Source organism: Scatophagus argus, chromosome 8, assembly GCF_020382885.2.
Source record: "Scatophagus argus isolate fScaArg1 chromosome 8, fScaArg1.pri, whole genome shotgun sequence".
Taxonomy (NCBI): domain Eukaryota; kingdom Metazoa; phylum Chordata; class Actinopteri; family Scatophagidae; genus Scatophagus; species Scatophagus argus.
The window spans coordinates 2021846-2305904 of record NC_058500.1 but is presented as its reverse complement, the minus strand read 5'-3'; the positions used below and the strand labels follow the sequence as shown (position 1 = coordinate 2305904).

Here is a 284059-nt window from a genome sequence, read left to right as displayed (position 1 = left end):
GAGCTCAGGATTTGTCAGGAGGACAGCTGCTTTACTCCACACAGTCTCACTGTATGAACCTGGACTGTGTGTATTTTTTGACTGTTTCTGATGTGTAAAAAAACACAGAACCTTGATGGACATTTGATCCTGACTGATCCTGTTGGTCTGCAGAGATTCTCAGTAAAGTTATGTTGCTGTGCCTCATTCAAAAAGGCACAGTGTCTCCAATGGGGAAACTCATCTACATTCTGTCTGCTATTAATTTCAGTGTGTGTTTGTGTGTGTGTGGGGGGGGGGGGGCTTCATAGGTGCACTTTGGTGAAAACTGCTAGACTAGACTAACACTCATTTTGCTTGAAACACCTGTTTTAATTCAAACACAAAGAGCAATGTAAAAACTTCAATTTGTGGTCACCTTGAGAACGGTTGTCTGGTAACCATGGAGACAAGACCGTGGGAAGTCACTGCATCCTGAAGCAGCTCAGAGTTGTTATCTATCACAGCCATCACTGGCGTGAATTACCCCTCATACTCATACCACACACACACACACGGGTGCTATTAGACCTGTAATTATCACCCACACACACAGTCACACACAACAGCAGTGGATGACACACACATTGAATAAAAACACACAACAAGCCGCACAATTTTCACAAATCAAAACTTCATTCTGACATTTAATCTTGTGGAAACATTCCATGTAATTTACTCTGTGTGGTCAGAAGCCTTATCTCATTGAGCCGACGTCAAACTCATGTTGAGACAATCATACCGCGTCGTGTTTGTGATTTATCGATTTGATTAATTAAACAGGGCGACACAAGCAGCACTCATGTCTGACTGGTGGCCAGGCCGTCATCCAGCCGGCCGTCATCCAGTCGGCTGCAGCCAGGCCGGCTGCTGAAGTGTGAAGTGTACACTGATCCCAGCTCCCATTCTGTGCACTGAAAGAACTCTGGTATAAATACTCCAGATGAACTTGGTGGTCTCTGATCTTTTCCTCTAATGCCACTTTATGGTCAACATCTTCCCCTCTGAGACCTTAGGGAAAAAACAAACAGGGTTTTAATACACAGAACAGTGGTTTTATGTAGGTTAAAACTGGTTGGTTTAAACTAATGAAAAAATTGATTCATTAAAAGTGACTTCACAGCATGTTCTGGATGATGCTATAAATGTGCCAGAGTCAGGAGAAAAGGGCATTTTTTCCCTTTCCTCTCAATACCCGGCGTGTCTTAACGTAACCAGAAATCAGTGTTTACATTTTGTTATTAGATGGCCGTGTTTATCAGTGAGCGCGTCCAGAATTCATTTCCTTTCTTTTTAAGAGTAAACGCAACAGGAGCGAGGGGAGATGGAGTGCCGTGGGACATGAAATTCTTCTTTTGTTGCCAGTGAATGCAGGCAGGCTGGCGCTACTTTATCTTCCTCAGGCGGTAGGAGGTGGACTTGTGCTCACACAAGGTCTCACACACACACACACACACACACACACACACACACACACACACACAGGGGACAGTGCATGCCTGCTTGAATGCACAAACACTGATAACCTGACATGCATCAACAAGCTGCCAAGAAGATTGAGCACACAATATGCAGACACACACACACAGTTAACATGCACGGACACACAAACACACTCACTGTTGTATTACCATAAATATGAGGACCCTCTCTGGCTACCTTTATTACAGCGGCCTTGACCATTTTTGGACGTTGTTCCCGTATCAGTTTTTACAAGAACAAACAAATCGTGACTAAATGCAGTAAGCTGCTGTACTGCAGAGCCTCTTCCATCTCCAAACATCACCTACAGGCAGGCAGGCAGGCTCGCAGTCCCAGGCACTCGTTCTGTAAGAGAACATGCCTGTAAATCCAAATGAAAGAAGGTAATTTCCTCACTGACTAATCTCTGCCCTGCCAGTGTGTGTAGCAATCAGATCAGTTTGCTTCAGCTGTCCAGACCCCCCAACTCTGGAACTACTATGAAGTCCACTTGGAGGACACATGCAGAGACGTGTCCTGTAGCTTGCTGTTGTGCAGTGGCAGCACAGACTTGGAGGTACACTCCCTCACTGAAGTCTGTCCACTACAACTCCTCACTGTGCAGACTTCTCGCTCTGTGACATCATCCTAGTGACATCATCCTCCTTCTTTTCTCCAACAGTCAGCCATTGTAGGGCTTTTGTCATGCACACAAATAAACATTGTTTCTGGGCATTTCATTATTAGATTATTTTATTAGGTTTATGTACATAGAAGAGGTTTATGAACCATCTAAATAAAGTTGACGTGATTAATCTACAAGTTGCTTCATGTTAAACTCAGTCTGTTTTCACATCTCACCTGGGAAATCTTGTGCAACACCCATCAGGTTATCAACAAAAACAACCCTTATCTGGTCTAAAAAAAACCCAGATAATCAGATCATCCCACTAATCCCATGTGCTAACCATAAAAAATACTCTTCGCCACAACATGACCTCCATCGTTTTTTGCATTTCCTCACCGTCCTGTCCTTGTGTGGACACATAATCCTTCAAGACATTAGAACAGCATATACTCAGCACCACCGCAGTGACTTGGCTGAAAATGGCTCTCTGTCTGCGGATATCAAAAAGCTCTTGTTATTCCACACCTAATCCTATAAAGTCAAGGACGAACAGAACCATATATTTGACATATGAGGCGTGTTTCACCGCGTACTGTGCCTGCATGCAGTGGCACCATGTTAGTATGCTTATTGTATATTCATGGACTGTATGAGCGTGCAAAGCCATTTAATGAAGGTCTATGGGAAAAGGACCAAAGAGGTCAAAACTCTGTCCTCTCACAGTGAACTCTGCTGCAGGGCTGCCAGTACCAAGAAATTAGTTCGATTCACAGGGAGCTCAGACGGATTAATGTGATCTGGCTGATTGATAGGTAGGTAGCAGAAAATAGTGATGAGGTGAGACATGATGAGTTCAGTAAGAGAGAGAAGCAGATTAGGAAGGAGATAAAATCTTCAAATGAGACTGGTAGTCTAAAGTCCTGTTTGTTGGTGGATGTTCATGAGTCCTCAGTGTATAGAAATGTCCTGATGGTTTTGCTATTTTTAGGACCTTACCAGTAAAGGGGGAGGATGTAAAGCTTGTCCTGTGGGTGGTGTAACTAAAAAGGTCTACTGGGTCATTAATATCAAATATCAAAGCCGCTCAGTAAATGTTACAGCAATCTGTACATTTTAAGAAATCTCTATTTTGACTTGAGTGAAAACTCTGAGTGTGCAAAGTGAAAGGGTTCATCCTGTGGGGAACATGAATGTGGGAGTGGACAGTTTTTTCCCTCACATGGTGGCACCAGAGGAAAAGTCAAGCCGTCACCCGAAGCATCATAGGAATCATCACATCAAATTTCATGGAGTTCCAGACATGAGTCTTCCCAAACTGGATGCACGCTCGACTCCACGCTGCAGTCCGTCACTGTTAGCTTACACGCTGAAGGTTTTTTGGTTTGCAGTCCACTTGAGGAGTCAACTACATGCACTTCTGCTGTTGCTTCAGGATGCGACTTTGCCTCTCAAAACGCCACACAGAGCTGCTCTTATGTTAATTTTTCATATGTTTGACTGTGCTCTTATCTTCAAATCAAAACTAGAAGTGCTTACTGAGAAAAACAAGCCTTTTTGTCTTTTACTTAAACTTGTAAAAAAGAAAATGAATGGAAATGTGAAAAGTGAAAAGTGTCTGTATTTTTGGGAATGAACAAAAGGTGAGGATGGAGAGGATTTAGAAAGAAAAAGCCCTAAGCGAAATAAGAGGAAAGATGAGGCTGTGCTGAAAAAGGAGGAAGAAAGTAACAACTGAGATGGTAAAACAAGTGAAGAAGCTCCAAAATCATGCAGGAAGACCAAAATCTGCTGCGTTCAGAAATCTTAAAACCTGCTTTTCTCTGTTCTGATTTTCTTTGCTTTTCATCTTTTTGCTCTCTGATGAAGGCAGCCAATCTGCACCTGTGAGGTGGACTCAGAAGACCGCATGAGTCTACTTAAGACACAAAACACACGGCTGATTGCTGCGCTTGATGACAAAGTTACAGGGACACACACACACACACACACACATTAATCAGTCAAACCAAAAGAGCGTCCACACTGAATAGATGGTGCATAATGAGAGAGGGATGCATATTCACACGCACGCCTCGAAACTTGTATGAAAGTAATCAGAGCTACCATGGCAACACTTACAGTAAATCAAGTGCAAATGCAACTTTTGAGTGGGACTTTCTAATCTTGAGTAAATCAAATCAAATATTGGTTGATAAAACGCGTCATCAGAGATCATTTTGGCGTCATGAACATTAAGTGAAGTGCAGAAGTGGAGCTTGCAAAATGTAAGAGTTTTCACACTAAAGTCCTTGATTTTTTAAAAAGAAGACCAAAAGAATTTATTACATAAACGTGAGATTTGAGACTTGTGTGTTTTCAGATTTTCTATTTCAACAGCTGGCATAACATCATAAGAGGGCCTTCAATAAGAAACCTTTTTTTTGTTTTATTTCATATTATTAGTGGCAGATTTCTCACCACCTCAAACACCAGTCAACACAGAACCAAACAGTTTAGGGGCGAAAGCATGAAGCATGAGGTCGAAGCTGGAGCCTCTGAAGCCATGCACGTACCGTCTGCAGCCATAAGCCGTTTCATTTCCACTGGCGTTCGGTTCCTTTAGCGAACACATGCGGCTGCTCCTCAGACCAAGTGAGGTGATCCTCTCTTTCCTCCATTCAGAACTTCCATGTCAACCAGAGGAGAGTTTGTAATTGGCTCGACCAGCTGATGTTGCTACGAGGTGCTGATTGGTCGTTGAAACAGGTGACGAAGTGCCGTTTCATCATCATCAGCATCAGCGGCTTAAATCGAGCCTCTGCAACTTTTCACTGCAGCATCATACGGCAGTTTTGTGTCTGCATTAGTGTTTCGTTTGAGCTGGGCTTTAGTCACCCCCGACTGAATTTAAATTGAGTTTCAGCCGCTGTGGTCGTGTTTGAAGTGCAGTGTGCTGGGGTCACGACACCTAATTAACTGCCTGAATGATTTGGCTGTCAGACGATCGCCCGGATTTCTGGCACGTCAGAACCTTCGGTGGGCTGTCTGAGGTTTGAGCGCTTTCACAGTCAGACTCTCAACATGGCCTCTGTGAAACGATCTTTCCCTCTCTGAAAGCTTCTCATGGTTTGGTCTGCAGTTTGCTCGTAAGAGAAGCTAATTAACAAACGTCAGAGAAGGCAAACTCACAAAGCAGTTATTTTGTAGTCACTTCACAGAACTGATTATAAAGTATAAATCAATATGCATTTTGAGAAAGGGTTGAACAGAAAAACAGCATTCATCATTCCCCAGTCTGAAGTCGTTTTTGGTGTGTGTTATATGCTGCATGATGAATGGTTGCGCCGCCTCCTTACAGCACAAACAGCTGTGAAAGATGAGCCTCATTGTTCTTCACTTTCTTGGTGGCCAACGAATGTTTTGCCCCTGCTCATGGCAATGGTGTCTCCTGCACTTATTAGAATGTTAAATTATTCAGAAATAAGTCTCCGGACAAATTGCTACACATTAGAAGATAAAGGCATGCACATTCTTTGCTTGAGTCTGCGAGTCTCATTTACTGGGACTTCAAATAACAGCATCCCGGCAGCTGCAGGCTCAAAGCGTGAGAAAGTCTTACATAATTTTTGCATAATGTGATTTTTCCTTTTCCTTTTACATTTTAAAATAGCCAGAAGGTGAAAAGTTGACTGTGAGAAGTTTTTGTTGCGTTTTAGCATATATACTGATCTCAAAGCAGAGACCTCGCTGGCTTCTCAACCGCACATTTTTCATTAAAGCTGCGCTGTTGAGATGTCTGAGGTCAACAAGAAAGTCCTTATGTGATTCTGCAGCTCAGATTTATGATCCAGGAGCTCAGATCTTTCCCGCACAGGCACACAGCTCCGGTGTCTTAGTCAAAGACATACTGTGATAGCTGAAGAGGCTGCTCAAGGAGTCCACTTGTGTTACTGTGATGAACAACCCTGACTCCAACACAGTTTGGGACGAATAAAATAAAATCAAAATCGTTTTCGGGCCTGTGTTCATTTAACCAGAGTTCAAAGTGGAAAGTTCAAACTTATACGTACGATGTCCACTCACACTGAATTTGGTGCCTGCAACACGTCCCACAAAAGTTGCTTTTAACAACTCGGTAAGTTGTGAAAGTGAAATTCTTTCCCAGTCTTCCCTGATATTCGAGTTCACTGCTCAGCAGTCCAGGGTCTGCACTTCACAATGTGTCACACGTTTTCAATGGAAGACAAGTCCGGACTGCAGAGAGACGAGTCTGGTCTACAGCAAAGCCACACTGTTGTAACACGAGCAGAATGCGGTTTCATTGTCTTGCTGGAATAAGCTGGGACGTCCCTGAAAACATGCATGTTGCTCCCAGAAACTGGCTGTCAGCGTTCCTGGTGCCTTCACAGAAGTGATGAACTGAACTAAAATGGAAATGGTAAATGACTGTACTTTACGCAGAGCTTCACCCACTCACACACCGACGTCAGAGGCTGCTGTCCTTCAGAAAGTCACGACCAAACAACTCGCACACGTTCACACGCCGACGGTGCAGCATCAGGAGCAGCATGGGGTTCGGCGTCTTGCTCGAGGACACTTTAACGTTCAGGCCGGAGGAGCCACAGTCAAACTAGTGACAATTCGAGAGGAACAACATTTCTCATTGCAAAATTGTAAGGTATTTCTTAAAAAGGTTGCGCAGTTAAACACCCTGTTTAATTTGATATCTAATATGACCTTGTGAGATGTAGCTTGTCTGTGCCACATCCAGCTTCCAGAAATATCACCACAAGGCTCTCAGATGTTGTGCAGACGAGCGCCAGACGACCAAATCAAACAATCAATTCAAATCTCTGCTTGTCCTTGCTGCAGTCTTTACTCACAATTGTGAAACTGCTGCGCTTTAAAGTTTCCCTGCTCACAAAAAGTTATTCTTCAGGCACTGAACTTGCCCTCCTAACCACAAGATAAAATGCTGAATTCGTGCATTGCCTTAACATCAGGATGACATTCAACAGGGCAACATTCAAAACCTTTGAGAAATCAGAACATGCTGCTTTTGTGCATCCTTTTTTAATTCAACATTTTGTATCTAAATGTATTCATGTCCACACCTGCCTCTGGCTCTGTTTGTAGAATCCGTCTCCGTCCTTAATCTGCGTTCATTAGCTCCTCCTCGCCCACACACCAACAGGAATGCCATCAAGGTATTCATTCAAAGGCCAGTAATTAACAATTAACAGCTCAAACCGTCTTTCCCAACTTAATGAGTTCATTACAGCAGCATCCTGCCAACCCGCTGCCTACACTTCAGATGAACACTTGCTCCTTTCTGGAGGTTTGATGAAAACTTCCAACAAAATAACCTCATCTTTTTTGTGGCAGATAAGAGTAAAAACAGGCTTCACAAGACTCCATTTTCACAGCACAAGTTCGCAAAAAGTTAAGAAATGCTAAAACATCAGGTAGAAGCTGTCATAAATTCAAAGAGGAATGAATTTTGCTCTCTTCTCCTCAACTATTATTGGATCCATAAATGTTAATGTTTTTATCTTCAGGGTGTAATATAGAGTCTAATTAAGTTCTAAAATCTGCTATGTGTTATACTGACTGCAGGGCGCAAAGGTTTCACAAATCCTTGAAATAATGTTCTGGAGTATAGCGACACATCAAGTTTTTAACATGAAGATGAGACTTTAGGGTTCTTTAAAGCCACCGTTAAAGCAGCTGCTGCACCATATGCACGACTTGATAGCAAGTGACTCATTAAAGCTCCTGGGCAAAACCAGATACCAGCAACAAAAAAGGGAAAAAGAAAGAAAGAAACTGCAGTTTCATGGTTTTCACTCGAGAGCAGCTCATAATGACACTTTCCTACTGCCACAAAAACACCTGAACGCACCATCAAGGAGCACTCCTCCCTCTCATAAAGCGAAAGGTTTCTAATGCAAAATGTCTGCACAACACGTGTGCCTATCCGTGACTCAGCCCATGTGAAACGGTCTCCCACACGATGAATCTGTGAAGCGTTTCACAGGTGATTAATTCACATGCTTCCTTTGAGTTCTGGCATTAAGCACAGAGGAAGAAGACACGGTGTCCCTGCTGAGGGATTACCTCTCTACACCACAACACAGGACAAAAGAGCAGCGATCCAACAACCTGTCTGCCCGACAGCCTTCCCCTTCCTCTTCCCACAGGTTCCTCCTGACTATTTTTCATGGCTCTGAGCGGCTCACAGCAGCTCCATGGAGCCCATTTTTGATGTTGTTTATGGTTATCATTGTTTCTGTAACAGCCGTTCACTGTGATTGCGGTCAGCAGTTATCGCTGTACTTGTGCAGTGGATGTCCAAAACGTGTGTGTGCATGTTTAAATGTAGCAGCAGTTTACAGCCTTCTATTGGTCAGTTCAGGTGATACTGCGCTGCTCCTGGTCAGTTTCAGCTTTACGGGCAGTTTAACTGAGTCAGGTGGGTGTCGTCTGCAAGGTCGACATACTGAAGAAATGAACGAAATGTTTTCTTTTAATATCTTTAGGATTTCTCACACAGGTTTTATTTGTGTGTTTCAGTGTGCAAATTCCCCTCCAGGGAGACAACAAACTAACAACCTCAGAGTAAGACATTCACACAGTCCAGTTGACTGACGTCAGAAACTGAAGGGGAGAGATGCGCTGAGCTGCCATTTCCTTTGAGACAACACAAGAAGCAAAACCTCTGATAGGACTTTTAATTTGGAATTGAGTCATTCATCTAATGTCTCTCCCCATCCATAACTCACAGGTCTTTCTGCTAATTGACCCATAATTGATTTTCATCTGATGGATGAGCAGCTGCTGTGAACCAAAGGTCTGACATTAAACCAAAATCATTCAGGGCCCCACGTGCTGGTGGCAGGTTGATTGTTGGGCTCCGAATGGGAATCGCTGGGGAAACATCCATCTGCTCAGATTTGCTGTTCCGCTCATTGAAATTCCTTTGTAAAGAAAAAGAGCAATAAGAGGAATAATTCATTTTTACTGTAATTCCATCCATGAGTAACACATTAACAGCATGTGTGACTGTGAGTTTCATACTCTTTCTGTGATAAAACTTCCTAAAGCAAAATTCTTATCAGATGGGAAATCTGGGACAAAATCTCATCAAATCCAAGGTGTAATTGGTGTCACTTTAGGGGTCCTTGATGTGAAGAAATCTGGGGGGCCACTGCACTAAACCACCATGAGTGACCACCATGGAGTGACTTTGTTTTACTTGTATTCTGTGGTTAAAGTAACTTTGGGATTAACTATCAGCTCAGAAACAGACTGGGCAAACAATGAAAACAAAAAGCAGTAATCACTGACAGACACACTGCACAAAAACTGAAGCTTTTCAAAAGTAAAACTTCCCCCTCTTTGTGTGACTAAAGTGAGGCTCAACACAACGAATGTCCAATCCTCAGTTCTTCAAAGTCGGGGCAGGATATTGGCAGGAAACTAGACCCCCCTGCTCACTTCCATCTGGTCCTTTCCCCCTTTCCTCTGTTCTTTCTGAGATTAGGATCCAGAGGCATGTGTTCCACCTGAGCCCCTCTGTGCTGACACCAGTGGTTAACATGCAGCAGGGCTTTGTACTGCGATCAATATCCTGTTGATGAATGAGCTCCCTTTGGGAACAAAAAGCCAGCCTCTGCTTTTAATAAGCTGTCACAGCTCAATATGCTACCGCTCGATAACAGTTGGAATAATACATGTGACTGTTGCTCTAATAAATCTGTGAGTGGGGCGACGGAGCGTCTCCTCTCAGAAAGCTGTTGGAGAGAAACGAGTTACGGGAAAAAAGACGATTTCAGGTCTGCATTCACAAGTAATTACCAGGTTTCTCTGTTGTCGGGCTGTTTTACTCAAACAGTCATTAGCTGCAATGTTTCATAATGATAAGCTGCTGAATCAGAAATGTGCTCCCAGTCCTCTCAGTCATCTTGAAAAGAGCAGCTGTCACCTTTTGTTGTCACTTGGCTGGTAAAGTCTTTCCTCTCACCAAACTTTTCCTGGACTTCCTGTCTGCAGTCCAGACGTTTGGTAGTCACCCTAAATCACCACAACATGATCTCATGGGACGACAGGATAACAGTTCAATAAGAAGTAAAAAGTAAAAAAGTAAAACTTAACCAGGACAGACAGAGACAAATGGAGAAGGAAACTGGACAGTCCACCCTGTGAGACAGGTTGATTAGGGTCTGATCGGGTTGTCCTTCCATTGAGCTCTCTTCCTCTTGACACACTGATGATGACTGACACTGAAAACACAAACATAGCAGCTAAATGAAAGAAATTAACAATCCTCACATGAAGTGTCATCTGTTGTTTTTGTTAAATTAACATGGCGCACGTCTTCTCTCTGTGCATGGAGCCAGCATCATTGCTTCTGATTTATCAGTCATTTTATCGAACTTCACCTGTCACAGGGAGATCTGGAGCTTATCAGACCTTCTCTGCGGGTTCCCACGGTGAACACTGACCTTGGAAAGTAAGTTTGCTTCATACTGAGTTTCTGTTGTCTGGTAGTTCCAGTTTTTCTTTTTTCTTTTTTAACCAGAAAAATCAGATGAAGTCCGGCATATTTGACTCTCTGCAGTCCTCCTGCCTGGTGAAAACAACTCCCTTGTGCTCACACCATATTGAATTTTTCACGTGCCTCGATTACAGCGTACGGGTATGATTTAGAAATACCGTAAAGTTTAATCGTTCTGAGCCCTGTGCCATGTGTACTGAGGATAGTAAAAATCTCTCTGTTTTTATTCCTTAATTTCAGTCACTTTAGTAGAAGTAACCCCAAAATGAACAGTACAGCATGATGAGAAGATGACTGCTTCTCAGGAACAACAAGCAGCACAGTTATGTTTTATATTGGACTTTATTTTGACTTCAGACTTGCTAAAAAAACTGCCAACATCCCTCAAACGACTGAATCCAGTCGAACTCAACAGTCCAATCTCTCCTGCATTATTACATCAGTCTGACAGACACACGTTTCTGCGGTCCGTTTTGTCATGAAGTGTTATTGTATTTTTTGGTCACCTGCATTTCCCAGAAATGTTTTGACAATTCCCAGAGAAAAGAAGTCAAACCTGTCCTGTGCCCGCGTTGTGAATTGTGCTTTGTCACAGCTGAAAGGTTAAAGACTTAATCTTTCACTTGGGCAACTTTTAGGAAATCAAACTGCTTGATGTCAAACGTCGACTGACGCCATCTTCCTTCTGTCGGGGAACCTCGACTGAAATGAGCTTCTTGTCAGACGGCAAAATTGAATTCACACGAATCACTTAACATGAGACGTGTGAACTTGAGGATAATCTGCAGTGTTTGGTCAACAGACTCAATCCACAGCCTCCAGCCACAGTCAAGTTAATGAGTAAGCACAGCTCTTCTTCCTCCGCTTTTCCTTGTTTACATTGTATGCTAAATAAAATGTCTTCCCCGAGCATGTTTACTCTGTGTGTGTGTGTGTGTGTAGGCATTTGTCTGTCTTCAGGTTCAATACTTGTGTTCTTGCTGCATTATTGCTGATGTGTTTGTGAAAGAATTTATGTTTGCCCAGAAGGCTTTTGTGCTTACCTCATCATCATCATGCATCATGTCAACAAAAATTAGGCTGCAGACCCCTGCAGACTGACTCACCACATCTCCTGTGTTGTAAACAAAGACCCAAGCACTCAATTATTCCCCGCCCAGCCTTGAGCGGTGCACGATCAATGCTTGTGATTAACATGTGAGAGCCAATAAGACACTCCAAGGTTGTGTGACAAGCGGGAAACGTAAACGCCAGCGGTTAGGTGAGACATGTATGTTTAGCCACAGTGCTTTCAGAAAGGACACTGAACAGGCTAAATTAGTGAACTCAGGACCCTTCCAGGGAAAAGGCCGAGTTAGTCCCGAGAGTGATCATCAGGTCATTTTGCAAGCCCGGGAGCAAGCCAGAAAGCCTGTAATTCATAGTTCACCCTTGTAACAGAATGAGACCATTCTCCAAGCCCTGACGGCAGTGAACTGGCCAGACTACAGGAGGTGCTGAGCTTGTTTAATAGATGCAAGAGGCATCATTTGGGTTTATTTTTGCTGGCCAACTGTTGTTTTGAGTCTCAGACTTGTATTTTTATTTGCTTTCTGAGATCTTGAAGATCTTGAGTTTTTTTGTTGAACTGCTGGGTTTGAAGAAAAGGGTCACATAAATGAATAAATTTGCAGACAGAGCTCTGTATACTAAATACAATTTCTTGCCAAGCATGGAGGGAAGGTCGGACGATCACCAAAACATTTACAATACATCTGTCACACCGCGGTGAGGTATTGTCTTGTTTTACGTCTTGTCATTTCCTGTTTTATTTTGAAAAGTAACTCTCCTCTTGTTTCAGGTCACTTGCCCTTCCTCATGTGTCTCCAGTCTGATTGTCTCCTCGATTACCCGATTGTATCCACCTGTTCCCCATTACCTCCATGTGTTCAAATAGCCTGCGTTTCCCTGGTCTTGAGCCAGTGTGTTTTGTCTTCGTGTGATCACTCCAGTCTTTGTTCAGCCACAGACACAGACACAGACACAGACACAGACACAGATACAGATACAGACACAGACACAGACACAGACACAGACACAGCTATAGCCACAGATACAGACACAGACACAGACACAGACACAGACACAGCTATAGCCACAGATACAGACACAGACACAGATACAGACACAGACACAGCCATACCCACACCCACAGCCACAGACACAGACACAGGCTGGTCTTTGCCTCGATTTCTGTCCCTGTTTTTTCCTCTTACAGAGTGATTTTTGTTGTAATGTTCGTAGTGTAGGTTTGCCTTAGTTTAGGATTTCTACTCTTGTGTTTCTTTTTCCTCCATAGGGGTGATTTTTGGTTCCTTTTAGACCATATATTTTCACAGTTAGGTTATCTTCCTCTAGAGTGATTTTTAGTTCTTTTTTATTTTCCCTAGTCTAGTTTCTGCCTCCTTTTGGAGTGATTTTTAGTTCTTTAGAGTAGTAGCTCTTTTCTTTAATAATTTCCATAGCCTTTTGCTTATATCTCCTTAATTAGATAATTAGTGTTTCATAGCGTAGTATCTCTTAATAAAGGAGACACTCTTTAGGAGTGATTTTACAGCCTTTGTGTTTATTTTACTCTGCCTTGGGGAAGTCCAGGTTGTTATTAATAAAGTCTGTGTTTATTCATACCTGCTCTACGTCCGAGTCCTGCCTGAGTCTGAACCTGACAACATCATCCAAGATCAATGGGTATTTGTGCCAAACTTCAATTATAAAAAATCCAATTACTTTCCAGATATTAGCTTCAAGCCAAAAGTGTGAATCTGCTGGTGGTGTTAGAGGTAAAGTGAGTGCACTTCCAAAATCAATTTGCAAAGTAATACCATGTGTCAAAAGTGTTTTAACAGAATTAAAGATGACAAGACATCAAAAATGTCTCATTCCCTCCTAAATGTCAGCCCCATTTAAACCCTGTGGGTGAGAAACATTAAAAGCTACCACTCACAGAATCACTTTCATGCAACTCAGTTTATACCAGACATGAATTCAGTCATGACGCTGCAGGAGGTCTGACAGTATTTTTTCACTCGCTCAAGATTTTTTGAAGTGCATTTAGATCCCAATTTACTCTACCGTCAGTGCCAGTTTACTTTTCCATAAAATTTCATACCTCAGTAATTTTGCTTACCAGAAAACATAACATGAATCACTGCCCACAGTCAATTTTAAGTCTTGAACAAAACTGTGCACCACATGATAACACAGCTTGGTCTGAACAAAACAACAAATCAGTCCGTCCCTTCTTTCACCGAGCTCTCTGGCCATGAGGTTCACTTCATGTAAACATATAGAAGCATTCATTCATTGTAGTCATCGATCATTCTTCCATTGGTGGGTCTTCCTATTTAATCAACACTGAAGTCAATTTCTATCATGCAATGAACCTGGTGAACACGACTGAACAAGGTCATCCACTCGATATTCGCTTTGTAGCTGTGCATATGAGACAACATATGTTGGTGAGATAGCGAGTGTGCCAGGCACCTTCTCAACAACAAGGGGAGCAAGAGAAGCACAACAGAGAAGACAAGGTTACTGGGTACCATTCGTTTTCATTTTTTTGCTTCAGGTTTTCTATGGTTTTTATGAAAAACACTGAAATATTTCCTGGTGATTATGATACCAAGATAAACAAACTGGTCATTGAGTACCCTGAATCGAAAGGAGGTCTGGGGAATCTGATGGACAGCAAATAATTTGCTTTGGTACAAATTCAACTTTAAATTTATAGACTGATGTCTGTCAAGAGTGAGGGGGGGACAAGGTGGTGCCTGGTGCCTCTGTCTAACAGTGAGAAAGCTAAAGAAGAGTTTTCGGTGCATATGGTAGTTATGGGAGATCAGCAGAATCAGCGTCGAATATTTGATGCCGATTCTGAGAGATGTTAAGGAGGAGTAGAATTAATCAGCATGATTCTGTTTTATGAATTTGGTTAGCACTGTTTTGGTCAGTCTGTTCGTATATCTTGAACTTAGCCTCCAAGAGCAATTTCTCAGAGTTGATCTTACTCAGTTTTATAAAAGCATATGCTACCTTGTGACTCCTGATTCTGCTCATGTAAGTTATGGAGCAAACAGGAGCAGCAATGGAACAGGGAGTTCAGTCTGCAGGTCCATCCAGGATCATGAAACTGTCGAACTGTCAAAGAGTTGAGGGCAATGCTGATCAAAAACGAATAAAGACTCTGCTGCCAATTTCTCACCTTAAATGATTTCAGAACATATTTTATTGTACTGTTTGTATTGTAGTTTGAGAAAGTTTGTGACCAGGCATTCATTTTCCCCTCTTGAAAACTGATCAAGCACCACCCCTCATGTTTCACTCAGTGCTACATCACACATCTTCTTGCTTTGGCTCCTTGCAGGTCTGTCCAACAGTTCTTGTTGCTTGTGGAGGAACAGAATACACAACTGAAACTAACTGATGGTGACAGAACAATTTTGCTGCCTAATTTGGATCGCACATTTCATAAACATTCTAATTCCTTTTTGCTTTGGCCTGCCAATAACTTCTAATCAAATGCTGGATTAGAAGTGACACAGAACGTCATTCAAAGTTGAGCTGACTCTGTTAGTAGCTGTTGGCCTCAATGCTACAAACCAGGGTTGACCCTCAGCCCCTAACTGGCCCAAGTCCACTCCCCAAAGAGCTATTATATAGAGCCAAAAATGGGCCAGAGCTGGCTGACATTTAGTATTTAATGGTTTGTGTTGCTGGACTGCAGCCAAATGTGCTGACTGAAGTGGCGGCTTTGGTCCCACTGATTCATCTCTGATCCATCTGACCAAAGTTTTCTGTCAAAATACAGAACAGGAAATACCTTCCTGTTTTTTCCTTGGCTCAAAGGGTGACAGCTAAAAAGCACATCTGTCATTTGCTAAACAATTCAGTGCCTTCAGAATGTTCTGTCCACCAAAACAGACGCAGATCCGTCCAAGTTGGTCCTCGAAGCAGAAATATTTCTCATTAAAAATCTATTAGGGCTAAAGATGGACTGTTTATCATCATCATCTTTCAGTGTGGCTGCATCCTCACCCAGCTGCACAGCGCTTGACACATTCAAATTTGAACATTAGAGGATGAAAACCAAAATGGAGGTAAATTGCAACAGATAGAGAGGCTTGATAGCACAGGTGGCTTCATTTCATATCCAGTCATTGTCGCTTTTGGATCATGGGTGGAGGTGAATTCCACCTGCTGCATGAAACCTACAGTTCAACGCTGAGTGAAGCCATAATTACAGCTGTCATCTGTGATCCTGTCTCAGTGAAAGACAACGACGCTCTGAGTGTGTAATTGCTCGAAATGATCCACTGACAAGCTGACAGGCTTTCCTATTTAGTGAATGGAATGTTGAGATGGATGAGCTCAGGCCTGAAAGCTGTGTGTCTAGCAAACAATAAATGAGGAAATTTACAGATTGTGAAAAATATCCAACATTATATAGAATGTGGGCCTACTAGTGTGGACAAGTGATCACACAAATATATCTTTGGTAAGTAAGAGCCAGATTTGGCCCCTGATTAGTTCGTACTCCAGTAATTCTTTCAGATGAGCAACACTCTCCCTGTATATACAACAGCAGAAACATTTAAGAAAACTTCTGAATTCATTTTTTTTTTTTTTTTTAGATAGAAACCAAACTGTTTTGGTAGTATTGGGCAAATTCAAACTTTCAAGTCAAAGGATGACCAGGTTTTATCTTCTGGGGAACATGGATGTCTGTATTAAACCTCCTGTCAGGCCAGTATAACTTATATTTCACTAGGTGACCAGCTGGTGATGATATATGAAAAAGTGAAAGGATCACCAAAGTCATGGGGATTCATCCTTTTCAGGCCATGAATATTTCTACCAAATTTCACACCAATTTCTCCAATGCTGAGACCAAGAAAGAGGAAGGTAGTTGTACTTATGATTAGCAAGTCATTACCAAAAAAAGATTACAGTTTTGCTAAATTGCCTTTGCCTCTAATGAATGGGCTCAATGCCTCAGTTTCCATCAGTGCATGTAAAAATAAACAGCAGCTTACAGATATATTAGAGCTTATGTCACAGCTGTAGGAAGTGGCTGTGCACATAATTTGAATTCTAATGTGGCATCAATATCCACAGATTCATCATAAAAAAAATCAATAGCATCAGACATTCACAAACAACCACTCTGAAAAACAACTCCACAGAAAAATACAGATATTAAAATATGTAAGATGATTAGTCAGTAGGTTCCTAAGCTTTACGGAGGTTAGTTCCCTGCATCCCTGGCTGAGAGTGGAGGTTAGTTCCCTGCATCCCTGGCTGAGAGTGGAGGTTAGTTCCCTGCATCCCTGGCTGAGAGTGGAGGTTAGTTCCCCGCATCCCTGGCTGAGGGTGGAGGTTAGTTCCCTGCATCCCTGGCTGAGAGTCGAGGTTAGTTCCCTGCATCCCTGGCTGAGAGTCTTTGCAGTTGAATGCCGTCAGCTAATTACAGCTTGTCAGCCTGTGGGAGTTCATCTGAACCTCCACTTTGAGTTCCAGCTAAAGTTTTTGTCTTGGCGTATCTTCACTTCATTGAATGTTGTGTACTTTTTTTGTTCCTGTCTGTTAATGATCAAAGTGACGCTTTGAAGAGATTCTTTCTTGTCTACAGTCTGTTTGCTCTTCACTTCTGTTGCAGTGACAAGGCAGGTCCCTACAATGTGATTGCATAAACAGATTTTTGCTCCTACAACTACAGGAATACATGTCCACATGGACACAAGGGAGCATGCAAACTGTTGCCTACAGCACATTGCAAACACAAATTGTGACAACAAGCCTCCAAACAGAATCACCTTTCTGTACTACAAATACCACCTTGCTGCCATCAGATCTAACTGCCAGCCGGTCAGAACTGTCATGCACGCCACAAATATCACTCTGTCCTTACTAAATTGGGCAGATGACCCAACAGAATTGCTCTAAATGCCACAATTGCTGTTGTGCCCCAGGCAAACAAACCTCTGTCGAGACTGAATCGGCTTGCATTCCAGAAATAATGCTCTGCCTGTGGCAACCGGACAGAATCGATCACCTGATACGCTACAAATATTGTCCTGCCTTTAGCAAAGTGACCTGCTGAGTGTTCAAAACTGCCCTGCATGCCAGAAAGACCATACAGTATCTATCAAGTTGACAAGGAGGAATCACAGTGAATGCAACAAATATCGCTGTGCTTCTTGCAAACTGCCGTCTGAGCAGGTAGAAATGCCCTTCATCCCAAGAAGTTTCAACCAGCCTGCGTTAAAATTCCATGCACGTCAGAAACACTGCCGAGCTGTTTATAGGCTCTACCCGTAAAAGAACCCGCACTACCTGAGAACAACTATACACATAACAAGATTAAAGATTAAAGATTAAAGTGACATATTTTGTCATTGGAGGGAACTCACTCCAACGAAATTTGTTCTCTGCATTTAACCCACCCAAGTGACGTGCACACACACAGCAAACCCGGGGCAGTGGGCGACCGCGTGCAGCGCCCGGGGAGCAGTGGGGGTTAGGTACCTTGCTCAAGGGTACCTCAGCCATGGACACCGGGACGGGGAATCGAACCAGCGATCCACCGGTTACGGGTCCGACACCCTAACCGCTGATCCACGCTGCCCCAATACTCTGTCATAGCTGTTATTTGTAAAAAAAATGCTAAGGCAAATTATCTGTAGAACTAATTTGGGTTTAGGAATCAAGGATTCTCACTTTTGCGGCATTTCTTCCATTTTTGAGTGAGGCATAATTGAGTAATGCAACTTCTTTTTCTAATTTTCATTCCTTCAGACTGAATAAGCATCTTTTTTCATGGCGTAAAAAGTTAGAAGAAACAGAGTAGAGAAGGGAAGGGAGGTGACATGCACTTTAAGTCACAAACCCGACCCAAACTCCTCCCGGATGAAACTCGACATCAAAGGACCCTGAGGCTGCAATTCAAACACATCACATCGCAGACTTCAAATAGCAGATCGAGGGAGGAGATGTTTGAGGCCTGGTGTTGATGGAGATCAGAGGTTCTTCATTATTTTCTCCCTGAAAGAACTTCTCCTTGGGTATCTGTGACACTCATAATAAAAGGTAGAGATAAAGAGGGAAAATGCATATGTAACTGAATGAAAACTCTGAAAAATCAGCAGCAGGCAGTTCGGGTCATATCATGTGTGTCCTAACCAGTTCTCTGTTCAATAATTACAAAAGCAATTTCAACAACGTTCAATGAATTTCCAAACAGTGTAAAACAAATTGTGGGTAAGATGAATGGGAAGCTTCTCCCCAGAGCTAAAATAGCCTTTAAGTCCAGAGATCTTTGCAGAAGACAGATGATCTTATCTGATTGATTTTAGCACACAGTCTTAACCTCAGCAGTGTGGTAATTTAGTATCTGCATTTATGACACGATCTGTCAGCGATAACACCGGAGGCAAGTTTTATGACCCATCCAACTTCTGGGCTGAGTAACACTGGCTTACAAACTGGTGCCACAGCACAAGGGGACAAGCTGATGCATTCAGTGAATTAGTCCCCAGATGTCCTCAAGTCCTGCAAATGATAGCTAATGTCAAATTGGCAGATCTTTCTTAAAAGTCTAAAGAATTCCTGCAGCACTGAGCAGTGGCTCTTCAAAGAGGCATATCTATCAGAAGTTCAGTTAGATCACACTTTCACGAGAACTTTTAATGACTAGAAGAGAATCCTGTCAAACAAGGACTGTGAATAATATATCACACATGTGCAACACAAATGCTGCTCTGAGGAGATGAAGGGTTTCAGATAGTTATCTGGAGCTCTACACATGGCCAATGAGTACTGCTGGCATGTGTTGTTAATACATTTCTGTGTATTAACAGCCTTTTCTGCTCAAAATTGATAGTTGAAACTTCAGAGCTTAGAGCTGTCAAACAGGATTGCTAACCATGATAAACAGCAGGGCTGTGACTATGTACTGACACTTATCCTCAAACCCAGCACGTAGTAGAGCTGCTAACCCTGCTCCAGCACAGGTACCCATCCTATGACTCTCTCAAAGGCAGAACTGGACAGTCTGAGTCTGATTAACTACCAACTCTACATCACAGTCATGCTGGAATAGAAAAAGGCCTTCAACAAACTGTTGCCACAAAGTTGGAAGCATAGCATTGTCCAAAATGTCTTGGTGTGCTGAAGCATTAAGATTTCTCTTCACTGGAGGTCAGGGGCCGAGCCCAAACCCTGAGATACAGGCCCATGAAGAGGGGTGTCCCAGTCCTTTGGTCTACATAGTGTGTGCTGGGGGAGAGAGGGTTCTAGCAAAATCAGAAAGCGTGCCAACAGTGGGTGGTAACTAATTTCTGTCATATTTAATATTTATGTGTATCTACTGGATTTAAATAATTACCTCCATATTAATCTATCTGGACTTAAGAATTTCTGTATATCTGTATTTCTGTATGTACACTAAAAAAAACAAATGTACATATTTAAATATAAAGGGTTGTTCTTTAGTTGCATTAAGAGCTTGGCCTTTGTTTGCTGTTTCATCACAAATGTTGTTTTCTGTTTCACAATAGAGGCTGTCAGAAGACCAGCACAAAAAGCATCAGCTCAGCTGTCTGGAACAACAGGTGAATACACCTGAAGTCTTCTGCTGCGTTGAAACAAAAGTGCATGCAGAACTGTGTGCAGTACATTGGGTCTAAACTGAGGTAAATATTGACGTAGACCAAGGACACATAACAAGGTGGAAGGAAGCATATACATACGATTGAAAAAGTGGCGCATTATTGTTATTTTGATTTTTATGTCACTGTGCTGTATGCTGAAGAGTTGGAGGCCCTGCAGTCGATGATCAAATACTCCACAAACCCTCAGCATCAGGATTGGCCGAGGTAGAGAGAGGATGGACAGAGATGGCAACCCCACCCACCACCACCTCCCACGAGTTCACCATACAAACTGCTGTGATCATAAGAAATGAGTACTTATTTTAAAAGTCTGAAAAACGAATTTGTTCATAAATATCCAACAGCTCTGGAGCATCTGCAAGTTACAGTCCATCCAACAGTAGCATCTCTGCTTTCAGCTCCAGTCTCGAGCTTTATTTATTACACATAACGACTTTTCATCTCTCAGCCACCTCGCTTACCTGTAAAACTTTCCAAAAACAGTACTGCCATGCAATACTTGTATCCTTCAAGGCCTAAAGGTGTATTTTTGTATTTTTCCAATTGTTTCGTATTTATGCTTTGCCTTCAGAAATAATGGCAAAATAAATCTCTTCATGTTCATGATAGTCAAACAAAGTCTCTTTGGCTTTGCACACTGGAGAATTATTTACCACAGCTTCATAGTTTCCATTTTACTGAGCAACTTTAAGTTTCCACTGAGGCTTGAAAGAGCAAGCGATAAATCAGTTCAGAGGACTGAGAGAGCTTGATAAGCCTTTTCTAACTCCAGGCAAACTCCCATATCGTTAGTCGCATCGAAAAAATTACTTTGAGAAAAGATTGCTGAGGCAGCTGTTATTTGGCAAACACTAAAAGCTCATCTGAAGCTCTTGGAGTCAATCATTATGTGTAGTGGATGCTCAGCTCCTGCTTTCAAGTTGCTGAATATTTTTGTCTGTTCACACTTGGGAAGCCAAAGGAGTTCAAGTTTTGCAGAGAAAATGAAAAACCGCAGTGTGCAGTAAAGATGCTCCCATGAGAGACATGGCTGAAATTTCTGCAAGATAGACTGGACAATTAAGGAGTAACAAAGCTGTTATTAAATGTTTCATGACACCAGTTAATGAAAAGAGGAGGAGGAGGATGGAGGAAAGAGTCCAGATCATAACAGGCCGGGAGCCAGTTCAGCCCTCCCGATGTTTTCTGTTACCTTTCTTTTTCACTGTTATTTCCAGTCTACATCTTAGGCAAACAAGGTTCATACTGAGCTCCTCCAACTCAAAGCCGTTTGGTCTCAGGGAGCCCAAAACCCAGTTTTGGGACATTTTGTAGCGAAATTATGTAAATGCAAATATCAAGATACTGCAGTTGTATGAAAATTCTTACAAGTATGAAGTGTGACAAGAAGCAGCCTGAAACAAAGGACAAAGTGGCTAAACAAGATTCTTGCGCTTGCTGCCTGTCTTTTTCATAGTGTAACAAATACCATCACATATTTTCGATTCCCCGTCCCGGTGTCCATGGCTGAGGTACCCTTGAGCAAGGTACCTAACCCCCACTGCTCCCCGGGCGCTGCATGCGGTCGCCCACTGCCCCGGGTTTGCTGTGTGTGTGTGCACGTCACTTGGGTGGGTTAAATGCAGAGCACGAATTTCGTTGGAGTGAGTTCCCTCCAGTGACAAAATATGTCACTTTCATCTTTCATCTTTATTTTGAGCATGTGAAACAATTAGATACGTTTTCATTCAAAATGTTCAAGCTCCCAATACTCAGGCACTTGTTTCCAGCCAATGGTCACTATTTAATTTTACCTGACATGCACGCATATTTCGGACCTTCAATATGACGTGATTAACACTGTGAAACCGTCTCAGTTCAGTTAGGCTTTGACAACTAAACTACTTTGTTAGGTTGAGGACAGAGGAGGTCGGTTTGGGTTAAAATACACTATATAGACAAAAGTACTGGAACACCTGCCTATCGCACCAACAGGGACTTTAATGACGTCTCATTGTAAACACACAGACAGCTTTGCAGCTCTAACAGCTTCCACTCTTCTGTGAAGGCTTTCCACAACATGTTGGAGTGTTTCTGTGGGAATTTGTGCCCATTCATGCAGTAGAGCATTTGTGAGGTCACACACTGATGTTGGACCAAAAGGCCTGGCTCACAATCTCCGTTCCAGTTCATCCCAAAGGTGTTGGATGGGGGTTGAGGTCAGGACTCTGTGTGGGCCAGTCAAGTTCTTCCACACCAAACTCATCCAACCATGTCTTTATGGAGCTTTGCTTTGTGCACTGGGGCACAGTCATGCTGGAATAGAAAAGGGCCTTCAACAAACTGTTGCCACAAAGTTGGAAGCATAGCATTGTCCAAAATGTCTTGGTATGCTGAAGCATTAAGATTTCCCTTCACTGGATGTCAGGGGCCGAGCCCAAACCCTGAGAAACAGCCTCATACCACACCTGGATTCAATAATAAAGAGGCGTTTCCCAATACTTTTGTCTATATAGCGTAAAAACATTTGTTACATGATGTAAGTTAAAATAACAGTGCAAAGTTTTTATTTTTTAAGAATTTCCCACTCATTTGGTTTGACTTTGGTTTGAACCTCACTGTCTCCTGAATATGACCTGCAATGAGAGTCAGCAGAAAGAGGAACGGAAACCAACAAACAAAGTGATAGAAATGACAAATGGGAGAGTAAAAAAGAAAAAAGCAAATGTAAGTGCTGGAAATTGTGCCCGCTGATGCGAAACTATCATTTGAAAAATTTGACAGTTTGAGTAATGGCTGGAATACGTTGCATTTATTTTCCCCGTCTTTGAAAAGTAAAATGATACAGTGCACTTAGCTCTACAGGGTGCAGGCAGCAGTGTGTTCAATTTTACCCACAGAGAAAAGAAAAGTGGCAGTGCTATCAATGGGAGGGAGCTTCCTAATGGACTTGCTGCTGAACAGAAAATAACAGGAGATGAGAAAAGCTGTGGAGGGGTCGTCAGGACGCACACATAGACGCACAACCATCCATACTCACATTTAAACCTGGGCAATTTGTAGTCGCCAAGTCATCACCAAGTTGTATCTAACCTAAAATTACCCTCACCTGCACGTCAGGATCATGGAGACTGAGCTCTGGAAAAGCCCAGTCGGAGGACAGGTTCAAATACACGGGAAGAAGAAACCATTTTAAACAAGTTTACAATATAATCTGCTGGCTCTATGTACTTTTCTCATTGTATGAAGATAAATTCAATAAAAGGTTCTTCCAGGACACGAGTACAAACTTGTTCCTCCTATAGAAGAAGGCCTTGATTCTGATTCTTACTGTGCTGCTATCTGATTGGCATAAAAGCAAAGTGACATCACCAGTCTCCAAGTAAGACACTGGACTCAGTGAAAGCGCTCAGAGCCGGAAACTGTAAAAGCAGGACATCCAAGAGTGCATCAAATAATGATAATTTAATCTTATACAATTCACCCTGCCTGCTCTTAAATTTCATGAACTCTGCAGAGTTCATTCATATTTCATAAGTGTTTCGTGATCAGAATATGAAAACCTGACCCTGCAGGAAACATTAAGCATGTCAGGTCCTGACAGTACAGTGTGCATGATGATGCTGTAATTGGAAACACTGAGTTAATGTGTGTTCTCTTCAGTCTGACAACAGATGCCTCTGTGGATTAAGTGGATGTTACGACGACTGCTCTTGAACGCCACATCAAAAGATGCTGTGATTAAGGCGACCCGCTATTGAAACAGATTATGCAAATAAGCCATTACACCGCAATTCTCCTGACATATTCACTGTACGGCGGTCTTCTTTAATTATCCTTTGCCAGACAAAGGCACAGCCTGACAAATGCAAAGGAAGATAAAGAGCTGGAAAACAGGAAGGGGATATAGTAATTGAGAAGACAAATAAAAGAGGAAGAAAAACAAGAGAAACAAAGTGGAGAGTCCTCAAGCTGCTGCTGCTCAGTTATAATAACACTCATTATGTGCGAAGTGTGTATACATTAAGACAGTGACTACAGAACATAATGTGAAATCAAGGCCATGTTTCCCCTCAGACTGCACTTCCAAGCATCAGGCTAAAGATGATATACTTAATATGTCAGGCTCTTTGCTTTTAGAGACTTTTTGTTTAAAGTATACATTCAGCTTTTCTCCAAACTTTTTCATCCACTCATATGAAATGCTGTGTGTCCTGCTCCAAGAACATTGCTGAAGTATATTTTTTACGTTTTAGACGGACACCGGACATCGACTCTCTCGGATGAGGTGCATCATCCAGGTGCTCATGTTGTGATGTGAAGGCAGCGCGACTTGTGTGACGTGTTTTCCGTTTGGTGCCGTGTGTCGCTGGTTGCATGTTAGAAACTCACACGGTCCCAGTTTCTCGACTTTCTGGAGCCATATGGGGGGCGGCCAGCAAAAGCCTCTTGAGTAGCGTCTGGTTTATTTTGGGCGTTAGACTGTTCTTCAGTGGCTCTTGCTTCACACGTTTGTCCCTAATGTTTGACATGATTCTTGTGTAAAAGAGAGCGACATCCAGCCTGTTGTGGCGACTGGTCTGTGGTCCACTTTACAGTGTACAGCGTCCGCAATTTGTTTGGTCTCAGCTGGTCCTTCTGTTCCTCAGAATTATGACGTTCACATTCACTCTCCTCTTGTTTGTTTTAGAAGAAGAATCAGCTTTATTGACAGTATATATATTCTTACATACACACACTGAATTCGTCTTCTGCATTTATCCCATCCTTAGTTGAACACACACATGCAACACCCGACAAATTACATGCAGTGAAACACACACAGGAGCAGTGGGCAGCATCAAGCGCCCTGGGAGCATATTGGGGGGGTTAAGTGCCTTGCTCAAGGGCACATCAGCTGGCTAATGGAGGGGGGGCATTTGTCGCATTAATCACTCCACCACACCCAAATTTTTCCTGCCCGTCCGGTGGGGGAATCGAACAGATGACCCTCTGATCACAAGCTGCTTCTCCAACCTCTACCCTCTTACCTATCACACGAGGGTCGCGTGAAAGAAAGAGGAAGAGGAAAGACGTAAGAACAATGATACAGTGCTCGCTGCCTTCGAGCTGTCGGCGTCTGAGTCGTGTGCAATGGTTCATGCAAATACTGACCGCGATTTACAGTGAAATAATACTTTTCTACTGCTTTTCTGTCGTCGCACGGCAGATGACAGATGTGATGATAGTTGCCTGTCTACAATCTGAAAGCCTTATGTTTGCTGGCTTCATCTCACACACACACACGTTCAGCTCTCACCAGTTGCTCTAACACATAAATGTCAGACCTCAAGTGAAATTAATTTCTTGTGCTCTGTCCCCCCTGCAGAATACACACACACACACACACGCTCACACATACACACACACCCCCCGTGACTGTCTCCAATTACTGAGCAGGAGCACCTGAGCAGGTCTTTTTGAAAAGGTCATCTGTCATGTTGTGTGTGTGTGTGTGTGTGTGTATCCACTGTGGCCTCAATTTCAACAATCTACTATCACATTTTCTTTTAATTTTCCTCAAAGTCAAGCAAATACTTCAGATAGAGAATGAGAAACACTTTATTGATCCCTGGAGGAAATTGGGTATCGACGATTGTTATTCGGCTGCTCGGTTTGTCCACATGTGTACAAACACACACGCACACACACTTGCTTTAACGCTCAGTCACATCCGGTCTGTCAGTTTGTGCCCCGCTGGTCAGCACACGCAGCCTGAAACACGGTGGGCTGAGGTGATACTCCGTCCAAACCTTTTGAGTTTGTCCTCTCCTCTACGTTCTCAAAACTGAAGCAAATGATTTGTTTTCATTGTCAGTTTCATTTGTTTTTCAGTCAATAAAATGTCATCTCACATCCCAAGGTGGCATTTTAAGAATTATTATAATATTGAAATTCTAATTTTATGTATAGAGAGAAAAAAATATATTAACAGATATTTTGCTGATTATTGTCAGACTTTTATTCATGTTTGAACAAGATCTAGATTGCTGGTGCAGCAGCAGCAGTAATGCGGTTGTTATATCGGTCCGTCGTGGTAAAGAGGGAGCTGAGGGTCTCAATTTTCCAGTCAATCTACGTTCCTACCCTCACCTATGACCCAAAGTTCATGACCTAAAGAACGAGATCGCGGATACAAGCGGCTGAAATGAGCTTTCTTCGCAGGGTGGCGGGGCGCTCCCTTTGGGATAGGGTGAGGAGCTCTGTCACCCGGGAGGAGCTCGGAGTAGAGCCGCTGCTCCTCCACATAGAAAGGAGCCAGTTGAGGTGGCTCAGGCATCTGTTTGGGATGCCTCCTGGACACCTTCCTGGGGAGGTGTTCCGGGCATGCCCCACCGGGAGGAGGCCCCGAGGAAGACCCAGGACACACTGGAGGGACTATGTCACTCGGCTGGCCTGGGAACACTTTGGGGTCCACCTGGAAGAGATGGAGGAAGTGTCTGGGGAGAGGGAAGTCTGGGCATCCCTGCTCAAGCTGCTGCCCCCGCAACCCGGATGAAGCGGAAGAAGATGGATGGATGGATGGATGTATTATTCATGTTTGGTAATTCGTCTCATTCTGGGATTTTACTGCTGCCAGTACAGTCACAGCATCAAGGCTTCGAAGGCTCGTTAAAAGGTTCAGGAGACAAAAACCTGCTGTGCTTTCTGTTGTTTGTTCAAGACTGTTTAAGTGATTGGATGGGTGTCACTTTGGCACAAACGGTGTTGACCGTTGGAAATTGCAGCCACCTTTCGTTCTGGTAGTCGATGAAGTAAAACTAGCAAAGAATCCTCCTGCCTGCTTTGTTGCTTTGTATATTCACCCACTCTGCATGATTTGGCATATTGCAGACTAGCAGTATGACTTGCATCATCCTGCCGACTTTTGACTTACTTGACTTCAGGATTCAGACACATCATTACAAGTTTCTGGTCTCACGGGGAGTCACAGAGTCCTCGTGATGAGAGTCTCAAACAACCAAACTGCAACCAGCCGCGTTTGTCCAGGAATTGCGCTGTTGTGGAGTCATGGATCTTTTTTAAAATCATTGCAGTGGCTCAGTGAGCCAAAAGGGAAGAGAAAAATAGAGAAAATGAAGAGAAAATTAGCAACAATGAGTGATGTGTGAGATGTTATACTTTTGAAATCCCCTCAGCCAACTACGCCGGCCTCTGAATCGCACAGATATTTCCTGACATTCAAGGTGAGCAGCTTTGTCTGTCCACCCAAAACAAGCTGAACTGATCTCACGGACATGAAGAAAAAGCAAATCACAACTCACAAATCACACCAGCAGAGTCAAAGACCAAAGAGACACAGACAGACTGACAGGCCACTCAGAGGTGAGATTCAAACTGCATCCTTTTATATGTTTTATAGTTCTGCAAGAGAAAAGACTTGAAGTGTATGGATGAGCCATGGGGCCAGGTCATGACACGCTCTTTGTAGATGAACTGACACTGTGTTTGAAATACACCCGCTGTAGAGAAGGTGTAACTCTGAAGGTGGGTCAAGGCAGGCGAGCGCACAAAGGTCTGAGAACAGGAACCAATCCACAGCTCCAAACTCTGAAGTTTAATCCGAAAGCAAGCCTGAAGACTAACAAGGGAAACGTAGCGGGCGGAGACGGGTAGACGAGCCTGGACAAAGGAACACACATTAGATCCACGAAACATCCACGAGTTGTAAGATGAAGGAGACAGTAATAATCTGGTGAGGGTGGAATGAGGGGGCCGGTCTTTAGTAGTAACGGGGCTGATGAGACCACTAGCTGCCGATGAGAGTCAGGTGTGCAGGTAACACGGATGAATCCTTTTCTAGCATAACTCATGTCCAACCCTGAGTGCTTGTGTCTTTCTTTGTTCCTCTCTTGCAGGTTTGTGGAATTGGTGGATGGACCATCCATTTGGGTCATTTTTCTGGTTGATTTGTAATTGCTTTGCAAAATGCTGAAATGCATTTTTGGTTAAACTATTCCTTTTAAATGGCATTTTTACTTGACAAAAATCAAAGAGGATAATCATTATTATCATTTCTTAAAACTGTTTTTCACTAGAAATATTGAGGGCCAAATTGAATCTTATGGTGGCCCAACTCTGGCCCACAGACCACAACGTGAGCAGCCCTTCTTTAGGGTTGACTGTGTTCACGAAGAGCTTGAGAATTCATAAATTATAAAAATTTCTTCGTGACATATGCCAGCTCTGGACAAATGTCAGTTTATGTTCTGCAATCAGCTGCAGATCACGGAGGACATCCTTGCTGGGTTTTTGTTCCGTTGAGTACATTTGGGCCCCACAGTGACATTAAATAAAAAAACGGTGCACTCACACTCGAAAGAGCGAGAGTTTTTACAGAAAGGTCAATACTACTTTGGCAGAGGAAATGGGAGAGAAGAGGACAGCAGCAAATCAAATACTGGATGTGCTGCAGCGGAAAAGGTTAAGAGCCTACCAACAAAAATGGGACGTATTTCATTGTCCTGTATTTTAGTGACATTGTCAGGTAGTCTGTGGATGCTTGTGGGGTTACAGAAATGTGCCTTTTATTTTTGAGAGTTTTGTTTCACGCTGTATTCGTGCAATACTGTCATCATTGGGTTTTGTTAAAATAGCTTACAGTAAAAGAGTCTGGATTCAGTGCCAAAGCAGGACGTCATGTGGATCAGATAAGATGTGCAGACAAGCAGCGTGTTTTATCATCCCATCAGTTCTCACCTGTTCAAACTACAGACTGAATGTTCTGTGGACGCTCAGAGTCCAAGCAAGAACGCTGTTCAAGTGTACTGTGTATTGAGATCTGCACTTTGCAGTGTGGAAACTTACATTATGATTATAAACTCTGGAGCTTTTCCTGCTTTTCCTACCTGTGTGGAAGGCTGTGAAGGAAGGAAGAGGGTTATGTGATTTATCGTTTATACAAAAACAATGTCCTCCCTCATGCTTAATTTAAGTGGGGTCTGGCTTATCTATAGCTGGGTTCATGTTGACAAGGTCTGCAAAAGCAGATGCTGCGTAGGCTTGACCCTGCACCTTCACATGAATGGCTGTTTAATGATCTGTCTTGTTCTCTGTAATTTAGTGTCCTCCGCTATTAGTGGCTGTTATCTTGTCATGCTAAAGCTTTGTGTAGCTCATACGCTGAATGTGTAGCCTTGTGTTTCACTTGAGTCCACAGAAGACAGACAGAAGACATCTGCTTATGCTGAACGTTCGATGCCCCGGGGCTTGAATAACTGATTGTTTTACCAGCTGCACCTCATGAAAGTCATTTGCAGGTTTTTTCCTCTCAGGTTCATAACTTGGAATCCATTTAATGTCCACAAATGAGACTCGGATAATTACAGGCAGCAGGACTTGCTCGTTCAAAACATGCTGGCGGCGTCGTATTGATTTGAGAGGTTACAGTGTCGGGTTCAAACTGCAGGTCCTGTACTTCGTGTCAGCTCATAAGTTCTATATTAGCACTACAAAGAAAATTTGATTTTTTGCTTTTAATTTTTTTAATAGTCTAGACGAGTATACTGAGTTACTGAGGCTGCAAATGCACGCCATGATTAGCTCCAAAAGACGTCACCCTTCATATGTTTTCTAATGTCCCCTGCAGCACCATTTTTAATCAGCTGTACCATCATATGGACAATGAAATCTGGATTATGAGCTTTCTCTCCATGGCAACAGTTATTCATTTTCAGTAAAGACGACACAAAACAAAGATGCAGTCAGTCTGTTTGAGGCGTGTGTGACATTCAGGAGGAAAGGATGAAGAAGGAAAAAAAGGTGAGTGTGGGCAGGTCCCACCACACTTTCCTCCAACCTGAGGACTCCAGCTGAGCAGGTGAGTGACAGACAGACACAGCGAGAAGTGGGAACTAATGATACAGCCAGGGACAGTCTGTGGCAAAGAGTGAGCGACCGAGAGTCTAAAATCAGCTCAGTGACAGTGAATAACAGTGACATTATTAATACCGAGAGAGATGGACTGAGTGTGAATTACTGGGGAGAGATCTGACATGGTGGTGAGAGGCAGAGGGATCAAAAGAGATGAGCTGGGACACAGAGAGAGGAGAAACCGGAGCGAGTTCCAGAAATATGCAGGAAGTAAAAGTTGTACTTCTCTCATCTTAGTCATCCGTTTCTGTTTGCTCTGCTGCTTATCTGCATTGAGTGAAATTTCACAAAGTTAAAATGGCTTTTTTAATTAAGAATTTTTTTGTCTTTCTGGAGCTGTTTGCACCAACAGCCTCAACTGATATAAATATTTTTTCCAGCTCCACCATTTCCATCGTGAACAGCACAGTGGGAGAACAGTATTCTGCAAGGGCAGACTCACAAATCAACCATTCACACATTCACACCTGGAAGCTGCTCAGACAACCACCATCTGTTCTGATGGCTCCACTGGAGCTCGGGGGCACCTCACCCCCATCCAGATTTATCCAGGATTGAAGGGGCGACCCTCAGTCACAAGCTCTTCTCTGACCTTCAGGCTAACGCTGTATTCTTTGGCTGAACCTGAATGGCCGGACTTCACAGCTCCTGCAGTCTTCTGGACTTCAAACACACATTTCTGCAGACTTAATGAGAGTCCCCTTGGGGTGCAGAGTAAATCATACTTCACTGAGATGTTTACCCACAATACATTGCATGTGGGTGAAGATGTGACTGTCGTTCTTTCAGCTGTCTATTAAAAACCCAAAAAGAACTCACTAAGGATGTATGGATGACAGTGACTTCATTAAAACGTTACTTAAAACTCGTTTATCTAGCCTTGCAGCTTTGCGCCCCCTCACTTCCCCTCCTTTCTCCATCACCTGACTGCCCCTCAACCACACACTACTTCCCTTCTCTCCTCTGGTGGTGTCACACTATTCCACTGATGAGCAGGTGACAACAGGTACAAGATATGCAGCGACTCGTCGGCAAAGGCAGAGAAGGTTGGGGATCCTTCTAGTTTTGTGTAAGTCTGAGGCTCTCAAGGGTAATGAATGAAGCACAAGTACCTCACAGCTGGACTGAAGTACAGCACTTGAGTCTATGAACTTTGACACTTTGTACCTCTGTTTTTTTTAAAACCGATCTTGACAAGCTGGTGATGAACCGGGGCAGCAGCAGAAAATACATTTTAAAAATGAAAGAAATTTTAAAATCCAAGTGTAATCCACCATTCAAACTGCTTGACATTTAATTACATTTGATTTTCAACAACAGGAGTGTGTTTGGGAGGGGCTCGTTCTGGAGGTAATTGAATGGGAACATGAGCCTGTAAAGCATAATGTGTTCCATGATGCTGCCGTCAAGCAATAATTAAACTGTTTGTGCAGTGAGTGAAGGGAAAACAGTTAACATCTGTCAAATGGAGGTTGTACATGAGCACGTGGAGGGAAATGAGGTTCTTCAACCTGCAGCGGGCCAAATTCTACAAGGAAATGAATGAATTACGGTAAGCATATCAGCATAATTGAATTTGCGTTATTTCCCCGGAGTCCCTCGCTTGCTTCTGCTGCTCCCAAAATAACACACATGAATACCACACACAATACGTACATTTCACTCTGCTGTCAACGCCTCTGCTCTCTCTGTCTCAGTTTGAAACCCCTCCAATGAAGTCCACATGTTACTGATGTGACTTGTCCTAAAATGTTAATCTCTATTCAGGTTCCTTAGATCAGCAACACCACATTCAATCACAGCTTAACACTAACATTTCACATCACTTTGAATGGGTCATTATGATGATTATTACCTATTTTCAACCATTAATATGCATTTGAAGTGTTTCTGTGACCGCGAATTGCACATCTGTAATTTTAGTCACATGAAGTCCACACTTTGGTGGCTAATGATTGTCTTTTTCCAAGATAAAACCGCACATTTTAGATTAGTCTTTTACTGTGCCCAAAGCGCACCTGTGCAGTAATCATGTTGTTTACTCAGCATGTTGATGTACCACACCTGTTGGGCGGATGGATTCATTAACACGGTGTTTAACATATAAACGAGAGGTACGCAGTGACGAAGAACTAAACTGCCTCTTCATGTTTCATCCACCCGCTCATCCATCCAACAGATCTGCGATGAGCATTAACTCTTGTTGGGGTGGTTTTTCTCTTTCTCCCTCTAAAGTCCAAAGTCCCATGATGCAGTGCAATCACGACCAACATGTTCATACCAAATCCAACCCATACTGGACTAACACTGCCATCTCCTGGCACAGATGTAGATAACACCTCACAAGCTCACTGACACTGACTAAACAACTCCACTGAGTTTCTCCTGAAGCTCGACTAACGTCTCTGTAAGCCCTGGTCCACCTGCACAGGTGTTCTCACTTATTTTCTTGAGTAGACTTTCTCTCTTATGAGTATGAGTAAAAATTATGACAATACCCTTTTATACGTAGGATAGTAGAAGCATGAATCAGCATAAAATGGACCTTAAAATTATACCACAGTACTAAGCAGTGACAGTGTGACAGTCAAACACAGGACCCTGAATTCAGTCATCGTTCATTTTATAATTCACACCTATTTCTTCCTACTGTGACATGTTAAAATGTCTCCTGTGACAAAAGGTCCATCCTGTGCTCCTCTTCCTCAGCATCCATGTTTGTTCAAAACGTCCTGCTCTCTCAGCCTCCTGAGATGGCAGCAATGATGTTTTATTAGCCAGGCTCCATTTAATAAAAAAGAGGAGGACAAATGTAAGTTCTGTCAAATTACTGATACAACAAAAGGATCATGTTCATGGATGGAAACGAGCTTCTAGTGGTGTCCCTGTGGCTGCAGTGTCCCTGGTTATGTGGACGCTGGGCACAAATGGGAACCTTTGTTGCATCTTTCTCTTTCTCCTTCTGTCATCTCTGAGCTTTAATAAAGACACAAACCTGCTGGTGAAAAATAAAACGGTCCCTAAACCTGTGATAACTTATAACTTCTTTTTTTAAACAAACATGGATCAGCTTTTAAGTCAATCAGACAAACTCATTAGCAATCAGATTTTTATTTACACACCCAACAACGGTAACATTTTCATTCATTTGGAGGCATGTTTGTGTCCACCTCTTTTAGCTCTGCTTTTGGTCTCCACCAACTCCTCTTTCTTTAAAAGCAGTTTGTCTGGCTGCTGTACGGTAGGCTTTTGACATTTTCTCAGGAAGAAAGTCACAGGAAACTGTTTCTTTTGGCTGAAAACTGAGAACATACTTGTTTATTAAGGGTGATGTCTTTTTCACATCTCTACAATTGTTTTGGGGGTTAGCAAAGATGTAAATCTGTCAACATTCTCCTCTTGGCTGCCCAGTAGAGGCCCAGCAGGATCAGTCCAGCCCCGGCGCCTGCCAGGCTCAGACTGATCAGCACCTGCAAACACATACTGCTGATGAGGAGGATTTTTATTTTGGCGTCGCCCATGAAAATAACATTCAGTGAATTTAATTCCATTTCATGATTATTGCTTTTAATCTGTCTGGTGCACAGCAAAGATTCATTAAAAGTAAAAAATCACTGATAAACCGTACTGTGTAAAGAACAGCCATCCTGTGGTCCTGCTGGTCTGACACGGTCTGGTTTCCAGTGTAGTCCCACTGGGCCAAAGAGCTTTCATAGTCCAGATTGAGAACGCCAACAGACAAGACCCGAATCCCCCAGTAAACCCTCTTCACCCTGCGAAAGGTGGCATCCTGCACGTCACAGCGATAAGTACCTGAAGATGACATGATTAATGCAATGTGTTTTTTTCCATTCATCGGGTGACCAGCAGGAGGCGTGTTTGTCTGTTCATCAGCACAAATCCACGGCTCAACTTTCAGTGACAACTTTAAAGGTACATTTTATGGTTTGTTTTTTGGTTTTTGATATTGCCAAGTTCGTGTATATGTGGGCGAATCACTGGAATTTCATGGTTAAGTTCATGTATTCTGTACTGTTTGATTGACATAGTAAATGTATTTGGTTACTAATTTTAAATAAGATGGTAATGCTGTAAATGTATCATATTTGTGGTCAAAAGCATATTTTTTTTGCGTATTTTACTTTACGTTCAGTGTAAGAACCAATGAGATTTGAGCTAAAGGTCAAAGGTTATCGGGAAGTGGAGGGGAAAGAGAGAGAAGACGAGGTGAGTTGCATGAGTTTGCGTTAGCTTAAGATACTTGATTTATAATTTAGAAACACAGGACTGTAAATTACATTAAGAGTAGTTTGTTTAAAGGAGGAGTTGATGTAAAGTACACAGACAAAGTAAACAGACACTTAAAGGTAAACTTTACTGTGCATAAACAAGAAATATAAATGCCATTACAGCAAAGGGGTGCAACATTCAGTTACCAAATTCACGTACTGGAGCAATCCTGTGTGCAAGCTCCCCAGCGAGTGGAGTTTATTTTGAAGGTCGACAGATTTTACAACCATGTTTGGAGGAACAAAACCAGGTATTTTAATGCAAAACCTGATCTTTTCCTCACCCTAACCAAGTGTTTTCAAGCAATGGACCTAACTAGACCTAAAGCGGAGCCTTTTCATGACATAAGACTGATGACTGAAAGGCAAAGAAACACAACATTAACTGTGTTTACCTGCGTCCTCCTCCCTGACGGGGTCCAGAACCACTCGGTCCATCAGAGGAGCTTCCCACTGAGCAAACAGGGAGTCATCAGAGCTGATGACTCCTCGAGCGTAACGCCATGACACCCTGAGACACAAAAGAAAGCATCACAGTGAACAGTTTCAGGTTGTTCTGCCCGGGGAGGGAATGAACTGTTTGAGACGGAACATCCAACCCTGACAGAATCAGTGTCACTGATTGTTTCATTTACAGGTTTTAAATGGGACAAAGCGACCTTTCAAAAGCTGCAAAAACAGATTTATCATCGGTCCAGCATCATTCTCATAGGATTGTGGGTAACTTTGGGCAAGGATACGTCTTTAGACAATCTCTGAACAAAGGATTTCATCTTTAGAATTTGACTTTCTTGACTCTGAGATGTGCCACTTAGTTCAGTGTTTGTTCAATCACAGCCAGCAACACTGATGGATGTGCTTTACTAGTCGTAACTATAGAAACACCCAGCAGTGATGTCACAGGTTGACAGGGCACACCTGTACATGCAGGTGTGCTCATGCAGTTTTCCAGCAGCCTTTCAGTTGTTGTGGTTCTTGTGTTGTACTAAATCTTTCATTAATATTTTTTGTGAAAAAATGCTTATTTTTAGGGAAATTTACCTTGTGTCATAATTCATAACCTAACTCTGGTTCTGGGAACAGAGCCGAGCCGAGCCGAGCCGACCTGGAGCTGGCCCGGATCACTCCTGAACCTCCTCACCTCCAGGAGAATCTCCCCATCGCCTCCATGACTTCTCCCAGGCAGTCGATCTCCACCTTCTGCCCTGAAGTCACAGTCAAGGTCCTGAGTCCACACTGCCATGACTCCAGACATTTCACCTTCCGGACACGACACTCCCCCGACACCTACGATCGGTGCATTTCCACATACAGATGAGGAAGATTATTCGGTTGTGTCCTGTCCTACATTTTCCAGTCATTTAGTGTCTAAGACGTCTCTGCAATACCTCTGCTCCATCTTTACTTCTCACACCTTCTTCCAGCGCTGTCTCACTGTCTTTCAGTAAACACAGGGTCTGAGTTTTCATGCCCAGCCCACAGGTGGCGCTGCAAGGTGAGCTGTCAACAACGACCTCCACCGGCACTTTAGCTGCCTCCTCCAGGTCAGCTGAGGTCAGAGGATGGAAGAGGAGGAAGAGGAGGAGCAGGTGGATCCTGGCAGTCATATGTTGCATTTCGATGTTTGATGGTAAATCTGCAGGAAATAAAAAGTTTTCTCAAAGTTTCATAGTAAAACATTGTTGACAAAAATTTAGTTTTGCAATTAAATTGTGGCCGTTATTCTAGTTTTCAGAACATGAGCCTGCACAACATACAGCACCTTATCTGATACTTCACAGCCTGAGTGTGTAAAGGCCCAGTTGAAGCTGTTGAATATATTTTGAATTGAATGCTGCGTCATGGAAACTGGAGTTCTTGGCTGCAGGATCCTTCATCCTGTGTGTCAGAATTATGAACAATAACACACGTTTCTCTCCACTGTGTCAAAAATCACAACAGATGGGAAAAAATGCTGTGCTGTATGTTCTCATCGTTAACACTGCGAAGATAGCTGAGAAGCTTTGATTATCTTTGTGATTTTACTCAAGATCTGATGAAGATAACAGAGATGAAATGATGTGACAACGCAGAATTTCAAAAAGATCCAAAAAATGCTGAAAATTAATTAGAAAGAAAATGTGGAATAAACGTTTCTATTTGGAGCTCCCTTCACGGTCTTAAATCAATAGAACCTAAAAGTATCAAGTCGGTTTACTTACACTTACATTAAACATGTAAGTCAGTTTCTGGACTTAAAATCATAACTGAAGGCACTAACAGTTGGGAAACTGGAGAAACTGGTCGGGTTGTGATGGACACATTAGACTCCTTGTGGATCCGAGCTGTGATTCTCCAGAGTCCGCGTCGTCAAACAGCACAGAGCAGTTGGCTTAATTCACGTTTATGATGAGTGAAAACGAACCTGTCGCACCTTTGTGATGATGTTGCAGTTCCCAACTTGACCACCAGGTGTCAGACAAACACCACAGAAGAAGCACAAAGCGTAAGTCAGTAGTTGCTTTCACTTTGGTTCAGTCGCCCTGTGAATTTAGAAACAAATGAACCAGATTTTCTTTTTGAGTGTCAAATATTCTGCGGTCAGCTAACTGGCTAAAATAAATGTACGAATAATATAAACTGAAAATCGACATTTTTTTACAGTGGCTGTTTTTAATAAAGATAAACACTGATTTTAAAGATAAAAAACACTGTGGTATTTATTCTTTTTTGAATGCACATCCCTATCTTATCCGTACATGCTTTGCACCATCTATATCCTGTTTGCTGCTGTAACACTGTAAATTCCCAGTTATGGGACTAATAAAGGATTATCTTATCTTTGTGTTAATGTATTAACAATTAGATGGGTTTTTCACGAAGAGCTAAACCCTGAGAGGTTCTGCCACTGATGCTGGGAGCAGGACCGAGACACAAAGTCACAAAGGTGACTCTGCACCAGTGGGGGACTGGGACATGTCCAGGAGCCAGAAACGGTGGCTTAGTTGGTAGAAAAGTCACCACATCTCTTTCTGTGTGTGTCTCAGGGGAATGAGGTGCAGGAGGTGGCAAAAGAGGTGTGATGGAGGAAAGGTGGAGGTGAAGAGGGAAAAAAAGAAGAAAAGTTGCACAGCTCCTAAGCATATGGAATCATAGGAGGGACGAGAGGAAAAGGCTAATGAAAAATAAAGAGATAAATACAAAAATGATATTTACATAAACATACAGAAATAAATTCACAACTAAATGGGAAAATAAATGAATTGTTTTTCTTTCATATTTTGACGGTCACTCGCCTACTCTGTAACTGATTTCTCTCTTTATTTCCATATTTATTGTCTTGTCTATTGTTCTTTTACAGAAATATTCTTTATTTTATGCCACTCCTGTGGCTGTACAGGCCACAGAAAACACATTCAGTTAGGAGCACCGTGAACATCGCACGTAATGGACCATAGCGGCTGCTTCTGTGACTTCCCGTTGGGCACAGTTTGATGTGATCTGTAATGTATTACATACTGCAAACAAAGTGAGAGCAACAGATTCATCGACTGTTTCAACTTCCTGTTGCATGAGGGTGTGACCAGAGGCGCTGAACTATTCATGGTGTCAGGCAACTTCCTTCTCGAAAGCAAAACTCCACGACAGCGTTGAGTTGCACAAGGAGAGAAACAGTCAGCAGGTGCATGACGTTTCCTGACTTGATGTTTGAACCTTGAGCCTCTGGCGCATGCTGTGCGCCACGGGAGCGCAATGACGGAGCACCTGCTGAAAATCCTGGTTGTTGGTGACGGAAATGTTGGGAAATCCTCCTTCGTGCGTCGCTATGTCAACGGGCAGTTCAGCAAGACGTACAAGATGACAGTGGGAGGTACGTCTGCTTTAGTTTGTCGGCGTTCTGTGGCTTCAGTGTTACGTTGTGACAGCACTGTGCCTGAGGTCTGGTTGGCTTAAGGCGCAAAAGCACTTGGTTTGGGTTAGGAGAAGATCACACCTTGTCACAACTAAACATCTCCTGACATCAAAATGTTCTCTTTTCATACCGTAATCACATCTACAAAACGTTCCAGCACTCACTGAAATGACCTGGTGTGTTGGTCTGCTCGGCAGCCATTTTGACCAGGTGTGAGGAGGCCAAGGTGGCAGGCACCTTTTGTGGGGGGCAGCCGTGGCCTTGTGACAGGAGCGTCGCCAGTTAGAACTCTGGCAGGAAAAATTTGGGTACTGTGGTGTGGTTGATCAATGCCCCGCCCCCCCACCCCCATTGGTTGGCTGATGTGTCCTTGAGCAAGGCACTTAAACCTCCCAATATGCACCTGAAATGGCAGCCCAGTGCTCCTGTGTGTTTCCCTGCATGTTGCATGTGTGTGTTCAGTCAGTGAAATGCAGAACGCTGAGAAGAATTTCGGTGTATGTAAAATGTACTGACAATAAAGGTTTGAAGTTTAAGTTTCACTTCCTGATGGGAAACTGGATCATATAAATGGCCTCTAAAAGCGATGACACAGAAATGTACGAAGCTCTTTTCATTTGATAATAATGTTTTCAGCGTGATGTGTTGAGTATTTTTGTCTAGATTTTTGTGCCCAGCTCTGTTTCAGGTCTCGCTTACGTAAAGGATCAGTTCACCCAAAACTTTAAATTCAGTCATTATCTGGTCACCTTCATGTCAGTGGAAAGTCAGGTGAAAGTCAGGTTTCTTCACCTACAAAATATTTCTGTTTCCCTTAATCAACTGAACAATCTGGAAATTTGGTTAAAAACAACCAAATAAAACATAAAATGGTTTAAATGATTTTTAAAACCACATTGCACAATGCAGCCATCTTGCACAAGAACTTTGCACTGCTCTTTTCATTTGCACTACTCTGCCATTTGCACAATACCACTGAAACCATTTGCACAATACCGCTGTAAATAATGTTGTCATCCCTGACATTGTTTATATATTTTTTATTTTGGTAGTTCTTATATTTCTTATACTTATATTTATATAGTGCTGTTTTATATTTATAGTAGTTACTATTGGTTATTGGGCTTATACCGGGACCAGGGAAACTAATTTCGTTCCACCTCATGTGTCCACATGTGTGAAATGATAATAAAGCTCCTTGAATCCTTCAATCCTCACAATGACTTGATACGATGTTATTTACACCCTTTTTAAGCTGATTAATCTTGACTGAAGCCACAAGCTGAAAGTGTTCAGTGTTTCACTGAAAGTGAAAGTGCACAAATGTAAATGTCCTGCTAAACGAGAGCCACAAAATCTGCTTGCTTGTGAAGCTTCGAAGACTTGAGTGGATGAATTTTCACTAGATTTGGATGAGCTGTTCCTTCAACTTGACTTCTTCTCCATCTCTGGTATATATTTTGTTTATTTTCCCAGTGGACTTTTCTGTGAAGGTGCTGCAGTGGTCGGATACAGAAAAAGTCAGGCTGCAGCTTTGGGACATCGCAGGTACAAAACGTTTTTCAGCCGATGTATTGATGAACACTGCTGTGGCAGCTGTGAACGTTGTGTCCTTTCTGCAGGCCAGGAGCGTTTCATTTCCATGACAAGGATCTATTATAAAGGCGCTGTGGGCTGCGTCGTGATGTTTGACGTCACCAGCTCGTCCAGCTTCCTCAGCTGTCGCCACTGGAAACGGGACCTGGACAAGAAGGCCCTGCTGCCTAATGGAGACCCGATCCCCTGCATCCTGCTGGCCAACAAGGTGATTCAGTGCATTTGCTGCGTCTGATGAATGTTTTATCATGAAACCTTTCTGGCTCACTATTAATAAATCAACAATGTGCCAGTCTTCCTCTCTGTATTTTGAGACATTTCAAATGAATAATAACTAAATGCTCCAACAAATATTTTTGTCCCTCTGTATTTCTATGAATATCTTTAAATTCATAAATCGTAACCTGCACAAAAGGATGGAATCAGTTCGGCCAAAGCTGACCATTTTATTGGAGTCCTTTTTGGACATACAGAAATATCACTTTAATGAAAATATCTCAATCAGCTGTAGCTCTTTAATTTGCTCATTAATAAAAATATGACAGCAGTGTATCGTTATTGTGATCTCTGAGGTTTAAGAGCTTTGTGTTGACACAGATCAAGCTATTCCTTATCAGACATATCACAGATGGATGACCCCAAATGGAACGGGTTTCACTGTAAATAAACCAGTACAAACCTCTCACCTTACAACAGCAACACCACGTCTTCCTGTCGCTCTCTCTCTCTGTCTGTCTGTCGCTCTGCAGTGTGACCTGCCTCAGCGGGTCGTATCAGCGGACAGCATCGACAGGTTCAGTCACGCCAATGGCTTCGCTACATGGATGGAGACCTCGGTCAAAGAAAACAAGAGCATTGACGAGGCGATGAGGTGACTCGAGAGGAGATGTTCAGATAGGAAAGTGCTAATGCAACAGGAAGCAAAGAAACTTTAATGAAACTGTGTGCTTGATAATGTGTTGGGAGGCCAGAACTCATCCTGTAGGTCACCACCCAAAGGTCCTGATCCAAAGGTCTTCAGATGTAAAATCACAACCAAAAACAAGGATGCACAGCTGATGGTTTCCTCAAAGCTTAATGCTGGCGTGTGGGCTGCTCGTTGACGAAGGCGTGAACTCGAGCCTCGATCGGCCTGAGAATCAGCTCCATCTCATAGCACTTGGGTCACTAAGTGTGACTCCAACTGCTAGGCATGCCAGATTTAGACTGCTGATGGGTTTAGCAGTTTTGGCTACAGGGTTAACGTTATGTATGTACATAGTCCAGTTATTTAGAGTGGTGACTGAGTTCAAATGTTGGCCTGTCTGATTTCTTGTGTAATGAGTGTATGTAACGGTTATTGCACCGTTATGAAGGATGTAACTCATCTCTGCGTTGTGTATTTTTTTAGTGAAAGACGACTCAGTGAATTTGGTTCAACTCGCCATTTATTGACCATGTCCTGGGAACACAGGAGCAAAAATGTCTCACAGGCAGGACTGTAACAAACTCCGCGACGAACATACACACATGGACAGCATGGAGCAAACTGGCAACAGTAATCAATAAAATATATATAAATAATGATAATGTGTACCTGGGAACACAGGAGCAAAAATGTCTCACAGGCAGGACTGTAACAAACTCCACGACGAACATACACTGAAATATACACACTAAGATTAGCCATTATTGTAGCATTTAAGCTAGCGACTTTCCTGTAATTGAGTGCACTTTAAATAAATATATGAAAGTGAAATGTAATGTTTACAGAATAGTTACTGTCGCATTTGAGAAAATGCCAAGCCATACAATTACTATATAAATTTACAGTGTAGAATAATAAAAGTTCGTCCTTTTATTAGCAGAGCTTACTACGACATGACACCACATGGACAGCATGGAGCAAACTGGCAGCAGTAGTGGGGTGTCCCTTGCCAAGTTTGCAGGGGCTCAACAGGTGCACCAATCCATACTGTCCGTGGGGAACCAACAACTGCCACCCACAGCCACAACAATATTCCAATGGCAAGTGGAACAACAATAACGCCAAAGGAAGTTATTACCCTGTTACATGTAGATGGCCAGCAAAGAGAAATTCTCCATACTGATTATCTGCCTATGCATTTGAGGTGGTATATACACATGTATCTTGGCTCACGAGGCTCACCATAGGTTTCTTCAAAACTTTGGCTAAAGTCTTGACAGATCGCACACATGTAAACTGAGGGACAACAACGGGAGTAAAACTTACCATACAGAGTGACGCAGACGATGCTGAAGGTCGGCAAAAGCGTCAAAGTAGGCTGAGAGGCCAGCGAGGAAACAAGAGGACAAGCGATGATGGACGCAGGCTGCTGTCCCCACTGTCCATTTCACTAAGTAAACCTATTTTTTGTTTTCAGGGTGTTGGTGCAGACGATTTTACCGCTTCAGTCCAGTCTGGACCCCCTTCAACCCCAACTGCTCAGACCACACGATGGCGTCTTGAGGTCTGATCAGGACTCAGAGCTCAGAGGACAAAGCTGCTGTTGAAGCACTGCCTTCATCAAGCAGGGGACAAGCAAATGCTGCCAGGACCTGCTCATCAGTGGTTTGAGTTGCCACTGAGTAAGGTATTAGAACCTCAAGTGTTCAGCGAGGCTGTCTGCTGATAGACGAGGACAGAAGATGCACCAGGACGCTGCTGGTGGAGGCGTCCTACATGGTGGGCAATTTCTTTATGTATATAGTGTAATTACGCCAAACCATAAGAATGTCAAAGGTTTATTTTCACTGAAATTATGTAAAGCATCAACTTTTACATTATGGAAAATACAGACCTTCCATTCGTTCATTTGCTGTGTCTGGTATACTTTCAACTATTTGCATAATTATAAAAACATTTTACAAACTTACAGATTTTCATATTCTGTCAGTATGAGTAAATGTCATTTTGGTCAGTATTTTCCCAGAAGAAGAGACTGAGATTTGCCACAGTAGTTTGATGAGGTACAGAAGATGAAGTGGATGGTTAGCTGGTCTCTGTGAAGTGTAGACCTCACAGAGACCAGTCAGTGCAGCTTCAACGAGCTGGCAGACTGCTGTCATTTGGGAGTCAGAGAGGGGAATGAAAAGAAACATATGGAGCAGGGGAAGGTGCGTGTGCGGTTATTAAATGGTGGAAGGCGTTTTGTGAGAACGTGTGAGAACGAGGCGTGTAGTGTGCTCACAACAGCCGCCAAACCACGTCCTGAGTCAGTCAGACACATGGTGTGTGTGTGTGAGATGAAGGCACATGGATGTGCATGTGCCTCTGAGACATCAATTTCAATTCAGTTTCAATTCAGTTTATTTATATTGCGCCAATTCACAACAAAAGTTGTCTCATGACACTTTCCAATTAGAGCAGGTCTAGACCATCCACCCATTCATTTTCTGTACCGCGTATCCGTCAGGGTCCCGGGGGGGGGCAGTCCTTTGTGGAGGTGAAAATTATACTGATCTCAAAAAGCAATGTAAAACATCATCTTCATTTGCTGCAATAAATTCCCTCTTGAAAGTTTTCTTTTACTGGTATCGTCAGTGCAGCCAACACATTATATGGACAAAAGTATTGGGAGACCTGACTATTACACCAATGGGCACTTTACTATATAACAGCTTCCACTCTTCTGTGAAGGCTTTCCACAACATGTTGGAGTGTTTCTGTGGGAATTTGTGCCCATTCATGCAGTAGAGCATTTGTGAGGTCACACACTGATGTTGGACCAAAAGGCCTGGCTCACAATCTCCGTTCCAGTTCATCCCAAAGGTGTTGGATGGGGTTGAGGTCAGGGCTCTGTGTGGGCCAGTCAAGTTCTTCCACACCAAACTCATCCAATAGTTGCTCATCTTGTGTACTGCTACTGTGTACTCATAGCAACAAATTTGTTCTTCAGTGGTCAGTATTCTGCTGTGGTATTCATCAAGTTCAAGTGAACGCCTACGTACATGTGTGTTTGAGAAGATTCTGTTTCACTACTCCAGTGTGTGTGTGTGTGTGTGTGTGTGTGTGCGTGTGTGTGTGTGTGAGGGTTTTTCTGTCTCTGTAGGCGGAGTTTTCTATTCTTATCAGTGAGTTGGAGGAAGGCAGGATCTCTTGGCTCCTCCACACACTCCACAGTCCTGGAGAGCCCTCAGCGAAGTGACCGGATGTTAGACAGATGGACTTTTTGTCACCCTGGCCATTTGTCAGGATTTGTCAGGAACTGATATAATTTGCAGCTCACAGTGTATCACTGGGCTACAAGGACACTTCAGCAGGACTCCTTAGCTGTAATGGAGAGATAATTTTGTGAGCTTTTACAACCCAGAAGCTTCTGTCACATTTCATGTTGCCAGACGTGTTGATGAGTTCTTGCTTGGCCTGCATGTTTCATACCAAAATATGAGCTCTGTTGGTTTGGTTGCTCGTTCCCACTCATTTATACTGATAAATGGTGTGGTTTTCATTGTTTTCACCCAGCTGATCACTGTGTCCTCAGCACCATCGCTCGGGGGGGGCAGTCTTTGGAAATCAGTGTTTAACTCAAACACTCAAATCTGACAGTTAAACCAAAGAAACCACAGAGGGTGGGATTAAATGTTCGCTACTTCACTACATCAAATATCTATTTAGAGCTTCATTTCTTTACGCACTCAGCATGACGGATAATGACAATGCAGTCTGGCTCAGTGCTTACCAACTGTGACGTTTGGAGGCAACAGCGTGGGAGGCCTCCCACCAGCTCGTGTGGGCTCGCTGACTGAGTGCCCTCTCATATCAAAGCTGTTGCTCTGAATGAGAAAGCCAGAGACAGAAGGAACTGTTCCTCCCGGGCACAACCTGCTAACACCTCTTTAGGACAGTCAGTCATGTGGTGCTTCGTTTTTTGTTTGATATTTATTATGTTTTGATGGATTCTACTGACACAAACCTGATCCCATACTGGCTGACATCTGGCATGAAAGTGACAAGTACAGATTTCAGACACAAAACAATTATTTAGTGTCTGATCTGTCAGTGGCTGGTAGGTTTTCACATTTTAAAAAGTTAATTTCTCACCTTGTTCCATGTGCAGACGTGACGTACAACAATTCAGATAAGGAATCTGCTGATTCTGCAGAAGTAACGTCAAATCTGCACGAGGCCTTGAGAGGAGACGTCACGAGCAGACTGAATGATGAACAGTCTTACGTCGCTAGCACGCAATGACAGCCAGTGTAGGAAGGCTTACTTTGGAGATTGTTTGTGCCGGAGTTCAACCAACCTTGACCATCTGCTGATAGTCAGAGGCAGTCAGACAGAGAGCAAGAGGAGACTGAAGGAAGAAAAAGGGCCCTGAGAAACTCAAACACTGTCCAGTCAAACAGCCAGCCGGCTAAGGTAGGCAGGACGGCCACAACGCACGCTAAATGTTAGTTATGAAACACACACACACACACACAATGCAAGCAATAGCCTACCTAGCATCTAGTAGGTCACCATAAAAATATCCAGGCTGGATATCCACCTGGTAGTGACCATAACTTACCCAACTTGCAACTTAGTTACAGTATATAGACAAAAGTATTGGGGCACATTTCTTTATTATTGAACCCAGGAAGAATTCATGAACTGGAACGGAGATTGTGAGCCAGGCCTTTTGGTCCAACATCAGTGTGTGACCTCACAAACACAACAGCTGTCTGTGTGTTTACAATGAGACGTCATTAAAGTCCCTGTTGGTGCGATGATCAGGTGTCCCAATACTCCTGTTTACAGAGATTTACCTTCTCCTCCTGTTCTTCTGTATATTTTTATAGTTTATTTACAGTTTTATGTACAATAAACATATAATATTGTTATAGATTCCTACAATAAAAAAACAAAACAACAAGGGCCTCTCTGAACACAGATTACACACATGTTGAAGGGCCCTGCTCTCTCTATGGCCCCCAGCCCACAGGCCCCACTGCCTGCACTGTTCACATTTACAGCTCATACAAACATAACCAGGTTAAAATAACCTGAGAATACTCTTTCTCTGACTAAATGACTGATTTAGAGCCTGATCCTCCAGAAAGAAGCAGAATTTTTACTTAAGGAGTATTGTATTGTAATAACCAATTGTCACTTTTTACTAATTATTAGTAATTAATTATAATTATCACTGCACGTTAAAGATGTGACGTACGACAATTCAGAGGAGGAATCTGCTGATTCTGCAGAAGTAACACAAATCTGCATGAGGCCTTGAGAGGAGACGTCAGCACAGCGGCAGCACCTGCAGTGAGTCGCTATGTGAGTTGTGGTGTTTCACTACTGACCCTCGTGGATGAAATCAGGCAAACAGACAGCTGCATCATCATCATCATCAATATGGCTGATTGTGATAGGGACGAAGCAGACGTGTTATCTGGAGCATCTGCAGGTGGACGCTCATGAAGGTCACATGACTCAAAGCTTATCTTCCTGATGAAAGTGAAACAGTGCAGAGGTGAAGGTGTGCTGTTGAGAGTTCTTCCAAACCAGCTTTTGATTTTGATCTCTTTGTGTGATTTGTTATTCTAAAATACTCCATTTGATTGATTTCTTTGGCTCCATCGGTGCTTATGTTCTCCATAAGGTTCAAACTTTTTGTTGTACAAAGTGACGCTGGCCTACAGTGACAGCAGATGTGGGAACTCATTGTGGGGACTGTTTGTGACCATCTGCTGATACAGAGCCACAGAGTCAGGAAAAGTCAGACAGACAGCAAGAGGAGACAGAAGGAGGAAAAAGGCCTGAGAGACACATAGATACCGTCCAGTCCAGAGTGCAACCAAACATTATGACCAGTGACACGGCTTTAAAATGCAAACACAAGGCGCTAAATGGTTTGATCACCTGTGTTGCCCCTCTTCTCCACCCAAGCTTTGAGTATCGAGCTGGTAATTCTGACTGAAGTCCTGAAAATGTTCGTCAGGACGGCCCAGGAAAACTTCAGCTCCCAGAGAAAGATGTGGACATATCGTGGAGTAGCTCAACTGATCAGTCCAGGCACTGATTTATGCTCACGTCATGATCCACCTGCTGACCATTTGCACTGTTTACCTCACCTACTTGACCTACTTCCACTCTGTACTACCTCACTTTTGTACCACCTCCACAACCATACTTATTTTACTTATCTTATTTTATTTTGTTTTACCTTATTCTATTTTATTTTATCTTATTCTACTATTATATGTTACTTGTTCTTAAGTTCTATGTTTGCACCAATCACCAAGACAAATTCCTAGTAATGCGAAACCTCTTCACTTACATGGCAATAAAGACGATTCTGATTCTGATTCTGAAAAACACAAATTTTGATTTCAGTTTAAAGAAAAAAAATCATATAATCATAATCACTTATGTGATTTTTTATTGCACTGAAAGGCGGGGGCATTGTAACAACAAATGAACCTCACCTGACCGGTGTTGCTCATGGTCCAGCTGCTGACAACTGAACATTTTTTTATATTTTTGTTGGACAACTACTGAAACATGTAACTGAACTATTTTTGAAAACAGAGACAAATGATGGCACAACATCAAAGCTTCATGAAGACATTTATTCCATGTCAGGATGCATGGGCAGTGGAGAAAGTGAGGGACAGACTGAGAGGACTGGGTTTGCAGGGAAAAACAGGAACGAATACAGCGAACAGAGAAAGTCTGCGACAGCAGCAGAGAGACGGAAGGAGACAGCAAGTGAAAGCAAATAAATGAGCGATGCCAGGAGCAAATGATGGTGGAGCTATCAACCTGCCATTACTCCACCTGGTAGATCTTACACTTACCTAATCATCAGTATGTCACTAAGGCTGTGATTCCAACACTCACATATTCCCATTTCACAAGCCATAAAAATGTGTTGAAATTATCTTTGGATAGTTTATATAATTTTGTATAATTTAGTATAATTCTGTTTTCCTGCTGTTTAAGACATCACCTGTTGTGTTTATATGTTGGAAGGATAATAATGTACATAAGGTGGTCAGAGCATATAGTGTATGTCATGTCAATCTGACACAACCATCTATCTATCTGTCTGTCTATCTGTCTGTCTATCTATCTGTCTATCTATCTGTATGTCTATCTATCTATATATCTATCCATCTGTCTGTCTATCTGTCTATCTATCTTTCTATCTATCTATCTATCTATCTATCTATCTATCTGTCTGTCTGTCTATCTGTCTATCTATCTTTCTATCTGTCTATCTTTCTATCTATCTATCTGTCTGTCTATGTGTCTGTGTCCAAATTCCAGACAGATATGAAGATCACTGATTGTAAAAGGTTTGCAACATATTTACATACACGATTCTAGACTTCAGACTAACTCCTGGAATACTTATTTAAATTTGCGATTTATTTTTTATATACGTTTGTAAAATAATCTACAGTTATAGAATAACGAGAACGCAGCTCGTCGTGTCGTTTTGTCAATACATCTTCACATGTGTGTGTTCGCTCTGTAATTTCACTCTGTGTTTTAGTCGGTTTCTTCACTTAAAGGAAGCAGAAACCGGAACGGCGCCACTGACCAGGGATGGAGCGCGGTTTGATGGACTCATCCTCCATCGGCTGCTAATCACAACTGCGGCTACCACTTGCTGTTGTGTGAATGGACTTCCGCATTTCCATGCCTCTTAAACGTGACCCGGCATCTTAGAAATGATGTCAGACCGACCAATGGGAACCCTGGAATGGTAGCACGTCGCGATTCACGTTTGACAGGGCTAGTGATGCGTTTACTAAAGTGGGAAATAAGACAATACAAAATTTTCGGTATTATATTATGGTTCATTTAGGCTCTCTGGGGAAAAACACAACCAATCAAAGTTCTACTCAGACTTTTCCAAGCCCTTTGCCTTTTCTTCTGTTATAACTGTTATCGTAAAAATGATAGCCACAAAATGTTTTTTTTTTTAATTAACACGACGGACAGAACAGAATGAACGGATCTTCTCGCTTTTAATTGAAATCATCCCTGAAATACTATAACACGTAGTTGTGTTGCTGTATTTGCAGTAACTGTCAATCCATAACCTTAGTAACTGCCCTGGCGTGAGGACGCTTTCAATAAATCGGCTCTCGGAGGTTTCTTTACCTTTGTGCCTGAACGCAGCATGAGAGTGGGATAAAAACTGAAGCATGCGCAGAGAGCCAGACTCTTATGAAACAAAATAGTGCAGCAGCGGAAAACAGGTACAGGGAGACGAGAAGGGATTCACAGGCTACAGACAACTTACCCGCCACACAGCACCTGCCTGCACAGCAAAGCCAGGGGAAGAAATGCTTCTGTCTCTGGGCTTGACATAAGTATAACATCCGGGGAGCCAGCACAAGGTAAGACAGCTCTTTTTTGAGAGTTTAGTTTTAATGGGAAACTGGCTGCGCTTTATTGAACAGCGCCACCGCTTACATAAGTATTGCTCTGGTGACCCCGTTATGGTCTCCAGAGATGTTGTTTCCCTGCCAGAGACCTGAATCCTAAGTCACTTATATTTTTCGAGACGCGTTCAGACACACAGAGTCCACTTTGACGCGTTCAGGACTTGTGTGTTGGCACCGCCGTGTCGTTTGTGGGTTCAGATTAGCCGGTACAGCATCGGCCTCGCACCGAGGGAAGCGCCGTGACCTAATTTCCATTTGTAGAAGTCATGGGAGCCATCACTGGGACCTGACACTCAGGACTTAGCGACAAACTGCCTTTTCAAAACATCTCCTGGCTTCTCGAAAGGCTGTGTGCTGACATGTGGGAGAATTAGTGAAGTTAATGTTAAGATCTGAACTATCAGACTTTATTTCACGTGTTCACAGAGTAGACCTGTTTAATTCATGCAATTCATTCATGCAATAAAATGTTTGTTGAAGGCCACATCGAGTAAACTTTTAAAATATTCCCTTATTTGCTATTTAGATAACTATTTCCAAATTAATGATGTAACTGAGTGTTTGTTTTCCTCTGTTCAATTTCCAGTGTGTACACTCACCAGGTTTATCAAAACCCTCCATTTTCACCCACTCAGCTGGTGTCCCATCCACCTGTTGCCCCTTTTTTTCCATCCCATGTCAAACATTTTCATTTACTAAAACCACTGGTTTTTAGGTTGTTTTTTATTTTTTATTTTTTTACAGTGCATTGTAAATTGGGTTGTATTTTTGTGAACTGCAGATAAGACACGAGTATTTTGAACACCGATGACAAATGCGTTATCATCACAGAGGGACTCCTCTGAAGATCTGGGCACCGGCTGTTGGTTGTAGGATATTTTGCCAGCGGCACACATTTCAGATGTCACGCAGTCACAAAAATCAGCAGCGTGGCAGAAAATGTGATGCATCTATTTGTGCCCGATGATGATGTTCTGCGGTGAGCCAGGCTCAGTATGGGCTCAGGGGAGTTGTCTTCAGGTGTACTTCCCCTGTGCTGACGGTGAGCCTTCATTAAACCAACGTTTCTGCTGGGAAATGTGTGCGAGGGGCAAGTCTGGCTTTAATTTACCTTTTTTTCAGTCTAAATAAAATAACTTTCATTGTTGAGAAAGGAAATATTCTCAGACGGTACAACCTTCTCAACCCAAGAAGGTCAATTTCCTGAATTTCCCTGCAAACTCATCGTAAAACACACTTCATTCAGACCTGACAGAAACAAAATAAAGCTCACCAAAACTGATCGAAGCAGACCCGTGGTTCACTGGGTAAGCTGGCAAAATATTCTGGCATTACGAGCCCTCCAAAATATCCACCAGCGCTAACCTCAGCCAGTCGTGATATAACCATCCAGAAACCCAGCACTGTGAAGGTCACTTCTCTCACTTCTGTATGTATGCTGTACAGTAAATGTTCCAAACTCTCTATTTTTTCCAAAATATTGCACAGGTGTTGTTTTACCTGTCCAAAGAGTCCCTGTATGTCCCATGCTCCCATAGTTGTTTCTATCTATTATTATGCTGATCTTGACGCCTGCTCGCCGTCTGTTTCTGGTCCTCGCTTTTTCCCGCGACTTATTTTAAAGTGACTGAATTTCAGATTGAAAGGAAGCCCCAGGATGATAGCTGATGTTTTGCTGTGTTTGCCTCGTTAAAGCTCTTTGAACATTTTTGTCTTTTGAGTCTCGCTTTGAATGAAGCTGTCTCATGAATTTGGACGCGACCAGTCAGTCGGTGAAGACACAGTGACATCAGTCAACTGGCCACACAGCTAATTAACCATTTACATTAGTCTGTCTGTCCGTCTTTACAGCTGACACCTGCTAAGCACCAAATGGCAGTAATAGTTGTACTGTGTATGGCAGGTAAATCCCTGAGTGTCACCTGTTAGGCTGGCTGGTAGACTGTTGGCACCGTAATGTTTTAATGCTTCGCTTATGGCCATGAGTCAGTCAAATCTGCAGGCCAGTGGCTTTACATCACACAGGCCTCAGACTGGGTGCTTGTTCTATGCTTGAAGTGTAGCACATAGACAGAAGTGTTGGGACACAGGGCCCAATACATGAACAGCAGCGCCAGGCCACCCCTGAATTCAGGGATGCAAAAAATCTGTTTCAACCAGGGCCAAAGCACAACTAAAAACAGCTCTGCCGGCATGAAAACACAAAAACTGTGTGGCCACAGAGATGCGATGATGCTCCTGCTCAGATTGTTCTATTCTTGGTGCATCCCACACTATTGGCAAGTGCTGCTGCTTGGATGCTTCGGTTACCTCCTCTGTTCCCAGACTTCCAGTTTTTGTATCAGCCGTGACTGAGCTGTGAAAGTAAGCGAGCTGATAGCATCGCGTTCTGTTCTCTACACACGGAGTCGTTTTCTTCATTCAGCTCCATTTCCTCGCCATTCAGTCGTTTTCAGTCCCTCGCTGTTCGTGATTTTTTTTTTCTTTTCTTCTTCTTTGTCACTTTTCTCCTTTCAGAGTAAAATGGCCCCAAATTCGATCCACTGGTTCCGGAAGGGCCTCCGCCTGCACGACAACCCGGCGCTACAGGAGGCGGTCAGAGGGGCAGGCACAGTGCGCTGTGTTTACTTCCTGGACCCCTGGTTCGCAGGCTCCTCCAACGTCGGGGTCAACAGGTGGCGGTAAGCTGGTGTTTTTCATCACTGTGTTTTCTGGGAAAAGCAGCTTTTGTTTAACGCGTGTACATCAGGCGCAAAGCGACCACATCACGCCGCCGTCCGGCTGTCGACATTTGTGCTTCCTAATGTGTAGGTCACGAGGGAAACCTCAGGGGTCATGAGACGATTAAGAACACAGGGAAACAGAAAAACATTTTTATTTTCTTGCGGTTCATTTTAAATTATTCGAATTAACAAAGAAATAGTGAGTAAACATCCATTTGTTCTTTAATGCCTATAAGACTGAGAACTACTGGCTTCAAGCGATGAATATTACAGTTTTAGAAACACATTATGAGATAACTTAAAATATTTCGTATTAGTGTTGTTTTGTTGAATTCAGTCTTACCACCCGTCCATCAATACTGGTAATAGCGCACGGAGTAGGAACAAGTGTTGGCCACAGCAATAATGTGTCAAACAGCAGCGTGAAATTATCAGCAGAGGCTGCAGATCCTCTCAGGTCTTTGTTGTTCGGCTGTTCAGCCCACAACTTTTAACTCAGAAGTCCCTGAAAACCCACTGCAGAGTATCTGCCCAAGCTCTTCCCCTCATAGTGAATCCACTCAGAGCGTGGTGACATGTCGCTCCGACCCTCTGCACCGTGACACCTGAAAACAAGCACTCGGCAGGGGAAATTGATGGAGGCTGTGACTCGTGAGTGACGAGGAGGCGAAACGGGAGGGAAAAGGAGCTGCAGTGCTGCAACACACAACATGATGTCCGCATTTCTCTGCTTTTGAGGAGCTGTGTGTTTTGTGGGAGGCTTTTAGGTTTGAGGTCGGCGAGGGGAGACAACTTCTCCTCCCTTTGTGGATGCTTTTCTAGCTTGTCCTCTGCTCCTGGTCAGAATGTGGATGTTAGAAATCCAGTTTTTAGGACTTTCTCTGTGGCCATTTGTTGTGATGTTAAATACTCTGCAGATGACAAAAGATTGTTTTAAAAATTGTTCATTTAAGTGGATTGAAAAGGCGATATAAATAAGGCTTTGACCTGGATGCACCTGCTCTCCTTTTGTGTTAGTCTTTGCTCTCATACAGTAATCCCCATTATGGAGGTCAGTCAGCGGGTAGTCTTATGGCTCGGTGGCAGGAGGAGTGGGTTACAGCAGGAGGAGTGGGTTACAGCAGGAGTCCGTCTTCTCTAGAAGTAGGTTGTTAGAGAAGATGTGTGATCCGCAGGGATAAATGGTGTGTATTTAGGCTCTGTGTGTGTGTGTGTCCAGCTCAGCCCACGTGTCGAGTGAATGCATGCAAGTTCACGTGAGAGTCGGGTCAGTTTGTAGTCCGTCGTCTCCGCCCTGTGGGGGGCGGCGTGGCTCCGACTCATTGCTCGCTGGACCGTTTTTGCTTCCATGTGCTATTTGTAGTCGCCGCACAGGAAGAGTCAATACAGAAGTCAGTGACCCAGTGACGTCCAGCCGTCTGTGATACTAAAAATGAAAACAGAATGGACTGCAGCCGGGCAGGAAACACACATGAGTGACGCACAAGCCGGGTGGCACATCACAGATTCCGAAACATAATTTGTAGGTCACTTGTGTAGCGAATGGACATTTCTGTTTTGTCTTAACACTGAAACGTTCGAGCTTCCAGAAAGAAATTCATTTCATTTCCTAATTCAGTGGGTGGTTTTTTATTATTAGTCTTCCGTAAGTTTTTATAAATTGCTACTAACTCGGCATACTTTGAGCTACAGAAGGTTTTGTTCAGTCTCTGAAGGAAGTTACTTGTGTCATGACTTTTCCTCTTTCCATCTTTACGCTAAAACTCTTTGTTTTGAATTACAGCTCGTTCTGCGTGCTGTCAGCAACGGACTGACAAGCGGTCAGACTTTCAGATCTTAAACTGTTGCTGTTTTCAAACAGCAGCTATACACTGTATAGACAAAAGTATGAGGACACCTCACCATTACACCAACTTTAATGACATCACATTCTGAATATACAGTTAGCTTTGCAGCAGACACGCACATGGTGAGTCCCAGTCAGGTAAAGGGAACTAAGCAGGTGGCCAAGTGCAAACTCGGGTTCTCAGAATTAAAATGAATTGTAATTGTTTTCCACTTTAACCGCGAATGCAGTGCTCATTAGGTCAACTTAACATGTGAAGCTCCGTCTGCCTGAGTGAAATGTTCAAGCTGTGTTTTGTGATGTTTAATCAGATGGAGGCCTGGTTGTGTTTGAAGTGATTCAGTAGCTCTTAGGAAGAACGACCAACACGAATCGTGTTCATGAGTGTTTTTCTAGAAGAAAAGCAAGCAGTTTTTCACATTTTTAATTGATTTGGTGCAGAAATTTGCACACACACACACACACACATCTTTACTAAGCGGTGATGTGCACACTGCTGTTAGAGTGAATGCCGCTTCAGCCATTTTTACCTGCAGAAGCTTTAAAAGCTGCGTGATGAGCTCACGAAATGATGGTTAAATTAAGACTGAGAACAGAACTGAGGTCAGTGGTCTCTGCATTAGCGCGCGTGTTGTGTTTTTGTGAAAACTGCTTTCAAGGTCTTTGGAGGGTAAGTTAAAGTTTGCGACATACAGGAGATGTCTGCAGCACCGACAGCCATCACATGCTCAGGCAGTGGCACTAAAACCTGTCCAGCTGCCCTGACACCTGCAGGTCCGTGCATGGCAGGCCGTCATCCAATTACATCTTTTATTTTTACCTTAAACTGGGGCTTAAAATGTCTCGGCGGGCTGTTGTGCCTGGATTAAAATGGTGTCCCAGCTTATTAATGGGAGCAACACCAACCCGCAGTTGGCAGGTTTGTTTTTGAGAATGGCTTCCCGACTTTTATAATCACCAAGAAGCTTGCTAGCTGTTTTTCCTGTTGTCACAAATGTGAATCCTGTCGCATCTAAGTAATACGGTAACAAACAGCTCAAATAACAGATGTCACGTCGTTCATACCAGCACCTCATAGTCACGGCGGTTTGAGCACCGTTAGCCAATCACTGTGCAAGACGGCAGACGCAGAAAGAGACGGGTTTAGGTTGTTAAACGCTCCAGTGTCGTTTGTCTTATTTGCCTGCTGTTCCACTCCAAAGGTAATTATTTTGTTATTTAATGTAAAAACTTAATTTGATGCCAAATCCGCACTCTGTTCGTCTTGTCATTGTAAATGAATAACGCGGTAAGTAAAGCATTCAATAGTGGATTATGTGCATCATTTATGCATTTCTGACCCGTTTCCTCTGTGTTTTGAAGCATCTCACGTTAGGGTCAGCGATGAATCAGAAGGATGTGTTGGAAAACAATATGCTGAAATGTATGGCCTATTGCCTGACTGAAAAACAAAGTCTGACCTTTTATAGCTGATGTCTTTTAGTTGAAGTAAGAATAAAAAGACGTGAATGTTTTTTTTCATGTTGCACATCAGTGTTTTCTCCTTATTTTCCTGTTTTGTTTAAGAAGCTTTCAGAAGCTTGGAATCTTCACTTAATTTGGCCTCTTTGCTTGTTTTGTTTTTGGCCTTTTTAGAACGTTTTCCTCAGCTTAAAAGTCATTTTCACATCACATTTTAACAACTCAAAAAATAAGGCTTCTCGTACACGTTAATTGGTACAAAAGAAATTTTTGCTTTAATGTGCATTTTAATGACGGAGCCATGATCTGCGTCCCTGCTGTGGTGAGATATAACACAGGGGTGCCAAAAACCAATACAATAGATGATAATCATTTGTTTTTCAGTCTGGGGGAAAATGTGAGAGTCTGAGCAACAGATGTAGGTTAGTGTGCCACCACATGAAACTTGTGAGCGGTTATGTGAACATGACCTACTTGTGGGAAGGTTCTCTCGCTTGGCTGGCTACCCAGCGGATACACACTGGAGAAAACACTGGAGATGCAAAGACAAAAGCACCATACAGAAATCTAACAAGTTATCTGAGAAAATACGCAAGATCCAAGGATGCTGCCGTCATCTGATTTCTCTGTCTGACATCGAGGTTACCCACACGAGCTTTCTGCCAAAGGAATGAAGTCAAACCCAAAGTTTACCCTCCATGTGTCGGCCAACACGTTTCACTTTTCCTGGCTTTTTCTTTGCTTATGATGAAAGGTTCAGTGAGTCACAGGAGCAGAAACACATACACGTAAAAAAACTACAACTTATCAATTCATCATTCATCAATCATTTTCAAAGGTTTTCACACACAGAAGTCGTGGGGGAGGGGGGCAGGAATGAGGTTACTGGGCTTAGCGATTGTGTGTTGTGCTGCAGTCCATGCTGAGAGTGTGTCTTCTGACAGATGTAGGCCAGAACAGTTATATAAGGACTGATGCATGACTCGGCAGCCAGCCAACAAACACACACACACACACACTCTCACACTCTCACATTAACAGGCAGGGAAGCAGAAACATTGAGAGGAAGTGGCCAACCCAGCAACACAAACACAGGCAAAACAGTTCAGAAGCTCACAAATGTGGAAGCGCACATGCAGACTCCTGATGGGTTTGCACACACAGACACATGACAGCGTTTGGATGGATGCACGTGGCCACACATGCTTATCTGCTGCATGTTGGGGTGCACACACACACGCGCGCGCACAAACTCTCCTATGTAACAGCATGTTACTCAGAATGACTTGTTGAGCATCTCTCATATTATGTAAATATTTTCTGTCAACTGAGTCAGAAGGAGGGCAGCAGCCCAGCAGAATGTGGTTAAAACAGAAGATGCGTGTGTGGATTAACGTGACTTAAAGAAATGCACAACCTGCTCAGTGATTCATTTTGCACAAATACGGTTTCCATGGTGCTGGATGACGTCTTCAAAAAAATAAAAATTTTTGTAGTGTTTTTTGCACCAGGGTTGTATTGATGCCTGTGTGGTGTTCAAAAAGAAGCTGGTACAAATAAAACTGAACACTTACAATATAATCTTAAAGAAAAAAATAAATAAATAGGAAATTTTACAAGCTTATTGTGTATGATTTGACACATTGAAATGTTTCTTCTGGGAGTCTAAGGGAATTTAAACCGTTGACCAAAAATCCCAGTTTGATTATTTGCTGTTTGTTAAATGTGGGCGTGTCAGCAAAGCTTATTGGTTGACTGTAATTTAAAGATGGAGGCGTCATGTGCATTCGGTGTTGCTCCTGCTGTCGACCGTGTCGACGAGCAGTGAAACCACTAAATCTCTAGTGTGTGATGAGATCTGAGTGTAACTCGCACCCACGTCTGCATGACATGATTCAGAAGGATCAAGGAACTTTTATTGTCATACCAGCTCACATTTACATGCTTATGGTACGAGATTAGGAGCAGTCCACAGGCAGTGACACTGTGTTGTGATATTGTTCTTTTGTGTAAATGCTGCTGTTGCGTTAGGCACTGGTTTTACTCACTCACTAGGATCAGTTTGTTTCATAATTTAATTTGTCTTTAACTGGTAAATAGTGTTCTGTAATGTGCTCTTTTAAGCAACCTCTGGCCCCAGACTTTCCTTCGGAGTTAATAAAGTCCTGTCTCATCTTATCTTATTGTTTCAAACTGAAGTATTTAATCTAGAGTCTGATTTTCAACTTTTTTTTTCTTTTCTTTTTCTTTTTTTTTTTTTTTTTTTACAGAATTTGCAGAAAAGAAGATCAGTTATAAATATCACAAGCTTATTCTCTTTAAATCTGAAGCCTGTGTTAGCATTATGGTTGGAGGCCACAGTCTGAAGATGGTCAGTTATGAGACTTCATTCAGGCCTCACAGCTCTGTCTGGCTCATGCATAAGCAGGCACGTGCGTGAAGTGTGCGCGACCTTGCAGTCCAGCTCTGCCCGACTGTGTGCGGATTGGGAGCAAGCAGAGCTTTGTCTGTTAGCGAGCCCTCCTCTGCTTTAATGATCCAACTAACAGGCTCAGACAGGAGGCTGCCCCTCTGCCTGCCCGCTGGGCTCACAGACTGTCTGCTAGGTCTGTGACCCCGCCAGATTCTGCTGATGATCAGGAACACGTGCAGACACGGTCTGGATCGATTGGTCCTGCTCAGCAGTATGACCTATGGGGATAAAGTGAAAGTCTAGACAGGTTTGAACAGGCAGAACATGAAGGTTTTGTAAGCAGAGGTGTTGCCAGCTGTGACTTCTTTTTGTACTTTACTGTCTGTTACATCAAAAGAATATGTGATATATATATATGTGGGTCAAATAAGTCACAACGTATGTGACTGGACATGCACAGGTGGACATGTTGTTTTTGCTTGGCACACTTTACTCAGTGTGGATAACTGGATTACGGTGAAGAAGCTGATGAAATATCATCTCTGTGTTTGACCACATAGAAAATATATATAACTGCCAAAATGAACACCAGTAAATGATAAACGGTGGAGGACAGCTATACGCCACTGCAGCTTGTAGTCCACCTGATCCACTGAAGAGGACAAAACAGATGCCTCTGTACAGGACACGACTCGGCTTCTCTGAACTTACGTTAATGGGTAACAAATAGACTGTATATTGTGATTTTCTTTGTACCGATCTACATTGCATCACATTGTTTGTTTGTTTTTGGTGCTTTGAGCACCACAAATGAAGAGAAGACAACACCTCCTCAGCCAATATCTCCAAAACTCTGCGGCTCATGGATAACGCGTATAGGAAACATGAATTTCTGGGTGTGAGTTTGGGATGAACTGTTGTGCATTAGAGAGGAAACAGTGTCTGATGTGATGACAACCAGAATACGCCGGCTGAAACAGGACTGATGTCTGGTTTCAGTCAGAATCCTTGTGGACAAACAGGATAAGAAGATGACTTGGATGTGCAACAAAAATTGATTTCGAGCAACAAAGACATAAATTTATTTCCTCTAATGATGAGGTGGATGTGATCCAAAACTGTGCCAGCTTTGCCCGTCAGGTCAGGGACTGCAACTGGCATCGTCTGTCAGCGTCAGTCACTACTCTCAAAACAAGTCCTGACGAGCAGCTGTGATTGGTCCGTTTGCAGAACAGTCAGAAGTGTGCGTCACAGCCAACCTTCATGCAGTCCTTCAGAGGCAGAAAGACCAAAGCCTTTAACCTTTTGGTTTGTAGTGGTTCGTCCCTGCCTCCCCCCGAGTGCCTGATCACAAGCTCATCCCCGTCCACATTTTCATCTTTTATAAACGTCCTTCTGCTCTAGTTCACATCTGAATTCATTAAGGTAAATTACAAATGAATAGTCACAATCTACATCACCAACTGTCTGTTATTGTTCACTTTCAGAATGACAAACGTGATTCACTGAAAATAAATCGGAGAACAAGTTCAGGGTTTGCACTAATGGAAATGCTAATATACAGTAAGCGTAAAAGGTTGAAGAGGACACATCCAATCACAGCGAGGGAGACACACAGTGGGCATCATTTTATGTTTTCTGATGTGCATTGGTCCATTAAAGCTTCAAATGTGTGTGTGACACTGGGGGAAATTGCTTCTCCCTAGGTGGTCGTGTGCAACAACAAACCCAAAATTAGTCCAAAAACAGTTGCCGTGCAAAACGAGTTTTGTTGTCACAGCTTTTGGTGTGACATCAAGTTGGGGCCAAACATCAGTCACAAAATAAACCTCAGAGACTCGCAGCAACGTGAAGGATCTGAGTGTAAAACTCGGTTTAAAATCTGTAATGGATTTACTGTCCTCCTACGTCTTTGTCTTCCGTCCTCAGGTTTCTCCTCCAGTGTCTCGAGGATCTGGACGCCAGCCTTCGAAAGCTCAACTCTCGCCTTTTTGTCATCAGAGGCCAACCCGCCAACGTGTTCCCGCGGCTCTTTAAGGTCAGCATCAACGGTGTCATTCAAGTCATTTACCAAGCAAAAAATGAGTTGCCGTTTCCAGTTGTCAAGCACGTCTCAGTCTGGTTTTGAGCTCGAGGTCTGAAGATGTCGCTCGGGGGGAAACAAATCATTTCTCTGTGTGTTCGTGTCAGGAGTGGAAGATCTCTCGGCTGACCTTTGAGTACGACTCGGAGCCTTTCGGGAAGGAAAGGGACGCTGCCATCAAGAAGCTGGCCATGGAGGCAGGGGTGGAGGTCATCGTCAAGATATCGCACACCCTCTACGACCTGGACAAGTGAGGCGAATGCAAGCACACACGCCGACATGCAGACGCCACAGAAACATACACCATGGTGGATTGTTGTAGAGAGTAAACGGTCTGTGGTTGTGTGAAGGGGCAGCTGTCCAGATAGCCACACTTGCACCTCCCTCCTCCGTCTCCGTTGCCAAACAACCTCTTTACGTGCCGCATCTCCAGCCGTATCATATTCTGTTGTTTTCAGTTCACAGTGTTCTTCTGCAGGTCAGTTTACGCCGTGGACATGAACCTCAAACCCCGATGGAGGGTTTGAGCAGAATGGATGACCCGCTAGTTTAGTCCGGAGGGTAAATCTCGCTGGGTTACCTGCCTCAAACTCTGAAATCGACATCACTTTTGCATTCGGGTGCACCTTGCAAACTCTGTTGTTTTGTTGTTGTTTTTAAATTTTATTTAGCTGGAATACATCATCTTCATCTAGCATTACTTTCATCTTGTTTAATTACATTGCATTTTTGATAATTAAATGCTAAGGTCGTAACAATATCCCATTGATCCCATTGGTCAACTTAACTTTACCTCCTCTGAAGCTTTTACATTGTAAGGAAAACAAATATACTCTAACACACATCACTGTCATCCTTCACCAAGACAACTTTTATTAGCTTCTGTTTTACGTGTGCAAATAGGAAATTTAAGAACTGACGAGGCCCCCATTTCTTTCCCTCCCCAGGATCATAGAGCTGAATGGCAGTCAGCCTCCTCTCACCTACAAGCGTTTCCAGACCCTGATCAGTCGAATGGATCCTCCTGAGATGCCCGTGGAGACGCTGTCGGACACCCTGATGGGTCGCTGTGTGACCCCCATCTCTGAAGACCATGGAGACAAGTACGGGGTGCCGTCCCTGGAGGAGCTGGGTGAGAAACCAAACACACTCAAAGCGCTTTCACTATGGCACTCGTGGAACCCGTACCTGGTTTACATTTCCGCAGCAGACAGAACTTGAAAGGGTATTTTTCCGTGTTGTGAAAAGTATTTATTAACTGACACGCTGTAGCTGATAGTGCTCATTTATTGCCAGATTGACATTCACAGTTGCTTTGAATTTTAGCTGTCATACTTTCATTACATGTTCTGTTTGAGGCAGCAAGATTGAAGAGTCCTGAAACAGACAGGAGAGTTTTGGACATCCCACATCAGAGCCTGCAGAGTTTTAACTCTGCTCTTTAAGCTGTGTAGTATCAGATCAGTGTGCCTGTCCACAAAACTTTTGATAATGACAACGTGAAAATAACTGTACTAATATATACTGAGCTGATCTGAACTGGACTGGATGCTTGGTGAAAACAAGGCTTTAGACTAGTGCAGACCTGGACGGACTTCACAAGCCCTACAAGAACGCTCACGTTGACCTCAGACCAGCTGCTGCAGAGACAAGAGATAGAAAAGATAGACGGTGCAGTGAGGACGGGGCAGCTTCCAGCAGTGCGAACGCTGGGTGGTGATTCACTAAAAATGGACACACATGATAAACGTGTAATTACCCAGTGCTAAAATATAACGCTATCTCCACTTTTTAAAATCTAATTTCCAGAAAAGAGTTTCATTTTATATTCAGGCCAAACCGTTAAATGTTGGAACTGCAGGACTTAAAATGAATCAAAGTTCTAAAATCCGAAATTGTTATTGAAAGACTAGAACTAAAATTCAGCCAAAGTTAGTGCATTATTGTGTCTGACAATTTGTGAAAACAAATCTGTGGTTGATATGGCTTAAACAAAATGAAAATCCAAAATTGTATGTTCTTTAATCCAGTTTCTCTTTTTTTTAAGCTACAACTCATCGCTCACGACCAGATTAATCAGGTGGCGCCTTCACCTTCTCTGAATTTGGAGCCGGTTGTCTGGTTTCCATTCACAAAGTGTTACAGTCAATCCATAAAATCTCCTTCTGCCGCCTCACCTGTGCAGAGGATATTTCAGGCGTTGTGCAGATGTCTGGTTTCTCCCTGTGAATCTTTATTCCACACAAGCTGCTGTCTGGCCTGTTAACCCTCTTAAACTCAGTCAGTCAGCATGTTTCTCTTTCCATTCACAGAAGGCCACCTTTCCCTTCATACTGCAGCCACCTGCTGCACACACCTGCACCCAGTGTCCCCCTGATCAGCTGTCTGGGTCACCTGTTGAGAGCCGTTGCATTGACGAACCCCTTAGGATTTAGCAGCTATGAAAATTTCCAATCTTCTGCGCAGTGTGTGATAGTTTAGAAAGACGTGTTTAGTTCTAATAGCTTCAGTTTGTTACTCGTTTTACTGGCAAACGGGCAGGTTAACAGCCTTACTGACAGGTGTGTTCGGTAGGATCACAAGCTCTTGACTTGGAGGAAATCGTCTGTACGCCGTTGGCTCTGCGTGACACAACAGACGGTTGACTCATGTGACTCGCCAGTGCTGCACTGTTTGTAAACCAGGGAGCTCATTTAATGTTTCAGGCTTTGACATCGAGGGCCTGCCTTCAGCCGTGTGGCCGGGAGGAGAGACTGAGGCTCTGACGAGGATAGAGCGCCACCTGGAGAGAAAAGTTAGTACTGCATCTCCCTCTGGGACACTAAATATTTTGCAGAAATATCTAGAATAAAAACTTTCTGGGAATTGCACTTTTTTTTGGATTTCTTTGACATAGATAATTGTGGAATATTTTAAGTGAGTAATTCTGTTATTGCAGGTTTTACAGACTGTCCGATGTTTGACTCTAATACCGAGCCAATATCATCATTAAATTATCAGACACGAGTTTTGCAGTTTCATTCCAGCATTGCCAATTTTTAATTGTATTCTTTAAATGATTTTGAGAATTGTGCCCTGCCTCACTTTTATTCAGCAGTCTGCCATCCATCCCTCCCTAACTCCATGTATTTCTCCCTCTCTCGCTGTCCCTCTCTCGCTGTCTCTCTCTCTCTCTCTCTCTCTCTCTCTCTCTCTCTCTCTCTCTCTCTCTCTCTCTCTCTCTCTCTCTCTCTTCCAGGCCTGGGTGGCGAACTTCGAGCGTCCCAGGATGAACGCCAACTCGCTGCTGGCCAGCCCGACGGGCCTCAGCCCATACCTCCGCTTTGGCTGCCTCTCCTGTCGCCTTTTCTACTTCAAGCTCACTGACCTCTACCGGAAGGTCAGCTCACAGATTCGCCTTAAAATCTGCCAAACATTAAAGTGAATCTCTGTGATGTGGTTTTGGCCTCTGTTCACGCTGCGTTTGTTTTTGTCCAGGTGAAGAAGAACAGCTCCCCTCCACTCTCTCTGTATGGCCAGTTACTGTGGCGGGAGTTCTTCTACACCGCAGCGACCAACAACCCACGCTTCGACAAGATGGAGGGGAACCCCATTTGCGTCCGCATCCCCTGGGACAAAAATCTCGAAGCGCTCGCCAAGTGGGCGGAAGCCAAGACGGGTTTCCCCTGGATAGACGCCATCATGACTCAGCTGAGGCAGGAGGGCTGGATCCATCACCTGGCCAGGCACGCCGTGGCCTGTTTCCTCACCAGGGGGGACCTGTGGATCAGCTGGGAGGAAGGGATGAAGGTGAGGAAAATGTTTCCTTAAAGAGAAAGCAGTTCAACAAAGTCTTAATGTCTCATCTTCTATGGAGACATTCAGAGAATAAACTCAACACAATGTCCATTTGGTAGCTGTTTTAGTGCCTGTTACAGGATCATCATCGGCTAATGAAGTTTGACTCTGAGCCCACTGACAACTTCTCGTCCACGTTAGCTTAAACTTCAACTTTAAGGCCATCTTTACATGAGTGACGTAGTTTCTTATTTTAGTTAAAAAATCCCTCTTTTCAAACAAACATGAGTTGCTCAGTGATGCCCATCAGTGTGTTTTTTTTGAATGCCAAATGAAGAAACAGGGTGCATCTCTTCCAAGCTCTCCGCCCCCCGAGAGCCCTCTGTTGGACTCATGTCGCTGCGAGAACTTTAAAGCAAACATGTGGGTAACATGTGGTCTTTGTGCTGCAGGTCTTCGAGGAGTTGCTTCTCGATGCAGACTGGAGCGTGAACGCAGGCAGCTGGATGTGGCTGTCCTGCAGTTCATTTTTCCAGCAGTTTTTCCACTGCTACTGCCCCGTGGGCTTCGGCCGGCGCACCGACCCCAACGGGGACTTCATCAGGTGGGTACCTTTCCTGGCATCGCCACTTGGTGCCAACCGCTGAGCCTGCACCTGGATGGAACCCTTCCTCCCTCTGTCTCTCTGGACATCCACACGTTCAGGCTGCACACGTGCAACACGACTGCAGGTTCAGTGTGTGTGAGAGCAGCTTCAGAAAGGAGTGTGTTACAGGAGTTTAACAGCTGAGGGGTGTTAAGATCTGAGATTCTCAGGTTACTGATTTTCTAACGTCTTTCTAACGTATTTGTCTCAGGGTTTACGTATCAGTAATATTTCATTATCCTGTTCTTGCTGTCATCTTGTAGTAGCTGATGATTTGCTGCATTCAGTGAAATATTTTGTTTGTTCATAGTTTATTTATAAAGTGTCATCTTGACCTGGTTGTCAGACTTCAAACTCGGACACACACACACACACACACACACACACACACACACACACACACGCAGCTCACACACCGTCAGACTGATAGGCAGAGAGAGACGGAGGGATAAAGGGGGTCCCCCATCCAGATCTCTGGGTAAGTGAATGAAGGAGAAACGTCCTTCCCTGCTCTCCTCTTTTCTTATTTCATTTTTGCCCATTGGTTCATTTTTCTTTTCTGTTAAAACTTCAGCACTTTAGTTTTTGAAATCAGGCATGTCTTTTGTAATAATTTCAGTGTTCACAGTGTACTTCTTTGCGTGCCTTTTGATTGTTGTGAATGTCCCTTTTGGTGATTGTGTACGCGTGCGTATCTTTAGTTAATATATAACTGTTGACTCCAGATGATTGATTACTGAGAAGGCGTAGATTAATTCTTCTCTTTCTGTGGATGTGGTTCTGTGTTTGTGTTTTGGCTCATCTGTTTTTGGGGGATTGGGGGAAAAGTTCAGCTATCCCCCTCCTCGTAGATTGTAGCTGATTGCTTTTAAGATGATTGGCCGTTCTCAGGCCCCTTCCCCCACCCAGGTGCAGCCGGGCTGCCAGCCGGCGTTGCCTTGGATGGACGTTGGGGACCGAGTTGATGGTGGCTTGTTTTTACTTACCTGTGCAGCCCTGAGGGACGGGACTTGGCTCGCGCCCCAGCAGCACCCTCTGGGCAGGTTTGTAACTCGGTAGCGTCTCATTTCGTCAAAAAGGATTCTGACCGCTTGGTAGGGAAATGCAAACGCCTTGTCTGCATTCATTAGGTAGGGGACTATGAAGCATTCCCCAGAGGGTAGTGAGGAGAGGCGTTGGGCCAGCTGTAGCCCTGCCATCACAGTGATGCACGGAGGGCGCCGGTACTCGTTACCTGTGCTGTGCCACGTGAGCCCGTCCATTGTCCAGGCGCTGGACAAAGCCCCTCATCCGACCCTTTGTGAAATGTTCAGTGGTGCTCTGCTTGTGTGAATGCAGCCTTGTTGGTTCAAGTGGACCTGGAGCAGCGGCTGGTTGAATATAAACACAGAGGAACACACACATTTACACATTTCACACACAGGAGTACTGCCCAGCACAGACATACAAACTGCTTTCAGGTGCAGCGCAGAAAGATTTATGGCTTTATGTTGCATAAACTGAGGTGAAGGAGCCTTTCGTCTAATTTAATCAATCTTTAACAAGTTGGTATAGAAACTGCAAAACAGCAATTGGAGCATGAGCCTGAAATCAAAATCTAGCTAAGATGTAGTTGATGGTTTTCACAGTTTGTTCTCTCTGCAACCCAGAAAACGCAATGAAAGCTTAAATTAGTAGCCATTCATCCACATACACCAAGTATACAGTGAAGTAAACATCCTACAGATAACACACAGAAGCGGCTTCACACTCGCCGAGAAGCGAATGTCACAATTACATATCAAAAAGTTATGGCATTGTGTCTCACACACACACACACACACACACACTCTGCATCAGCAACACTCACCACCCGCTGTCCTTCGTAGGGCCGCTTGTTACTGGCAGGTCGCGGATCTTCCTGGCAAAAGGGTTGTCGTCCCTTTTGGTGAAATGAGGGGGCCCCCTAGTGGACCGGCCCAGAGTGTGGCGCTGTGGCTGTGGGAGGGGACAGTCAGTCAGACCACTTAAAAGACAACCACCACAGTCTGGGGGACAGGGGGAGCAGGCATGAGCTCTTTTCTCGGTCCACCACTGTCTGATCATGGGGGATTGAGGTTGGAGGGAGGGTGGGGGCCTGGGGCTGTGAGGTATAATGGAAGACTTCTGTCATCGACCAGGAATTTTCAGAAATATTTGAAGCAGACCTTTAGCTTCAACCACTTTTTTGTTCCCTGAACTGACGTTAACTGAGACCAGGGAGGTGTGGACGCTGAGCTTTAAGAAGATTCAACCTGAAGGTTTTTTTTTGTTTTGTTTTTTTTGGACTCAGTCGAGTCCTGATCAAAGGGCAGCCAATGGGGGGCATCAGAGAGAAGAAAGTATGAATCTTTTTTGGTTTTTTCCTTTTTTGAGTGGTAAGACAGAAGGTAAAAACAGATCTCTCGGTGGCAGAACCTTTCCACTATACACCTGCTCTGGTTGGGGTTGGGTGGTGGGTTGGGAGGAGGGTGGGTGGATGGGGGTCAATACACTCTGCTTTCTAACCGCGTGTTACAGTAGACGTCTCCTAGCATCATCAACCCAATCGGCAGCGACCTCTCTCTCTCTCACAACGGGGGCGGTCTCTGTAGCAAGCGGAGCGCCGTCTGTTGTGTGTGTGTGTGTGTGTGTGTGTGTGTGTGTATGTGTGTGGGGCTCCGCGAGGCTCCGCGAGGCTGCACCGCCCCCACCCCACCCCCCACCACTCTCTCTCTGCCTCTCAGCGCTGCACTGTGCCGCTTCCCACAGTTCCACAGTTCCACTTGCCCCCTTCCTCTGTCCTGTCCGTCTCCCCTCCTCGGACTCGGTAAGGTCGGACCAAGTGCAGTAGGTAGGTGGCTTCTCTTTATGTTGTCACACGGAGCAAATCCACGACAGCCCAAAAGACAAACCAAAAGCTAAACAAAGACCAACGTCAGCAGGTTGGAACGGTACTGTGAGATGTTGACTTCTCCATCTTGTTGCAGTCAGGGTTTTTCTATTGGCTTCAGCTCTTGGGGGAGCTCACTTTTTGGCAGCGTTGTGGCTGCTGTCACTCCAGCTTACAGCAAAATGTTGTTCAGGACCGCAGCCCCGCGTTTTCCTACCACGTTGTGAAGTTGTAGTCCTCATTGTGCACTGTGATGGTAACTGACTGCAGTGCCACAATCTCCATAAGTCTATAGTGACCTTGTACTCATACTCTGATGTACTGTAGCCATAGTGTGCAGTGTTGTGGTTGTTTGTAGCTTTCATTTTGTAGCAGCTATCTTCCATAATACTCGTAAGCATGAAGTGCTGAAGGCCAGCATGTCCTCATCAGTTACACAGAGGCTGCAAAGTTAAAGCTGAAATGTGTGAATGCAATCATTCGGTCACATGAGAAGAAACCTTCATAATTATCTGATACATGCATAATTACTGATGAGATTGCAAAAACACACTTGAACTGCATTTTAAATGTTAAACTCTTTCAAACACAAGTTGTAGCTATTAAATATTTTTCACCCAGAAAAAATTTTATTTTTGTTGCTACTGTAAGATAATTTTTTCCTGACGTGTTGCATAACAATGTTTTGCATCCCTGCATCACTGCCGCCCCCCGCCTGACTCGTCCTGTTGACACAAGCCGGCAAATCTAATGTCTCCCTGTGCTTCCAGACGATACTTACCTGTCCTTCGAGGTTTCCCCGCTAAGTACATCTACGACCCATGGAACGCTCCGGAGTCCGTGCAGGCGGCCGCCAAGTGCATAATTGGCGTCCATTACCCGAAGCCCATGGTGCACCACGCTGAGGCGAGTCGGCTCAACATCGAGAGGATGAAGCAGATCTACCAGCAACTTAGCCGATACAGAGGACTTGGTGAGAGATCAATAAATCAAAGAGATTGATAGATTTGAAAGGCTAAAAAAAATGTTCAAAACCTCATTATGATTTGGAGGGAAATATTCACGATTCAAGATGTTTATTGTCATATGCACAGTAAAAACTCATCGAGTCGGACTTTACAATGAAGTTCTTACTTTGCATGCCTCCCTTGCATTTTATTTATTTATTTTTTTATTTCTTAATTCAAGATAAATGACAAAAATATGACAATAAGCAAGCGCTTCTTTTCAGGGTTTGTTGGTTGCCGTTTGAAAAAACACTTTACTCGTGCTGCATGTAGCAAGGTCATCCTCAGACACCTGGTTAACCTAAGGAAAACAGCATTTTGACACTAAACATGCGGATTTGGATCAGCACTCGAATGTTTTGGTTTGAATACATCAGAAACACGACTCAAAAACAAAATAAAATCAACAGTTAGGCTCTTGTTTCCTCTGTGTACTCTAAGGAGTCAAAAATCTTTCTATAATATGATAAAATTTTTTCTCTTTTCAAGAAAGAAAAACAGTGGTGTGTTTGCATCTTTCAGGCCTGCTGGCGTCAGTGCCGTCCACCAATGGGAACGGGAGCGGAGGGATGATGGCCTACTCTCCCGGAGAGCAGCAGCCAGGGACCAACAGCAACAGCAACTCACATTGTGAGTCAGTTTTTAGTATTAAAGATGTTTTTCCTGTGGTTTTGGCTGCTCACTGAAATGTTAATCTCCTCTGCGTGTGATTTGCCAGTGCCTGGAGTGTCGGGGAGCGCCGTTGCCACGGGTAACGGCAGCGGGAGCATCCTACTCAACTTTGACAATGAGGAACAGAGCAGGCCTAGCAGTTCTGGACAGCAGCAGCAACAACGACTGCAGCCTCTCGCACCACCACCACCACAACATCAACCACAACCACAACCGCAGCAGCAGCAGCAGCAGCAGCAGCAGCTTGGTAGGTCATCCTCTGACTGAGATGAGTCCTGTTGCTTTGAGAAAGCAAACATGTGGGACATGAGGACAAAATAGCTGGAATTTCTCTGGGAAAAACAAAATAGATTTGATAGTGTAGTGACCTAATACCTGCACCTTTTGAGCGCCCTCACAAGCCACTGCTTGCTGTGTGCTGCAGGATACCACTCAGTCCCAGACCCCAACCAGACCAGCGTCACCAGCAGCTTACTCTACCACGAGTTCGCTGTGCCTCAACACCCAGGTGGGAAACTGGATTTTAATCAGTCACCAATAAAAGAGTAATTTAGTATAACTTCTCAAATAGAGTGTCAGCTGGAGGAATCGGTAATGTGTGTGAATGCTGCCACAAGGGGGCGACTCTGTTCCTCTGTCAGTCGTTCCCTGCAGGAAGTATTTCACATAACATTGTTCTTCTTGCCTCCTGCGACGTTCAGGACTCCTCCTGCACGGCAGAAGCATCACAGGAAAGAGGGAGCGCGAGTCGGGAGGCGACGGATCCGGGGAGAAAGACCTGGCGTCCTGCTCCATCAGCAAGATTCAGAGGCAGAGTGCAGAGGTCAGGCTCGTCGTCCTTTGACGCCTTTTTATGGCTCCGTTAAAACGTTGGGGACGGCCAGTGTGGCCTCGTGCATGCGTTCTTACAAACAGCAGCTGAATTTTACACATCTTGTTTTTCTATAAACCTACAGAACAGGCCTGGTAAGATTCTGTAGTTTCACTGAAAGACCAAACCTTAATGTGTTTATCAGCCTCTCAGCCTCAGTCCTTTTTGTTCCCACTGAAGATGTTAATCCTCCAAGTTCAAGTTTGCAGGCTGTACAGAAACAATGAAAAATATAGAAGTATTTATTGGCGTAGTAAATCCACCCTGCATCAAGCTTCAAATGTTCAGTTTTTGTTGAACAGGGCAGCGACCAAACGTTGTCTTCATTATTGATTCATCTGAATGTTGTTTTCTAGAGCCCAAAGTGCTTCATCTGTCCGGCAGTTCAAAACCCAAAGACTCGAAGAAAAGCAGCAAATCGTGACATTTAAGAAGCTGGAATCAGCAGCTAATAAAGGATTAAATCGAAATAGTTGCCAACAGCACCGGTTGCAGAGCCCAGAACGCTCAGGCGGTTGAATCAACGTGTATATGAGTCAGTTTGAGCTTAAGTTTCAATTCAGTTTATTTATATAGCAACAAGTCACAACAGGAGTTATCTCATGACACTTTCCAGTCAGAGCAGAACTACACCAAACTCTTCAGTTAAATTTTGTTATACAGAGAGCCCAACATTCCACCATGAGCAAGCACTTGGCCAGAGAATTAGCATAAATTATGACTGAACAGTAGTGATCGCAGTAGGTTTCAAGCAGGACCACAGCAGGAGGTCCAACCACGATCCATGAGAACCTGTGAGACGGGATAAGTACAAGGACTCTGGACATTAATACGTTCATGAAGGGAGGATTCACTTCAGCACTGATGCACTGGTTTCAGCTCGATGTGCCCATCAAATGTCATTAGACAATACATGTGTGTGTGTGTGTGTGTGTGTGTGTGTGTGTGTGTGTGTGTGTGTGTGTGTGTGTGTGTTTTGACGCAGCTGATGCGTTTGCCCCCTCAGCTTTGTGATAAATTATAAATGTGATTGTTGAGGTCATTGCCAGCAGCGAGCAGTCAAAGTCTGATTATTTGTTGTTGATCCTTCACGCTACCTTCACCAAGGCAGGCAAACAGATGCTGTGTAGGTGTGGAACGTCGCTCTGCTCCCACTACAAAGTAAATATTTTTCAGCATGTCGGTCTGCTGGCAGCAGAGAGAGTCATCTATGTAAATGTCAGGTTGTCATGCTCACAATAAAAAACACAAAACAGAAGTTTGAATTCAGGACGCTAACTATGCAAAACAGTGGTCTGAGGAAGGGACAGGAAACTGGAAGGAGGGGTGCAGGAAAAGAGGAGCCACGCCTCTCTGAGTGCTGGAGGGAAAGGATGCTCGGAAATCCAACCTTTTGGAAAGTTTTTCTCCGTCTAAAATCTCTCTTTTCTGATCTTTCTGCAGACCACCTAAAGCAGGCGGAGGTCAGACCGTCGTGGGTGAGCACTCCGGCCAGTGGAGAGAGAGGAAACCCCGACTTGGCCTCCAAACACTCCAGATGTGACGCGTCTCCTCCTCTTCAAACGCCGTGCATCTAAAAGCTGCCCTCTGTCTTTGCAGTCAGGAATTCCACCGGGTGGGAAACACAGAGGTGAAAATGTGACATTGGGCTCAGACCTCAGAGGAAGGAACAAAACGCCTCAAACTAGCAGCTCGACGAATCGTTTGTAATAAAAGAAAATGAAAAGAAACATTACTGTCTTAAAACTGCTGCCACCAGCCAGTACGAACTCTGAAGCAGCTAGAAATAATGAACACGTAGTTGTTTTTTCCAAGCTGCGGCTCCATCAGTTACCTTGTCTGTCCTAGCGTATTACAACCAGGCTAATCACGTCAGGGTTTACAGTGAATTTTTTGTACTTTTACTACATTTTCACATTTTACATTTACTACTCATAGCGTGTACATGTGACGTACTGCGTGTACCCGTAGTTTTAACCAGGAAAACATCATCACCTGCGCACTCGGTGTCATGCTAGGAATTAATGTTTGGAGCCTTTTATATTGGAAAAAAACACTTCTTTGTATTTATATTATTACGTTCTTTGTTGTTGAGTTGAAACGCTTGTAAATGAGGTCATTCGAATCTTAAGTGCATAGTGTTTCCCAGAAGATGATAATCTGCACATCGGAAAATAAAGGGCGGGTTTTTACGAATGTTTAAACTGTGTCACCGAACCCGACTCCACAAGGCGGGCGTCTCGGCCCCATTCAGGGACTGTCGAAAACTACCACTCAGCTTCTGTCTCGTTGCTTTGCATGTGGATGTAAGGTTCCCCTGGACGTCCACTTCGAGCGAACGTGATACACCAATGATTCGCAGCAGGTCTCGTGGGAACACCTGCCACCACCTGGTCAGGATACGTGAACGCTTGATTTGCATCAGAGGCTAAAAACTGACGCGTTTTGGGTTTCCTGACTTAACGATGTACCATATAGCAACAGTCGAGGCCGTTTCTGTTGGTGGTCTGTACAAACGTGTTTACAGTGTGTTACTGTAGTCTGGGGATGTAAACCTGCCTTTAGAGCGAGGCATTGTGGGTAAGAACAGTAGCTTTCTCTGTAGTTCTTTGTAGGAGATGCCACAGCGTGACGTCACGTAGCCAAACGTAAGAAGTTAAACTTTTCTTAAATGTTACCAAGGAACAGTATTGCTGCTTCTTTTTTAGTTTTAGGTTTTGTCCTTTCTGTTCCAGGATTAACTTGACTGTCAGTCAGACATGAGCCAGCTCTGTTCTGTATTTTTATCGTTGTTTTTTTTTTTCACCAGACTGTCTTCATCCTGACCAGGTTTCCCCCGTCTGTGGGGAATTCTATCAGTGTTTTTATCGCTCTTTAGTCGCCCTTCGATAGTCGGTCACATTTTCACTTCTCTGTTTCCCCCCCCGTGAATCATTTGTGAAATGTCTCAAAACCAGCTTATGCCTGTAGAACCTAAGACTTTGGAGCATCTCTGAGGCATTAATGTATTGTTGCAAAGTTTTTGCTGTGCAACAACAACCAAAAAAACAAACGTTTTCAGTTTGGGAGAGGATGCGACTCAAGGTCAGATACCACAAGGATGGAGAACCCAAGCAGATGGCGCAAACTCCTCTAATTGACACAACCACCGTCCTTTTCTCAGTTAATTTTTGTTAACCAAGCAGAATAACAGACACAAAAACAAAACCGTTTTGTAATAAGCTCACAAGACCAGACGGCGTTTATATCCTCCGTCGTTGGTAACAAAAGTAACAACACCAGTCAGATGGCGACTCGCGCAAACGTGACAACGTGAAATCTACTGACGAAAAGAAAAGATAAAGGAGAGGACTTCAGTCATGCCATATCAGGTGCAAACTCCTCTCAGAGGGTTCTAATTTTTCTAAGATTTCTTATAAAAACCAAAAACTTGCTAAACAAAAAGAAAGTTGAGTCAGTAAAAGACAGCATCCAATCCAAATGAGCCTAATTCTGTCAGCAAAACAGAAACCGACATTCCTCACACAGTGGCGTTGCCCTCCTGACGCGGGATCGCACTGCTGTACAAGGACTTCAACAAGAGAGCAACAACGTGTGGCTACTCGCGACGATTTGCGACCCCTCGATGGCGAGACCATCACCACCGCCGCCGCGACACAGCAGATGACTGACACCTCCATTAACAGTAAACCAGTGAGAAGGGTCGCAAAATGGCCGCCATAGTGTTGAAATGGCAAAGTTGCCCAACGGTGCTGGAAAGATGAAGTTGGCTTCTTCGTTTCGGTCCCATCCACCCTCCACTGTCAGCTTTTACTCCTGGTGAGAAGAACGCAGTCGAATCGAACCAGAGAATGTACGACCCCCCTCTGCCCGCTAAGTTTCAAGTTTTACTTGTAAATTTACTGTAAATTCTCAAAACAACTCGGTTGAATTTGACAAAACAAGTGACCAGCAGCTGGCACCAGTTTCTTGATTCTCATTCTTCATTGACATCAATGAAAGGCAGCACTTCCTGTTGATGTTTCCCATCAAAGACTCTGACGGTCCGCGGCTCTTTTGTGTTGTGTTTGCACTGACGGTGACCAGCTGTAAGTTATCATGACAATTGGGAATTAAAAATCTCTGTTTGAGAGTTCACATTCATACACACACATACACACACACACACTCAATCTTCTGAATGGTTAGACAGGAGAGAGCTGAAGTCTGCCCACAGCCTCAGTCTGCAAGCTTTTACTGATGATTTCATTGATTCGCTTTTATTTTTTTGGACAATAAAAATGATGAAGGACAGCATCCAGTCACATGCTGTGTGTGTGTGGCTGAACGCTCACCTCTTGTGTGTTGGCAGATACTGTAGATCCTCCCTCAATTAAAGTGCATTTTTGAGAAACAAAACTAAAAACAAAGATTTGCACTCGATCCAGAGGCGGGTGTGGCCTGGTGTGGCGCTCGGTTGGTGCAGGCTGGGGCTGTGGAGGTGGTGGTTGCCGTGCTCTCCTGAGAACGTTCTGGTATCAGTGGAGCCGTGATGACTCGTGTCTGTGTACAGTACTCGATGTTTGTCCGTCTGTGACCGTCGGTTTCAGGAGTAATTTAGAGGGTGGGGACGGGAGGGCGAGATGAAAAGTGTTGTAGTGTTGCTGTATTATAATTCTGTATGTTCTGAAGAGGATTTCAACATTGTTAGATTTTTTGTAGCTTTTATCATTATGGAAAAACAAGTTGAACCAAGTTTTTAATTCTTGCTTTTTGTTTTTGTTTTGTTTTGTTTTGTTGTCCTTCTTGTGACACGAAGGTGAAAACTGATGCCATCTATCATCTCTGTAATATTATGCTCTCCTTGTGTTGTGAAAGGCTTCTCTTGTGCTTGATCAAGTTCATGACGGGAAATAAAAATCGTTACAACATGACACCTTTTCCTGTTGTCTTCTTCATGAGCTTTGACACCAGTGTTGGTGTGTCCAAGAGACGAAAAGTTGAAGGCAATTTAACAAGAGATGGGAACATAAACTCTTAGTGTCCACACCAAAAGGCCTGGCTCACAATCTCCGTTCCAGTTCATCCCAAAGGTGTTGGATGGGGTTGAGGTCAGGGCTCTGTGTGGGCCAGTCAAGTTCTTCCACACCAAACTCATCCAACCATGTCTTTATGGAGCTTTGCTTTGTGCACTGGGGCACAGTCATGCTGGAATAGAAAAGGGCCTTCAACAAACTGTTGCCACAAAGTTGGAAGCATAGCATTGTCCAAAATGTCTTGGTGTGCTGAAGCATTAAGATTTCCCTTCACTGGAAGTCAGGGGCCGAGTCCAAACCCTGAGAAACAGCCCCGTACCACACATGGATTCAATAATAAAGAGGTTGTCCGAGTACTTTTGTCTATATAGTGTATTGTGTGACTAAAAGACCGAACAACATTTCTGTTTTTAAGTGACCAAATAGTGCTTTCCCTCCACTTGAGTGGGTGTGTGTTGAGGGATTCTTGTCTGAATACATTAAAATGAGAGTGTCTGGTGTGTGGATAAAGAACACAACAATAACAGCATGGAATCCAGTTTCCATGCAGTGTGTGTGTGTGTGACCTTCTTTTGTTCCACGTTCTCACTGTTTATGCTGTACTTCCTCCATCCACCAGCCTGTTTGCTTTGAATTATGCAAAAGCAGTGAAGCATCCAGGGTCTTCCACAGGAATTCCCAAATACAGTAATATGCAACTGGAATTACTGTCTCATGTTTGTGTGCCTCTAGGCATCAGTCAAGCTGCAGTTTTCATCCACATCTGTCCAGACTCCAACCGGTGAGCCTGTGGTGGACTACAAATATGGATGTTGCTGCAAAGAAGCTCCAGATTGTAAAACATGGATGCTTTAACTCAGCTCAACATTATTTATGGAGCAGCTTTAATATAAACACGCATCTTCGCACAGCAAAAAAAATAAATAAACAAATAAAAATTGCAACAATACTATTGTTGAAGATTAATAAACCAGCAAAAAAGCAACCAGCAACAATAGAATGAGTTTCTGAGATGATGGAAAAGCCTCTGAGGCCACAAAGTGTTGAGTGCAGATTTTCTCTGTCAGTCTCAGGCTCTGTTACAAGAATCTCAGTTTCTTTTCCTCATGGAGTTTTAAAATGTTTTTGCTCACCCATAGATGAACATCAGCCAATGAGAGAATGCATTGCACTGGACTCATTTAGTGGCACAGAAATGTACAATTGTCGATTTGTACTCGTACGCCTTTTTTCGACTTGTTTTCTCGAACGCCACCTGAAGTCAGAATTCCAACTTGGTCTACTCGGTCGACCTCAGAGGACACCGAGTTCACTGTTTTTAGATAAAAGCTGTGGCTTTGCATGTTTTCAGTGTTTCAACTACGACTTACGAGTGCAAAGCGAATGCAGCGTTAGCACGTGAAATCTGGTCGCAGTCTGCCCTTCTGTTGCATGAGTTCTGCTGTTGAATAAAGGACTGAAAACATTATGATGTCACCGTGAAGCTGACCTTTGACCTTTTGGGTAGAAAATATTGTCATCGTCTGCCAACTTATCTGTGTTTTATGTTGTCCACAAAGCAGCCTCAGAGCCAAATGCTGAAACATGTGGTTGGGCTGATGCCAACTGGGATGTGAGTCAGAAGTGACTCACTGCCTGAGAGAGTAATTTCGTCAAATTTCATTGCCTCATCAATAGTCTGCTTGAGGCAGCGAGTGAAAGCAGTTTCACATCCCTCGCAAAATCCAAGTGTTAAAATTATCCTTCAACAAAGTCCACAGAAATCTGAGAGAAATGACATCAGGTCTTTGCCCTCTCTGGGTTTCATTTTGAGAGCTGAGTATTTTACTGATCTGTCACCAATCTGAGTGGCTGTCAGCTGACCTGGTCAGGTCAAACTGGGCAACTTTGTTCTTCACAATTTATATCCAGTGCAAGTGTTTAGTGCCACCACAGGAAGTAGTGTCCTCTAGTGAGGTGGGGGTATAACATGAACATGCATGATGATACCACACTTCACATCTTGTCACAGACCTGCAAGTAACACTGGTGTTTTCATTAGCCATACGCTAACCACAACCCTCCCAGAAGCAGGAGTTCAATATTTTGGGCCTTCTGGCCAGAGAGTTAAATTTAAACTGCTCCTGTGTGCGTCCATGAAATACATGGCTGGAGATGGTAGTCAGCTCTCTTAGCTCAGCACACACACACTTGAAACCAGCTAGCCTGATATATCGTGTTATATCTCGTTTTATTCACCCAGTAACCAACACTGAAGTTTGCATTTTTAATGGGGGTTAAGTCCAAAGCTGTTTCCTAGTTTGGAGCGATAACTTTCTGGTTTTTCCCTGGCAACCAGGATCTTAATCTAAATTAAGTTAAGCCTGCTTCAGATTTAACTGTCAAGCACAAGAGTGAAACCCACTTTATGAAAAAAAAAAAAAAAAACGACACCAAATGTCAAACTGTGTCTTTGTCAGAGTTTGAAACACATCACCAGTGGATGTTTGAAAAATGTACCGAACAAAATCTGTGCCTTTGCAGAACTGTCCAGCATCAACTGTCTGGTTTATCTGCCGGGAAGGCAGGCGCCCGATGAGTGGGCCTGACATCACAGAAAGTAATGCGTGCCAATGCTGATGCATGCAGGTGGCACAGTTCAAGGCTGTGCTTATATTACACAACCATTACCCGCATAACAGCCATATATGGTTTGCAGAGACTCCTGTGTTTCACCAGCATTATGGCTACAGCAAACAGACAGAGAACAAGCACTACGAGCGCTATTTCTCATGCAGTGATGAAGCAGTGAGTGATTTAAGCATCATTAACTGTTCATCACTCATCATTTGTACAGATTCAAGGACAAAACGGAGTCTTGCTAAAAGTATTTCATCACTGATTTATAGACAGTTTGAGGAACCCTCTCGGTCTACAATGTGATGGATTCAGTGGTGAAACTAACGCCCTGCTGTAAAATTCCCAACTGTCAGGTCAGCATCTAAACTTTCACTATAAACAACCTCTGATCCAAGATTAGTTTCAGCGTAAGAATAAAGGCCAGTCACACACCACGCTCTGCTCTATGTCTCTTATGTCTTCTTACAGTTTGAGACAGAAAATATTTTTTTTAATATATGAAAACAAACTTGGTACTAGCAATTTTCGCTCATTCTTGAATAATAATCTTTCATGTCAAATGAGCAGCCTGTTCATATCGGACAACATCCGAAAGGTGCAGGGCACAAACCCAGAACCTCAGACACCAAGGGCCAGTCATGATCCTGCTCTTCAGTTATCAAGGAAAAATCTTCAAGACAACAGGAGACTGGGAACCAGAGCCTTTAGTTATCAAGCTCCTCTACTATGGAACTATCTTCCGGTTTCGGTCCGGGAGGCGGACACCCTCTCTATATTGAAGAGTAGACTAAAAACTTTCCTCTTTGATAAAGCTTATAGTTAGGGCTGGCCTAGGCCGGCCCTTAGTTATGCTGCTATAGACTTAGACTACCGGGTGCCCTCCCATGACGCACTGAGCTCTTTCTTCCTCTCCCTCTCCTTCTGCACACATTCATGTCCCATTAATGCATATCACTAACCCAACGTCTTCCCTGGAGTCCTTGTACTTTCTCGTCTCTCAGGTTCTCATGGATCGCGGTTGGACCTCCTGCTGCGGTCCTGCTCGAAACTCACTGCGTTTACTACTGTTTAGTCATAATCTATTTTAATTCTATTACTACTCTGCTGCAGCTGCTACTGTTATTATTGTTACTAATATTGCTAGACCCGGGGTCTGCTCTGAGGTTTCTGCCTTCTAAAAGGCAGTTTTTCCTCGCCACTGTCGCCAAGTGCTTGCTCAAGGGGGAATGTTGGGCTCTCTGTATTACAATTTAATTAAAGAGTTTGGTCGAGACCTGCTCTAATTGGAAAGTGTCATGAGATAACTTTTGTTGTGAATTGGCGCTATATAAATAAACTGAATTGAATTGAATTTGAGACTGATGGCTCCAAGCTTAATTTATGCTTAAGCTCTGCTTTATGCTCTGTTTCTCATTGACTGCAAACGTTTAAGTGTGGGTAGAACTCAAAATTCTGTCAAAAATTCATGATCTGAAATAAAATTCTGAGATTGTCCACATTTCATCAACCACAATAAAAAAAACATAAACTTTGTTTGTGAGGATTTATTCATAGCACAATTCGCTGTCAAACATTTTGACGCACTGTGGGCGCTAAAAATCTGTCCGGATAGTTTTGACTCGCAGTCTGAAGGTGCAGAAAATGTTGGAGGAGATAAATTTAACTGGTTTTACAGTTTTTGAGAAAATTAGATGAAGACAGACTTCACAATTCCTGCCAATTCATAGCATCTGAACGTTTCTGCTCAATCGGGCCTTCATTTTGTCATAGCACATACGACTGATGATGAAAAGGTCATCATTTTGCTGCCTTGCTGTCAGCCATCAGCTGACCTGCCACAGAGAAGCTCGATTGCATTTCGGGTGTCAGTCTCACTCCAAGCTGATGACTCAATGTGAAAACAAAGAGCGAGCAGTTATGACCAAAGCTGTGCTGTCTGCTCAGGTTGGAGACATGCACCTCTTTGGCGCTCAAAACCATTTGGCTCTGCCTCTCCAAACTTTCTAGTTCTGCCTGTAGTTTTGTCTGGCTGAGCTCGCCGAGCGTGAGATAGAGTAGGTGGCAGGCCGGTTACCACACGCCTGTAAGCATAACCGAGAGAGAGCCTCCTGTGTGGGCGTAAGGTTTCCCCGGATCAAATTCAGAGGAAGCCGTGGCTCAGCGCTGTGACAGCAGGGGTGTGATCCCAAATCAGGCCCACGGGAGAAACCTGTCTTTCCCTGGGGTCATTGTGGTTTCTTGCACTGAATTAAAAAAACAAACAGATGACATAAAGCTTTTACAGTGAACATGTATTTTGTTCATTCTTTCTATGTGTGTGTGTCAGCATGTCTACATACCGAAACCACTGCATAATGTAACACCTGAAGTTGTACTTATGACTGTTGGAGAATACCAGCAAGCAGCCATACGAAACCTTTGTCATCAAGTGAACAAAGCGACGAAGCGGCTGCAGCTGGTTGCGTTAGGCACTGCGTGCTGATTATCCGTGTAGATACTTCTGCCGTGAGCTGCAGAGCTTTGGAGATATCAGCTGTAGGGACGTCTGCCTTCCCTTGGGAAGAGACGTCGCTGTTGACTTTTTTTTTTGAGTGTTATTCTGGCACTTTGAGTGTCATCTAATCTCGATATATTCAAGACAAAGCAGACATTCCTGCAGCTGATGTCTGCAACTCATATCAGATCAGATCTGCAACTCTCCCTGATAATACTTAAGCAACTTAAGTTAAGATTAGTCAGTGATGACTTTTGGATTCACTGGTGATGCTAACAGCAGATTCCTGGTTGAAAGTCTGGGTGTGATTGACCAGTAATTTAATATAAAATATTGACACCATAAACTGATATTTTCCAAGGCATCAAGCTGTCGTGAAGGTCAGTATATCAGGTCGTGATAAGAGCAGGTTTGGATTTTTGGTAAAAACTCAAATTTCTGCTGATTCTGACAACCAATTTATAAAAGCATTTATGTTAAGTCACACTTCAGCCTTGGCGTTACTACAGTGAATGTGTGACTTTTATTTAACATCGTATCACAGCCGTTTGTGAAAGGGTCACACATACAGTGTGTAGGATTTGTGTACAAGGACACAGTTGTTTTCCGTTGTGGTCAATAGGATCCCGTGTGCCCGCACCACAGCTCCTCAGCTGAATGAAAATCTGCTTTAAAAGTGAGGAAAAGATTTGAAACACTGAAATTTATTCCGCAGAATTTACACATTGTTTAAGGTTAGGGAAAGATCTCAGAGATACTGGGTTGCTTTTTATTAACATAGCCTGGAGGTTCAAGTTAAAAACCCATGAGTGCATTTCAAATTGAAATGACACTATGGGTTTGCCCGTGATGCCCGCCTTCCTTGTTTTCCCCAGAATGCAAATAGGCTCTTTCATCGCTGAGAGTATAAAAACATCCACCACAGAGAGAGTGGCACACATTAACAGCTCAGTGAAGAGGACACCATCCAGCCAAAGCCGAGCTCACACAACACAATAAGACCGCTTTCTGTTTCGTCCAGCTTCGAGGTATTCGTGTCTGCTTCTCAGGATGAGCTTCACTTCACTCCTGGTGAGTAAAGGAAATTACACTGCAGCCCGCAAATGTTTTTTCACAATTAAAGTGGATGATGTGCCCGAGTGATGAACTTAGAGACTTAATTTAATGTTCCTTCACATTAATTCAAAGCCTGAAAATAATTTTATGAAAGAAAGGCAACTTTCAAAAGGGACCTTCCAAGAACAGCTGTGATGTCAGAATTCATTTATACACAAACCCATGGCAGCTAAAACAAGGATTATTATTTTAACTTTAATTCGGTAGTTGATAATGACAACAGATAACAAAGCTGATGTGGAGCAAATGTTGCATATGAAGATGAAGGTATCGGCTTGTTATTTGTCCATTTTGGTCAAAGATGTTGGCGACATGATTTTAATCTTGTGAATGTGTTTAAATATTTGTGTTTCCAGGTCTTACTGGGACTGATGGGGACAGTGTGCAGCTGTCCTCAGGACTGTACACCTACTAACAAATCTCATGTGCCACACTTCAAACACGTTTCCAATCTCCGTAGCTCTTCAGTTGCACCCTGGACCCTGAAGTGAGTTTTCTTCTTCTGATATCAGTGGAGTTACATTGTCGAAGCTTTCATTAGCGATATAGTTGGTATAGTTATTATAGTATAGTTTCTGATGCTGTATACATTTTTCAAAACTCACTGAGTCACTTTTCAGAGTTTTTAATAGAAGCAAAGTGACACTGAAAATCTTTGAAACTAATGGAGAAGAAGTCTGTGCCTCCAACACTACGTTTAAAAAGGAGGGAAAATGCCTCAACATTCGTTCTGATTGGTCTAAAGTCTTGAAATTTGGTAAAGATATATTTAGGGCACATATCAAACTGTACAACATGTGTAGATCACATGAAAAATCACAGTTTTATCTTTTTATATAAGTTTTACTCTGCATAGTTTACTTGTTTATCTTCTCATGTGTTGTCTCTGAGATACGGACATTTTCTTATCACACTGTGATGATGCAAAGCGCCTGGGGATAATTTCTAAAAATGTAGGGATTTTTTTTCTTATTTTCAACACGTACAAATGCACGAATTGCTCCAATCGATGCATTCCATGTCAATAAAAGTGACACAGCAAAGTAGTTCCTCTTGAACAGAACTGTCATAAATCAGGTGTGTTCATCCCAAACACAAGGCAGAGTGAAACACAGTGCAGTTTACATAAAGCTACATGTTTTAAGTTTTAAGTGAGGAGCTCAGCACTCGTATTATAATTCACCTGCTGGATGTCCATACTGAATTTCCAGGTGATCCATCTAAGGACTGGAAAAATGTTTCACTCAGCATCGTCACTGATGCAGCTAAAAATTACAGAATTTCAGGGAAATTTTGTATGAAATGATGCAGTGAAAAACTATCTGTCACCTGCGCTCCGTAAAAATGCAAAAGAAGCTCCTTGTTGTGGCAGAACTTTAACTAAGTTGCAGAAGCATGACTACAAAGCACATTAAACTCCAGTGTGCCCTAATGTTCCACCCTTGTTTGCTGCTCCACTTCCACGTGCGCCTCCACTTATTCACGTTTGCTGTCATATGTTTCAGGGCAGATGTTTTAGTGGACAGCCATCCCCCCTTCATCCAGAACGCTGTGTGCACGACCTGCACTATAGCCAACATGATCGCCAAGCCCATTTACCTCAAGATTTCAATCTACAAGAGGACACGCAGCATGAATGACACCGTCTGGTGCAAGTGTCCTTACGAGCTGGCTGTTGGATGTACATGTGTCAACGAGAAATCGCAATGACCGTGACGTTGGGGCACTTTTAGTTACAGTATGCTAGTTTTAAGGGAATTATTTAGAATATTTTTATTTGTTTCACCATATGGCGCCTTTGAAGACTCTTAACAGCTTAACAAACTAGATTCTTTGTTTTTTTTCCTGTGTTTTATTGCAAAAGTCTATCATGTTCAAGCTCTCATATGTGCGAGCATATATTAGATGTGAACAAATCTAATTTATATGATTTATATCTGATAACTGCATCCACTATGACAGGCTAAATATAATTGCATTTCAGAAACAGTTCTGCAGTTTTGTGCATGTCAGTGACATGAATTAATTGTAATACATGTTTTTTTACATGTGAGTTTATAATCTGCTGAATTTTTGGCAGTGTCTCAGACGCTGCCAAAAAGAACACGTTTTGCTACGTGTGCTCTGCAACAGCAGAATTTGTTCTGAATGTTTGTGTTCAATACAAATGTGAAAACTTTTATTTAAACTTTAAACATTTAAACTTTTATATATATATACTTTATTTTACATTATGTGCAACATAATGGACGTTTACTGTTTCCTTAATAAATTATTAAAGTAGAATCAGAATGTTTGGACTTTTTATGAATGTGTGTTATAACTGTAATAAATAGCAGACCATTTGTAGTATATACTATATGACCAAAAACATGTGGTTCCCCTTATCAAGGTGCATAATACATGGTTTTCCCAGTATGGAGTGAGACCTCAACCGCATCCAGCAGTGCTCTGATGAGCAGGAATGCAGACTTGAAGTCAGACCTCATTGCTTAACACCTATTTTAACCTCTCGATGCATGTTTAAAAGCAGTATACGGGTATCAACTGCCGAACTGCCGAAATCCTGATTTATAATGTAACACTATTACGTCTGCGAAGTGCTGTTATTAATCATAATAATAATAATAGTGTAGTAAGTGAAAGAAATCTACATGTATGTATATTTAGTGTGAGAAACTACTTTATCATTCAGGTTATTCTAACAAAGTCCGGCAGGGGGCGAACGAAACGCTCAGAGAGATATTTTTACTTCCGGGTGAATCGCTCTTCCTTTCCTGTCGGCCATTAGTCGTATACGGTGGGTTTCTGTCGAGCTCTCTTATTGAAAATGCGTAAAATAAGTAACGAATCCCCTCGTAGGCGTAATCTTTGTGATGTTTGTCGAAGTTAATGTGACAGTGTCGTTGTAGATAATCTTTGGTTGGTGTTTATGGTAGAGATTGTGTGTAAATATCAGACATTAGTCGAGTGCGTGAGCAGCCACATGCCGCCGTGCTGTGCGCTCCGCATGCTAGCTGATGTGCTAGCGGGCTAACTCTCATGTAGCTGCTGGTTCTGTGTAGACTCGCACTGAATTAATGTTCCGGATTTTATTCTTTATGGTGATGTTTCACCTAGTTTTGGGGGATGACTGTTTAAATATGAACAGGAGTGTTTTTGTTTTGCTTATTCCCGATGAGATTGAGTGCTGAGCTACCGTAATGTTAGCTAGTCAACGCTAAAGAAAATACTTCAGTTTTTAGTTTAATATTACTTTCTTCCTTTCAGATTTGTAAGCGACCAGCTGTACAGCCTTTAAACATGCAGAACGACGCTGGTGAATTTGTGGACCTTTACGTCCCACGTAAATGGTGAGTGATTTGTGGCATACCGGGATAAATGAAAGATAACTCGTAAGCTTTTCTGAGTTAAGCTTTGTGGTATTTAACGACGTGAAAAATATACGTTGTGGGTAACAACAGTAAGCGTTGTTGTAGGTTTACCTTGTCGCTCCACTGAATGCGGAAATCGGTGTGAATGATGGTGACAGTAAAAACAACTTTGTGTTTTGCAGCTCTGCTAGCAACAGAATCATTGGAGCCAAGGACCATGCTTCCATCCAGATCAACATTGCTGAGGTAAATTGAAGAATTACGGTGTAAAGGCCACCCTGTCCAAGGTCACAGATGTTACACATGTTACAGCTGCAGCGGAGATAGAACTTTGTCTGTGACTTTTTGCTGCTGAGATAAGTAGAAAACAAGTTGCTTTTGATCCGATTGCTAGTTTTTGCTGTTGTCTCTCATCCAAACACTTTTCTGACTCCTGTCCATCTGCAGGGGCCACTAGCACACATTTCATTCACCTGCTGCTGTAGATGTGCACACAGTTCCCAGCCACATCCCACAGTTTACCATTTAGCTTCTTTCTGTAGACGGACTGACACCACACATCTCTTCTTTTATTCTCACTATGCGTTCCCTCTTTTGGGAAGAAATGAAGTTTATAAACTGGGCTTTTTAATATTTGGATGTGCGAAATGGAACTTGACGGGCTTTTGGCTTGTTGTCCTTTTTGTCCACTTTGGTGTTGCAGCTGTGCTTGTTGTCTCCCTAAAGGGGACGCAGTCTTGACACTTGTCTGCTCCGCAACAGTCCAGGCTACTGAGCAGGGTGCACAGAGGACATAAACAGAGGGCTATTGTTGAAATTAGACCACAATATTACTTTTATTGCTGTCTCAAATTTATTTTACATTTATTTTAGATTTGAGAAAGCAAATTTTAGTTTTTTAATTTTAAGGCGTTTCATATTAAATCAAGCAGATTTAGGGAAAAGGGGTAAACATGAAATACTTAAACTTCTCTTCTTAGCTCATTAACATCTTAGCTCACCTGTAACAGACCGTCAGTCTTCTGTTCTGCAAAACCAGAAATGGTTGTGTGTTTTTACTCATGTTGGACGGACTACAGTCACTGGATCACAAAAAGTGGTTGGTATTAAAAATCAGTGTCTCCGCAGATTTTGTGTCGGTTGTTAGGACAGTTTGCAGATTATGAGGTAGTTCACTAGCTTGGTGACTACATGCTCTCCAGTCTGAATTTACTTTGTACTGAGCTTTAAATGAAACAGTGGGCTCATTGTTGCCTGTAAGATTTGCATGGAGCAACAGGAATAAACCACAGCAGCACCACGACAGTGAGATTTTAACATTAATGTTCAGCCGAGAGGTTCCGCAGGATGGAAGAAGGAATATGAAGGGAACAGTTTTCAGCATGTAATAGACCCGTCATAGAATAATATTGGCATAATCATTCTGGCTGTCGATGTAGTCAGTGAGTCACCTGAGACTGTAAACAGTAGGGAAAAACACTGAGTGGTTTCAAATAACCAAGAATGTAAAATATGATTGTCACAAAGCTGCCGTTTCATTATGAAAGCAAGTGTTGGCACATTCGAATTATAGATAGGTGCAAAGTTGTTGTGGAAACTATTCCGGTGTTGGAGGATAAAGATTTTGTGATTATCTTCATGTTGAGGAATTAAATTTTTAACCCTTAGTTTGCTGTGTGCACCAGCTTTTGAGTTAAAATGTTCTTACCATTTGTGCTCTGTCCTCTGCAGGTTGACAAGGTGACTGGTCGCTTCAATGGTCAGTTCAAGACCTACGCCATCTGCGGCGCCATCCGCAGAATGGTAAGCCTCTGTTGAATATCGTTTGTATTTTAGTTTACCTGCTGCGCCACAAACGCAGAAAAGTCCTCAGTTTGTTTGTCAGTGAGAGTTTTGTCTTCATCTGAAAAGCGTACTAGTGATCAGAGTTTGTACAGAGGCTACTGCAACACAAAGTGTTGCAGGTAAATTTAAAAATGTTTTCATATGTGGCAGAAAATTATTGTGTTTGTTGTCTCACACCAGATTAGGTCTCTCAGTGTGAAGGAATTGTGGTTGAAACGTTTAGTCAAAGTTAATATGAATGACTGGTGAAATGAACAAAATGACAGTACGCTATGATTGTTGTTTTATCAACAATTTTTGTGGATTTTTTTTTTTTTTTTTGTGGAACAAGTCAAAACACATTAGAAGCACATTAAATGAAAAGAGCCAAGTGTCAAGTTTGCATCAGCTCTCATTTTCTTTGTCAGCAGCAGCAAACTTCCAGCACAGTTTCTGGGACCTTCTAATAATAATTTCAGTATGAACCTAATATTTTTTGTGGATGTGCAGCTTTTGTCATCCATCGATTAAAACTTGACCAGCAGATTGGGAAGTTTAACGTTTTGGGCAGGTGGATTCTACTTGTGAAAGTGAAAATGAAAAGCAGGTTTGTGCAGCGGAAACGACCTTGAGCTGAATATGTCGGTGGTTCTGACTCGCGGCGCTCTCTGTTGGGAAGCTGCCACTGCCGCCACATCGTCTTCTGCTCGCTGAAAGCTTCTGTCTGAGCAGATTTCGTGTTTTTCCTCCCACAGGGCGAGTCTGATGACTCCATCCTGAGGCTGGCAAAGAATGACAACGTTGTTGCAAAGTAAGAACCTCTTCTCAAATTCCATTTTCTGCTGCTGAGATAGATGTGTAACATCGAAGTATGCATGAATAAGGATGACCAGCCAAGAGTTTCTGACGTATGCAGTTGTAATCTTCTTTTTTCACTCCCTTAATTCTTTAAAGCAGTTGTTGAAAACACTTTTTATGGATCTGACCACAGTGTTGAGTCGGCGTTTCTGTGATGACGCAGTGTAATGCTGTATGTTAATACTTAATGATAAATCTGATAAAGCTAATTTGTGCTGCAAAGTCGAAGCTGTTCCTCTTTGCGAGAAGAGGAGGGAATCGGACCTAATGTAGGCAGTGTACACTGTTTAAACAGTCTACGCTGAGTCGACACATTTGGAAACGATGCTGAACTTGTTTGGGCCTTTTTCACGCCCGACGTTTAGACTCAGGATTGCTGTCATCCGATAACAAAATTTAACCAGTAACTGAAGCCAGATTTTTTTCAGTGGGATGCACTGTGGGACACTTGAATAGAACAGCTGACAGTGAGCCAGCATGCACAATACCAGAAGCCTGAAGCTAAATCCAATTCAACCGTTGTTCATTTTTGTTACTGACACCAGTGCTTTTCCAGCTGATTGTTTTTTTTGTTTACCTGTTCAGCGGGATGTTTTGGATCAGACCATTTGGATTTATAAACTAATATCTGCTCTTGTCCTCCTTTTGTTTCCTAGGAACTTCTGAGTGTGACGCTGGATCTGTGGAGTCTTTGTAAAATAAAATGGGGGAAAAAAACACCATGTCGTTGCTGTAATTTCTTAATAACCAGTGAAAGTGTTCTGCACAGTGTATATCAGCAGTCTAGATGTTTTATTGTCAACCTTTTAGACGGCAGAAGTTTTTCTTCAGTGAGACTTAAAAATCTTCAATCCAGATTTTTTTCACACATAATCTGATATTTTAATCTACGTGAATATTGAAATGAATATTTGAAATGAAGTTGGTGATGGTCCCAAAATTATCTGGCAGTAAATAATCATGATGAAGACATACAAACCAAGTGAATATAAACAGCTAGTAAAATAAAGTGTCACATGCACAGTGATGCAGTGCATCCATTATCATAATGTGCTGGTGAAAGTAAGAAAACGTGTCTTTGCAGTATGACATCTTGGGTGGTCTGAAGTCACCAGCTCTGTATTGATTTTAAAATAGCTGTTGAGATGTGACCTCTAAGGTCAGTATAAACCACCACAGGATACACTGTAAGATGTTTTTCACGGTTTCTTGCGGTTGCTATTACTGAAACTATCAATTATGCTATATATATATGTATAATTATACCATAAATATATTTTCCTTGCATTGTGGCTCAAGTTCTCTCAAATTTTGGGAACAGCGCCCCCATAGATAAGTAATAAGTAGTAATTGTCAGTTTTGTGTGGCGAAAGATGATATTGCAACGCGCAGGTACGGAGGCGAGGGACCCCTTTAAATTCGGCCGACGGGATTCCGGGTGTAATTGACTTGCTTTGGCTAAAAGTTATGATTATCAGCCAGATGTAATTCCTTTATGTTGCTGGTAAATTGTGAATAGTCTGAAACATCTGCAGCCAGGTCCCGCTCCTAGTAAGTCGTAAAAAGTTCAAAACATCGGCAGAGTTAGCTAATTTGCTCGTTTTGTTTGTCACAGTTAGCTAGTGTTAGCCGGTGACAAACGGAAATCTTAGCAACAAACGAGGAAAAAATGACGGAAGTAAAGATTTTATTCCTCGTTAGCTACTCATGCTTGACATTTTTACCAACGATGCTTTGCAAATCGTACGTTAGAAATAACATTTTTGTATGTTTTTTTTCTATTGTTACTTGTGGGCGTTTGTTCAATAGGGTAGCAGATTAAGTCAAGTATACACGACAGTTTATTGACAAAAGATCTCTGCTAACTCGATCTCCGTCCGTGATTTGTGTCTCGAATATCTAGTAATATTTATTCTTGTTTTTTCACACCATTAAAACCATTTGGAAGTAAAACATCCGGGAATTGAAAATTGCCTTTTAAAAAATCAGGACTGGAGACACTTGGCTCATGAACCAAAAATATCAGTGGAGCTCTCTTTTATAATAGCCCACAGTGAAATGATTTGACATGGTTATTCAACACTATAAAATTGTGAAAAGGAATAAGATCTGAGTGATGTGGAGGGGAAAAAAGCGTCTTGAATCTCACCAAACCAGGTTAGTGTGACGCTCTTGATCTCCCCATGGTTTAACTGATTTAAAAACAGCTTTGAGGCCTTGTTAGACCAGTACCAGAACTATTAATTTTTTAAATCTGTGATTTACTGATGTCTGGCTTTGTAAAGACATGCTGTACAGTATTTTGCAATTATCTGATCATATTGCTCAAATGCATTGCATGTGTTCAAGTTATTGTGCGTGCTGTCTACACGCACACACTTAGTTGGTCAACCAATCAGAATTCCTTTATAGAATTTCCCCTCGGGGATAAATAAAGAAATTCTGATTCTGATTCACACACTTGGTTGGTGAAATGATCTCTGCGAGCCCATGACCATTCACATGTCATAAAGAGAAGTGTTGAAGGTGAACGCAGGGATCCGAAGTTGGTGTCAGTCAGGCACTTTGTCAGTACAGCCTTTGAGAGAGCCGTGACTGATGCTAAAAACTGCAGCTGATGTTGTTGCAAGATCTTGGAGTAGTCTGCACCATCTGGCTTTCAGAGAAGGAGAGAGCAGATGAAATATGGGTCGAAGTGGGAATAACAGGGCAAGGTGAAGGTATGGGAGGGTTACAGTGGTCATTTAGGCTAAACACAGTGCGGAGGTGATGGTCCAGTAGTGTGTGAGAGCGGTTTCAGGGCGTCTTTAACCTCACACTGCCTTAGTGATAGCTATCATCACCTGCTGTTTTACTGCCTTGTTCCCACACCCCTACCCCCACCCCCCCACAGGTGAACAGCTGAGCCGATATGTCATCATCGTCTTCATCACCTCTGCTCCTCTCTTGCTCCTGTCCTTTTTTCCCCCCCACAAGGCCTGGTTGGACTGTACACTGAGGTGTGTGTGAATATTAGCTTAAAATCTCATTTTCGCATTCACTGAAAATCACTCAAAGGGCAAGTGCTGCAAAATGCTCTTAACCTGTGCAGTTCACGTAAACTTTAAATCTCCTCATCCAGCCAATAGAAAAGGTGGTGGATGCAGCAAAGCCTGCTGTTTGAAATCATGATGCGGAGTACGATTTAACTTGTGTCGAATCTGCTTACAGCACTGGGTAAAAGGAAGCCATCTCTCACCTTCTCAGCAGGGTCTCGCCCCTGTCCCCCACATTCTCAGGTGAAATGACAGACTCAAGTGTGTGTGCTGCGCCGTGGAGCCTTTTAATTGCATCACTTCCCGTTCATGGACAAATTACTAACCATTAGCTGCCCCGAACCCATCAGCAATGAGAAAAACTGTGGGGGTCGTGGGAGTGGTCACTCCACCCAACTGAATTTAGTAAGAACACAGCAGCGTTCACATTTTTAAAACTAACACAGAAACATCACATAACGAGACCAGGTTAGGAGAGAAAATTGTGCATTACTAACTAGTTAAATACCTGGTTCATACTCTTAAATGCCAAACGTGTGGTGTTTCTCAGCCTATGGCGATGAGCTCCTGGCAAGTCGTAGCTCGCCAAACAATGATCTTAACATGAGGGGATGGAAGCCCCCTGGACCCCCTCACCTGGCCCCCTGCATACCTTTCACTCACTGTGTCACACACACACACACACAAAGAATCCTGTTTCAGCCTTTAGACAAGAAGGAGGGAGCGGAACATCCATGTTAAAATCTGTCCCTCTCTGGAGGCTTCTGCTGCACTTGTTCCCACATGTAGACCTGCACCTTGAGTGCTACCAGTAGGCCTTTTTGTTAGTGAGTGAAGCAGGTTTGGGTACTGACTGACGCTCAACCTCAATTTCATCAAAACAGATATCGATTGTTGTATCACAGCACTGCGCCAAGCTGTTTCTGCTCTTTGCACTGGCTGCCTCGCTGCAGTAGCAACCAGAGCTGCATGTTGAAACCAGTGCAGTGTGTGAGAACCGCCAGTTCAGCCTGCAGTCCCCTGAAAGGCAACTAGGTGTCAGCTAAACAAAGCTCAGACTGCATTTCAGTGAACAGGTGAGCTCCCAACTGGTGGAAATACTTGTGATTTAAAAGATAAAACGCTGACGCTCTCTGAGCTGTACGGAGTTTCATAGGTTATCTTACAGAGTCTTCTTACTTCCTTCTCTCTGAATGTAGGAGTGTCTGGTGTCCATTTTACCGTAGCCCTCCTATCTTCTCCTTTCCTCTTTTCCTGTCTCTTCTTGTGCCTCTCTCTTTCTCTCTCCCTCTCTATCTTCCCATCTCCCTCGCTCATCCTTTTGTCCGTCTTCACAAGCAGCCCATCTCTTTGTGTGTCTTTGTCCTCTTTCAGACGCCAGCAGACTTCAAAGTAGTTGAGGTCTGTGAAGGGAGGTGAAAGAGACACTGGTGAGAGGGATGGAATGAAAGCATGCTGGATGGAGAGAGTGAATGGGTGGAAGGGAGGGAGGAGGAAGCTGTTTAAAGTAAAAAGCATCCCCACTTATACCTGTGGTGGCATTGTGCCCCTGTAACTGCAGAAAAACATCATCAGCCTTCTACAACATACAGACATTTTAGTAATGTTAATTGAAACAAGGATAATGTAATAGCATTAGCCTTATTAGCGATCATGACTGGACCTCCTGCTGCGGTCCTGCTGTCGTCCTGCTCAAAACCTACTGCAATTACTACTGTTTAGTCATAATCTGATTTAAATCTGTTAAGACTCAGTACAGCTACTACCATTATTGTCACTACCATTGTTATCAAAATCACCATAATACCTTCTGTATACTTCATTGTCATTATCATTATCTACATTTCGATACTTCTGGTATTGTTACTGCTGCTATGCATCTCTGCTTGTGTGCTCCTTCTCTCACGCCCCACCCCCTCTGCCTCTCTCCCTTGCTCTCTCTGTCGCTCTCCTGCTCTCTCTCTCTCTCTCTCTCTCTCTCTCTCAACCCAACCGGTCAAGGCAGATGGCCGCCCATCTTGAGCCGGGGTCTGCTCCGAGGTTTCTGCCTTCTAAAAGGCAGTTTTTCCTCGCCACTGTCGCCAAGTGCTTGCTCAAGGGGGAATGTTGGGCTCTCTCTATTTTACAATTTAATTAAAGAGTTTGGTCTAGACCTGCTCTAATTGGAAAGTGTCATGAGATAACTTTTGTTGTGAATTGGCGCTATATAAATAAACTGAATTGAATTGAATTGAATAGCATTACTTATCGCTCTGGTCTGAAGCGTCGGATGGCCGGTTGGGCCGACTGACCTGCAGGCACCGGTGACATCGGGCTCTGATCCTTTCTTTAGGACAGTTAAAGCAGAACTCGTGTGAGGAACAAAAGAGGGAGAGGGGCCACCAGGAGTGCGTGTGGTTTGAAGTATCCTGTTGAAAGAGACAAAGAGAAGGCATGTAGGTACCTGCCTCACACACACACACACACACACACACTTTAGTCCACTGACAACTCCAAACATCCCCTCCCTGGCCCTCCAGCACTTCAAACATATCCGCCCACAGCATTGTGTGACATTTGTGTGTGTGTGTGTCTCTCGAAGTCCTATCTGATTGAGAACAGGAGGAATGCAGGGATGGAGCAGTATCTCTAACAGTATTTAGCCAATGCAGTTATCATCTCAGTGAACTGAAGTTATGGCTGTGCACGTATGTGTATTTCTGTGAAGCATATGATGATAATCAAAGTTTTGACTGAGGGCAGATCCTCACAGATGGATTTAGATAGAAGCGTTCAGGTGAGGACAGGAAGTCTGGAGCTGCAGAGCTGCTCTGAGCTCCCGCCTATGCTAAAGTGAACTTATTCAATTCATATAACCAGTTCAGGAGCAGTGCTCAGCTGTCAGTACCTGCAGTCTCAGTGCCACAGCACAGGAGCTACTGTTCACCTGGTGGACAGGTAGCATTTATGAGTCACTGTTCTACCATCATTTAGTCCTGATGGCCACAACCTGAAAAATATTGTCTGATGACTTAAATGTCAGCTGCATTCAGACACAGTAAAAGTAATGAAGGACAGCAGAAAGAGGACGCGTAGACAGCTAAGACTCAGCAGAGTAAGGTTGTCAGACATGTTTAAAACAATACACTATCTGTATTTGATGCCATCAGAAGTACTAACGCTGATCCACAATCAGCTCCTCAGCCCAAGTTTGCATAGATAATATCATCACAAATGTGTTGGTAAAATATGTCTTCAGTGATTTTCTTCAGAAAAGGAGAAGGAAAAGCAAAAAATGATCCATTTTTTGTGACTAGATTTTTTTTTAACACATTTTTCACACAATTTAAATTGCTTGTATCATGACAACTTTACAGCGGAGTAATCAGGCTGTTCCACTCCTGTCCACACAAAAGGAGGCACGATGTCATCATAAAGGTGGAAGCAGGAAGAAGAACATATGCAGTTTTTGTAATTTGTTGTTTCAGAGTTGGCAAAACAGAAAGGTTTTACTGTTTACTGTCCTGTGGAGGGCAGGAGGATCATGGGTGTAGACGGGGGGAAGTGGGTTCAGTTGATGGAGCAGTTAGCAGTTGCCACAACAACAAGTGGCTAATCCCTCACTTCTCCTTTGGCTTCCTTGGTAACCAGGAAGTAGATTAGCTATAGATTTCAAGAAGAAAGAGAGAGGCTTAGTGAGGTGAAACGACAAGCCCTCTTTCTCCCTCTCTCCTAATTTGTCTCAGTTGTCTTATACTTTTTCCTCTCTTCCAGATCTTCTCTTCACTCTTTTTCGTTTTCTGCCGGAAGACAGCAGTTTCTCCCTCCTGACTCTCTGCATCTGTTCTTCTATCAGTGGGAACGCAGGACATTCATATGCAAGTATAAAACTGTGATTAGATGGAAAGCTCATTATTCATGCCACTTCATTCATTGCACCCTTTTCTGTTCTTGTGAGCTGCCATAACAAGTGAATTTCTCCACTGTGGGATCAATGAAGTTCAAAAAGTCCATTAATTGATTAGTCGATTGACAGGAAATTAATTGGCAATAACATCCAGTTTTTCAAATGAAAAAATCTTGGACTGCTGGCGATGAAAATAGAAGACATTTAAACATGTCATCTTTGCTATTTGGGAAGCATTTTGCACATCATCTGGCAGGTTAAATGAAATAACCCGTGGATTAATTGATCACAGCAATTGTTTAAAGTAGCAGCCATAAAGAGCACAGAAGTATCTGCGGTGTGGCCTGTGAGCCCACAGACAGCCTGTGGAATGTTCTAGTGTGTCAGTGAATGAAGCTTTGCAGCATTAACACGCTGCCTCGAGACTTCTTTAAACTGCAGGAGGTCACTGACCCCTCTGTGTGTGTGTGTGTGTGTGTCAGGCAGGCAGCAGTCCACAGGTCAGGGTTCAGCATGTGTTCAACAGACGATGGAGGAAGAGGAAGTGGATGTGTGTGAGCGTTCTGGACTCTGGACAGCATAGCACAAACATGGCAACAGTTTCACCTGCCTGACTGAGGCGTGTTAACTTTCTGTCTTCTTTCTTTCTCTCGGTTTCCCAACAGGTCCGCCAGGATTTGCTTCTGATATAAACATCCTCTCAAAGCAACAGGCCTGTAAATATTACTTTGACTCACCTGAGCAGCTGTTATCTGACTGTGTGTGTCTGTGTGTGTGGAGGAGAAACTCTTTCATCTTCTGAAGTGGTTCCTGTACCTTGATTAGATGGCAGTGCTCCAGAGAGTGAGAATACACACACACACACACACAGCTGTTCAGGTGTTCTCTGTACACAGCGGGATGTTCTTTTAGAATTTTTTTTTATTTTTGCAAAAATCAAACCACAGTTCGAATCTCCACTTCATGTAACTGTACGATTTCTCTTACACTTTTTATTATTGTAAGCTTATATACACTCTTATACTTGTGAAGAACCTTTTCATGCATTCTGTTACCATTCTGCAATTTTCTTCTGAAGTTTTTAATTCATTGACACAGCGATCAACAGAAAAATGTGTCTGAACTTGTTGTCTTCTGCAGTGAGCAACATTGTGTTTGTTTCACTTCAGTTGTGGGAGTTTAAAAGTGGGGAAATGTGTCATTATTGACCTTGGAACATTTGAGCTACCGAGGTACAAAACTGCTCATGAGGACCAAACTGTAAGCATGCCTCAAATCCCATTTCACATAGCGACGGGTACTTTTACAAAACACAAAGCGAAGGGAGTTATGACTGAAGTAACCAGCCAGTGGCAGGCGAAGATACCCACTGTCTACTTCCTGTGAGTCAGACCACCGTGTCCCTGAAGACTCTGTGACCAGGAGCCTCCTCACCTTTTAATCCATGCTTGATGTTGGGCCAGTTCTCTACTGGAAGAACAAACAGACCCCAAACAAGAAAGCTGACCTGGGAGTGCATCAGAAACAGCTGCTTTTAAAATGTCCTTTTGTGTTACCTGAGTAGCAGCCAAGTTTAACAGCCATCTTCACACATCCACAGACGGACTGCAGAAGACGGGAGAGAACAGCTTATTCAGCAGCTCTGACAGCAGCTCCCGGTGGATTCAGACTGAGGAGAGGATTATTCTGCTGTCTGTTTCAAGCCTTTTCTTCTGTCACATGAACCATTTAAGACAGTGCGTGTTGAGATGGAATACTGAGTGGACTCGCTGTCTCACTCTCTGTATGTCCCTCACACACTGTCCCACAGGAGCAAGACAAGGACAAAAGTGCGTATGGGACAGTGTGATGGCTCCCGGGGAGAGAAGAGGACGGACTGTAAACACAGAAGAAGAAGAATGACAGGCTGCCTGCAAACACACACAGAAGCTCCTCTGCAAACCTGAGCTGTGTAGCTCTGCTGCTAACAACCTCAAGACGTTAGCATAACCTGTAAAAACTTTGGCACGTGAAGGTTTTCCTCTACCGCCCGAAGTACACGGGCCAAATCTAAAGTCGAGCTCGACGTGAGAAAACATAACCCAATGCAGAAACACTGCAAGTAGCACAAATGACAATAGAAACCGTTTCCAGGGGACACTTCATAGCGATGAGCACAAAAAAAGCTTATTTTAGCTCATTTTCCCAACACAAAATAAATTAATGCTGTGAGTCACAAAGGTCAGCCTCTCGTACCCTGGAGTGGGTTTCATGTTGGGCAGTCGTGGATCAGCGGTTAGGGTGTTGGACCCGTAACCAGTGGGTCGCTGGTTCGATTCCCCGTACCGGTGTCCATGGCTGAGGTACCCTTGAGCAAGGTACCTAACCCCCACTGCTCCCTGGGCGCTGCACGTGGTTGCCCACTGCTCCGGGTTTGCTGTGTGTGTGTGCACGTCACTTGGGTGGGTTAAATGCAGAGCACAAATTTCGTTGGAGTGAGTTCCCTCCAATGACAAAATATGTCACTTTCACTTTCTTTCTTGTTGTGCTCTTCACATTAACTGCTCCAACACTTTTATCCAGACTTAAACTGCCTCATGGTTACATTTTATTTAAAATCAGTTATGTCTTTCTCCAGTCCAGATGTCAACATAGATGTGTTTGTCTGATTTGTGAAATGTTGTATATTTACAGGGACTGTTGCAAAATCCAAGCCGCTCTTAAAAATCATAATGAAAAAACAAGAAGATGTTTACAAAAATAAAAACGTCCTGCTCCTAAAAGATGTTGATACAACACCAAGGTTACATGTGGACATGTAGAAAGTTACAGAAGGTTTGCATGAGGCTAAAGAACAACATGTTTGTGATTTCATAACGACTTTCAAATCCAAACCTGACTGGTGGTCCTCATCCTGCAGGACCTGAGGATGGTCTGAGTGTGTGTGTGGCCGTGTGCGTGTTTGTATTTGTTTGAGTGGCAGCTTGCAGGTCCACTGACTGTTTGTGTGTGTGTGGTTTGATTTCCCATTTGTTGTTTTGCCACTTGGTGGGTGCCATGCAGGAATGTCAGATTAATGAGAGTAAAGGGAAAAAAAGAAAAAAAATAATGAGATGGAGTGATGGGCAGGGAAAGAAGAGAGGAAATGGAAGGAAGAGACGAGGCAACACGTGAGGAGGACTGGCAGAGAAGGGAGGAAAAGAGGGGAGAAAGGGACAGACATGATAAAGGAATAACAAACATCAGAAAAAAGAAACCTGTGATCGACCTGCGGACCCAAACTCAGCCTTCATCTGAGCCCGTTAATGAAACCACTCAGCCCTTCTGTTCAGTGGAACAGAAGCTGTGCCCTCCTCCAGCCTCTGGGGCCGGGCCAGCAGGAAGGGGGAGGCAGACTGAGTTGGAGTAGGTGCCTGGTGGAGCGACACGCAGGGAGGACAGAGGACACAAATCTCGACGCTCTGCTCTCCGGGACTCCAAAGTGAAGCTCCCCGTCTTCTTTCTTCTGTAGTTTGCCCCACATCTCCCTCACTTTCTCCTCCAAATGCTTGTCTTCTGTAGAACTTAACTCTCTTCGCGCTCACATCGATTTATTCCCCAAACTCTCATCGCCGGAGCGGATCGAACAGGTGGAGATGATGGCGAGCGGAGCGGCGCCGCTCTGCCCGGCTCGGCGCGCTCGGCCGCGGGTCGCGCTGCTTCTGTGGCCGCTGCTGGTGACCTGCTGCCGCTCGACGGCGGCGCAGGAGCTGCCGACCAACGGGGTGAACGGATACAGCCTGCACCCGCCGTACTTCAACCTGGCCGAAGGCACAAAGATCACCGCAACGGCGACCTGCGGGGAGGAAGAAGGCGGCAGGACCGTGCACGACCTGTACTGCAAGCTGGTCGGAGGCCCGGTGTCCGGAGACCCGAGCCAGACCATCCAGGTGAGCCCCACAGGACTCTACATGTGGTTTTCGTGCTTATGAGGCTCAGCAGGGAGTTGGGCACAATGGAGCTTTAATTCAGCCATAGTGACGGACAAGTACAGGACTGAAAGCCCACCTGTGGCGCTTAGCGCGATTGACTTCATTTTTATCTTTTGTAACCCACGTTATAACACTTATGTAGTGTTTGAATATGATACTAATACTGCAGTACTTAATTGTGGCAGCTTTAGGTTATGTAGTAATTTCTGTACCCTTTCTGCAGCACTGTGATCTTCACATTTTTACACATGCATCTGTTAGCTCGTCAAACTGCAGTTTTAGAGCAGCTCCTTTAAGTTTATTGCACCAAACTGCGCATTTCATTCCAATTTTATTATGTTCCACCGAATGCCAACCTCCAAACTTGATTGCATCCACAGTCGAACAGAGGGGGTCAGCAGTGTGCACGGATCTCCCAACTGCTCTGCCAAGTCATTATTTCATGCACTGCTTCCTTTGTAGGGCTTGGCAACAGTTAACAAACACAGGCCACTTATATAAGGACAAGCAGCATTTCGCTCATTCAGCTGCCCCTGAGCTTTTCACATTGTGTGTACAGATGAGTTTTTAATGTGATGATGAGTTTGTAAGGACCAACAACGGGACCTTTTGTGTGTTTGACAATTAAGCCTCGAGGCAGGTATCGCTAGTTAACACACAATGGATTACTGCAGTTCCACGGGTTAACCATTAAAGCGGCAGGCTAAAGAACAACACGGTAACATGCAGGCTTATTGCCTTCCCTCTCTCCCACCTGTTCCTCACATTCCTCACAGTGACTGACCCGTCTCGTTAAATCAGACCGAGTTTATCTGCTGTGCTGCGGCGAGATTATCGAGACCCGAGTCCTGCTCCCCCCCGCTGGTGGCGGGTGATCTTAGTACAAGACAGAACATGATAAACCTGTCCCTCATGGTTAGTGTGAAACAGCCAACACGTGTGCTAACAATTACCATTTCAATGGAAATATAAAGAGTTCAGACGTGGAAAAAAAAAGGTGTGAGTGTGGAGAAATAAAGACAGGATGATAAGTAGAGGAAGGGAATGAACAGCAGGTGGTCTGATTGACTGTAAAGACTGAGAATGAAACCAGGAAAAAGACAAAAACATGTGCCCTGAGGAGAAAGAAAGAGCTTTCAAGATTCTTCTTTCAACATCTAACTGATGAACTACCCAGAAGAAAATCTAGTGCCGCCTCAAATGGGGGAAAGCTGAGTAATTATCTTCATTTCGAGCTGCAATATTTGTGCTGTGGGATTCCTTCTCCCCAGACGCAGACGTGATCCCAGCCACATTTGACCCACTTCAGATCCTCCACACAAGATTAGGCCGAATGGTCTCTCGTGACAGTTTTCATCCAGTCTTTCTCTGATGTGCCTGCTCACAGCGGTTTGGTTGAAGTGGTGACGGAGGTGCATAATTAGTTCAGGAAATCTCCAAAACGAACCCCAGAAATCTGGTCATTAGCTCGAAGGAGGGTGCATTATGTGTTCGGGCTAAGAGGTTTAGCCCACTTTGCTGGGCTTTGCTGAGCTATTGTGGCTCGGCCCACTTGTTGTGTTACTGCACCCCCCTCCCCGGACAACACACAGACCCACACACATATACACATGCACATGCACACACACACACTTTTCTGTGTTGAGGTTAATCCTGTTTTGATTTGACAGCAAGACATGAGAGTGTTTTTATTAATTAAAAACAGCAGGAGGAGGACTGGAATGTGTGTGTGTGAGAGAGAGAGGGAAAGTGACTAGAAAAGTTTAAAAATCCTTTTTCCTCAAAATGCTGCATTAACCAAATCAAAATCGTATTTGAAGGGCTATGAGAGCGCTTTAAAGTTCAGAGGACTTAATGACCTGAACGTGCTGTGGATGTGGTGACGCCTGTTTGGGCCACGGCTCTGATGCTGTAATGTAATCAGCATTACCTGTGGCATCGGGAGTTTCGGCCGTCTTCAACTCAGAATCTGACTTGCAGCTTTCATTTTGCTTTCGTATCATGAAATACTGATGCCATGTAAGATAGAAGCAGGTGAGAGTGAGACAGGAAGAGAGGAAGGAAGACAAACAGATGGGATTCAAACCGAGTACGAGCAAAACCACACGTAGTATTCAGAGGAGGACAAGATTACATGAAGTGACAGATGACTGAGTAACTCTTTGGCTTTGCCCTGAGGACATGGATTCCTCACTGTCAGTCACCTGAAGGGGAAGAAAGAAATGAGAAAAGAGACGGATAACAATGTGCGACATAAATGTGCTCTGCATGATGGGACAGGTGTGGTGACAGAACACTGAGGAAGAAGTCGTGTGAAAAAGAGTGACATCTCACGACACCAAACACCTGCCTTGTCCTGTAAAGATGCTGCAAACCTGCGGAGGTCAGCAGCTTTTCTGTCGCTTTCAAAGCCAACTTAAACTGTTATGAACAGAGGTGCACCATCGGGTCATGGGTGCTTAAGTTCTTTGGTTATGTTTCCTGCCGTCTTTAATGTTTTCAAGGTGGTGCGAACTGCTCTGTGGTCTCAGACATGACAAACTAAATGAGAGCAATTAGTACAGAAGTAGATAATTAGCTCTTTATGAATACAGAGATAAAAAGAGAGCTGGAAAAGCAATAAAGATTAAGACCCTGCAGCACCTTCATAAAAACCAATGTTATCACTAAAACACAACTGCAGAGTCCAATAATTTACCCCTTGTGAATCTTGTTCAGCGTAATGAAAGTCCAAAGTCTTTTTCAGTGCATGTCAAAGACGACACAACATAATGTGATGTGAAGTGTGTCACAAACTCTCAGGGATGTAAATAAAACTAAATTCTGTCGAGGTGGTTGGTGGCGAGAGTGATGAAAGAAATGATGATCTGAGGGAATGAATAAGAATAGCTCAAAGAATGCAAATGACTGCAAACAAATGTCAAATATTAGGGACTGATTTGTCAGGTGATAAAATTTTAGACTACAAGAGATCCACAGGGGATCTGAGAGGCTGACTGACAGGTGATCTTTGGGACGAGGAAGACCGGGGGATGATGAAGGAGGGTGGAGGACCTCTGACCTCACTGACCTGCAGCGATAGCATCTCCTGTCCCGGGCTTTTGTTCAGGTCCACGCTTGTTTAGTTTATGCTAATGCTTACATGGCCAGCAGTGATTGGGTTAAATGCTCAGACAACCAACCTGGATTAACTAAGAATGAAGAGACTTTAGAAACCAAAGAAGTGGAGGGGCCACTTCAAGTGTCTACCTCCGCTTGGACACGAATTATGAAAGCTTGTCGTGATGTTTGGAATTTTTCTCACATGTTTTCCTACCTTCCTTCCCGTCTTTGCACGCAGCCATTCATTTCCATTATTTTCACCTCGGATCAGACTGTAAGCGGTGTAACTTAGCACAAAACAGGCTTAAACTGAATGAACTGAACACATCAAAACCTACCAGCAGTAATACAAGCTGGAGCCTCAGTGTTAACAGTAACCTGAGTGCGGGCACCTCTCTGTAGGTGTATAAGAAACTTGACACAGGTTGCTTCAGGGACAAACAGCCGTGAAAGAAATCTCTTCTTTTCACAGAAGTTTACTGTGACCTTGAAACACTGTGCTGCTGTTTTGTTTTTTGTTGGTGATAGAGGCTGGACTGAGGAGTCGAATCTCACATTAACCAGAGTGTGTTGTTCCCAAAAATGTGATAAAGCACAGTGTTTTACTCTGCAAAGTTTCCTTCCGACCAAAGACTACAGCTCGTGTCTCGCGAGTCGGAGGTTTCACCTTGTCAAACCCTGCAGACGTTTGGTGCTTCTTGAAGCTACCGTGTGTCATCTTTGACATTCAGTGAAAGAACTGGAGATCTGGTTTCTCATCACAGAGTAAAATCTTAACTTTTTTTTTTCTAAGATAGAAATTCTCCAGTTAGGACGATTCTGTTACAGCTGAATTTCTAAGTTCAGGATTTTGTCATCCTGTAATACCACAGATTGTAGATGTCATCCTAAACTGAGTTATGAAGCTCCTGTAATGAGGCCCATATATCAGCCAGTCCAAGACACCTGGTATGGTGTACTGATTGATAAGAATATCCATGGAATTGACTATGAGGACCTTGCTTTACACAGCTGAATAGTCTGTGAGGAAAATATGGCGTGAACCTCCTCGTTAAATTGTCCCACTCGCGCACTCCTGTCCTAGAGCCTTTTGGTATCCTCCACTAAAGATCAAACATGTGTTTTCCCTGCCTTCTCAGGGCCAGTACTGTGACATCTGCAGCCAGGGCGACAGCGATCGTGCCCATCCCATCACCAACGCCATCGATGGGACGGAGCGATGGTGGCAGAGCCCGCCTCTGTCCCGCAGCACCGAATACAACGAGGTGAACGTCACCCTGGACCTCGGACAGGTAAGGCTCAGTAAATAAGTGCTGTGTGCTGTGGTGCCCCTTTTCTGCCTGCATGTTCAGGAGTGTTTTAATAGATTCCTGTGGAACCTGATTGTTGTCCAGAAGCTTGTAGAACATCAGAAGCTTTGTCATGTATCAGGATGTGTCAGAAGTCCTGACCAGCCAGACCAAACTGGCTGTTTTCTGGTGTTCTTGAATGTGTTCAGAAGAGCTCAAGACTGGAAAATGTTCTGCAACGTGTTTCCCAAATTGTCAAATTTACAGAATTATTTGTGATTCTAAAGTTCAGATCCAGTCCACTTGTGCTGAAAAATGTGAACTTTTCCCATCATTATCACTGCTTGATAGCAGCTTCTCTGTTATTCTCAGCTGTTTCATTAAACTGCAAATGAAGCTGATTGGATTTCTGCCAGCTGTTGACTGCTGGCTGCCTCAGAGTGATGAACTGCTCAGCCTTGCCCTGAAAAGTAAATCTGAGCCCCTTAACTGGTTTAATATCTAACCTAAGCCTCCTAAATCAACCTCCCTAAGCTCAGGGACCCACATGAAAAATCAAACGGTTGACTCCTCAGTTTTGGGAGATGCTGTTCTTGGCAGGAGGATCAGTTTGTTCTAGCTGCTGTTTTTAGTGGATCCATCAGATTGAGATATAATCACAGTGAGATGTATAGCACACACACACACACACACACAGAGCACAGGAAACCTTCACTCTATACTCTAAGTTAACTGTTTTGTGTTTCTGAACGTTGCTCTTGAACAACCTTTTATGCTTCTGAATGAGACTCTTTTGTGCCAGGCTCTCCTGCTCGAGTGCTCTCCTCATTCACTGGGAGAGAGAGAGAGTGTGTGTGTGTGTGTGTGTGTGTTTTCTGTCATGGCGTTCGGTTTCCCCTTCCCTCATCCATCTATCGTCCCTTTTCTCCTCACTCTTTACTCTGTTCCCTTCCTCCCTCTCTCTCAATAGAGGAGCAGGGAGCTGTGACTGTCACTGTGTGTGTGTGTGATTAGCTTGTAAAAGCCTTTATAAGCCTGTTTACCTTGTAGCAGTAATAAAAGAATGAATGAAGTGTTTTTTAAAGAACAAAATGAGTCCTGTCAGAGCCCAGTAGAGAGTCGGTCATTGAATGTTGACTGGATGACAGCGATGAAGGCTACCTGCAGTCTTTTATCCACTGTGCCATTACAATACAGTGTGTGCAGGGGCAAAGGAAGCTTACAGGGCTGACTGTTTGGTGTGTTCATTCTGGTAAGTTTAGTTCTGATTCTAATGCCAGTTATACACAAATCTGTATTAGACAGTTCTTCAGTGTGTTGTTCCATGCATTTCTTCCATCCCAAGACAATCTAAATGCCCACTCAGTATAAAATGTACCAATATGAGGTGATGATTTACAGTTACAGCACAAGCTGTGTTATTTAAGTGGTGACGGTAGAAAAACTCTTGATTTTGGCTTTTCGTCCGCTACCCATGAGGAATAGGATTTACACCTGGGAGCTACAAGAGGAAGCCTTTGCATGGCTGGTGTAGCTGCCATTACTGTTGGTCGGACACAGAACACGACTGAAGTACCTTAACGCCAGGCGTGAACCCTGTTGGTGCAACCAGCCCCTGGTCCGCTTGTATGTTTCCTTTTCAACACCACTGACACTGAACAGTGCTGCAGAGTTGAAAATGTTTCCCATCTACAAAGTGTTTTCTGGATGGCATCGACACGAAACAGCGAGGGGAGGGAGGGGGGAGGATCTCTAGTTACCAGGTTGCAGTTTTGTAATGTTGGAATGCAGGTGGGCTGAGGCCAGACTTTATGTGTGTGTGTCAGTGACAGGGCTCACAAAGTGTGCTGGAGACCTCACCACACACACACACACACACACACACACACACACACACACACCTCCCCCTCCTCACCTCTGCCTGAATGAAAGAGAAAGAGAGGAGGGAGAGATTGGAATGTCAGTTAACCTGTCTCAACCCGCAGAGGGGAAGGCTTGTTAAATTAGTCCTAAGTCCCTCTCCCCCTTTTCTCTCTTTCCTCTCCCCCCTGTATTTCTCACCAGAAGAGTAAACTTTCTTGCTGTGAGTTACCTGATGAGATTCATACTCCTCTCATGTCTGTATGCTAAATATGAAGCTACAGCTAGCAGCCAGGTAACTTAGCTGAGCACAGAGACTGGACGCTCCTAATTGGCATCTTTGGACTTCTGTTTTTGTATGAAATGTTAAATGGCAAGCTTTAGAGATGTTGGTAGGTGGATTTTGATATGTTTGGAAAGAGCCAGGCAAGCTGATTGCTTCTGTTTTGTGGTCTTTGTGCTAAGCTAAGCTAATCAGCGCCATTTAGGAACTTCTCACTGACATGAGAATTGTGTCGTTCTTCTCATCTTCTCATCAACTCCCACCAAGAAAAAAACTTTTCACTGAATTCTGGTTGTAGTCCTCCGGCTAGAAATATGTGGACACATCTGGGAGTCCCCCAGTGGGCAGTCCCTCCCAGAGAGTCCCATGGTGATCCCAGTTTGGTGTCTGTGAAGCTGACTGGCCTACACATAGCCCTGATCTCAACCCCCCCCCCATCATCCAACACCTTTGGGATGAACAGGAACACCAACTGTGAGCCAGATCTTATTGCCCGTTGTCAGTGCTAGACCTCACTGATGTTGTTGTGTCTGAATTGAAGCAAATCCTACCAGCCAAGTTCCAACATGTGGTGGAAAGTCTGAAACCAGAAGAGAGGAGGGCAGCAGAGATGATGTTCACATACATTTGGCCATTTCTCTGTCCATAAATGTTGGCAATCTAACTGTAAATCTTGCTAGTGGTGCAGCCAAATTTCCGCCTCTTAAGACCACCGATCTTCCCATGAGCAGAGCACTAAAAGTCAGTCCATTTCTCTGAGATGCTGTCAACTGAGTGTGAGTTCAGAAGGTGAAGCAACTCATATAGATTTGCAGCAAACAGATTGAAATCTTGTAGTTTGGAATTCAGCTCACAGTGAAGAGACTGTGCATTCGTTCTCATTATCAGTACATCAGCACGTTACTGCAGCAGGTGTACCAAGCACAGACTGCACCACCCAACACTGCACTGTAATCTGAAGAAAGAGAGTCTCTCTGACATTTGTGATATTCAGTGTTTCCAAAGCATGTTTGGATCAAATCTGAGTCAGACTTTGAAATAAAGAGCATCAGTTCACCCACACCTCCTCCTGCTCACCCTCCTCTTGCTCTCCTCCTCCCGTCTTTCTGTATCCGCACCACCCGTTTGCCCTGTCGTCTCCAGATAACACACAGCCCAAGACGGACTATTTCTATCTCCTCTGCCCTCCTATCTTTCTTCTCCTGCTCCAGCATTATCTCCTTCCTCATTGTCACTGCTTCTTATTCTTCTCCTTGTCCTCAGAGAGGAGTAAAGAGGTTAAAGGATGAGAATATAATGCTGACTTTCTAGAAAAACCATGTAACAGATAGATACAAAGCTGGATAGATATTTTATTGATCCTGAGGGAAATTCAAGGATCCAGTAGCCCATTACAGCAGTGTGGGTTAGTCAAAAGTAAGCAAACAAACAACCAAACAAGGCCTAACTGTTAGTGGGAAAAATAGACTAAATATATACTAAATAAACTAACATATGCTACATAAAGTACAGTAGATTGCAGAGAAAGCAGGTCGACCAGATTGACTGTGTGTATAACCTCATTATTCTCCTTATCTATAGCAAATATGTCTTCCTGGCAACTTGTCTACTCCTGTTTTTATCTGCACATGGGGGAAGGCAGAGATGGATGAGAAATGACAGCTACTTGTTGAACTGTAGGGAGAACGTGAATCATCCGATGAGGTCATACCCGGTTCAGCACAGTTCACCGTTCACTTGTATGTACTGCTGTGTGACGTCGGTGTGTGTTTTCACGTCGTGCAAAGATGTGTGTTTGTGTGCAGTTTGATTCTGCAGGTGTGTGATGTAGTGGAAGGATTTGGTAAAGGGGAGGGGACAGTTGGAAGAGATGAAGGAGGAGCAGCAGGGGGGTTGGAGCTGGAGCCAATAGTAGCTGATGTGTTGGGGGGGTATAGCATTGAGAGGAGGGAGCTTTTAAGTGGAGAAGGGAATGGAGGTGGAGGAGGGTGAGGACATGGAAGGAGGAGGAGGAGAAGGAGATGACAGAGGAAAAGAAAAGGGGATGTTTGTTTCTGCAGCCTATTATTAAAGTACAATATAGCTTTCAGTTGGGAATGTGTCTTTGTGTGTGTGTGTGTGTGCGTGTGCGCATGTTCTTCAGGTGAGGTCTTCTCTTTTCCATAATCCTCCTGCTGCAGCTTCAGTTGGTTTTAGTGAATGGCAGAAGACTTTTAAAGGGTCACTTCCTCTTAGGAGAAGGAAGCACCACAATCATAAGTGGGATTGAACCACATGATATTTAATTGTAACAACATTTCACCATGTTTGTCTTTCTCAGGTTAAAGTACATGCATGAACACGGGCCATGTGTGCAAAAAAAAAACACAGTAGCATTTGAGCAGTGTCCACCTGCTACAACAGGTGAGCAGTTTTCTTTAGTTTTTTTGGCCCAAAATGATGCCTTATGACGTGGACCCAACGAGACAACACACAACGGTTGTTTCTTCCTGACGAGATTCAGATGTTTTTCACCGTCATGTCCCCTTAATTTCCTGGTTTGTTGGTAGGTTTCCCTGCTGGTCAAACACAAAGAAAGACACATACACAAGTTCACACACTCACATGCAGTGTTGAGGTAGCTCCATTGTTCGCCCTGCGAAAGAGCGAGCGCAGTGCCAACTTCTCTCGAGTGAACGCTTCCTGCTATTGATGTGGTTCGAGCATCAGGGTTACCTTTAAAGTGCCAGTCGACTCTGAGCTGCAGGGATGAGGTTTATATCTGGGAAAACCCCAGCAGTTTCTGACACGCTTGTTGGCGGTGAAGCTGAGCTCATAACAAACTCGTTCAAAGCAGTTCATCTCTGGAAATATCTTCAACCCGTGAGATCAACTTGGGCTGCCTGGACCTCCAAAAAGAGCAGGAATAAGGGATCGCCTTCTTTGGGGTGTCAGGAGACAGAAATGAGGAGTAAGAGAAATAAATAAAACTGCAGTCAAAGATTAATAAGATGTCCAGTATCTGTATGATATGGACAAAATAGCACACAAGTCAGGAGTCCAGCATGACCCGCGTTTTATCCAGTGAATGCACACCCAACCACAGCAGAGCAGCAACAGATACATGACAGATTGACTCCAACATCAAATAAACTGTGATGGGATGCAGCGTAATGTAAGCCAGGAAACGCATCCCTAACACAAGGGCTTATGGGTATTAGGAGATTGGACTAGCTGATAACTAACTGTAGCTTTTCGTATATTACGGCCTGACAGAATAACATGATGTGGTATCCTGTCCTGTCGTGTAGATGAGGAGGAGTAGTCTGAGATCACCTCTGTGGATGTGTATGAGCGCGCGCACGTGTGTGTGTGTGTGTGTGTGTGTGTGTGTGTGTGTGTGTGTGTGTGTGTGTGGCCGGCTGTACAACATTTGGCCCAGCTGACAGCTCCTAAAAAGTGTGTGAGACTTTTTCAGATACCATCTCTTGTTCACTGCATTTCCTCACATAGTAATCACCGCCTCCATCATTCTCTTCTCTCCCCCCTCCTCCTCTTCTCTCTCCCCCCTCCTCCTCTTCTCTCTCCCCCCTCCTCCTCTTCTCTCCATTCGTCTTTATCTGACTCTGTCCAGCCACAAAGCCTCTTCTGTGGAGTGGACGACTGACACAGCAATGACGGAAATAAAGAGGCATAAAAATAGATATGATGGGCATCAAACATCTCTCTCCCATTCCTCTGTCACACTCCCTCCTCATTACTTTATTCTTTGCCAGTCTTCTTCTTGTTTAGAGCACAGCAAAACAGTGTACTATCAGCTCCTAGTAAGCCACCAGTGAAATCAGTCCATGTGTAAACCTGTCTGCAGTAGCTGCATTCAGTTATTGATTTCTTTCACTTTTTATCAATGCTTCCATATGAATCTTAAGGCCAAAACAAAGGAAGCTTTTTAAGAGTTTTTATCACTAAAATCAACCTTCTTATAGTCGCGCAGGTTAGCAGCCAGCGGTCACTAAACCCGGCATCATTAGCGTGGATACAGCGACATGTGTACTAAAAGTTAGCATGGTTTATTATCCGCGTGTCCCAGTTCTATATTACGCACTGATTGTATGAAGTTCTCACTGTATGCAGTGTTCGTAGTGATCTGTGGGCACGAGATACAAGAGTGAGAACTGAAACAACAATTTAAACACATTTCTGCCCATAGTATTTAGCCGTGGCGGGCCGTGCATTTGGTACCTGGGCCTTGAGTGGGGACATACCTGACTTAGTCCACTTCTTACAGGAGGACTTCACGGAGCCAGCTAGCTGGCCCTGGGAAGCGTCACAGCAAGGATTCTGAAATCTGATTGGTTAAAGAAACAGTCAATGGCTAATATTAGACGGACATGGCAACACATAAAGGCTGAAATCTGATTGGACAAAAATCGGGCATCCATATACACGTACTGGAAGCGGTGCAGCCGAGAGAAATGATATCAAATGAAGAGAATAAACTGTTGGGAATAAATTAATACAATTTTATGGAACAAATATTAGAATTTCGATTGTAACTGTAGGTCAGTGCTTCTGACAGTGTTTAGGCCAGCAGAGAAGGCCTTGCTGGTCCTGATGGTCCACCACTAGTGTGTAGCTTGTAAGTTTATTATAGCATGTGGTGCTTCTCTCGACATTTACTTGTCTTTCTGGTCTTGTTCACTCTGGCGATTGTTTTGAAAATGCGATAGACTGGTTAAATGCCGGTGGACATGTAGCATGTTTGCGTTAGCTCTTGTAATCTTATGGGCCTGCAGTTTTATACAAATCAGCCGTGCGGGTTTGGTCAGTTCAGACTACAGAGAACCACATTAGCATTAGCAACTATTTTCTATAAATGTGTGAATGTACTGCATTGTGAGATTTAGAGAGCGTCTACCACCCTCATTAAGTCATCAGAAAGTGACAGTTGTCCTCCTTTCTTTTTTCTTTCTTTGTCAGTGGCTGCTTTTTCCACAGTGACTCAGTCGATCACACATAATTTAAATCACTTGTCCTCTTTAGGTCCTAGGCTGTCATTTTGACAGTAGCCGTCGTTCATCCCTCTGCCCACTCCTCTGTGCTCTTCAGTGACTCTTATTCCTGTCACTATCAACTCATCTTCCTGTTTTTCTGTCCCTCCCGTCCAGCGTTAAACGTCACCTCGAAACTGTCTCCCCTCACACAAACACAAACGCTGACACACAGTGCACATTTTTCAGGCATTCATTATGTGTACTGGGCAGGAAAATGAGCAAAGAGGGGGAGAAAAAGAGGTGGAGAGAGAGAGAGACAGAGACAGAGAGAGAGACAAATCTGACCTTAATAGGAGTGATTCAGCTTTGAGAGAGAGAAAGAGGCAAAAGGGCTAAAGTTGATGTCACATCTAAACCAGAATAAAGGAGGGATGAGGGATGAATGGAGGCCGGGAGGAAAAGAATGAAGGCCTGCTTCAGTATGAAGCTGATGTCAGAGTGTGTTGACGTTGCCAGGTTAACGTCCTCGTTTTTAGCTTCAGTTTGGTTTTACCACTAATTTAATTTCTAATTATTTCTTAAGCGTTTTCTTCTTCTTTTGCTTGGGGCAGCTCCAAGCAAATGTAATAACATTGTGTTTAAAACTCCGGTCTAAAAACTTCAGTGGCGCAGACTCAAACTCTCGAGTCTTTATTGTCATTATGCAAGCATAACGAAATTTTGTGCAGATTCTCGGCTTAAAAGCACACTTATAAATAGTCAGCAGAAAATTAAAATTGCACACTTAAGAAAAAAAATATAAAATGCAAAATACAAAATGGGGTAGATAAAGTGCACTTAGTGCCAGTCTATAGTATGCTATGTGTGTGTATGCAGATAGACGGGGGAGGGTGTATGTGTGAAGTCCTGGCACTTCTGACAGAACACGACTTTGCCTCCTCCTGCTGTGAAGAGAGACAAGTCAAGAAACAACGAATGACCGCTGACGAGAAGAAAACGGAGAGCAAGAGGACAAAAGTTAGGCTGTCAAGGAGGAAGGAGCAAGCGAGTGAGAGACAAATTGTAGGAGGAAGAGGAGGAGGAGGCGGAAGACAGGATGGGTGTAAAGAAGGACTCCAGCTGGAGGAACCAAAAAAGAAACCATTCATATGCCATCTTTAATAGAAATGTCAAGTGTGTGTGTGTGTGTGTGTGTCTGTCTGTGTGTGAGAGACTCCCTCGTCATGCATGGTGTCTGTTCCAACCTGCTGATCTGTCACGGGTCAAAGGTCATTGTCAGGCTCTTTAGTTCTTAACTTCCTGCTGCTTTGAACTCCCTGATGCCCCTTAATGTGCGCGCACTCACACACACACACACACACACACACACACACACACACACACACACACACACACACACACACACACACAAACACTAAAAAAGCACCTACCTGCTCTCTGTCTCTCCTGTCCTGTTCACCTTTTCATCACAGATGAATAAAATGTCCTGGAGGACAACCAGAATTATTTTCGATATTTTTTTGTTATTGGCACAAAATAGTCAACAACAACAACAACAACAAGCTCCCATGCAATTTAATCACTAATGGAAATATTTGCTCGATGCAGGCCAAATCCCAGTCATGTCTGCTCCTGATCTCACATAAGTGATTACATCCCAGTGGATCTTCAGGGTTTACAGTTAAATGTGTTTCATAAACTCCTGATTCAGTCCCACAAGACATTTCTTAATGCTGACCAGGACCTTCGTGATAGACAAGAGAGGAACATGGCTTATCTGGTTCAGACGCGGCCTCTCTCTCGTCAAGGCAAAGCGGCACTGAGCGTCCATTTAGCTCAGTCCTATTGTCTTACAGTGTTTGCTCGCCCTCACAACCTCCTTTTGATGCCTGAACCCTCCCGGTGACTTAGCATTCAGAATACTTCTCAATGGGCTCTTTATCACACCATTGTGTCAGCGAGAGTGTTTGGCCCATTCAGGAACACTGTGGAGAGCAAACACGAAGCAAACAGTTGGTCGTGAATAGCCAGTGAAGTGTCGTAGATCGGAGGGAATGGGATTCAATGGGAAATTAATTAAAAAAGGAGATTATAAGATTGCTTAATCAGCCACTTGAGGTGCAGACAAACAGCACATTCATGTTCCTTTACTTGGTTTGATGGGGCTTCATTTATTCTCTAAGTTTAGTCCATCATTCTGCAGTTCCCTTAAGAGAAACGTCCTCCTAAAAGAGCCTTCTTTGCTTTTTAAAGACATATTATCTTTCCAGGGACAAGTACAACACACAAACTGACTTATCAGTTGTTCTGTGTTTGGTATTCAAAGGACGTTCAGCTCTGTCAAGGTCTGTGTGAGCTGTTGATACGTTCTCATAGGCCAAAACCACACTAGACTAACATCCTTCACACAGACACACCTTTTGCCTACTTTTACTCGGGTTAACCAAAATGTTTTGGTTGTGTGTTAAACATACATGTAAGTAAATGAATAAGACATCTTTGCAACTTGGAGTCTTCGTGCTAAGCTAGGCTAAACAGCTTTATTCAGTAAGTGTATTCTCAACTAAACAACTGAATGTCAGATGCCGTATCAAAGCCAAAACCCTGTCATGCTATAGATGTCCAGTTGCAGTGTGTGAGGAGTGTGTGCAGCTTCCTCCTCAGACAAAACCCAGACAGATAAACACTTTCTGTGCCAGGCTCGACTTCCCTGAAGGACACGAGTGACTCTGAGCTGTTTTCATCCTGCCCTGCCAAGCCCGACTAAGAATAGACTGATGCTAATGTCTGCCCACTATCACACAATGAGCTCATTTAGTGCCGTAGAACAACTGGAGCCAGGCGGGTCGGATTTAACTCTGATACTGCGTTTACTGTACAACCTCTGACGACTTACTTTAACGCTTCCCCATTAAAGACTCATCTGATTTGGTTTTGACAGCTGAGCAGCCTGACGAGAAACAGAACCTCAGGCTAGTTATGATGTGCCGAGATGTGTGACGCTTTTTGGGTTCCACGTCAAAACTGAACAATTATGTCTGTCTTAGAGGCGTTGATCCAAACTTTTGCTGTACATTTATTCTGCTTTGTTGTCCAGCTTTGTTCATCTCAACAGCTTTGGTTATCCAAGGACTTTTGATTTAGTGCCACCCAGAGGTCCTGTTGATGTACTAATTTGATTTTTTTTTTTTTTATCACAGTCTCATAAAATGAAAGTAAGTGTGATCTTGAGCTCTGTAGGATTTTTTGAATAAATAATTTTTTTGATTTTCTTTTAATACCTTTGTAGAAAAATCTACAGAATTTGATTTGTGTGTAGCACTCACAAAGGCAGGCTTCTTCCTGCTGTTCTCTCAGGTCCTCTACTCTAAAAGTTGCTGGAATTTCATGAAAACTATCTGCAGTCTCAGTAATCATTTCCCATATTTCACTTATCAGCAGTTTGTGTGAATGGAAGAGAAAAGGCAGACACACACACGCATGATAAAATGCGAAGAAATGGGACAGAAAAGCCACGAGTGTGAGGAGGAGGAGGGGGTCAAAGGCAGAGGTTTGCCCGCCTTAATGTGACAGTAAATATTGGTTTTAACTCCGGCAGATTGTTTGAGTTTCTCCTCTTTTATTTTGCTGCTGATTAAAACGAAGGAGCGGCAGAGAATAGAAAGGGAACAGAGAGGAAGTAAAGGTCGCCAAGTTAAAGTTCGTCTCAGATTACTTTTCTAGTGATTAGCACCAGTGCAGGTTTATGTTCATGTTAATCATCATGAGAACGGCGAAGGAAGCAGAGAAAAAAAAACCTCAAATAGTCCTAAACAGCAGGTACACATTCTTCTTCAGTGCAGGTGTCCTTATCTTAACGCTCATATTTCCAGGGATTCCGTTTAATCCAGAGCAACAAGTTTCAGTGTCTGCACGAGACCTCAGGGATCAAACCTGTGACTTCTCTGGGCAACACATGCAGGTTTCCTTTTTTGTATTTTTGTATGGCTTGTGTTCTTATTATCTCTATTTTTAACAGATTGAACAGTGACATTTTTAAGAAGTAGCACATTTGACTTAACTGAATGATCCCTTGTACGTTCTGCATATTAACTGCTAGTACACAACCAAAAAAAGCCCAATGATAATCGGCCCTCTGTGGGAGTGCTGAGAGGAATAAAGTTTCTCCAGGTGTAACAGTAAAGTTGATCTGATGTAACCGACATGAAGCAGGAGCTCGTGCTTTTCAATGCTGTTGTCGTGTAGCTGCAGGAATGCCTTCGCCCTCGTACAAACAGAGGAGCAGAGCGAGGAGATGGAGGGCGACGAGTCGATAGAGAGCGAAGGAGGGGAGGACAGCAAACACAAGGGAGTGTTTTCCCATAGTTAAGTCATAAAATGGTGAATGGGAGTGGAACAGAGGTGGGTGTGTGTGTGTGTTGTGGGGGTTTATCTGTGTGACACACAGTCAGTGCAGGGTAAGACACAGTGTGTACACATGGATTGGTAGCACACAAAGCTTTCCATACTTTAGGGTTGACATTCACAATCGTGGATTTTTGTCGATATGTGATATTTTCCAGTTCGTTTTGACTGATGCCAGCGTTGGTATTTTTTCATTCTAATTAACGTCAGGCAAATATGCAACTGAGTAGATACTGTACACTACAAGACTGAAATAGTGCCAAGTAAGATAAGTTAAAAAGTCCAGAACTTGTTCCCCCAGTTGTTCAGTCGGTCAGGAAGCAGACAGCCTGAGGATCAAATGTGATTGATCTTCATCAAACTGCTCCGATGCTGTTGTGACAGAACTTTTTTAAAAGGTCGACTCCGCCTCACACCTGCTCTTCAGTGAATGCATGCTGCAAGACGCTGAGTGACTGTTTTGTGTTCGTTCCTGAAGCAACTCTCTACACCTTCAAGCAAATCACATTTTCATGCACTTCATTCTCAGAAAGGATTCTGTCAGGTTGCTGACATAAAGTTCTGATTACGCTGTACCCTGCATGAACCCTCTCATCAACAAATTGCTGTTCTTGGTTCTGTGTTTCTTAGCATTCAGTATCAGCATGTTTTTCCCCGAGTCTTCTGGTTCATGCATGATTTCACAGTCCTGCCTTACAAGCTGAGCTCAGACACATTACATTACATCTCCTGTGGAGGCTGTAGATTATAAACGTGCCTGAAAGAAACAGGAAATAGAATAAATGATCAACTAGAAGTGACTAAGTTTGGGTGTGTGCACACTGTGCTGTGTGTGTGTGTGTGTGTGTGTTGCTGGGTTATGAGTGTATTTCACGTATGTCTCCAACCTGCCGCTACTTTGCACACATTAATCAGTGGCCATCAGCTGTCAGCAGGACCCAAATTGTGTCCATCAGAGCGGACGGACACAGAGAGACATGTGTCTCATGTGCACCGAGAGGAGGCGTTTATTAGCCACTGTGACTGGTTCCATTAAAGCCGACAGCTGGGGAGCCTCAGCTGTACACTGTAACACATTCTGGGAATATTTGACACGGCGGAGAACCTTTCAGTCTGCCAGCCTGTCTGCATGATGGACACCATATGCACCAAAGAAAACGTCTTGCTAACATACCTAAGAAGTGGTCATTTAGAGAGGTGGAAAGGTTTTTTTTTGTTTTTCTTGAACAAAAAAGTAAGAAGGGGATGAGATGTTGTCACTGTTAAGTGATTCCAGGTTTTGTCCGGAGTCAAGTGAAACCTGACCTGCTGAACACAACACGAACTGCATTTCATATAAGACAGATGATCATCATAAGTCTTGAATGTCATTTTAAATTGAGGGGTTTCTACTGCCCTCCTCCTCCTCCTTTGTCCGTCTCTTTATTAGGACAACCTGTACCCCCACCTCCCACCTCCCTTATCACTCCTCCTCCTCCGCCTCCTCCTCTCATTCTTCACTAATTATGGAATTTGCCCCAGCTGCCTGTTGAATCAGGGGTGGACAGAACACGTGAAAGAAGGAGGAGTGGATGAGGAAGGTTGAGAAAGTCGAGGTCACAGGAGAGGAAACTTCCTTTCCTCCTCGTTCTGTCCTCCCTTTCCGGGCTTGTTTTATTTTATTTATTTTTTTTTTTTACATCCCATCGTTCCTCCTCTTCGAGTGTGACCACATTTGGAACATTTTCAGCATCGTTTTGTGAATTTCAGCATCATTTCAGTCTGTCAGCCTGCAACATTTCTCAGAAATCTTCTGAACTTTGTCGGCCTTATCTTGTCACTTTCACAGGTTTTCTAAAATCCTCGACACTCAGACTGGGCAGTGTGTGCCATTTTGCGTTTATTTGTTGCTTTTGCTGCCGTTGTGGGGCTTTTACAAAGCATCACAGTACTGCACTGTGTGTGTGTCAGGTGTAACATCTCAAACAGAGAGTGACGCACCACACTGCTCACCTGTTGTTTTCCCTCACTGACCTGCTGATGCTTTCTGGAGGATTGCGTTTATTGATTGTAATGCAACAAGGAAAAAGTCTGAATAAAGGTGTGCAGAGAGACAGACTGCAGTTAGGGAGGTGAAGCCTCGGTGTGTACAGTGGTGTCAGAGAGAGGGAGAGAGAGGGAGAGAGAGAGAGGTTGATGCTAACAGTTGAGGACGTGATGAGGGTAATTCGTCCTGGATTGTTTAAATCCTGTTTCTCACCTCCTGTAGACCCACAGTCCTGCAGTCCTGCACCAGCAACCTGCCAGCCAATAATCACACACAAACACACTCACACAACCCCACAGTCCACTTCACGCCACGACTGGCCGTCTGTGTGGAGGTGAGAAAGGCACCAGCGCTCATATCTGGGACATCCTGGCTTCATTTTTGTGTCAACGATGGAAACTCAGCTTTTATTGGCCAAATATATTTGGCCTTACAAAGAATTTGACCCTGAAACTGGACAAAATACCATCACTTTGCAAAAATGTCCTCACTCTAAAACACACAAAGACAGGAGCACAAGCAACACACACACACACACTCTTACACTCACTTTGCAGGAGTTTCCACTTCCTGGGGGGATGTTAAACTGTCAGACAGAGTTGTGGAACAAGGCATCAATCAGTAGAAGAAACTCTTCCTCTGGGCCTCTTCTATCTGTTTCACCTCCCACCCCTCGTCTTTTTCTTTGCCACCAACCTCTCCTACACCACTCGTCCATCACCTTCCTCTCCTCTCATATCTGAGGCAGCAAAATCTTCATGTTATTTTGAACTGACGTTACATCTAAAGCTGTGTATGTAATTTTGTTTATTGTTTTATGTGCTCACATTTCTTGGCCTTTGCTGTTTAAAGATGGTGATTATTTAAGCTTTTTGTGGAGAACCACAAAATGTGTTGTCCAACCCTGAACATGTAAGCTTGTGTACGTTTCAGTGTTATGTAAACCATATAGAGTACATGCACGTGAATGAGTTCTTGCACAGTAGAGAAACAGAAATGGAAACTGCAAACCTTTCCTTCCTTGTCTGATCAGATTCTCTGAGAAAGAGGCCCCGATCAGCCTCTCTTATCTCTCTTCTCGTCCTTCTCTTCCTATCTTCCCCACGTCTGCTTTTCCCCCTCGCTATCTTGACGACTCTTGTCATTGTCTCCTCCTTTCAGCCTTCACCCTCTTCTCCTTCTGTCTTCCCCACAGAGCCGCGAAGTCTGAGGACATGTTTGTTGTCCGGTTTGGAAAAATGAGGGCAGAAACGTGGGTGCTGATGCTAGTGCAACATTGTGAGCCGGTTAGCATAGAGCAAATTGCTTTTTCAAGGAATTTGTTGCTCTCGGATGGCACACACTTTCATACTCTTCAAAATTAAACTGCTGGGCTGACTGTCAAACTGTAACTTCCATCTCGAGGATTCACGTCAGTCCGTTTTTCCAGTGGGAAGTCAGTATTTCCGACTTTGTGACATCCCTGGAACTCAGCACATCACCAAGTCTTCACCCAGCTTTCCTTGTCCTGCCCTGACATGTCAGAGATGGTTTATGTGTGTGTCTGTGCACAGGAGCTTTTGACCCTGTGCAAACCAGCATGGAGATGGAAAGATTAAGTCAGGCAGTTTGTAATCTTAACATTTCTGAAGCTCAGCGGCTGAGCGTGTAGGGGCCGGCTGTCTGGATGCATAGGTGTTAAGGGAGTGGAGGAAGGTGCAGACACATCTTCAGCCTCTGGGCAGTGAAATGCCACCTGGAGAGCCGTGTGGTTGGAGTATCGAGGTGCTTATTGGGAACACGCAGGCTGTCATTAGCTGCGCTTCTCTGACAGCGTCTGCCTGGTTTTTGCAGGCGTGTGGATAATGTGTAGTTCGAGGGGACGCTGACATGAAGACGCGTGATTAACGATTTCAAATGGCTCCCATAACGTGCACAGTATTTATGTGGACAGATTAAACTGTGCTCCCTTTTGACTGTTGAATAACACAGTTGATTTTTTTTTAATTTAAAGTTGATTTCGCAGCTCAAGGAATTTGCGTAAGACTGTGAAAATATTAGAAAGACCACACATCCAGCTGGCTTACGGAGCTGGCTGACTTCACATGAAGTCATCTTGGTCCAGACTTGGTTGGTGTTGGAGACGTATGTGAGACGTGTGATGGTGTTTTGGGACAAGCCTTGTTAGAGCCTCTGAAATTTCTTTTAATTTGTCAAATGTACTATGGCACAGTTCAAACTGCATCCCAAAACGATTTGTCTCCAGCCATGAACTATGCTACGTAGTTTCTTCTGAAGTTCTCATGGTGAACACCAGAAGGTGAGGCGGCACGTCGCCTCTCTGTGCCCGTTTGTACAATTCATCACGTCTTTCCCAGGCTTTTCATGCCGTCTTTGTGTTAACACTCGACTTTACACATCAGCCTTAGCCCCTTCCTGTTGCCAGTCAAATGGACCCCCCCCCCCCCCCACACACACACACACACGCACTCGACAGTGGAAAAGTCTCAGCTTTGATAGACGCGGTATCGTTTTCAGCCCTTATAATTCAACAAGACAAGTTTGACGGGGGGGCATCTTGTTTTAAATGGTGAGAAAATGTTCTCGCTGAAATCTAAGAGGAGCTTTCAAAGTCTTCCCTCGGGAGTCTCTGTCAGGAATTCTGTCCTGGAATTCTGAGGGAGGAGTGGACGGACATTCCCAATCCCCAGTCTCCCGGAGAGACACAAGCGACAGTGACAGACACCCCTGAGATACCAACAGAAATTTATTTCCTCCTGCAATGTGAGCGTTGCTCCAGTTTCCCCTTTCAGAGACTCAAACGGCTGAATGGAAACGCACCCACAGAGAGCATCCACTCCTCTCTACGGTCACCAGCGGCCTGGCATCGCAGCATCACTTTTTAGACTGGCAAAGCTGTCCTGGACACGATCCTGAGAGTGTGAAAGAGAGAATGAGGGGAAAAAGAGAGTGATGGAAAGAGAGGTAACGAGGGATACGTGCTGAAGGAGGATTTAAGAGAGCAAAGAGAGACACCGAGATTGACTTGGAATGTGAGGAATGACCTTCGTTTTCTGGGAGCTGTCCAAGCCTGACACACACACACGCACACACACACACACACACACACACACACACACACACACACACACACCAGTTGCTATCAGCACTTACGGGACCTGTGGGACATGTTCATATTGTCACGCTTTATTAAAATAATCTTTAGAATCCACAGAATGAGCCTTTAAGTCTCCTTCATATACTGACAGATGCAGCTGCAGCTCCGTCTCTGCTTTACAGCACTGCCATTATTGCCTTTGTCCTGTCTGTGTTAGCAACCTCACACACACACACACACACACACACTCGCACTCAAATCTTCTGTACTGACGCCCTCAAGACGCCAAAATAATCTGCTCATCCGCCTGGCTTACTGTAGAGATATCTCATGTGTGTCTCCACACACACAGACACACACACTCTGGAACATCTGTTGGTGCTGTGTGATGTCAGGTTGTGTATTCGGTGTGACTGTGCAGTGTGTGAGCTGTGATTAAACAGCCTTTTCTTAGCTCTGGACTCAGTCCATTCTGCTTGCCTTAGTGCTGAAGAGTCAGGAGTCAGTCAGTCACTTTGACACAGTGAAAATGGATCTCATAATTCATTAAAAAACAAAAATATTTCCTGGTTTTAGCTTCTCAAACACAAGGGGTTCCTTTGAGTTTTCATCAGTTTGGGCTCTTTTGGTACGAATTTCTAAATATTTTCCATCTTGACCTATTTTCATCCATCCCGCTGTTTCGTGCTGTCTGGATCGATTCACATTTATCAGATTTATTCCGGCGATCGTAACTCTTTCAGACTGTTGCAGCTGGCCCACGGAGAGCCAAAGAACACACTGATTAGATTGTGATGACGATCCAGCTGTGGAATTCATAACATCTCCTGACACTGAAAAAGAGTCCTGAATCTTCCATGAAAAAGTCAATTCACTTTGATGGTTACATGACAGAAATGATGCATTTGAGTGAAATAGTAAATCAGAGAAATTGTTCAAAAGAGACTTGAATCAGTCTTTGAGCAGTAAGTGTCTCATGCTTACTGTTAACGTAGTTTATGGATGAGAGGAGCAGCAGCACAAGTAATTCTTTTTACTGTTAGAGAAGAAGAAGAAATCCAGCAAATGTTTCCATCCAAACTGAAGAAATTACACGAACGATTAATAAATGATCAGAATAAAACTTAAACCAAAGTTAAACGAAATTAAACTTTCTCCTCCTGCCTTCCTTCATCCCTCCCTCCTTCTTCCTTGTGTGTCTCATCTCCATGGTTACCTGAGGCAGCGGGAATGTGGAGCCACCAAGGAATGTGTACAATTATTAAACCAGCCAGGGGCCAGACACACACACACACACACATGCACACAGACACACACACACACACATGCACACAGACGCACACAAACACACACATACACGCTCCAACGGTGTATTCATTCAGTGTGAGTTTATATTTCTGATTTACATCTCAACATTTCGTGTACTTCTTGAGTGACAGTCTTTACAGTAGTGAAGCGTGTCGGACTGAAGGTGCGTCAGTTACATCAGGTGTCTGTGCTGTCTGTGGTGGCTGACGGGTCGTTAAGAGCGTTTGAAGAACTTCCTGTTGATTTGGTTTACATTTCTCTGATTTCTCTTCTCTACAGTCTTCTTTTTCTTCTTTTCTTTACTGCTGACCCATTGCCATGGTAACAGGCAACAATCTGATTGATGGGATTGACAGGCAATTCAGGGAGGATGACCTGGGAGGCGGCCGCTAATCTATATATCCAGTGGAGGTGTGTGTGTGTGTGTGTGTGTGTGTGTGTGTGTAGGAAAAAAAAAAGGGTCAGCAAAAGCCCTTTGTTGAGAGAGAGTGTGTGTGTGTGTGTGTGTGTGTGTTTCGAGCAGGCAACAGGCTGACTCCCACAGAGGACTGGAGACAGACAGACTGAGGAGTTTTAATTTTGCATTTGATTCTGGTTTGTGAGGCCACTTTTCATCGGTTCAGAGCTGCATATGTTTAACTGAACATTAAAGATGGAAACTACAGCTACAGCTCTGCTCTGTGAGCTTCAGCGGGTGGTGTGGTGCATTTACTGCAGCTTACATTTCCTATTAGGGCTGCAGCTAAAGATTATTTCCATTGTTGTTTTAACTTCTGATCATCTTTGAAATATAGGAATAAATCACTGTGACATGAGTAAGAAAACAACAAACAGCTTTGTTTCATCGTACCCTAACGCAGTGAGTTGTCGTCGATGTGACTAAAGTTGGCGGGGGTTCCTGTGATCCTGCAGCCCACCAGGCCGGCACCATCACAGACTGGACTAAAGCAGCAGGCAGTCAGTTAATGTTTCAGATTATTTATTATTTGGTGACAAAGGTCTTCTCGTGTAAATGAAGGCAAAGTGGATTTTAGCGTCAAAGTGTGCATGAAGCCGATAACAGTGTCGGAGGTGATTTTCAGAGCTGATCAGCTGATTTCTCTGCGTGTTCACTCGTGTGTTTTCAGTTAGAAACATGCTTGGTTCAAAGGACGTGCTCTGAACTTCGGCTCGCTCCCCGAGCCGCTCAGACGTTAACCCTGGAATCGGAGGAATGCTTCTGGGTTTTTCTTTCAATATCTTTGGCCCCTGAGGGACGTGTAGAGGCCTCGCTTTCTGTTTCCTGTCCCGCAGATGTCTTTCAGACACACACACGTCAGAACACTTTGGCTTTACTTGTGTTGGACTTAGGAACAGCTTCCCTGAGCTGGACGATCTTCTGTGACGGCTTGTGATCGGCACGTTGACAGGTTTTTTAGATTGTTTTGATTTGCTCATTTGATATCATGAAAACTCAGAGTGACTCATCTGTAGAAAGTGTTTGCAGGGAAATGATGTAATGACAGTTCGATTGTCACAGTGCTGTGACATTATCATTATGACAGTTCAGTCCACTCGTCCTTCTCATTGGAGTAACAGAGTCTGAAAGTCCGCACAGATGGAGACGGATGGATGGCCGTCCCGTCATGTCCTCTGTCCTCCTCCATCCTTTCATCCTTCTTCTTTCTCATTCGTCTTTCTTAAGCACTTCAGGCATTCCACAGTGATGGAGTAGAACTAGTTTTAGCAGGTCTGTGTGTGTGTGTGTCATCACCTCTGACAGAGCGGCCTGTCAGAAGCAGGAAGTCTGGAGATCACAGGTTGAACTCCAGTGATGGATGATCAGTGTGTGTGTGTCTGTGTGTGTGTTTGCTTTGATAAGCAGACCAACAGAATCAGGATTAGAAATCCTTTATTGATCCCCAGGGGTAAACTCGGTCACGTTCTTGTTGCTCCCTCTCAGATTGATTATTTTGTTGATTAATCAATTTATGGTGTCTTCCATGAAATGTCAACATTTTCCAGAGTGCAAAGTGACACCTTCAAATTACGTATGTGGTCCCAAAGACCCAGAGACTCTTGTCGTCATCTCAAAATGAGCTCTCAGCAGGAGGTGTAAGAGACGGATGTGATTGTGTCATTAGTTATTGTGTGATTATGTGCGTCATTGTGTTATTTCAGCGTCTTCTGTCTCTAGCGGCGAGCGATTTCAGCGTCCGTCAGACACAACATTCGAGCTGAACTCGTCTCTCTGTTTGTCGTCAGCTTCGGGCCCTTTCAGGAAATGAACGAGGGATGACAAGGGAAAGCGATCGGGAGCACCTGGTGCTCATTAGTGACAGCAGTCAGCTTTTTGATTGTGACTCCTGACACGTGACGCGACATAACAGATGAGACAAGCTGCAGTTAGCTTTGACGTGACGTCTCCCAGGAGTTTCACAGGTCAACTCGACTGGTTTTACTCGAAACTTTTCCTCTTTTCTACTCTTTTGCAGTCCTGTTTTCCCTTTACTTTCCATTTGTTTGTTCTTTCTCCTCTACACATTTATTTCCTTGTTTTTCTTTCCTTTTCCTCTGCTTTCCTGTCATTTGCTGTCCCTTCATGCCACTTCCATTCTTCCTTTTGTTTTATATTCTGTCATTTTATTTTATTTCCAAACCTAATTATTTCACTATCTTTTCTATCCTCTCCCATCCTCTTCCCATTTTCTTCTTGTGTTTCCCCCTTTTCTCTTGTCTTGTCTTTTCTGTTCTAACTCCGTTTCAGATTTTAAATTAAATTTATTTCATTCAGTAGTCGTGTTGGCAGATTACTGACCAAAGCGGTTAGTCGCTGCGCTGATGAAGGTGGATGTGTTGCCTCTTGTGTTTCGTGTCATCCTCTCTGTCATTGAACCGAGCTTAAATGTTCGGAAACCAGCCAAACGAAATAAACTCTTCTTGAACGTCTTCTTTAACCTGAGTTTCTTCTTCTTCTTCTTCTGTGTCTCTGCAGCTCTTCCATGTGGCCTACGTGCTGATTAAGTTTGCAAACTCTCCCCGTCCTGACCTCTGGGTTCTGGAGAGATCCGTCGACTTTGGGCAGACCTACCAACCCTGGCAGTACTTCGCCTGTGAGTAGAGGCGATCGCGCACACACACAGACAAAGGCTCACCTGTACAGTGCATGCATGCGTACATACGTGTGTGTGTGTGTGTCTGCGTGTGTGTGAGAGAGAGAGAGACTCCAGATGTTGGGTATGTTACTGAGTCAGATTCCATCAGCATCACTTCATGCTTTCCTAACCTCCCCCAGGGTTCCTCTTAATTCTCCTTCTAATCTCTGCGTTAAACAGAAACCTCGAGGGCAGGCTGGTTGGTTGGTTTCCCAGTCAGGTCAGAGTGTGTGTGTGTGTGTGTGTGTGTGTGTGTGTGTGTGTGGGGGTGTGCGGGGGGCCGGGGAGGGGGGGGTTATTACATCACTGAGTTGCCAGCTGATTGGCTATGGCTGCTGTCAGTCTTGGTGGGTTGTGGGGGAATTCCAGGCATGTTTCCCAACAGGTCGCAGCTTGATGTTCACCTGAGTTAAAGACAAAGAGGCAGAGGGGGTCTGCCTCACCTGTGTGTGTGTGTGTGTTTCCACATAATGACCTGGCATTAATTAGCATTACTGAAGCTGGTTCAGGCAGATCAAGGAGCATCAAAGTCGTCGTTGATCTTGAAATCTCCTCTCCCCAAAAACAAACAAACGTTAATTAGTCACAGGTGATCAAGATTCAGAGGTTGTTTTGTTCAGTTCAGCTTTCTCTGAGCAGAGAACTTTCTGCACTTTGGAAGATGATCCATGTTCCACTCTGAAGTTTTTATTTTCCCAGGTAGGCAAACATTCGTGGCCTCCTGAGTCTGGCACTCCTGGTTACTGGATATGACAAGTAATAAGCCATGCAGTGACTCTGGCCTGAACGCTGCTTACTGGGGCTCATTTCAGCCCAGCTCTGCACCCACATATGAGCCAGTTAACCACTGACCGTCTGGTGCCAGATCAGGAGCAAATATGGAGATCCACCCATGTGGTTTTATCAAGGCCGATATATATGATTCATAATGAATAACCAGTGATGGACTGTAACTGACCACAGTTTACAGTATATAATAAAACTAATTTTAACTCCTGATAAGATGAAAACGTATCCCATAACTGCCAGCCTCAGCCTGCTGAGGGAATAAACATCCGGCCTTTTGACCAGTTTGAAGACACCAGATCCGCTTCACAGAAACACATGAAGCCTGTAGAGCAACATTTTGCAAAAGCAGCTCAACTCTTCTCCAGTGTGAACTGCTGCTGTCGATCTACAGCGTGTCAGTCAGAGGGAGGCCTGCCGAGAAGGACAGAGTGAGTTAGTGTCGGCCACAGAGCAGTAAATCTCAGCCATTTGAAAGTTTCAGCTGTTAGCCCCACACACACACACACACACACACACACACACTCTCACACACTGTAATAGGGTTGGGTTTGACATCTTGACATGATAAAGTCGCTCTGCCTCCTGGTCTTTCTCTTGTCTTCGTGCTCCTTTACTCTTCCTCTTGTGTGTGTGCAGATTGACCAGCCAATACGATGAGATGAAATAAAAGATGAGGAGGATGTTTCATGGCAGAGAATAGAGAGTGATCAGCTTTACCTTATTTATACACAGCTGATCACAGTGCACAACACTGAGCACATGAAATCTTGCTTTTGTCTCCCAACACTTAATTAAGATTCGACAAACCTGAAAGAGTCAGTGAACGGCGTCAGTGAAGTCAGTGGAAGCTGGTGATTAAGTAGTTTATTTAAGGGGACCTCCACCAACCGGAGACCCTCCTCTAATTATCACACTGAGACGCATCATTAAAATCCCACAGGGCGGTTTTACGCTCGTCAAGTTTAACAGAAGGGTGCGTTCACTGAAGCTCATTAAGTTTTTCATCTTTCTCTGCCTCTGTCCCCCGTGTGTGTGTGTGTGTGTGTAGCCTCCAAGAGAGACTGTATCGAGCGCTTTGGACAGAGGACGATCGAGAGGATCAACGGTGACAACGACGTAATCTGCACCACAGAATACTCCCGCATAGTCCCGCTGGAAAACGGAGAGGTATAACACACACGGATGTGTTTGTCCACATCTGTGGCGCTGAAGCAAAACCCGACCAGCAAATGTTCTGACAACAGATTCATCGTATCATTTATTTTTCAAGCAAACTTTCCCAACTTCCATCTGACTGATTGTAGCTTAGATTTTTTCTCTTGAGTATTGTGATGTACATTGTTTACAACTTTCTGCATTTTATAGATGGAAAACGGGGAAAGAATGAGCAGACAAAGTGATTGTGAAGTGAAGTGAGCTGCCATTTAGATCTTTGTTTTTATTGGAATTAGGAGCTAAATGTCTCTATGTCAGTAGTGCTGTTTTCAGACACGTTTTCATTTCTTTTATTGTTTGTTATTCGTCTATTATTTTTTCACATTAGTTAAGTTATAATAAATGCACCAGGCAGCCCTTGAAATGGGACATGATCATGTAGAGCAAATTTAAAAAAGACGTTAAGTTATTGATAATTATTATTATACTTGTTAATTACTAATGACACAATACAGAATCGCACAGACGTGATGTCATATTTTCTGTACAGTTTTGTTGATATGATCCTGTGATGTTTGCAAGACTTTCCCAGGCTGTAACGTTTATGTTTCCACACCTGCTCGTCAGCTGATAATGTCCTTGTCCTCCTCCTCCTCCTCCCAGATCGTGGTGTCCTTGGTGAACGGTCGTCCCGGGGCGATGAACTTCTCCTACTCACCGGTGCTGAGGGAGTTCACCAAGGCCACAAACATCAGGCTTCGCTTCCTGAGAACCAACACGCTGCTGGGCCATCTGATGGGCAAGGCGCTGCGTGATCCCACCGTCACCCGCAGGGTGAGACGATGCAGTGACTGACAGTGAATGTAAACTTTGATTCACTGTTTGTAACTCCGGTGTCTGAAACGTTTTGCAGCCTTGAATTCACGCCTTTCGGGCATCTGTCCAGTTTATTGTGTATCTGCTTCATTTAATCTGCACTGAAGCTGCGCGATGTATCAGATAAAAAAAATACAGAAAAAGTGAAGTATCTGATATTTTGATTGTGGTGTGAAGATTGATACCGCTCTTGTTTTGTTTAGTAAGAAACTGGAACCAGGACACTGTTAGCTTAGCCTTTATGCTAAGCTAACTGCCTCCAGTTTCATATTTACTTTACAGACATGAGAGTGGGATCAACGCTCTCGTCCATCTCCAGGCCAAACTGCAGGTCAAACTGTTGCCTTAAACTAAAACATTAGTTATGACAACACGCCGACAATAATACTTCATATTGTGGTTTTATTTTGCAGTATTACTACAGTATAAAAGACATCAGTATCGGAGGGCGCTGTGTGTGTAATGGACACGCTGAGGCCTGCAACGCTCAGGACCCCAACGATCCCTACAAGTAAGACACATAGATGAACCCTCAGAAGATCAATGTGTGTGTGTGTATGTGTGTGTGTGTTGGTGGCTTGACTGAACAAAGATGAGCATTTTGGTAAACACATCCAGTGATAAAAATGATTTATGTTACTGCAGTGAGTCACACATGTCTACGCACTCTGACAAACAGCCTCAGACTGTACACACACACACACACTCACACACACACACACACACACACACACACACACATGCTTGAACTCTGTAAACACCACAAAAACTCAGGTTCAAAATTCAAAGCCCCCGAGCGATTTCAATTATGCGTCTGTCTTCCACGATGCAACATGCAAATGAGATCTGAGATATGTTCCAACACATGAGCCCGCGGAGAAAACACACAAAGAGTCAAGCCTGACCTTTCACTGCGGAGGAGCAAATGAAAGCAAATGAAATGAAGCAACCGCTTCTAAAGAAATAAGTGTCTTTTTCTACCGGAGAGTTGACTCAGTTTCAAATTCACAGTATTAGTTTCTAACCCGATCAGAAAACCAACGTCAAGTCAGACCACTTGAAGGGTCGGAGGCTAGCTTGATATCCGAAAAGGCCTTCATCTGTCAGTGGAATATTGTTTTTCCGTACGAGAAAGTCATAAATCATGAAGTTGGCGTGATATGAAGTTGAGAAGAGCATCATCAGGATGTGATCGAATCATCAGAAGTGGTGGAAAAACGGCTTGTTTTTCTCAGTGTGTTCATACACTTTTTATGGGAGTGAAGCAGCTGGAGGTGGAGGTGGTGTTTTCTGATTACAACCTCCGTACAAATAAACTTCCTCTCCTTTATTTAGTTTTATTGTTGAAGTGGAACAAGATAGAGCTTGCTCTAATACACGTGGATGTAGTGTAGACTGTGTGTGTGTGTGTGTGTGTGTGTGTGTGTGTGTGTGTGTGTGTGTGTGTGTGTGTAAGTGCAGGTCTCATGAGAAATGGAAGCAGACAGCGTGTGATTAATTTAATAATACCTGTGAATGTGTGTGTTTAGCTTTGTTATCTTCGTGTGAAATGCATGAGTATGTGAGTAGGTGTGTGTGTAGTTTATTATTAGCCTGTGTGTGTGTGTGTGTGTGTGTGTGTGTGTGTGTTTCTACCTGCGGGCTGTGGATTTTACAATAAGCTGTCGTTACTGTCCAATCCTCCATGAGTCACATGTACACACATGATCACATATCTGCCTTTAAACATTTGCATTCCGTCTTGTTTTATGTGCCCGTACACACACACACACACACACACACACACACACACACACCAGTTTCTATAACGCACACACGTTCACTGACACACACTTGTACAGACTCGCTGAAGGCATCCTGAGATGGTCTCTCGTAAAGCCTGTGATGAAGTTTTCCATGTTGTTTCACAAGTGATTTGGGAATTTGGGGGGAAAGGAGGGACTGAGAGGGAGGCAGGGGGGAGACGAGGAGGACGGGGGAGACGGAGGGGGTGTCAGATAGTTTGTGGCGTACGGTGGGTGAGGACGTACTGCTGCTGGGTGGCTGATTGGACTCTAAATCAGCTGTGAATTGGGTGGCACAAAGACTGGAGGAAACAAAATGAATGCTGTTATTATGAAGTCAGATTCTTGGAGGTTTTGAAATTGAAAAGATTTGGATTAAAATTATTTCCTCTTAGTCCAGACCAGTAAAAAGCACATGAGCTTTTTGCACGTGAACGCTGTAAGTAGTGCTGATACTGCTGATGGCGACTGTGTGGGACTGGGTTAGACGGATGATTTGGATGGATGGTTGGATCTCACTGGGTTTTCAGCAGCCACAATGTGAAACACCACAGACTCTAAACTCTCAACACAAGGAACAAACCAGTTACAAATTTGTTGTATGCAGGCGATGTGGCTGGAAGAGAGTTGAGCCTGCGACGTTCTGTCAGGTGTGTGTTTAAACTATCGCGTGCGTCGTGTGTTTGGAGCACACACACGTCGAGGTGTTTGATGAGTGTTTGTAATATCTTGGGGGGCCCCAGTACTTTACTGTAAGAAGATGGTGTGTGTACTCTCTGCTTGCACGCACACACACTTTTTCAGCTGAGTGCAGATGGGTCGAACGTTGAAAACCATAGCTGCATTTTGCTCTCCTTCCTTTATACGTTCAAATCTCGCCACCAAATTAAGTGTGAGACGAGAGAGAAAGCTAGTCAGACTGACATCTAAAACTTCTTCCAGATCATGTCTAATTGGTCCGAGCGTAAAGCACGCGGGGTTGTTTTACTGCTTCGCATGTCTAACAGCCTCAGCGTGGCTCAGTGTTTATGCTGCTGTGATAATGTATGACAGTTTAGCGCAGAGCGTCTGATGATGAGGAGCCCACAGTACAGTCAGCCTAAATACACAGAACGGGTAGCGTTTCTGGATCCTCTCGCTTTCAGGGCCGTGCGACGTGACGACACACTCTGTCGTTTATTTTGTTTAAATCTCGCTCTTCACAGCAGTACTGTGGCGGTCGTACTGCTCTCAGAGATCTGAACCAAATGACTGTTTAATGTAGGCCTCCAGGTGCTGCCGTGTCATCGGGCACCACGTTGGTTTTGAGTGCTTCGACGGGCTTTAACAACAAGCTGTTGTGTGAACGCTGCTCTTGTGAAATGGTGGGTGAAAAATTCCAAAACGCAAGTTGTGTTCTTTTGTAGACGTGACAAAACAGGTGAAGAAAGTCAGTGCAATAATACAATAATAATGATGATGTCAGCGCGTGAAACGCCTTCATGGTTCATCGTACTGCAAAGAGTTGGAACAAAGTCTGACGAATGAGTGAAAAGAAGCTCCAGAGACGCGAGGAGGAGGATGAATAAGTTGTGTTTGCTTTTGCCTAATTGTGCAGACATCATGGTGGATCATGTTGTTACCAACTGGCTGCTTGGTCATAGTTTGTTCTGTTGGGCACCATTTGGTTTCACTTTGCTTCATCACCTCCAGTTCAGGATCAGAGCACCGAGAGGTGAGGCTGCATCTGGGTTTATCATCAGCGCAGCTGCTGTGTGTGTGTGTGTGTGTGTGTGTGTGGGGCGGGCGGGGGTGAAAAGAATCTTATTCTACCTCCTCAGTGACTATAGATCATAATTCCGGTGTGAAGAGAGTGACGAGAGGTGAACTGGGGAGGAGTGATAGTATCCACCCAGGAGTGTGTGAGGTCCAGCAGTAATTAATATACTGTTGGATCTTCTGAATTGGTGCTATGAGGGTCACAAAGTCGTTCATCCAGTCAGCGTAGCCACCCGGTCGTCTTCTTCGCGCTGTTGTTATGCTGACGTACGTTACGGAGCACAAGCTCTACGACTCGCCTTCAAGATGTCGACCTATGGAGTGACACTCACTTCACTTAGTTAAACATGTGGCCACTTTCTCTGCGGGGAAAATCTAGATATGATGTTGCAGGAAAAATAACATTAAAACACTGACATTTGAAAGTTATTACGTGAGAAATCAGTGCAGACTGATCGACAGCGTTTTTACAATCTGATGGAAGCTCAGTGAAATCTATCTAATCTAATCTTATCTGGCGTTAGCACGGCTAATTAGCTTGCTAACAGCCTGACTCAACTGCCTTTTCTTAAGCTATGAAAGGAGTTTTTAATTAGTGAAAACCTAAACAAACGTATTGTGTCGGAGTGTTGAATTTATCTTATAATGTTAGTGATCTAAAGAAGACCCACAAACTTTAACAGGCCTGTTTGTGGCTTCTGCTTACACCAGACTGTAGTGTTTTTGCCCTGAGCTCCCATGAAGCCACTTTGTGTGTGCAGGAGGTTGCATCGGCCTGCAGCTTCATCAGGCAGACCAATGAAGACGAGAATGAAGACTTGGACAGATTTTGGTTTTTACACACAGCAGCCGAAGGGCACACTTATCTTCAGGAGACAGATCTGAGTGCTTCAGTTGTGACTCGTCCTGGTGTTTCACACATAAAAGATTAATTATGGAAAGTAGAAGTACTTTAAACTGTTTAAAGTGCTCTGCAAATATAACCTCTGCTTTATAGCTGCCATTTAAACAATTACGGTTGTGCTGTTTCTCTGTGATTCAGAGAGAATGCTGGTATTTTAAACAGTCAGAATGAAGGAGCAGGGCTGTGGATTGATATCCTGTTGGAATGTGGTTTATATTTTTATTAAAAGGTTCCAAATATGCTTCAGACATTCAGATATGTCCCATGAGTCATGCAGTTACTGTATGTGTGTACCGGTTTCATGCAGGAAGGTGGGGCAAGGAGTTCAGATAAATCCCTCCTGACCTCATCAGGCGTTGGGAGATAGCCCGTCTGGTTTGTGTCAGAGTGGAGGAATGTACGTGGATCTGAAAACTTCCATCAGTGCTGGACTTTGTTAAACACCATCACGTCCAGCAGGTGTGTCACAGACGACAGCAGGTCTGCTGACTGGAGGTCTGTGACTGAGTGCATCAGCGTGTAGCTGCTCTGCTGATGTTAGTTGTTAGGTTTACACAGACTCCACAAGTCCACATCCTACAGCCTGCTCAAAATAAACCTTTTTTTCTCTTTTGTCAACATTTCTTTTTGGAACTCCGCCATCTTGTCTCAATAAAACTTGCCAGTTGATAAAACCAAGTTGATCGAGTGCCATTTAACGCAGCACACAAGATAAGTTATCTGTTTCTAGTATCTCTTTATTACTGAATCCAGGTGCGGTGTGGGTCAGTTTCTCAGGGTTTGGGCTCGGCCCCTGACTTCCAGTGAAGGGAAATCTTAGTGCTTCAGCATACCAAGACATTTTGGACAATGCTATGCTTCCAACTTTGTGGCAACAGTTTGTTGAAGGCCCTTTTCTATTCCAGCTTGACTGTGCCCCAGTGCACAAAGCAAAGCTCCATAAAGACATGGTTGGATGAGTTTGGTATGGAAGAACTTGACTGGCCCACACAGAGCCCTGACCTCAACCCCATCCAACACCTTTGGGACACCTTTGTGGACAACCTTCCCAGAAGAGTGGAAGCTGTTATGGCTGCAAAGCTGTTTGTGTGTTTAGAATGTGAATGATTAATGTTCAGGTGTCCCAATACTTTTGTCTAAGTGGTGTAGCTCTGGTGTTTGATGTCTTGTTCAGGGTCCTTGTTGTTTCAGGGAATTAGAGCTCCTCCAGTTAGATTCAAATAATAATATGCTGTTAAGAAATGAGGTAAACCAAAGAAAACTAAAAATCACTCAGCAAACAAAATGTGTATGTGAGTGTGCTTTTAAGGCAAAACTATGTTGAGTTCAATTAAAAAGTGAAATTATAGCCCTTTTGGGAAATGACCCTCAGTCAGGAAGCTGCTGGCCCACAGCTAACGATCGAAACCAGGAAGTAGTGAATTTGGATGTAAACCCTCCATTGAAAGTCATTTCCTAAAGCGCTTGAGCGGAGCTGCTCGCCAGAGAGGGAAGGAAAAGAAGGCCGGAGGGCGAGAGAGCTGAGGGATGCATGAGTGAGCGTGTGAATTCAGTTGTGAGGCATCGGCTGAACGACAGCATCTGATGGTGAAGGTGAAAGCTGGAAACACAATCAGCCTGCTGAAACACGATACACACACGCACACACCAGAGCACAATGAAACGACCTCCCAAAAAGAACATCGCCTATTCAGTTCTTCTACATCTCAATCATCGAACTTGTTTGTATCAGGGTCAAGTCAAGCTTTATTATACTGGGTGGGGAAATTCAGCTGGTCAAGGTGCTGTGATGTGTAAAAAAAAATATATACAAATTTGAAATGAAGCCTAACTGACAACTCCAGGAACAGAAAACGAGTGACTGTCGAAACCAAATCTGGTATGATTTTGTAGCTGCAGTCTTCAGTTTATTCAGACAAAAGAGCTGCCGTGTTTTTAGAATCTGAGGTGAAACTGAAGGTCGGAGCAGTTAGAGATGATTCACCCAGTCAGGAGCGGAAAAGCTTATTTATTACCGACGGACATTACTGGAAATGTGCCACCGCTGGCCAAAGGCGCACATTTGTTGTCCCGAGGCCAGATGTTAAATTATGGGAACTACAGTGCTTTGAACTTCATCTTGAGACATTTCTGTTTTTTTAAATAGTTGTTTTAGGATTGGAATCAGAGTTTTTACAGAAAAGGTGATTTTCTTGCATTTGTTTTGCTTCCTTTTGATCGCACCTCTCACTTCTGTGACTCCAGTCCAATGTGTTTGTCTCTCTTTGACCGCTTAAGAGGACTCGGGGAGATGAGAGAATAGTGTTAAGAGGGTTTGTTCTCTCTCCCTGCTGTGTTTTGGCCACCGCTCGGCAGGCCGCAGGTTTACAGACTAATCCGATTAAAAACCGGGGCGAAGCAGTCAGCCGCTGTCGATGGAGGAGGAAGATTAACTCTTTCATTGTTGGGGGGTCTGTTTTAACTTTTCTATGCCACACTTTCTTTCTTTCTTTGTCTCTGAAGTGACAGTAGCAGGCCAAGAGCAGGAGGAATGTGAACTTGTGAATAAAAGTTCAAACAGTGTTTTACCCAAAACACAATGGGCTGAGATAGGAACATACCATGGAGCAGTTCAGCCTTGTGTGTGTGTGCATGTACGTGTGCGCGTGTGTCAAAGTGTTAATGAGGAACATTAAGAGCTGAAGTCAAAATCAAACTTCATGTGTGTGAACCGCTCCATCATTCTGAGGTTGGTGTTGTCCTCTACAGGTTACAGTGTGACTGTCAGCACAACACCTGCGGCGTGTCTTGTGACCGGTGTTGCCCTGGACACAACCAGTTACCGTGGAAACCGGCCACGACCTACAGCGCCAACGAGTGTGAACGTGAGTACAGCCTGACGCCACGCACTGACTCGTGTGTGTCACACGCACACACACACACACACACAGTGTAACCAGTGATCCCTGCAGAGGAATGTGTTTTCTTTCATGTGTTGGTTCAACAGAACTAGTTGGCCCTAATTTAACGAGGTTGCACAGACACATGAGCTGCGGTGCTGCTGCTGGGTTTCTTGATAACTTTCACACATCTGAACTGTGTCACATGTTTTAGTGTTTTGAGAGGTTTAAATGTTTTCTTGTCCTGAAATATCTGTGCAGGGGGATCCTTCTCTCTAAGACATGTTGGTCCGGCCAGCACAGATTGTTAACACTTTACGGTCAGATGAAAAACCCTTGTTGGCCCCTCTGTTAACAATTACACTAAAGAAAGAAAAAAATGTTGCTTGCATGTTTTAAAAGCATGTTTAAACGCAGATGATTCTCAAGTCACTCGTCAGTGGAATAAGAATGACCCAAAGCCAAACTGTTCCTGTGCTCTCACAATGACTTTTCAGTGTGTCAGGTTAAACCTCAGATTTTCAAATTTGTTGAAGCAAGCTGTCAGTGAGACATTTAGACGTCGTGTTTCCAGGGTCGTTCTCTTCTCTCGCATGCATATTGAAGTCATTGAAGATGTGGGATCAGTGTCCTGTCTGATTTATAATACTTGCATGCAGACACCAGGAGACTTTAGTAGAAGTCGTCCACTAAAAGCTTTGACGGTGCCCTGAAACTGTCTGTGACTGTGAGCTGTCGCAGTCTGTCAGGTGTCTCTGTGTTATCAAACCTCTGGTTATATTTACATGTCTGTTATCAAAGCTGTTGTTATATTTAACAAGGACCAACACGGGTATCACAATGACAAACGGGTCACCGAAGGGCTGCGTGATATGAAGAAAACTGCGGTGGGATTTTCCTCTTTTTTTAGTCGGCGTGTGGACAAACTGCTCAAAGTCATACGTGTGCTGTAAAGTCTGCTTGGGTTACACGAGCACGTAGCTCCAAAATATCAGCTTTTGTACATGAACATAGTGCACGTTGACGCATCCCACGGCAGCTCCGTCACAGCCTCAAGGCAGCATTAACAAGGTGATCACTTTTAGCAGCCATCACGAGTTCAGCTGAGTGAAGCTCTGCAGGCGCGACTTTGTTCTGTTCACAGGTCGAGTTATTCTGCTCTGCTTCGTTTATCGCTTGACTGGCTCGCTGCTCTGGATAGTCCTGAAAGGTCTTTTTTAGATATTTCTTGCTTGGTTTCTAGAAAGAGAAAAACAGGTCTGATAAAATAAACCCTCTCCGCTATCAGGAGCTGCAGGATAAAGGAGCGCTGGTTTATTCAGCTGGCACCTCTCAGGCGCTGAGGGTCAGATAAGAACAAACTGACTCTGTATGAAGAGGAGAGGCTGTTCCGGGTTTAATGCACGTGTGCATCTTAAGCAGGCGGTTCTTTCTTTATCCGAGAGTAAGCAAGATGTGTTTAATCTCTGAGTGTGTGCACACACAGGCTGCTAGACTTCCAGTCGTCTTTTGTCATCAGAGGCAAAGGAGTCAGGCACACAAGCACAAACGTGGTTGTCACAAGACTCCATTTGGTTTTTGTGGGGATTAAACAGATGAGATATACTTTACTCCTTATTAAGCTTTTGAGGTGTTTGGTTATTTTGGTCAGAGCCAGGCTATCCGTTTTCCCTTGTTTCCGGTCTTTATGCTAAGCTAAGCTAAGCTGAGTAACTCTCAGCAAGAAAGCAGTGAAGCGTTTTTCCCAAAATGCTTAATTGTTGCTTTACATTTTGGCTTCTGTTTGTCTTTACTGACATAATGAAAAGCATCAGTCAGACAGGAACTTAAAAGGTGTGTTTTCTTGTCACTTTTGTCTTAGTTTGTTAGGTTTGGTTTGGTTAGTGATTCTTGCATTCGTACGGCTAAATAAACATCTCAACATCTGCATTCAGAGATGTTTTCAGAGGGAAGACTTTATGGGCTACATGGTGGCTGTGTGGAAGGTTGTGAAAGGTGAGACTGAAGTTGAAGAGATTTTACGTTGAACCAGAGAGAAACCAGATGTTCACACTAAGCACAAAATATACATTCATCTCAGAGTTATTTACTTTGGTTAATAAATTAGTGGAAGCGTCGGTGTGCGAAGCGCCTTCCAGCACAGACAGAAATCCACACTTCAGCTTGTGTTGTGTTGTTTTTCTCCCAACTCTTTGACTGTGCAGCTTCTAAAAGTCAAGCTGCAAAGAAAAGCATGTGGGCTCTGAAAGAGTCTGCCGCAGTCTTTGATCACCGACTGCAGTCACACATGAAATAAGCCTTTCATGACTCATGAAATTTCCCCGACCTTCCTGCTTCTGCTTTAAAGTGTCTGATAAGTGACTTTCATCAAATGGGCCTTCAGGAAATGATTAATCTTGTGTGGTTGTTAATTACAGCTTGATTTGTTTGGAAACATACTGAATGTGATCCTCAGCAGAGTGTGTTTTATCCCACCCAGAGTGAACACCTGATGGAGGGCTTTCACAACAGCAACACGTCACATAAACACATCCGTGAAGAACAAATGAAGCACTTTGTGTGGCTGTGATTCTGACTGTTAGATAATGAAGACTGATTCTGTCCACAGCTCAACCAGATATCTGCTTCTGTACTCATCAGTAACTGAAGTCCTGACTCGTTTCTTGTCCTCCCTCTCATCGTCTTTACTTTCTCCTGCTTGGTGACTCTTTTCTTGCAGCAGTTTTTATTCTGGGCTCAAATCCTATATTAACTCAGTTTAGCGTGTCACTCTGGATTCTCTGAAGTGCAGAGTTAGGATGGCATAGACCTGTCCTGAATTCAAAGAAGCTATTAAAATAACATCCTCTGTGCAGTGAAGAAAGGAAACGACATCAACCCTGAAATCTTAACCTGGGCTTCTTAACCTGCAACTGTTGGAGAAGCTAACATCAACAGCCTGTTAGCTTTAAATTACCCTGACCATGTATCGATGGGTATATAAAAAAAATAAATAAAAGTAACTCAGTCACTCTCACCAACTTTTTCTGGAGCTTTTCAACTGCATCTCACTGTCGCCATCACCACACAGATTGCTCGGTTTTGGTTGGTCATTTAGTGTGATTGTCATCATGAGTTTATTAGCGGTTTAATGGCTTTATCTTGTTGGAATAACTGTTAAAAAAAGATGCTTTAGATATTTCAAACCTTCACAGAGATTCACCTGTACGACCGTTTCGTCCGTGTTGTCCATTTCACGGTGTGTTTCAGCTTGTAACTGTCACCGTCACTCGTTTGACTGTTACTACGACCCCGAGGTGGATCAGAGCAGAGGAAGTCTGGACATCCACGGCCACCTCAGAGGAGGAGGAGTCTGCCTCAACTGTCAGGTAACGAACGCCGTGCTGCAGTCTTCTCACTGAGCGGCGGTCTGTTTTCCGTCGTGTTTGCCTGTTAAAATATCAAACAACGAATTACTTCATCCGTACTTTGTGTTCTGAGCTTCTCTTCTCAACCGATGGCTGATGATGACGAGCAAACTGTGATGTAAACTCCTCCCTTTCAGCATCACACCACCGGAGTGAATTGTGAGCGCTGCATCCCCACCTACTACAGGTCACCCGACCACTCCATCGAGTCCCCGCTGGCCTGCTCACGTGAGTGACGTCACATCACATGATCCACCATGATGATGATGATGTAATCTGTCGTTTGGATTGGATACCTTTTAATCCTTCCTCGTTTTTGTCCCGTTTGTCTCACCTCCTTCCTCCTGCTGCGTCTCTGCAGGCTGCGACTGTGAGTCAGAGTTTACTGACGGTACCTGCGAGGATCTGACCGGTCGCTGTTTCTGCAAGCCAAACTACACCGGAGAGAAGTGCGACTCCTGCGCCACCGGCTACATGAACTTCCCTGAGTGTTACCGTGAGTCACAGCGACAACACCCCGTGAATCTGAGCCCTGAGCTTATCCACCACCGAAGTGGAAACTGAAAATTACAGTTAAAGATGTGAAAATTGGCCTCTAATTTCTCCCTCTCTGTCCAACAGCCATCCCCTCCTACCCCACCAACAACAACAATGGAGAGGCCAAACCAGCAGGAGAGATCATCAGTGAGTTATTTCTTTTTGTTTATTTTGCATGTGTGTTGTCCTTTCATTGCTTTTGGATCTGGATTGGTTAATAAAGCCTGGAAGGAATGGATTCAGTCCTGATATTTAGAAGTATGTGATGGAATGAAAGAAACTGTCTGCTTGTTCTCCTCTCACCTGTTCAGCTGTTGATGTTTTTGCTCCGAGTCAGATGTTTGTGGGCAGTTTTGAGGTGTTGTGTGTTAATGGAATTACAGTGAAATGTGATAAGCTGGAGCAGAACTCTGTCGAGTCCAGTCGTGTTCGTGTTTGGCTTACTGAGGGGAGTTTAGTTTATTCTCATCGCGGAGGAGAACTTTGAACAAATTTCTGCTGTGTTGTTTTGTTAAACTGCTGTTCTCCTCATCGGGTTAAATAACTTTATTTACAAGAAGCGGCACACGGGTCACACACCTGTTTCTGTTGTCTGTCTGCAGACTGCGAGTGCAGCGCAGCCGGTACTGTGGACAACTCCTGCAGGCCGGACCCCCGGACCCGGACCTGCGTCTGCAAGGCAGGGTTCACTGGTGACCACTGCGACACCTGTGCTCCAGGTTTCTATGGACTCAACTGTCAGGGTGAGAGATGCTCACATGGGAAGACTGAAATATGTTAGGGCAGCAACTGACCTCCGTTTTTATCATCGGTTATTAGTTTTACAATTTCTTGATTTATCTGAGAAGACTTTGGTCTATAAAACATGAGAAAACACTGAAAAATGCTCAGATATCCTACAGTGCAACGTCTTGTTTTGTCAACAGTGTAAGCATAATGTAGCACCGCAACTTGAAAAAATATCCATAAGAAAGTTTTAGCTGTTTTTAGACACGATGCAGAAATTCTAAACATTGGATATTTAACTGCAGTTACTGGCTGCAACATTTGCTCCTCCTCACAAAAGGCACTAAGCTGGTTTAGGTTTTATGGTTTAAGAGTTTCTACACGGCAGCAGTTTAAAAGACAGACAAAAAATACAAATACACAAACACAGTCAGGAATTCCAGACACTTTATTTATCGGTTTGTTTGTTCATCCTGTTTTAGTTTACCACCCAGGAGCCGCCACACACACACACACACACACACACTCGCTCCTGAATAAACAGCATTCCAGTAAGCAGTGTTTCACACCTTCAGTCAGTGAAGCTGTTCAACACACAAGCACGTAATTAAAATAAAATGAAATAAACTCGTTCACACATATTATACCCTGTTCTTGCGTGTGTGTATTCCTGCAGCCTGTCAGTGTTCAGGTCCCGGCTGCCTGGACGGGTCATGTGACTTGGTGACCGGTCACAGCGTGTGTCGGAGTGGTTTCCAGGGTTACCAGTGCGACCAGTGTGCGCCGGGCTACTTCAACTACCCGCTCTGCCAGCGTGAGTCGTGTCTCTTTGCTGTGAAAAACTTGTTTCATTCTGGCGCCGATCATCTATTCATCTGTTGTCTCTGTCTGTACGGACTTCCTGTCTGTAAACGTGTTCTGTGCGTGAGCAGACACGTGATCAATAGCCGTGTGATCTTCTCTCTGCAGTGTGTGGTTGCAGTGCAGTCGGCTCTTTGCCTGAAGGCTGCGATGCGTCCGGTGGTTGTCTCTGCAAACCAGAGTTTCAGGGTCCTCGATGTGAACAGTGCCGATCTGGATTCCACTCCTACCCCGACTGTCGAGGTACACACACACACACACACACACACACACACACACACACACACACATGGAAACACTTCACCTTACGCACCTTCTTATGAAGTGTTACATCGCCTCGTTAAATTTTATGACACTTTATTGGGGTTACGCCCTTCCAGCGTAAAGTCAAATAAATCCAGCTGCAGAAATGGACAAAATATTGAAGCTACGAATCAAATCGTCAAAATGAAAACGTTGGATGGTAGAGGACATAATGTTGTCAGCCCCCAGGAAAGCTGCTGTGCTGTGGGACATCGTGGCCACACCTGATGCTGCAGGATTACATGACACCCGGTGACCAAAAAAGACACTTTTGACACAGCTGCCCCCTGAAATGAATCAGAATTTGATCTGTTAAGTCCAATAAAGAGTCCTACAACCATCAGTACATACAATACCATCCGTTCCAGCAACAAGTCAATCCAGGGACATGCAGTACCCATACATCTACATGCAGTACCCATACATCTACATGCAGTACCCATACATCTACATGTACTTCATTTTTACTGCACCGTGTTTGTCCTGTAACAAGATGTCTCACTTCCTGTTTCCTCAGTGTGCGCCTGTGATCCTCGTACCTCATTGGACACCAGCTGTACTGCATCAGGTCACTGCCACTGCCGGCCCAATTACAGCGGAGCGTCATGTGACCAGTGTGCTCCCGGTTACTACGGTTACCCCAGCTGCACACGTAAGTCACTGAACTGCAGCAACGTCTTAAACTCCTGCCTGGTTCTCTCCCGCAGGAAGTTATTTCACCTGCTACACGCGAATAGAAACACCTAAGCTTTGTATTGTTTGTAAAGCTTGACGTACGAATACCAAACAAATCAGTACGGGACAGAGGAATGACTGGGGTTCCAATGTGTTGCAGCCTGTCAGTGCTCTGCAGAAGGCTCCCGCTACACCACCTGCGACCAGGTGACCGGTCAGTGTGTGTGTCTGCCCAACGTAGTGGGACTCAGGTGTGACCGCTGTGCACACAGCTCCTACGGCTTCCCCACCTGCCAAGGTAATAACACACACACACAAAGTTAAGTAAAGTAAACACAGACAAATGCTCTGTCTGCCTGACACAACGCAGGTGACGTGAGCTACAGAGCAGCTTTTGTCTATTAATTGCTGAGTTTCAGGCTTCAAAATGTTAACTTCCTGTTCACACTGAGCTTCAGTCTCATGTTTCTTCAGGTGATATTAACGTTACTTGAAACAAAACAAAACAAACTCTCACCATGGAGGAAAAGCTCATCATTGGACTCTACGTGCTGATACAACATATAGAAGTTGACAGTGACTGTAAACATTTGATGAGTAAAGACTTACTGTGACCCTCCTGGTAACTTGAAAACATCAGTGTGGATCATCTGTGTGCATTTCGACTTGTTGTTTCAGTAATGTCTGTTTCTTTGTCATGTAAAGCTGGCACCTGCCACCCTTTCGGCTCCGTTCAGTATGTGGTGCAGCCGCCGGTGGTGAGTTTCATTGTCTTTATTTCATGTCACCTTTTTTTAATACAAATTACATCTAAAATAAACTGTGACCCCAAATAGCTCCAACGAGCAGGTCAGATAAGTTATAGTTTTAATTTATATGCAGCATAAATAAGCCTCAGAGTTGGGGAAACTAATGTGTTAACTTCAGGAGGTGTAGGGATAAGCATGAATGTAAGACTATAAGCAAAACCAGCATTTTCTCTCCATGTTGACACTTTTACACGTTTCTGATTGCTTCATTGTGAGACAAGCGTCCATATGGAATATTTACCATTTTACCCGCAGCACGTACAGATTTGTCGCTTTATTGTGGTCCTCCTAGGGCCAGTGTGAGTGCCGTGTCCATGTGGAGGGCCCGGCCTGCGACAGGTGTAAACCTCTGTACTGGAACCTCTCCCCTGACACTCCGGATGGCTGCTCCAGTGAGAACAAACACACTGATACACAGCTCACACACGGTTCACTGGTTTGATATGTTAAGTAATTGTAAGTCTTTATGTTGTCTTTCTCTTTCAGACTGTGAGTGTAACATCGCAGGTACCATCAGCAGTGTGGCTGAGTGTGCACAGGTGAGCAGATCAAACTTCAGATTAAAACTCTTCCTCTGGAAATGACTTCCTGTCTGTACTGGCGCAAGTTAGTCGTACTTCAGACCCACTATTGGATCCATTTTTTAAGTTGCACCCTTAATCAAGCGTCAGGTGGTATGATGGCAATTTGTGCATGTAATATTTTATATTTTTGTTATTTTGTCATTTCTAAACAGGGGACATGGTGATCATTGTTACGGTAGTCATAATGTCTTCTTTGCAGGAAACTGGTCAGTGCCACTGCAAGCCAAACGCTTGCAGTGGAACCTGCTCCACCTGTAAAGATGGTTACTACAACCTGCAGGAGCAGAACTACTTTGGCTGCCACGGTGAGTTTTCACCAGGACTCTGTGTTTTAAAACACTTTTTAACCGTTGGTGTTGCATTAAAACAAAAGCTGCGATGCTGCCATGCTGTATTTGCATGTTGCATGTTGTGTCTTCAGGTTGCCAGTGCGACGTTGGAGGCTCGCTCGGTCAGTCGTGCGAGGGGAGGCAAGGCCGTTGCCGCTGCAGGCCCAACGTGGACGGACCGAAGTGTAACCTGTGAGTTTAACAGCTGCTTATAGTATTTGTTGTACACCAAAATTCTTTTTGCATCCTTAAGCAGTTCCAGTCAAGAAATTTACAAACGGTTAAACATGCAGTTACACATGTGACACTGTTCATAGATGTACAAAACAGTCTTAATTATTAATCACATCACCTCAAATCCTCTGCATCCTGATGTCTGTCAGCAGCACACTGATTTTGATTTATCAGCTGGACTGAATGACTTTTAAAATCTGAAAGGTAAAATTTTCTGTGTAGAACATACAAGGAGTCAAAAGAGAGGTTCTGTTGGCAGGTCTGAGCATGCTCCTGTTGTGAATTGCTTGAAAGGAGTGTGCTGCAGGTTACCATTACCACGGGTTAATGTGTTCTTAATGATGCAGACGCCCTCAATACTCTACAACTACATTACAGTTGGAATTTAATAGGACATCTAAGTACAAAAAGGCAGCAGAAGAAGGTAATTTCACTGTCTCGCTCCCAGGCAGGAAATATCTTACCCCATTTCATAAACTTAATTTAGATGAAAAACAGTCTTTCGCCTTCTAAATGGATCTGACTGTGTCTGCAGACCTGCTCGAGATCATTACTTCCCAGACCTCCATCACATGAAGTTTGAGATTGAGGATGGATCAACTCTGGATGGCCGACCGGTGCGATTTGGCTACAACCCTCTGGAGTTCACGGACTTCAGCTGGAGAGGTTACGCTCAGATGTCGCCCATCCAGGTAGGACCCTCACCTTTTCACCTGGACTCACGGATCCAGTGCAGATTTGTTGACAATATGATGTACTAATGATCATACAGAAACTGTTGTGAAAGAAACCCGTGTTTACTGTTGTTGTGTTTGTTATGAATGCAGTATTGTAACATTTAGATGTTTTTGTGCCATGTTTTTGTGACTGTGGCCCATCATGTGTGCTTCTCCTGCATGAATGCATGAATGTCAAATGGACATTTAAAGGGATATTTCTCTGAGGTAGAATTACTTCTCAGCAAGTGAACCTCCAAAGGACATAGCACTTTAGCCTTTTATACATCATTAACATTCACTCAGTCCTCTGCTGACGGAGTAGTCGGCAGAATTTGTCTCGGTATGGGCCTGAAAGTTCAAGCTTTATGCTTAATTCATTTTGCATGTTTGTTGAAAGACAACAAACATGCATGTTAATGAAATGAAAGCATTAAGTGGATCTTGTGGAAAGATTTTTTCAGAGGTTTAAAGCTTCTGTGCTCCTATGGATGTTTGTGCTGAAAGGTGGAAATCCAAAGAGAAATATGTTGGGTTGTATTTGGGGGTAAAAGCGCAGTCAGTGGTTGCTGGGTGGTTGTAGTGGTGACGGTGTTTCCTTTTGGCCTGCTGCCTCACTTGCTGGTCCTTTGGCAGTCCAAAGTGTTGGTGACGGTGTTGGTCAGCTCTCCAGACCTCTTCCACGTGGTGCTACGCTACGCCAGCATGGGGGGTTCAGATGTTCTGGGCAGGGTGTCGGTCATAGAGGACGGCTGGAACTACTACTGCGGCAACTGTAAGTACTGGGTGGGGCTCTTCCTCGTTCTGGCTTTCTGTCACTTGTTCCAGCGTCGGAACAGGAAGCGATCTCAGCTACCTCAGAGTACCAGCTGAGATCTGTGTGTGTGGTGGTTGGTGGTTTTGAGTGGCTGTCGGTGGAGGCCTCAACTCGGTCAGGGCCACAGATCAGATCAGTTCAGGGACTTAAGACTGAGGATTCATTCCTTCTACCCTCCACACTTCCTCTTCTGTCCCTCCTGCTGCTCCCCTCCCACTCATCCCTGTAGACTGCAGTGAAGCTTCAGGTTAATGTGAAGGAGGCAGACGTCTATCTGACTCGCTTCATCCTCAGATACGTAAACTCTGAGGGCGCCACCTCCAGCGGTAAAATAACAGCCTATCAGGTCAACCGCAGAGGTAGGTTTCCTCCAATCACAAGCGAGTATCAGTGTGAGAGTTTTTGACTGTATGTTTTTCCACATTTTTGTATGTTAAAGAATTTACAATATTATTTTCTTCTCTTAAACATTTTCAGTAGTTTTGGTGTTGTAATTAATGTAATTTTCTCTGCGCCTTCTCTACAGTATTCACTTAACTCTCCCTTTTGACTACATGTCAGATTTAATAACACCGTACGTTTCTGGTGTGTGTGTGCGTACATGCGTGTGTGTGTTTTCTAGGCTCAGAGCAGTCCAAACAGATCGTCTTTGCTCCCAGTGTGGAGCCGACTTTTGTCAACGTTCCCCAAAACAACTTTGTGGAGCCGTTTGTCCTGAACCCGGGAACCTGGACTGTGGTTATAGAGGCTGAAGGAATCCTGTTGGTAAGACACGCACGCACGCACACACACACACAAACACACACACACGTACGCTACACATCTCTATTTCTACAAACACTTGTCATGTTTTGTTGATGTATTGATTAAAATTGAAGTATTATGTCCACCAAAACTCCCACAAATGTATGCACAAGTTGACAAAGTGACTTCAGGTTTTCACAGTTTGTGTTTGTTGTTCATATGCCTAATAAATGTGTTCATGCTCTGTTTTGCCTTCAGGATTACCTTGTCCTGCTGCCCAGTGCCTACTACGAAGCTCCCATCCTGCAGATCAAAGTTACTGAGCCCTGCACCTACAGCTCCGTACCTGACGCCAACCACAAGTACACCAGTCTCCTCTGCACCTCGCAGCAATAAAACAAATATACATAGTTCCAAAATGTTGAACTGTTCCTTTAACCAGAATCTAGTTAAATAATTCTGATCGATTTCCATCCAGTGTCAGTCACAGTCTCCTCCTGTGTGTCCAGCTGTCTGCTCTACAGGTATCTTTCTCTGGACTCCTTCCCTTCCATCTCAGGCAACGATGCCACCTGCGTCAAAGATAACCATCTGCCGCGCCCCTGCCCGACTGAGAAGGTCACCCCACGCCACCCCGACATGGCCGTCTGCAGCGGCTACGATGTAAGAGGGGCGGAAATGCGCAGAAAATGTCTGTGCAGTGCAAGAGTAGAGTTTGAATAACCGTTCCTCCGTGATTGTGCTGCAGATCAGCGTCGAGCTGCGAGGGCGTCTGCCTTCTGCTGGAGACTACGTTCTGGTAGTTGAATATTCCAGTGAGGAGGAAGTCCCAGAAACTCTGTCTGTCGCTGTAAACATGCCAGGAGCACGAACACGTCATCACTTTGTCACCCTGATGCACTGCAAGTACAGGTACAAAGGAAACATTTTAGATTTTTATGCCTCGGTGGAAACGACAGCGAAGTAGTTTTATTGCCTAAGCTGAACCATTTCAGCGGTGTGTCGTGTTACAAGGCGTGTCCCATACCTACTGTGTGTCCTCGGACAGGCCTTCTTGCACCATGCAGCTGTCAGTCTTATCAGCTGACTCTGTTCAAGTCCCTCCCCACCTTCCTGTTTTTACAGGAAACACGTAAATACATGGAGCTCAAAAACCTTTTTTTAAAAAGTCTTAATGCCTGAGCCTGAATTAAAGCCATTGTTTTTCTGGATCCATCTGGCTTCCTTCTCCTGTCCACTGAGAGCTGCACATATGCAGGATGGGAAGTGATGCAAAACAACTGCTGTAAATGAGCACAGTCACAAGACAGCTAGAAATGAGCTGTATAGATGTGATGAAGAGCAGTGAGGATGAAAGCTTCTCCACCCACAATGGAGGGTGTAACCGAGGACACTGGGTCTGGTCTGAGTGTGTGGACTCAGCTGGTTCACAGATCACCGTTAGTGTCTGGGCTTTATTAAGTCAGTCAACAGCTCTTAATCACTGTGTGTGTGTGTGTGTGTGTGTTTGCGCAGCTTCCTGTGTCGAGTTGTGGCCATCGATGAACAGAAGAGAGTGGCCGTCTTCTCTCTCCCTGCCAACACAGAGATCCAGCTCACCTCCGAGTACGCCAACTTCTTCCTGGTGAGAACTGGAGGGGTTCTGTGTTATTAGATGGTTTAGAGCACAGAGGAAGATTTGGGGATGTATACACAGACAAACGACAAAGGAAATAGCTAAAAGTTATCATCACCAGTTATTCAGTTTGGTTTTAGATTTAAAGATTTAATTTTTTACTGCAAATCGATTCCTAATATTGGTTATTGGTCTCCTTGATCACTAACAATCAATATCAGCTCTGAAAAACCATCTATCACGACCCATGTGTTTCTTTATTGTCTTCAGCACAAAGTGTACCTGGTGCCGAAAGACCAGTTCACCATGGAGCACGTTGAACCTAAAGTCCACTGCATCAGCACTCATGGACAGTTCTCACCTGACAGGTAAAGTCAGTGTATAATAACCAAACCAACCTTAAAAAGTCCTTTATTTATACTCACATTTTTCTCAACCGTCTTCCTTCTCCAGTTCCTCCTGCATCCCCTCACACTTCCAGAAACCATCAGACTCCCTGGTCCTGAAGGAGGGTCAGAGCTCCTCCATGCAGGAGCCCATCCAGGCCTCCCCTGCAGCAGCTCCTCCTCTGTCCTCCCACCAGAGCGATGAGCCAACCTGGTCGAGAGGAGACAGACCTCCCCACGGGGCCGATAACAACGACCACGTCCGGCTGGATTCGGCTCAGGTACAGACGCTGATGGAGGATGAGAATTTAAAGGCAATTCGGCATAATGGCCAAACTGCGTAATTATAGTGTAATTTCAAAATGGCTCCGTTCACTAATTCGGCCAGCAGAAATCTGAGTTGTCCTTGTGTCGTGTGGACACTACCAGAAGAAGAATGCCAGTCCATTTCATGAGAGCTGTATCAGAGCTGCTAAAAATTCCCCACCAGCAGCAGTGACTCGGACCTTCAAAAGTAAACTGTATGACGCATATTCCTGACATCCAAACATCACCATCTCTTCCTCCATCACACCCTCACCCAGAATGCCGCGATGTACTCGGCCCGTGTCCACGCTCTGGGTCGCTATGTCTTCATCCTCCATTACCACCAGCCTCTCCACCCCACCTATCCTGTGCAGGTCTACATTAACGGTGGACGAATCTGGCAGGGTAAGAGCTTGTACTGAGTGCTGGGGGCCGCAGGCGGCGTCATCCTGTGTGGAATAAATACATAGCAGTGAACAACCCTTTTGTTTCCTTGTACATCAGGCCACGCCAACGCCTCCTTCTGTCCCCACGCTTACGGCTGCCGCAACGTCCTGGTCTCTGAGAATCAGATCATTCTGGATGTGACGGACCATGAGGTCTTCCTCACAGTTCAGATACCTGCTGGCAAGACGCTGTGGCTGGTAAGTGTTACTAAACCATTTTTATTTCCGAAATTATCTGCTTGTACGTAACTTTTCCCTCCTTTCTGTCAAACACAAATTCTATCCGGGTTTTCTCTAAATGAAGTAAAATGATCTGTCTCCCTCTTACCTCGGCCTCCTCCCCCGCCGCGTCTGATGTGCTGCGTCTCTTCAGGATTACGTCCTGGTTGTGCCCGAGGCGAGCTACAGCTCCAGCTACCTGAACGAGGAACCTCTGGATAAATCATACGACTTCATCAGCAACTGTGGCCAAAACAGCTTCTACATCAAGTCAGTGTCTTAGCAGGATGCAGTTCAACTTAATTTGCAAGACTGTCTCTGTTTGGTGCAAACGATCTGTCGCTGTCATGCTTTCCATACTAAGATTGAAATAGAAACATGCTGTTGAACAGATACTTTGATTTGGTACCACTCATATTTTCTTAAACTATGCTTTTGTTTATACTCTAAAACTGTGTAAATGCGTCAGCATTTGCTTCGACAACATGTGAACGAAGGACTCTTCCTGTCTCCTCCTCCTTCCTCCAGTCCTTCCTCCGCCTCTCCGTTCTGCCTCAGCTCGGCGGTGTCTCTGTCGGCCTTCTACAACAACGGGGCGATGCCTTGCGCCTGCCACGAGGTCGGAGCCGAGAGTGACACCTGCGAGCCTTTCGGCGGTCAGTGCCGCTGTAGGCCAAACGTGATTGGCCGAGACTGCTCCATGTGCGCCACAGGCTACTGGGGATTCCCCAACTGCAGACGTGAGTGTCTGATGGGCAAAACTGTCATCGCAAAGTTCAACAAAAATGATGGAAAACACTTGTCTGCTGCTACAGTCAGGATCTATTTGGCCAAGGAGAACAAAGCCTGTGACCAGTTGGACAAAAACAATTCAGTTACGTCATTGCTGGTCAACAGTCTGAGGGGTTGATGGGCGTCTTTTCGGGCTGCCTCCATCAAGCAGCACACATTATTTTGTTTCGGTTGTCTGTCCAGTGGGACGTTGTTGTAAATTACACTGCTTCCTGATAGCCATTGGTTTTACGATGAGCTGAGAGAATAGCCCTACTTTATACCTTACGTAATGTTTACAAGGTCTGTATAAGAAGGTGGGTCTACTAAATTTCCCTCTGCTCCCAGAGGTCTCTCGAGTGAATAGGCTGTTAATCCAAACTTCATTCTAAAAGCGGGTATGTTATGATAAGGCTGTAAATTTTCACAGTAAAAACTTCTCCAAGACGCTCTTCTAATTGACCGAGATCTACAGGTCAGCAAGCATTTCATTAACTCAGTAAATGAAAGCACACTCTGAATGGCCAGGTCCCACAGTTTACCATTTTTATCCTCTGTGCTGGATGACCTTACACCACGTATCTCTTCTTTTACTGCCCTTCTTGTTTTTCCAAGGAAAATCAAAGTGGATCTGTTATTCTTCTGTCCTGACCGTCTCTGAAGAAAAGACTGTGCTTTTCTTTGGGTGGCTTTCGTCCTTCATTAAATGACCGTGTTCCCTCTCCCTCCAGCCTGCGACTGCGGTACGAGGTTATGTGAACCGGTCACTGGCGACTGTATCTGCCCTCCGAGGACTTTGCAGCCGGAGTGCATCCAGTGTGAGCCACAGACGTTTGGCTGCCACCCAGTGGTGGGGTGTGAGGTCTGCAACTGCTCTCGGCCGGGCGTCGTCACCCCCGATGTGAACTGCGATACGGTCAGCGGACAGTGCAGGTACACACAGGAAATTGTGACTCGTTATAGCTAATGTGCTTCAAGAATATCGCATCTGGCTCAGCATCAGAGGCAAAACTGTTCCACTTTATGCTCCTTAAAAAAACACCTTAAGCCATAAATCTCCTGCTGCTTCCTCCCCCTGCCACCACCATGTGATAGAAAACAACATTTCTGTTTCAGCAAGTTCAGCCCTCAAATGTCAGGCCTCGGTTTGGAAATGCCTAAAAAGGCAGTTATTTCTCACCCATTTGGTCTCCTGACATGATCTTGGCTCAGACTCTTTCACTGGCTTGTTTGCCTCTGTGTTTGGCCAGCTGTGCTTGCCAAGTCTTGTCTGTTATGTGTGGAAACTGCAGGTTTTAAAACTTTGTGTTTTCTCTGCCTTGGTTCTATTGAGGACTGCCAACAACACAGCAGCATTCTGCCCTCGTCCTTATCTGTCTGCCTTTGCTGTTCTTTCAGTCTTTAAACAGTGACGATGGACCTCATTTGAGGCCGCTCATCCTTCTTCTTCTTCTTAGCTTATAATCTATGTTCAAATTTAAAGGCATGGTTAGATCAGTGCCACTCTCGTGCATGCATGTCTGTACCGTGAATGAAGCTAGAGCTGGCAGATGATTAGCTTAGTTTAGCATCAATACTGAAAGCAGGGGGAAACAGCTAGCCAGGCTCTCTCCATAGGTCAAAGAGTCATTACAGCATAAGCAGCAAAGCATCTCGACTCCTTCAAAGTGAATCGTTTCAATGACAGAACTTTGAAGAAGAAGAAGTTTGATTACATTTTGAAAAGAAGAGGCATGTAATAAAAATTAGATTATCCATATTCAAGTTAGCAGAGGGCTAAAGCAGAACCTAACCCCTTGGCTGGAGGAAGTCACTACTTTTCATGCTCTGTGAGTGGGAAAAGATAATCATAATCAGAAAGTTTCTCTTCCACCATGAATTGTATCGAGAGCTCTTTTCTCGCTTTGTGTGAGCAGCCGAGTGCAGATTAAAAAATGTACGTCTCCCTCCTTCTCTGCCTGTTGTCCTCTCTTTTGTCTTTTTGTTCATGTCTAAACATCTTCTCTGTCTTTGGTTCACTTTTCCAACTTCTGTCACAGCTTCACTCTTTCCTCTCCAAGTCTGTCTTCCAACTTCCTTCGCCTGTAAGCATCAAAGCACATATCTTAAATCACTGTCATTCCTCCCCTACAAACAAACACACACACACACACACACACACACACACACACACACACACACACACATACATACACACACTCACACACACCCGCACGCACACACAAAGAGGAATGTGGCAGCTTTGTTCTGACAAGACAAGGATGTTAAGCGGAAGGACTTCTCTGCTCAAAAGTTCGCATCAACTCCCATCAACTGCGCTCACACACACACACACACACACACACACACACACACACACAGTCGTTGTCAGTGTAAATGTAGACACATGTATGATAAGTCAGTCATTTGTGATAGATGTTTGGGAGCAATCAACACGTCATCTCCTGCAGCACTGAAAGGCGTTTTTCACTTAAAGGTCAAACTTTGTTGCTTTATTTGTACAAAAACGTGCTGAAACTTCGTAAACATAAACAACATTCATTTTGTTCCCAGATGTAAGAACAACATCGTCGGCCGTCAGTGTGACCGCTGCGCTCCCGGTTTCTACGGTTACCCCAACTGCAGGCCGTGTGACTGCAACGAGGCGGGGACCGAGGAGGAAGTGTGTGACTCCTTCTCAGGACAGTGTCTGTGCAAGGTAAGCACTCACACACACACACACGCACACACACCCTCGTCTCAACACTCCGCTGTGTGTTCCGACCGGCTGTTTGTCCTCCACCTGCAGGAGAACGTCCAGGGTGTGCGATGCGATCAGTGCAGAGTTGGTACGTTCCACCTGGACCCCACCAACCCGAAGGGCTGCACCAGCTGCTTCTGCTTTGGCGCCACCGACCGCTGTCGCAGCTCTGACAAAAGACGCACTGAGGTGCGTTTGTTCCTGTAATCCTCGTTAAATCACCACAGATGGACATTTCAGATTTTCTCAAGTAATCAATGAGTTGTTTCATCCACGCAATTGCAGGAATGTCAAATGTGACCACTTCAAATGTCTCAATTCAGTTTATTTATATAGCGCCAATTCACAACAAAAGTTATCTCATGACACTTTCCAGTTTGAGCAGGTCTAGACCAAACTCTTAATTAAAGTGTAATACAGAGAACCCAACATTCCCCTTGAGCAAGCACTTGGCGACAGTGGAGGGGAAAAACCTCGGAGCAGACCCCGGCTCAAGATGGGCGGCCATCTGCCTTGACCGGTTGGGTTGAGAGAGAGGGAGACTGATCAACAGTCCAAAAGCTCAAAATATTCAGTTCACACAGATTTAAAACAGAGGAAATAAAAAGATTTGATTTTCAGCATTGTTGCAGATTTTGTTTCCTCGATCCACTAAGCGAGCTGTTACCTGTAGACACTCGACCTTCCTTCAGTGTTCTTACTGCTGCGTAACGTGCTGTCATTAGTGTTCCCACTCTGAAAGGTCCGATGCAGTTTAGTCTCTTCTTTCTCTTGTCTGTCTGCTCGTCTCTCATCGCGTGTCATCGTCTTCTGCTGTAGATTATGAATATGGAGGGTTGGGTGCTGCTCGGAGCAGACAGACAGGAAGTGCCGGTCACGGTGTATCCCGGTCAGGACCTTGTAGAAGCCGACCTCAGCGACGTGCCAGACGTGTACCAGGATCTCCACTGGCACGCCCCCAAGACCTACCTGGGAGACAAGGTAAGAGGACAGACAAGCCTGTGGACGGGGGGTACAATTCAGAATACTTTACCAGTTACTCAGGGGACGATTCGTCACCGTGACAAAATGTCTTGTCATAACCAAAGTCAGTCTCACTGGTCTGATGTGAGGTTTTGTAATGACGTGACTGTACACGCTGCTTTTGCTATGCATCCGTTCATGTGTGAACTGAAGTGAAGGTGAATGCTGAAGCATCATGGGAGGTTTTTCTGTGCCGCAGAGACCAGTGAGTGAGTTTTTAAATCCACTCTGACTGCAGTCAACACATGAGATGTTTCCACTGCATATCAACAACCTCGCAGCTCAACAGCAGAGTGAGACAAACCGGGCTGCTTGGAATCTTTTGTTGAAAGTTGCTAATCCTTCCGTGTCGCTCTCTGAAACGGCTGGAGGTGTGGAGGTGGATTTTGTTTATTTCTCTGATGAATCTGTATTTACTCACGGAGGGTTGACCGAGGATGTTTCTTATCAAGATGTAGCTGACAAATCATATTTATGTTTTAATAAATACAACACATGGCAGATGTTGAGAGAGAGAGATCACGAATCGGTGTGTCAGAGTCAAAGCCAACACAGTGTCCTCATCCAATTTTGACAAAGTTTGGATGTGATTTACACGTTTACATGCAATGTCATTTCTTAGCTTGAGGGACTTGGCACAAAACTGACATAACTCTTCAAAATTAACTAACAAACAATAAAAAAAGTGTTGGGAAGCAAATGCTACTGTGTCAGACAGGTTCAAATCATTTCTAATTCCTAAACCTTAGTTTGGGCAATTTCGTTTGTTTCTACAAATCCTTGCTTTAAGGAGCAGTCAAACAACAAGAAGATCATCACCACGCTCATATCTGTCCGTTAAATCGTTAAATACAAAAGACTGGAAGCTCGGGAGAATCACAGCAAGCCTGCTTCTTCACTTAATCCCCATAAAACCATTATAACATGGATTAAACTAACTAGCTCTGACTTGTCAGTTAGTGGGCTTTGGAGATGCTGCTGTGGGGATTTTGTAACTTCAGACAGAGCCAAGCTGCTTCCCGTTTCCAGTCTCTCAGCTGAGCTGAGCTGAGCTGGGCTAAGCTAAGATCCAGGAGACAGTGCACATATGAGAAACAGATCTAGATCTAGAGTAAATACTATTTCCCATAATGTTCTATTTTATGTTCTATTTTTTAATTTTTTTTTTCAAATCTTTGAATGTAAACTCTGTGTTTTTGAGAATCTACACATAAAACATTGTGTTGATGTTTTCTTACAGTCCGACAAATAAACGTTTTCTTCGCTCTGTGACTCGCATGTAAAGACAACGCTTTGGCAAAGGGCAAAATACATCACACAATAAACGCAGACGTGAGTCACGGACGGACAGACAGACAGACAGACAGATGTGTCCCGCACCCTGATCCAGAGGCTCAGACCATGTGTTTGGTTACAGATCAGTGTTTCGTCTGGATGTCTCGCTTTCGTGCGTGATTCAACCAGCATCAGTGCGATGGCTCGATTTAAGTCCTCTTACGCTCCACAAAGCTGCATCAAATATCAGTTTGCCGAAACCTGCACAGTTGCTATAGAAATAAGATCTTTTATGGATAAAAGCACAGGGCTGGGATTTTGTTCCTGTTATGCAGCCCGAATGATTGAATGTAATGCATTGTTGTCTGGATTAAGATGCCGTGAGATTAAAGCTTCTCCCCGTCTGCTCTTCCTGAGCTGCCTCATTTCAAACTTTACTTTCTGCCTCGTTGCGGTTCATCCCTTCTTTCTCGTTTCTGTGTTTGTTTTCTTTACCGCCTGTCCCTGTTTCTCCAGGTCTCATCCTATGGAGGTTATCTGAGGTATCGTCTCCACACTCAGACCATGAGAGGAGACGTGTCGTCTCTGCCTGCCGAAGCCTCCAGGCCAGACATCATTCTCAAGGTGCAAAACACACACCGGAACACAAACATCCCGTTCAAACATACACAGAAATACAAACAAGCACGCACATGCAAGGAGGGAAGTGTGCAAAAAAACAATATTATAGTCACACACACACACTTTACACTGTGTTTCCTGTGTTGCCGTCCTCCTGCAGGGTAACCAGATGACCCTGGTGTTCATGGAGAGAGAGTACTCGTCACCTGAAGAGCCTCACCTGGGAATAGTTCACATGGTTGAGGTAAATTCTCCTTCACATGTCATCATGGCTTGCTGAAGCCAGGAGACTGATGTGAGTGCAGCCCACGCAGACGTGCAGCATCATGTCAGCTTCGCGCTTTTTCCGCAAGTGATTGTTGTTGTGATTTCTGCACCAATCACCTGAGGAGGAAGGACATGCAAGCGGGCGTTGTGGCTTCGTTTCTCATCACTGGAAACAAATGTACCCAGAGTCACTGTGTTCATCATAGATCAGTGAAAAATGTTCAGCTGCTAATAATAAATCCGCGTTTGTTGTTTTGTGGAAAGGTCCAATTGCTTAGATATTCACTCAGATTTGAACATTTTTGCTTGATTATTTGCAACGAGACAGACTTCTTTCACAGCACCAGGAGTCATGAACGCAGTCTGAGTTCACAAAGCATCCTGGGAATCTCTTTCACCTCACAGGGAAGCTTCCGTCACGCTCAGACCGGTAATGTGGTGTCTCGGGAGGAGCTCATGATGGTTCTGGTTGCTCTGGAGTCCCTGCAGATCCGAGCCCTGCACTCCCAGTCGGCCCACGCCGTGTCACTCCGCGGCGCCGTGCTGGAAGGCGCCGAGACAATGCCTGCCGGCCGCCATGCCAACAACGTGGAGATCTGCATGTGTCCCGCCAACTACCTGGGAGACTCATGTCAGGTGAGGGATAAGCTTGATGTTACCTTCACAAGCTAAAATTTGGTTTCGGTTTAAACATTACACTCTGGGGATTTGTGATTTATTCATTTGTGGCGATAAATATACAGAAAGACCAACCCATTCATCAATTAAGTAATCACCGATTGATTCTCTGTGCAGAAATGTGCTCCTGGTTACTACAGAGACACGATCGGCCTGTTTCTGGGGAAATGTGTTCCCTGTAACTGTAACGGACACTCGGACCAGTGTCTGGACGGATCTGGAATCTGCGTGGTGAGTCTTCTTAGTGATCAGTTTCTCACATGAGCCTTTCCTGTCACTCTGGTTTGCATTGTTTAAGGATTGTTGTTCCTCTCTGACCAACAGGGCTGCCAGCATAACACAGCCGGTGATCACTGTGAGAAGTGCCAGGGCGGTTTTCTCGGGAACAACAGTCTGGACGGACACGCGGTGTCCTGCTCCAGTTGTCCCTGTCCGTTGAGGGTCCCATCCAACAAGTCAGCACCTTTTACTCTCCTTTTTCTGTCTTCCTCGTGCTACTTTCCTGCAGATCCCTCCGTCTTCTGATACCCGATGAAGCTCTTTCGTCTTCATTTTAAACGTTTGTTAAAATAGTACCTCCTCGTTTGCTTCTGTCTGCGCAGTTTTGCAGATCGCTGCGTGCCAAAGAGCGACAGGATGCAGTGTCTGTGCATGCCGGGTTACGCTGGACCACACTGTGAAAGGTAAACGGCGAGTGTTCGACGTCAGGTCTATAGCTTCAGAGAAAGTACTGTGAAAATACTCCGTGACAAAAAGTCCTGCAATTAATATATATATTTATACATAATTATCTTTATTTATCATTGGATTATTTTTTCATTGCTCATGATGACACTGACTCAGTGATCAAGGTCACACTGAGAAATGTAAACCTTATGTTGTTTACCTCATACACCATCTGCTGCGGTGTAATCGGTCCTCTGGCACAGGTGCGCCCCTGGTTACTACGGCAACCCCATGGTGCTCGGCAGCAGTTGTCAGCCGTGCAATTGCCACGGCAACACGGACCCCAACATGCTGTTCACCGACTGTCACCCGCTGACTGGCGAGTGTCTCACCTGCATGGACAACACGGCCGGGCCTCACTGCGACACCTGCGCGCCAGGTTACTACGGAGACGCCATCAACGCCAAAAACTGCACCAGTGAGTTCGACAGATGCATTCATGTGATTTAATTAGGCTTAATTTTGGCAGTTTTGGCAGCAAAATCTTCATTAAGTCGAGGAGACTGAAGCACAGCGCAGAAGCTAAAAGCCGTGTGTGTTCTGTATTCTCTAACACAGAATGTAACTGCTCGCCGTGCGGCACCGAGTCATGTGACCCTCACAGTGGACAGTGTCGATGCAAAGCAGGAGTCACCGGAGCTCGCTGCGAACGCTGTGTGGTGAGAACTCCTCACATCTTCATAGCAGGCTATGAGAGTGTATCTCACGCACGTTCATTCATTCATTCATAAACAGCATTTAAAAAAGCAGATCAGAGCAGAAGCTCAAAGTGTCACAAACAGACGACCTGAACCTGTTGTTCCTCAGGACGGCTCGTATGGCTACGACTCGTGTTCTGGCTGCCGGCAGTGCGACTGCGACGCCTCTGCGGCCCTCGTCCAGCCGTGTGACGCTCAGAGCGGTCAGTGCGCCTGCCAGCCCGGAGTCAACGGGCCGAACTGCAGGCAGTGCGCTCCTGGTTACTGGGACTACGGACCCAACGGATGCAAGAGTGAGTGAACGCATCACACACCGAGCTGCTCTCAACATGAGCTCAGTCGGTAGCAGTAAGTGCAGAAGCATTCGTGGGAGCTGCCTCATCAGTAGTGACCAACGACAACACAATCTGCTGCACAAACGGCTGCCATTTTATTTAATCAAACTGGGGCGTGTTTTCACTCGAGTCTCTGCCACCCCGTCAGAGTGCGACTGCAGAGGAGGCCGCTGTGACCCCCGCACAGGAGAGTGTCGCTGTCCTGACGGCATGACAGGAAGACAGTGTGACACCTGCTCACAGAGATACAGCGTACCTGTGGAGCACGAGCACAGCGTGCGCTGCCAACGTGAGTGATCACGCACACACACGCACACACACACACACACACAGATGCGCTCGCATGTGTGACTGCAACTGAGGTGTAATTCAAGGAGGATGAAAAAAGTTACCAATGAACTTCCAACGAGAACAGGAAAAAAATGTAATTTGTGTGTGTACGTGTGTTTCTTCCGCCTGCAGTGTGCGACAGCTGCGTCATCGTCCTGCTGGAGGATCTCGACAAAATGAACGACAACTTGGGCTCAGTCGCCGCTCAGTTGGGCAATCTCAACGCCAGCTCCATGGCCTGGGCTCAGCTGAACAGTCTCAACAAGTCTGTGGAGGACGTCGCTGTGAGTCTGCACACACACACACACACACACACACACACACACACACAAAAAGCTCAGAAAGCTCTGAAACGCTCACACTCACTGGAACAAACTCATTTTCCCATGATTCCAGAGGGCCATAGAGAACTACAACAGCACACTGGATGACAGCAGGAATCAGGCCGACATGCTGGACGCAGAGATCGCAAACATCGACAATGACATCGACGAGCTGCAGGACAAGGTGCACACATACACATTTCCTTTTTATATAATTATATTGTGACCAATTCTCTTCGAGATGTTATTGTTCACTAGTATCTGAATGTGTGGGATTATAAACACCTGAGGATAAGTTGTTTTTATTTGAGTATTTTAGAAAACACAACATAAATTAATGAGGTTGATGAGTTTTTGCAGCTTACTCTAAATATTCTGACAAAGTGATAATTAGACAATGATGTTAAACTCTTCTGTCTGCTTTCCTGTCCTGTCAATCATTGACCCGAGTAAAAGAAACTTTTGTTTTCTGTGGGTTATTAATAATGAGCAACAGTTTCCAGTTTTAATTTCACCTTTTATGTCGTCTTTACAAACACAGAATATAAATTCGGTTTTTGTGTAAAACTGTGTTGTGTTTGCAGGCGACAGCGCTGACCGACAGGGTCGATGACCTGCACAACAGTACCACTAACACACACCAGAGGGCGCAAGACCTGCTGACCTTCATCAACAACATCACCACGGATATAAACGGTAGGACATGAAACCCTGAATCATTTTTCGCGTCTTCCTTTACATCTTTTATAAAAATGAAAATACATAAATCTGATGTAGGTGTTGTAAGTGATTTAAGATGAACCACAACTTGAGTTCTCAAACAACTTTACAGAGGAAGGAGTCGTCATCTAAACACATGTATGTTACTGATTCAGATATCTTGCTGATGGCGAACCAGTCGTCGCTGAATGACACAGAGGCGGAGCGGGACGACGACGAGAGGGAGAGCAAGATTAGGGAGGTGCAGGCCATGCTGAGGGAGATGAGGCTCAGGAGCTGTGTGGGACAGAAGAAGGTGGCCGACAAGGAGAAGACCGAGGCAGAGAAATGTACGTCCAAACACTGCTTTTAATGTATGGAAAAATCTTAAGGTTTCATTAGTCTGAATGTCCTGCGTAGTGCTGAAAAGTTAGATCCACTTCCTAAACCAATCATGACAAGACTAAAAGAAGTTGCAGGTGCAGGATCCTGTCCTCAAACTCAGCCTCTGTGTCCTCTGTTAGTGTTGGATCATGTCAACAAGCAGCTGGCAGCTCGTCAGGAAGACAACAATGACTTAGCCAAAGCTATCAGAGACCATCTGTCTCGCTTCCACTCCGAAATGATGGATCTCCGAGACGCCCTGAACGAAGCTGTGAACAACACGGCCAGAGCATCGGAGATCAACAACGTCAACGAGAAAACGCTGGAGGACAACCAGGTGAGCTGGGAAATCAACAAGAACGGGAAGGAAGGAGCGGAGGTCTGTGATCCAAAGTCTTACTGACTGACTGACTGACTGACTGTCTGACTGTCTGTCTCGCAGAGGAGGATCGAAGACCTGCTGTCGAAGCAGAGTGAGGTCACCGACCAGCTACAGATGGCTGAAGATGATGTGGCTCAGGTCAACGACCTGCTGTCCATGCTGCATGACTCCAAAGAGGTTAGAACCAACAAAAGCACATGAAGCCTGGCTCCACCACAACACTCTCTTATTTAAATCTACTGAGCAACCCCAGAAAAGAAGCTCTGACTCTGTTCACAAATTGTTCCATGCTGTTCGGTGTTTGACTGAGCTTTCCTGGATCTTGAATGTGTAAGAGGTCTTTGAAACTGAGTGACGACGTGTCAAAAAGTTCCTTAACTGGAATCAGACTGCAGGTGTTGCTGCTGTATGTGTCTCTTTAACATCTCAAACGCGTCTCTCAGGAGTACGAGCGGTTGGCGGCCCAGCTGGACGGCGCCAGGATGCCGCTGGCGAAGAAAGTACAGAACTTTGGTTGGGTTGACTCCAAAATTCCCCTGGTGGAGGAAGCAGAGAAACACGCCAACCTGCTGAACGCCTTAGCCATGAACCTGTCCAGGTGAGGAACAACAGCCGAATATTAAGTTTAACTGGTGGAGGAGGCAGGAAAACAAGTTTCACTGCTTTCACCTGCGTTTATATGATGAATTCATTAAAAAGAAGAAAAGAAACATGATGAGTTTTTGTTTGTCCACAGTTTGGTTGACGAAGCGAAGAAGGAGGGATTTGTGGATGTAACGCAAGCCTACAACAAAATCATCAACAGTATCAGGGAGGCAGAGGAGGCTGCCAAGATGGCTGACAAGGCTGCTGAGGATGCCTTGGAGGTACAGGTTGCACACATTTTTTCTTCCACATGTACCAGTTAAAACTACATAAAGAAGTAGCTTCATTTTCTGAACTTGTTTGTGTGTGTCTAGAACATAAAGAACCAGAATCTCAGTCAGAGCGCTGATTATTTGAGGAACCACAGCTTGGAGCTGAAGGACGAAATTGAAAAGTTAAATGACGAACTCACCAACGGTAAACACCTGCTTTATGTGATCTTTATCCATGTGATTAATATCACAGATGTTATGAAATCAAGTCAAAGTCTTGTAGATGTTCAGTTTGGATGTTTCAGCTGTGCTTTCTTTTCTGCTGCACAGACCTGAAGCCACAGCTGGAAGACGCTCGAAGGCGATTGGACGAGGCCAAAACCAAACAGGCTGATGTGATGAAGGACCTGGAGACGGTTCAGAACAACCTCAACTCGACCACAAGTACAGACATTCAGCACAGACATTGTCAGGGTTACTGTGAAATTCCCCCACCAGAGTCAGAAAAACTTTTTGATGTAATTAGTAGTTCTTCAAAGTGCCTTAGAAACCTTAAAACCTCAACAACATGTGATGATTTGAATTAAGTCCCGATTTGCTCCTCTGAGCCGCTCTTATGCCAGTTTTGTGATTTTCTAAGACATTTTCATCTCTCTTCCTCTGTGACAAGCAGATGTGAGTCAGGAGATCGACGACGCAAAGCGAGCGGCTGACCTGGCGAACTCCACAGCCACACAAGTCAACGATGCCCTGCGTCCCATTAAAGAGCAGCTGGACCAATGGCAGCAGACCTACGGAGACGCCAACGCCACCAACGATGACATCAACAACGCCCTGATGGAGGCCAACAAGACCGGTAGGAAGTTGTCACGGAAGACACGTCCTACAGAAATACTTCAATCAGCCAGACCAATTTCCTCTCACAGTTTTATTTCTTGAATGTTTGAGACTATTGATTAGATAAAACAGGCAATTTTGAGATGTTATCTTGGATTCTGGGAAAACAAAGTCCCAAAATGACTGAAATAAGGCATTTGACAACAGGACTTTGTCTCAACAAAGAATCACTAAATCGAGGAAGTGATGGGCAAATTAATTGATAATGGAAATAAGTGAAAGTCAGATGGTTCTGATTTTGACATTAACTAATCCCAGACAACAGATATTAAATAACAATTACATAACAAACATTCAGTACACACACTGCTGAGTTATTTGTTTACTTAAAAACGGACTGCAAGTTATTTAATGTCTTTCTGTAGTGAGCACGCTGGGCGAGACGATTCCTGTGCTCATGAAGAAGCTGGATAAACTGCAGAATCACTCCATTCAGATGCCGAACATCTCTGAGAACATCAACCGCATCCGTCAGCTCATACAGCAAGCACGCAACGCCGCTAGCAAGGTACACACACTTTAACAAAATAAAGATCTGGAACTGAAAAGCCTTTTCTTCCTGTGGCCTTTAATGTTTTCTGGTGCCGTTTCTCTTCCTGTTTCCTCCTGCCAGGTGGGTGTCTCAGTGAAGTTTAACGGGAAGTCCGGCGTTCAGGTCCGTACGCCACAAAACCTGGCCGACTTGGCTGCCTACACCTCCCTGAAGTTCTACATCACCCTGCCGGAGGCGGCCCGATCTCGGCGGCAGGATGATGGCACCAAACAGTTTGTCTTCTACCTTGGCAACAAAGATGTAAGCATCACCATGGCAACAGAGAAGTAGATTTTTTTGTGGCATTACCACAGTTAATGATCAGCCTGTTTTTTAAGTTTATTATTTAAATGCAGTTCTGTTATCTTTTATTTATTGATTACATTAGGTTTGTTGCTGTTGGATGGCGTAATCAGGGTTTATTCTGTTTTTCTGTGGTGATTACTGACAGACATGTTGAATCCTTTGAATCCTTTGCAAGGATTTTGAGGGTAGAAGACCGTTTGGGATTTTGTAGTTCACTACTGTCTGTCTGGTATGTGCAGTCCAGTAAGGAGTTCCTGGGCATGACGTTGGAGGGGAAGCGACTGCGCTGGTACTTCAATGTTGGAGGAAAAACTGCTGAGGTGTTGATGAATGAAGACGTCAAGTCTGATGGAAACTTCAACAATGTGGTGCTGGAGAGGTAAGAGACAGTAAGATATAAGATTATAGAACGTTTTCTTTCTGATGCATCAACTTAACCATTGAAATTTCCAAAGAACTGAGGTCAAAGTGGACAATTGTAAACAAGTTGTGATGGAACAGTAAATATGCTGTTCTTCTAATGTTTAACCTGCTTCATCACTGCGAACTTTCTTGTGTCAATGTGTTGTCTTACAGGATCCTCCAGTACGGTCAAATGTCCATGTCCTCAGAAGCCTCTGAGGGCGACCAAAGAGTCACCAAAGCCCACGTGGAGGCTGGTGGAGATCAGGGGCTGCTCAGCCTCTTGACCGACGACACTGTCTTCTACGTGGGAGGATACCCGAGTACTTTCAAAGTGAGTACATGGAGTACTGTGTGTTTCTGTTGTGGCAATGGACTCAGTCATGGAAGGAACCTCACAGGGAGTCAAGGCAGGCTGTTGCAATGATGCATGAAAGTTTTGCAGTAGCCCATGACAAGATCCCAGAGACCAAACTGAAGCCTTCCAAGAGCTAATTTAACCAGCAGCCAGAAACCCCCAGAGTAATTATTCAACAGTTAGTTAAGATAATGGCTGTGATGTAAATCTAAAATTCCCTCCAGTAAACAGACACAGTAAGAGACCAGCTGGAGTGAAAACTAACAGCTAATTAGGAGAGTCAGTCTTGGCTTAGATTGTTCAGGTGGAAAAATATTCCAAACAGCAGTTAATTAGATTCATTTTTATCCTCGTGTTCTTTTGTTGATCAGTTGAGAAACATTTAGACTGTGAATTTAAATAAGACACATAAGGTACTCCTAAGCTTTTTATTCTCTTTTTTTGTAGCCCCCTGCTCCACTCGTCCTGCCTAACTTTAAAGGCTGTATTGAGTTGGATACACTAAACGAGGAAGTTCTCAGTCTGTATAACTTTGAAAAGGTCTTCCAGCTCAACACCACAGAGGAGAAACCTTGTGGCAGGTCAGCGTCAAGTTACCTTTTAATTCATGTATTTTATGTCTCAGGTTAAAAACAAAAACGCTGAGAACTGAATTGATTGTATGAATTGCTGAAGTATTTTTTTCCTTTGCCAAACTCATGCAGGTCCAAGCCGGTGCTGACTCAGGCCTGGGTGAATGACGCAGCGTATTTTGACGGCACAGGCTTCGCTGAGATCAGATTCACTGACGAATCGTCTCGCATGCAGCGCTTTGAACAGGAAGTGAAACTTCTGTCGCACAACGGAGTGCTGCTTCTGCTGCAAAATGGGGTAAAGACTTCGTTCAGTCATTCGTTCATTCTTCTTGGTTTTTTTAAACAACAAACGTCAAAATGTTTGTTTGTCTCAGACTGGCTTCAGAACTCAAGTGTTGGTCAGGATTTAAATGTTACTTTATTGACTGTATTGTTCATGTATGCCCAGAAACCTTCAGGTCTCTGTGTTTCTGTCCTCCATCAGGATCAGTTCCTGTGTCTGGCGGTGCTTAAGGGTAGACTGAAGGTGTTCTACGATTTCAGTGGTGAGCTGGTGGAGCTCCAAGTTAAAGATCCTTCATCTGATTCCCTGAAGATCAGTGACGCCGAAGTCAAAGGTGTAAGTCTGCCGTGTCTTCCTGTCCGTCTCCCATGTGTGCTGAACTCTGTATCGTGCCCATTGAAGGATCCTTAGGAGGCGAATAGTTTGAAAAATAAAGAAAGAGAACCCATCAAAAGTCAAAGCTGTTGATTTACAGGATTATCACCCACATGCTGCCTGTATGGTTAAGTGTTGATCCTTGTCGACGTGTGACGTGTTGGCTCTTTAACTGTGCAGCTGGAGATCATCATCCTGCGTTCAGTGCCGAACCGCATTGTGGTGCGCAACAACCGCAACATCCTCTACACCCACCAGTTCACAGAGGACATCCCCCCGTTCAGTGGCAGCTACTACCTGGGAGGAGTACCAGAGAACAAGATGCCTGCCCAGTGAGTGCAACAGACACACACACACCACATGCTCATGCTCAACATCACCATGAAGAACCTACAGAGAAGCTTTCAGCCTGTTTTAGCTTTAGCTGTTTTGGTTCACAAAGTCTCTGCTTAAACCCACTGAAGCTTAGCTGCTCATCACTAAACACAGGACGGTCAAAGTTTTTCCTCTGGAGTTGGTTTACTTTGAAGCTAAAAGGAGAGTAAATGTTAAACGGTAATGTTGCCATCCGTTGGCTGTGTGTGTAAGTTTTTCTGTTGTAAACAACTACGCAGGCTGGTGATGTGTGCAGCTTTAAAAGACAAACTGAGCTTTAAGCTAAAGATATCTGCATCTGTCAGGCTCTTTCATTCTGTCTCCGTGTCTTCTCAGGTTGAAGTCTATGTTCCCTAAGCAGGGCTCTCTGAAGGGCTGTTTCAGGAACGTGAAGGCCCAGAACTCCCACATCGACCTGAAGAGCATGACGAGCTCTGGAGTCAGTTTCGGCTGTGACAGCGACCTGCTGGTAGGAAACGTGTCCGGCTCAAATATTGTCAAATATTACTCTTTATTTAACCAGTGATTCATTTTCGTTAAGCTTTATGAGGTCACTATGCGTTCTCAGAATGTTCTTCTTTGGTGTTTGATCGTTCACGTAGACTCTATTGCCACCTACTAGCTGGGCATGTCTGTAGAAATCAACATAGACACACATATACACACTGTCTTGACCCGCTCTGTGTGTGTGTGTTCGTTCAGGTGGCTCGTGAGGCTCATTTCTCAGGTCAGAGCTACCTGGATTTGGCTCCTACCAACATTCCCACCCTCAGGAACAACTTCTACGCCAGCTTCAGCTTCAGAACCGAGCAGATGGAGGGACTCATGTTCTACCACCGCGACAAGGTGGGACGAGCCTGCCAGCTCTTTTGTCTTTTTGTATCTTAGCCCAGGCACCAGTGAGTTTTGACAGCTGTGTTTTCCCTCTGTGTGCGCACAGGATGGAGTGTGTCAGGTGTTTTTGCATGACGGCCACGTTGTGGTGAGAGCTGGCAACAGTGAGATTAAGACGCAGAAGACGTACAACGATGACAACAGCCACTACGTCGCTATCTACAACAACCTCAGCGGGTAGGATGCCGAGCTCTGCCATCAAACTCTGCTGCAAGTGTAGCTGCATTGTTTTTGTTTGAACTCTGCTGACTGTCTGCTCGCTCCCCCCTCAGGACACGTCTGTACATGGACGACGTGTTAGAGAAAGGAAACGCCAGCATCCGGGTGGACAGCAGGGGGCGTGGGGTGACCACATTGGAGCAAAGCACCTATCTGGGAGGAATGCCAGACGAAAGCTTGGCCAACCTCACTGGATGTATCAGCAATGTTTTCATCAAGAGGTGAGGAGAGGGCAGCACACGGTTCCAGTTTTGTCCCCCCAAAAATGACACATTTATGTCAGAGTTTCCTCTCCTCATCAAAGTTTTTAAATTACAAAATGAGTTGATTTTAAACACCAGGGAAAGGACTGAAAGGATGAAACCTTATCTCACTTTAGAATTGAGGATTTTGAGGATTACAGAAACACGATCCCTAACTGCATTCAGGAAAACAATCCTCTCTTATCGAAGTCATTAGAAAGTGATCCTAACTGAACAATTTAACCCTGACGTTATCCTGTTAGCTTTAAATTTCTCTGATCGTGCATGAAAGATGCTGACTGAAATGATTTAAAACATCCTCCCACACACGTTGAACACCCCCAGCAGATTTTTTTAAGTGAAGACTAATGTCTTCAAAGATGGAAATTAAAAAGGCCTTCTTGAAGGACCTGCAGATGTCCTGTTTGAAACTACAAAATGTACTGGTGTGTTCATGTCTAGTTCAGACTTCAAGGTTCTCGTGCTTCTCCCTACAGATAATGAGATGGTGATGAGGAGCTGATAGACAGAGAGAGCTGATGTATCGATCGCATATCAATCGATGTGGATCATGTAGTTAATGTTTAAAACGTGTTGCTTGTTTTCAGGGAAACGAGTCCTCAGATGGTTTTGAACCTGCTGAAGGCTAAAGAAAACGTCAACGTTCCTCTGAGCTGTCCTGCTGCCAAAAAACCTCAGCAGATCGTCGCTGCTCAGCCCAAGCAGAGCAATAAGCGCAAGGTATGCGCGCACACACACACACACACACACACACACACACACACACACACACACAATCCAATCCAAAATCAAATCAAACAGAAACATCCAGGCACAAACATGAAGAGCAGACACGGAGTGACCCTCTGAACTCTAATGTCGTCTCTCCATCTCTGTCAGGGGAAGCACAAGAAGCCTTCGGGGTCTCGCAGTCGTAACACCAGGGCGTTGTGTCACGGCGAGCTGTCGGACCAGGAGGCCGGAGCGACGCACTTCAGCGGCTCCACGCACAGCTACCACAGATACGACTCTCTGCCCAGCGCGCTCGGCTCAAAGTGAGTGAGAAACGTTCAGCCTTGGAGTCCTGCTGAGCTGAGCTTCAGCCTCACAGAGCCGTCAGCATCAGCATCAGCATCATCAGCGCTGTGTGACAGATGTGAAAACAACCACAGGGACGTTTCTGGTATTTTTATTGGAAAGTTATGTGAGAGGTGAAATGAGACTCTGAGTTGTGCCTTAAGGTGAAAAGAGTCGCTCGTAGTGACAAACACTCAGAGTTGTCACCAATGCTGCAACTCAACGGGTAGTTTAAGCATCTTTTGGCTCAGTGTTTTAGTTTTATCACATCTGGTTCAGTATGAGCTCCCTCGTTGTCCCCAGCATCATCGGGCAGCTGGTTTTAGCTCTGACAGACCCACTGGGCAGGTACACTCGCAGTTAGCAACGTTAGCAGCTAAAACGCCAGATTTTTGTCACTGGAGCTGGTGGAGCTCAGGAGTTTGAGACCAATGTTCATCAGGAGGCTTTGGATCCTCTGAAAGGTTCCCCTCTCCCCCTCTGCAGGCCTCATATCTCCATGGCGGTGAGGATCAACTCCTCCGATGGTCTGGTGCTGTACGCCGCTGGCAGGGAGCGCAGCAGGGCTGTGATGTCACTCAGCCTGTCAGCCGGCCACCTGCTGCTTCTGTTGGATGGAGGAAAGAGGAAGGTCAGCCTGCGCAGCCACCACAAGTACAACGACGACCAGTGGCACACGGTGAGGCCGCACGCCGGGGTCACGTGACCCAGGAAGTGAATCTGAATGACGTTTGGGTGGTTTGTGTTGCAACAGGATGCTTTCCACTCTCACCTCACTGTTTGTATTTTTGTAAATAATGAGTGCAAATTGTCTGATGAGCTGGACAGAATGTCGCACCAAATTAAACCTTTAAACAAAACATTTGCTCACTTCAGGTGTTTATAAAGCGAGCAGGAGAGAAGATCAGTCTGATAGTGGACGGGATCGGCGCTCAGTCTAAGAGAGTCCCGGGAGGAGACCGGATTCGCCTCACCGGGCCTTTATATGTCGGCGGAGTCCCGCCCTCGCTGACGGTAAAACATCCAGGTTACACTCACAGGTGACACGTGAGAGCTGATGTGCCGACTGCAGTCACCAGTTCTCAGAACAGTTTGACAGCACGACTGAAATCTGCCTGCTGACCCAACTAAATCAAACTTTCCTTCAGCATGGGGGTCAGGGGATGATGACTTGTGGCTTTAATATCTAAACATGAGATGCTGTTGATGCACACGCTGACTCAGCAGGACACAAAGCACCTTCATCACTCGTCTGTTCTTCTTCGTGTGTTGTAACACAGCTATGTCCGTGCTGTTCTCTTGTGAACTTCAGGCCGGGGGCACCGGTGGATTCGTCGGCTGCGTCAGGGACCTGACGCTGAACGAGGCCCCTGCAGGAAGCCCCTCTCACAGCCAGGGGACGGTGCCCTGCTTCCAGAACCCTCTGCAGCCCGGGGCGTATTTCTCTGGCCAGGGAGGACACATCGCAATCGGTGGTTAACTGTCACTTCTTCTTCTTCTTCTGTGTTTTTCTTGTTTGAGTCCGGCTGTGCCCTGACTGAAGACTCTTTCTGCAGATGAATCCTTAAATGTGGGCCGGGATCTGGAAATCCAGCTGGAGGTTCGGCCCGTGTCGGACTCAGGGCTGCTGTTGCATGTTGGGACGTCACCCGACCAGCACCTGAGTCTGGTCCTCAGCCAGGGAGAGGTGAGACCACAACGCGGAGGGTTCAGACAACCACCAGAGACGTTTTAATCAGATTGTTAAAGGAATACGAGAAAGCAGAAAACAAAACCTGAAAGTGAAGGGGTCTGTGCGCGTGTGTGTGTGTGTGTGTGTGTGCGTGTAGGTGACTGTTTCGGTAAACAGCGGTAAAGGTGACTTCTCTACCTCCTTCGCTCCCGACAGTCCTCTGTGTAACGGAGACTGGCACACGATTGCAGGTGAGTTTACGACAGTTTCTACGACACGTCACTGTTGCTGCTGTTGTTTTGTCCCAGCGCTCACTTAATGATGTCTCCTCATCTGTCCGTCTCCAGTGGTGAAGAAGAACAATGTCCTGCAGCTCCACGTTGATGCCGCCAGCGAGCACAGCGTCGGCCCCAAACAGAGCCGCTCTGCAGGGGCCAAAGAGACCGTTTACCTTGGAGGGGTCCCCGGTGAGCACACAAACAGCCACATTCACTGTCCCTGCTGTTTGATTAACACTCAGGAGTGCAGAACTACTTTGTCAAAGTCAGAATTTCTCATTTCAAGCAGATGATCCTTTTCATCCCTTCGCAAGTCGCCACCAGAAAAGTTTCCCGTGCTGTGTTTTCTCTTCAGTGTTTGCCTAAGCAGGTGAGGCTGCCAGCGGTGACTTCCCTCCTCTAACATGTTGTTCCTCTTTCTGTCCACCAGACGGCGTTGCAGTTCCTGCTCTTCCTGCTGGCTTGTCGGCTTTCCACGGCTGCATCCGCCAAGTGACGGTCAACCACAGACCTGCTGTGTTGTCCAAACCGCTCGCTGTGCACGGAGCTGTGGGGACGCAGGGCTGCCCACGCATGTAGACCCAACACACACACACACACAGTCTTATCCTCACATTCCCCAACTACAAATTACTGGTGGTGGGTGTCATGTTACTGTAGCTAATTTAAATATATATATTAATATTTATTTTCTATTTTCAGAAAAATGTATATTTTATATTTTTCCTGTTTGTCGTTGCAGAATTACTGGTTTGTTTTTGTGCCACAGCAGTGATTACTGTCTGCACACAGAGATGCACTGATACAAGTGACTGCTACAACATATCACACACCTAAAAATCAGTTTTTTTGTTTTTGTTTTTCCCCAAATCTGCAAAGTGTTCAAGTAAACAGCCTATGTCATTTATCGTGCATCTCTAGCAGAGAATGTTAAGAAAACCTACTGAGTCGGTACACTGTGAACACTGTAATGTATGAGCAACGTCCTCAGGCAGCGCAGGTGGGTAACGTTACCTGTGACGAGAGCCACGGCTGGACTTTTGGACCCCACAACGTCCTGACTTTTTGTGGAATCAGAGTTTTACATTCTGTAACGCACAACAGCGTGTTGTCTTAAAATGTTGCTTGTAAAAACCATATTTACCCTGCAGACCTTTTCCATCAACTTTAGTGATAATGATGCGTTCAGGATACCTTGGAATTATTGTAACTAACTCTTAGCTCTTAGTTGATGTTAAGTCGCTCAACAGTCCCGTCGACACAAACACTCACAAGTCGTAAACATGTGAGCCACCTGTCCGCTGGCGTCCAGGTCACAGGCAGCGTTTCCCAGCTTTACTCCGTCATAAACACGTACCAAACATGAGTGTGAAGCTTGTATGTAATATAACCACTTTTAAAACTTTGTCACAGAAAGAATAAGCTGTCCCTTAACCCCACCCTCACCCCCTCCCACCCACCCCACGTGTTGTAAATGTAATTCCAAATAAAGTTTTTTTTTTCATACAAACTGAACTCCTCGTTGTTTGTTTGCCAATGTCATTTTTTTTATTATCAAGCACTCAGAGACAGTCTGTACTGTGGTAACAACAGGAAGAAAAACTTAAGGCTCAGTCTCAACACCCCCCACCCGTCGCTCCCTTTCAGAGTAAAAGTCAACAGAAGGCGGTGGTCACAGTGAAAAACAGCTCTGCTGACGCTGCTGTTCATCCTGAGTAGGAGCAGAGTGTTTCCTTTGGTAGCAGAAGGTGTGAGACAACATTAAAGAGGAGGAGGATGATGATGAGGAAAAGAAAAGGAATGATAGACTTGACTGAGCTGAGCCCGGCAGCATGAGCTCTAATCCAGACTCATGTCCTCGTCGTCCTCTTTCTTCTCTTTGGAGTCTCCTTTACTCTCCTGCATGGCTCTGGCGAACGCCTCCACATCTGACCAAACAAATTTAAAGATAAATCAATGACAGAAATGGACAGAGGATTTCATTTTATTCATTTTGTTTGTTTGTGTGTGTGTGTGTGTGTGTGTGTGTCACCTCCTCTGTTGGCTGCATCCACAGCTTCAGCTGACAGACCAAACTGGCTCAGGAGGGGGCCGAGCTGCCCGGAGGCCAAGGCGCTGCTGAACATACCCATGGCCTGAAGGAGGGACGAACACGGTCACTGAGGTTCATTCATCAAACTGCAGTGTATTTCCAGCTTGATTACATGACCTGCAACACCTCTTTAGAATTGGTTTCCAATTAACACCACGATGGAGGTCTTTGGTCTCCATATGTTCCATTTCTTCGTCCTCTATCAACAGCTCATGCTCAAAAGAGCTTGTGAACACACCTGATTCAGCCAATCAGGTGCTTCATTAGTGCTGATAAAAATAGAGCCTCTGTCTCAAATAAACTGACAATGAAAAGCACCACATTTCTGCCTGGCTTATGTTACATTTTTCCCAGATGCACAAGTCGTGACTACACCGTAAGTGTTGGTGCTTTTTATTTATCTGTTGCTCCCACCTGCTGGAACTGAGGCGAGTTGAGTGTGTTCTGGATCTCCTCGGCGCTCTGCGGTAAACTTTCCCCGCTGGGAAGGAAGGGCAGGAGCCTCTGCTGGACCTCAGCGTTGGTCAGGATGGGAGCCATCATCTCTGGAGTGCAGACACTGGCGAGGTCCACTGCAGGACAGGAGGAGTCCTGTTAGTCGGGTTTCATAGACACCTGGATTTACGCTCTCCCTTTCATCATTAACCACATTTCTTCTCATGTCGCTGATGCTGGTATCCAGACTGAGTCCTTTTAGAACAGCCTGCTGAGACTTCGATCCCACCCTCAGTCATCTGCCACTCACCCGCTGATCCCTGAGCAGCTGCTGGGACGTTCATGGTGGCGAGGATGTTCTGAAGGTCACTGAGCTGGATGGGCTGGTGGGAGGTGGGGCTTCCAACAGGGGCTGGGACCACCGGGGTCTGAGCTGAGGCTAGAATGAGAAGAGGGGGTCAGAGCAGACGAGGTATTAAAAATGTGTGTGTGTGACGCTCTCACTTTTCTGCTCTTTCAAAATGTCACACACTTCCTGTTGAAATAACATTGTGAGATGCGGCCCCAAACAAAGACAGATTTTAAAGTGCAACGGGACTTTGTGTGAGAGGAAGGCAGTTTGATCGTTAGCAGGTAGAGAGGTGATGGCTCGGCGACCAGCGGGAGTCAGAGTGATGCCTGGGAGCGTTTACGAAGAATGAACTTAATGAATGTGCAGTGAAAGCTTTGGAACGTTGACCTCGCATGTGACAGAACAACAACAGCAACTGATAATTAACCACCTGTGCATTCAGGAGAAAACAGGGAAGACTGATTACAGGAAGTCGCTCATCACCTCGATAGCAAGCAGTGTTAGCGTGTACCAATGTGAAGCCATCGCGGCACAGAGGATTAGCCAGCTGATGGTGAAAAGTTAGACTGGAGAAATGCTCCTGTTAAGCTTTGTGGAAGGAGGACACGTGTTGCTGAGCTTCATGTACCTGGTGTGGAGGGAGCAACACTGGAGGGGGAGACAGCTGAGGCAGCAGGAGTCACAGGTGTGGTGGGAGCCTGAGAGGAGCTCAGTCTGGGGGCTCCACCTGATGAAGGAGTGGCTGCTGCTGATTGGCTACGAGAGCTGAGGACAAGTGAGAAATTTTAAGAAAGCAGACATAGTGCTTCATAAATTCAGATCACATTTTTACATGCACCATGTTCTGTTCTGCGTGTGTTGTTGTGTCTCACCTGGATGAGGAGCTGCTGGTCGCTGGACCTCCACTGCCCAGCAAGTTGGCAAGTCCAGGTCCTGCTAGAGCTCCCAGACCTCCTTAGACAAACACATCAATCAAAAAGGGGTCCAAAATCACCTCTGACTTTGCTTACTTCCAAATCAGAAAGTGGAGCTGTGAGCTTCACTTTACTTCATGTTGATTTAAAGAAAACAAATTATAGCATACATATAGTATGTAAGAAACTGCAGCTAACATGAGGTGTCAGCACTACTGCAACTGGGTTTACTTTTTTGTTTCTAAATAAGAAACTGAACTTTACTTTTTAAAACATTCGATCATACTGCTCTACTTTTAATGCTGTAATTTCCCAGCCTGGGATCAATAAAGTATATCTATCTATCCATCTACTTACTACAGTACAGACTGGATTAAACACACATCACGATGGCTCCTTACTCTCCTCTTCATGTCCCCAGAGGCTCATACGTAGCTCAGCTTCTTTGACTTTTTAACATTTACTTTCATTTTGACACAATTCCATGTAAACCTGAAGTTAACTGCAGTCACAGCTGACAGAGTGGGAGGGTGACCTGTATTTCAGGGTTATTTCCTGGAGGAGGCTTCCCTTCCCTCAACAGATTCAGTCACTGCTGTGGCGAGTGTCAGGAGTCATACATGTCAAGGAAATCCAGTGCTGCTCACCCAGTCCTCCAAGTCCTGTAGGTCCAATCAGCTGCATCAGCTGGTTGTGGCTCATATTTCCCAGCAGGTTTTGCAGGCCTCCTTCTCCTCCGAGCGCCGAGAGCTCGTGGCCGCTGCCACCGCCGCTGCCTGGCGCTCCAGGTATGGGAGGATTGTTCAGGTACTCGTTCACCTTACGGCAGTACTCGTCATCTTTGTCAGTCTTTGGCTCCTGATGGAAATGGGCAAATTAACATCCGTCTGCCTGCCCACAAACCGACAAAGATGTCATGCATTCACCAAGATGGTCCTCATGTTCGAGGAGCATCTTCCTCTCACCTGCATCCAGAAGAACAGTCTCTTGGATCCAGCCTTGAACTTCAGCACGAAGACGCGTCCCGTGGTGCACTGGTTCACCCTCTTGAACTCACAGTCGTCAGGGAAGATGATCAGGTCCTGGAACAGGAAAAGGCACAACGTGAAACATTCATGAGAGACAGCGAGGGGCAAGACACTGCGGTCACTCTGCCACGTCAAATCATCATCAACCAATTACCAAAAGGGAAACGCAGGGCAGCAACATGACTGCAGCCCTGGAATAAAGACATCAGGCCAAATTAGGATTCAATGCATCAGTACTGCTTGTATGAGAAGTGCCTGCACGTACAAATACAGAACGAACAGAAAAAACAAAAATGACAAACAGAGGTGACCCTGTTACTTGTCTTTCACTGCAGGATTGCTGGGACCACCCACGTTTTCTCTGTGGTATGTGTGAAACGTAAAACATGTCTGAAGATAACAACAAATTCTGCCACGAGTTTGAACAAAGTGTAATCAGACCAGCTGTCTGAGTCTTTGCAGATTATTTCCACCGTTAAGCACCAGTTCTAGTCAGGTTCTAGTTATGCGATTCTACCCAACCACAGAACTCTAATCATGTAAACACACATACATGTAAAGGTAGATTTCACTTGCAGAATCAAAACATATCAAATAAATGCAATTTTGTAAGGCAAAACTAGCACTGATGACACCACATAGTAAGGTTACATGAAAGTAACACGTGTTCTTCATTTAAAGTCACTCACATCATCGACATTCCCAGTCGTCCTGTCCTTCCAGCAGAAGTGAATCAGGGAGTCGTCCGACTGCTGGATGTACACCGTCCCCTTGCGTTTGTCTGGTGTCACCACGTTCCCCTTCAGGGTCATCTTCCCGGCACGAAACTCCACCAGGTACTTACTGGAGGTTCCCCTCGAGCCGCTCACCAGGCTTGGAAAGAGAGCGCCTGACGACATCTTCAGATCTCTTTGTGAACCAGCCTGAACGCTGCAGGAGAATGAAAAGTCAGTCAGCTTCACAAGAGCACACGGGCATTTCACTGTGGCCTTGATTATTACGAGTAACAAAACTACAAAAAGAGATAAACACGAGCTGGAATATTCACTGCAGAGGCATTATTTCTGTTTCTACTGTACTGAAGACCAGAATGTGTTTCTGGATTTCTGAACAGAGAAGGAAATGTACCACTTTTATACACCAGTCTCTTGGGGATCACAACAGACAATTGTACAAGCTGGCCCATACATAAATCTCCTTTACCCTTCATCTTCAGATCCTGATTTTAGTTACTGTTACTACAACCACTGATATTAGTTACTACAAGTGACGCAAACGTTAGTTTTACTTTAACTCGAAATAAGGAGCTTCTACTTTGTGAAGCCTTCTGTCCTATTGCTTTGACTAACATTACATTTTGGCAAGAAAAATAATGTAAGGAGCTGGATGCAAACGAGTTGCCCATCTTATTTTATATCGTACAATACAGCACTTTAAACGGGATAACAGGGGCATGTCAAAGCTGCGGGAGTTTGGAGCTGTCCGTTTTTATCACAAAGACTTTTCAGAGCGAAGCTAACCTAAGCTAGCCAGCTAGCTATCATTAGAGCTCTGCCTGTGTCTTGGTGGTAGTCAATGCTAACGTTAGCCCATGACTTGGCTAAACTGACAAGAAGGCCAAACTCATTTTATCTAGCTAAGCATTGAGCTAACCGCAAGCTAAAGTCGTTAAGATAGCCAAGTTTGAAAAGGACAACCATTCGAGCAGCTTAACGTGGGGCTGAAGTTTACTAATAAAAGGTGTTCAAATACCTGAAGTTGTGCTGGAAGAGTTGACCGACTGGATTTTCTTCTCGTCGCTAGAGCTCGTTTGTAACGAAGCTCACTTCCGCGTTGATTTCCTGTTATGTCGGGCGCGCGCCTTCTGTCAGCGGGAACGAGCAGAGGAGGAGCGCGAGGGTTTCCTCACAATCGCGCAGGACAGATTGACAGCTATCCTCCTGCTAGCTGTTAGCGCGGTGGCTGCACCAGCGGCTGTTTGAATGGTTTAGCGGTGGAAAGCAGAACTGACCTGGGATGCGAGCATTATAGAAATCGACCCTCGCTTCACTTAAAAAAACAGACGCCACCCTGCTCCGGACTGTAAAAGGTAAGAAACGTACAGCGTTAGCCGGTGAGCTAACATTAGTCAGCTTTGCTGCCCTTGGATTAGTTAGCGAGCTAGTTGCTAGCTGGCTTATTCAAACCAGGAATATCGTTCCGTGCAGGCTAGGCTACGGGCTAGCTAACCAACATGGTTGCTATGTGCGTTTCTTTGATGCGGTGCCTGGAGATTATCCGCTTTAACCACGGTTTGATTCTCGAGCAGACCGGTATGTTCTAGTTCTGCTGGCAGTCACGAACTGAGAGCCCTACAGTCTATGAGACGTCGGGTTCAGATCCTGGGGGGTCATGTCGAACATTGTGTGTTTTAACGTGACGGATTTAGTCAGTCTTGGAAAAACAAAACAGCGAGAAGACACTCCAGAATAAATCCGGATTTGTAGTCTGAAGCCAGTGAGGGGACAATGCGTTTTTGATTTCGTCTGCCTTTGGAAACGTTGGAGCGACAGGTGCAACTTTCCGTACGAGTTGCTTTACAGGATGTCGACGGAGTGTTTAAGAATCTGTGGCCAACAGGGCTGAATTATCCCGATTGTTTTCCTCTCAGTGGAGCAGTCGTGTTCGTGGCTCGAGTGGAGGGCGTGTGAAATAGCTGGAGGAGCAAATCTGCTGCCTTTCTCTGTGCTCGCGTGATGTGTTTATGGAGCGGCAGGTGCGCGGGAGTGCGTGTATGTTTATGACAGATGACATAAACGTTCAGTGAAAACTTTGTGGTGCGCTTTTGGCTCTGGTCAGCCACTTTGGGTCCATCTTTAACTACAAGTGTGCTGTTTTTCGTCAGGCAGCTGTCCGGCCCTCCTCTGTGGGTCTGGGTGTGCTGGGTGCACATTTTAGCGCAACAGTCCACTGCAGTGATGTTGTTGTAATGTGTCTGCCTGGTAGTTTTTTTGTTTGATGATCATTTTTTAAAAGCAACGTGGTTTTGGTCAAATGTTACTTTGCATTCAGTATAGACAGATTATAACTGTGAACCAGCAGATTAAAAAACACGAGATAAACATTAGCATAGAGAACATGTCAATGTAAAAACAACTGACCAAAGTCATTTGTCTGTTTTTGAATACTGAAGATGAATTAGTCACATATGTCACATAGGTCGCTTTGGGGTCTTGGAACATGTGATGAGAATTTTTCACAATTTTTTGTCATTTTATAAACTGAACAACTAATTGATTAACTGTGAAATTGATCTGCACATTAACCAACGAGGAAAAGTAGCAGTGATTAAAGTAAAATCATCCGTTTGTGCCTCGATTTGTATTAAGACTCCCTCAGACCGACTAGATGTTGACATCACATATACACTAAATCTGTGTGATAGTGGACAAGTCTTTTCAAAGGCAGTTCAGTTCAGCCTTACAACTCAGTGAATTCAAGCGAGTTATCATCTGCTTAAATGCATGATGTCTTCATTCATTCAAGCGCTTAAATGATGCCTTCATTTCCACTTGAGGGAGTCTTTCTTTCTTTCTTTCTGGCAGGCTGTCTCTTCAGCATGTCCTATGTGAGTCAGCTTTATTTTACAGTGCACGTTCAGGAACACATTTTCACTAAATCGTATTATTTTTCTGAGTCAGCTGGTCCGAGCGGTCATCAGTGACTCACACAAAAGCCAGTCACACCAAATCAGGTTACACCTCGATAACAGAGCAGTTAGTGGGTCACAGGGGGAGATTAGCATCAGTGCAGCCACAGCACAGCTCCACCGCCACCAAAATGTCGTTCAGTTCGCCGGCCATTTCTTCTAAGGACTACAGCTGCAACTTATAAATTCATCGGCTATTCATACTTATTGATTTTAGTGAATTTATTGATTGACTGGTGATGGACATGTCGGGAAAATCCTTTACAGTTTTTGTCTAATATCTGCAGTGATCTGAGCAGTTTTCTGACTGTTTTTTTCATAACATTTTCCTAAAATACAACAACATTTTCTGTGATTAGTTAGGATGTTTAAATTTCATTGTACATTCTGTACGTCATGTACCTGATTTGTTTTGCTTGTTTTGAGCTCTGGTAGCTTCTCTCAGCTGTGGTGCATTGGGACAGTTTCCTGTCAGGGCTGTGACCCTTGAAAACCTAAAATTATCCTCCAGCTGGGACTCCTGCTTTGGCTCACTGGTATTTGGTATTGATATTTCTATGAGTGCACGGAGGGCTGACAGGCTTCGCATTCGGTCTCTCACATCAGGATGAGAACGCGCTGCAGGAACTGAGCCTCACAGAACCGCTTGATTCATTCTGGATTGATTATCACTTTCTAACCCAGTTAATGAAAGAGCAGGACAGCATTAACTTTATCACACACTCACATGCTGTCATCTCTCAGTTATTAGGCTTTTAAAGTTTTATTGTCAAAAGGGAGACGACCAGCAGTCGGTGATAGCTGTGGATTTTTTGGTATTTGGATAGAAGTAGTGACGATAGCTGTTGTACTTTATGGCTGCTACTCGATCCCTTTGACATCCAGTTGAGCTAAACTGGGCTTGATTCAACAATCAGTCACCTCAGACTGTATGCAGAGAATCAAGATTCATTAGCTTGACTCATCATAAGCAGCCTGCTTTCCCTCCATTGGGCTTGTAAATTTAGCAACTCACCTGTCCAGTCCTGCAAGTGGTTAAACCAAGAATTTAATGAATTGTTTTGGGGTTTTTTCAGAGCTGGAGAAGCTTGCACATGCTCTGTGTCTTTCAGGTGGTGATAAAAAGGCAGCAGGTAATTAAACATTTATGTGGTGAAGTTATCCTTAACCAAGGAGTGAAGTCTGGTGGGCGAAACTCTGACTGTGTACTGAGCAGTTTGGCACGAGTTTGAGAACAAGAAGGACAAGATCAAACATGACAATTAACTTTAGCCTCTTGTTTTTTTGTTAACTACTAATGAATAGAACAGTTTCTAAAGGGGCAGGTAGCTTAAAGTGGGAAAATCATCAGCACTGAAACCTGTGTAATCTCAAAGGTAAAGCCCCCCCCTGCAGGTTATCATTGGCCGATGTGCATCCCCTCGTGATCAGAGAAACCACAGCAGGAAAAACTGTGCCTCACTTCTGACTGACAGACTGCGGCTGCTGATAGCCTCGAGTCACGAGTCTTGCATGAGCGTGACAGGATAACAGCCCTGTGATCACGGGTCACATGGGACTGTCAAATATTCACCTTCAGTGTCCCACTTGTGTCTTGTTCTCGCCCTGAACCAGTCCCTCCTCTCTTCCTGTCAGTCCATCCTTCTCCCCACTGTCTCCCCTCTGTGGTCCCCTCTCCATCACCCTCTCACTCTCCTCCCCTGTCTCACCTCTGGCAGTGACGTGCTCTGCTGGATCGTGGATTTGCTCTGTGATGTGCAAGTTTCACGGCGAACACACTCGTTAATTAAGACAGTTTGTCCAGGGACCCTGTTTTATCCTGAGCAGGTTTCACAGATAAACACCGGAGCTGACTGGTACAACCACAGTGCCCTGTCCGTGAGTAACTTAGCTGTTGCCATGGAGATAGGGGATGATGTTCTTTCATTCATTCTCTCTGGCCAGGTACCTGACAGCCTTGTTGAACTGGCAGCTTCCAAATATTTATATGATATAATATAATACATTTGTAGGTGTACAGTACAGTATTGTTGTGTCCATTGAGGAAGCTCAGGCGAGTGTGGACAGACAGCTGATTGGACATTAGCTAATGAATTGGATTGGCCATTTGGCATCACAGTATCCCTGTGCCAAGATGTAGAGATTGATGGGAACGCAGTCCATGCAAAGGTGTGTGTGTGTGTGTGTGTGTGTGTGTGTGTAATTTGGGTATAGTTGACCTTTTGTGCTCTGAATGATGGTCTTGTCTTCCACTTTCTGTTCCTGCTCTCTTTGAAGAAGTTAGTACTGGCCGCAGTTTTTGCTCTCATCTGTCCAAGTCTGGATGATCAAATGGTCACTTGACTTGTTGTTGTGCTCTGAATATGAACCAAGAGGCTTCGTCAGCTGATTAACGACGAGCAAATGCCTTTAACAAAGTACACAAGGAAAGAGTGACCGAGAGAATCACGGGTACACCAGCGTTAAATTACCCAGAACACTTCTTGTTTCTTGTCGTCACAGGAAGTTTTTACTCCCAACAAACCACAACACAGTTTTATGGAATAGGATTGATTTTTTTTTTTAATTTTATTTCCATTATGTCAACATCATGTTTAGTCAGCACAGAAGCTGTGGCGGCTAACCGGACCGGACCGATACATGGATTATGACCACTAGGTGTCGCCGTTGACTGAGCAGCCGCTAAATTTGCGATTGTAGCGGATCGGCACCATGATCTAACTTTTAATTTGAAACACACAGGAACTGTTCGTTTGCCTCGTTTGCCTTTGCCAATTTAAGCTCTCCCACCAGACCAGAAACCGTAACGTTTTACTACGGACGCTTCATTACGAATGAAGAGTTTTTATTTCTGCAAGCTGACAAAGCTTTACAGCTGCTCCGAACTCTTCCTCACTTGTTACCATTTTGGTGACAACTTTTCTGTTGATAGTTTTTAGCTCTGGTACAGGAAGAAGAATTTCCTGTTCTTCACCTCATAGTTTGTCTGACTGGTTCAGTGCTGACTGGGGAAACTGCCGGAAACAAGTGGCCGCTGTCTGCTGCGGGAGTCTTTGCTGTCACCGTTCTCACCTGGCCAATCAAAAAGTGGAAAAACTCATTAAAAATCATCATAAGTGGGGCTGTAAAATGCGTCTGTTTTTTAGTGATGAGTCAGTGTGATTAGTTTCCTGCCCTGCATGCGTGAGTGTGGCAGCTGTGTTTACAATGAGACTGCATGAGCACCTGGACAGGTGAGAAGGTGGCAGGGCTGTGTGTGTGTGTGTGTGTAACCTGATCTCAATCAATCGACTTTAACATTTTTTTGTTTGTTTGTTTTTCTGCGTGAAGTCTGTTCACTTTGATGCCTGTAGACGAAGATTATTTTCATTATCGATTTCATCTTCTGTTCATTTTCTCGAGTGGTTTCAACAGTTACATTTTCTTTCGCTCACCCAGTCAGAAACTTACCTGCCCAAAGTCAGTCTTCACTGAATTCAACACACTGTAGAAGCCCACGCTGTTATTTTAACTGACTAGCTGATCACTTTAGCAGCTTGTCTGCTGATGTCTCTCAGCTCTTTCTCGATGTGGCCTGTGATCAGATCACTGAGTCACTCTGGGGTTTGTTAGAGCAGGTTTACTCTTATCAATGTGCCATGAGCGCCACATTGATAAGAGATGTGGTCACGTTCTCAGCAGACCACTTAGAGATGAGTATTTGAGCAGCGAGAGAGGAGGCGAAGAGCATGCGAGTGTGTGTGTGTGTGTGTGTGTGTTTTCTTCATAATACTACATGATACAGCAAATTTGCTAATTAATGATCACCATGTAACACCGAAGCCATTTAAATTGGGGTAAACCAGCTGAAATGAGGAGGAAAACGGAGGAGATGAATAAACTGAATGCAACAAATGTGGTAAAAATGTGGCAAGAAGACAGAGAGGAAAAACTATCATCTGAGAATGACTAAAGAAAGAGGAAAAGGTGGAGCGTTAATGAGGAAGTGATGACGAAGGTGTAGAGCAGAAAACAGGATGAGTGGAGGAAAGTGTGATGATAGCAAAAGTGATGGAGGAGAAGTGTAAGATGGATGTGAACTGGAGAAGTGGGATGAGAAGGAAAACAGGAAGTGCCTTTCAGATTTAGTTGAAAATGTTGACATCATCAGCAGAATGTGAGGAAACAACAGCGCCGACGTTAAGTCAAAGACGTGTGTGTGTTGTGTTGCACAGACGTCTGCTGCAGTTAGCATGCTAACCAGCTGGCCTGCAATACCGCTTTGTACCTCTAGAGGCAACAGCCGGACAGTTTCTGCGGCGAGACAAGTGTAAGCTTCACAAACATTTAGTCTGATGAGACAAAATATTGGAAATATTCTTTCTCTCTCTTGCTGAGCTGCGATGAGCTGAACTTTCTTGTTAACTCATCAGCAAACACACTTCGTTCAAACGAGACAGAAATGAGGTAAAACCAAAACCGTTTGTCTCCTCCATCACCTCTGCTGTGGTCCTAATAAATCCTCAGTTCACAGAGCGAGACGAGAAAATATTCCCGCTCTGTCCTCTGCTGCTCCCCCTCACCGGCTCCCGTCCCCGCCTGCCGTGTCCTCTCGTCCAGGGACACTTGGTCCTCGTCTGAGCCTGATGTGAAAGCCTTCGGGTGTTGGGCCGTCTACTTGTCGTGACTCACTCCGTCGTTTTGTGGGCATTCACACGTGTTTGATTTGTTGTCAGCCTGGACAAATAAGTCTTTTTATTCAGTTTGAGTAATTTGAATTACTGATGGTAGGAACAGAAAGTGATGAAAAGACTGATACTTAAGGAACTGATTGACATAAGACTGAAGCTAACAATTATTTTCATTACTCATTAAGCTAGACAAGTTCAAGACAATCTCATTATCAAGTAATGGTTGTTCGTGCAGTGTAATGACTATAGGATAACGACACCTTCAGATTCCCTGTAAGCTGCGCTGTTTCTATGAAATTCTGTCTGCCAGCGGGTAGGAAATGTCATGTCTCCTTTACAGACGGAATGAATGAATAAATCTCCACATTTGTCCCGTGTTGGTGCTAATTTCTACTTTGAACATTGAGAACTTTAAGCCCCTGAACCAAAGAGCGACTGGTCGGCTCCCCAAAACAGTGACAGCCATTTTAAACAGCAGGAGGAGAAGAAGAAGACGCGTACTGACTGAGGTGAAGACTGACGGCGGAGATCGTGATATTTAATGTTGTCATGTTTCACTTAACCTCGTTGACCTGCTGATCTGCACTGATGGATGCTGATTGGACAAATTACTTCACAAGGCTGTATGCATATTTGGCTGTTTACACACTCGCCGCAGCGTCACAGCCGCCGTAGCTGTCAAAGAGTTTCAGTAAGTTTCAGTCGGTCGAACACATGACAGCATCCATCCGTACTGGAAATCATTCAGCCGTTTGTGTGTGGTGATGCTGCTTTTCTCACCCTAGTGACACGAGCACCACAGATACACAAGACCTTCTTGGCTTTTCATTCCTTATCTGAGATGTGAGTCACTGTCATGTCTGTTATCTGCAGCAGAGTTTGAAAAAGTGACACTTTGTTGTCCGCAGGAAGTGACTTGTCCAAATTTTAAAGACGGCCTACAAACGGCCACATAAACCACAAAGATTCAGCACAAAACAAGCAGAGATCTTCTGCTTTTCTTGTCCTTTTTGTACTATCTGTGACAAACACACACACACACACATAAGCTTTACATATTTTAAATATTCTGTTTGTGACTCTGGCTTCATACGCAACAGCAACACAACTGCCACGTTTGACTGGTAATTTCAGCTGAAATTAACTTTGACAGGAAACCTGCTGATTAGAATCTCAGTACAGGGAAGTGAATCAGTGACACACACGCACACACACACACACACACACACACCTTCCTCTCACTTCATGTCTTAAGCAATGCCAAAACTCCAGAGTTCTCCAGTAGAGTTTCCCTTGTTTCTAACAGCAGCAGACTCTTTTTTCTGAGAATTTTCTTTATTCACATTTCATGTCATTACCCTAAAATCATGTGTGGTGACTTGGCCTGACCGGAACCCAAACCCAAATACTGATATCATATGAATGTTGCAGAGTTTCAGGAAATAAAAGCTGATGATGACATTTCAGTTCAATTCAGTTCAGTTCAGTTCAGTTTATTTGTATTGCACCACTGACACTTTTCAGTTAGAGCAGGTCCACACCAAACTACAAATGTCGCTGCCCTTTTTTGGAGTAACAGTACACTTAGAGGTGTGTTTCTGTTAAAGTAATAAATATATGCCATCCTCGCCACTCGGCAGCCATCTTGTTAGCATCCCCCAGCGGTTATTTCAGGGTAAAAGGACCAGGCCTCAGTCTAAACGAATGGAGAGAGAGAGACATGACTTCACTTTCAGTCCACACAAAAACTGCTTGTTTAAATCACAAGTCAAATCTAATTTAAAAAATGTGCAGCTTCCAAAAGCAGGTGCAACACATCCTGAAAAGAAAGCCGCCACCACCACCTCCACCACCTCCACCGTGTACAAAGAGTGCAGTTGCTTATGATGACATGGTTTGCTGCATCATGTTTTGCAAGTGCTTTCCGCCACGTTTCTTTTTCTGTTTTCTTATTGTTACCTTCTGTCCTCTGCCTTCAACTTCCTGACGCGGTGAGAGGATTTCATAAAGCTCGCAGACTGTGTCATGACACGGCAGCATCTGCAGCAGCTGTTCAGGCCTCCTCGCTCTTCTTTTTGTTCTGTCGTGGACACAATGTTGATGTCTTGCAGAACCGAGTTGCACAAACTGGGACGGCCGACAGAAGGAAGCGAAGGTTTAATGGCTTTTCAAAATAAATGGCAGCTAATAGTCCTCATTGACCAGTCATGGAGTGTGTAGCTGCTGCACTTGTTAAGTCAGTGATGGAAACGTAGCTTCATATAATCGGCTCTGCTTATCAGTTATTAGTTCATTATTTGTGGAACTGATAATATAGATTCTGAGCTCAGTTTTTTCCACTCGGGTTCAGTTTGCACACTCTGAAAATCCTTCAATGGGAAAAAAAAACGGTGAGACTCAGGTGTGGAAGCACACACACACACACACACACACACACACACACACACACACACACACACACAGTCACACTCTGAGACGCAGACCATATGCTGTCGCCCTCATTACGCTCACCGTTAATTCCTTCCAGTCTGTTTCTTCCTGTGAATGGCCGGTGTGACTTTCAGATCATTCAGAAAGACTGAATCTCATTGGCTGCCGGCTCCGGTGGGCAGGGTCTTCGGTTGAGACTCGCTGTGACGTTTGGATGCAATTATTCACACACACACACAGACACACACACACACTAGCACAGTCTGTCAGTATGTTCCTAATCCTTGGTGTGCAGATGAATCGCCCTCATTGGTTAGTCCCAGTCACATGGGCGGTGAAACTGTGTTGTGATTGGTCAATCTGAGGCACAGTAGTTGGCGGGATTTAGTGAGGGGTTAAATCACTGCGTTGTCAGGTAGTAATTGTGTTGTTGCCATGGTAATAGCAGCCATCTGGTGCCATGCGGGGTTTTAAACTAATGTCTCACACACATATACACACACACACACACACAGGAGACACCCACACACCTGTGTTTTTGTCTGTGCTGTCTCATGTATGCACCTGTGGCTTTCTGTGTGTGGTATGTTTGTTTATGGTGTGTGTGCTTTTGCTGTACTCCACATTTTACCCACCCTGTGTGTGTGTGTGTGTGTGTGTGTGTGTGTGTGTGTGTGTGTGTGTGTGATTAAGATTATCTCTGTATGTTTAGGTAACCCATGACAATCTGCTAAAGTTAACCTCCTCCCACTCACTGGCCCAGTTCAGCACACACACACACACACACACACGTAGGCCCACCCAGTATGTCTGTTCACACCAGACGTCCCGCTCTGTGCTTGTCATCTGGGTTCATCACTTCCTGCTGTGCTTCTTCATAGCCATCAGTGGGTATTTAAGCTAAGTTATTACAGCTAACTCAAAATAAACTAAGACTAGCTGTGAAAAGCATTTTAATGAAGTTCGATATGCAGCATGTTTAGCTGGAGTTGACAAAAGTTAAAAAGACTAAACTCAACTGAAAGGCCTGATGGGCGATGAGACCCGCCCCCTTGTTCCAGCGCTCAGCCTGTGAGTCAGAGTGTGATAATCGCTCTTCAGAAAGCTGCAGATCTGGTGTGAAGACGGCATGAAGCTGCTTTTCCTGCTGTTAATTTAAGTCTGGCAGCCTCCTGTCTGTGCAGCTGAATTGGCTTACTGTGGTCTCTAAGCCTGCTGACCCCCACACACGGTCTGACGGCGGTCAGGACTCCCGTTCCTGCTCGGAGCAGAGGTCAGGAGGTGGATTTCCTTCAGGACTCTGCTGTCTTAGCAACACGTTTTGTCTTGAAATCGCTGGTGAGCATTTGTTCCAGCCCCTCTGCAGATACCTCAGCCCACTGCTGTTGTTACTGTTGTCAAAGGGTTCAGTGTGTTCAGTTTGCTCTGGCTGATGTTGTGTTCCTGTCATTAGCGTTACATGAGAGCAATATATGTATGAAGTTACTGACCACACTGATCATAGAGACAAGGAAGTGTGCATCTACTCGTGGACGAGCTCGTGGCAGGGCGCGATGGAAACACTGATGGCGTTCTGCTCAACTGGGCTGTGCCATTAGCTAGCTTGGTTAGCTTAGTTGGCTGGCCTCTCGTCACCAAAACAGTCAAGATGGATAAGCCGCGCTGCAGGTCCGAGGAAGAGGCTCATCTTCTGCTCCTTCACCGCACTGTTTCCCAGCTGTTGTTCTTGCAGGTCTGGTTAGCATCTGGTCCACACAGAACAAAAAGCTGTCTGCCTCAGACACCTGTCTGTCTGTCTATCTGTCTGTCTGCCTGCCTGCCTGCCTGCCTGGCTACGTGACATGAGGTCATCCTGCTTAAACTCATTTCCTCCTTTCTCTTCCCTCTGCACATCCCACTCCTAAGACCTGCAAGATGGTATGAACAAAGAAGTCTGTCACCATCTGCCAGAAACTTACAGCTTTGCCTTCAGTGTGAGCGGTGGAACGAGTGTTCTGTATGTTTTGCGTGTTCTGTATGTGTGTTGGATTGTCACTTGTGTGTCCTGGTGCTTGTCACTTGAAATCCTATGTAAATGTGCCTGTGCCTCGCCCTGCGCTCGGGTTCAGCACTCAGGCCTGGTTTGGTTACCATCTGAGTCTCTGTAAAAAGTCTATGAAGGGCACCGACACCAACAAGGAGATGGGTTAGCTCACCAGCTTCTTTGTCCTCTTGTGTCGTTTGTGCCCGACAGGTGAGAGGCTGAGTGAGTGAGGGAGCGAGTGAGAGAAGGAACGAGTGAGAGAGAGAGAGAAAGAGAGAGGGAGGCCATGGAGCAGCAGAGACAGAGAACTCTCTCCACATCTGGAGAATCGCTGTACGCCGTGCTGGGAGTCGACAAGAACGCCACAACAGAGGACATCAAGAAATGTTACAGGTATGTGTTGGACATCAGAGCTGTACTCAGTGGTCCTTACATTTTAATTTGAGCCGATATTAACGGTAAGAAATTATTTATTGTCCGTCAGTCACCTGGGAATACCCAGCGGGGCTCCGCCCCCGGAGCTCAGGGTCCATGCCGGGTCATTCAAGACCTTCAACGTGACTTAAATCTTAAAATCAGTTTGAAGTCTGACAGGAGATGAGCACGCGGTCATGTGGTCCCCCCTCTTTGTCCCACTAACAAGTCGGGGCAGCAGCGTCTTGTACTGCAGACGCTGGGGGGACCACATGGTTGGTACCCAAATACAGTAATTTTTTTATTTTAGCACATGTCAGACAACAAATACATTATTATTACTATTATTATTATTATTAGATGTGATCATTTATTGCTCACTCAGAAATAAACCAAGTACATCCTCAACAAACTCATTTTTGTTTTATTGTCTCATTGTTTGGTTTCCTTGAAAATCCTAAAATTTTCTTGCTCCGCTGTTTCATTTTTGCCTCATATTATCTGTTTTCTGACTGTTAGTAAATTATATTTATGTTATATTTCTATTTACTTTGATGGTTTGTGTTGTGGACCACTAGAGGGAGCCAGAGGCCCGTGGGCCGCTCTTTTGATGGGCGAAAGACACATTCATGTGGTTCATGTGTTTACAGATGATTGTACTCAGTAAATCAGAGGCGAAGAAGATAAACATTAAACAGGTCTCCTTTTGTCTGTCTTTTCACAGGAAGCTGGCACTGAAGTTCCACCCAGACAAGAACCCAGACAACCCAGAGGCAGCCGAAAAGTTTAAGGAGATCAACAACGCCCACTCCATCCTGTGCGACACCACCAAGAAGAACATCTACGACAAATACGGCTCGCTGGGGCTCTACGTCGCAGAGCAGTTCGGAGAGGAGAACGTCAACACCTACTTTGTCCTGTCCAGCTGGTGGGCGAAGGTAGGACGGACCGACAGGGGGGGCGACAGGCTTCTTCCTTCCAAAACCAGTATTTGTAGTTCAGAGGAAGTTAAGTTCAAACCGAGGATGAAGAGAATCAGTCGGAACCAGAACAACTGGCGTCAGAGACGGAGTAGCATCAGTTGTGTTATTTTGTTTATTTTTTCACTTTGAGCTTTAAGAGTCTTTTTCTTTTAAAAGTGTCCAAAAATCCTAAATTATGTCTGAAACTCCTGGCACGAGGCAGTTTGTTATTTTATCTGCTATTGGCCGGTTATTTCTCTGCCTCGTCCACCCTCGTTGTTGTGATTTGGCGCCATATAAATCAGTTGAATTGGCCTGAACTGAATAACTGATGTCCCTGTCTGCTCTGCGTCCCTCAGGCCTTGTTCGTCTTCTGCTGCCTGGCCACAGGCTGCTACTTCTGCTGTTGCCTGTGCTGCTGCTGTAACTGCTGCTGCGGTAAATGTAAACCTCGGCCGCCCATGGACCAGGAGCCTGAGTTTTACGTGTCCCCGGAGGACCTGGAGGCGCAGATGACCGCTGACGAGAGAGGTGAGGACAGGGACGGGAGGGGGACAGGGGGGACTGTTTGTTTTGCTTTGTTTCGTTTGCTTTTTGTCTGTTATTAGCTGAAATGAAGGGGATTGTGCTCCGCTACTTTGTCATTATGATGAAATTACATTCCGATGACTTTACACAACTGTGTGTGTGTGTGTGTTTGTGTGTGTGTTTGTGTTTGTGTCTTCCCCAGATGGCGGTGATCCCATCGTGATGCAGCCGTCATCAGCCACAGAAACCACCCAGCTCACCACTGACGCCCACCAAAGCTACAGGACCGACGCATACTAGACACACACACACACACACATACACACGCGCACACACACACCAGCAAATACTACACACCATCCCTCACAGTCAGCACGAGCTCAGCAGCTCAGACCAGACTTTAATCTTGGTGTAAATTTAAACTTTTCATTGTGTGGGAGAAGGAGGAGGAGGGGCTACTTTAAAAGAAAATGATTGTTTAAACAGTATTTACACACAGCAGACACTCACGGTTTTACCTGTGACAGGTAAGCACACGGAGCCTAAGAATCACCACTGAAATACTTTGAAGCCACAGTTTGTTCTCTGTTGAGTTTTCTGCTTTCCACATGCAGTCTGCACAACTTAACGTTTCCTCGCGTCCTCGCAGACTCTCAGCACGCAGCAGTGCAGGATGCACGAGACGCCGATATATTTTTTTATCCTTTGTTATCCGACGATGACGAGGTAATCAATAATAATCGAAAATCAGAATCAGAACTAAGTGACTCGAGATGACGGCATTAAGAAATATAATTCCAAGCACAGCCGTTGGGTCAAAATTCTGTTTTTAAACCAGAACGTTAACTCCTTTTTAACCCAACTGTCCACAGTCTGAAAAACAGTCCAGCTGTTTCAGCTGCTGGGTGAGAAGCAGGCTCGTCTCTCAGCGCGGCGATGGCGGGAAGGCGATGGCGGGTGTCGTCTGTCTGTTGTGGGTCGGCGGCTCCGTCAGGCTCGGCACAGCAGTGACTCACACTGTTCACTTCAACCCGCCTGTGTTACGCCTTTTCGTTCTGAAGTCGTATCTTAGTACTTCACTCTTATTAGGGCTTGAAGAAGTCAGATGGAAGCAGCAACAACTGACAGACCTGCCATCGACTTACGACTTTTGTCCAGTTTCGTATTTCTTTTGTCGCCTCGGCCCTCCTTTTCCTCCTCCTCCTCCTCCTCTTCTTCCTCTTCTCGCTCACTTCGTCCTTCCTTTACATCCTCTTCCGCACTTTGAGCTCGCTGAAGGCTGTGCGAGCCCCTGCAGTGTTACGAACACACACATCAGTGACCTCCTCTGCAAGGACACACACACACACACACACACTCTGATTGAGCCCCGTTCGGTTTTAGTTTTCAGTTTGTTTTGTGAGAAAGTGAAAATGCTGTACATGTGGTGTCGTGTAGATTTTACGTCATTTCTTTGTTTCCTTCTGTTTGTTTCTGTAGTTCTGCTTTTCATCCGTTTCTGTCTTTCTCGTTTATGTTGTTAATGAAGGGAGGATGTTGATATCCAGAGTCTTGTTTGTGTGGCAGTTTTATTAGATTAACTGAAGAGCAGTTTTCAACAATCAGACGGATTAGCTTAAGTGTAGTTTTAAAATATCACTTTTTTAAAAAAATTATTTGTTGCTCACCGGTCGCACACTAGCTCTGCTATTGTAGTACAGGAACGTTGTGGTTGTTCGTGTCAATTTTTGATTTTTATATAAAAAAAAAAGAAAAGAAGGAAAGAAAAAAAGCACACACACATAAACACACACACACACACACGCTAAACCAAACAGGCTAATTTATTCACGGTATTTTTTTGATTCCTCAGTGAAACACTTTGTTCATTATGTATTCATGCATATCATGAGAAAGTGCAATATAAACTAAAACTCTTCCATGGCTCCACTTCCAATCACAAATTTCAAAGGTTGTTTCAGGAAATCTGCAGATTCGTAAAAAGTCTGAGAAAAGTCCTAAAGTAATTCAGTTTGAGCCCACAAAAGGAGGAACGTAGACCTAAATCAACCAAATGTGCATGTTCACTGAAATCTGAAATCCCACGAGTCCTTTGTCCCATCAGTACGAAGCAGATTTAATAAACGTCATATCAGCTCTGATGAAGAACTGAGCAGTAAAAAGATGCTTTGAGGGCTCCATAAATGGTTTTTATTGAACCTGCAGATGTTCTGTTTTAACCAAATTTCTCTTTACTTGATCAGCTTTGTGCTTCATGTCGTGCGATCACTGAAATGCTGAAAACCCAAAATCCCTCCTTTCTTTTCCTCCGTTGACCAAACATGCAACAGCCTGAAGCGCATTAGCCTGGAGCCACGAAGCTTCCAGTGTTGCGTCTGAAACAACCACATGAATAACACGAGCTGATGTGAGTGTGACTGTAGCAACCAGATGATGATGATGAAGCATTATTTTATTTATTTTATTTTTCTGTATGTTTTTAATAATTGATTAACAACTAGCTGGTATGTTGAGCGGATGTTTAGGAGTTTAGATGTGAACCGTTTTGACGGTGAAGTGGCAAAACGGCAGAGCTGCTGTATAAACACGCAGTGGTGCAGTACAAAGACGTGTAGAGGTTTTCTGTTTGTAGCATGGACTGGTCATGTTTGCTGTCTGTCAGGCAGACTACTGGGCAAATGAAGTATCTGATGTACTGTTGTAAAATAAATGTTTCTGTTGCTTCAGAGCCGCTTCGTTTCTCATCGTGACTTCATTTATTTAAGTGGACAAGACAGGCTTGCTTTTATGACACCAAATACTACTATTTTGTATAGTAATAATAAAAATACTACAATATAATGACTCTATTGATCACAAAAGGAGAAAAATAAGAAGAAAGGAGGGCCAAAACAGCTGCCCTGTGGAACACCACAGTGGATTTTGTAAGATGAAATGAATGCGAAATACATCTGTGTTTCATAAGGAACATTTTAAGACTATCCAAATCATTCAGACTTAATTGGTGTAAAAACCAAGTCCTGATTCATTAAAATGTAAAATAGCGACAAATTCAGTTAGCAGTTTAGCAAACAAACAGCACACAAAACATTTTCTTGTAACCTGTGAGCCATACAATGTGTGTGTGATGCACAAACTGACGTTTCAGTTGTTCACAATTATTTTTATTTATTTTTTATTTATTTATTATTTACTTGTTTAAAATTCTAAAAAGGGGATGTGAAAAGCGAGTGCTTCGTTTAAGAGGACAGTGTGTGTGTGTGTGTGTGTGTGTGTGTGTAACAGTAGAAAGAGCACAGCCCGGCATGGCCTTAATCTGTCCACATACCAGCCAATGCCTGATATGGTGTGTGTGTGTGAGTGTGTGTGTGTGTGTGGGATCATTTCAGAGGCACTGGGCTGAAACCTGACACCCCCGTCCTCAGCTCAGATCAGTCCACCATGTGTCCCCTCACTCAGACACACACTCTTTGCTGTGGATGGTGAGGAAGCTGCGAACAAACAAACAAACAGCACAGAAAACAGAGGAATGGGAGTGAGAGTTGGATGAGCAGGGGGAGGAAGAGGAGGGTGAGTGAGGGAGGAAGAGTACTGACAGCTGAAAAGGTAGACAGACTTAATGTCCCGTCCAGGCAGATTTGTCTCCGGCGTTGGATCTGCAGAGGACAGCTCCGAGTGGAGATCCCAAACTTCTCAGATGTGAGGTGAATGACCTCGCTGTGGCGTCGGCGGCGGCGGCTTGTGATTTTCCTCACCACACGCTGGACAGGAAAAGTTTCTCCAAGGCAACAAATACTGAAACCTGCAGACAAAGTCTCACTTGAGCTTTACTTGAACCTGGTGGCTGGTGTTCAAACCGAGTCGGGTATTTCCAGAGCTCAGACAGACAGACGGACAGACAGACAGCGCTGCCCTCTGTGCTCTGAACAGTCAGCAGTTTCGTGCAAAACTTATCCAACACCTGACTTTTAAAGTAAACTAAATCCTAAAAAATACTGGGGAACATTTTACTATGCTAAAAAACAATAAATAATAATAATTTTTTAATTAAATGTGAACAAACGTGGACATCTTCGTGCAGGATTCTTTGATAGTTGGTCACAGGATCTCTGATTTTAAAGCCGAGAAGTTCCTGAGTGTGGGCTGACCCACAAGAACAAAATGATTATGTGACTGACTGTGGAGACAAGCACAAAGACCAGAACCCAGAGGGGCTGAACTGACTGCTCTCAGATCCAACACTCATCAGCAGCAGATGGAGAGAAAGGCGAGTAAACTGCAGCTTCTGTTTCTGTTTTTCCTTTCAAAGTGTCCTCTGCTTGTCCTCCTCTTTTTGTCTTGTGTGTTTGTATTTGTGGTTTGCTAAACACATTATGGTTTTTTGTTTGTTTGTTTGTTTGAAACTTTTAAATTCTAGTGGTTTTACCATTTTGAGATGTCTGTTTCACCAGAATGATTTAGAAGAGTTTAAAATGCAAAAGTCATCCTGAAATTGTCCACTCAAGAGTGCAGCCATTGAAATAAAGAGTTTTATGGTGTCCACTGAGTGCAAACTTTCTTCATCTAAGAGTTGGACCTGACAGATTGAATGGAATAAGATGATTTTCTTTCATCCTAAAGCTACTTGAAGGCAAACAAACGGGAGTCACTGGATGTCACTGAGGAAAAACAACTCGAAGGAGGTGCTTTGTTGGTTAGAAAATCTGTTTTCTCATTCAAAGATCAGCCCATCTTTCCTTTTGTCTTTTATTTTGAGAGAACATAAGTGAAGCGAATGGCTTCCTGGACTGGAGGGAAAGTCAAACTACAGACTTGCAGTGTGTTTTGGACCAAAGCTTACTGGTCTAACGTGTGTCAGTGCGCCCACTCAGTGAACTCTGGTGTCAGCAGGAGGAGGTGAAGCTCGGCGGAGCGGCCACGTCGCTGCCGGCCGACCTGAGCTGCCTGCGGGGCGGCGGGGGAGCCGAGAGGGAGGCGGCGCTGGCGATGCTGGAGAAGCAGCTCATCTGTCCCATCTGTGTGGAGCTCTACAGCAAGCCCGTGGTCATCCTGCCCTGCCAGCACAACCTCTGCAGGAAGTGTGCCAACGAGCTGTACCAGGTCGGTGAGACAACACACACACACACACACACAGAGCTGCTCGTGTCTGTCCTGGATGTGCAGCACTGCATTGTTAACAACACACACAAAGCCCACATCAGGTGTGTGTGTGTGTGTGTGTGTGTGTACAGTGGATTATCAGGGTCTAAAATGGGATGTGTGGATGTTTAACTGGTGTGCTCATGGACACAAAATCACCTGCAATGACCTACATTACCGCTTCGTCCAGATTCTGTGTGTGTGTGTGTGTGTGTGTGTGTGTGTGTGTGTGTGTCTGTGTGTGTGTGTGTGTGTGTTATAGTGACTGCATTGTTATTTTGCAGCTTAAGCTTTTAGACTCAAAACACACGATGATCCTGCACGCACTCAGGACCTTCCTGATTTTCCAGGCGTTTAAATGGGAAGTTTAAACTTTGACTACATCCTCACTTTTCTAAAAGTAGGACATTTGGGTCCTGAGGGCTGCGAGGTGGGCCTGTGCAGACCAGACCCGATCAGAGTGACACGTGAGGAGTTTGGAGGGGGCAGGTTTGTACCTCGAGCTCTTTGTGGCTCGAGCCTTCTTTGAATGGTGTCTGCGGACTGGCGGGGTGCATCGACCTCCCTCTGCCACAAGGGGGCGTGCTTAGTGTGCATCCGCGTGAGAATACAGAGTCAGTTGTTGTTACCCTGCACTCCTGACATGTGCAGTTTTACAGCTTTTCCCAAACCCGATACACACATATAAAAACAGTCAACGTGTGTGTGTGTGTCTGTTTTAGCTTTCATGTACACGCCTCCTCGTGTGTGCTATGTGAGAAGGAACCCTCACAGGCTCCTCCCTCACTGTCGTGCTCACGTTCACGACCTTTGACACCGAGTGGTCCGTCCTGCAAAACACACACTCCTACATGCAATAAGAAGGTTTAGATCTCACTAAAAGATCCCCCATCCAACACTGAAATGCCTCAGTTTGCCTCCAAGGCGACCAAGGAATGGCTTCTGCTGGGGTACGGCAACACCACTTGGACAAAACACACGCTGAACAGTTGCAGTTGCAGCTGCAGTTCAGGCAGCAGGGTCGGGGCTGGGTGGGCCCTTCCTTTGACATCCTGTGGGTTTAAAGGGATTTCAGAGTAGAGCAGGAACACAATGTCAGTCCTCTGGAGACCGTTTGTTTGTAGCGCATGTTACAAGTGGTGGTTAAAAAGGTCTTTGGATGTCTGAACTCGAACTCTCTGCAAAAGCAAAACATTTTCCCCAGAAACAAAGAGTCAGTAACACACTGAGTGCACAGACGGGTGCAGAGTGACTTGAGGATTTTCTCTGAACATTTTGATCATTTTCTTTGTGAAATGGTGTCAGTGATGGAGTCACTCAGTCGAGCTGAGCTAAAGCACCGTGTGAACCAGCTCTCTCCGTCGGAGGCCTCAGCATTTGTCTCTGAGCAGCTCTGATCCCTCCGTCAGGCCCGGCGGCAGCTGAGGCTTATTAAAGGCCACTATTCCAGGACGCTTTGACCGTCTCACCTTCCATCCGTCTCTCTGCTCATCTGTCTTTCTCTTCACTTTTGGAGACCAAAAACAGAGCTGAAAGAGAGACTTAACGTTCACCAGTTAGAAACAAACACCGCTGGATGTCGGCAACTTCAAGAGGAGGCAATAAGTCGGAGTTTTTCTGCCTCTGATAGCTAAACTGCTGATTATTTTAAGCTAAATCAGTTTGAAATAATCACCAGTTTGGCTATCAGAGGCATAAAGTTGCATAATGTTTGTGTTTCGGATTCATGCTCATTTAGATGAACTTAATGAGGTTGTGTTTCGCTCTTCCTGGTAAAGTTCCTCACTTTGATGGCAAAATGACCATCACGTTTAATTCTGCCTGTTTTAACCTCATTTAGAGGCCAGGAGAGCAAACTCAGGCAGTTTGTGTGTGCGGGCTGGATGGTGAACAGGGGGGCTTTCCAGTCTTGTTTCCACCCAGTAACCCGTCCTGAACCGGCTCTGACTTCACCCTGGGAGACACTGGGAAGATTTTACACATTCTGCACCAGTGACCCTGACTGATACTAAAACTGTTGCTAATTATCCAAACCCCAGTGTGCAGCTGTGTTGAATGACAAATAATTCCAACTGCTGGATGCTGACAGGCGGCCGTCGAGCTTTGAAGAGACGCTGAGGAGCAAAAGCTTTATTTTGACGTTAATATTTACAACGTGTTCATATTATTTCTCTCCGTGCAGCCCTCCTTGTTCCAGGCTCGTACCACCATGCTGGTGAACAGCGGTCGTTTCCGCTGTCCCTCCTGCAGACACGAAGTGGTCCTGGACCGCCACGGTGTCTACGGCCTGCCACGAAACCTGCTGGTGGAGAACATCATTGACGTCTACAAACAGGAAGTCAGCAACAACAACAGCAACCCCACAAGGTTATTAGAGCAGACAGGTAGAATGCAGGTGATATGAAATGTACATGCAGGTGTTTGAAGTCCTGGTGTTTCCTCCCCCTCCCAGCCCCCTCCCTCCTGCTGCACCTTCTGCTCAGGCAACGTGTTCTGACCACCAGGGGGAGAAGGTGAACATCTACTGTCTCACCTGTAAGGTTCCCACATGTTCTCTCTGTAAAGTGTTCGGGGCTCATCAGTCCTGTCAGGTGGCTCCTCTGACAGACGTCTACCAGCAGCAGAAGGTATGTAAAGGACTAAACCAGTGTTTTCTACCTGTTCAAGTACCTTTGCACAAACTTTTTTTTAAAATTGCGTGTTGAAAGTATAATGTAGCTGTTACTTAAGAAAATTAATTTCATTTTAAATTAATCACGTTGGAAACTCTTTGTATTAATGCAGTCAAAGCTTTTTAAATCAGCCTTCTCTTCAAGTGTGCAGCAGGTGACCAGAATTAGTTTCTACTAACAAACGATTACGATATGTTTTACCTTCCGCCATTACAGTGTGTTTGCACTGCATGCTGTCCTCCAAACTGTCTTCAAATGTAAGACTTGTGCAGCAGGAACACGATGCAGACAGACAGAGGCAGGCAAGGGTCAAAACCAGAGAACTCAGTCAACACAGGCAAGCGGGAGTCAAAAATCCCAGATCCAAAGGTCCAAAACCACATGGAAAAACCACTGGGGAAAGGCTGGAACGTTAGACACAAGCTACCAAGACGAACTGACCAAGAGTGAGGGGAAAACATGGACTTACACCAGGGAGGAAATACTTGTAAGGGACAGGGGAAACTGATCCAAAAACAAAAATTCCAAACCATCAATTGGATGATCTATAAAGGAAAAATGCCACAGACAGATGACAGATTGTTTGTTACACCCATACAACACTACACCTCTCAGTGCAGACGACGGCACACAACAGGGATTAAGTGTCCCACATGTCACCACCTCTGAAGAGTGTCCAACTGAGTGAACAAGACAGTCGTCTCCGGTTGAATAAGTATTCTCTCTGAACACGAGAGCAGCTTTAAGCTCACTGAGGTTAGTGCACATATCTTTTGTTTCCCAGGACGAGCTGAGTGAAGACATCAGTTCTCTGGTGGCGTTCAATGACAAAGTCCAGGCTTTGATCAATGAGGTGGAGGAGACCTGCAGAAACATCGAGGTGAGTGTGTCTGTTTTAAGAACCGTAAGCCGTCCTGCGCCTGGAAACACTCACTCACATGCTCTTATTTAATGACATTTAATAAAAAACTTTAGTGTTCAAGAGTTACAGAAATTTACTGAGCATTTTTTTAGAGAAATGAAAATGCTTGTTTGTGTGCCACTTTTTAAGGATTTATGTCTTCAGGTGTAATTTTACTCAGTTACAGTTTGTTTGGATGACTTTCACTTTTCACACAAGTCACATTTTAGCACGATAGCTTTTACTTTACTTTTTTATTTACTTTTATTTCAGTACTTTTTACACTGCTGGTTTGGGCTGAGAGCCCCAATCAGGGTAGGAATTTGTTGATTCAAAACACAGAACGATGCCAAACTTATCCTTTAATTCAGCTTAGAATGAGTCCCATGTCATGCTGAGAACTGGATGCACGTGAAGGGAAAGCCCATACAGTCTCTACCTGAAATAACACACCTGAATCTGGTGCCACACATCCACTTTGTAGCTCCTCTACAGCGTAAAAACACTCAACATCAACGTGTGCTCTTTGCTTTGTGCACCAATCTTCATGTAGGAAAACTGCAAGACTCAGAAACAGAGTGTGTGTGAGAAGTTCGATCGTGTGTTTTCCGTCCTGGAGGAGAGACAAAAGGTCGGATTTTGTTCTTTTCTCTGGCTTCATCCAGCCTGTTCTACTTATATTTATGATTTAATGTGTTTGAGTACCAGTTAAGTAGACAAAGACAGCTGTAATGAATTTAACAGGAAACCGCGTTTGCATTGACTTTTCTTTAATGTTAATATGCAGTCAGTAGTAAATATATAAAAATGTTTAGTAATACATGTCATATAAAAATTCTATATTCTGCCACATATGATGTCAGTTAAGGCCAGCTGTTGTCTTCATCCTTATTGCATCACCACATTGAAGGCGATGACCCAGCGAATCAGCTCCGAGCAGGAAGAGAAGACAGGCCACGCCCAGGCGCTGGTGCGTTGCTATGGAGACACGGTGGAGGCCAACAGCAAACTGGTGGAGAAGGCAATGAGCAGCATGGAGGAGCCCGACATGGCTGCTTTTGTTCAGGTTTGTTGTCTGAGCTGCTGTCAATCACCTCCATGCTGCATCCTGTCTCATCAAACTGGTCTCTGCTGGTCTCAGAGGCTGTGCCTGGTCCCAGTCTGGAGCCGAGGTCAGGGTCCAGGCACAATCTTGTCAGCTGTAGAGCTAATGGTAGTTATAGCTACAGCCAGAGATAAGTCCAGCAAACAGCCCAGTGAGCAGCAGCTAACAGTTACTCTGGTGATATATTAGGAGCCACATTTTATTAACAAGTTGCTCCTTTGAGCAGTTATTTAAGTGCTACAGTAAAACACACTTCCTGAGTTGTTGTGTGTAAGAAGTTCGTGTGGGCTGGACACAGTGAACAGCTACTGCTAACTACGGGAGATTGTTTTGTTCAGCATCAGATTTGGACCTTCTCACTTCCTGTTCATATTATTATTTTATTGTTTATGTTTGTTATGTTTGTTTGGTTGGAGCCAATAATGAAAATGATGAAAATGAGTCTCTAAAATCATCTCTGTTTTTATTGCTTGGCCTCATCCTGTCGACAGAATTCAAGAGATCTGATCACAAAGTGAGTACTCCCATAAGACGTGTTTATTTTCATTATGTTATCGAAGTGTATGATGTAGTCTTTCTTTTCCAACCTGAAGCACGTTTCCTCCCTCCTTTTCCTGTCGTCCACTCTTCGCCCTCTTGTACCTCCACCTCTCAGAGTGATAGCAGCGAGCAGCTCCTGTCCAGCTGAGACGCTGAAACCGGGTTACGAGAGTCTGAGCCTCTACAGATATGACTTCAGCAGACAGGAGAGAGCTCTGAGGAGCATCGACTTCCTCAGAGGTACGACGAGGAGGAGGGAGGCACCGCTAGCAATCCCAAACACAGCTTATAGCCTCTCTTGACATCCAGCATTTGACACAAGCCAACACAAAGTGCTCACTGCGCTTGTGAAGACTGAGACATATTTGGACAAACTTGAATTTTTGAATTTTGACCTGGTGGTGGCGCTAGATGAAAAGACAGAGGATCATCAAAGCCATGTAGATTTATCAGGAATATCTGAGCCCAAAATCTGTATATAAAGATGAAAGACGTGAGAGCTCCCCAAAAGAGAAGCCAAAACCTCTGGGCGCCCCCTGGTGGCTGGCTGCAGTACAGCTCATGAACTTCTCCTCCTCCATGTTAGCAGATGGGACATGAGCCAAACTACAAACTCAAAGTACACATCCAACAAGTGTTTCCCAAAGTTGGTTTCTGTCATTTTAAGTAGTTCTTATCACGCTGATGTTTGTTCAAGTGTCCATTTTTCAGTTTGGTTTTAATTAGTTGTTTGATGCTACAAAAATTGTCTGAAATGTCATGATTGACAGCTGAGTGCTGCTCCTGATTGGCTCAGACGGGTGTATGGGAGGAAACCCGATACTGTGGCTCCATTGCCCGACCACTACTGTAGTTGATGAGAAATTTCAGTGTGGACAAAAGTAGAAGAATCTTTGATTATACTGATATCACTGGAGCTGCGTGAGTGTTGCTCAGCTGGGGCAGATGTTGCTCTTATTTTAAGTTTTGTTGTGAGATTGTGCAAAAATTTTTGTTGTCTCCGTGTAGTTGTGGATGATGTTCTTGAAGAACCAGAGGTGGAACAAGAGCCAGAAGAACCCAAGGACTCCTCTGTCCAGTCGACAGAGCCAACACACCATGAGGAAACCTCCGCCCAGGACCTGGAATCTGTTGCAGAACCAGTCAAACAGCCAATCCCAGTACTGATATCTCCATCCATTGAACCAATACAGATGGCTGCCCCAGTTCCACCAGCTCCAGGCCTGGTGAGGGACTCATTGGAGCCAGCAGGGGCAGTTCTACAGACTGAGACTGACAACACACACTTAAATGATGGAGGATCCGGTCTGAAGAACAAGAAAGAGGAGGAGGAGGAGGAGGAGGAGGAGGCTTCAGGATGTGCAGCTCCTGATCCTGTTAAAGAGGGAAACATCTGCGAACATCAGGAGGGAATGAGCACACAACAGGTACAGTATCACACCTGCTGCAACGAAACTCAAAAACTGCTTTTTTTTACGTGTAACGTCCAGGTTCAATATAGAAAATCTGCACCTTTTAAGTACAACATAACATCAGACCCACTAACAGTCGATACGTACGCGCTCGGCAGCTAATTTTCCGGTGTTAGTCTGTGATGATAAAGTGTGTTTGAAAATGAACTCAACACAAATTTCTTCTTTTAGCATACTGTATGCTTTGGGAAACGGTGAGAAGTTGATAAAAGAGGTTAAGTCTTCCACACGAGTTTTTAAATGTCTTCCTTCATATCAGTGTGAGGGCGGAGAGGCAGAAAGCGAGACAGACAGCAAACATGACTCCCAGGAGGATGACGAAGAAGATGAAATGCAGATGAAGGAGGAAGCAGATGCTACGTTCTACCCCAGCTGGTACAGACTGACGAGCTGGCCTAGGGTCAGTCTCATCCCTGAAGAACAGATGCTGTGTTCACCAGGACCAGCTGGAGATTTCCTTTTAGAGACCAGGACCCAGACTGAGGCTCAAGGTGCAGTCCAAGCCCTGTCAGAGCCCAAGGCACAACCACGACCTCCACGGAGCCTGCGGGAACAGAACGTGTCTCGCATGTCTGAACCACAACAAGTCCCACTTCCCACTGAGCCTCCACACCAGCCAGAAGACCAATCCCAGCCCCTGTGTCTTCATGAATCCCAGTCTCAACCTCAGAAGGAGACAGCAGGACAGGCTGGTGTCACACAGGAGGAACATGAGGAGGAAGAGGAGGAGGACATGCAGGACTGGGTCTGCCTGCCAGGGGCTCTGGGTAAAGGTTTCAGTCTAGCAGAAGGTAGTTCTGATCTTGGAGAATGTAGTTTAGAAAGTTTTTCTGACAGTAATGGTAACAGGTCATCATCCACCCCACCAGAGGAGACTCGTTCTGGGCTCGAGAGAGACCGCTCAGAGATAGAAGAAGACAACTTTGAGCTCAGTGATGACAGGTTAGAGCATGCAGACGAGTGTTTAGATCTAAAATGTGCGTCAGAGCTGAAAGAAACAGAACTGGGGGATTTTGAAACTGTGACGATGATTGGAAGGCTGGAGACAGGAAGCGTTTGTTCGGATGAAAGAAGCGAAGTGCGGGGACAAGATCTCTCCGGATCAGAGAAGGAGAGCGCTGAAACTAAAGATGACATCGTGGACTTGGAGAGTACAAACGGCCTGACTGGGGGAGATGGAGGCTCTGAATCTGAGGCTTCAGGGTTTTCGGCGAAGAGAGAGGAGGACGGAGAGACCAGCGAGCAGCCTGAGGCCTTAAACCACAGAAGGGAAACGAGCGCTGCTGACACCGAGGAGAACGTCACCTCCTCTGACTCTCTGCAGGTCAGTGTCGTCTGGTTTTACCTTCATCGTCATCATCGATCAGGCCGTTGCACCCCTCGCCCACCTGCTGACGTGGCTACACCTCCACATCGTCCTTTTCTTCTTCTTCTCTCTTCTTTTGATTTGTTGCTGTCACTTTTGCAACTTGGCTGCTTCACCACTGCGATCCCGTTGTCATGTTGGAAACCAGAGGGAGAACGAGAGGAGGAAGGGAGGACAAAAATATGTGCCAGTACTTCGGTAAATGTACTTGCATCCCACCATCAGTCCTCTTTCCTTCCTCCTTCCTTCTCCACATTACGGTCGCTCGGTTGCAGCGTCATCTTTCCATCTCTTCTTTCCTTCAGCCCTAATCCTCTCATCTCCTCGCTTTGACCACTTTTCTCATCCTTTTTGCCTCTCACACCATTCTCTCTCTCTCGTTTCCTCCCCCTGTCTCCCTCCTGTATGTGTTGGTCATCCCTCCATCCTTTCTCCAGGCTGTCACTCTGCTCTTCTACCTGTTGGCCTTCCTGGTCATCCTTCAGAGGGTGTGGGCTTACATCGGCTGCTTCATTTGCACATAACACCAGCAGGAGACGCACCCATCCTCACTGCTGCACGGCTCAGGTACGCACACACCTGCTGGCTCCGGCAGGAAGTGCTGCTGACAGCTTTTATTTTGGAGAAACAAGAGAAGTGCTCCAGATTAAAGTGATTACCGCCATTACTGCTACGACTACTGCTCTTACTAGAAGTCTGCTGCTACTACTCCATAATCATATTTAAAAAATATTCAAAGGAAATCAGAACATTACAACCAAAAGCTATGGCTGAACTTCAGGAATTCTGTTATGCTGTTATAATAAACAATAAATTCTTTAATAAATAAAAAAGTAAATACACAGTCAGAAACTTTATGCAAAATTATGGGGACAGTTTGTACTGACCCATGCAGAGTCAAGGGGGATATTTAAAAAGATCAAAAAGCTGAAATTATTTTGTTATAAATATGAATAAAAACACACAAAATAACATCTGCTTACAGTTTTCTATTTAAAAGCAAAATAATCCTTTATTATTTACTCCTGCCTCTGCTGACACCATGTGGTAGGATTGTGTAATCGCAGCAGGCCAGTAAAATGTTTATTTCACATTTTAAATCAAGTAAAACTAATCAACTCAAATACATAGGGACAAATGAATTATCTAACCTTAATCTATTAACTTTTTATTAATTTTAATTGTAGCCTTTTATCATTCAGATTTTATTCTTTCTGTTTTTGTGTTCCTGAAACACTGACATCGCTCATCACGCGGAAATGTCACAAATCTGCACTGAAGTGCTTGTTTTGTCTTCACTTTTTGTTGTGTGCATATTGTGACTGTAATGCAGAACAGTGTGATACGTCTGAGATGTGATGATAATGATGATAAGCTGTCATCACACTAACTCATCACGGAGTTCATCCTTAAATAACATGCTCATTCAGGATTAGACTGTCAGGTGGTTCACTTTGTAGTGATTGTACACAGCAGTGGTGGAAGGTTACTTCAAAACTGTGTCTGAGTATTTTGGACTGTGAGTATTTCCATTTTGTGCTACTTTTTTACTTCTCCAGAACTACGTTTCACAGGGAAGTCAGCGGCACAGTTCATATCAAACCTCCTGCTGTCCCTCTGTGCTCCAGATGGAGACTGAGAGTCGGAGTCCTGCTCCTCCCCTCTCCTCCTCCCCCTCCTCCTCCTCCTCCTCTTCCTCCCTCAGCGGGGCTCCTCGTCGACCCACTTTCTGCTTCTCCTGGCTAAACCCCCTCCACAAGAAGAAGTAGAGGACCTTTGACTGTGGAGATGAAAGGTGAAAGATGCACTTCACTTCAGAGCCAGTTTGGTCGGCTGAGCTTCATCTTCCAGAGTCACTGCGGAGTGAGATGTCTCTGTTTTTGTTCCAAATATTCATCCAGTTTAACACACGTCAGGCCTTCTGTTTTGTGTGAACAGAACAGGAAGGGATTTGTTCTGGATTTGTGTGCCTAAAGGGAAAAAACACAAAATAAGACACTCTGTCGGTGTCTTATTTTGAAAAGGCGTTGAAAAGTTTTGGGGTTTTTTTTGCTCTTTGTTTAAAATAGAGAGTGTTGCCCTTCACAATAAAGGTCCTCACAACTTTCAGATTAGTCATTTTAAGTGGCACTAGCAGAGGAGTACAAACACTGCTGTGTAGTAACAGAAGTATTATTTGGGTTAGCAGTACCTATTGTTGTGGTACAGCTGCTGGAACAGGGAAGTATTATCTGTTTTTATAAAAGAAGAAGTAGCACTGCTGCCGTATTAGCAGTAGTAGAAGTACTTCTAGTTATAGTAGAACTATATTTGAAGTAGGAACAGTTGCAACAGCAGTAGCAGTGTTGGTACCCTCAAAACAATGTATTTAACACTGAATGTAAGTATTTTGATTACCTGTGCAAAAAAAACTTCGGAAGGTCGCATTTAATGCAGTTTTTCTATCACGTCATGTCAGTGTGTGTGAATTAAAGAACATGAGTGTGTTTTACTACAGGAGGCAGAATTGCTCTATTTAAACTGCATTACTTTTACTTTTTGCATTTAATTTAATTTAGTCAGACTTGAATTTATTCACTGAGAAAAACAATGCATTAAAACTGACCCTTAAAGTTTGTTTTTTGAGTGTACAGTGTTTATTGCATTAGTCTGTTTCTGTTGGTGTGGCTGCAGGAAATGAACAAACATTTCACAGCATTTTGGTGTTTTACTTGAACAAAATCTAATAATATCACTGCCGGTATTTTGTGAGCTCAGACATTTACCATCTTATGCTGTGGTCAGATGTAACTTAAAAGTGGAACTCATGTAGACCGAAGAACCTGATGTTAGTTATTTCTGTTCAAAGAGCCGTGACGTTTTGACAGTTTTAAACCCTTCAGCAGCTTGGTGATATGAGCGGCTTGATATTAGAAAGAGGGAAAACGATAGTTCTTGATGTAAGAGAAGAATCAGCTTTGGAATAATAAAAGTTGATGAAGTAGATTAGCAGCATTAAGCTGTGAAGTAAATGTGTTTTTCTTTATGAGAATATTTTCAAATTCTGTGTGTGGTTTGGTTCAGTATTGCTTTTTAATTGTATTTGTGAGTGTGTTCGAGCCCTTTGATTGTTTTGTAAGCTGGTGTCTGTGCGTAATGCAGGACAAAGTGGCTCAGACTGGTTTTGTTTGGCAGATGAATAAATAAATCTGATTTTATTCACCAGACCTGTGCGTGTACGTGTGTGTATTTGTACCTGCTGTTTGGTTGGTTTTAGGAGTTAGGTTCACTGACTGTGTATGAAGATGGTTGACATGAGAGCTCCCCTAAGTGAAGCCAAAACATTTGGAAGGCCCCCTAGTGGCTGGCTGCAGTAAAGGTCATAAACTCCTCCCCCTCCATGTTAGCAGATGGGACGTTGACCAAACTAAAAACTCAAAGTACAATCAAATAATTTTTTTCTCAAAGATGGTCTCTTATTTTAGGTAGTTCTTATCACTCGATACCGCGGCTCAGCAGGCCGATCACAAATGGACAGACTCTGGCTCCAAATGATGTCACCAGAACAAGATGACAGCACTCATATGTGTGTTATTTTGGCTTCACTTTTGTACAGTGGGAGGAAGTGGAGACATGTTGGTGTTGGTTGGTTTAAATCAAGGTTTAGGTTAAGGAACATGTTAGATTTTGGCTGTTAGCTGTGATGATTACTGCAAGGACATTTGCTCTTTAATTTTCAAATTGTAAAATATTTTAACTCAGCAGCACAAAAGCCACGTATCTCCCACATATTAAAGTCCCAAACCAAAAGATTTCGACCACACGCGTCTCTCTGACGACGTTTGATCACGCCGGAAGAGGAAATACCAGAAATCCATCACCTGTTATCAGCGAGTAACACAACTTCCTGTTTGGAGGGCGTACCTTTCAAATAAAAGCATGAAATCAAAATCTAGTTTGCTTGAGGTACCTGAACTTCAGTGTTGAGACAAAAAATCAGCAGCATGTGGCTGAAATCTGGTCCTATGATCCCAGTTCTTCTTTAAGTCAACATACACAAATTGTGTATTTCACCCACAAAGGTTTGTCCTGAGGAAGTTTAAACTGTGGAAGACTATTTGTCAAACTTGTCCGTGTAGAACAAAAGAAGAACAAGGAACAACATGTAAGCGTGCAGATATTGGTTCATCCTTTTTGTTGGTCAATTTATTTTTATCCAGCATTCAAAGAATTCAAAGACTTATAAATATAAGATAAATGCTTGATCATGATTTTTGAAGATAGAAATGACTCTCCTTCTGACACCTCAGTTATGTTTGTCTGATCTGTAATGAGTAAAATTAACAAAGTACTGTACATAAGAATAAGTAGGCCTAAATATATTTTACTGAGATTTTGTCATTTTGTACCACTCTAATCTTGTATTTTAATACATTTCAAACAGAAATTATTCGATCAAGAACAGCTTTCACTTTACACTTTCACAATTTGCAACATTAAGTGACGATATCCAATAATACAATGTGCTTTAGTAATATAATACGAATAATTTTGGTACATTTTGCTCACTTTCACTAATTAACGTTCTGAATACAAGACTTCGTGTTTTGTCAGAAATATGTTTTGTTGATGCAGAATTTGAAAAAAGATTTGAAGTTTATATTTGTTTACTGTTTGTAGAGATAAAACCAACTATAAGATTTCACTTCGATCCCTGAAAAATAAAGGGGGCGGGGGGTTGTCAATGTAAAGCACGATCGTGATCAATAAGCAGGAGTAGATTTAGCCTTTATTTTGAAATTTTCTACCGGATGCACGGCTGTCATTCTCGCTCACTTCACAGAGAGTTGCTAAAGCTGAGCTGGCTGTTGGGCTGTTTTGGGTTGGAGTGTTCCTGTCGACGACTTTCCCCTAGTGAGAGCAGTCGCTGAAGGATTTTCTCACACCGAACTAGTCTGCTGTCCACATTTCACACCAGTCGAGCTTAACTTTAAATAAGAAAGGAGTTCCAGCTCTGTCACTTCGACGCTATGGATCCCGCCAGCCAAGGTAACGTTAATTGTTAGCTTAGCTGCCAAGTTAGCTAATGTGTAGCTTAGCTTAGTGGCAAAAATGCATAAACTATTAGCTAACCGGACAGGAAACGTTTAAAAGAAACGAATCCACGTTAAAGTAGTCAGTGACGTTTTCATTTTGCTCTTTTGTTTGTGACACGCGTAGAGCTAATTAATTTCAATTAGTGAACAGTCGTGAGGATAGGACGGGCCCGCTGGTAAATGACAGGGACAGGAGCAGTAAGGGAAGAGGACTGGGACGAGGATCGTGTTACTAATGTCACCAACTTCCCAACACACTTTCATTTGATATGACTGACACTAACTCGGTTAAACGGTGGGCAGTGCCAGCGTTTATGTGAGCCTTTGAGGCGTTTCCCAAACCCGTCTGTTCTAACGAGGAAAGCTTCATGCTTGTAAACAAAAGGACTTAACTGTTAGCTTAAACAGGTGTTAGCAGTTTGATTTGGTGGCTTCCCAAAGCGCGAAAACCAACCTACCTTCTCCTCCTGAATACACCTTTGTCAGTGTAATCACACTTTATTGGGTAACAACAGCCAGATTTGCTGAGTAATTGATAACAGCCGTGCTGCTAGCATGTGGTCTTGTTGCTTTATTATTGTCACTGTTGGCTGTATTGGCAGATTTTAACTTCCATCTTCAGCTGACCAGACAGCTGCCTCTGATGGGTGCAAACTTCATCAATACGATGACTGCTGCTTCTGACCTGTCATTACACAAGCCTACCTGACCTTAGATAGCTTTTCTGACAAATTGATTGTTTGTTGTTTTCTTGAGATACTTAACGGGCGCTTTGCACAAACATGATAGGCTGGGAGTAAATATAGTCAGACTGTAGGTGGGTTATTTCGTTTTAAAACTTGATGTATAATGTACTTTTTACTTGGAATTCCATTGATAGACCATAGATAAACTAACCTATATAATATTTACTTTTAGCAACATAAGATACTTGAAAAAATAAGGTATTTCAACTTGTGTATTCATTTATGTGCTGCATTGCCCTCCAACTAATGCAACCAAATATATTAGTCCAAACAGTGTATAATATGTTTATAATATATATTCACTCCAACATCGGAGTGAATATTATGAAGCTCGGTGATGGCCCGACGTTGGCCAACAGTCGGCTTGGTGTGTCAGGTCCCATAGTTTGTATGAATGAGTGGCCACGACTGGCGTGTCAAGTTGTATCAGGCTTCCTGTGCCTCAGGATGAGATGCTTGAGGAAGTGATTAAGGTTGCCTATGTTTGTCTGCTTTCCAGTATGACATGAACTAGGGCATGTCTGTCCAAATAAAAATCCTGCTACTGTTTCCCAAATGATGCTGTGAAACCTGAGAAAAGGATTTCAGGCCGAGTCTGGGACTTTTTTGACTGCATTCTCACGACACTACTGTCGCTATATTTTTAAAGTAAAATTCCGTCCTAAAAGATTAATTTTAATGCGTATCTGTGATGTTTGGTTATGCTTTGTTGGGTCTGTTCTACTGATGATTATTTTTGCTTTCCTGTGAGCAGTTGGACGAACACAATCCGAAAACACTAACAATAGATTAATTTTTGTGCAGAAGTTTAACTGTCATACGGGGAGAGCTCCATCGTGGAAATACCGCAGCGGCTCATTTCTGTGTTCATATCAGCAGGAACTAGACCAGGATGCAATGCAGCAGCATGGCTGGGTTTTGTGTGTGTGTGGCTTTGATTACATACATGCCTCAGTATTTACAGACAAGTCGGGCTGCTAGTAAACAAGCGAGAAGAAGCAAATTATGACTTCTGTGGGCAACTAACCTTTGAGTGGACACTTTAGCTGCCCCTGAATGTTGTCAGAAGGCATTCTGGGAAGTGTAGGAAATCACCAACTGAGGGAGAAATGACAAAACATGTCAGTTTAAGAATATCTGTAAGTTTGATAAAAATCCAAATTATGTTTGTCTCCTTTTCTTTTATGATCTTTGTTTTGTCTTTTTAAACTTGCTGCCCTTTTTTTTTCTGAATCAGTATACACTGAGGGTGGAGCCGCCTTATCTCTGGCCAGCCTGTATGCGGATGTTATAGCTGAGACTGGATCACGTGGCGTCGTTGTTGCTACCTGTAGATAAGACTAATCTTGGTGTTTTGCAACATTCGAGTTGTCTGAGGTGTTGTGCAAGTCAGCCTGCAGTCACTCGTGTAGATGCAGATATGCAGCTGAACCAGGGAGTAATGACAAACTCGGTGTTGTGCAAAGCAGTGTTCAGGACAGCTTTGTGCTCAGATTTCAGTATAAGATGCTAAAAACACAATTAAAGTGAGTCATTCACTGTAATGCGAGGAGTTTGACTTTCATAGAAGACTAAATAAATGCTCTTTGTAACTACATGAAGTCTATATTTACTCTGTGTTTTGGACAGAGGCTTTCTGTTGTTGTTTTTGTTGTCCTCCATGCCAGCTCCGACTGTGCCGAGCTGCCGTGCCTGCCAAATTTATGATGGCGTCCTCAGGTGAATGACGCAAGATGAGCTCATTGTCACAGAAATGCTGACAGCAGAAGATTTCAGTGTTCAGCCTTTTGTGCTGTCAACACACGCTAGGAAAATTAAAGTTTAGGTAGGAATAGCTTATAAATAGTTTCTTCCTCTGGTCTTCCTGTTCACAGGAAGTGGAAGATGTAATGGCTCTTATGTTGTGTGCAGTGAGTGCAGTTCAACTCCTGGCTCTGCTAAGTGCCACTTTCTCTTCCTGTCAGATATCTCTTGCAGGAAACACTATCCTTTTCCCAGCCTCACTGTGTGTGTGTGTGTGTGTGTGTGTGTGTGTGTGTGTGTGAAAAAGATACTAAGAGAGGGATCATCTGCCACTCTTGGCTTCTAACACTTTAGCTGATCTGATGGTGTGTTTGCTTGCACTCCGGCCGCCATTAGCCTCTTCTGTTCTTCATCTTGTCTTCTCTCTCTGTCCGTCTCTCCTGCCATTCCAGATATCAACCTGAACTCTCCTAACAAGGGTCTCGTCACGGATCGTTCAGACAGCCTGTCCGACGTGCCGGTGGAGGGTGCGGTGGGGAACTCGGCCAACCCTCTTCCACCTGGCCTGACGGAGGAAGAGGCCGAGGAGCTCCGCACCGAGCTCACCAAGGTAGGGCCCAGATGTTCTCTAATCATCAGGTGTTTACATGTCAGCTGCTGTTGTTGTGTTCGTGTTGTGGATGATGCAGAAAAGAACCCATGCAGTGCAGTCCGAGCTCCCTTCAGCTTTCGTCAGCGACATTTTGATGTGACAGACCCCACCTGTTTTTTGTTTTTTTTAAATGTGCTTTATTGCCCCAGGTGTCATCTCACATATTTTGGCTTGTGGTAATGAGACAAGTGCAGCTGTAATGATGGTTGCATTCCATTTCGATATGTCAGGGTCCAGGTATTGTCTCACTCACAGGCTGAGCTAACTGGAATGTTTCACAGAACAAAATGACTATTAGACCAGTACATGGCTCATAAAAGCAGGAAATATTTGGAAACTTTGCAGTCTTGAGAGTTTAATCCTTCAGTAGATGATAGAAGGTTCCTTTGTGTTTCTCAGTGGAAGACAAATATGAGTGCTGTTGTGGAAATCAACAAAAGAGAGGAGCTGCAATCAGACTGATGACTCTTCGTATTGTGTTCCAGGTGGAGGAAGAGATCTGCACCCTGCGTCAGGTTCTGTCAGCCAAAGAGCGACACGCCACAGAGCTGAAGAGGAAGCTTGGCCTCAGCCCGCTCGGCGAATTAAAGCAGAACATCAGCAAGAGCTGGCAAGACGTACAGACCTCCAACGCGTATGTATTCATCATTTAAACACAACACGGAAGTTAACTCTTGGACACCATCTTTTAACGTTAAAATCATAGTCAACCAGCATGTGCTGAATCGACGTTCCTCTACGAATCGTGTAGCTTTTCTATATTTTCTCTCTCTGAAAATCTGAAAAGTACACGCGCTGGTATGTACTTGTATACTACACAAGCATTTGGATTATCAGAGACCAAAGCATCGCACTGTGGTTTCACACATATTTCACAACTTCAGTACCCGGTAAAATTAGTTTGTTCACATTACAAAGTCATCATCGGGAATGAGCCTTAAAGTGTTTTTGATGGGCTTAAAGAATGTGTTCAAGTTCAACGCTTTTGACAGACAAGACGTCGTACTTTTCTGCTGGATCTCAACCAAAACAAATGAGGGGGCTGTGTTTTTTTGGTCTGATCACAGCCACGTGTCAGAGCTGCATATGTTAAGTTCATGTTTTTTCTTGTCTTAAAAAACAACAACATTAGTTTAGTAGAAACAGAAAACCCTAATGCGTCGCCTGGTGGAACCCTGAGGGGTCGCATTTAAAGAGATAACACGTGCACATTAAAACACATTTTATCAAGAAGGAGAAGTATTCGACATAAAATCAGGCCCTGTGAATTATGTCGCCTACATTTTCAGAACGTTTTCTCCTCTAATGAGCAGTTCACTGAGATGACCCGTGAATCAGCACTTCCTGCTAACATTTTCTGATGGTAACTGCTTTATCAGAAAGAACCAGTCACAAAATGACTCATCCTGTGGTAGCGGCTCAGGCCTTCTGAAGCTACTGCTCTGTAATGTTTTACATTACACAGGATGGCTGCAAACCTTTTTAAAGGCAGCTTCCCTCGACTTCAGCAGAGGTGAAGCTGCTGCATTATCATCAGACATCATAATCATGTCTCAGAGCTGCTGTGATCTTTACTATCTTTTGTCTTATGGTGACAGAACAGCTGCTCTGTTTGAACTTAGATTCAAGGCTTTAACATCCTCAGAGTTTGCTAGTGAATTAAGGTGACTAAAATGCTAAGCTGTGATTAACTGAGCAATTGCCAGCCTCGGCCGCATGTGTTCACTCAGGGAAAGGCGTTTTGAAGAGGAAACGCATCAAACCTGTCAGTTAAACGATACTGCTGAAAGTCATGAGTTTTTCCAGGAGAAAGAGATCCTGCGCTTCATCTTAACTCATTATGATGAGGAAACCACGTCTGTTCTCAGTTTTGACCGTTTTGGTTTGTCATTTATGGAACAACTGTCATGTTTTATATTTCATTTGGTGGTTATGCAAACTATTGGCTGGGTATTCTGAGAATATATCAACAAATGTGATTAGCACATACAACAAACACGCTTCAAGAAAAACATTATCACGCTGCTTTCATACAAATGTGAAGGAGAATTTTAATCCTGCCCTGTCAGATCAGATCTGAGGTCAGTTCATTTGAAGCTTCAGGTGCTGTTGTCTGTTAATCATCTTGATGTGAAGCACCGGGTTAGAGATTAGTGATGACCAGGCCTGCTCACTTCATCTGTACGAATCTCGGTGAATGAGACGTGAGTTTCCCCCCTGACCAGATTTCTTCCACTGTGTGACTTTGGAGGCTCGCTGACCGCCTGCTTTAAAACAACCGGAGTGCAGAGATATTCTTTGGGGTTTTCTTCTCCTTGCTTCCTGTTGGAGCCGACCCGCTTTGTGTCCTTGCAGAACCTCGACGATGTAAACCCTTCCTGTCTGTGTTTCTAGCTATGCGAGAACCACTGAGAAGCTGAGCGAGTGGAATGAGAGGGTTACCAGTTTGGATCTGTGAGTTCATGCACTGTTTGCTGCCTGCTCAGCGGCGATGTCTGGCCTTCTGCTGTGTTTACTCTCTCACGCTCTGACTTTTACTCACTCAAACACTGTCGCTCCTTCTTCGCCGTTCTCGCCTTCCAACCGTGTTTCAGAGCACTTATGTTTCAACATGTCTGTCCGGAGTGCAAACACGGATCTGTTTATTCTTTTGTGTCGGTGTAAGCGAGCACTAATGTGCTGACCAGAGACGAATGAGTTCAGCAGTTTTTCATGTTACTGTGATAAAGTCTTCAGTGCGTTTTGATGGCTGGAGGATTTGCTGGTTTGTTAACAAGCGTCTTTGAGCCTCACTCTGAGGAACCTGGTTTTGGAGATTCTGGATCAGTACTCCTGCTGAGATCCTGCTGGGATTTGAAGTGTGACTTGGTTGTAACCACTGAGTTACATAACTCATTCATCTGAATGTGTGTTTGGCCTCTGACCCACCGTTTTACCTTTTGATAATCAGATTTTTTTAAGGTGGTGCTGCAGGTTCAGCGAGTTTGAGACGTGGGAGGATTTCGTTACTGGAAGTCCAAAGTAAAACTACAGTATTAATACTGATCTGTCACTTTTCTTCCTTTTCTCTTGTCATGTGCAGTTTATAATTCTGTTTATTTATGTCGCTTATCTGTTAATTTTCCGTCTTTCTCTTCAGTTTTCTCTCTCTGCCTCCCCTCCTGTTAGTATGGTCCGTCTGTGTTTTCCTTTCGCAGAGGTCAGGTGTCCTCCCTCCATCCAGAGGTGATGACACACATTGTCCTCTCCGCACACTTCCTCTCTTCTGTATTTTAATCTTTCTCAGACACTTCCTCGCTGCCTTCATGATCAGTAACTCTGCTGAAAACTGGCACTGTTGCCTGTTTCTGTGTGCTGAACAGAAAATCTCAGCAGTGTTTTCGTGGTTCTCTTAGCTGTTTTATACTGCTGAGTGTGTTAACCAAAAAAAAAACCATTTGTATGTTGACTAGCACATTCACATTCTGTCCATTAAGCCAAATACAGGTAACGGCTGCCCATTACATAATGATTTCAGCCTGAGGGCGAATCGGCTTAGTTAAATTAATTGGCATACAATGGAAAAACACAAATCATGTAATAAGCAATGTTCATCTGATGCCAAATTAGGGCTGCTGTCTTCACTACTGACCCATCTGCCAATTATTTTTCACGAGTTTAGTCTATAAAATATCAAAGAATTGTGAGAAATGCTCCTCGGTTTCCCAGAGCCCAAAGTGAAGTCTTCATGTTGCTTCTTTTGTCCAGCCAGCAGTCCAAAACCCAAACCCTTCATTTACAGTCAGAAGTGACAAAGTAAAGCAAAAAATCCTGACATTTAACAAGCTGAAGCCAGCGTGTGTTTGACTAAAACAGTTGATTGATTATCAATAGTTGGCAGCTAATTTTCTTCAGGAAGCAGTGACTTGCAGACGTGTCCTGTTGTTTAGTTTCTGCAGCCATGCTGAAGTTGTGTAGGATGTTATTTAATTCATTCGATAAATCTTTATTGTCATCAGGGGGAAATTCTGTTGTGGCATAAGATGACAACACTCTATAAACAGTGTATAATAAACATCATTTTAACATAGAAAACCTGTGGTAGAGCTGTTCTGCTATCAAACATTTGCATTTCTTTACACACTGTGGCTTAGGATGCGCTGTGTGATTATATTATGTTTTAAATAAAAACAAAATATTGGCTAAAGACAATAAACTTTGCGTTCTCAGATATTCAATATTAAAGGAGAAATGGGAGCAGAAAAAAAGTGATCTGGCTGTCTGCATTTTTGCCTGAGCCCTATGATATTCAAAAGAAATGTTGGTAGCAGTGGCTGAACAGAGTCCTCACAGTCCTCATAGAAGTAAGTTTCATCAACAGAAACGGAAGCAGAAGTCTGCTAAATTTGCCAGGTGTGTCCGACCTCATGATAGTAAACTGTTTGAGTTTGTGAAAGAGTTGGTTTGAGGCTGAGATTTTTCAGATGGTTCTGTGAAGCTGCGGAAAGAATCCGCTCTGTGAAGTCGGCAAGAGAAACTTTAAATCGGAGAGTTTTCTGCCCGTTTCCACTAAGCTGCTGCTGCTGCTGCTGCTGCTGCTGCTGTAGAGTGTGAAGCTCATGGAATTTTCCATGTGGCTGCTTCTGAAATGAACTGGACGGGCAGGCTCACTCGGATAGTCCGGAGTCCTGACAGGGTGAGGCTGCTGACTCTGCGCTCAGCTTCTACACACATTAACACACTGCAGCAGGTGCGCTGGTCTTGGTGTTTGTTCTGCTTTCGCACACAGAAATAGACCGACATGTCCGCCCTCACATATTTCTGTCATGAAATTTCAGCTTTTGTGTGTCTCACAGCCACAATAAAAGTGGACGATTACACATGTTTGTCTGGAAGGCCTGAACACAAGCAGGCAGCTGCTTCAAATTCTGTGTTAGTACACAATAGAAAGTACAGTACAGGAAGAGTGTGTTTTTGTCTGTTAGCCACGCACACACACACACACACATGCCTGCTGATCAGACGGGCAGCTCAGACTTGCTGCTGCAGGAACAAGTGGGAGGAGAGGAAAGGAATGTGTGAGAGAGAGAGAGGGAGGGAAGAGAAAGAGATGGTGTTTTGCTTCGTCACATGACGAGGGAGAGGGAGAGGTTAGGAGCTGAACAAAGAAGTAAGTGGGTTATGAATTATGAATACGTTGGAGGCAAAAGGACTGAGTGGGTTGCCATGAAAGCAGGAGTGGGTGGAGGGCGTCAGTCAGCTGTCATTTTCAGCTCCCAGCTTCAGTTAATTGTGCTTTATTAGCATAGCAGTAAAAATCAAACACCATGTTTTGTTTTTTTCTTTGTCACAGAGCGTGAGGGGAAATTAACCAGCATTTCAGAAAGAAGGTGTCACCACCCTCCCTGTCGCCACAGTGTCGTTCCCTCACTATGCCACTTCTCTTTCTACATTGTTTGGCAAATTTTAGGGCCTCACCTGGTTCTGCTTTGTCAAAATAAACCCCTCGACAGAGACGGTAGAGACAAACAAAGTACAGATCTGCTCCACTAGCCGACTAGTCATTTTGATGCTCCTCCCCTCACTAGTCTGCAGCAGAAATACCAATGAGAAATAAACAGGTACATGTAGGAACTTTTACTCAGGGGACACGTGTTGCTTGACGGAGGAGCAGGAATAGTTTTTTGATGCTACGCTAGGCTAACACTGTGTTGAGGGAAATTATACAGCAGTTTGACAGTGAAGTGGTGTACGGACAGACGGCTTACTATGACGAGGCCGGTGTGGTCGCCGCGCTCCACAGTAAGCAGCATTGTGTCGATGTAAGCCAGGAAACAGAGGCTGGCCTTGTCCGGAGCCGGGGTGACGTTGTGTTAGTGTTGGGCATGCTGAGCAGTGACAGGTGTGCTATTCTTCCTTGCTTTGCCTTATGAAGAGGTTAGCATTTCAAAGTGGTTTCGCATTAGCAGTGACAGCTTGTATGTTCAGATGACGTGTTGTACGCAAACACGAGTCACGCTGCAGCGTGTCAGAATGTGCCTGTGGTTTTCCCTGACTGATTGTCCTTCAGCACGATCTTCTGATGCATAGCTGTCATGTCTCTGCAGTAACTTAAATATACAGTAATATTCAAGCTGTTCACACCGCTGGATGTGAGACGTTCCACCAGAGTTCAGTCATTCAGGGATCGCAGCCTCCACCTGGTGGATGTGAAATTGGAGCTCCTGTCATGTGCTCTGCTGTCAGCACAAACACACTTCCTCTCTTCTTCTGCATACCGTGCGTTCGTGTGTGTCTTTCAGAGGTATTTTCCCGCTTGCTTTGGCACTAACTGTGAGTTAACCTGCATCAGTTTTTCCACTAACGGTGTGTTTCTGTGTCAGTTTCCTGTCAGAGGGATATGCGGGGAAAACCGTGTCTGCTGTCAGGAAACACTGGAGTTTAGCTTGTGAATGGCTGTTTTTATCCAAGTTAAAAAGCGTAATTCATTACTTGATATGTTTTGCTCTTCGGAACATTTACTGAAATTGCTTTGGTTATGAATTAATGAGGAAACCAGTCGATCATCACTTTACAGTATCAGTACTCCTCTAGAAGTCACACCAGTCCATACCTGTTATTGGTTATCTTGTTCCTGTCACTTTACAGTCTCTTCTCAGGGGGGTTTTTCATTGTCGCCGTTAATCAGTTTGATCCCGAAGTGTTTTCTTCTTCAGTCAACTTCAACTGTTTGCTTGTGAAGTTTGGTCCCGTAAACATTTTAGCTATTGTCTTCATTTACCAGAACATCCATCCTCATGTGCTTCACCTGTTCTCCACCTCCTACACAGGGAGCTCATGGAGTCAACACAAACGAGTTTTCTCTCTGCATACTGACGCAGGATTACTGCAGTCACTGTCGTATCATTTGGCTCAAAAGTAATGCTATTACAGTCCCTGTCACGATTGGTGGTTGGTTCCCGACCTTTTCGTCTTGTGACCCCTCAAAACGAATCATCCCTTACGTTTTTCCTCTGGAGTTCAGTTGTTCAACTAAAAGTCTTCTCTTTGAATAATTTCCAGAATCCAGAATGATCCAAAAGTTTGGTTGCGTCGCTCTGATGATTTTACACCGTGTTGTGTTATGTTGTTAATGCTGTCATTTCTCCTGTACAAACTCCTGGTGAAGAACAATCCTGTGCCAAATACATCTGTTTAAAAGTTAAAAGCCACTTTCAGATCTGGCGAGTAAGACAAATGTTTGGAGCTGGTGTTGTAACAGAAATGAACTGTAACTCTGCTGTATTGTATTGTGAGTGTGTGTGTCTCTTCCCGTGTGTCATTATCCTGCTGTTGTGTCTTCAGATATCTGTCTGCCTCAGCCACTTTGGATGACATTGCCCACTCTGAAGTGTGAGTTGACCACTTTCTCTTTTGTGTTCTTGTTATGTTTTAGTAGATGAGCTAAGGTTTCTTTTTTTGTTGTTGTCTATCCATCCTGTTCTGTTTTCTTTTTGCTGCTATGGTGGTGAAGGTGTTGCAGGATGTTTGTGTCATTTTCTGTTACTCGCTGTTGAGTTTTTTTGCTGCTTCACATCAGAAGACACCCAGACATCCTTTTTTAAGTTACACATTTGACGCTTATTTTAGTTTTGTAGTGGATCGTCCAGACTTTAGAGATTTTGAATGATGCTAAAATGGTGAAATAGTGTGTACTACAGACAGTAGACAGTGCTCCTTCCCTTCCTGAGCCGTGTGTGATCGAGAAGCTCGTCTGATCGTGATGTTAGCTTCTACCCAAGGTGTGTGTGCGTGTGTGTGTTTACATTTACAAATTAGAAGGTGTAGTCTAACCACACCTGCTGACTCGGTTAATCCCTTCTAAAATCCACCTTCTTAAAGGACTAGTTCAACATTTTCTTGAAATACACGTCGTCCTACCGTCTTTCCCTCTGAGAGTGGGATGAGGGGGTTGATACATCAAGAAAAGCAGTTACTTTAGGTTAGCTTAGCTTAAGGACTGGGGAGAGCCAGACTGGCTGTTTCCTCTGCTTCTGTGGGTGTATTTCTTAAAAATACTTATAGTTTGGAGCAGGAAAACCTCCTGGAAGGACAAATGTTGGATCTGTGCAGTTGTTTGCTGCCTACAGTGAGAAAAGCGTGAGAACATAGTCTAAGAGATACAAGAAGGTTGTGTTTTATCATTTCACTTGTTTAACACATTGTGGTAGTTCATGATGTGCTTCAAAAAGCTGTTGGTACTGCTGTTAGTACGTTCATCGTTGATATCCGGCCACTCCCAGAGAGACGAGTTTTACTGGTTGATTGTTTGATTTTGCCATCATGTGCTCTCATCCATCGCCGTGACAACAATGGGACATGGTGAATCATACCGTCTGTATGGGTTTCTGTGTGCTTCTGTCCGTGGGGATCATTTTGGACTGTACTCTGACTAACCCTGAGATACAATGGATGCTGGGGGGATAAAAAGGAATTCCTCTTCTGTTTTTTTGTGAAATTGGGGTTGGCCGGCAGGTAAATGTTTAAAACAAGCATTTCAGAGGCAGACAGAAGAGATAAACGGATGGTGGACTTCTGAGATGTCTAACCATATTTCTGTGTGAATACTAACATTGTGGTGGTGAATACTGCACGTTTCCATTCATGGGATGAAGCAGTAACTTAAATCACTGTTGGCTTTTGTGGTCTAATTGACCTCCTGTCTTCTTTATCCTCCTGTCCCTCTCCTCTCCCATCCATCTGCCTTGTTTTGTTTTGTTTTTTTTCTTTCTGTCCCTCCGTCAATTCTTCTCCCATCCATTTTCTCCATCCCACCTCCTCTTTTCATTCCACTGTCCTCCTTTTCTTTTCTCCATTGTTCTCTGTTTCATTGTCCTGTTCCCACCTTTCCTCTCTTCCTCAATTCTTCCATCCATCCCACCTCCTCCTCCTCTTTTCTCTCCCTCTCTCTCTCCCTCTGTCTGCTGCAGATACAAGAAGACTCAGGAGACTCTTTCCCAGGCGGGACAGAAGACCAGTGCCGCTCTCACCACAATGGGCACGGCCCTCAGCAAGAAACTGGGCGACATGAGGTACGAGGCAGCAGAGCCAAAATGGCCGACACTCTGGCTGCAAGAGCAAACGAGCAGTGTGGACAGTGTTGAAACAGAAAGATCCCAAACAAACCGGGGATGTCACACAGCAGACCTGTATCTGTTCTGAGTGAAGCAGATGGAGCCTTTGAAACCAGAGCAGAATAAAAAATAGAGCCTGTTGTCTACACCTGTCTGTGGACAGCTCTGAGTACAGGCGTGAACACAGCTGAGACGCACTGACATCTGATTGTTCAGACCACATGTAGAAGTGGTCTGGCCCACATGTGACCACGTGCTTTAAGCAGTGCATACATGAATCCTGGGCCCCACTGAAGGACCACTTACTCAATTGATATCAGCTGCTAAACAACAAAAAGCCACAACAACAGGCAGAATGGATTACACGCTGACTGATTCCTCTTTAGATCAATGTTATTTGTATGTGTTTTAGCTGTTAAGGTAAGGATAAACCCAGCTTTCAGAAACTGGGTTAGTCCAGTACAAACCGAGATATGTTAAACAAGATTTCTGATCACAGCTGCGTCCTTAACTGATACTTAGTCAGTGAAACAAAGATGTGGTGATGAATGCTGTAACAAAGATAAACAGGGTGAATTGTGGAGGATGCGTTTTATGGCTTTCATTACCAGTGATGAGCTGCACAAGATAACAGCAGGGCAGTAAATGCGGCTGGCATTTAGGCAGGATCTGGACAAGCAGGCAGGATCTGAACTGTCATCTGTCTGATTGTCACAGTTTCAGTATAAAATCAGCTGAATATCTGGTTACTGCAACACTGTCCACTCTCCTCAAGCTGACATGATCAGCTTCTCATCTCCCTCCTCTCAGCTCCTAACAGACTCTAGCAAAGAAAAGCAGTAGCTGGACCAACTCTTCAATGTAGGCAACTTTTTCAGCCCTGAATCGCACTGTGCAGTTGCTCCAGACGTCTTCCTGAGTTTTCCCTCAGTATCAAACATGAGAAAACATGAGAAACGAGACACGGATAAGTGACGAAGCAACAAATTATCGAGTGTGATTGAGGGCTGAGAAAACACGTAGCAAGCCGACCGCTAACCCCACCTCTCATGCTGTCTTGTTGACTTAAACGACTGTCTGTAATTATGTGATCAGGTGGTATTTGCTCTTCATGCACAAAGGTGTGTGTGTGTGTGTGTCTGACGTTCACTGGCTTCTCGCACAGTTTATCTGACTAACAACATGCTTCAGTAGAGCAGAGTTCACTCCTTATGTGTCTTATGTCTGTTGCTGCATGTTGCATGTTGTCCTCCCCTGAAGTCGCTCTCACATGTGGTTTCAGTTCTGGTGCTCAATGTCCTCCTTTTGTTCCTCGATAGTTTTCACCGCAGGTTGTGTTGCTGAAACATGTAATTAACATTAATTCATCTCTAACAGCACCACAATATTAATCCTCATCCGACCAACATTGTTTTGCATAATGTTGGTATGAGATTGTATAAAGTTCCCACTTCTGTTGCGTTACAACAACCGAGTCATGTCAGGCGTCTCCTCCGCCTGTCAACGGTTGTCCTGGTGTCCTCAGTCACACAGCAAACATGTCCCTGCTTAGTTGTCTGAACTGAGTGCTTTTCCCCGGCCGATGACACTGCTGTGTGTGTGTGTGTGTGTTGTTGTCCCCGTCGGCCGCTCTGGTGTGTGTTTGTGTTCTGCTGCTGCTGCTGCTGGCTCACACTCTCTCTCCTTGTTGTTTTTAATCGCTGCCTTGGTTTGACCTGCAGAGCTCTACCTTTCTCTAATTCCTTTAGGTAAGACTGACACGTCCTGTTAGAACCAACACGAGTTCGGTCACACATTCCAGCAGCCTCAAATCCTTAAATTACGTACACAGAAACACACTGCGCTCATCACAGAGGTTAAGCTCTGCCATTTTTCCTGCTGATACTTCGTCCAAACTGACTGAAATCCCGCCATCCTGTTACTTTATCCCCCACGGCGGCTTTGATGTGTTTTTCCTCCAGCATGCAGACACTTGGCATGCTGCCCTGTTACTTAAGATATTTTAAAACTTGTGCATTGCATTGTTAATTTCTCTTTATGTTACTAATACGCAGGATTTCAGCACACTAGTCGTTATTATGTCATTAATGATTAACATGTAAACTAAATCGGTAATGGAGTGAAAATCTGCAGTACTCACTGCACTCAACACAAACACTTAGCTCCCATTTTTCATGAGCTGAAATGAAATATCACAGACTTTTTTTATTTCTGTCAAATTTTTAGCACAGATTTGTCACAACAACTTCCCACGTATACAGCTTGCTGACTTGAACGTCACCTACACAGAAACTTGTTACCAATTCACACGTTGAACATCAGCTTTTATGCTCACATGTAATTTGTAATGAGGTGAAACTGTGCAGCACTGGCCTCTCCATAATGTCCACGTGTATTAAACAGCTCAAGGCCCCGAATGTTTCGTTCTGAGGCAGCGACGCCACAGATTGTCTCGTCGTCAGAGGAGAACGCAGATTCACTAACACAGAGTTTAACAAACCTGTGAGAGAAGTGATCGTTCAGTTTGCACAGAAAAAGAGCTTTTACTTGAACTTGTGAAAAATGGGAGCAAAAGTGTTTATAGTTTTGAGTGTTGGTCATTTGAGAATCGATTTCACTGTTTAAAGAATGCTCAGGAGCACTTAAACTGGTGTTAAACTGCATTGTGTGTGTGTGTGTGTGTGTGTGTGTCACTGCTTGCTTGCTTTATAACACTTGCTCTTCTGTCTCTTCTCTTTAATGCTTTCAAAGTAGCAACTATTCCATTCGCCACTCGATAAGTATGCCGGCCATGAGGTAAAGTAACACACAGACCTGCTCACCCTGTCAGTGACCTTCATCACTGTTCACTCTCTCTGTCTGTTGATATCTCTGATTGTGATGAGTCTGCAATCAGGTCTCTTAACATTGAGATTGTATATATAACATATATCTGTCACGTCATCACACCTTGTTGACTTTTTGGCAAGAGAAGCCACAAGTTTATGAAATATTGTCCATCCTGTGATGGCATGAAAACTCATTTTTGTTCATTCATTATTTGCCCGTGATGAGCTGAACATCATGTGGTCATCAGAAACGTTCTCGTAGGCGGGACGACACAGTGTGCACTTTAAACCACACGTTGTGTCAGTGTTAGACAGGAGCATTGTGCACAGTGCACAGCATAGAACCACAGAGAAACAACAAGCTCTGTTTACGTTTTCAGAATGACCTGTTTTCAGATTGTTTTTATTGCACGCTTGTGTCCTTTTGGCCTGTTCATTGTCAGTGTCATCACATAGTAATCTTGTGAATGTAACGCGGCGTCTCTGTTGTGCAGGAACTCTGCCACCTTCAAGTCATTTGAGGATAAAATGGGGAACCTGAAGGTGAGTTGTTTCACAGCAGGATTACGTAACTGATTCATGTTCAGCGTTGTTCACTGTAAGATTCAGTGTTTCCACCCAAATCCACCTGCCTCACGTCACCTCAGGTTACCAAGTTACCTAGTCTTGTGTAAATAAATGTATATGACAATTGAAAAGTGAGAGAATAGCGAAACACTTGAGTATTGCGATATTATGATTTGTCAAACTGCAGCAGTTTTTGTAGTTTACATGAAAAGATTTGCGACTGTTTTTGTTCTGTGTTGTTGTTAAACCCCGGACCACTAGATGGCAGTGTTGTGATCTACCTTCAGTCCTTTGACTCTTTCAAACTCGGGTTTAAATTCTGTCTGCGTAGCAGAAGCTTTAGTGTGACGTTGTGTCCTTCGGACTTTCGTGTGCAGCTTTTGGGAAACGCTGACGGATTTTAAATGGCGTCAAAGTGAGTTGTTCCTGTGGGCTGAGAAGCGTGACGTGAACTCTGTCTTCTTTTCTTCGTCTTTTCAGTATAAGGTTGTCGGCCCCAGAGGAAACGGGGACGCCGTCAGCTCCCCGACTGACACCACCCCCACTCAGGAGAACCCGCCTTTCTGAATGCATCCCTCCTTTTCCTCCTCCTCCTCCTCGTCCTCCTCGCTGCCACCTTCCTCACAACCTGAGACTGTACTGCCATCACCTCACATCGCAGAGTGACCCCGCCGCCTCACCGACTCGACACCACTCACTTTGCCCCAAGGTCCTGTAAACTCTGACAGGCGGAGGCGACTCGGGGGTTTGAGGTGGGGCGAGCTTCTCCCCGCTGGTCCCGCGGCCTCCGTTCTTCTGCCTCGCTGCTGAGGAAAAGGGAAAATGTTTTGTTGATGTCTGAACCTGAATAATTTACAGGCCTTACTTTGTTACATCTCCACCTCCTACCTCCGCTCCCTCCCCAGATCCACACCTCTTTCTTAGTCCAGATCAGTCGACACTCTGCGCTCCTCACCTTCTTTTGTTTGAAACTGTAAGCACATCTCCCTGACTCACGAAAAGGCTAGTAAGGCATTATGAGATGCCAGGCTCTTAAACTCAAGGGGAAACGTCACATTCTGTTCTGGGATTTGCGTTTCTTAAAGATGCATCTGCGGTGATGCTTCACAAAGGAATCCTGCAGGTGCAGCTCAGAGTTTAGGGACCAGGATTATGTGCACACTGAGGCTTGAGGAGCATTTTTACGGGCATCAGCAAAGATGATGGTTTATATGCTACTCAAAGCTACTAATTCTGTTTAGTATCTGGCTGTTATCATGTACTAAAGTCACACGTTCACACTTGGATTATCCCAGCCTTGTACCCAGTTTGCTTCACAGCTCTGTGGCGTGAACTACACTCACAGGTTAGTGGTGGTTAGACTGGGAGGTTGCGGGGGGACCAGGATCCAGCACATCTCGACCTTCTCTTAGACCCTCTACTGCTACGTGCATGTGCATAACTCATCTCAGTCGTACCAACCATGCAAAGATGACCGAGGTCTCGTGTCACGCCCTGAAACACGCACCACAGGATGTAAAAAAAACAAAAGAAAAAGAAAACGACCTTAAAGCATTTTGTATTAAGACTATTTTACACTGCTTTGCATAATGTTTTTACATAACTTTTATCAATATGTATAAATATATATGAATAAATATAATGTCATTGATGCTGCCGGATGTTAGGGTTGAAGAAAAAGCAGGAGGAGGCTAAACAGACTTAAAGAAACACCGTGGGTCCGTTTCACGGGCGTCAGTTGTGTTTCCGTTGGAAGCTGAAAATGTTCTCGTGTTCGTTAAACTGACGTTTCGTCCCCGTCCGGGCGCAAGACCGAAGCAAGAAGGAACGTAATCGAGCTGATTTCATTTGACAGACTGGGCTTGTAGTTGATCTGTGACATGCAAGTCAAACTCCTGAGAAACGATTTGAAACCACGTTTGGCTGTTTTTCTTTTTCCTCCGTTTGACTGCTGTTGTCCCCCGCACTGTGAGACGATGCTTTGCTGCGTACACTACCTGGTGAATGTTGACCCTTACCTATCGGCCTTACTCACTTTAAATGTTCTGATCAGTTAGCTGATAGAAAAGAAATTTCTCCTTTCTGTTACTATTATGATTTTTACTTTGTACAGTCTCGTTAGATGGAAGGAAGGGCAGTTAGTGTTAAAATATTTAGAGTTCTGCGTGCCACAAAATGTCAAAACTTTGCCAACGACCCCTTAATGCACTCCTGTTAACACACTAAATGTTTCTAAATGCCACACTGCATGAGGCCAAACTAACGCAAACTAAATCCCTGTTGCTCTTATTGTTGTGCACCTCAAACGGAGGTTCTTTCAAACTTGGCGGCCTCAGAAGCTGCGACAGGACGCCTGAAAGCGACGACTCGTGCAGCCGCGTCACTTTCCTCCTGAACGTGCGACAAGAGCAACATCGAGTGTTGTGCTGTGTCACAATGTTCTGCTGCTGTTTGTGAAACTTCTCATGGAATCTTTTCCAAATTAGCCTCAAAGTTGCTCTTCGGGCTCGTCATTATCTCAAAGGCACTGAAGGCGTCAGTGGCGTCTCGCAGAGCCAAAACACTTTCTCAGCTGTTACCGACAGACGATGTTGCTCCTGTCAGAAGGTCGCGGTGGTTTAGCGAGGCAGTGGAAAAGGCTAAATGCCTCTGGTTACATTTGTTTTCCATGATTAAATGGCTTACGGGGCTTAAACTTGCTTGTAGACCAACAAAAGAGCAGCGAGACGAAACCGAAACGGCTCGAGGTGACAGAGTTGGACTTCAATGAACAAACATGAAATGAAGATAAACTGCGTATAAAAAGAAATTACCATCAAACTGCTTCAAAGCTGCTGCCAATGTATCATAAGTGTAATTTTCTTGTTTTGTTTGTGTTGAACAGTATATTCCTGTCAGGTGAATTGGTATGCTTTCTTTTGGCTTTCTGTCCGTCTCTGGACTTGGGAGAACATTTGTTATTTGTGCAAATAATTTGCCATCAGTTAAAAACAAGTTGCCAGTTTCTGTTACGAAATCCCTCTCTTTCTGCCTCTGAATCGTATGGCTTCACTAAGATGAAAAATGTGATGCACACTATCAAGACGTGTTAAACACAAGTCATTTACTTCAGGACCGACTTCTAAAGTTGTAGTTTTCTTACACAAAGTGGATAAATTCACTGATGCTTGCCGCTTTGGCCGGGCAGTGATGTCACTCTGTGAGAGAAACATACAATTTGAGGACTGAATTAAATGGCTTGCTGAGATGGAAGTTCATCTGCAGCGTAGCCGTTGCCTAGTTTAGAGCTGCAGTCCTCCTCGGGGGGGAGTGATGTTGAAAAGGATGATGTGCTTTTTGTTTTGTTTTGGGTGCCACTGGAAAGCAGCACACGTTGAGCCCGCTCAGTCGGCCTGCAGAGGCTGGAGGACAGTAGAGTACTTATAGCTTTATTTAGGTCCTGGGATGGGCTGGTATAGAATATCAAAAGGGATCAGATTTGGAAGATTATGTTGAGTTAATTAAAAACACTTTTTGGTTTTGTTGTATATGTTTGGATATCAATAAAGCATTCCTTTAAACAACTGATGGGTGTTTGGTCACTTTTTGGAATCTGACAAAGGTAATGGAATATACAAATGACTTAGTTTTAGTCTACACTCGTGCAGAGTCTGGAGCTGGATATGTTGGTGTAACGTTGTTTATTTTAACCTAATTCTATTCTCTATAACCAGGAAGCAAAATAGATTTCTGTTTGAATAATTTTAATCCAAAACATAGTGGATTACATACATATTTTTTTTTAAGATTACTGGCTGTAACATTTAAGAAGATGGATGTTTAAGAGGTCGTTTGGAGGAAATTTTTCAAGAAAAACTGCCGTTTGCTTTGCTATAAAACGCAATCTGATGTCACTGCAGTCATAGTATACAAGGTCAGGTGTCATATAAGTTAACACATAAACCACAGCATGACTAGTCGTTAGGTTCAGTCTTTATGCATTATGACTGTTGACAGCACCATTATGCACTCCATATTGATTGGGTGTCAGCATCTCAATTGTCCTGCAAGTTACGATACAGCAGAATGATGAGTGTAGCAAGACATCAAACTGTCATTTGCTGTAATGTCCTGTGTGCGCTATAAGCTACGGCCTGACCGCCACAGGCCGGCTTGCAGAGAAGTCTTAACGACGTAGCTGTGAGGTGCTTTAAAGAAAACGTTGTTCCCTGACCGGGAATCGAACCCGGGCCGCGGCGGTGAGAGCGCCGAATCCTAACCACTAGACCACCAGGGAGAGCTGTGTAGCTCCATGTCTTATGTAAATATGATGTCAGGACCGCAGGTATACGGCTTCAGGTTTGAGCTAACAGACCTGTATATCGAACCCAAACATGAAGTTCAGTCAGTCCTATGCTAATAACTCGCCAGACACACAAGCCAAGCAATTTCTACAGCGTTCAGGTTTACTTCCTTGTTTTGAGAGCCGCAGTCCCCGCCCACGGGTTCCCGGCCGGCCCATAAACTATACACAGTGATGACGTCAGAGGCTTCCGAATAGTATTTCTCGTCTAGAGAAAGTTTTCAAATAGAAAACATCCATGGATCAAACATTTATCATAAAAAGAGTCAAACAGTTCTGTGCGCCCCTCTTATGGTGGTCTATGTTGAAAATGTTTTGGGCAAAATCCCGAGCCCGAGCGGTCATTCAGTGCGAAATTATTAGTCCATGTCCATAGACTACGGTGCAAAACAGGCAGGTACAGGGATATCGCGAGATTTCACTCCTAGTTCAGAGGCGTGTGTGTAAGTTGTCGTGGCCGAGTGGTTAAGGCGATGGACTAGAAATCCATTGGGGTCTCCCCGCGCAGGTTCGAATCCTGCCGACAACGGACTCACCTTTTGCATCACAGTTTGTGAATGTCACTTAAGTTTAGAAGATAACGCATACGAAACGCGAACAGACACCAAATACAACAAGGGGTCCTGTTACAACAGTGTGGAAACTACAACCACAGGTGGGCGCAGGTAATTGGCTTTGGCGACCCCAAGAAAATATTATACGAGTGTTGTAGCTGAGAAAATGTAGGGTTCAAATTTAAAGGCTCCTGATGAGGATTCCAAACATACTGGGCCATACGCCTAATAACTGTTCACCTTTTGTTGTGATGGGATGATTTTTCTGCATCGCACTACAAACTGAACTACAGGTACATCGCATTTACGTCATGCCACTAAAATTCACACATTTCAACACAAGAGGGAGCTACTTGTACGGGTCTCAGGGTCTAATGTGGTGCACGATGAATAACTAAGCTTCAGAGAAACTGAAGGGTCACTGACAACAATTCTGGTAAATGTTTGTATTGTAAAAAAAAAATACCCTCAAAAAACACATCATATGATAACTAAATAAAATATTTTAAAATACTTCATAAAGGTACATTACACTGTTTACTGTTGTACATATACTTTTTTTATACTGCCTTGTATATATATTTCATATATGCCGCTTTTTATTTTGCTATTTTTAACATTTTGTTTAGCTTGTTGTGTGTATTGCTGTAATTTCCCAGCCTGAGATCAATAAAGTATATCTATCTATCTATCTATCTATCTATCTATCTATCTATCTATCTATCTATTTAAGAAAAACAAACTCCAACTTGTAAATCATGTGTGGTTTATACACTGAGCAACAGTTTTTAACAAACAATGAATGAAAAACGCCACTATAACCCTAAGCTGATTGATGGAAGTTTGTTCCAGCCGTGCATTAACATTCACAGTTTGAGTATAGAGTTTAGAAGATGAAGACGAATAGATATGAAGGATAAGAATATAAGATATAAAATAATAAGATATAAAAGCTTGTCGAAAGTGTTTGGGTTTGGGTTTTTTTTTTTTTTTTTGCCCAACAAGAATATTAAAATCCAGAACATATTTAACTCTGACATGTTCGGGAAAACGTGAGAAACGTGAGTGGATCTTTCCAGAATGAATGTATGAGGCTGTCTGCAGTCCCGAGCAGCCGTTCAGAGAGAGAGACCCAACGGTTCTTCAGGCCCCGCCCACGACGCGCACACGTCATCACTGCTGTGTATAAAAAGCAGCGAACCGTCGATGCGGGCAGAAGAAGCTTCGATATCCGTTCGGACCTTGGAGGGTTACATTTACCCAAAACTTATTTTCAAATGGGCCCCGTCGCCTAGCGTTTACTCCCCCCAGCCTCGCCGACTGAGTTGAATTGGGTGCTACTGAACATCAGCACGTCTGGGTCATCTGAAAGGTGAGGGCTTTCCGGGCTCTAAGATGGTGGCGACACCGAGGGGTTTGTTTGTCGGTGGGCTAGCGTTACTGCTGAGGGGGCGAGCTAACGATGTCAGCTAGCTTGTGATAATGGCAGCTGTTGGAGAGCCGAATGGGTGTTTTTCTTTGGGGGGAATTTATTTTTTTAGGTGTTTTTCCATTGTTCTTGGATTTTCATCCCCAAAATACCAACGCTCAAATCCACGCCGATGTGTCGCTGTGTACGCAGCTGCTGACGGGTCCATTGACAACAGACTAATGTCTAATTTTTGTCCCTCTTGAAGACAAAATGTCTTCTTTACTACACAAATGGAGGTCCAGTCTTGCACTCTGTTCCCCATCCCTCCCCCTTGGAGCACCTCATGTCGCTGCTCACCGTCTCCTTAAACGATGCTTCTGCTTCAGTTTGAGATGAAGGAGAACAACGTCAAAATGTCGGTTTGCTGCAGCGACTCGCCAATGTAAACAAGCGTGCAAAACATGGCCTGGCGTCACTAGAGACGTGCTGAGCCATATGTGTTGCTGGCAAAACTTAAAATCTAAAACGTAAACCTTTCTGGTTTCATAAAGTATGTATTTTGGCCGTGACACAGTCAGCTTATGTGCAGTATTTCTGAAAGGCTCATGTCATTGGTTTGCCCATCGGCTACGATAGTGAACTCAATGGCTTTCAGTTTTCATCGTGTTTCTGCCATTTTAGAGACTAATCAAGTGTCACATGAACTCGATAAGGTAGAGATTCGAGTAAGTTGGTGGCAAGACTGAGTGATTTTTTTTTTTTGTTTGTTTGTTTTTTCCCCAACTTGATATGAAACATCAGTTGAAGTTCCATTAATTAAATCATCATCAGTTTCTGGCTTGGGCCGATGTGAAATATAAAAATAACCTGTTCAGGTCTCTGGTGAGTAATGTTTCCTAGTCTGGTTTTGACCATCTTGTTGTCTCCTCCAGGTTTCCATCAAGCACAGCACACAGTAACCAACGACAGCAGAATGGCAGCCATTCCAGCAGGCGGTTCTCTTGTGGCGACCACTGACTACTACCGAAGTGAGCCTCTGTCCTTTTCCTTTCTGATTCGTTGGATTAGCAGTTGATCTCTTCATGGCAGAAAATCGTTAGTTAGTTGGTGACTCAGCATCTTTTGTTCAGGAAAGCATGACTAATATGTGCAAGTTATGATTATGGTGAAAGGTTTGTCAGCAGTGTCTGGCAGTGGGTTGGTAACCAGTTCACTGTTTGTTTTTTAAATATTTAAATTATAGTCTCAGCAGCGGAACTGGCGAGTCATTTCCTCTGGATCACAAATATTATGTTTCAATGGAAACTGCCACAGCTATAGTAGCTGTGGACATTACATTACATTACCTTGTCACTGAGAGGACCCCCCCCCACGGCAGTTTGGCGTAATGTTGCGTCATGTCAGGCCACAGCCTTAAATGTACAGTCAGACTTCTGTTAAATGTGAAAGGGGAAATGAGAACATGACGACACCCTTCCTGTGTTCTCTGTGTTTGTAGCTTTACACCAGACATGACACGTATATAATGGATCTCATTGTTCAGGTGGCAGGTTCTGAGTGTAGATGTAAGTCCAGTTTGTGTTCTGCAGGAAGTACAGCAACCAAACAGGCCCGTCTCAGTGAATCAAATGCAAAGAGTGCATTACAGCTTCAGGGTTGTGGTTATGTAACTGTGGTGAAAACTGATTGTAATCATGTATGTCCATGTGAACGCCCCACCGTCCCTCTTGTGGGTAGACATGTAGATGTTATGCAACAGCATTAAGTTCTTCCTCTGGGGCAAAGATTTAGCCGTTCAGTAAAACAAAACCAACCTGGAGCCCTCTGCCCGACTGTGATTAAAACCCACTCAAACTGCTCTTTGTTCTTTTTCTTCCTCTGCAGGGCGCATCGGCTCAACATCCAGCAGCAGCTCTTGTGGCAGTTCGGAGTACAGTGGAGAGGTCATCCCTCACCATCCAGGTGTGTGAAGAACAAATTTTACTAGTCAGTCAGAGGGCAACTCCAGATCTTTACTGTTTCCCTGCCCATAAAGCTCCATACAGCCAAACGTTTCAGCAGTACAACAACACAGCGTCAAAAAGCTCCCCCGTCCAGCAACACCTGTCCCCTGAGCTCCTACCTGTGCTGTCAGTGAGCTAAAGGTGACACCTGCTGAACCAGTGTGCTATCCTACATCCTTCAGAGCTCTGGAAATGGTTCATTACTACACTAATAAGAATTAGTTTAATAACTGACTAATGAGGGCAGCAGTGTTAAAAGTGACAGTTTAGCACCAAATGTACACATGAACCAAGCCAAAGCTGCTGCCAGAGGATTTCTGAGTTCGTTGTGATTTAGACAGGAAATAACAGACAGACATGGCTTTGTAAAGAACAGCGTGTTCTGCTCCAGAGTCATGAAAGCCACAGGAAGTGTGTGTGCGTCTGTACTGGATCCAGATGTCTCTGTCAGCATATCTCATGTTACGAGTCATTCTTTTTTCCAACTTGCCCTCATCCTGTGTGGATCTTGAGCAACGGCTTCATATGACGGTGACATTACCCAATCACACCACTGCTCGTTTATCTGGCAGTCAGAGTCCTGGTTTCTGTGACCTGAGAGTTGCTGTGGCTGAGTCAGCTGTTGCCTCAGACCACACCGCGTTACTGCAGTTGAGTCATCCTGTAGTACACGCAGAGCAGGTTGTTTCTGGTCCCATCCTGCTTTTTGTTTCAGGATGCTCATGTCCCTGGCACACCAGTATAATCCATCAGCACCAGTTAACATCTGCTGACTTCATCAGTAATCCTGGATCAGCCTCTCAGTTGGACTCAGGTGTGTAAACCACCTGGGTCCACAGCTCAGCTTTTTAACAGTGTCAGAGTGCTAAAATTATCTCTCACACACACAGGCCACAGGCGCTGTAAGTCAAAGTAGGTGAAAGGGGAATATTGTGTGTGTGTGAGCCTTCAGGCAGTTCACACATACCTTTCATTTCTGTTTATTCTCTTGGTTTTACATAACCTATTTTGATTGACAACTAAAATAAACAGATTAATAAGAAGTGACATAATTTTAATGATAAAATTAATGTGTTGTTACACTCATTTAGAAAACAAGCAGTAATAAAGAAGTTCTTTTTTTGTGTTTTTAAATCAAAGCGTCACCTTTCAGGCTGTGACAGCTTTGGTGCTTACTGTAACCACTGCTTCAGCTGGGTTGACCCAGAAGTTAATTTTGGCTCACTGCAGCTGTGCTGTAAATGCAGCTGATTGAGGTGTCAGTTTAACACAGCCAGACACGAGACTCGGCAGCAGAAACCTGATTCATTTCCCCCTCAGGGTGTAGCTGTTGGAGCACATCCTCAACTCAAACACGCATGCTCTCTCTAAACTCCCACACTCGGTCACAGTGACCGACTTATGTCTCCGGTACTTTCCTCAGCTCATGATGAGTAAACTGACAAATGAAATTAACGGTGGGCTCCTGTTGAAGGTGAAACGCTGTCTCTGAGTACACCCCCCCCAGCCAGACACGTAGATTAAACAGCAGGTAGTCTGTTACTAAATGAACTCAAAGCCTTACGCCTTCATTATCCACCTCCACAGGACTCCCCAAGCAGGACTCTGGCCATTGGTGGTCCAGTTTCTTCTTTGGGAAGCATCCAGGGATGACCCCACTGACTGAGGAGGCACAGCAGAAGTATGTATTGTACATACACGCTGTTAACTGTGTATTCAACTCTCTTATACATTCATGTTGTAGACAATGAAAACTGTTCTGACTGCCTTAGCAGTGAATTGCTGTTTAAATTGACGAGCTTCTTACTGGTTTGAAATGCAAACATGGTAATATAGTTTAGTTATGATGATGTCAAGAACAGTTTTTCACAGTGTCTTCTCGTTCTCCCTCAGGGCGGGGGTCCCAGGTGCGGTGACGAATGGTCAGATCACCTGCATTGCCAGGGAGATGGTGATGCAACGGCAGGTGAGTGAGAGCAGCGAGGCAGGAAGCCCCACCTCCTCCTGATCCCGCAGCCTCACTCAGGGTCCACACCTCGCCTCACATCACCTCGGGAAGAATCCAACCAATGACCAACGCTAGGTGACGGGAGGATGTCCCGTTTACAACTTCATTAGTTTTTTTTTCTTTTATATATATATTATTCATTGTGGTATAGGCTGCCTTATTTGTTTTTGTAACTTTGTTTTTTGTTTTTATTTTTTACTTTTCAAGAACAAAAAAAAAAAAAATAAAAACAAACAAAAAAAAAAAGCCAACAAGACGACGATGCAACTGATAAGCTCCTTTTTTAAAAAAAAAAACAAAACATTTGTACTGTTGTGTGTTTGTAATACTGTGGTGCATTCACATCCACATGGCTTTGTTAAACATGTTTCACTTTTGTCACCCTGTGATTGCAAATGCAATAAAGTAGACTCTTGCAGCCTGATGTTCTCTGGGGTCCACGTCTTTGTTGTCCACGACACACCAAGCAAAACCTGCTTTCAGCAAAGACATTTACAAGTTTAGTTTACTGACCTTTCAATGCAATCAGACAGCTGTCATTAAAAGCTACTTTGCTTTTACAGTTTAACACTACATAACAAGTTAAAAATTGACTAAAATTTTAAATGTATCCAAATGTAAAATGTGGTTTTACCGGTTAGACTGTTAAGGTATTGATTCAGTATCTGTGGGCTGAAATCGCCCTATAAGGAGCAGTTGGTGGAAGTGTGTTTGCCAGGAAGTGGTTCACTGGTTTTGTACAGGGCTATTCCAGGAACAGAGTAAACACTGAATAAGCAGCACTTCACGTCCTCCAACCGCCCGCTGAAGCCAGAGTCTGGAGTTGTGTAACTGCTGGTGCTGGATGTCAAAACACTGGAACACATCTGGGAATTGAGCCCTGCTGTTCCAGTGGATAAAAGAAGCATTTCTGTACAGACTGGGACCAACTCCAGACTGCTTCAACTTCTGTTTTTTGTTTCTAAAGTTAAATTTGAAATACCTTTAAGACTGGCTCTTGCTGCTTGTTGCCTCTGTTCTCCCCTGATTTTCCAGGAAAAAAGCAGAAAATTAAAATTAAAAAATTAAATGATTTACATTCAAGCACAGACAAATGGACACATCTTCTACAGCACACAGTCGCCATTTAAACTTAGAACACAAGCCATATGGAAGTTCACACTTGTCACCCTTATGTCTGCACCCCGTTTGTCTTGGTTGGTTTCTCTTTAACATAGTCTGAAAAAAAGTCCACACACTGACCAGTGTTAAGGCAATTACTCACAAAAGTAATGCATTACACCTTACTTTATAAAAGTAATCCCTTACTTTACTTAATCACCCACTGCTGAAAGTAATTAGTTACGTTACCTCTGGATTACTCTAAAAAAACTACCATAACTAAGATGCACCATAACTCAACCAACAATTAACAACATATCGTGAAACCGTATATCTCCGCAGATCGACACAAATCCCTATTCTGATGAAAAGGACAAACACGAAATCACTTAGCATGAAATGCTACCAAAACAAGGCATGCAAAATGTCTCAAAACAAAATCAAGACTTGAGCTTTCACTCTTAACTTAATTCAATCATTAAATGTCACTTCATCCGGGGTTTGCGGCCGTTTAGCCACTAGCTTTGTGTTAGCATGTTGCCTTTGCAGATGCTGACAGAGATTTGATGTGCTGTTTGCGGCGGTGGAGAGAAGTTTCTGGCCTGGTCATAGTTTACACTTCACATTGTCACACTGTCGTCCTTCCGCTCAACAAACGAAGCTGTGCGCGTATTTCCACCCATCAAAAGACGTCCTGAGCGGCGTTCACATTTCTGCTCTATCTCATCGGCGCCAGAGTTACGTGAGGTCACGTGGGTGAGGTAAAATGAGTACGCTGCGTCAACACGCATGAAAGGGGACGCTTGATTAATTTTTCTGTCCTCCTTAAAGTAACGAAAGTAACGACATGATCTTTGGCTTAGTAACTGTAATGTAATTACATAAGTTACCAACAACGCATTAGTGTAACGCGTTACTGATAACAAAGTAATGTGATTACAGTAACGCGTTGGAACGCGTTACACCCAACAGCTGCATTGACACAGTAAACCAGGGCCAAAAGACTTCTTCCACCACTGAAAGTCTCACAAAGACGCAAACTTAACTAACCACCACCTACGCCAGCAACCCCTGTGTTCTGCTCAGTAAAATTATTGTTTTTGTTAAAGGAGTCTGGTTGCGATTGCCAAGTACCAAGATTCCAAAGATTTTTGCTCCTATCAGTTATTTATGTGGCACAATAAGGCCCCGGCTATCCTTCCAGTTGTTAACATATTTTATTCGTAACACAGTAACCTATTTATCGAGCATGTTTTCCAACAGACATTTTGGCTGTTTGATGTGCTCATCTGCCGGACAACAAGGCTCTGACTCTGGCCAGTAGCCGCATATGGCGGCCAACGTACACTCTGCTACTCCTATGCTTAACTTCCAGCTTTAGCAAATTCCCCTTAAGGTCTGCCCCTGTGTTACTAAATTACCCATCATTACAACATTTGGGATAATTTCTCAGAGTATCTACTCAAAAATAGCTGATATTTCTTCCACACCGACATTCCAACCTGCCAGTTGTCCTGGTGGCGCAGACGCTAGCCAATGCTTGCTAGCCAATGCCACTGCTAGCCACTCGGGACATACTCAGGATATATCAAACATACCTTTTGTAACGAAGCGGACTGTAGCGTTGCACAAAAAAGGCACTTTGGGTTCGCTGGGTTTCTGCTCTATTTCTCAGAATTACACAGGCTACTGTCGGCCGTAACCTACGCCTGCACGCAACCAGCAGCGCAAAACCAAAGAAGAAAAACCTCATTCTCGCATACTCTCGCGTTCTTTCTCTCTCTCTCCATACTCACACACACAACCAGAAAAACAATCCCCGCCTGCTTAACTGCTGTCAATCACCAACATCAACGTCAGAACTCAACGAAGCATTGCAGAGCTACACATCTGTGTAACTAAACAGACAACATTCTCCCAGCCCGTTACAATACTCTAATTAGCAAACTTTACAGTTGCAATTGTTTAACTACTACCACTGCTCCTGTAGTATTACAAAGAAGCTAACGTAATGGCAGCCACGTGATGTTGCTTCATGATTGTTATTTTATCCACGAATATTGATGTTTGTTGCTGCTGAAATTTAGCTTGCTAGGTAGTATCTCCATTAGCTGTAGTCAACTGGCGGCGACAGGCGCCATCTTAAGCCGGAAGTCGGAGTTTCCAGTCCTGCTGGTTCCTGGAGAAAACTGAGGACCATGGTTGCTGAAAATGTTTTTGTTTACCTTCTTGGTGTTGGTAATAAGCTTTGGTATCTGCGGGCTACAGTACTGCCGCTATCTGTCTGTCAGTGCCTGTACTGATATTCACTGAATAAGCCCAATGCCCCGTGGTTCAGTCAGTTTTAGTGTGTCATTTTGGCTGATCCTTGTGGTTATATTAAGCTGTTGATTTAGCAGAGGAATATGAACAATAGTTGTTGGATATTTTAATTGTATCATTAGTCACACTTTTTTGTCAGGTGCCGGTTTGGGGTGATATTGAACATTGGGTTTATGGTCAGCCTGCCTCTTCTGTGACTTATGCTGCTGAATTGCCAACAATAAGCTGTATAAGAATGTGCTTGTTGATGATGATGCACCTACTTTGGATGTGTTTCTGTAAAAAATAAGTCAGTGATGATAAATAAACAAACATTGTTAGTTTGGTTTTTAAATATTTATATTTATTCATGTGTTCATAGCATAATAGTCTTTAAGCTTATAGCATTTGATTGTTTTCTTTTATCCATTTTGTGTGTATCTGTTTCCCTGAGCATTGAGCTGTACTTGAACTGGAACACCTGTCAATTGAATAAATCTCTTACATTTATTGTCACCTGCAGTTTCTGACCGATTTGTATCCCAGTCGTACTACATTGCTTTGAGGCATCAAGGGCCTTTACCCACCTGCTCCATGCACGCAGTTGTGACGATAACAATGCAGAAAGCAAACACCAACTAACTTTTTCAGCCTTTTGTGATTCAACCAAAATTACACTTCCACAAACTCCCGTTATCCTGGCGTGCGGAGAAAAATCTCCCTGCTGACTGCAGTACAGCACAAAGCCTGACGTGAGAATTTTCCCATTTGACTGTAAAATGGGTTTATGTAAGCATCACTGTCCCCCATTCACCCCCTCAGTCTCTCTGTCTGTCTCTATGAAACAGAGGAAAGACAAACAATGGCTGACGCTGCTGTGAAGTGGCCCCTCTGTATGACCGTGTTGAAAGGTTGAAAAGAGGATTTGTTCTGTGGCTCATTTGAAGAGCCGGGCGGCCGGTCGTCCTCCCACGCTGCAGTTTTTCCAGGTCACTGGGTGCTTGGAGGGTTGTCGAAAAGTGCGAGTGAAGGCGCTGAATCTCAGCCACTTGTTAAAAGGCTCCCCTCAACATCTGTTCTCCTTTTGGTTGTAGTACATCACTGTTGAATTCAGAGTCACGGTAGAATTAAGAATAGGTCTGCATCTCTTGATTTTCACTATCAACTGATGATTTATTAGTCTATAAAACCTGAACAAACCGTTAGATATTTGACATTTAATAAGTAATCAAATGGCCACTTGGAATCAACAGTAACAGCCCTATTAATCGATTGTCAAATCTGTTGTTGTTGGATTCAACGAGACCTTTTTCATTGTTTTGGATAATGTTAGCTGAGTGTTTTTATTAACCACAGTCAACACAAGCACGTCTGAATTTTCTGACCAGCATGCTGTTTAGTAATCAAAAACAGTGTAAGATCTTCTAGCATGTGCAAAATCTCAGTATGAAGCCAACAGTACGTGAATTGTGGAATATTTATGGGTAAGTATTACAGTTTGTATGCACTGTACTACTGACTGCAGCCACCTAACTGGCAGGTAAAGCTGGTGTTTCTTTTTCTTTGCATCAGGCAGACTGACTTTTTTTTGCATTTTTATTCAGCGTAATACTGTGCTGATATTCCATTGGTGTCTTCGTTTTAGTCCAGTTGTCCATGTTCGGTAAACCGTGCAGAGTAAAAACAGTTTGTCCAACTGTTCCCAGATCTGTGAAAGGCTTCGTCCTCTAAAGCAACGCTGGGGTTACAACATATTTGGTGATGTGTTCTGGACAACTGAAATGATGTTTTTGTTATTAGAAAGAGAATAAAGTACTGATCAAAGGCACCTTTGGGTACTGGCATCAGTTCGGATGTGAATGGTACCAAACGTTATTAATAACCCTGTCACTGTCATCAGTGTCGGCGCTTTTAGAAACAGGAAGAAGCTCTGAATGCCAGCAGCCAGTTTCCCGCTGCCACAACAAAACTACAAAAGTCCAGTTTAAACATAATCGGGACGGTGAATCAGAATATATTTTTTTATCATCCTCAGCATCTGTACATTCAACTTGGGTTAAAATGACTCCGTGCAAACATTCCAACAAACATAAGTATTGGCTCACTGAAATTATCACTTTGAGATGCTCAGTTTAACCACTTTTCTCCACTAAAAAGCTGCAAAAGGTTGAAAATATAAGACATCTTATGATTATATTTTGCCATTATGAGAGCATATCTATATTGTATAATATTATAGATGTCTTATAATAATTCTAACAATATCTGGTAACTTCTGACTGAACTTTTCTGAATATTGAAATCAAGAGTTTTCACTGCATCAGCAGACTTCGAAATTAAACGTCAGGTGCTTTTTCCTGGCATCTGCTATTCAAGTGTCTTTTAACTTGGGATTTGTCCACTTTGCGTTTGCTAGTCCATTTGACCAAGGCGGTTAAATCCTGTGCAGCCCAGAGGCTTAGGAAAAGGGAAGTTAATGTGTCCTGATTTCCTAACTTCCCGTCAGTCCACAAAGCGAGGAGGTGTGCTTGTTTCCTTCTACTTGACGCCCCGGTCAGCAGGTCTGGTTGGTTTGGAGCTGGAGAACTGAAGAGCAGAAGAAGAGCCCAGGACAATGTCGACCCATAATCCTCTGTTTCTGCCACCACCTGAGAATCCTTGAATGAGAGAGGAAGACAGTCGGGCGTGAGCTCATTTGCTCTTCCTCACCGTCATGCAATCCAGTCTGAGGTTTTACTGTATCCTTAATGTGCACATAAGTATATCTGAAAAAGCATCATGTTGGATTTTACTGTTCTTCATAGTACAGAAACACCCTCATAGTACAGAAACACACTCACTGTGTGGTAACCATGGTAATCAGGGTTAGGACCTCATGGAGGAAATAAGGTTCCTCACTCAGTGTTCCTGCTCAGTCTCAGGTTTTGATTTGCTTCTGTAATACCTAACCGGGACAAATCCAAACATAGACTCTCCCTGTGTCAACATAAGACTTCAGAGGGGACGTTTCTGTGTTATGGCCAATTCTTTACTGTAGTCGAGACTTATTTTAAAATCTGAGCAGCTTTTTTCCCCCTCGCACTGCAGTGTTTCAGGTGACTGGACACACTGAGCAAATGACTAGTCTCAGCTTCAGTCACACCTCGCTGTCCTTATTCTCAACATCTGCTCTGCTTTCTGGTCCCTGGTTGAAAGGAGGCCAAATGCTTGAACTGATATTCTGAGCCCAGCTGATACAGCAGGCTGATCACTGTAGTTAAATTTGACTCAGGCCCTCCTACAACATCCTGCTGCTATAAACACCTAAATATTTATCTCCAGGCAACAGTCACTGAAACAAATCCAGCAGTTCCTCCTGTATGAGAAACATTTGCTAAAAACAAAAGTGTTTTGAATGCTTCATGTCCTCAGTGGAAAAGAAACAGGCTGAGACACAGACAGTACTGGGAAGTCTGAAGGCACTGAGAGACACGGTGACGGTTTTCACGAGGTTTGTTAACAGAAAGAAAACATTTATTTATAACCAAACCAGTTTGACCTAACCTGCTGTATCCAGATGTAGCACATGTGAACAGTTAAATGCATGTGTGTGTTACTGTACCGTACTGACCTACATACTGAGCATACAGACATCATGGTGCACTGAATATAGGGCACATGTTTACACACCAGAGCCACTGAAGAGGCCAGACGTTCACTGGTAATAAAAAACACAGCATTTCACCCCCATCGTGTTTATCAGGATGTGTTCTCATCTGATCGTTTCATCACTGCTTCCCGCCTTTTTGTGTTGCTGTGTGTGACACCAAAGTACGAGGATTCCAAGCTCTGCAGGCCTTTGTGTGCTTCTGGTCTGGGGCAGTTTTTCATGCTTTGGGTTAAGCCCTAACGCTACTCGCTGACTGGAAGCGATGTGAGCATGCTGTACAAAAGTGAAGTCAAAATATGACACAATCGCTGCCATCTTACTTTGGTGACGTCATTTGGAGCCGAACTCCCGACCATACACCCATCTGAGTCAGCCCCCTGTCCAACACCTTTGGGCTGAACTGGAACACTGACCATGAGCCAGGTCCAATCACCCACCTGGACAGGAGCACATCCCTCCAGACGGGTTCCAACATGGAGTGAGAAGCCCTCAGAAAAGTGCAGTAAACGGTGTGTGTGTGTGTGTGTGTGTTTACCAGGAGGCGAAGCCATGGTGACACAGAGGATGACTTGTCTCTGTTTGTGTCTGACAGAGTCCTTCTGACTGCTGATCACGGGCTTCATCTGCTCAGGACTGGGGGACAGATCTGAGACAGAGACAGACATGTACTGCAATGTGATACTGAGGTATAATTAGAAGTCAGTCTGACTGTTAAACGGAAGGTAGTTTTACTTTGTGTTTCTGTTTCTCTTCTATAAAGGGGAATTCCAGTGTTTTAAAACCCATTTTTGATTTGGCTCAGCAGCTGAATTAAACATTCAGCAATCAGTTACTCGATAGCTGCTTTGTGAATGCCACGAATGTTTTCATCTCTCGCCTCATTGGACTGTGTCAGAAACCTGTTTGACGTGCTGTTCCTTTAAGACGTGCTCTCAGGTGAGACCATATTCACGTCAGTGTGTTTTGGCTCAGCAGCTTCACTCTTCCTTGAGTTGTTTAGTTTTGGTTAGGGAACAAAGTGTGCTGAGAGGGTGGGTCACGTGCAGCATGACTCAAAGCCAGACCTCCTTCTGAGTGCTGATTCTGTGTGTGTGTGTGTGTGTGTGTGTGTGTGTGTGTGCTGGCATGCGACTGTGTATGTTTTTTCCTGCACATAAGCAGATAACATCCCAGACGAACAAACAGAATGAAGTCAAGCAGGATCTTATTTTCCTTGCTGGGAGTGAGGAGTTCAGCCGGTGAGGTTTGGGGTTCAGGAGGCGGGACAAACGTGATCCTTTGCACATGCATGAAGGCAACACGTGCACATACCCAATTCAGATATTTATCTTCCCTTTAGCTGATAGGTCAAAGTCAGGATTTAAAAACAAGATTTACTGTGTGTGAGTGTGTGTGTGTGTGGTCTTACGTCTGTAGAAGCGGTTGCGGGCGAGCAGACAAGCTGGAGAGTTGACGCTGGTCATGGTGTGTCGGGTGTGTGTGGTCGCTGACCTGCGGGGTCAACTTCCTAGAGACAGGAAGGAAGACACAAGACTTTTGCTGTCACATGTACCTCATCTGCAGATCTCATTTGTGCACAGTGAAGAAAGACCGACTCAGCTAATCATTTAATTATTGGTCACGTGAGTTCATTTCCTGTTTGTAAAGAACCTTTTTTCTTTCAAAACTCCACCAACAAGGAGACCAAAGAGTCAAGTCAGAGGAAAGGAGGACATGAAGGTGAATACTGAGCTGAGTCGAATGTCCAAACAGATGAAACGGCTTGTTCATCCGGTCGACTCGAGCACTGACACTGCTATTATTAGATACTGTGTGTGTGTGTGTGTGTGTGTGTGTTTGTATGCGTCTCTTGGTCTTGTTTTTTTCTGTTGCACTTTTTTTTTCTCTTTTTTGCAAGGGAAAGTGAATAATTGAAAAACAACCCAACGTGCATAATTTTGACACTCGGCTACACAACGCTGCTGCCGAGAACACATGGAGTGTCTGGTAGATTAAGTCAAAGTTAACTTCCGGTTGGAAGGAAATAAAACATAAATATGAAAATATTTGAATTTGAAGGGGAAAGTAAGCTTGCTTTAGTGCTTCAGCCCCTCTTTTAGGATCATACTGGAACACAAAAGCACAATGAAATGTCTTTGACTTTCCTTGGAGCCAATCTGCACATTGAACTCCATGGGACTCTTCTACGAATGATGCTGTCTTTCAGAGAATTCACTGGCCACTGGGCCAGTGTGCTTTTCCACGTGTCGCTCTTGAACATAACCTGCTCCGGAGAAGGTCAGGTGTGCTGTGGTGATGGACCCCGATAGGGAGCGAACTGGCAGGATTACACCCGAAGCTGCCCCACTAAACAGAAATTGTGCCTTGTAGCAAACACCTCCGGTTGAGTCAGAGATATCAGCCCTGTTAGCTTTAGATAACAGGAGCTTTTTCTGGTAACAGAACCTTTCAAAATATTTGTTTTGGTGTTGAAATCATGGAAGGGCAACTGGATGTTTATTTTTCAGAGATTAAGATCAGTTTGTGGTCCAGGGATCATGTGTCTGTCCTGTTTGGGTTTGATTTTCTTGTTTGGGCTGCAAACACAATTTTTTACTGTCGTCCTCATTTTTTTGAGTGTGTGGCACTTCGCCCCAAAGTCAAAACTACATGTGTCCTCATACCTGTGGTGTTGTCCAGACATGGAGAGCAAGTCTGGATGATGTTAAAACGTGAGAATAAAAATGGACAAACCTGGTAAAAGCAAAACAAAAAACCATTTCAGCAGTTCAGCATTCAGTGAAGGTGTGCAGTGAATTCGGCGAGCTGTGGCCACATGGTTGCTATGGTACACTGAAAACATCGAAAGGCACAGCTGTGGTCTTGGTAACTTAAATACATTTGCTCAGGTGGTGATAACAACGTGTGTGCTGGAAAGATAAGGATTTCACAGCTCGGAGTCCGCAAGGTTTTTCATGTGCAGGTGATCAGAAGCTTTTGGCCTGAAGTGCAGTCTGTAAGCAACACAACAGTTTCACCATTTTCTCGCCCAAGATGGAGTATGTGAGTTAACGTTCTCGGACGGTTCCTGTAATCCTCGCAACACTTAGCATCATGGATTAAAATGCTCTTTCACAGTTTTTTAAGCGTTTTTAGACAAGTGGACTCGTCTAAGTTTAAACTTCCTGTTTCAGTCTGAACAGTTTTGGTGAAAGTTCTTCAGTATTCAAATTTGGGATTTGGATCTGAATTTGTTACAAAATCAGATGAAGGAATGTGAAGTGGGAAACTTAAACCAGCAGTACAAACATGTATGCAGTGAAAAGATGAGTAAACCCAACACTGAAGCCTTTCTGATGTGATTTAACATCAACACTCCTCATGCTCGCCTGCTGTGTCGGTGAGATGTGGGGGAAAGGTCACAGCCGCTCGCTGTTGTTTCATTCCCCTATAGGATCTGCTTCTCCTTTTTCTTCCCTCAAGCATGAGGCCATGTGGCTGCCTCTCCCTCCATATTGTTTACTGCTCTCTCTCGTGTTTTCACATGCACAGCTTTAAGATCGTCAAATGTGAACACGGAAAGAGGAATATGTACGGAGCAGATGTGAAGGGCAGCTGAACAGGAAAGACGGACAGGACGACGGGAAAGACATAAAAGCAAGGAAATACATGGACAGAAGCACGAGGAAAGAACCAAAGAGCAGGGAAATGAGACGAGAAAGAAGGAAGAAGGGATCAAAAGAAGACATAAATGGATGAAAATAAGAGAAGATTATGGAAAGAGAAGGAAAGGAAGAAAGGAAAGGTGACAGGAGGGAAGGTAGAAGGAAACAGAAAAGGAGGGAAGAGAGGAAGGAGGAAAGGAGAAAAGAAGTAAGGAAACATAAAAAGAAGGAAGGGAAGGAAGCATGGAAGGAATGAAAGGAGGAAGCACAGATACGTCACGACGTGCAGGCACATTTCAACCTAACCGAGCCACCTGAAGCCACTGACGGCAGACTTTGTCCGCTTCTCATGCAAACACCCACCTGGAATCAGCTCATCACCCCCTTCAGATCTTTGTGTCTCCGTCGGCTTAGAAAACCGACAGACGGCTGAAGATTCCAGTGGAAACGAAGCCACCATCAGCAGGTTCCTCCGAGGGGGGGATGACAGTGCAGTTTTGGGTGCAGTGTAGGAGGGGCTTATATTTCTGCGAGAGTGTCCAAGTCATAAGGTCAGCAGCCATTTTTATCTCGCAAACACACAGCGACTTCTTTTAGCTCCGCTGTGGCCTACATTTCTGGCAGATGTAGACCAGAGTTCGCCATGATGTAACAGGAGGGTCTCCTTTCACTAGCATGACAGGGCACACAGCACAGTCATCTTCCCTTTACGTTAACAGGTAATCACTTGAGACCTCGCTGTTGTCGATCCTTCTACACTCTTCACCTGTCAGTCGAATGTCGGCCGCACCGCGGTGTCGGTCGCTTCAATGGCCTTGAGTTACAGAAGGCGTCTTATTTCAGATCTATTCGTGGTCGGACGGCATCCAAATCTGAGTCTTCCAAGTCGACACTGATTTGCTAGTTTAGGCTCAGTGTTCAAGTCTTCAGCTTCACTGAGATGATCAGAAATACATGACAAGAATACATGATACATACTGATGACCTGCCAGGTAAAGTGCAGTCCAGCAAGGGGGCTTGAAGTCATGGCCTGCTCACTCCCACAAGAGTTTAGTCCCGAGCTCGCAGGCCCTGAGCACCTTTCCTCTTGTAAAGTGTGATGTCGATCCTTCAATTTCTGCATTTGTAATCTCAGAAAAGATGATTTTTTCTTTGTAAATTCACAACCAGAGCTTTATCTTTTATCCTGCATGGCCTCGTGGTCTGGTGCCGTTGAACAGAAGTGTCACCAGAGCAGTGAAAGCTGCTCCTCAGCATCATTTTAAACATAATCTCACTGGATTATTGTGTTTGTTTGGTGTGTAAGATGACAGAGGTTGAGAGATGGTGGCAGATGGTGATCTGCACTCTGTAGTAACTCTGAACAAAGCTCTGGTGGTTCCTGGACGTCTCCATGGCTCTTCTGCTAGTTGCAAATGTTGGTGAGCAGACTTGACTCGGCAGCCTGTGGAACAAGTCTCTATTAATCCAGACTAATGACACGGATTCCAAGGAGATTTGCCTCGTCAGCAGCATGCAGAGCGTTTACAAAAAACGTCTGTAAATCCACTGACCTCGGAGTGCACTTCGCCTTCTGCTGGATTACATCAAACAGTATCTCTGCTCACATATTCTGAAAGGCTTTAACACACGCCAGCTGGAGGCTGTGCAGCCTCTCCTGCAGAGAAACTGAGCAACAAAGCACATTCGACCTGCACTTGTTGCACTTTAATTGGCAGAGCTTACAATGGTGGAAACGGAATTAACTTTAGGGTGTACACATTTCAGATATCATCAGTCTTTAAGATCCGTCTTCATGGCACACCTATGGCAGGTAAGTGCAAGCAGGTGAGTAAAAGGCCATAAAGAAGACGATTTACTCCCCTCACAGGGATAAGTCAGCCGAGTGGAAAGAAATAAAATGCTGAAATACAGTAAAGTTGCTCAGGCATCTCGCTCATCAGTCGCTACGACGAAAGTAGCTGCTCCGCTTCAGCAGAATCAGAATCAGAATCAGAATCAGAATCGGAATCAGAACCAGAACCAGAATCAGCTTTATTTGCCAGGTACGTGTGACCATACAAGGAATTTAACTCCAGATTTTTCTCTCTCCTGTGCACCATACAAAATACAAAATAACAAATAATAATAATAAAAATAAAGTATTTACAAGAAGAAAAAAATGGCAAGTGGATTACGGGGAGATCAGGGAGACATCCTGGGGGAAGAAACTGGTTTTGTGTCTGGTGGTCTTGGCATACAGAGCTCTGTAACGCCTACCAGAGGGAAGCAGATCAAACAGTTTGTGTGCAGGCTGTGAGGGGTCTGCAGTGATGCTTCCTGCCCGTTTTGTTTTTGTTGTTTTTTGGGTGGGTTCTTCCTAAAGTCCACTGTCATCTCCACAGTCTTGAGCGGGTTGTTCCGACCACACCAGAGGACCAGCTGGTCGACTTCACGTCTGTAGTTGGCCTCATCAGGGACGGAGATGAGGCCAACTACTGTTGTGTCGGCCGCAAACTTAAGTAGTTTCACAGACGGATCTCCTGAGGAGCAGTCGTCCATGTAGACAGGCAGAAATTCAGCCATTCAGTCAAAAACTTTGCTTTTTTGGCAATTATTTGTTTTGTTTTCTTTTTTTTCTTTATTGGCCAACAAACAGTAAAGAAAGAGGCGGCAGCTTCTTCTGTGACTGTGTCAAATATGATTGGATGATTGACTATCAATTTAAACACACGATACATAAAAGTATCGCAGTATACTGATTTTTGGCCTCATTTCCGACTTCCCCAGCCTGTCTGTGACTCTCATCCCCAAACCGGCTCATGCTGAAGTTGTATGTGATCAAACAAGACGAGATACAGACTCCGGTGGAAACACACATTTAACTAACACTCCTGTACTTATACCGACATAACGGTATAAATTCAGGATTTTTCCTGGGAACAGAGTATCTTTACACCTCCTTCAGTAAAGAAAGTGAGAACTTGTTCCACCACTGGGGAGCTGGCGAAGTCCTTTTCGTTCCAACCAATCCTGATGTTTGCGCTCTCGCCTCCAGACATCCATTCAGGTGATGTCGAGATAAGTTCAGGGTTGCAGCACACGTGCGAAAGACGTCGCAGTTTCTGTCTTTTGATAAGGTTCAATCATGTCAGAAAACACCGTCACCATCGTTTTTAACAAATGTTACTCAAACAGGAGGAAATAGTGCATTTTGTTTTCGAGGGACTATTTTCAGCGGTGGATTAATCCATATTTGGTGCTCTTGAGGCTTTGGGACGTGTGTGATTGACAGTCTTGTAATTTGTTCTAATGATGAATGATTATGATGGCAAATAAAATGTTACAATAACTTTCTGACAGTGCTGACAACACAAATAAAAGAAGGTGAAAAAACTCAACCTGAAAGCCAAACTCATTTCTGAAAGACAGCCAAGTCACAAACCAAAGAGCCAAAGGGCAAACGCTCAAACCAAAGTGCCAGACTGGCAGCGCCGTAGCTGCACCTTCTTCATGACACCAGATCTATCATCATCATTAACCTGTCACATTTCAGATCTGCGTGTTTGCCAAAGCAGAAATCTGTTATCTGTTAGAAATCTTTCACAGGAGACTGGTGTAATACAGAACAAGAAACCCGTCACCTGACAGGTGAAGACAGTCTGCACATCAGAAGTTACAGCCTGCGTCGCAGGATTGCATGTTTTCAAACGAAAATGGCCTCACTCAAAGTTTCCTTTAAACATTTTCGAATTACATTCTTCAGAAGGTTACATCAGTCACTTAAAAAGTCACTCAGTTTGGACATTCATTTCCAAGAAACACAACCAAATGCCACCTTGTCCAGTTTTAACAGCAGAAAAGCCCCTCCCACAAATACATAAACAAATAAACAGCGAAGGTCAAGAATGCCTCGAGGACATTTTCACATTTCTGCCCGCGCTGTTAAAACTGAGCATGTAAACAAGCTGGAGAAGTTTAAAAGTGGTACCTTTTGTTTGGTGATCGGAGAATTTCACTTCAGCAGACTCAGCTCAGATTAATCCAGAGAAAATGCTGAGCCGAGACGTCCAAAAGTCTGCCAGGAGTTAACACACTGAGGATGGATGGATCAGCGTCCCCCCCTGCTGTAGGCCCATGACACACCTCCCTGACGCTTTGCTGGCTGAAGAGGCAGCTAACATCCTCTGTCTCCTCCCTCCTTCCCTCCACCCTCACCTCATCCTTATTCATGAATCTCTCCAGCTTTCTGTTACTCGCTCCAGTGTTCAAGTCCTTCAGAAGCAAGTCTTTCATCAGAGTCGTGTCACAAGTCTTGGTGAACAACCTACAACAAAAGACAAAAAGTGTTTGGTGAGCGAGGGAAAAGAGATTCTGCCTTGTCTAAATGCTTTTCTCTTTTCAATCAAAAAGTAAAACAACATTGTACACTGTGTTCAGAGTGCATGGATGAATTAAAACTCACCTGGAAGAAAACACCAACGCTTTTTAGTCCTGTTTAATTCCCCTGCCGTCCACTTCAAGTCGGTCAAGTCAGTTCTGACGTCGGTGGTCTCAGCTTCCTGTCGAGACACACCCCAGTGGATCCGCTCAGGAAAACACAGACGTCAACAGCAAGCAGATATTTGAATGACAAGTTTCTGAACTGCAGCAACTGATTTAACAGGCTAACACACAAGTCCAGATGAAAGGAAAAACGTCTTTTTAATCCTCTTAGATCTCCTGCACAGTCAAATAGTCCCCGGTTTAGCAGTGTAGGTCAAAAAATTACAAAAAAATCCTTATCTTTGTATTTTTATATAAAAATCTGATCGTGTGATTGTCATATGTCTGAATCTAACCAGTCAATCAGACTGTATTTATATAAAACCTTTTCAAACACTTACATGCTCCTCAAGGTGCAACCAAACGGCAAAACAAATCAAGTTAAATTTCAAGTCATGTGTTTACTCACTGGCATGTGTGACGTGCTCGCCCAGGTGAGCCGGTCCACCTGATGCTGACGATGCTCAGTTAGTCAGAAGTCAGAGTGGCCTGGTGTTCACAGTGCGTCTAACGTGTCGATGCTGGCGTGTCTTTCCTTCATTATTTTAGCTGAAAATAACAATGTCACACTACAGTTAGAGTCTGAAGGTAAACGAACGCGGGAGTCAGGCCTGAGGGTCACTGTGGAGGACGGGGTGGCATGAAACCAGTGCGACCAGCTGCCAAACAGGAAGAGCAGGTTTCACCTCAGCAGAGTTGGATGGTCGGAAAGGCTTCTTCTGTGTGTCTGCGTCCCCCCAAATCACTTTCATTTTCTCCAATAACCAACATATTTAATAAACATCCAGGTTGTAAATTCTTTAAAATCACACTCTTACACCCTCAAAAATGTACATATTGCATCATATATTGGAATTTGTAAGCAGTGCATGTATGATAATTCCTTTATTAGTTTGCTTACTCCAAACCAGAAAGTGAATGTGATTCCTGTACAGTTAAGGTCTGTTGGTGCTGCACAACAAACACGTCCTGCCGTGTGTCATTGTGTTTTTCCTCACTGTGACATCAGCTGACATGAGCTTTAGCCTGCCTGAAGGTCACTCTGCATAAAGGTGATGGACCTCTGGAGCCAACAGGAGCTCGGCAGACCGAGACCGAGTACTTGTAGCGTACCTCATTGCTGTGGATGTTCTCTACTTCAGCTCTGGCTCTTTCTGTTTTTGACTGTGACCTTTCAGAGTGAATACACTCCATTCCCAGCAAGCTTGCACTGGCTTGTGATTCGAACTGAAGTTGCGTTAAGCTGCCCCATATTGTGTATTTAACCTAAGGCACACATGCGACTGAGTCTGTGTTTGCTTTGAATGGCACCCCGCCGTGGCACCAGCCAGCCACCTCAGGGTGAACAAGTTCAAGCCTTGGACCCGGATCTGCTGGATATAAAAAAACACAGCGTTTGGCAGTTTTCCCAGTTCAGAAGGCGGACACTCCCAGAGCACATGATCACAAGCTGGAATTGGGTCAGACTTAATGTATAAGAACTGCTGCTGCCAGCTTTCTGTCATTGGACCCACCCACCCCATCCCCACCCTCTTTTTAAACAGGAAACCAAAGGAACTGAGATGATGAGTGTATATCCTTAGAAGTGACTGCAAATACACTGAGACTGACACCTGGAACCACCTGGAAGTTCTTTTGGTGCCTAAACCAACCTAAACTGGGACTGTTTCGTGGTGTGAACCACATGACCAGTCTGGTATGCCTGTTGCTGGTGCTGGTTGCTGGTAATCATTTAGCTGAGGGGATGTCAGTGCTGGGGAATATATTGCTGTTGTATCTTTATCATGACTTGAGGCTAAATGTCATCTTTGATATCTTCATATTATGCTTTAAGGCTGCATTACAGGAAAATGATGTGAGACTGTTCTTGTATTTGTCTTTCCCCACATAGTCATTGGATCCTCATCACTCATTTGTTTCATTGCCTTAATATTTTGTGCAAGCACTAATAGTCATCCCTACATTATCACTGCAATATTGATATTGAGGTGTTTGGTCAAAAATATGGTGATGTTTGACTTTGTCCCTACGACGTGTTGATTGTTCTTCATCTCAGAGATCTTTGGTGCACAAAGCAGAGATTACAGGATATCAAGTGGAGTACCTCAAGTCAAGAGTGACCTTAAATCACTTTAAACTCAGCTGCTCTCAAGTGTTGTTTCTATCAATCAACAATACTGTGAATTAGCAGCAAAACATGATAAATCATACATAAGTGCACTGAAATAATTATCCTAACGTAAGTCAAACTGTGCCTCGACATCCAGAGGTTCCTGACGTACAGTAACGCACAGTAAACAACACTGTGAACATCAGAAGAAAGACAGACTTTCTTGACTACAGTTTGACTGCTTGCACCGCTTGTTGTCAGAATCCATCTTGTGCTTCATGACATTTTGCTAGCATGCTAGTTGTCCCAACAAAAAGGCTGCTAGCAGAGCAGTTTCAAAGTTCAACAAGACAAGAGAATGTAAGGCAGCGGCTCCGTGACACTGACCTCGACCCAAATGTAGACTCCAGCGTGCTAACATGCTGAAAATGACAACGCTGAACTGCTGATGTCAAACAGGTGCCATGTTTACCACGTCCGCCATCGCGGTGTGGCGTGGAAGCACGCTAACATTTACTGTACAGCAGCTGAGGCTCGTGGGCTCGTCAGCCTTGCAGGTTTCAACCAAAGTACCGGAAACGTTGAATTGTTGACCTGATGATGGCGCTAGAGGAAAAGCCAAGAGACAATTTTGATTGTATAAGGTTCTATATAAATAAAAACTGAATTGAACTGAATTGTCAGCAGTGAACTGCTAACATGGACTGAAGCAGGGCTATTGTTTCATGTTGTTATCTGCGCCTCATAATGAACAAAGGTCTTCATCAGCATGTTTGTGTGTGTGTGTGTGAACACACCCTGCAGCTGTTCTTATCATGGCAGCTAGCCCCTCTGACAGCACTGCTCAGAGGTCACGGTGTGTGTTGGAAAGTTTTCCTGTTGACTGACATTTCTGACTGTCCTCCATTCATGAGGCTGAACTGGGTTAACTGGGCGCCGTGACACTGCGGGACAGGAGGCTCGGGAGTCATACGTGACACACTCCCACACATATAGAGTTTCACGCAGCAGCCTGTCCTGGCACTGACCCAAAACACCTCAGTGACACATGTGTGTGTAGGTTTTGTGTTGGCGTGTGCTTTCTGAAAATGCTGCATCATCACATGAATGACAGAGAGCTCTTTGTAAAGGACAAGTCTGTGTGTGTGTGTGTGTGTGTGTGTGTGAGGTCAGAAGAAACGAGATTAAGTAAAAGGCAGGAACTGCTGAGGAAAACATGGCTGCATATCACGCTGACGTTTGTTCAAGTTTTCATTCTTCTGAGAAGTTTGGGTTCAGTTAGTTATTTGATGCTATGAAAAGGGGCTGAAATGTCACGACTGACAGCTGAGCGCTGCTCCTGATTGGCTCAGACAGGAACTCGAACCTGCAGCTCCACCTCCCGATCCCGATCGCAGGTGAGAGATCATCTATAACGAAATCAACCCAATCAAACCTTCTACATGTTCTACAGGTAAATGTCAACACAAAGAGGCGCGTTGAGGAAAAAACTAAAAATCCTGCACGCTGATGACTGATTGTACGTGATTTACGACCTTCATCATCACGTTGACAGCCGCCAGCACCTCCCTGACTTCCATTCGAGTTGTGTATCGCTATGAATTTTAGCTGCTAAAGGAACACGTCGAAAATAAGTTCGTACAAGCAAACTACTGTGAGATTTTGTGGTCCTTCAGCTATGAAAAATGCAAGCTTTTGACAAAGTTCTTATGGTACTGCAGATTTCTGTCCGTCCTTGTAAAGCACCGGGCAGTACTGTGTTTTACAAACATCCCGTGAAGCAGACCGAATGTGAAACTGAACAGAAACGCACACATGGAGAACATAAGAGTCGAATGTTACTGACCCAGTTAAAGCCAGAAGCAGACGGGAGGGAATGTCTCTCTCTCTCTCTCTCTCTCACACACACACACACACACACACACACACACACACACACACACACACACACACACACAACGCACAACCATACTGATTCCTTTTAATCAATTAGAAACAAACACCTGTTAGATTATTTATGAGAGTAATTCTCTCTTGAATTGCATAAAAACAAATATAAAACGAACTGAACAGGACTGTTCTTGAACGTGACATGTGGGTTACATTCAACACTTTGTCAACAGCTGTTAAGTGATAAGTCATCGGATGTTTATATTGGACGGTGGCACATGCTGTTGCCGTCAGTTCCAACTAAAAACCAGGTCTTACTGGACATTTCATCAGCAGCATACATGACATGAGCAACATGTTTTGCGATGGGTCAAGTCTTCAGTCACTAGTTAGGCAGAAAGGAGCGAGATGCTCAGATGCTGCGACTGTGCTGCCCCTTGCTGGCCCAAGGTGGTACTGCAGACAGCTGACGGGTGAAGAACGATGGGTTAACTTTAAAACTGCATCTATATACACACAAAATGATCATTTGTGACACTGAATGGACTTTTATAGCACAGTGTGAATCCTTACCACATTTGATAGTTGAGTATAAGTGGTCATAATGCACTATAAACTCCATCAGTTGGGCTCTAGTTTATAACCAGTTGAGAGGCTCCATAAAACACTTACAGTTCATTCACATTTCATTCACAAAAACTGAGTTTGAAAAAAGTGCTGAACCAGATAATTATTGGCATTGTTTTAAAAATGAGAGAAAAAAAATGTTGCTAACACATTCATTTTGAATGGTTTCAGCTCTAAAATAAATCAATAATATAAATATTCAACAGCTGCAGCCCAAGTGGACTGAATAAACGTTATAAAACTTTGCAAAACATTGTGCTGATCTGCACATTTCAGACACACAGTCAAAGTCTTTCTTTCTGTAAAATCAGTTTTGTTCCTGTTTAATAAAGAGACCTCAGTGATTCCTGCTCAGTGTTCAGCCCCCCTGTGGCAGTCAGTATGTACTGCAGGAAGTTGGGTGGTCACTCCAGCTCGTAGCTGCTGTCCAGTTGGTCCTTGAGGGACTTGAAGTCTGGCCTGTTGGCCGGCTCACCGTTCCAACATTTAAGCATGATTTGGTAGAGAAAGTTGGGGCATTTGGCTGGTGCTGGCATCCTGTAGCCTTTGGTAACCTGCTCGTAGGCTTCCTGGTTGCTAAGAGCTGAGTAAGGCAGGTAGAGAGAGGACAAGAAGTGTAGAAGTTGTCAAAGTGTTTCCTTTAAAATACCTGTAGATACACCTGGGGGCTTTCTCAGCATGTTCTTGTGTAAACTTTAGGTGTGTTGATGGTGAGCTTGAAAAGATCCTGTGCCTGCTGCATGTAATTTGCTGGGTGTTGCATGTGTGTTCAACTAGTGATGGGTTAAATGCAGAGGAAAAAAACCAGCATGCGTATGTAAAAATAAGCTGATTCTTCTTCTTCTTCTTTAAAAAACAAGTCATTATGTTTTCAGCTCATGTTGGAGTCTGTTCTTTATCATCAGCATTCAACCGTAGCTCCATACACATCACTGCTAACCAAACATATTTACTGAGCTTAGTTGCTAACTTCCATTTCTGCCAAAATAGTGCAGCTTTACAGGACACTGTTTCTGTGTCTGTTTTTGTCTTCTATATTTATATTCACGCACCTTTGACCTTGAAACCACGTGAACAGCTGAAAGAGCTACAATTATCTGCTGGACGGTTAGTCTTAAGAGGGAAGCATGATTACTCTTTTTAACATGACAAACTCGAGTCCAGCTTTTAGTCTTCCAAGTGTCCATAAGTATCCAGATCATTTAGATCTGGATCAGAATGATCACACTCCAACAAGTAAAAGACCTGCATGAAATTTCCTACTTAAGTATTATACAAATAGTATAATACAAAAGTACACACAAACAAAATGTTATGTAATGTACTAATTGACTAGTAAAGTAGGTGAAAATTGTATTTTTGCAGACCTTGAATCACCCAGGAAAACAATGTTCTCCACAAGGACCGAGGGCCATACATGACATGTCCCAAACATCTACTCTAAGAAAATCACGCCATTCAACCAACCTGGGTAAGGAACGCCTCCATAGGTTGTAATCTCATAGAGCAAGACTCCAAAAGACCAGACGTCAGACTTGTTGGAGAACTTTCCATGGCTGATGGCCTCAGGAGCGCTCCACTTATAGGGAATCTTTTTATCTTCTGTGACGTAGAACGGCTCCTGGAAGAGACATCTTTGTCTTAAAAACTGCATGTTTCATTCAACAACACGCAAACGCCTCCCCCGTCCCTACCTTGATCACTCTGGCCAGTCCAAAGTCAGCCACCTTACAGGTGTAGTCCTCTCCCACAAGGACGTTTCGAGCCGCCAGATCTCTGTGGATGCTGTTCTGCTCCTCCAGGTATGACATCCCATCAGCCACCTGGGCAGCCATGTCAATGAGTGACGTAACGTCTTGATTCTGCCCCTCTGGACCTGAAACAAAACAACCATCAGCATCGAGGAGAAAGACCCAAGACAGGCTCAAGGAAATCCTTCAGAACCCAAAGGACTGACCGAACTTTGAGGTCGCACTCTGACAGGATGTGACGCACTGAGGTTTACCTCTGAGGAAGCTGAGCAGGCTGCCTTTCTCCATCAGCTCGGTGATGATCCAGTAGGGCGACGAGGACGTGCAGACAGCAAACAGAGAGATGAGGTGCCGATGGCGGAGCCTCTTCAGGATCTGAACTTCTCTCTGAAATTCACGGTGGTTCAACTCCGAGTCTGAGAGGCAGACAGGCGGAGGAAGAATTAAAAAGAGGAATAAAAGCAAAAGAAGAACTGGGGGGGCAAAGGGAAGCAAGAGGAGGAAATGAAATGTTGAAGATTTAACAAATACGACAGCGCTAACCATAACCAATAACCACGGCGCTAACCAAGTAACTCAAAGGGTGATCAAATAAGAGAAGACGAAGGCGGGATTTTCTGTATTTCATGAACGTCATGTTAAAGCCATTCAGACCAGAAGTGTTAAGCGACAGGGGAACTGCCCTTTATCATACATCTGTTTTCGATTGAGTTATGCCATCATGTGAGGAAATATGATCGCACGCTGCTGGTGAGATCGCTGCAGTTAAAAAGCAACCGAAAGGATTAGGTCTAAGTCATAAAAATGTTACCTGCGCTGTGATTGGCACGAAAATGATTGATCAATTAGTTGACATGAAAGCATAAATGTGCAACAATATTTGTTTCCAGCTTTTCAAATGTGAGGATTTTCTACCTTTCTCATGTTAAATTAAAGGGATTTTTTGTGCATTTTATACTGTTGGTTGGACAAAACAAACATCACCTCAGGCTCTGGAAACATTTTGTCAGGTTTATTGATTACTCAGTTCTTCAAGCTCATGCAAGTTCCTTTCATGACCTGCTTATCTCCAGGACTTTGAGCCTTTCATCACAAGTGTGATTTACAAACTGAGAGAGAGAAAATGACCCTGAGTTTTATTACAGCCGAGCTTTATATTTGGCGTCTGTCTGCGTTATGGCCTGTTGGTATGAATGACGCATACAAGTGATCATGAGCCACACAAACCGTTTACTTCCTGCTTGGAAATGGAGTCAAACATCACGATTGTGTAAGAAGTGAGTCATCAGCTTAATCAGATGACTGATCAGTTTTGAACAACAGTCCAACTGGGTGTCACTTCATTTCCACACACAACAGTTCTGCTTGTCTCACTGAGTATGTGTGATGGCATCTGAGGCGTATCAGAGGGTTTTATCAAGTCTGGAAACAACCCACCTCCAGTTTCACCCAAATGTGGTCCAACGTGTTTTTGACATGCACATTTGTAGTTTTACACCAGAAAGGATTTTGGCTTCACGTGTTCTACGGATCGGGAATTTGGGCACAAATATGATTTGAGATACGAGCTGATTCCCACAGTGTCCGTGACCGAGCAGTGTGGGTTAAATCAGCCGTCCTGAGGTTAGCAGAGATGATGAAATACCGCTTTTGAGGATCTTGACGGCGACTTTGATGAGGTTTTTCCAGCGTCCGCGGTGGACTTGAGCGAAGTAGCCGCTGCCCAGCTCCTCCTCCAGGGTGAACTCCTCCTTCGGGAGCTCCCACTCATCCTTGGGAAAAGGATGCAAATCTGGCGTGTTGGGCTTATTCTGATGGAGGAAACACAGACACACACTTGTAGGCATCAAAGAGACACAAATACAGTTAACACGTTCTCATCTATGCATACTGAAAAACATCAAACATTTGTTGGTTCCAGCTTCATAAATGTCGCTGTTGGCTGGGCAACAGAAGCAACCTGAAGAAACAACTTTGGGAAACTGTGAAGAGCATTTTTCACTGTTTGTGACACTTAATAGACTAAACAATGGATTAATCATGAAAATACTGTATAGATTAATTGATAATGAAAATGATCTTTAGTTCCAGCCCACGTATAGTCAGGATTTAGGTCATGCATTCCTGACACAAAGGGTCACATACACTATATAGACACAAGTACTGGACAACCTCTTTATGGGACTGTACTTCAGGGTTTGGGCTCGGCCCCTGACTTCCAGTGAAGGGAAATCTTAATGCTTCAGCATACCAAGACATGTTGGACAATGCTATGCTTCCAACTTTGTGGCAACAGTTTGCTGAAGGCCCTTTTCTATTCCAGCATGACTGTGCCCCAGTGCACAAAGCAAAGCTCCATAAAGACATGGTTGGATGAGTTTGGTGTGGAAGAACTTGACTGGCCCACACAGAGTCCTGACCTCAACCCCATCCAACACCTTTGGGATGAACTGGAACGGAGATTGTGAGCCAGGCCTTTTGGTCCAACATCAGTGTGTGACCTCACAAATGCTCTACTGCATGAATGGGCACAAATTCCCACAGAAACACTCCAACATGTTGTGGAAAGCCTTCACAGAAGAGTGGAAGCTGTTAGAGCTGCAAAGCTGTCTGAGTGTTTACAATGAGACGTCATTAAAGTCCCTGTTGGTGCGATGGGCAGATGTCCCAGTACTTTAGTCCATATAGTGTATTTATGGATCACTGTATCACTACATCAATCTCAGAATTACTGCAAAATTTGAAAGGATGAAACATGAGAAAATATCTGCCAATTATCTTTTTGGCTGAGAAATACTCATGACGATGTGCGTTAGGTCTGAGGGGAAGTACACATTAACACACAGGACTCCGGCAACAACTCCGTTTGGTCAGTTATACGTCTTTCATCTCTGAATGTCCACACTTCCTGTTTTATGTGAGCAGAAATAAGAGAAACGGACGACTGAAGAGGCAAAAAGGAAGAAGTTCAGGCATGGCAGCCTGTCGTACCCTCTTGCAGGGGTTCCCCAGCGTGCCCGTGTTGTTCAGGCCGTTGACTTGGTAGTGCTCCACCAAGTCGAACAGAGAGCTGAAGTGGTGGTTGGGCTCCACGCAGAAATTGTTCCCATCCGCTTGGTGGATCTTAAAATGCTTCACTCGTTCGCTTGACTTCACTGCAGAAGGATTCGCACAAAGCCGGAGACAAGCAGAAGCGGTTAAATAAATGATATGCAAACACTGCCAGTTGTCTCCCTCTAAAGATTTAATCTGTAGTTTTATGTTACCAGAGCATCGTAGTTTCATATGCTGTTAGCTTCATCCGCTTGTAGTTAAAAGTGTGAGGAAGCCCAAACTGGACTAACGAGGACAAATGAGTTTATCCTGTCCAGCAGACAAACCCTGACACTGTCCTTCCAAAACTTTACTTTAGATTAAGGTTTTATTCTTCCAACGGTGGCCAGACAGTCAGACAAACCATAAAACAAGTTCACGCGGAAAAGAAATTGTTGCACATGCTGTCGGTTTGCGGATCGTTTTCATCTCACAGGGGCTCTGATCAGGTGCTGTTTTAAGTGTTTTTAAGACTCAGGTGTGTATTTGAGCTAAAGAGAGCAGAGTTTGAGGTGTTTCCTCTACAGCCCATTCAGGGAGACTCTGTTTTGGCTTCATATCACATCTCCAGAAAACATGCTGGGTGCCTCTCAAAGATCCCCGAATGTTTCCACACCTCACTTTGGAAGCCAGTGTTGTAGGTTATGCTGAAGGGTGGAGATGAGGACAGAGAAAACATAAATACTGACATTTTCTGTGGTTACGCTCCTGCTGTTTTTCTTGGAAAGGGCATCTGCTAAATGATTCGTGATGCCGGGTGGGTTTTGGCACCGGGCCGAGCCAGGCTAGCTGTTTCCTTGTTTCCAGCGTTTGTGCTAAGCTAAGCTAACGTTCTGCTGGCTGTAGCTTCTCAGGCTTCCTCCCTGACCGCCAGCTGAACTCTTCATCAGCTTGTAGGTTTTTTTCGAGCACCTCGGACAGGAACAAATTTTGAGTGTAAATAAGTTTTCTCATTATAATTAAAGATTTTTTTCCTTCACACTGGCTGAAATGGAATTTCGCGGGCAGCCAGAAAAGAACAGAATATTTTGAACAAGACATCGAAGTTTCCTGCTTCGTTCATTGTGATAAAACCAGGTATATTTTAACCGAGTGTTTCTAGTGCCTTCACCTTAAGCACAGTATTGCCAAAGCATTAGATTAAAAATGAAACGTGAAGTCTCAGCGTATCGCCGGTTCCGCAAACCTTCCCATGTTTAGGAATGTTTATTCTCATAGTGAGAATGGCCACACAAGCCGACTATCACTGTGACTGTTAAATAAGGTGAGGTCCTTATTTAACTCTCTTCTAACCCACTGACAGCGAACGCCTCTCGTCCTCTCATTGGACTTCCTCCTTCGCCCCTCTCCTTCCAGTCTTGCCTGAAAGGACGTATCCAATGTTGTCTTTCTCGCTGTGCCGGACGAGGAAAGCTCCTTCGTCATTTCCTGGTCCCAGCAGGTGGCTCTGGGCCTGAAAGCGGCTCATTGTCCCAAAAAACCATCTGGATGAAAACAAGAAGTCATAGATTAAAGCAATTAAGGGAGAGTTTTAAAGTTGAATAATCACAGTAATGATGATCGGATGTTAGATATTCTGAAATCTTCTTTGGATTAATCTCAGGTGTACTTCAGATCTGCCAAATTACTCATTTCTGGTCTGACTACAGCCTGGACCTGTGGGCATCCTGGGATCTGGTTTTTAAACGATGATTTTACCTCTTAATCAAATAAAACATAATTTTATTCAAATCAAGTCCAAGTCCTTGAATATAAAGTTTAAAATCCGAAAACCAGGTGTTCTCTCTTCCCTGTAGTGTTGTTCATGCATGTGGACTGGTTTGGTGCGAGTTCTGGAGATGCTGGCTGTACATGTCTGCCCTCTTCAGAATATGAGGGAACTGGATGGCGCTTGATTTCACGGACCTGGTCATGGGCGGTTTCATGTGGGAACTATTTTCTTCCTGTATCACCATTGATGTTTACATCCCACGTTGTGACGTGGTGACACGGCTCACAACATGTTCTGTGGATGATCTCGTCTCTTTTGGCTCTCTGGGCACCACAGGTGAAGTGCTGCGTGGTTCCATCATACTGAAGAGAAGGCAGACATCTCACATCTCCAAAACTCTGCAGCTCACACCAAAACGGCTGAACTGTCCCTTTAAAGGGGTGTCGATGTATCTTAGGGGTTTTAAAATACCATGGAATGACAATAAATAATATATATCTAATCATAAAAACCAGAGACTGTGATTACTTTCGGCTTTGCAGCAGCTGTTGACATGTGGGGAAAACACACTTCCCCTTCTGTTGCAGCAATAAACAGACAGACGGAGAGACAAAACAAGAAGTGGCGAGGCGGGCTGTGTTTGTGTCCAATCAGAGACACGGAGCTGACATTATGAAAGGCCTTATTGACAGTCCTCCAGCACGAGGCCTGAACTGAATCTGCGTGAACGATGGAGACGCAGGAAGGTGCACGACTTTTTAATCACGTTTCCATCCGAAAGTGACGACGGACGAAGTTTTACGGGATGCTTTTGCTCACGTGCTGGAGGATGAGTGACATCCAAACACGGTGTTAACAAACTGTGACGTAATATAATTACTGCAATGATTAAAGAAAGTGTCCAGATTCGTGTCTGTGGAACAGACTGATTCAAGATGCAACGAACATACGAAAATGGCACAATAACAATAATAATAATATATTACAATGTGTTCTCAGCCGGGTTTAAAGCTAATTCGTGACGCATTTCATTGCTGTCATTGCAATTTGACCAAAACTGTCCAGTATTTATTAGTTCTGAGCAAAGTGAGAGTAGATGCATGTTATGATGCTGTGATGTTGTAATGTGCCACAACATTAAAACATGGGACAGATTCACCAATGCCTCCAACCAGACCGGCGGTAGGAACCGCACGGACGGCGGTACCAGCTTGCCCGTCTGTGAGCATCACAGACAGTCTGTGACTCAGACACTCTGGACAGCGTTCAGCTCATCATGGGATGGGCCTTGACCTCGGCTGGAAAACACTGGTTGGAGACGTAAATTAGGTCAACCTTTAACACTTTGTTCCTCCTCAGAGCTCAAACAGCCACATTAATCAGAGCACAGCGAGTCAAGCCCCAACACACTCCTCGACAGGTAATTAAAGGCGCAGTCCACCCAACAGGAACTGAGCGACTCACGACCACACGGCGTTACACAGAGTTGTCCTAAAGAGGCTTTGGGCTTGTTTTAAAACGTAACAAAGAGTCTAATTAATTACGAGTTAATGAATCAGAAGTTTATTATGCTGAGTTTTAGTGACTATCAAGTTGCACCACATGTCTGTCACTTTGCCACATGGTCTCATCATGCTGCGAGGTCAAATGAGTACAGGAATCGTAAAACAAGGAGCGGAGTATTTAGAGAGAGTACTCGTCAGTACTCACGGCTGCATTTCCAGGGATTCAGCCCTGGCCAGGTAGTTGCTGGGCACGATCCCGGAGTCCAGGACGCGCCCGTTCTTGTCGATCCTGCGTGCGGTCCACCAGTCCCCGCTGCGGCTCAGGACACTGAACAAGTCCCCCTCCTGGAAGGACAGCTCGTCCGCATGCCGGGATTCAAACGGCCACAGCGCCGTGTAGATGGAGCTGCTGTCCCGCACTCTGTCCTGCGGCGTCGGCGGTGGACTCGGTGGTCTCCGCTCACCTCCGCCGCCTGTTTCCCCTCCACTGCCTCCATTCACTCCTCCTCCTGCTACAGGGCCAGCCTTTTGGTCCCCGTAAATCCTTTGCCATAGTGTCTCCAGACACGGACAAACTCTCCGCAGACACTCGCCCATAGATGACCACGACCGGCCCTCCCGCTGAGAGCCGCCTGAGCGCGTCGGCCTACACAGCCGGATACACCTGTCGGACAGGTAGGGAGGATGGCGCGCTGGGAATCCTCGGAATGCCTCAGCAGGGAGGCAACTGGCTTTGTTCTCCGGAGACGCCGGCTCTCTGAGGACTGACAGCAACTTCCTTTTGTCGGGCAGTAATGAAACAGTGGAAACCCCACCTATGAAGATGCGTCATAAACGTCAGAGTTTCACAGCGTCTGCCCTTTACTGATGGGTTATATGTGGTGCAAAGAACATTTACTACACTACCGTGCTTGTAAATACGGCTTTGAGGGAGCTTCTGTGCACAAGGGGTCACTTATCTGATCAGATATTCAGAGGTTTTGCAATTATTGGAATTCTTTGCTGTTATTTGTTTCATTATTTGATTGTCCATTAAATAAACGAACTTGTAAATGTGTTACTTTGACTCAGCATGTAATCAACAGAGTCGCCAGTAACTACTGTTGTCAGATTCATAAGTGCAGTAAAGTACAATACTTGCCTCCACAATGTGGTGGGCAGTACTAGAAAATGGAAATACTCAACTTCTTAAGTATGAGGACGTGTTTGACCTGGAATGCGTCTGCAGACATTTTTTGTTTATTGACCTCGTGAGCGCAGACATCATGTGGCGCCGATTCTGTCAAAATGCCAAACAATCCGATTAATCGGCCAAGCGCTTGTCTACAATCAGATTTCAGTGAAGTGAGAAGCCAGTAGGTACAAAACCTTCTTTCCACAGCAGCTTAGTCCCCACACTCGGTCACTTCGGCGGACAACAGACGTGTCCATGAAAGCTTTCTGCTGTCATTTCCTCCCAGGATGTCCCCGGAAGTGTCTTTAAACTTCTGAGTGTTTAGTTTGTTTAATTCGTCCTACTTGGCCAGGTGAGAACACTGCCGGTAACACCTGGGCGGAACTAAAAACTTGAAAGACATTCCTGAAATGCACATCATACCAAATTTCATTCATTTTCTCTTGACTGATCGCACAGTGACCGTGTTGAGGGCCTGCTGGCTGCCTGGATGATGTGTCACCACAGAAGCTCCGCTGGATTCCACCTTCATGAGATCCCAGTAAACTCTGCGCAGGGTTTTGTCAGACCACATGATTTTTGTTTTTTTGAACCAGAGCCTTCAACCATGACAATACACAACACAGTTGGCTCACTGACTGGTTGTGATTCAGAGCAAAGAAAACGAACTTGATGGATGATCGCACCCTCAGGGTTTTGTTGAAGAACTCGTCCACTTGTGAAGGAGCTTCCTGCTGGATTTCACAGCCACCGTTCAAAGCAGTGGTGGAGGAAGTACTCAGATCCTTTACTTAAGTACTAACACCACACCGGAAAAATACTTTGTCACAAGTAAAAGTCCTGCATTGAGAATGTTACTTACTTTGGTACTTTTAAGTATAATTAGGAAGACGTACTTAAACTGTTCAAAATAAAAGTACTCAGTGCAGTAAAGAGTCCACTGTGGCTGTTGTGCTGTTGTTTCTCACTTCATCAGATGATTATGAGTCATGCATGAAAGTAAAAGCAGGATTTTACTGCTGGAGTTGGTTGAGGTGGAGCTCATTTTGAACTTTGTTTTTTTAATCGGACTGCATGATGGATCAATCTGCTGATTAATTTCTTAACAGCGTAAACTTCTAGATTGCTAGAAATTAAATAACTTAAAGGAAAAGCAGCAAATCTTTACATTCAAGAAGCTTGAAATGTTTTTACGTGTAAAATGATGAATAGTTGCGCATCATAGAAATCAAAGGCACGTTTCAGAACAGTACTTAAAATACTTTATTTTTTGCAGTACTGGCATTTGGTACCTGATGGCACACAGCCTAAAACATAAAACTCCATCTCGTGATTTGGTGACTATGGCTAAAGTTTCCTGAACTTGACTTTGTCTGCTTTAAATATCATGCATAAAAGACAAGAGTTTGCATTGTTCTCCAACTGCACTGCACAAAGTCTTGTGGATGCGGCCGAGTGACCGTGCAGCCGCAGGTTCTTCATTTCTGTGGCTCCTTACGGTCCACGTCTTGAAGTGTGAGCGCGTGGGCCGAGTGTGGAGTGTAAACATGGGCGCTCCAGTTGTAACCGGCCGTGTTTTTGGAGCTCCAGAAGAGATTTAATAACTCATGGCTCTGCGGCCCAGACCCTGAACATTTATCAAAAGAGGATAAAAAACAACTCCCACACAGTTCCGGGGAAACTTGCTTCCACGTGTATTAGATATGTAATAAACCTTCCCAAATTCCAGTAATAAAGGGTTGGCTGAATAAAATACTTTATGCTCGCGGTTAATAAGTCCGAGTCATGCCAGGAGCCTGCAAGGCTATAAAACAAAAACTGGTGAACGAAGAGGGACAACTTTGGCTTAGATCCTTACGTCTAACGTTGTATCAGGTGTTAGCTTTGTCCCGAGGGTGTCAGCAGAGGAAAGAATTTTGTCACATCCTCTGAACAGGTGATCTCGGGCTCAGTTTGACTCGGTATCAGTTTTCGTCAGCCTCAGCTGTACGTACGCTCAGCTTACACGAGTCAGAGGTGGAGCCCGTTCACTCTTGTGAAAGTTACTCAGTGGAGTAAAACCTGAAAAAAGTTGAACTTCAAGTATAAAATTATCAGCATAGCTTCAGTGTGGAAGACTTCATGCAACTGAGCCGCTAACTCCCAGATTAGCCCTAACTTGAATGAAGATAAAATAATTTAATCGTTAAATTATCGGGTCATGTGGATCAATTATTGATAGTGAAGTTGTCATTTTGGGCGGTTGTGATGCTCTTTTTCTTAAGGTTATGAAGGGCCAATGGCCAGCGCTGTCATGTGACGATCTCAAGAGCTGCAATACTCCGTGTGGCCACTTACACCGAGTCACTTCGCACAGCCGCGAGTCATCAAGAAACGGACCTGTGAAGCCACAAGTTGGTGCATTTACATTTGTTTGTGTAGCCAGGTTAGCTGTCTCCCCTTGGTTTCAGTCTTAATGCTAAGCTGGGCTAATCACTTCCAGCCTTTAGCTCCTGAGTTAAGCTGAGTGTGGTTTCAAACATTTCATTTGCTGTTGCTGTCAGCAAGAGAAGAAAGAAGTCCCACGATGTTAAACTACGTTTTTAAACGATAAGTTGAGATTTTTCATGCCATATGTACGATGGAAGTTATTGGTCATTATAATCATTCAGAGATAATTTGACGTATTCTTTGGGAATTTGGTCATTAGTTCATAATGAGACCCTGTTATATAAGGGTTGGGCAGGAGGAGTTTCTGACCAGATGGAAAGTCCCGGGTTCACCAAAAAGGGAACGTGAAGATGTGTACCAAACATCAGCCAATCAGTTCAGTCTGTGTCGAGACATTTTGCTGCAGCCCGAAGCGTTGGACCGACTCCCATCAGCACCTCTAGCACCAGGCGGCGTTTAGCGTGGCTCAAAAAAACCAAAACCCAGCAAGCACTTCATTATTGCACATAACCTCAGTTTTAGCACTGGCTTTGCAGTCAAAACGGCAGGTGATTCATTTAAGTCCCGTGATTTCATAACATTTCAAAATGTGCATACACAGACATGGCACATACACAAGTAATAAAATACTATTTATAAAACACCAAAAAGGTATAAAATTAAGAACAGTTGGTTCTGTGAATGTGCTCAGGGTTTTTAGTGTTTCTTAAGATGGAGTGTATTTACACACCTTTCTCAGGATACTTTCAGTCATTTGTCTGCCTTTCTTTCTTTCTTTCTTTCTTTCAGCCTATGAAACGAAGTATTCCTCATTTTTCTTCTCAGTTTTCCCTCTTTGACTGGGTGGGCATCTTTTGAACGTTTCATCTCTGTTGTCCTGCTCCCGCCGTCCTTCCACACCCTCATCGAGAAGGAGGGGAGGAGAATATTTCCTGTTCTCGCGCCCTTTTCCTTTCTTCTTCGCATTCTCAGTCCATCCATCTGTCCGCGACGGATCCTGCACAGTCCTCTTCTTCCTCCATGTGTCCCTCCTTCTAAACCTCTATAGTCTTGAAATATATCCTGGCATATATAGAGTCCAGTTGGCTGTGCAGGGCGTGAAAGGAGGGTCTCTTGGAGGGCTCGGCGGCCCAGCAGTCCATCATGATGCGGTAGATATTCTGAGGACAGCGAGTTGGACAGGGCAGCCGAAACCCAGACGACAGCAGGTCCAACACTTCTTTGTTGCTTTTTCCTGGAGGGATATAAAAGCAAAAGAGTTGGAGGAGTTTCCCAATTTTGCAATCTTTTCTTTTGCACGCAGCCAGCAACCACAGTTGTGATCACGCCAAGAATTGCTGCAGCAGCTCAACCTAGAAAGGTGAAGTCAGCACGACCTGTCCAACATACTCAGTTAAGATATCCAGCTATCTCAAAAGCACGTCATCACTTGTGGATTTAAGAAGTAATTAAACGATAAGGCTGCTTTATTCTGATTAGCAACGTGAAAAGACCAAAACTAACAAAGTGTTAGTCGGTCTCTGAGTACTTTCTGCCCGCAGCCCATTAATCAGTCAGCTGTGCAATCAGGCTGATAATCTGACATTCTGAGGTAATCAGCATCGGCGCTGCACTTTCAAACCCATGAGACACTCGTGTACATTAGATTGTGATGGGCTTGGAATAATGAGATTACGGTGTATGACCATCTACCACATAGGCGATGGAACATCAAACGGGGATTAATCCACTGCTGAAAATAGTCCCAAACACATGAACAATTTCCTCCTGTTTGATTAATGTTTGGTAAAAAAAAACCGCCGTGACCAGCTGTGTTAGAATATTATTTAAAAAATAAATAACATATCTGGGGCCCATTTTTATAGATTTACTCAAAAACTAACTTTGTGTTAGTTCTTCTCTCAATAACTCCCACGTCCAACTCAGTTCAGGCACATTCATCCTGAGTGTTCAATTTGTGGGATTTGTTTGACAATCAGTATAAAACAGAATATTTTAAAATAAAGAAGTATGAGAAGACTGGGTGTGTAACTACTAAGTATTACTACTGCAGTTTAATACCCATGACTCCAGTGGGTGTCTGCCAGACAGTTGGACATATTTCACGTACTTCACACAGACTCTGTACCTTCATAAGGCATCTTGCCACGGGACATCATCTCAAAGAGCAGGACCCCGAACGACCACACGTCTGATTTCACAGAGAACTGCTGGTAAACCGCCGCTTCGGGAGCCGTCCATCGCACTGGGATCTTTGTGTTTCGACTGGCTGTGTAGACGCTGTCCTGAAGAGACGAGACGGAGACAGACGGTGGTGAAGCTTCAACTGCACTTCACTGCATAGCTTTTTCGTGTTTCTCAAATTTAAGACCACATTTCCCAGGAGCCCCCAATACACAGCGTTTATTGTTTCTACTGCGTTACATTGAGCTCGCCAGTTGGAAGTCAGTACTGGAAATGATGTCACACCTGAGTTGACAGCTTTCCAGTACCACAAGATGGAAGACTCAGCTATAGCCAGATTAGCCAGTGCTAGCAGTACTAGTTGATGAGGCCTGATTTAATAAGCTGCAAATGAGGCAGGAGTGCTAATAAACACAATATTCTATAGCTGTCACTCATGTTGTTGTGCAGAGCGGCCATCTTGGATTTGGAGATCAGGGTTAGTGCGGTTCTCCTGAGTTCAGGGAGCGTTCCAATTGAAATATCCGTCTGAAGACTCGGAAATCCCTCGAATAGAACACAGTGAACACCGTCCACATGTTCAAACTACAACAAAGATGGCGTCTAACACAGCAGGCTGGCTATCCGATATTATTACACAGTACAGAACAATATAAAATCAATACAATCAAATAAAAAGTTGATGCTTTTTACTACAAGGCTTCTTTACAAGGAAAAGAGACAAGCAGAAATGCACCTCATGGAGAATCTGATTTATTTACAGTAAGTATTACTTACTCTTAAGTAATGCGGTAATGAATGCTTGAGTCTCACACACAGAACCTTTTAGTGGGCTCTTTCTCAGCTGATAGAAAGTCTTTGGAAGCTTCAGATGAATAATATATTCTGTTTAAGAGCTACAGCAGCCAGAAGGAAGCAGATTTACATTAAGTATACATGAGTTTACAACAACAAAGCCCCTTATGCTTGTTTGAAAAGATACATGGATAAAGAATTAACATTATTCTAAAATAAGAAACAACTGTAATAATCCTTTTCCTTCATACTGTGAGTACACACACAAATACACACACACTGCGTACCTTAATAATCCGAGCCAGGCCGAAGTCGGCCACCTTGCAGACCAGATCCTCTCCCACCAGGATGTTCCTGGCAGCCAGGTCTCTGTGGACGATGTTTCTGTCCTCCAGGTAGGCCATGCCCTCCGCAATCTGACTGCCCATATAGATCAGATGAGCTGAGGTCAGCACTTGGCCCTCAGCAGCTGCAACACACACACACACACACACACACACACACACACACACACACACACACACACACACACAGAGTTAAGCGTGGATTGTTATTCATGTTTTTCTTCCATGTAAATGAAAACTGTCTTTGACAACAACAAGGTTGGAGTTGAAGTGCATTTGTTTTAATTTAACGTACGATAAAGTGGAAAACAGCAGTGGAATAAAAGCCTTCTGCAGACCACACTTTCATGACTGTCCGAAATCGACTCAACTGAAGACGTGATCAGTGCTACAGTACAAGTGCTCTGTGTTTTGGTTGTCCTGATTATGACCCCCTCCCTCCTACAGACAGGCCATGATCGAGCCAAGCGAATACATAACACGTTACACGAACGGCGTTTTCAGGAACACGCCACACGTCCTGCTCTGTGGGTGGCAGAGCAGCTCTAAACTGTCTGCAAATCGCATCCTCAGCAGTGCAACAATAACACGAACTGTTCTGTTCGCCGTTTAACCGCAGGAGGCTGATAGTGACAGCACATCCTTTTTCTCTGCTGGGAGGAAATGTGATTTCTGACTACCTGCACGCAGTTTAATTTCAGCTGAAACTTCATCTGAAACACGTCGTCCCAACTCCCTGATCAGAAGTTAAAGAAAATTATTTTGAGGGGTTTCACTGATGTTGAAAGTGTTTTGCAACCGTGATGCCAATTCAGCGCAAAAGGCAGATAACACACACACACACACACACACACACACACACACAGTCAAACCCCTCACTCTTTGCTCACTAAGACTCCCTGTGATTAAAGCCTTTTGTAGGACGTCAGGGCAGCGTTTCTCTGCCAGAACGCAGATTACAAATCCGTTTGCTTTGGATTTAAGGGGTACAGATTTAACGTCACTTGGCCTGTTTCAGAGGGCTTTCCAAAAAAGGGGCTGAAAATCTCAAGCCTGAGAAAAGAAAAGCAACTTCCTGTCTAAAACCTCTTTGCATATTTAAGCAACAGCAGAGTCTCCTAAAGCGGCCGGGTGGCATTCAGGACCAGGCAACAAACGGGACGCACTGTAAATATTACAGGTGATTCATGAGCACTCATGACCCCACCTGATGGATGTGTGTGTGAGTGAGAGAGAGAGAGAGAGAGAGAGCACTCACAGGTGATGTAGGACTTGAGGCTTCCTTTGCTCATGAGTTCTGTCACGATGTAGACCGGTTCTCCTCTGGAGCACATGGCCAACAGCTGGATCAGCTTCGGGTGGTGGAGGCTCTTGAGCGCCTGAACCTCCTTCACAAACTCGTCCTGCTTTGTGTCCTCTGGAGGGGGAGAAGAAGCAGAATAACTGGTCAACTCATCTGATGATCTTGGCTGTCCTCTTGTTCAGGCTGCTTTCATGACATTCACCACGTGCCAGTGTCTTTTCCAACATCCCAGATTCCTCCAAACTGCCCCTCGTATTCACTTTCACCATTTCTCAGTCACCACCTTATATTTTTATTTCGCTCTATTAGCATTAAGCCAATAAACTCGACTCATGGTCACCATCCTCACAGTCTCTCAGCACTCCTACCTTGTTTCAGCGTCTTTATGGCCACCTTCCTGTTCTCCGCGGTCCACAGAGCCTCCCACACCTCTCCGAAGTGTCCCTCTCCCAGCTTCTTGAGGAGCCTGAACTCCTCTCGAGGTCTTTCCCACGGCTCCATGTCGAAGAGCTCCCGCTGCACAGAGAGACCACAGTCCACACATCAGCAACACGTTCAAACCGGACGATGCACTTACAGTAACACGCAGAACTGACAGGATCCTCAACATGAAGGAACTTTCCCTCGTCGTTGCTTTTCTAACCAACATTTTTCTTTCTTCGTATTTTTTATTTCACAGTGAAAGAGAGAAATTACGTTTGTCAGCTTGTCAGATTAAAATATTATTCTTATTCAGTTTTTTTCTAATGTGATGTCTGACAAATTTCCCTTTTTGTGATGAATCAGTACACGATTGAACAGATGCTGATCAGCACAGAGTCAAACAAACAAACAAACAAACAAACAGCAGTCTTAATAAATCACACAGGTTTAAAGTTTTATGACAGATTTATTGTCAGCGACAATCAGGTGCTACAAAACATTTTGTTCTGATGATCGAGTGCTTCGATAAACATGAAATGAACAGATCAATGAACTGATTGGTTACAAAACACAATTAATAACTTAAATAATTAGCCATCGTTCACACATAAATAAACTGGCACAAAACAAGTTGATTTTGATCAGCTTCAACAGAAATGAAGGGCCTCAGGTTTGGTTTTGGTTTGCCGTTTCCTCATACATAAAAACCTAAAAACAAAAAGCTTAGTCCAAACAAAATGAAGTTTAAATAAAAGAAAGAGCAAGTTTAAATTTGAAATGTTTTGAAAATTATTCTTACTCATATTCTGTTTCCTCACCACATTTTAAAGGAAAGGTTAGGTGGATTGTTTTGTAAATCCAACTTCAATAAAATGTCCCGTTTATTATCATTCTTATTATATATAACATAATCTCACTAATGGCTTGATGAATGGGCTTTCGCACAGCCAGCTGAGCACTTCATTTAGAAGATTTAGATCCAGCCTGTCCCTGTGATACAAACCAGTTTTTATTGACTGTGTCTCTTGGCTGCGTGATTACCAGGAACAAAATCCTGTGCCAAGTCAATAAAAAGTGATTGAAAGCGTCGCTGGTGACTCTTCTTCTGGTAAAACATTTAACTGATGGAGTGTTTAAGTATGATCTGAATGTGGGGATCTCGTTTCCCAGAAGCAGATTTATTCATGAGGCCTGATTGGTCGACCGTTAAGACTCAGACTAAGACTGAACTCAGACCCAGCAGGGCGGACGTTGGCGACACTGAGCCGTGTTTAAACGATCAGAACAGCATAAATAAGAAAAGGCATTTTAGTTTTAATGTCCTGTATGTTACTGTGGTATCAAATCACAAATATAACGTTCAGCATTTAAAGTGCAAACATTTTGGCAGCAGCTGGGAGGCAAACAGTTCATGTTTAGTGGATGGGAGTTTAGTGGATGAAAGCAGCTCAGATTTTTTTCTTCTTCTCCAGAAACGAGTGGTTATTGGATGTCTGATGTTTTAAAATGCAAAAGTGATCATGGAAATTTTCGATCCTACATCGTCTTGCAAATGACCACATCCGCTCTCAGAATACGCAAAAGTATTTGATTTCTAGTCATTTTATTTTTCATCATACTATACATGAAAATCAAACTGTGTTTTTTCATCCCATTTTTAACCACGGAAAAGGAAAACATTTTGTATTTCAACTTTCACTTTTGCATTTTAAAACAAAAACTAAACAACCGCTTGTTTTTTCAGTTCCTGTTTCTGGAGAGAAAATCCAGTGGCTAAAGGGTGAGTCCAAACCCAAACCAGTTCGCCCAGTACGAATCGCAGTACGAATCGCAGTACGAATCGCAGTACGAATCGCAGTACGAATCCCAGGACGAATCCCAGGACGAATCCCAGGACGAGCTTCTGTGACGTCTGTGAGCCACAGCAAAGTCGCCGCGTTTTAAAACGTTAGAAAGAGTCGGCTCAGCTGTAGCAGAAATGCTTAAGACACACATACAAAATCAATACAATCAGCGGTTTGATTCTGATGTTTTACACTATTAAAATCCAGAAAGGCTCATAACATACTGAAGTACAAAATCATTCAGCAAATTGAAAAGGAAAAATGATTTGAAATTTAAAACAAAGTAAAAGTTTTCTCATTTGCTGCCTGTTGGCTTCTCGTCTGTGTGTGTGTGTGTGTGTGTGTGTGTGTGTTTCTGCCTCAGTGTGTCCGTGGCCTCAGACCTCACGGCCTCCTCTGGAAGGGAAGAGAAAAGAAGGAGGAATCACCGAGTGGCCTCAGATCGGGAGGAAACTTCTGATTTTATGTTCCTAAAAACACTTAATTGTCCACGAGGGGGAAAAGAAACAAGTTTGATGTTCGTCTGTAACATTTGTAATATTCCTTTAACCCCCCTCAGCAGAGTGCTGTTATAACAGTTGGTCACTAACTCTGCAGTCGTTGTCCTCTCGGGGGGTTTAACGTAAGCTGCAGAGATTGTGTGTGTAATTCCAGCTGTGCCACGTGATTTTACTGTAAAACTGGTCCAAATATTTGACTCTTTGCTTAATTACGCTCCACATGTGTCTGGCCCTCGCTATGAACTCATGCACATAAAGAATGAGGCGACCCTCATTAAATTCCTGCTGCAGTGCAACAATAGAAAGATTTAATTCGGCGTCTTTGTTGCTCCTGGTTTCAGATTCTCACTGCAAAGACAAAAGCTGCTCAAACCAAGACAGAAACTAGAACATGCTGGACTGACAACAGGAGCTTCTGCGGCTGAAATTTCCAGCCTCGTCCCCTTGAAATCATGCTCAAGTGCCAAAACTGACTGCTGATACATTTATAAGACAAACCTGAGTTCTCTCTTAACATTATGAGGAAATTAATTCATGTACGTGGAAAGTCACAAAAATGTTGATGCTGAAATTATCAGCAAAATATTCATTGGCATCAAATTCATCATCATCATTTGTTTTCGGGAACTTTTAGCTGAAAAATCTTGTTTCCTCGTCTGAACTTGCAGCTTCTGCACTTTGTGCACCTCCACCCACCCCAACCGCCTCCCTGCGACTCCAGTGCACCACATAAATGTGGACCATGACACTTGACTGGAAGGTCCGACCAGCTCAATAGTTCGACTCCTGCTCTGCATTTGTCTCATCCGGTGGTTTTCAACGTGGGGTCAGGGGACCCCCAGTTCACCAGACGGGGTCCCAGGGGATCCCCAGCAAAGCAATGAACCATTTGTGTTCACCTTCACCTCGTATGAAAGACAGCGTGTTTGTACTATAATGTGGATTTCTACTTTCTGAAATAAAACAACTGAAAGCAAAAATCTTGACAAATGAGGACAAAATCTTAATGGGGGCCCGAGGTCTAATTTGTGTCAGTTTGGAGGTCCTTTACTTTACTTTAACTTCAGGAGCCACTGGTTTGGTATACGTTACGTGTATTTATTGTACCTCTGTTGTGTTGGTAAAGACTTGTTTCAGGAATTAGCCTGTTTTGACATAGCCTTGCTAAGTGTTGAGCTAACTGGCTAACCTACCAGAGCAGTGCAGCGTGACGACAACTCGATGTTACTGCGAGCGCAATCAAAGCTTCCCGACAAGAGAAAACGTACACATCAACGTAATCCGTACATATTTATCATGCATTAGAAAACCATTTAAAGAAACTTAGAAACTTGAATGAATAAACTTTGGTCAGATATCAAATGAGGATGAGGAGTGTGGATACCGGCACATTGTGCTGTTGATACTCATAAACAGTACCTGATCCGGACGCTCCTTTCAGTCGACTACTTGCCCGTATACAACTTAGAGCTTTGTAACTTCATAACTTTTGTTGTGGTGCTGTAACGTTTAATTTCTCACCTCAGAATCCATAAAGTCTTTCTTTGTTGTCTCAAAAAAGTGTTGTAAGGTCTTAATAATATCAGCAGTATGTTCACGTGTGTGTGCAACAGAAAACCACGTCAGACTAACTAATCAGTACACTCGTGTGTACGTGATAACTGCATACATACGTACATAAACACGGTAACACAGTTCATGTTCTTGTACTTCTATCATTGTGAGGACCAATTTGACCTTTTAAAGTGAAGGCATTTTTGGAGATTTGGTTTGCTCTCAAATCTTTGTTTTCTGAGAAGAAGCAATAAAAAGCCACTGTGCACTAAAAACAGAGCTGAAAGAAGGGAAATGCTGGACTTCATCAGGTACTCTTCACATTTGAACCTTTCTGGCTCTTCAACTGTAACGGTCTTGTGCCAACGCAACACTTTTTGTCAATATGAATGAATGATTATTGCAGTTTTACGGTTAGGGTTGAAGGAATGCAGAACATCAGCCAGGGTCCTCACAAGAATAGAAGTAAAAACATTGTGTTTCTGCACCCGAGTCGTACCTGCTGGGCGCAGGGCTCCTCCAGCAGCACCCCGAGGCTGCGAGGGTTTTTCTGGTAGTAGGAGATCAGCTCTCCCAGCGTGGCGAAGGAGATCTTATCTGAGACGAAGTACGCCCCGATGGTGGAGCGCTGGATCCTGAAGTGGAAGACCTTCCCCTCGCTCCGAGCTGTGAGAGGAAGAGGACAGGGGTCACATACTGTTTCTCACATGCCAACTAAATAATCCACGTCCTGTACATTTAAATCTGATTATTTCATCGTTGCCACAATCTGAACCTTTATCGAATGTTTGCTCCTTGGACGAAGGTGCTTTTGAGTCACTAAGCTCGCAGAGAAAGCGTCCTTGAATGTTTCTGGTGATGCAGGAGGAGCAGAAGCTGCAGTTTACCCTCTCGATAAAAACAGAATTGTCACTGCTGTGTTTTTGAAACCCAACATCACACAGACAGAAACATGTTGACGATGAAGACCAATCGCTGTGTGGTCCTCGTTAAGAGAGAGGAGCATGAGGAGCATCGAGAAGGAAGACAGGATGCATTATTTATACAGCAACTTTCAGCCATGATGCAGTTCAGAGTGCTGTGTGACACTAAGGGCTAAATGCAGAGCAAAGAGTTGTTTTCATCTGCTGTATTTTCCTACAAACAATCTGACAGATGCTGTAGGATCAGCTACTGACTACAACATCCAAACACGCGTACGTGGACAAACACCGCACAGATCGGACAGACACGTCACATTATCATGACAGCTCCAGGAGGATGAAGACGCTCGCGTGTCACGGCTGAGGGGCAGATGCGCCATAGAACGGACCAGCTGAAGCTCCTGTGCACACACACAACTGATGATGCATATTTCAGGAGGACTAGCACAGGGAAAATTGAACGTGTAACTGCAGCATTTCCCTCCCCCCCCGAGACCTGAGGGACCTTGAAGAGGGGGGGGGGGGGGGGGGGGGATGGAGGGATAGGAGGAAAAGATGCAGACACAGGAAAGCCAGAGGACGAAGAGAAAAGGAAGCAAAGTCAAGAGGAGCAGAGAGAGAAATGGGAGAGCAGATGATGTTCTTGGTTTGCCGTCAGGGTTCACATCATTCACAACATTAAACGAGCAGCTCCAAAAATCACGACGGTGATGAATTATTTCTTTTCAACACCCAGGTGTATAATTTCACTACTGCTATATCCTGCAACATGGCTGCCTGAGGGAAGGTCGAGTCACCGCCCGGCCTGAAGAGAGCGAGCCAACACGGACGGAGGAGACGGAAATCGAAGGCGGGGAGACTGAGGCTGACAGTGGAGACTTTGAAGAGCAGTGGAGGCAGGAAGGGGAGGGAGGGGATGGATGGAGGACAGGGTGGATGAAGACAGAGAGAGAGAGAGAGAGAGGAGGGGGAGAAGAAAATGTAACAGGAAGTGAAGGAAACAGCTTCACCTCTTTGTTGATGCACATGTCCCATTTAGAGACAAACCCTACAAATAAAATAAATGGATTCATCATTTATAGAAAGCAGCTCTTGTTACCCATCATGACTCGACCACGAGTAGCTGGACCTTTCCTTCTGAGCAGTGATACACAAAGAAAGTAGTTCCTACATGAAACTGCTCACTACAAGGTGTGTGGATTAGCTTGAGTAACCGGGATGTGATTTCTGGAAAGAGACATTGCTGTTGAGTTTTTCAAATGTATTTTTTGTTGCTTTGAGCTCCATAAGTGATGTGTCCTCAAGGGAAGGAAGACATCTTGACAACCAATGTCTCCAAAACTCTGCAACCCGTACCAAAACTGTCCAAACGGAGAAACGGCACTATACAGGAAGGAGGAAACATCCGAATTCCAGGTGGTGAAAGTCTCAGAGTTTAATATGGGACGTATTTTTGCTATTTGTCATTGAAAGTCATCAGATTAAAAGGTACAGTAAACAACAAATTAAACACAAAGGAATGAAAAGTCAGAGTGTGAACACAAGAGGAGACAGGCAAGGTCAAAGGTCACTGTGAAGCATGGATGGATGGACGGACAGATGGATGGATGAATGGATGGGTGAGCGGCGGTGGCTCTTACCGGAGATTGTGTACTCGTCGCTGTGGCTCTCACTGATGCGAACCAGGAAGGAGCCATCTTTGTTTTGGGACGCTAGCAGCAGCTTCTCAGCTTTCACACGGTTTATGTTCCCGTAGTACCACCTGCACAGAGACGAGACGAGACAGACGGCAGGACCGACGAGAGGTCAGAACACTGAGAAAAACACTGTGAGAACCGAGAAGGAAGGAGCGAATGAATGAATGAATGAATGACTGTGTGTGTGTGTGTCTGAAGCAGACATGCAAAAGCTGAACACAGAGAAGAAAAGGTTATTTAGATACACACAGACACACACAGAATGGAGGTGGAACAACTCAGATCCTTTGCTTGAGTACTAGTACTAATACCACATTTTAGCTTCTTGCTAATTTGTCTCAGATTCTGATCAGCTTGTGTTTCACTGACATGATTACTGTACTGTACTGCACCATACTGTACTGTACTGCACTGTACTGTACTGTACTGCACCATACTGTACTGTACTGCACCATACTGTACTGTACTGCACCATACTGTACTGTACTGTACTGCACCATACTGTACTGTACTGCACTGTACTGTACTGTACTGCACCATACTGTACTGCTGTCCATGTGACAACAAAGAAATCAGACTCGGTTTTCTGAAAATATCTGTAAACAGTGAGAAATGGCGCCACAGTGAGCCACAGCCCAAAGCGACACCTTCACAGAGTCCAGTCAACAGTCCGGTCCTCAACATTATGTAAACTGATTCATAGTTGTCAACTGACCGTCCATCAGTCGAGTCGCGCTACATTTACACGTTCTGTGTGCAAAAATGTTGATTTGCAAAGTAACCAGTGAGTAAAAGTACTGTCAGATAAATGTTATGGAGTGGAGTGTAGTGGAGTCCAGGAAGAAAATGAAAAGACTTCAAACTTGGACCCGAGCACAACAGATCACATTTTCCACATAGCAAAGCCACACAGTAAAAGTAAAGAAGGTAAACATCACAAAAACAGTTTCACATTGTAACCAACCGGTCCGGTCAGTTCTGTCAGCAGCAGGACGGCCCGATCGGAGCCACGCGTCAGTTTCACGCCTAAAAACACACGTTACAGGGATTCAGTCATAGAGACGAGGCCTGCCAAGACGAGGCTGAGAAACAGACCCGTGTTTACCGTACAGTATCAGGGAGGGCGCGGCTGCTCTCGGGTTTCACTCACAGTCACTACGACACGTCTTTAGAAAGCGAGGACAGACTCCAGAACAGCGAAACGAAAAGTCCATCAATACCGTCACGATAACACAGCAGTTTCTATGGGAACATGGCAGAAATATACTGGGAACATTTTTCCTTAAATCTTTATCAAGACATTACTGATCACACAGTGTAAAGGTCATCTGGTTCACTTTCACTTTCACTGTACTTTTCTGTCTGCCACCAGGTAGGACATTTAGCAGGACAATGAAGCTTTATGACACTACGATTGTCACTGCAGGTGCTAAGCTAAGAGTGTTAGCGTGCAGGGGCTCAAGTGTCCGCGCGTTTGAGTGTGGACACTTCAGAAATGTTCTGTGGATGAGGAACCTTTACTTGACTTTGCGTCAGCATGGAGGCAAGGAGACAATAGAGGAATTTTCATTATAAGTGAACTGTTCCTTTAAAGGTAAATTTACTTTATTTTTTTACTTTTCTTTCCAGTTTATTAGGTACACAGGTCTGAAACCAACTCAGTCTAATGCAATAGTCCTGTTCCGGTTCTGCTGAAACCGTTTCAGAGACGCGTTGATTCAACTTCATCATTCATGTGGAGGACGTAGTTTGTGTTGAGTTGTACTGTTACACTAAAACTGTGTTTCTGTTATCTGTGAATATAAGCTGGGATCAGTAAAGTGTCTATCTGTCTATCCATTAGAAAAACCTCGCTGCTGATTTCAGCTTTCCAGTTGCTACTAAAAAGATCACTCATTTGTCTCAATTTTAAGCTTCTTTGTGCACATCCCCAGCATCAGTGGTGCGTTTGAGGGCAGCGGGACATGCAGTATCGGCATCGGGTCAGACAGAGAGGTGAAGGCTGGAGAGCGAGCTCGGCTGAAACATGACGAGTCCCCGCAGGTTGAATGAATAATGGAGGAGCTGCACAGAGACGAGTCGTCCATTCATTGATTAGTCAGCAGCCATTCTGATGATTGATTTATCATTCAGGTCATTTTAGAACCAAAAACCTGCTGGTTAAACCTGCTGGAATGGGAAGGTTTTTGTTTTTTTTTAGTTAACCAAGTACATTTACTCAAATGCGACTGACATACTTGTACTTGACATTTTACGCTGCTTTATACTTCCACTGCACTACATGTCAGAAGGGAACACTGGACTTTTTACTCCACTGCATCCATCCAACTCCTACACTTCAGTACGTGCAGCATTACATTAGGAATCTACGACCGGACACCACAGCTCTTTTAGAAGGATTTGTTCAAGATAAAAACATGATAATATTTTATCAAAATCCAACACTGACAGAAGACATTCTGCATAATGAGTACTTTTCATACTTTAAGAAAGCCCTTAAATTCAGGACTTGTAATTGAATATTTTCATGTATTTCTACTTAAATAAAGGATTAGTACTTTTTAAACCATTGCTGACAGCACGCTGCTCAAAGCTGAGTTTGTCAGCTTGGACTGTGGGAAAGTGTAGTGGACATACAGACCAAACCGTTTATCAATAAAATAATACGTGAATTGATTAAAAGACTTGTTGGCTGCATCTTATTATTTGATGCTCAAGTCCACATCTTCAGATTGTTCGTTTTGTCCGACAAACAGTACAAAACTTAAAGTTATTTAGCTTAAGATCATAAAAAAAGAAGATTTTTAAAAAATATATACGCATTTGAGATGGTAGAACCGGTTATTTTGCTTCAAAAAAATGACTTGAATTATGGATGGTTTATCAAAGCAGTTCCAGGTTGATTTTCTATCCATCTCTTACTCGACTAATCGAGTTGACTCCGATACAAAACTCAGAACTTGATACGCAGTTACTTGATAAATGACCAGTAACAAATTAGCCGACGAGTTCACATCAGGTCAGATCCTCCTCGGACGAGGAGCTGACTTTCAGCCTGTCCGGAGGTTTTCAGCGGTGACTGAACCGGTTCAGGGCGACATTTGAAACCAACAGCAGAGAAGTCGGACTTTGGTCAGCTGTCACTTTTTGCTGCTGCTCGTCTTTCACACTTTTCCTGCACAAACGCACAGAGTTCACGGTCGTGTTCGTGAATGTGCTGTGGGAACGAACAGTAAAAGCGGAGGATGTTTTTCACTCACTTGTGTTTGGCGAACTCGTCCTGCAGCAAAGCCACGTAGTTGGCCGGGATGAGTCCGGACTCCAGAGAGCCGGTGAGCTTCTTGGCCAGCACGTAGTCCCCCCGCTTCTCGATCACCGACAGCTTGTCGCCCTCCTTCACCGTCAGCTCGTCGTCGCTGCGGGCCTCGAAGTCGAAGAGCGCCGCGTAAAGCTGCACCGGCCGCTTCTTGGGCGACGGGACTCGGATGTCGCCGGATACGGTGCGGATCTCGGCGGACCGCGCGGCCGGGTTGGCGATAACCTGGTTTTGGTTAGGGAAATTAGGGTAGCGGAAGTCGGACCAAATGTAGTTCCAGAGCCGCTCTAAGCAGGGCATGCAGGTGCGACAGCAGCTCTCCATCCCGGGACATGAAGGAGCGCGACGGCTGCTTATTCCACGGTTTATCGATCAATACGACCGCACTTCAGGCTTCCTCAGTCCGCTGAAAACGGCCTTCCACAGCCTGCAGTCACCGGCCCTTCAGTCCCACGGTCTCCCTCTCCTCCTCTGGCTGGAAACATAATGCAGCGCCAGCAATAGTTGTGTAGATTATCCGGAGGAACCGGTTTTTTCTGTCGAGATCAGGGATCTGAGCTCCACGCCTGCAGTGCGCACGGTGGCCGCGGGAATGCGGAAACGGGAATGGAGGACATCCAAGTCGGATCGGTTCCCTTGTGAGGACTCGACGGCGCGACCCAACATGGAGGTGAAGCCGAATCCCGAGGAAATGTTAATCCATCGCAGTGTGTGTGAGCGGGAGGGTGTCGGGTGTGCAGGTGTGGAGTCCACAAAGGAAGGTGAAGGTGAGGAAGCACAGTGCGTAAAAGGTTTGGGTTTGGCGCTCCGCACACCTCCGGCTGCTCACACACCTGCGCACTGAGGGGGACCGGGAGGGAGCTAATGAATGGGTGAGTGAGAGGGGAGAGAGAGGGAGAGAGTCCGGAAGCCGTTAAGTTTCCCCTCAGGTCATTTTGGTTGAGTCAACGAGTGTGTGTTTGCCGTTTCAGCCAACCTGCTGTGCGTCCACTCCAGTCTGTTCTGTCTCACGTCGTGTAAAGACACGATCACTGCGCTTCATTTTTTGTTTCCGATCTTGAGCTTGTCACACGTGGTTTGTGAAGGACCAGTTTGTCTGCTGTTGAGGTGCTGAAGTGATTAATAGCGATTAGTCGATTAATCTGCTGATTGTCATTTGTCCAAGTAAAATTTCCTGCTTCTGAAATATTAGGATTTTCTGCCCTTTTCTGTTTCTGACTGTGAGTTGAACACGTTTGAGTTTTGTTCCGACCAAACAAACTGTCAGACTTTCACAGCTTAAACACACGTAGATCAATAAAACTGAATGGCTGCGACGCTGCACAGTCTCTGGGTTTTTATTTCTTCGTAGCTTCCCTCCCTCTGTGCTTTTATTCCCGCCTCAGTTCTGCTTCATTAGTGCAGAAAAACACTCAGGACGAGAACAGAGTGAAGCTCTTCATCACAGAGGAAGCCCAACATACGGGCGACGCAGCAGTAAAACCAAAGAGCATGGCCTTCCTCTTAATGGAGAGGAAAATCCCTCACGGCGAGAACCAGCGTCAGACTTGAGCAGAATGAAACAAACCTGAGAGGATGAACAGAGTGATGAAACCATCGCTCAAGTCCTCCTCATGTCAGTCCTCCAGCTGCAGTCCCACCATCAGGCTGCCGGAGGCCGAAAGGAAATGTTCTGTGTGCTCAGTGCTACAGCGAGAAGCCGTTTGAGGAAATTACTGAGAGCCTTTAAAACATCAAACATATCTGCGGGTCCCTTCATTCGAACAGGCGGCTGGTACCTCAGCCACAGCAGGACAGTTTGAAGAGGAAAACTGGTTCAAATCCAACATGGAAGCTTTTCAGTCAGAGCTCTTATCTTAATCTTTCAGTCTGAACAGCAGCTTTAGGTTCATGAAAGGCTCAGCATCACAGACTGACGTTCAGCTTCAATTCACAAAGTCAAAATCTGCAGTGGGAAAGTGAAAAAGGAAGGAGAAAGACAACACTTTGACCTCTTAGGCTACAAGAAGAAGAAGAAAATGTAAAGTAGCTCACGTTCGATCGTGTGTTCAAAATCCTCCTGAAGAAAAAGTACAGAAGTATCAACATCAAAACATCAAAAGAAGACACACAGGAAGTTTCCATCGCGTTCTCTCCACACTAAACAAAAAGCCGGAAAGTCTGCGAACGAGCTCATCGCGTTTCTTTAGAAGCTTAATTTAATGAACCGACTGAACTCCATCAAACTCATCACTTCAGGTCAAAAGACTTCATGTTCGAGGAACTCATGCTGAGCTCTGAAGTGCCCTGAAAATAACAGTTCGGTTAACTTGAAATAAATAAAACTTGTGTATTTATGTGACCTTACTGAGAGAAGGCCAGTCAGTTTCACAAACTTCTTTTTACAGTGCAGGCGAGTGCCGATACAACAGAAGAAGACAAGACGTTTCGATAGATAGCACACTGTTTTATTAGTATATTTAGCTTTGTGACGTACAGCTCGGGAGAAAACAAACAAACAAACAAACAAACAAACAAAAAGAAACCAAATGTTCACAATTTTTTTTTTAAGTCCAGAAACATTTAGCTTCAGCTTCATCAGTGACATCACACAAAAAGAAAGCTCAGTTTTTCATTGGTTTCTTTGTCATGGACCAGAGTGATATGTTCTCATTGTCAGGCAAAACAAACACGCCCGTACCGCCCAGACGTTGTCAACAAACAGAAAAAATAAGCCTAGATTTCTTTTTTCTTCTTTTTTTAAAGTTTTTTTCAAAGTTTTTCCTTGATCGTTTAAGTTGCTTCACATATATTATCAACACTTTTCTAAAGAATCAAAATATTTAGCCACAGGAACTGGAAAAAAAAGTTATCCACTGTTATATATGATAATAAACACAATAAATATAAAAAAGAATTTTTGATATAATTTATGTGGTATCAAAGAGAGAGGGAAATGGGCCTTCAGTTAGACGTGTTTGTACAAAAGTGATGTCCTTTGTTGTTGGTTTTTTTTTTTTTGTTTTTTTTCCTGAGGTTGAGTTTTGCCATCTGCAGTTTAAAGTTTTGCTAAATATACTAATAGACTAAGAGACCCGACACACGGAGTCTGTAATGGCTTATCATTCACTGAGGAATCACCTCCACCGGGTCCTGGTCACACCAGTGGAGGGTCACTGTGGCCCCACTGTGATTTTGTGTGCTGTGGATTTAGCCGAGAGGTCAAAGGTCACCCCCCCCCCCCACCAAGAGGCAAACAAGCACACAGCTCGACTTCCCCACGCCCTCCCTCCTCCAAAACAATCGGTTTTGTCCGGGCTCGACACGCTTTTCAATTTCGGCCGTGTCACGTTTCGCCGCCAAAGTTTACTTCCACTGCTGGGCACAAACTAGCCATTAGCATTTTTAGCATTTCAAAGACAAATGCTAACTGGAGGCTAACGAAGGAAGCCGGCGAAGAAAAGCGAGCGACCGAAATTCAAAATATGTCCCGTCCCATGCGATAGGCTTATGTGTGACAAGCGTATTCAGATGATGCAGTCCCATTTCCCTTCAGTGTGTAAGTAAGGAGGCATGAACTCAAAACAGGGCTGAAAAGGAGGGAGGGAGAAGAATCGAGAGATGAGATGAATCAGTAAACTTAAAAAACAAAACAAAACAAAACAAAAAAAACCTGAAAGAACCGCAAAAATCTGTACATGTAAACATCACACTTCCACTGAGTCAAACCATGAGGAGAACACAGGTTTCACATTGGTATCACTGTAGGTACACAAAGCTCCGGCGGAGGAAACCAAGACAATCAAAGAGTCTGGCACAAAGTCAGGTGAAGACGTGAAGAGAGCAGAAAAGGATCAAATATCGCAAAAGAGTAGAAACTTAAAGAATCTGAAGCACCGCAGGAAAGGAACAGAAATAAAACAACGGGAAATATTTGTTGATTCTGACAGTAGTAGCTGCACACCCTGCCCTGATAGAAAAATAAAAAAGGTCCATCACTCTCTCATGTGTGTGCGTGTGTGTGCGTGTGTGTGTGTGTTGAGCTGTACAACTGACCAGACTGGTTGAACAAGTGTGAGATCATCTGCAGGGACCCGACCAGCATCACGGCTCATCAGGCCTGAAGGTTTCAGGTTTGAGTCTCGAGGCTTCCCTGAAGCAGGTTCTGATGCCTCTGAATGGATTTAATACCTGCAGCATCAGCCAGTAACTCCCCTCACAGTCAGTGCTGGGGCTTTAAAGGAACAGTCACATGTTTTGGGAAACATCACTTTTCTCCAAGAGATTTCAGGCTGGTCTCGTCAACACGAATAACACGGCGACGTCTGCGTTATCACAACACATTTTCTGCTCTTTAATGCACTGTCCGCATTACACTTTCCTCCAGCCCCTGTAGGCATGAATGTCAGAGGAAATAAACGTCAGGCGAAGCGGCAGAAAGACAGAAAGTTGGCACAGGTGGGAGGTTCAGGCGGTGGATGGGACAAAACACGAAGGACTTACGTCTTTAAGTCAACGTACAGGATGTTTTTAACTCGAGTCACGTACGTCAAGTGATGCTGCCCAAACCACAGCCTTTTCCTGACCCTAACAAGTCCCTCATACCTGAACTTAACACACCATGAACGTCAACATGCGTGAAATGACCCACAAAATGTTGTTAAAAGTAGCTCGCTATTTGTACACTGGAGCTTTAGACGAGAAGATCAATAACGCTCTCATGTCGAGGTGCAGCCAGCGGGCCATTAGCTTAGTTCAACAAAATAAAGCTACCAGCAGCTCACTGTTTAACATGTTTAATTAATACGCACAAAGAGTTCAAATAAAAATGTCTTCTCGGTTTATCGGGAGGTTATGTGACTGTAACTGGTCCAACACATTAACTTCCCTTAAAAAACCTGTTTTTACACTTTGTTTTAAACAGGGAAGAAATAATGCATTAATCAGGTGCTTGTAGGCAGATTTAGCACCTTTTCACAGTCTGGCCAGCAGTTTCTAGTCTTCATGCTAAGCTAAGCTAACAGGCTGTAGCTTCATGTTTGATGTAGAGACATGAAAATGGTATCAATCTCCTCGTCTTCTCAGCAACTCGCAGCAACAAATGAGTGTATTTCCCAAAACTGTCAATCCCTTCATTGACCTGAGGAGGTTCTCATAATGCACACAAATTGTACACATTTCTGTCCACATCTTTACATCTGCAATGTTACATGAAAATAAAACCCAAGTGTTTCATTCATCAAATCAGAATCCAAGAAATGTAGAAAGGAGACATTAAAATAAAAACAGTTAAATGAGTAAAGTAAATGTGAGAGCGGATTCTCTTTTAAAAGACTGTGAAGTCTGATTTGTGGACAACTTAATGTCAAGGCTCTGCACCTGGAAACACGAGCTAAAGGCTTCAGCGTGCAGTATTTTCCTCTGCAGACTAAAACCTGCAGGTTTTACAGGCGCTGTACATCACAGCGGATACAACTATGACATCTTATCGTCATAGGAAAGGTTTCATGAAAGAACATTTGCTGTGTTCTCAGCTGCCCTCCACTCCGCACTTCTTCAAGCTTTAAGAGCTTTAATCCTCTTTACGGCAGATCAGTGCCGAACCGTTATCTGAAACCAGTCAGCCAGCCTTATGGCGCATAAACATAACCTTTACAAAAGAGGCTTCATTATCAAGAGGAAACACGACTCGCCGGAGTGCAAGTGAGGGCCAACACCTCTGCCTTCATCACCATTTTAACACCTGATGGTATTCACAGCGGCTGATGGGATGCTAAACGTGTGCCGTGATGCCGGTCAGGTCCACTGCTGGTTTGACATCCACGTTTGGAATGTGCAGTTCGGAATATTGTACAAAATATCTTTTCCAAAAAAGACCACTTTACCCACGCTACAAAATATATTTATAAAATAATAATATTAAGAAGAATCAGAACATTGATAATAATAATCATGTCATACTAAAATATAGAAATCGGATAGAAATGTCAGCTCAGCCAGTGGAGATGTTAAACAGGAAGAGGAGGAGTTTCGGAGTACCA

At 44.2% G+C, this 284059-nt stretch overlaps 12 protein-coding genes and 2 non-coding genes across 29 annotated transcripts; 9 read left to right on the top strand and 5 right to left on the bottom strand.

The window, feature by feature from the left end:
- Positions 1–33526: 33526 nt before the first annotated feature.
- On the bottom strand, positions 33527–37027 carry tmem81 (transmembrane protein 81). Of its 3 annotated transcripts, XM_046397421.1 has the most exons (7): positions 36791–36809; positions 36293–36408; positions 35919–36166; positions 35672–35817; positions 34926–35041; positions 33870–34054; positions 33527–33711 (listed from the first exon to the last, which is right to left on the bottom strand). In XM_046397421.1, exons 3-7 carry the CDS (start codon positions 36144–36146, stop codon positions 33607–33609), a joined length of 780 nt encoding a protein of 259 aa, XP_046253377.1. In that variant the 5' UTR covers positions 36147–36166; positions 36293–36408; positions 36791–36809; the 3' UTR covers positions 33527–33606. The 3 variants fall into 3 exon arrangements, with proteins under 3 accessions (XP_046253377.1, XP_046253379.1, XP_046253378.1); XM_046397423.1 differs by lacking the exons at positions 36293–36408; positions 36791–36809 and adding an exon at positions 36935–37027; XM_046397422.1 differs by lacking the exon at positions 36293–36408 and having other exon boundaries at positions 36738–36878.
- Positions 37028–38051: 1024 nt separating this feature from the next.
- Positions 38052–42833, top strand: LOC124063609 (ras-related protein Rab-7L1-like). Of its 3 annotated transcripts, XR_006844124.1 has the most exons (6): positions 38052–38380; positions 39899–39970; positions 40045–40226; positions 40768–40889; positions 41863–42025; positions 42403–42536. XR_006844124.1 is itself a non-coding variant. In XM_046397424.1 (5 exons), the coding sequence occupies exons 1-5, from the start codon at positions 38263–38265 to the stop codon at positions 42530–42532; spliced, it is 624 nt and encodes a 207-aa protein (XP_046253380.1). In that variant the 5' UTR covers positions 38052–38262; the 3' UTR covers positions 42533–42833. The 3 variants fall into 3 exon arrangements, 2 of the variants coding, with proteins under 2 accessions (XP_046253380.1, XP_046253381.1); XM_046397424.1 differs by lacking the exon at positions 41863–42025 and having other exon boundaries at positions 42403–42833; XM_046397425.1 differs by lacking the exons at positions 40768–40889; positions 41863–42025 and having other exon boundaries at positions 42403–42833.
- Positions 42834–49170: 6337 nt separating this feature from the next.
- LOC124063041 (cryptochrome-1-like) lies at positions 49171–74707 on the top strand. The gene is made up of 15 exons (XM_046396276.1): positions 49171–49357; positions 51923–52086; positions 59778–59886; positions 60039–60181; positions 60879–61063; positions 62637–62725; positions 63170–63310; positions 63409–63720; positions 64161–64312; positions 68015–68217; positions 68774–68881; positions 68970–69170; positions 69348–69431; positions 69625–69746; positions 71238–74707. Exons 2-15 carry the CDS (start codon positions 51929–51931, stop codon positions 71244–71246), a joined length of 2016 nt encoding a protein of 671 aa, XP_046252232.1. The 5' UTR covers positions 49171–49357; positions 51923–51928; the 3' UTR covers positions 71247–74707.
- A 9055-nt stretch (positions 74708–83762) lies between these two features.
- On the top strand, positions 83763–89550 carry rps21 (ribosomal protein S21). 2 transcript variants are annotated; one of them, XM_046397333.1, is made up of 6 exons: positions 83763–83838; positions 84309–84391; positions 84595–84658; positions 86144–86215; positions 86992–87047; positions 87751–89550. In XM_046397333.1, the coding sequence occupies exons 2-6, from the start codon at positions 84342–84344 to the stop codon at positions 87758–87760; spliced, it is 252 nt and encodes an 83-aa protein (XP_046253289.1). In that variant the 5' UTR covers positions 83763–83838; positions 84309–84341; the 3' UTR covers positions 87761–89550. The 2 variants fall into 2 exon arrangements, with proteins under 2 accessions (XP_046253289.1, XP_046253290.1); XM_046397334.1 differs by having other exon boundaries at positions 83831–83881.
- Positions 89551–96565: 7015 nt separating this feature from the next.
- Positions 96566–169417, top strand: lama5 (laminin, alpha 5). Of its 2 annotated transcripts, none has more exons than XM_046397294.1 (80): positions 96566–97923; positions 102207–102359; positions 123282–123399; positions 125279–125397; positions 126049–126219; positions 126675–126772; positions 133456–133571; positions 136836–136954; positions 137131–137221; positions 137355–137489; positions 137615–137677; positions 138133–138273; positions 138933–139070; positions 139226–139360; positions 139938–140072; positions 140256–140393; positions 140801–140853; positions 141197–141296; positions 141391–141443; positions 141688–141793; positions 141910–142009; positions 142587–142743; positions 143814–143943; positions 144207–144349; positions 144587–144690; positions 144838–144991; positions 145077–145240; positions 145844–145952; positions 146214–146311; positions 146397–146610; positions 146914–147040; positions 147140–147279; positions 147455–147570; positions 147829–148040; positions 148803–149004; positions 150625–150769; positions 150860–151000; positions 151631–151792; positions 153626–153733; positions 153891–153974; positions 154403–154633; positions 154793–154906; positions 155000–155130; positions 155278–155358; positions 155605–155819; positions 155960–156060; positions 156209–156392; positions 156583–156723; positions 156897–157048; positions 157161–157271; positions 157672–157783; positions 157963–158136; positions 158311–158507; positions 158613–158729; positions 158996–159150; positions 159289–159418; positions 159512–159614; positions 159740–159853; positions 160083–160265; positions 160672–160814; positions 160920–161099; positions 161384–161523; positions 161721–161880; positions 162352–162485; positions 162609–162774; positions 162964–163098; positions 163318–163469; positions 163849–163981; positions 164215–164358; positions 164453–164583; positions 164679–164846; positions 165476–165608; positions 165768–165922; positions 166431–166623; positions 166821–166958; positions 167257–167416; positions 167501–167631; positions 167774–167867; positions 167964–168083; positions 168325–169417. In XM_046397294.1, exons 1-80 carry the CDS (start codon positions 97630–97632, stop codon positions 168471–168473), a joined length of 11091 nt encoding a protein of 3696 aa, XP_046253250.1. In that variant the 5' UTR covers positions 96566–97629; the 3' UTR covers positions 168474–169417. The 2 variants fall into 2 exon arrangements, with proteins under 2 accessions (XP_046253250.1, XP_046253249.1); XM_046397293.1 differs by lacking the exon at positions 143814–143943 and adding an exon at positions 143404–143542.
- Positions 169418–169419: 2 nt separating this feature from the next.
- adrm1 (ADRM1 26S proteasome ubiquitin receptor) lies at positions 169420–174618 on the bottom strand. 2 transcript variants are annotated; one of them, XM_046397300.1, is made up of 10 exons: positions 174468–174618; positions 173405–173645; positions 172653–172769; positions 172335–172545; positions 171646–171727; positions 171402–171538; positions 170732–170860; positions 170401–170558; positions 169927–170029; positions 169420–169822 (listed from the first exon to the last, which is right to left on the bottom strand). In XM_046397300.1, exons 2-10 carry the CDS (start codon positions 173612–173614, stop codon positions 169734–169736), a joined length of 1236 nt encoding a protein of 411 aa, XP_046253256.1. In that variant the 5' UTR covers positions 173615–173645; positions 174468–174618; the 3' UTR covers positions 169420–169733. The 2 variants fall into 2 exon arrangements, with proteins under 2 accessions (XP_046253256.1, XP_046253257.1); XM_046397301.1 differs by having other exon boundaries at positions 171646–171724; positions 174468–174617.
- A 12-nt stretch (positions 174619–174630) lies between these two features.
- dnajc5ab (DnaJ (Hsp40) homolog, subfamily C, member 5ab) lies at positions 174631–190158 on the top strand. The gene is made up of 5 exons (XM_046397302.1): positions 174631–174804; positions 185737–185919; positions 186665–186878; positions 187262–187433; positions 187633–190158. Exons 2-5 carry the CDS (start codon positions 185813–185815, stop codon positions 187728–187730), a joined length of 591 nt encoding a protein of 196 aa, XP_046253258.1. The 5' UTR covers positions 174631–174804; positions 185737–185812; the 3' UTR covers positions 187731–190158.
- Positions 190159–190690: 532 nt separating this feature from the next.
- On the top strand, positions 190691–203831 carry trim101 (tripartite motif containing 101). Of its 4 annotated transcripts, none has more exons than XM_046397299.1 (12): positions 190697–191697; positions 192321–192530; positions 194752–194936; positions 195022–195196; positions 196026–196121; positions 196696–196773; positions 197053–197208; positions 197739–197761; positions 197903–198027; positions 198796–199214; positions 201063–201192; positions 202254–203831. In XM_046397299.1, exons 1-11 carry the CDS (start codon positions 191686–191688, stop codon positions 201147–201149), a joined length of 1566 nt encoding a protein of 521 aa, XP_046253255.1. In that variant the 5' UTR covers positions 190697–191685; the 3' UTR covers positions 201150–201192; positions 202254–203831. The 4 variants fall into 4 exon arrangements, with proteins under 4 accessions (XP_046253252.1, XP_046253255.1, XP_046253254.1 ...); XM_046397298.1 differs by having other exon boundaries at positions 202200–203831; XM_046397297.1 differs by having other exon boundaries at positions 202185–203831.
- Positions 203832–205420: 1589 nt separating this feature from the next.
- tpd52l2b (tpd52 like 2b) lies at positions 205421–224889 on the top strand. 6 transcript variants are annotated; one of them, XM_046395999.1, is made up of 9 exons: positions 205421–205653; positions 208642–208799; positions 209327–209475; positions 216165–216212; positions 217790–217891; positions 219655–219681; positions 220685–220729; positions 221256–221304; positions 221809–224889. In XM_046395999.1, the coding sequence occupies exons 1-9, from the start codon at positions 205635–205637 to the stop codon at positions 221893–221895; spliced, it is 684 nt and encodes a 227-aa protein (XP_046251955.1). In that variant the 5' UTR covers positions 205421–205634; the 3' UTR covers positions 221896–224889. The 6 variants fall into 6 exon arrangements, with proteins under 6 accessions (XP_046251955.1, XP_046251956.1, XP_046251958.1 ...); XM_046396000.1 differs by having other exon boundaries at positions 205422–205653; positions 220688–220729; XM_046396002.1 differs by lacking the exon at positions 216165–216212 and having other exon boundaries at positions 205423–205653; positions 220688–220729.
- Positions 224890–225532: 643 nt separating this feature from the next.
- On the bottom strand, positions 225533–225604 carry trnae-cuc. The gene has a single exon. It is a non-coding gene; the product is annotated as a tRNA-Glu (tRNA).
- Positions 225605–226117: 513 nt separating this feature from the next.
- trnas-aga lies at positions 226118–226199 on the top strand. The gene has a single exon. It is a non-coding gene; the product is annotated as a tRNA-Ser (tRNA).
- Positions 226200–227429: 1230 nt separating this feature from the next.
- On the top strand, positions 227430–232070 carry ppdpfb (pancreatic progenitor cell differentiation and proliferation factor b). The gene is made up of 5 exons (XM_046397722.1): positions 227430–227596; positions 228568–228663; positions 229520–229597; positions 231226–231319; positions 231532–232070. The coding sequence occupies exons 2-5, from the start codon at positions 228609–228611 to the stop codon at positions 231644–231646; spliced, it is 342 nt and encodes a 113-aa protein (XP_046253678.1). The 5' UTR covers positions 227430–227596; positions 228568–228608; the 3' UTR covers positions 231647–232070.
- An 18869-nt stretch (positions 232071–250939) lies between these two features.
- ptk6b (PTK6 protein tyrosine kinase 6b) lies at positions 250940–260349 on the bottom strand. The gene is made up of 8 exons (XM_046397720.1): positions 259758–260349; positions 257699–257820; positions 256235–256398; positions 254889–255054; positions 253498–253659; positions 253187–253368; positions 252960–253113; positions 250940–252075 (listed from the first exon to the last, which is right to left on the bottom strand). The coding sequence occupies exons 1-8, from the start codon at positions 260147–260149 to the stop codon at positions 251897–251899; spliced, it is 1521 nt and encodes a 506-aa protein (XP_046253676.1). The 5' UTR covers positions 260150–260349; the 3' UTR covers positions 250940–251896.
- Positions 260350–261965: 1616 nt separating this feature from the next.
- srms (src-related kinase lacking C-terminal regulatory tyrosine and N-terminal myristylation sites) lies at positions 261966–279263 on the bottom strand. The gene is made up of 8 exons (XM_046397721.1): positions 277984–279263; positions 274667–274788; positions 272603–272769; positions 268151–268298; positions 267738–267896; positions 266423–266604; positions 265285–265441; positions 261966–264390 (listed from the first exon to the last, which is right to left on the bottom strand). Exons 1-8 carry the CDS (start codon positions 278361–278363, stop codon positions 264191–264193), a joined length of 1515 nt encoding a protein of 504 aa, XP_046253677.1. The 5' UTR covers positions 278364–279263; the 3' UTR covers positions 261966–264190.
- Between the last annotated feature and the right edge of the window lie 4796 nt (positions 279264–284059).

What these genes read in the sequence shown, in the direction of transcription:
- tmem81 (XM_046397423.1), bottom strand. Translation starts at nt 36,146, where the DNA reads ATGCAACATATGACTGCCAGGATCCACCTGCTCCTCCTCTTCCTCCTC. An exon ending in ATGGGGAGATTCTCCTGGAG is followed by an intron (nt 35,042 to 35,671) that starts GTGAGGAGGTTC and finishes TTTGTGTCTCAG; the next exon opens with GGTGTCATGGCGTTACGCTC. An exon ending in GGATGGCTGTTCTTTACACA is followed by an intron (nt 33,712 to 33,869) that starts GTACGGTTTATC and finishes ATGTGTTTGCAG; the next exon opens with GTGCTGATCAGTCTGAGCCT.
- LOC124063609 (XM_046397424.1), top strand. Translation starts at nt 38,263, where the DNA reads ATGACGGAGCACCTGCTGAAAATCCTGGTTGTTGGTGACGGAAATGTT. An exon ending in GTACAAGATGACAGTGGGAG is followed by an intron (nt 38,381 to 39,898) that starts GTACGTCTGCTT and finishes TTATTTTCCCAG; the next exon opens with TGGACTTTTCTGTGAAGGTG. An exon ending in GCATCCTGCTGGCCAACAAG is followed by an intron (nt 40,227 to 40,767) that starts GTGATTCAGTGC and finishes GTCGCTCTGCAG; the next exon opens with TGTGACCTGCCTCAGCGGGT.
- LOC124063041 (XM_046396276.1), top strand. Translation starts at nt 51,929, where the DNA reads ATGGCCCCAAATTCGATCCACTGGTTCCGGAAGGGCCTCCGCCTGCAC. An exon ending in ACCCTCTACGACCTGGACAA is followed by an intron (nt 60,182 to 60,878) that starts GTGAGGCGAATG and finishes TTCCCTCCCCAG; the next exon opens with GATCATAGAGCTGAATGGCA. An exon ending in GCCGTCCCTGGAGGAGCTGG is followed by an intron (nt 61,064 to 62,636) that starts GTGAGAAACCAA and finishes TTAATGTTTCAG; the next exon opens with GCTTTGACATCGAGGGCCTG.
- rps21 (XM_046397333.1), top strand. Translation starts at nt 84,342, where the DNA reads ATGCAGAACGACGCTGGTGAATTTGTGGACCTTTACGTCCCACGTAAA. An exon ending in CTTTACGTCCCACGTAAATG is followed by an intron (nt 84,392 to 84,594) that starts GTGAGTGATTTG and finishes TGTGTTTTGCAG; the next exon opens with CTCTGCTAGCAACAGAATCA. An exon ending in TCCAGATCAACATTGCTGAG is followed by an intron (nt 84,659 to 86,143) that starts GTAAATTGAAGA and finishes TGTCCTCTGCAG; the next exon opens with GTTGACAAGGTGACTGGTCG.
- lama5 (XM_046397293.1), top strand. Translation starts at nt 97,630, where the DNA reads ATGATGGCGAGCGGAGCGGCGCCGCTCTGCCCGGCTCGGCGCGCTCGG. An exon ending in GAAGACCGAGGCAGAGAAAT is followed by an intron (nt 158,137 to 158,310) that starts GTACGTCCAAAC and finishes GTCCTCTGTTAG; the next exon opens with TGTTGGATCATGTCAACAAG. An exon ending in GTGACGCCGAAGTCAAAGGT is followed by an intron (nt 163,099 to 163,317) that starts GTAAGTCTGCCG and finishes TTAACTGTGCAG; the next exon opens with CTGGAGATCATCATCCTGCG.
- adrm1 (XM_046397300.1), bottom strand. Translation starts at nt 173,614, where the DNA reads ATGTCGTCAGGCGCTCTCTTTCCAAGCCTGGTGAGCGGCTCGAGGGGA. An exon ending in GACTGTTCTTCTGGATGCAG is followed by an intron (nt 172,546 to 172,652) that starts GTGAGAGGAAGA and finishes CATTTCCATCAG; the next exon opens with GAGCCAAAGACTGACAAAGA. An exon ending in GGATGCAGCCAACAGAGGAG is followed by an intron (nt 169,823 to 169,926) that starts GTGACACACACA and finishes TTGTTTGGTCAG; the next exon opens with ATGTGGAGGCGTTCGCCAGA.
- dnajc5ab (XM_046397302.1), top strand. Translation starts at nt 185,813, where the DNA reads ATGGAGCAGCAGAGACAGAGAACTCTCTCCACATCTGGAGAATCGCTG. An exon ending in GACATCAAGAAATGTTACAG is followed by an intron (nt 185,920 to 186,664) that starts GTATGTGTTGGA and finishes GTCTTTTCACAG; the next exon opens with GAAGCTGGCACTGAAGTTCC. An exon ending in TGTCCAGCTGGTGGGCGAAG is followed by an intron (nt 186,879 to 187,261) that starts GTAGGACGGACC and finishes TGCGTCCCTCAG; the next exon opens with GCCTTGTTCGTCTTCTGCTG.
- trim101 (XM_046397296.1), top strand. An exon ending in ACGTCTACCAGCAGCAGAAG is followed by an intron (nt 195,197 to 196,025) that starts GTATGTAAAGGA and finishes TTTGTTTCCCAG; the next exon opens with GACGAGCTGAGTGAAGACAT. An exon ending in ACATGGCTGCTTTTGTTCAG is followed by an intron (nt 197,209 to 197,738) that starts GTTTGTTGTCTG and finishes TCCTGTCGACAG; the next exon opens with AATTCAAGAGATCTGATCAC.
- tpd52l2b (XM_046395999.1), top strand. An exon ending in AAGAAACTGGGCGACATGAG is followed by an intron (nt 217,892 to 219,654) that starts GTACGAGGCAGC and finishes TTTGACCTGCAG; the next exon opens with AGCTCTACCTTTCTCTAATT. An exon ending in ATAAGTATGCCGGCCATGAG is followed by an intron (nt 220,730 to 221,255) that starts GTAAAGTAACAC and finishes TCTGTTGTGCAG; the next exon opens with GAACTCTGCCACCTTCAAGT.
- ppdpfb (XM_046397722.1), top strand. Translation starts at nt 228,609, where the DNA reads ATGGCAGCCATTCCAGCAGGCGGTTCTCTTGTGGCGACCACTGACTAC. An exon ending in GACCACTGACTACTACCGAA is followed by an intron (nt 228,664 to 229,519) that starts GTGAGCCTCTGT and finishes CTTCCTCTGCAG; the next exon opens with GGCGCATCGGCTCAACATCC. An exon ending in ACTGAGGAGGCACAGCAGAA is followed by an intron (nt 231,320 to 231,531) that starts GTATGTATTGTA and finishes GTTCTCCCTCAG; the next exon opens with GGCGGGGGTCCCAGGTGCGG.
- ptk6b (XM_046397720.1), bottom strand. Translation starts at nt 260,149, where the DNA reads ATGGGCGAGTGTCTGCGGAGAGTTTGTCCGTGTCTGGAGACACTATGG. An exon ending in CCTGCTCAGCTTCCTCAGAG is followed by an intron (nt 253,369 to 253,497) that starts GTAAACCTCAGT and finishes GTTTTGTTTCAG; the next exon opens with GTCCAGAGGGGCAGAATCAA. An exon ending in GACTGGCCAGAGTGATCAAG is followed by an intron (nt 253,114 to 253,186) that starts GTAGGGACGGGG and finishes TGTCTCTTCCAG; the next exon opens with GAGCCGTTCTACGTCACAGA.
- srms (XM_046397721.1), bottom strand. Translation starts at nt 278,363, where the DNA reads ATGGAGAGCTGCTGTCGCACCTGCATGCCCTGCTTAGAGCGGCTCTGG. An exon ending in CGACGAGTACACAATCTCCG is followed by an intron (nt 272,770 to 274,666) that starts GTAAGAGCCACC and finishes TTCCTCTCACAG; the next exon opens with CTCGGAGCGAGGGGAAGGTC. An exon ending in AGGAGCCCTGCGCCCAGCAG is followed by an intron (nt 268,299 to 272,602) that starts GTACGACTCGGG and finishes CTCTCTGTGCAG; the next exon opens with CGGGAGCTCTTCGACATGGA.